The following is a 267,008-nucleotide window of genomic DNA, read 5'->3' on the forward strand; positions in this document are numbered from 1 at the left end:
ATTGTAAAATCCCCCATGAGCACTGAAACAACCTGCCTCTGCAGTTATGTGCTGCTGTTATGCAACTGACACACTTCTCTGAAGTGAACTGAAGCTCATGTAGAAATAGGAAGGCGGCCTGCACATCATACTGCAGCGCTGTGATGAGTCAAAGAGTGGGCAGTTGTCTGTGGTGGACCGTCAGTCTTGCGAACTGGGTCACTAGAACATGTAGGAGAAGATGAGTGTGTCGGAAATATGGTGGAAAACTCTCTCAACTTTGCGGCAACAACACCTAAAATAGTTCAAGCCATGCATAAGCAAATAAAACACGCTTTTTCACTCTCATCCTGGAGGCACGTAGGAAAAGACTGCAGCGGGTAAAAATACATGCAGCTTTCTGTTTCCTTTTGTCTAGGTCCTGTCTTAAACATACGCATGGTGACCGATGGGGTGAACTGAAGTAACTCCAACACTGTGAATAGGGAGTTATTGCAAATTTACAGGTTTTGTAAGCAAATGCTTGACACACATACTGCTTTGATATTTGAGTTTTTACAGCCACATCAGACAGATAACCAGTTGGTAACCAGTGTATGATTACCAAATCAAACAAACAGAAATAACAAAACCACACATAAAAAATCGTGTCTATAGAAATCTTGCCCTTTAAAGCATATGCGCCTGCACAAATCTTCAAACCCTATGCTAATAACATACTTCAGTTTGATTTTTAGACCATCATTTTGGCTGGTATGTCAAAGATGAGAAGTATAAACAGCTGTTTACATCTACAAAAGTGCTTTTCAGGAGGATCATAAAACAGGGTGTGTGAAACCCAGTCACCAAAATGAAATGTTGGCATGTTGGTTTCACGGTTCTGCAAACCGTAGATACATTTAAATTTGTATACGCGTCATATTATTTTCACAGTGCGTGTGTACGAGCTGACTTTCATGTCGGGAGATGACGGGGCAGCTACATTAAAGCTGGGCAAGATGGCTGCCAAGCCAGAGACCACTGTTCAAGACAGCGTTTCAACATCTGTAAGCTGGAAACCACTTGATATTTTCAACAAGATGTTGGCGACAGAACCCGGTGAGCCAAAACCGGATCTTTTCCTAAACAGAACCAAGCATTGTCACAACATAAAGCTGAAAATTTAGATAAAAAACAAAATAAAGAAATGTAGTTTCAGTGGTTTTAAAGTGGATGTTCGGCAGGTTTTAATCCAACAGCAAAGACACAGCATGTGAACATCCATATGCATGAACACACGTTTTCTACCATGTCAGGGGCAGAATGACAGAAGCTTTTTTGTCAGTTGCCACAATCAAAGTCACAGTTTTTATGACCTATTGAGCATCTGCTCCGCTCATTCCTGAGAGCTGTCACCAAGAGCCATCAGATTATACAGCACAGGGCCTCTCTTTTATTCTGCAGCACACAAAAATGGAAAATTGTATTGTAAGCCAGGATGACAATATATACTGAGCAGACAGCTTCCATTCATATCAAAGACGGCCAGAAAAGGGGGGAACTAATTAGTGAAAACAGCTTAAATGGTTGGAGTGAAAACCTGCGTACATATGGCTCACAGTGGCACCACTGAGCTCGGTGTTTAACACTGCACAACCAGAACTGACCAACTGAAACGTTCACACTCTCCATCTGTCAGTATTATCCAGATCAGACCAAACACAGACTTCTTAGGAAACACGGGGAGTCAGACTTGAGTAATTTTACCTCAGCATTTATTTAAAGTCAAACGCACACACACAGCCATTGTGTTGGCCTTCGTTCTTACTTCCAGATAGAAAATATAGTTCAGTCTAGTCTCCACACTCCTGTTTATCTATTAAAAACCTTGTAAGTGTAAGAGTCACTTATGCACATTTAGGTAGGAAGTACTTTAGCATATTTTTAAGGTATCTGTACTTCAACTTTTTACTTTTTACTGCCTACATTTTGACACAAATATCTGTACTTTCCTCCTTCATTTTCGTTGTATTGCATTTGAGAGGAATTATCGATGATTTTTATTTTTGCGTCATTGCATGCCGCTTCCCCAACATCACAAGACTGATTTCAATCATCGGTGCATATCACGTACGGCAGATGTAAATGAAATGACGTAAAAGACGTAACAAGATGAAAACAGACAAGGCGTGTTAGTGTCTCGTATCTCTGCCTGGATTTTCTTATCCTCTCAGTTTGTTGCTGTGCTCGGGACGCCTTACAAACCCATAATGTTGGTATTTGATGTCCTGGGAATGAGACTCAACAATCAGCTATCTTGCTGGTGCGTTGACAAACAGCTCAGACAAATTCTACGGATTCTACCTTTAAGTCTAATAGTCTTTGAATTATATTAATATGACGTGAGGTTCCGTTAGCTTTGCACAGAAATGGCCGGTAGACATGTCCTTCAGAGGGACGCTTTTTGCTTTTATACTTTCAGTACATTTCAGAGCCTGTACCTTCCTAGTATCTGTACTTCTACTTGAGTAAAGAATGTGTGTACAATCGCGACGTCTGATAACATGTAATTGTATGTTATATTGCTATTAATAGGAATAAAACATCAAGTCAGTTCTGGACCAAGCCAAGATATAACTTTTTACAAGAGCCTGGTCGCCATCGTGGCCAAAACCAATAAACCAAAACAAACTGGACGTGTCCACTGGAAGCTAAACGATCATATTAAACACAGCGAAACTAAATAGCTGTAACAATTCTGTCACGGTGGAGCGTTCACACTGTATCATCTTAGTGCTACTGTCCACATCTGGGTTTCAGAGTTTGTGCTCATTTCCTGGAAATTGGCTAGACAGTTTAACTAAAAGCACAGTCAGCTGTTCAGCCACATGCCAACAGCTGAGGACCTCCACTGAGGCCGCCAGATGTTGAACTTAACACAATCAGCAAGGTCGGTCTTAACATAATGTCAAAGAATGCATATTGTATCTATACAGTGTTATCACAGAGAGCCTTCTGTGTTCTTCACTCAGTGTCTGATTCAACTCAGTCTCAGTTCACTGGGGGGGAAGCTGCACTGAAATGTCAGTTCTCCAGGGAGGTGCAGTGGCTGCAACATGTCACTCAGCAGTTGACAAGATGTTAACAGTGACATAAATTGTAACCTGAAGACTTGAGACTGAAGAACGACACTGTACTCTACAGTCCGAGTGAAATGATGTGTTCGAATCTGACTGCACTTCAAGCAAAAAAGCAAGTACTGATCATTATATATTTATTAAGGAAGCCTTCAAATCAAAACATGCAACTCAATTTCAGAGACAACATCACCTTAAAACAGACAACTGGACCAGAAACAAGCCATGGTGTAAAGATCACCCCTGACACCCTTACCTCGTGCAGCCATCAGAGACTCTGCATCAAAGCATAAACATAAAGCCAGACCTGCACCTCTGGACAATATGGGAGGAGTCGTGTCGCCTCATGTCGCATCTCGTATCGGATCTGTGACAAAACTCTTGTCCTCAACACTCAATATTGTATAACAGCTTTATATGGAACGCATAAAATATGTATTGGGTTTTCCGAGGCCAGCACACATTTCATTTTGGGTTAGCCAAGGTGGAACATGTCTGCCACTGGAGCGTGTCTGCGGACTAAACTTTCCGAACCAGACAAACCACACGACACACACACACACGACACACACGACACACACACACAGTTGGATTCAGGACACACTGAGACGTGGCATTTACGAGGGAACAAAAGTCGCCCTTTGAACACGACGCTGCCCAGCATTTGAAAACATCCCATCAAAACATTACTGTGCATTCATGCGCTATAATAATATCGTAATCATCATAATTATTTTGGTGACATGTGTAATTTAAAATCAGCGATGGATTTGCTGTGCAGTAGCTCAGCATGACCAGTGGTACTTCTTTGATGAGACGTATGCTGTATGCATGCAGAGCTTCTCATGGTGTCTTGGACATGATGCAGGCTGTTAAGAAGAGAGATAATTATGCCCTCGGCAGCATTTTTCACCACCATAATAGATGCCGTCCTACCGCAGGACACTATTTCTGTGTTGTTGGACCGTAATCTACAGTGACATTGAAATTAGTTAAGTTCAAAAGTGCAGCACGTTACACACATGATAGATCTGTTTCATTGGCAATGACATCACCCGCCATTAGCGGTATTCCCAGAGCCATGCATGGACTCCACAGAATTGAATTACTGTATGTGTGCATTAGTGCATGATAGGGCTGGTTATAGAGCTGCAACACCAGAATGTGTCACAGTGAAGAACAGATATCAAAAACTGTCATGTATCAGAAGCTGAATATAGAATATCACGAGACTAACCACTAACTGCTGAAAACTGTAGCTGCCATTAGCCAGTTAGCTCATTTAGCAGAGCAGCTATGGATCTGGACTGTGAGCGTGGAACACCAGGAGAGTGTTGTTGTTGTTGACACAGTGAGCAAAGGAGCTTTGGACCGCCAGGAGGACGGGGGGATTAGCTGGTTAGCATGCTAACTTTAGTAGAAACACAATGTTTCTCCACATTCTGTTGATAATTTTAGTTAATTTTTGAGTGTTTTAAACATAACAAAAAATCTTACACATATTGCACCTTTAACCATGTGAAATGACCTGTAACAACAACATTTTAACATTTATGGTTCTCATGGGATGAATGCTGATGTCTCTGGTGATTCCCTGACTTTCCATATCATCATCATCATCATCATCATCATCATCATCATCATCGTCATCATCGTCGTCGTCGTCGTCAAAATTTCTATATGTCAGATACTTTGGTTGATCACTAAATACCTGTAAAACTAATGACAATCTCATCAGCATCAGTAATATTGTAAGTTTAGTGTTATTTAGCCAGTATTAGCATGCTAAAGCGCTAAATTAATATGAACCTGGTGAACATCAGCATGTTACTATTGTCATTGTTAGCATTTAGCATCTGTCATTCTGCACCACTGTGCACCTCAAAGAGCTTGTGTTAAAGCCGCAGTATGTAGAAATCGGCATTTTGTGAGATTTGGCGCCCCCCACAGTTTCTGAGCACAAAACCATGTTGTAAAATATAAATCCCAGGTCTGTAACAGTTTGTCAGATGTAATGTAGGTGCTAACTACAAACAAAGCTCATTACGTATATCATAACTTGTATATTGAAGTAAACATGTATGTAACGCTGTGATCCTTCCCTCTCACTGAAGTGACAGTGCAGAAACAAGTGAAAGGCGGGCGGAGTGGCTGAGACACCATTCATCCTATTACAAGACAATGTACCATCAACATGATTTTGAAGCAGTTATTTTAAGTTACATAATGTTTCTTAAAAACAATCATTTCCATTGGAGCAGTCTGTCTTCTTTTGTGAAGCATTTTTTGGCCACTTGGAGGCAGCGCAACCAGCTGTAAACTAAATGTAAACATATAAACGCCTTATAAAGTTGTAATTGGGAAGCAAACAACTGCTGACAGACATATTTAGCAGCATTAGCATTTTTTTGGGAGATATTCAGGAAATATCTGGACCTTTAGCTGCTAAATCCTCCCTTATGTTCACCAACTGGTTGCTTACCTTATTAGTCTGTCATTTGGTGCTGGTCAGGTACAATATAGTGCTTTTTGAAAAACAGCTCCAGTAAGGAAAAAAAAAGGCAAAACAGATGACGAAAGACACTAAAATGCTTCATAGAGTTGAGTGTGAGCTGGAGATTTAGGTTATAATTCTCTGTGGATTCATCAAAATATTGATTATAGCAAGTTTTGCAGAAAAAACATGTTTATTTTCCCCAAAGTGGGGTACTGAAAAAAGGCTTCTTTTGGTATCCGCACGTACATTTGATATCATACAGTATGAGTCTTATGTGTGGTTATTCTTAAAATGGCTTCTGGGACCAACAGAACAGCTCATGTTGATTCACTCTTTGATGAAGACATCAAACGGAAAAACATGAATGAACGGCCACCGTCTACTGTATCCCCGTGTACACCAAGGAGATGAGTAGTGTGAAGTGTGAGCCTGATGCAGTGGTAGCCTGTAACACACACTGCTATGAGTCAGCAATACATCCCAGACAATTACTGAGCACATGACTCCCTGTCCCAGGCAGGACAATAAAAGTCCAGCACGGGACCGCAAAGTCTCTGCAGGAATTAGTTCAGCAGCCTGACTGCGTCGTGTTTCCCTCAGGCCCCTCTCTGTGCCCGCCGTCACACACACACACATGATAGAAATATCTCGGTCAACCACGGGATACTATATCATTAAAGGGTTGTGTCTGCTGGCTGCTCACATGCTCAACAATCACTGCACTTTGTCGAGGTGCACTTGTTCCGGTTTGCAACAAGGTCATTAGAAGGAATGGAAAGTTCAGATCAATACAATGATTTAAAATGTAATTAAAAGACTCAAACTGTGCAGCTGTCACTGGTCAAACTGTATTATAATATACTCAAACTTACCTAAAATGAGGTTGACAAAACTTAACGATGCGATCACAAGTGCAAGAGGAGCTGGGACCACTTTGTGCTGACAGTGTCAAGCTGTAGTATCTTCAGGTGTCCATCAGTCCATCCCTCTCCTGATCACACTGTGCAGAGTGGCTGCTCCGAGCCCTGTGCTACAGTACACTGTCCGATATGCAGATTCCCAGATGGGACAGCGAGCAGCAGCCTCCAGCTCAAACAGCATCGAGGACTGAAGCGCTCCAGCCTGCGTCCGATGTCTGGATCAAAGTGGGACTGCTCCCTTCCTGCTTGCATAACAATACTCTCGACACATCCTCTGCTGCAGTTGGTGCCTGTGGATCAGACTACTTAGCCGGCAGGCGCTCTCTCTCCGACTTGCAAATGGACCTGGCACTGTTCCACTCCCGGTCTCTCTGAACAAAAGTGCTGAGCTCAAACTGGGCCGTACATATATACCTGATGAAACCCTCATAAAACTGCCTGCACTGTCTTGTCTCCCTCACTTTCTATCTGTCACAGTGCAGCTTGGCGGGTTGCGTATGTATCTTTTCCGCCTGGCGCTCAATGTCCTGAGTCACAGCCAGAGCCAGTGAACTGGACTGATTTGAATTGTCACTGCATGTTTGTAGTTGGCTGCCTACAGGGCACAGGCTCCCTCACAGGGAATCTGGGCCAAAGGAAGCCGACTCAGAGGTGTCAGCTCAGGGAAAAAAAGACTGACAGGAGCGATGACATGGTGACAGCATGGGCTCACACACACTTTTTCTCATATAATCATCGAGGTGGGGATTACAAACTGTGACTAAGACAACCCCCTGTGTGTGTTGCGAGGCCAGATATTGTGAAGTGACTCACGCAATCAAGTCACAAAGCAGACCAAGGACATGTTGTGGATCATGACCAATTTTAGTGCGTGCCTGGAGCCATGAAACAACAGGAATACTGGTGTGAAGATACATGGTGGGGTGATGGTGGCTTATGCTATATTCCCTCATGCACATTTGAATAAATTGCCTCTCCATGAAGTTAAATGGCTCTGCAGGATGACTAAAGTTCATGAGGAGAGATTATAGAGCGAGGCAGTTTGGAAATTGGAGCCCTACATCCTCTGTGTTGAGTCGCAGACAGGAGATAAGTGAGGATTACAGGCAAAGACGTGTACCGGCTGGACACAGAAATATGCAGAAATGTGTAATTAATCCACACACACACACACACACACACACACACACACACACACACACACACACACATACTGTACACATATGCTGTCTGACCTTGAGAGGTACAAATTGCTATCTACATTATTAGATACCTCGCATCGGGCTGAACATAATTGCAGCTTAATTAAAGGTGCCAAGATAAAGAATCAGCGAGTTCACAGGCAGGTACAAACAACCCAAGTGCATTGAATTGATAGCAAAGTCCTTCATCCTTCACCCTTCCCTCACAGCTTATTAATTGTGCACTTCACACTCCAATGCGTGCACGTTCTGCTTCAGTTAGTAAACCTTGTCACCTTCTGCATCAGCAGGGCTTACAGCGAGTAGTACATGCCAGAAGACAGCCAGAGAGAGGAGGAATCAGGGTGTGTCTCAGTATCACTCGCACATAATCTCTGCCCGTATGTGACCTCTACTGACTAATTTATGAAACTGCATCTCCTCCTCACCTCTCATTAAAGCCACAGTGCGTGCCGCAGAGCCCGAGTCAGCTGAGAGCACATTAAAAACACTGCTGCTGGAGAGGGTCGTCCAGCGCCGACATCCTGCCCCCAAACACAAATTATCTCATGTCCCCCCCCTGGAATGCTTCTCACAATGTTTATTGGATGAACAGGAGTTATATTTTCATTTCCATAATCCTGTAAAATGACGTTAGATGTCTTGTTCTTAGTGTCAGAACAGATTGCTTTTGTTTTCTCACACTGAGAAAATAGGAGCTTTATTGCCAGAAAAGTTAAATACAGGCGGATTAGTAACTTCATTACGGGTGTCCCCAAACACTGCGGAGAGAAAGGCATTTTGTTTAATGAGTGGGATTTAGGTCAGTGTTGACCACATAATACCATATTCAAATAATAAGTCAGCGAAGCAGAGCTGCAAGTAGCAATTACTTTTCATTCCCATTTAATTTATCTGTTGACTCAGCTGTTTTTTTCTTGATAAATTGGATTTGATGGTCACCCCATTTAAATATTTTGGCGCCCAAGTTGACATAGTAGAATGATTTGTTTTGTCTGAGTCCTAAAACCAAAGTACACCAACAAATATTTACATTAGAGAAGCTAGAATGCATACATGTTTGGCTTTTTTGCTTAAAAAATTATTCATAGATGTTCAAAATAATTCCTAATTTATTATTCATTTTTTGTTTGAGCTCTACATTAAAGTTAAATACAAAAACATGCACTTGTAAACTGCAAAATGAGTCTACATGAGATGATCCTGGCAGAAATAACACACAACATGGAAATCAGCCACAGTGGATTGAACACTAAACGCCGCCGTGCACGAAGCCAAACACGCTCAGTTGCCGGCTAGTTGCTATGCAAACGCATCATTCCTCAGCGTGAAGTCAACTCACCTCCTCCAGCTCTCCTTCCTCACCTGACAACTTGGCAAAGCTTCTGCAGGCAATGCTGCCAAAAGGGAGACCATCACCAGAGGAGGAGTCCTGGCTTCACGTCAGGTCAAATGCCAGAAAGAGACTGCTGAATTCCTGCATCAGACTCCAATAAGCAATCAGCACTCGTCAGTACACTGAAGCATGGACCACAGCCCAGCTCAGCCCTGTTCCTGCTTCTTATCTGCCTTTGCCTCTTATCCTCTCCTCTTCCTCTGGATTAAATCCATTGAGTCTCTCTGTCACTCCACCCCTCTCTTCCTCTCTTTTCCCTCTCTGTCATGTGCATAATCACATGTGCACATACTACACAGCAAGCCAAGGCGGATGTCCACAGAGCAGAGACAGAGGGGCTAGTGTTGGCCAATCGCCGGCTATAAATAGGCTTCTTGAGTTCATCATTGTCTCTTCCTATGATGGTGAAGAGCCTAGAGGGCTTGGGGAGAGGGAGGATGGCAGACCAAGCAGCATCTCTCTCTGCTGGCTTTTACTTCCCTCCTTGTATCGACTCCAGTCGTCTCCCTATCAGTTTCACCTTTCCTGATCCTCCTCGTATATGGAGATATCTGAGCCACGCCGGAAGGGCTGGCATTCGTGTTTTTTAAACTGAATGACTAAACAAAATGAGGAATAAATGTGCAAGAGAACATGAAATTGTTCCTTGGAGTTTTATATTTGGCGAGCAGCGGGATGACTTTATAGTTACACTGACCAAACATCCATCCATCATAACGTAAAGGTCACTTCATGTGTGATGTGCTCTAATACGGCTCTCTAACAATTGTTAAATGTCACAGTGAACAAGATCACCAGTGAAATGCCAGCAATGCTCTGAATGTAGTAGTAGTTCTGCATTGTGTTAGTCCACATGCACGAATCACCAAACTGCCGTTGCAGAGGTGCAGTGACTTTTCCCTGCTGCCCAGTGGAAACCCTGCATAGATGGAAAATGGTAAATGTAGTCCCACATGGAAATCTGCGGCAGGTTTTTTAAAAGTCAAACATTAACACACTGCCACAGATCAGAGATTGTGATGCAGCATTATAATATGTCAAAAATTAAACCTAATGCTGAGGAACTAAATCTATATTGCAACCTGCTGAAGATATTTTTAGGTTGTTGTTAATGCATTATGTTCTTCCTTTGCCTCTCATCCTCTCCTCTTCTTCTGAATTAAATCCAATGAGTCTCTCTGTCACTCCTCTCCTCTCTTCCTCCCAGTGGAAACAGCGCATGTTAAATAATGGTAGATGTAGTCCGACATGTAATCTGACACGACAACTCTGCAGATTTTCCGCAGATTTTAAGCAAGTAGAGTTATGCTTGTAAAACACAAAACAGTAACACATCGCCTCAGATCAAAGATTGTGATGCAGCATGACAACATGTCAAAAACTGGATTTAACGCTGAGGAACTAAGTACTTAATATGTATTTCAACCTGCTGGAAATTACTCTAGATTGCAATCGCTTAACTTAAATGAATGGTATCACCTTATAAGTAAAGAAACATTACGCTGAATTCTGCAGCTTTTCATTCAGGATCACAACCGAAAACTGTGAAAGAAAAAACTCAGATTCTGTTCCGGTGAAATGTGATTTTTCCTGAATGATTAGTTTTCTTTACTGTCTGAGAATAAAACTGAATAAACCATTTACAAACCCAATGAATCATCTGAAAATGCAGCGTCACAAAGTTGAAAAGAAAGCAGTTTCTTGGCTCTGATAAGATAATACTTTCTCCAAGGTTTTCACAAGAAAGCAGCCATTTGTCAACAAGAGAATATATCTTCTCACATATAAAATTGCATTGCAATCAAAGATCTTACATCTTACAGAGGACAATCTGCCACAAGGAGTTTCTGTTCTGAAATAAAGCTCATGTTTTTAATAATCATCCAACCAGAAGAAGTCATTATTCATTATATGTTCATTATTTTATTAAAAAGGCCCTTAAAACATCTTATAACGAGCAATTAAAACATTAAATGGATCTAAATCATGTAGCACACAAAACCCTCTCTCTTCAGGGAGACAATTAAACTTACTTATTTCTATAGATGATGATAATGTGCTTTAACGTAGCCGAGCACACAAGAGAAAATAGGTCCCTAATTTAATCAGACCATTTTTCCTTGTAAACATGTTTAATGGTTCACTAAGCATCACAGACATTACAACGTTTGGACTCTTGAGGTGGAATCTTTTGTGATTTGTGTATTTTTCCAAATATGTCTCAAATCGACTGGACCTTTGTTACATATTAAATTATCCCAAATGTTTCCAAACGTGTTTAAACCGAGAGAAATCCACAAGTTTATTCAAGGTAACTGTGTGTTTCGTTTGGTCCCGTCACTATAACTTCTGGAAGAGAGACAGAGAGTGAAGGGGGAAGACAGCCAACGTGAACACAAATGTAATACATTACATCGTCTGTGAATCAAGTCACGTAGATTTCATTAGCTACGGTCTGCTGTTTAAAAATGATGACAACAACTCCCATGAGCCACTGCGTCTTTAAAACTACATCAAACTCATTTGTTTTCATTGTTTTGCTCGAGAGACTCCCAGAGGGAAGAAATAACATATTGAGACTTTAAAGATGTACTGTTAGGTCAGGTTATAATATTAGTAATATGCTACAGTAATGTGCAAAGATATACAGCAAAATATGTGTCAAGTTCAGATTCCACAGGAGGTGTCCGATTGACCCAATGCCCCCTGAGTCACATGATTCACTTAAACCCCTCCAGAAGGTCTCAGACAGCGAGTAATTCACTAAACAAAAAAAACATCCCATGCTTTCTGCAGGAACACCTTGTAAGGCAAGCGGCTGCAGCATTTCTGCTTCTTAGCTCTGTCAGATTTATAGGACGTCCGCTCTGGATATCACTGCTGCTTATCAGGCTCTCTCCTTTATTTATTGTTACAGATACAAAAGCATCAGCAAGGACATCATATACGCTACATACTAACCCACAGATATGTCATGATGAACTGGCAGATAGCCTTCAGTTTTAATATGAAATATAAAGTCTCAGTTTGAATCCAGTGCAGCCATAATAAAAGTATTAGGACAGCGATAAGTTCTTTAACTTGTCTCTGTTCTAACTTCAGAGACTATGAGGTTAAAGATTTCCAGCATTAAGGGTATTTGAGGTTGTTCACATCCATATTTGGTGAAACTGTTTTGGACCTGTGGTGATTTTCTTTCTTCTTTTCCCCCCCGTTTTAAGACGATTCAGTAGGACAACGATACCAAAATGTTGTGCAAAGCAACCATGGAAGTTTTTTAATCGCTGAACAAAGGAATGCTCCTCATCTGCCAAATCAGTCATCCGACCTCAATTAAACTGATCATGTGTTTCACTTGCTAGACAGAAAAAAGAAAAGAAAATCCCCTTAAGATAGCGAGAAGGGCAGATGGCTGCGGTGTAGATCGTACCCTGCAGAAAATGTACAAATTAGCTCCGTTTTTTTAGCCAACTGGGGGGCAGCAGAAACAGAGGAAGCCGGTGAGCTTGAGAGCAACAGCAGCTCATTTACAAAGCGAGCAGACATGAAGCAAAATTGGCAATTGTCTTCAACTACAGAGGGAATTTCTGGCTCTTTAACTGCTGAATGATTCACAATGTTTCTACAGACTATCATTGTCCATCTTCAGCTTGATGCTCTGCCCGTAGGGTACTGTGGGTTTTTAGAGCGCTTTCGACAAGAATCACAGCCCAGTTGCCAGAATAAAACGTACGTACGTATTATATCAACATTTCTAAAATACGTAGAGACCACTGCTCAAGACCACCATTCAGTTCCCTTTCAATGGACAAAACACAGTCGATTTCACAACAATCAGGAGTTTTTTTCACATATTTGCAGCGTTAGTGGCGACAAAACGGAGATTTCTAAGCCAAAACTTCATGTTTTCCTTGATGTTACCCCATTTACGTGGTTTTTGAGTCTATACCAAAGAAGAGCTTCATCATAACAGACAGTTGGGAGGTAATGAAACACAAGGTTGAAACGTAAAATCTTAACATATTGGTAGATCTGTACAGCTGCCTTATGTGACTGCGAATGGCATGATGATTGTGGTGAGACTGAACCAAAATAGTAAAGTTGTGCTCAGTAAAACCAAAACAATGAGATAAAAATCATTACTGATGTCTCGCCATGTTACTTCTTGGTGTGGAAGTCCTCAAAGCTAACAACAGTCACCTCTTCTGTCCATTTGGGGTCACTTATGTGCAGCATTACACTGAAGTCACCGTCCATCTGTTGCTTTCCACATTTCATTCTGACTCGGACAGTTTCTGATACACTGACATCTCTTGTTGTGTCCCTCCCTCCCTCCCCGTCCATCATCTCTCACTATCTTCCTCCTCCTTCTCCTCCCCACTTCTCTCCCTGTTTTTGTCTCGGTGTCCTGACTCCTCCCTCATTAGCCTGGTGTCCACTCAGCCTCCCTCTGCTTCTCTTCATCAGACCAGTGTCTCCACTCAGCTCAGTCATCTCTGAATACCACTGACAGGACCAGCCTTTCACCTCAGTACAGGTAGGTTTGTTTTTTATGTCATAAGAATACAGAAAACATCAAATATCTCAGCTTAATAGAGTAACAAGTTGTTAGTTGTTGAGTCCATGTGTTGTTGATTTGTGCAGTAAAGAGTTAATTTGTAGAGAAAATAAAAGCTTGTTTGTTTTTACTGAAGATTTAATTGGTCAAATTAGGAATAAAATCCAATGAAATCAACATTTTTTGCTAAAATTTTACGAGTGAGATTTCCAGTGAAGTTACTTTTAATCAAATGACTAAAGTGTGTGCTGTTTTACAAGAGGCCTTACTTTATAAGTTGGGCGTGCATGCTTTTCAACATGCGTCATCATTTATCCATCCACTCATAGCATTCAGTTTTTTTATGAGGAGCATAAAGGGACAATACTGTTATGTAAATAAATGTAATTTTGAATGTTTCCTAAGTAAACAACCTTGTAAAAGGTGCCGCTGCCACTTTAAGTAAGCTCAAAGATGCTAAAACTATCCCAAAATAGTGTTTTTACGAATTATTTTCAGAAGCATTGAAATCAAACAATCCTCATCCGAGCCTGTTGGGTTGTTTGAGGTCACAACATGTGTGATTACACAATTAAATGTCGGAAATTTCCTGTTTATCCAGCGACCTCGTAAATTGCTGACTTTCTGTGTGAGATGACAACATTGCATGAAGCCACCACCATAAAAAGACTCAGAAACTCAGAGCTGGCATGCAGAGTGTGTTGTGATCTCATTCTGTGTGGAGGTAGTCTGCTGCTGTGTCTGAGCCACAGCAGCAGGTACTTTGCATTTTACAATCATGAATGAATAGTCAAGGACGAGGAAACACTGAAAGCAGTGTATCACAGCCGACTGGTACCTCTCCTTTTATAGGAATTGTTGCATCTAGCCTCAAGTGTTGCAGATGGCGTCTGTCTGCTGAGTAACACCGATTCAGAAGAGAGATGTTATATATACAGTGAATGAAAAATGTACACAACTGGCTCTCCTGTGTGCTTACAGGATGCCTTTCGGAGGAGGAAACAAGTGCGGCTGCTGCCAGAAAACCGTCTACTTCGCTGAGGAAGTGCAGTGCGAGGGGAAGAGCTGGCATAAATCCTGTTTTCTGTGCAGTAAGTATTAAAGTTTTCAGGTAATCTGCTTTATTCCCTCCTCTGACTCCCAGTGCATAAACAAGCCTGAAATCACAAGTGAAGTGCAGCGGTGGAATGCAGAGTATTTGGCGTCAGAGCAGGAAAGTGAGCAACTGCAGGTTTTCACTCGGACATCTCAGTCCTTATTAGGATCCAGTGGAAGCATGTGACACATTGGTTTTCCTTATATGGCAGAGGAAGGTACACACACTCCCCCCGGCAGCACAGACGAGCATTTATCTGAGCCAGCTTAACACATAGTGGGTATGCCAGTTTCTTATTTGAAATGTCACACATGGTTTGTGGCAATGTCACGGCTAAACATCTGTGGAAAGCATGCCAAGAACTGAGAGTCGTTCAGTGCTGCACAGATGCTTGTGAATAAGTACATGTGCATATTGGTATTTCTAATTATTTTCTCTTGTTTGTTCTTTTTTATTGTAAGTGGTCTGTAAGAAGAACTTGGACAGCACAACAGTGGCCGTTCACGTGGATGAAATCTACTGCAAATCATGCTATGGCAAGAAATATGGGCCAAAAGGCTACGGCTTCGGAGGAGGAGCCGGCACTCTGAGTATGGACACAGGAGAAGGACTTGGAATCAAGCCTGAAGTGTGAGCAAAAACTTCCTCCTGCTATTACTGTATTATCGGTATTGATATTATTATTATTATTATTATTATTATTATTATTATTATTATTATGGACTACTGGGGCCCATATTCAGCATTTTTCTTATTATTGCCATCAGTGGTTTTTGTGTCCAATTGCCGTTGTAAAAAGTGGCCAAAAGTCAAATTTGAGTTAAAGTAAAGGTATCGTGTTAAAATATTGCTTCGTAAAAGGGAAAATCACCCTTATGAGAAGTCTTAAAATATGCAATATTAAATGCATTTAAGTATCAAACGTCAAAGTAAAAGTAAATGATACCTACAGTATATTTACATGCATGTATTTAAATGCTGTACTGGTGGTCGATTTATTATTGGCCTGGCTGTTTATTCTATCAGATATACACCGAAACAGTGTATGTTTGTTTTTCTATTGCAGATAAAATAAATTAATTTAAAAGGCTACTTTGGCTCATACAGCATGTAATCTGCAAAGTAACTAGTAACTAAAGTTATTAAATAAATATTTGCTCCCAAAATATACTGGAGTAGAAGTATAAAGTATCTTAGTGTCAATACAAAGTACAAATACCTCAAAATTGTACTTAAGTACAGTACTTGAGTAAATGTATCCAATTACATACCATCACTGCCATTAGTCGATAATATAAAAATACATTTAAAATGTAATACTTCAGCTCTGATGCAGCTTCCTCTCTCTGTCTGTAGTCACCACTCTGTGGTCTTACTCAATGTCCCGCCCACAACAGTATCTGATTGGCTGCACATCACACGTAATAGCCGCTCAAAACTGAATAATGTAAATCTGCAAAGTAACTGCCAACTAAAGTTATTAAATGAATGTAGAGGAGGGAAGTATAAAGTGATTTTACTCAAGTTAAGTACCTCAAAATTGTACATCATTGGGTATTCTACATTTTGACACCAAGATGTTCATTTTTACTGCAAATGTGTTCCAAGTATTGGTTATTGATCTCCTTGATTACTAATAATCGATAGCAGCCCTGAATAAAACATATCCGTTGATCCCTACGGTATAGCCAGATTAAAGATAATGTTTGAGTTTCCCTTTCTAAACTGACTGTAGTGCACAACAAAACCATTTCTACAAGTGCTGGATCAAAAGACTTAACAATCCAGCTTTTCCCTTTCCTCCCACAGCTGACTTTGCCTTTCAGTCTTTTTTTAAAGCTGTTTTTTTCTTGACAGACAAGCTCCTCATCGCCCTACAACTAACACCAACGCCTCAAAGTTTGCCCAGAAAGCAGGGGGCTCAGATGTGTGTCCTCGATGTGGGAAAACGGTGTACGCAGCGGAGAAGGTCATCGGAGGAGGCAATGTAAGACCTACATACAGTATAGGGTTATCTCAGTTTAGAAACTGTGCTTTAAATCCAGAATAAGCATGGGGATTTGTTGGTTTTGTGTATAGTCTTGATATTGAACCACCTCTCTTCTCTCTCATCAGTCTTGGCATAAAGCCTGCTTTCGCTGTGCCAAGTGTGGCAAAGGACTGGAGTCCACGACTGTGGCTGATAGAGACGGAGAGATCTTCTGTAAAGGTCTGTGTCTGTTAATAAGAGCTGTGGATAATTCAATTAGCTGATGGGCAGAAAAATGAATCAGCAGCTATTCTGATTATCAGACTTCATTCCCTTGGTCTAGTTCAAAAAAGTGAAGATTTGCTGACTCTCTTTTTCTTATGTGACATTAAATTAAATATTTGGACAGCTGGTCAGACAGAAAAAGCAATTTCAAGACTTGGGCTCAGGAAAGTGTAATTTAAAATGTCATTTTCCTGATATCTAATAAACCAAATTATATATTTTTTAATTAAGGAAATTATCTACTAAATAATACATGTTTTTAAAGTAATTCATACTCCAAATGAATCAATATTGTATTATTGTAATGCAGTTCTTGCAGTTGTTTTGTGAGTGGTACGACGTTCAGCGCTTCAGATGTCAGTTCATGAGTTAACCTAGTAACATCTGACCCTCAGCCTGCAGAGAAGACGCAGTTGCTCTAAACGATTCGAGACAGAGCCCCAAAATGTCGGCAGCCTCTCTGACCCTTTGCCATTTAGTGTATTTTGGTTCATATTTGAACAAGACTTCATGTTTGACAGCGACCTAGATTTAATAAACCAGCCGACAACCAAAAAAACCATTCCGGGGCTCTGATACCGTGGCTCTGCAAATTGAGGTTTAATAAACCAATAAACCATATTTTGTGTAATTCAAACTCCAGACTGCTACCCAGTGTGTTTCTCAGCCTCTGTAATGTTTATTCACAGGTTGCTATGCGAAGAACTTTGGTCCAAAGGGATTCGGCTTCGGTCAGGGTGCAGGAGCGCTGGCTCATTCCCAGTAAGGCCTGAAGCATCGCCCTCCCCCTGGGACTGACATCTGCGCCCTGATATCCTCGCTTCCAGGATCCTTCAGTCGATACCCAGCCGATTTCACTCCGCCCTTTCACTCCAGCTACAGGCGAAGAGGAATCAAAGAGGCCTAAAACCACGCAGCTTTTTGTACGAGTTCACCAGCAGATTTTGCTCCGTGTGTTGAATTTGGATTATGAAAACAAGATGTCATGCTTAACATTTAATAACACACTGAATTCTAACTCTGTGTTTGTGTGTGTCCAGACTGGCTGCATTCTTAGAAGAAAAAAAGAAAAAAGAAAGAAATTAAGCTCTGCTGTTGCAACACTAAGAGACACTTGCACTGTAACAACTGGGTTTGGCAAATGTTGAATTTGGAAATCAACACGTTTAAAGACTGACAGCTGTGAAAAAACAGCATCATGCTTCACTTTACGCTCAATAAAAAGGTTTTTGTTCTGCCTTACATGCCAAATTGTGTAGATATGGTTTCAAGAAATGCTTCATTGGTTAGACACAAAATAAATATCAGGCAGAAACAAACAAAACTGATGGAATTTTTCTTCCCATTGCCCCGTGATACAAAATCTGGCATGCCTCACACAGCTGTCATTGTTTTGGTGGTTCTGCTCTGATGAAATCAGTGTGTATGTTTACGCGGTCTTGGGCGTGCTTCTTATTCCTTGTAATCATCATCAAACAGAGCAAAATGCCTGCTGTTGTGGTGAACAAGGGAGTCGCAGTGCTCAGACCCGTCTCTGCCTGCGCCGAGGAGGCACGATGACCGGAGTGCCAGGCAGCTGTGGCGGTGGGGACGTCTGTTTGTTTTGGCACCGACTACAACATGTGAGTCACATCAGTGGCAAAACTCTGAAATCTGAAATCCTTCCAAAGATGAAAGTATTACACTGGGATCTGATCCTGAGCTTTCACATGCTGTGATTTATGAGTTAGAGGAACAAAAATGTGCTTCATCTCAGACCTTGTAGAAATCTTTAAAAAATGGATGTACGTTTCCTCTGAATGGTCAGCTGTAAGTAAGAATATACCATGGACATGTATAGTTTTATTTCCTTCTGTCCTTTGCCCACCAGAGGGCAACAGAGAGACCTAATTTTTCAGTCTGTCAGTCAGATGAGATAATTCTCTATGATAATAATAATTTCCAAGAAGTCTTCACTTGATTTGTCTTGTTTTTGTGTTATTATCAAAAAAAGGAAAATCTGTTGTGCACAGCAGGTCTGTGAAGCTTTGGATCTCTCCACATGTGTGTGGGGCTGCAGTACGTTCCAAAACTAAAAACACCAGAGAAAAGTGAAAGGAGTGTACAGAGTGCAGTAAAAAGTGACTTTGTGTTCTCCAATGTAAGATGCAAGTGTTATTTTGTGGGGCTACCGTATGCAACTGGACTTGTTTCAGTTTCTTGAAGACGTTTCACCTCTCGTCATCCAAGAGGCTTCTTCAGTTCTAACTAACTGGAGGGGAGCCGCAGGCTTTTAAAGTCTGTGTGGGAGTGTCCCTACAGAGTCGTTAAGGACACGTGTGAGCTCTGAGTTTCAGAGTCGTTAGGGCCACTTTTGGGTCGTTGGTCAAACCGGCCTTCATGTGGGTTTCTAAAGCTAGGCGAGCCCAGATGTGTTTGGCTGTTAAGCTGTCTGGGGAGAGAACTCAGTACAGCATTGTAGGTGGGTTATAACTTATAAGTAATGTCTTAGGCCACACAGTGTGGAAGTTGGTCCTGAATGCTGTCAGAGTTTAACAGCTCCGTCCTGCCCTGTATTAACTTGGAGCTCCCTAAAATATTGGTATTTCCACCAGGGGGCGGCACTTTGTGTCCAGTGACAGTGTGCTGTGTGCCTGATGCACATTCTTGTCGGCTCAGCTGGTTGACAATTCAAAACAGAGATGATTTTTTTTTTTCAAAATTACTGTTATTATTATTATTTTTACCCATTTGGGTAAAATACCATCTTTTTTAGTGAGACCCATATCAGATTGGGGAAGTCTACATTTCAGTAGCTCCAATGCATTGGAGCAACAGCCGATAAAATCTGCTGGTGATCATTCAGCCAGCAAGAATCAATGGTCACTAGCTGTAGATGAGCAGCCTGGATTTATCAATCAGTGTCTGAAAGCAAGGACTCATCACAAATTTCAACAAACATTGATATTAAATCCACCCTTAAAATTGAAAATTGTATATGTTTCACATGAGAACCATGTCAATTCAGTTTCATCAGACTTTATTTTAACTCTACACTTTAAATAAGAAATTACACCAAAAATATAAGTTTACTTAACATGGTACAGCTGCAGTGAACATTTTACAGTTTTCTGTTTAAACCATCTACTTTACAGCACAGTGTCACATGTGAGAAACTACTGTACAGTAAACTGCTATAATACCCTGGCATTCGTATATGAGTCAGTGTTTCCTAGAGACAGTCCAGTAATCACACGCAGCACTTTGTTAATCCTGCTGCCATATATACTGTGGAATTATAATCAGCTGCCTCGAGCCAGCAGCCTGGATCTCAGCGTCATAAATCAAATCAGCATCAGGGACTTTAAAGTCCTGACTCAGCAAAAGAGCAAAAGAACAGACCGGCAAATTTCAATAAACCCGACCGATGAGAAGAATAAGGCTATACAGCTACAGACGGTGCAAATGTAAGTATAATGCAGTATATCTTTCCATACTAGGGTCCCATCCTTGGTGCAAGTTTGAACGTTGCACATTGACTATAAATATGAAACTAATAAATAGCAGGGTTGTTGGCCCAGCAGGTCACAGTCAATGTGGTCTCAAGAGGTTGACAGCTCGCCAGTTATCCCACTGAGCCGCCTGCTGCTCCTCTGTGAGCAGGAGAAAATGCAGCAGCAGCCACACATATGCTCCCACAAATGTAAAGCATGTGGTCAGTGTGAAGTGCAACAGTATTAAAATACTGTTTTTAATTAACTGCCAGTATGCAAAAAGGTACAGGCTACGAACTGAGGCTGCACAATCAATGAAAATATTATTAAAACGAGTTTTGATGAAGTAGCGCTGCAGAGATGTCCTGACCTAAAAAGTTGATCTCCAGATGTGAGAAAACATGTTTGTTTGGTACAAACCCCAACAAATGTCACATCATCCTGATCATAATGGGTTTTTGATGCAAAAATTATCATTCCCACTGACTGTGAATCATATTGCAATCATATTTTCTGTCAAAATAATCGCAAAATTAGAAACAATGTGTGCTTCCATAGAGGAGGTCACACAGCGATGTCAACTCAGTTTAACACCAAAGGGAGATTTTTGAAAAAAATGTCCATCCATCCCTCCGCTAGAGTTCAGAGACTTTAAAAACATTACGCCAAGGAGCACTGAAACTGTTCCTCCTTTACTAGTAACAAGCTCAACACACTTTCAACTACTGGTACCGCATCACAGTTGTTCGCCTCTGTGTACTATATGTACAGAATATGATAATGTCAAAGTGATCCTGACCTTTGAACACTCAAATCTAATCAGTTCATCCTTGAGTCCAAGTGGACATTTGTGCCAAATTTGCAAATTTGTGGAAATTCCCTCCGGCCGTTTGAGATACCGCGTTCACAAGAATGGGACGTCATGAGATCACAGTGACCTTTGACCATTCAAATCTAATCAGTTCATCCTTGAGTCCAAGCGGACAATTGTGCCAAATTTGCAAATTTGAAGAAATTCCCTCAAGGCGTTCTTGAGATATCCTGTTCACAAGAACAGGACGAGGAAGGATGAGCCGATAAAATAAACAGGAGTTGAACCAAATGGCAATAAATGAGGGTCTACTACCACTGTACTCTTGATATGAAAGGAGACATTACACTCATTTTCAGATTCATAATTTTATTTTTCACCAATTAATTGATCAACAGAATATTAATGCCAGCAGATAAATCAATTAATTGATTAGTTGTCAGCTATTAAATTAATCACCCATCAGTTCATCGATCAGTTTGAGTAATTCTTCATGAGAAACAGTGATAATTCTCTGATTCCAGCTTCTTAAATGTAAATATGTTCTTGTTTCTTTACTCATCTATCACAGTAAACTGAAAATCTTTGGTTTAAGGACAAAACAAGGCATTTGAGGACGTCATCTTGGGCATTGGGAAACACTGGAAAAACACCAAGACCATCTGACAAATACAATAAAATAGTTAATGAATAAATATATAAAGTCCACAAGAGGAATAATTTACACAACATCAACAGCTGCCCAATATTTTATTCACAGCGACTGAGAATATGGCCATAGCAACGCATTACCCACAGTGGTTGGCACGAAACTGACGACAGAAATGCTTATTTTACATTCTCAAGTGACATCCACAGAAAACAACAGTCTCAAAACATCTTAAATAAACAGCGTCTCTCCAGATAATGGTCCAGCAAGGGAGTCTGTAGCGTTGATAAAGATGCTGCTCGCATCACAAACCAACAGAAGCTGCTGTGGAGACTTTCGGAGCCTGAACAACTCACCAAGACACTTTTGTTTCTGTCTTCAATTTGTCACACATCTGCAAGGAACCAGTTCCAACTTTTTTACAATCTCAGTCCAATCTTTTACAGGACTGCTGAGGCAGTGACTCACACACACACACACACACACACTGTTGAAATATTCATGCACAAAAGCTTCAAACAGGACCAGACCCTTGACAACCGTCCCAGTGTAGCGACTTTCACAAGCATTTAATGATTGTTTTTGAAAAAGTTCCCGGAGACGGATCGAGCTGCCAAATTAGTGCTGGAACTGACGATTATTTTCATTAATCTGCCGATTATGAATAATGAATTGTCCTGCAGGACTTTTTTTTGTCAGAGGCTATTTGCTCAAGCGACTGCACAGCCTACAAAATGTCAAAACATGGTGAATGAACGGCCATCGCATCACACTGAAAAGCATCCTATCCTAACAGAGTCATTAATACTGCAGTCGTTCGACTTGTTCTGGCAGCGCTTGTGGTCCGGCAAAACTGTTCATTTATATTCCCACCACTCGGCTCTACGGATGGTGATGTCGGTCGGCCTGCTGCTTTGTTTGAGATCAAAGCTGCTGTGTCACTGGCAAGTGTCACCAGGCATGTGACTAGCCTTCAAACCTGACTTCTAAGTGTGTGCAGCCGCTGTGCAAGATGAAGACTATGACATCTGTAACACAAACACAAACCAGACAAGTGATTGTGGATTAATTGAAGCACTTATTGTCGTTGCATTCACTGAGGTCTCAGAAGGCAGACACATTCATCTGTGTTTACAGTGACAAATACGAAGCCTGCACACAAACACAAGCTGGGACCCAGTATGAAAGAGTGGCAGCATCACATGGTGCTGCAGTTTGTCTATGTTTAGTTGGAAGGCCTTTGCTAAATGTATACTGGAAACTGCATTCCTGCCTTAAAACCTCGGCTTAGCATTGTCTGCAGCTATTATCCTAATCAGACCGAGGGGGGCCCTGCCAGTCTCCAGCATCAGTCTTGGTAGCCAGACAACATCTCAGTAAATCATCGACAGTAACAAGACAAACTGTCTGGATGTGGCTGCTTAAAGTTTGCAAAAAGAAGTTTAACTTTTTGCACACAGCAGCTGGTGTACAAGAGCAGCAAAGATCCTACTCAGCGCTTCAAACAGTTTAAAAAGAGAAAAAAAAAACAGATCAACAACCGACTGAAAACTGCTGAAGTGAAAGTCGACAAGGAAGTTGTTAATCCTGTTCTGGCACGCCGGAAAGATCACACACATTATTATAAAGAAGCAGAGAGCCCGTGATCTGTCAACACAACACAAGCATCACAGTCACTGTTATCCTGAGACCAACCCCTCTCAGGGTGTGTGTGTGTGTGTGTGTGTGTGTGTTTCTATTCTTGTGATAGAGAGGAGGGACAAAGGGGAGCGGGAGATAAATATTCTGGTACTTTCTTCTCTCCATCACTTTGTGTCTGTCTGCCTCCACAGCATCAACACAGAAAGGTAAGAGTCTGCTGCATTGAATCAATTAAACTCATAGTGTGGTGGTTTGATCTGAGAGCTGAGTTTTACTTTTCACTGTTTGATCAATAAGATTATCCATTCAATAAAACACTGGAATTTGGAGTCAAAGTCTGACCAGACTTATATTTAGGGCTGCAACTGACAATTAGTGTCAATAATGATTCTTCTACTGACTATTTTCTTGATTAATCAAGTCAAATAGCAGTTTTTCTAGTTCTGAGAGTTTGTGGTGAGGTCTTAAAATGTCTCATCGTGTCTGCCCCACAGTCCAACACCCAAAAATATGCAATTTAACACCACAGAAGATAAAGAAACTCAGCAAAATTTCACATTAGAGAATGTTTTTTTTGCAATTTTTACTTCACTATTGATCAATTCTTATAATAGTTGCTAATCAATTTAATGTTTAATGTTTAATAGAAATGGAAATAATGTCGCTACAACCATGAAGACTAACTGTTATTTGAATTTAATCTAAAAAATGTAACTGTAGACTATTAAGTGGGCGATATGGATAAAACCAACTATCAACTACATGTTTATTATATCGCAGTATTGATAATATTATAACAACAGTGATACCATCATGGATAAAGTAATCAAATAAATATGTTCTTGGCTAAAACCTGACAAATCAGGGTACTGCTTTGCATGAATGCAATATTTACATCAGTCCTGGCAACTGATTTGCAACATGTCCTACAATAGTTTAATGCACCCAGAGATGTTAAAGGGCGAGATGTCACTGTATAGCTACTGGTGATATGATGAGTTGATTCATTAATTAGTCATTAAATAAAATGTTAATCAGCAAATATTTTGATAAATCACTTTGTCAATCAAGTTGTTTTTCAAGCAAAAAAAACCCAAAACATCTCATAATTCCAGCTTTTAAATTGTGAAATGATGTTGCTTCTCTTTGTCTTATGTGGTAGTAAAATGAATATCTTAAAGTTAATGTTGGTTAGACAAAACAAGCAATGTGATATCTTACTGACCAACATGACTGATCAAGAGAATAAACATCATATTAATCAGCAATGAAAATAATTGTGATTGTTACGCATATTATTTTCATCATCCTGCCTCTTTATGATATTTATTAATGGGCCGGCTGCTTCTGATCAGTGCTGTTCTGAGAAATGGGAACCCTGTCTGTATTTGTGTCTTTATCCAGAGGGAAAGAGGGGGTGAAAGCAGGAAATGTTATCTTTCTGGAACTTGCGCCTTGCATGCTTCTCCCTGTCTGTCATCACTTTGCTTTCTGGCAGAGAAGCGTGCCATCGGCACCGAGAGGTGACCGGATGATTTGGTCCAGCAGGCCTTTCTATGAGGATGACATAAAAGTGCCACATAAACAAAACAAAACAAAACAAAAAAGGCTGGTCATGTGAGAAGGCACATCCTCTTTATAAAGATCAATATAACCATATACTGCATGCTCTGTTTTTCCACTCTTGTAACACTACACGGTCGACTGTAGTGGAATGTTTCTATGTTGGAGCTAAAAGGGAAACCTTAGTTAAGACCAGTTGGGGCTGCGGACCCAAGTGGTCCCCACGGCTGAGCGCTTCAGAGACAAAAAGGTTTTATTTTTGTCTTCCAGGGGGAGTTGAAATAGCCAAGATGCCTGAGAAAGCGTAAGTGTATTGTGTTTCTGTTATTGTTTCCATCTGCTAATCAGAGTATCAGTTTCATACAGTAAAGTCATTCACATAATGAAATATAGCATGGCAGCTTTCACAGACAATTCATTAAGATTTTGCCATGTGGAACTGAATGCTTATTCTATATGTCCATGTCTGTTGTGTCCTTTCTTTATTTTCTACCCACAGACTGGAGGTAAGATTTCACAAGACACAACTCATCAAGAAATCAACACAATCAACACCAAAATGTCACACTAAGTTAAAAGCTTTATCCTTTTTGCAGAGGAAACCTAAAATCTCAGCGTCACGCAAGCTCATGCTGAAGGTGAGTCCTCCGTCTAAACAGACCGTGTCTTCATTCAGAAAGACAGTGAATCAAACAGTTAGATTTACTTTGTGTTATTTCAGAGCTTGATGGTCGCCAAGGCCAAAGAGGACTTGGAGCAGGAGATGGAAGAAAAAGAGGAGCAGAAGGAAAAGTATCTGGAGGAGAAATCTCCTCCTCTACAGACCAGTGGCATGTCCTTAGCAGAGCTGCAGGTATTATTTGATATTTATGGCGAGGTGTTTATATTTGCAAATTAAAAAAAAAATCTTCCTTATGCTCACTGAAATAATGTCGCTAAAGATGAATTGCCTGCTCAGGCCTGCAAGAACTGACCAATCAAGGCTGCCTGGGCTTTTCAGGAGGTTGTTTCTTAAAGAGACAGGCACTAAAATGGTGCATTCAGACAGGGATGAATAGAGGCACTGCAGCAATGGACAGTACGAGAAAAATGACGTGATTTTTGAACATTAAAGCGAGTAAACGTTTTTCCTTTAACATCCAATTCCTTTTATTTTCTATACAGACGTTATGTCAAGAGCTGCTTGCCAAAATAGATGTGGTGGACGAGGAGCGGTATGATATCGAAGCCAAAGTCCTGCACAACAACAGAGAGGTAACTGAAGAAAGACAACAACAACAACACCAAAAAGATAAACCGACTACACATATCTTGAAGTTGCAACAGCACACTGATGTAGTCCTACAAGTACCGTGTGTCCAAACACACAAAGTGTAGCTATTACTTCCTGGGTCAAATGACTTTCTCTCTACTTTCTCCTCAGATCAAAGACCTAAATATCAAGGTACTGGACCTGCGAGGGAAGTTCAAGAGACCCAGCCTGAGAAGGGTGAGGGTCTCTGCCGACGCAATCCTGCGCTCGCTACTGGGCTCCAAACACAAGGTCTCTTTGGACCTGCGAGCTAATCTGAAATCAGTCAAGAAGGAGGACGTAGAAAAGGTGAGTTCAGGAAAAATAAGATCAAAATACAGACAAAGATGAGGTGATGTTTTTGGCCAGAAGACAATGACATAATCCTGATTTTTTTCCCCACACAAGCTGTGACAGCGCTGTTGGCCATGGTGATAATTTATGTTTGCACTTTAAGACTTTGGCTGTCCATTTAAGGGTGACAGTGACTGCCAAGGTGTGAAACTGATTAGTCAACCTTATTTGTCTGCCAATACATAAAGAAACATCTGGTGCCTGTATAACAAGAGTGACTCTCTGTCTCTGTCTGTGCAGGAGAAGACGGTGGAGGTGAGTGACTGGAGGAAGAATGTGGAGGCCATGTCGGGCATGGAGGGCCGCAAGAAGATGTTTGATGCAGCTAACCAGTAAAGGGTCCATCCATAAATCCACAAACTGTTGAGTACTTCAGAGGGTCACAGAGATTTCTTTGGTATTTTATATTGAGTACATTTTCCCTGTAAACACCCACATTTTCTGTGTGTTTCGTTTCATTTTCACTGAAATAAACACAGCATATGCAGTCTTCATTTTCGGTTGTAGTTTGTTTTTGAATACTGAGAGAAGAACAGCTTTGCATTCATATAGATCAACCAGCTGTTCTGAGCTGGAGGGGAAATGTTGCTTACTTTATCAACGTAACGTTACAGCGAGCAAAGAGGAAAAAGGAGAGAGAACCAGAGTCTCTGGTGAGTGCTGAATTCATTGAGAGTTGACCTGATTTCAGACGCACTGACACACACGCACCCTCGATGCGGCTGTTGCTCACTAGCATACGGCTAATGTACGGTAAAGTCACATGGCTGTTTGGGGCGAACAAACACTTGCACAAGTAATGTGAGGTGAAAATGTGCTTTGCTGGTGGTGAACACAACGTTAACCAACCACCATTGCAGATGAAAATCAATCCACGTTCACAGACGAGGTAATGTAGCAGGTGGCAAGCATGCTTGACTGATCTGCAGGTCAACAAGCAGACCTGCAGATAAGTCACACTGAATACGTAAGCTGACACCAGCAGTCGCATTATGCTGGCCTACCTGTTTGGTGAAGTAAAGCAGTGTTAGCTGGCATCTGGGTGGGGGAATTAACCTCTTGGAAAGTTTGTCAACAGGACAGGACTTTCGGCCTGAAGACAATGACACAACTCTGATTCAATCCTGCACAAGGTGCAGCTGTGGCAGAGACGTTTCCCATGGTGATAACTTTGGTTCACACGTCGTGGCTTTGGCTTATGTCCATGTGAATGGTGAATGCCAGTGTCAACTGATAAATCACTTTCTCTTAGCTTGCCAAAACAAAAGGAAACTTCTGGCGCAAGGGTCAAAATATCATATGATATTTAAGAATTTAGATTTATGCATATCGTTTGCATACTGAGCACCTGTGGTTCTCTTCAAGGGTCGACTGATATGGCTTTTTCAGAGGCATAAAGATGTTAGAAGAAGATGTTACAATTTGGTAAAAGATGAGGATCCAAATGCAGCAAACACCCGGGAGGCAGGATTAAGAAACAAAAGGCGAGCTTTAATAACTCAAGCTGAGGATAAACCACAATCCAAGAAGTACAAAATGCATAAATACAAAGTAGCAAACAAAAAACTTACACAAAGTACAAACCAGTGACCACAAAAGCTAAGTAGAAACATAAAGGAACAAAAACCAGAAACATACCACGGGAAGACACTGGAGACAATACGGCTGAGAAACACAGGGTGACAACACAGGACCAACTGACAAAGGCAAGAGGGATCACCAAGACTATATACACACACACTAATGAGGGGATGAGGTACAGGCCGAGTGAGGCGGGGAAAGGACAGGTGAGGGAAAGGAACTGAAAACACAGGAAAGAGGGAAAATCACACAGAGGGAGAAACTGAAAAGCGACACGCAACACATAAGGGCACAATTTCAAAATAAAACAGGAAACAAGAGAACAACAAAAACCAGGATCATGACATGGAAACCAATATTTGGGACCGATACTTATGAACATGAAAGTAAAATTTACTCAAGTACTGTTCCTAAGTACAATTTTGAGGTAATTTACTTGAGTATTTCCATTTTCTGCTACTTTATACTTCCTCTCCACTACATTTATTTGATACATTTAGTTACTAGTTACTTTGTAGCTTCAGATTATTCAGTGTTTATAGGCTTTTAACCGTGACGTGTTACCAATCAGATTTTGTTGTGGGTGGGACTTTGAGTGAGAGGATGCTGCATCAGAGCCAAAGTCAACCATTTTAAATTAGTTTATTTTATCGGCAATCTGACAGAAAAATGCTGAATATCGGCCTCGATAATCGGCCAGGGCCAATAATCGCGGCCATCTCAACCGGGAGGAATAAATCCTTTGGAGAGAGTTAGTCTGCGAGGACAGCACAGCAGGAAACTCCAGCTTTAAGCACTCTTTTCATGGCAGAGGAACAGAAAGTCTTTAAATAGTGAATTGTTATCACCTCCACAAATTAAAATCAGTCCTGAAACAACAGGACGGGTCGGCTGTAAAATGAGCTAAACCCTAATTAATCAGTGGGCAGGTCAAACACATTAAATAGCCCGCTTCACTGTGAAGGGTGAGTTTGATGTAAACTTCAACAGGTAGCCATTAAAACACTTCTTTTTCTGAATTTAACTCTCTAATGGATGAGCTCTATGGAGGACTGAAACTGCCTAATCAGAAAAATTGATAGAAATATATAAATGGCTCAATAAATAAATTAATATGCCATTAAATGCATCAAAAATAAAATAAAAAATAAATGTAGGTATTAATCAATTTATAAAATAAGACAAAAATAGATATTTCTGCTTTAAATTGCCTCTGTATTTACTTTTATTTTTATTAAGTCAAATATTAATTTGCTTTCCCATCCCCCAATAGGGCTGCCAATAATGTTTCAATCAATGAATCAGTCTAAAAGGTGCACTGTGTAGTTTTGGGGAAGAAATTTGAATCAGAAGAGAAAGATCTTCACAGACTGATTTCTTTTTTTAATATCTAAACAAACTAAATAAACAAACTGTCTTCATTTTCACGACTGAATAAACTAAATGAACAAACTGTTTTTGTTTCCATGACTGAATAAACTAAATAAACAAACTGTCTTCATTTTCACGACTGAATAAACTACATAAACAAACTGTTTTTGTTTTCATGACTGAATAAACTAAATAAACAAACACAATTTCATACTGTTTTACTTTGTTTATATGTGGTGGACCCTGCCACCTTTCTAGCTTCAGTGTTCTGGGGACCTTATTTTCCTCTGAGAACAGCTTGTTTATTCAGTTATGGAAAAAAATATATATTTCTGAGTTTATATTATTACCTAATTAGTATTGTAAATATTAAAATTCTATGTTAAATTTCTTCCCTAAAACTTCATAGTGGCCCTTTAAAAAATGTCTAAAAAGCAAAAACAAACCAACAAAATTTCAGAGTGCTTATTTTCTCCTCTTAATGTCCAAACCCCGAAATATTCAATCTATAATTATAAAAATCCCACATTTGAGAAGTTGTAACCTGCAAATCTCTTTATTTCAATTCATTTTTTGCTTGAAAAAATAGCGGAAAAAATACTAAAATAGTTTATCAATGACTTGTTTCAATCTATTATATACCAAGCGATGCTTCGGGTGCCTCCAGTTTTCTTTTCTGCCACAGGGTGGGAGTATCAGCTCAGAGTCTCCTCACTGAGGAAGCAGGAGCTTTTCCAACAAACAGTTCTCAGTTTGGCAACATAACATCAAAAACATGAATCAGAGTATTGTTTGTCAAACTAAACATACTGCTGATGGAGAAGGGTGTATTAACGACAGATCGTATAAATACTTACACATGTTTGAGCTGAAGATCCCTGTCAGGACCTGTGCCATGTCAGGGTTACAGAGGATTATAGTTTGCTTTAGTTGACTCAGGTGCCAGGCGAGTGGGGTTTTTATAACAATACAATGGAATTATCAGGAACTGCTTTGATTGCCTGTCTTCCAAATGATTCCTTACAGATTTAATGTTGCAACCCTTTCAACAGACGTCTGTAAAGTATCAGGAAGCCGAAACGTTCAACAGAAAATTATCTTATTCGGGTGTTTTATATTGAGGGATTTAAAATCTCTAATATGAAAGTTGTCGACCTCTCCTGCCTCTGAATGAACTCTCTGTGGAGTGGTTTTTTTTTACGTTCATGTTGTTTTGTGAGCTTGCTGATTCGAATAATCTGTTCTATATCAGCCAGACCATTACTCGCTTTTCATCCTGCAAAAGACCACATTTGCCAAGCTGCTGAGTGACAGAACTAAAACAAGGAAATGATTTTATGATTAAAAAGTGGATCTATCTTCACGTATATCAACCTGACTGCAAAAGCAATCCGCAAAGGTGACCTCCGCTGTCGGGTGTTTGTGCGGCCTACTGTAATGTCGACTGCTGACTGGAGCTGGAGGGGAAATGTTGCTTACTTCAACGTAACCTTACAGCGAGCAAAGAGGAAAAAGGAGAGAGAGAACCAGAGTCTCTGGTGAGTGCTGAATTCATTGAGAGTTGACCTGAATTCAGACGCACTGACACACACACACCCTCGATGCTGCTTTTGCTCGCTAGCATACGGCTAATGTACGGTAAAGCCACATGGCTGTTTGGGGCGAACAAACACTTGCACAAGCGATGTGAGGTGAAAATGTGCTTTGCTAGTGGTGAACACACCGTTAACCAACCACCATTGCAGATGAAAATCAATCCGTGTTCTCAGATGAGGTAATGTAGCAGGCGGAAAGCATGCATGACTCATCTTATAGTTTGCTTTTGTTGACTCAGGTGCCAGGCGGGTGGGTTTTTTATAACAATAAAATCAAATGAAATTACTAGGAACTGCTTTGATTGCCTGACTTCCAAATGATTCCTTACAGATTTAATGTTGTTGTTCTATATCAGCCAGACGATTACTCGCTCTTCATCCTGCAAAAGACAAGATGTGCCAAACGGCTGATTGACAGAACTAAAACAAGGAAATACTGTTATTAGTGTGTGGCTTTCCCCTTCTTCCTAACATGGATTGCAAACATGTTAAAACAAAGAAAATTGATCTGTTGACCCCTAGTGTTCAAACACTGCGGGCTCTACAGTGTGAAAAACGCATCCCAGTTCTGTCTTGTATGTAAACGTCCACAGGGCTAAACCAAGCTCAAATATTTGACAGAATTGTCATTCAAAGGCAACACAATGGTTTTGACCTCTAAGTTATACACATATAGACATTGGTTTTTTTTTACTACAAGAGAGAGAAAGCAGTTTGTTCAGGTTTGGCATCTTTTTCTGAATAAAACTAACGTTTTAGCTCAGATACCCTTGAAATAAGACTTCATACACAATATACAACTTCATACACAATATACAACTAGTACATACACAGTGGCTGCAGGTACACTCTGTTGCATTGTTGAGCCTTTCCAAACACCATCACACATTACATGGACTACACTGAACAGGGTCTGACAAAGGGTATCCATGTCATACTGATACCATGAGGTGTATCTGATGTCACTGTGTTGTTCCTAGAACATTATTTCAACTTAAACTGAGTGAAACAGCAACAAAAAAAACTGCATCTTGAGTGAGCTATTGTGGTTCAGTGGGTTATGTATGACATTCTGTCTCTGTTTGTTTAGGTTTAGGCAACACAAATACTCGCTTAGGTTCAGAAAAACATGGTTTGGTTCAGTGCTTTTACAATGTTAAAAACCAGTTGAAGCTTCTCCCAGGTCTGTATTTTTTTCGGGTCTTTTTCCTGTGTTGCTAAGCTATGACATTAGAAAAACGTGATCGGTCAGTTTCAGGATTCATTAATAGTTTTTAGATGTTTCTGATACCCCGAAACAAATGATTTTATTTATTAACTGTATCAAATAAAATCAAAGACTAAGGTTAAATGTGATGTTTACTCTTTAATTAAGTAAATGATCGAGTGAGTGAGTGAGTGAGTGAGTGAGTGAGTGAGTAGACTATAACAGATGCTTCACATCTTGAAAACCTAATGAAACCACACATACAACCACAGATCTTTATTTCCCCTGATGTTCTCTCCGCCCTGCAGACAGTCGTCTTTATGCAACACGTAATCCTTATTGTTGAGCCCTGACTTAAGATTTGACTTGACAGCAAAAAATGTCTTGTTTAATGCAATTAAATCCTCCAGTATCGCAGTAATTAAGAAAAACTAAATGACACCTCATCTAGAGACCTGAAACAATTGTTACTGTAATGCATTTTACCTCTGAAGACTCAATTTATGTGACTTGGCTTTGATTGGCCCCCAATGACGTGAGACCTAGCTTGGGACTTGCTTTGACAAGACTCCTGCCAGCTGTTTTGAGATGTCATTGATCTGTTTGTAAAGGAAAAGCCAGGGTAGAGGCGGAGGGGGAACTGTATTCGCCCAGCGACACATACAGAATCACATTCTGTTTGTTGGCTTCGGTTCACCTGAGACATGACTGTTGGGTCAAATACAACATGAACAGCAATCATTGGGAGTATCAAAGCACTTGGCATGGTCATGAAGGGTGTTGTTGATAACGTGTCAATGCATGTGAGGACTGGGGGCAGGCAAAGATTAACGAAGTGGTGCAGGAGACGGTGCCGGTGAAGGGAGTGAATCTTATTTTCGTCATTCTCTTGGCAAACTGCTCTGGGAATAATACTCAAACTATAATTTGATTGCATAACACTTCCAGTTCAGTGGATAAATCAATGCTGTTGTAAAATACTGAAAAGTAAAATGCGTGTGATGAATTGATCAGCAAGTAGTCAAAATAATGTGGTCCTTTGTTGGGAAATCAAAGGAGCTTGAGACATGCCCTTGTGCACACAGGTGTAGGTTTACAAAGATTATTTCTAACTTTCCTCACGTCTGCCAGACCTGAGATACAGAACAGTAATCCCGTGTTGTTCAGGTTTGGTTCTGCTGTGTAAAAATAGACAATTCAAGTCCACGGAGGATTCATGTTTTCCCATTCGTGTTGATGCCATCTGCCATCTGTTTGCAGGTATGTGCCCTCCAATTGTAGACACGGGCAGCGTGCCGCCATGTGATCCGCTACTGGGTTTAAAAGCTTAAGGCCCAAAGAGAAGGGGACAGTATACAATTCCCCATCGAGTCCAGTCCGAAGCGTACATCATTCTGGGTAAGTCTGTGCTCTTCTTCTTTATTTTATCAATCCTAAGATCCTTCATAGGATGCATTTTCAAGACATGTGGGTTCACTTTCACACCATCATCTTCCTCTGAATTGACTCACTCGTACAGGTGCTGCATCCTAAACATGTCAGACACAGAAGGAGGCGCAAACGAGTGAGTAAATGAATCATTTTAGCAGGAAGGAAAGTGATGATGACAAAGTGATGGAATCAATTATAACAAACACAATTTTTTGGTGTGTTTTCTTCTTCTTTCAGGGGGCCACGTAAGTCAGTTTGTCAGTTCACAGACTAGGCTGCAGATTCAGACAGCTGCTTGTTGTCAGTAAGAAATTCTGACTGGCTGGATGCTACACAGCTGCTTCATGTGACTAAAATGCGTTAGTACTGTGATTCTGCTGCGTGTACAACCCGGGCGCCAGAATAAATGTTAGCTAAGTACCTTTTTTTTGCAAAACCACGGATAAGTTCAAACTGAACGTCTCTTTATGTTGCAACTTTGCATTTGTTTAGGTTGAATTTCTCTCGTGTCAGAACGCTGTGCTAATGTTCTGGTTTGGTCGAGGAAAACATTTTGGTCACCACAAAAGCGTAGGGAAAATGTCTGCAGGTCTCCTTAAAAAATACCTGCTTTTCACGGCACAAAAACGGCTGGAAATATCCCCAGATCTCTTCAAAATATCCAGTCGTATGCCTCGAACTGTGGTTGGTTTGGGCGTATCTGTGGTTTGCAGAAAGTCACCTGCTAACATCATATCCCAGCGACTGGGCTGTGCACGTATCAGAAATGCATTTATGTCCAAGCCCATGTTTTAATATACTTGTCATTGTATACATTGCCTCGGCCAACCTCTGCTCTTCACCTCTCTCTGTGTGTACGCTGTGAAGAAGACGAGGATATTGTTGGTATGTACGTTAATACAAACAATATCTATGAGAACAGTGTCAATCTCTGCTTGTAACTTCGCCGCCACTTTGTTACCTGCTTTACACACTTGAGCCTTGCACTTAAACATTCTTAGTCACTTAACACACTGCATCTGCTAAGCCGCTGGCTTCACCACACAGCATACTGTATTTTTGGTGCCACTGTATAGAGGCGACAGCTGCCCTTGATCTCCTCTGCAGGATTGACCTTTGTCCTCGCAGTCAGTCGAGATAGTTCTTGTACGCACATCCCGGTGGATTGTCCTTTCAATTCGAATGGTGCAATGGGTCGCCATCACGGAGATAAAGGGTCGTACCTCTATTTCTGTCGTCTTTGTGACGCCGTCCATGCGGGCTACTCTACAGCCCTGCTGTCCCCGAGACTAAGCGGCACCTGTCTCCCTCTATGTGGAGTCGAGTCGCTGTTAGAGAGCAATGTAGGTCAGCTTGTGTTCTCAATAGAGGACCTTGGGGAAGATAGCCGCACAAGCACAATAGCCACGTTCATTTTTGTGCCTGTTAGAGGTCCTCTAAATGCAGGTTGACTTACCTTCTTTGCAGGGGAAACAGGTTGAGTTACCCTCTGTGGCTGAAGGGACTTTGACTAAAGGCTCTGTGTCACCTTTTTCCCACAGAGGCCCGATGAGGAGAGTAAATGTTGGGAACAGAAAACACAAGTAGTTTGCAAATAGTGCAAAAGATGAATGCAACAGTGGGAAAGCTGTTACTATTGTTAACTATTTTTTTTATTATCTTTACAGCTACTGTCATACTGAGTGTCATTAAAAAAAACTACATATCCTCCATTACTAATAACTGCATATTTAGTGAATCAGTAGATAAAATATTCCCAATTTAAGGTTTTAGACGGAAATTGGTTTTGAAGGCACATCCAAAAATACACATATAGAAATAATATTGACCTATATGCTGTGTGTTGCTAACTCTACATGCTTGCTTTGCACAGAAGAGGAGATGGAGGAGGAGGAAGAGGAAGAGGTGGAAGAGGTAGTTGAGGAGGAGGAGGAGGAGGAAGGTAGTACCGCTTATGCTAATATGTGTTTGCATGCCAGCAACAAATAGACATGACTTTAATCTTAACACACTGATCTCAACCACGCATGACTAGTGTAATCATTATTAGTGTACGCGTAAGAAACATATCATCACTGTCAAAGGGATGACGATGAGTTTTTCAGATGATCCAGTGGGTTTTTTAATGGTTCATTTAGCTTAACACTTGATGATATATAAGTTAGGTAATATAATATAAAACTATCTCAAATGTACCTGTATACCTGCTGAAAATGCAGGTATACAGTATCTAAGAGTATCTCAGGATCTCTGCCTCTCTGTGACAAAGAGAAATGTGGCCTTTCTCTGTTTCTAATGTAATTTATCTCAATACTGCTTAAGAGATTAACCATACATGAATAGGTGATGACAACATGAGCAAAACATTTACTATGATGGACAGTCGAACAAGTTTACTCTCCGATACTGAGCAGCGACTCAGGCCTGCATACTTTTCTGGCTCCAGTCTGTCAGCATTGACAGGAAGATGGTCAGCTATGTGGCCTCAGTCAGCTGCTACGTGTGTGAGGTCGTTCCAGCTCCATCATTATTGACGGCTATTCTCTGTCCTCAATTTAGAGACTAACCAGAGGGCAAATGTGTGTCAGTCAACAATGACACTTGATTTACACGACCTGCTGACCGAGAAAGCCTGAAAAAACATGCCTTCACTGGAAAGTGTTCACATACTTTAATGTAAAAAAAACCCAACATCATTTTTCTCATATAGTCCACCGCTGCAGTACCTCTATTCACCCTCTGTTTAGTACCTGTCTCTTTAAGATCCCTTCTCTGAAAAAGCTGCCCTGATTGGTCAGCTCACACAGGCCAGAGCAGGAACCGCCCACAATGTTTACAAAATCAGTTCCGCGGTTGTTTTTTCGCTGAGGGCCCTGACTGTAGAGACATGTACGCATTTCTCCAAGCATACTGTGATAATTTCACAGTATTTATAAACCACCTACACATGCTTTGAAATCAAAAAAGATATGGAGATCTAATATTCTGCAGTATGGGACCTTTAAAATTATAAACACATTCGCATAAACAAAATTGACCTTGAAGATTTTTGCTTTTTGGACTTTGTGAAGTGTTCATCTTCTTGGAAATCACCTGTAACCCAGTTCAGTTTCCTCATTCTCTACATGTCAGCATGAGCCCTCTGCACCTTCTCCATATCACTCAATGTTGACTTTTCACTGACCCTTTTGTCTTTCAGCAGATGCTGAAGAGGAAAATGATGGAGGTATGGACAGGTTATTTATGACAGTACAGAGGCTGTGTTCGTCACAGAGGAAAAATTTTATTATTTTTGAATGAGTCACCCAATAAACTAAGGATTGTGCTTTGCTTTTCCTTTTTATGGATTCATAGAAGATGCAAAGCCCAAGTCAAAGTAAGAACAAAGTTTGAAACACTTTTCTCAATGAGAGGCGGACTAATATGTAAAGATTACAATTTTTCCATCTTCCTCAGGCCTGGGTTTATGCCATGCTTGGCAGCTCCCAAAATCCCAGAGGGAGAAAGAGTGGACTTTGACGTGAGTACATCTCAGGACTTATCAAAGTGACGCCTGAAAACTGTTGTTTGGAACGGTCATTGGTTAACATTTCAGCTCAAAGGTCAACTTCTTTCTCTAATTTCAGGATATCCATCGTAAGCGAATGGAAAAGGACCTGCTGGAGCTCCACACTCTGATTGAAGCTCACTTTGAGAAGCGTAAGAAGGAGGAAGAAGAGCTCATCAGCCTCACACAGCGCATTGTACGTTGATACCTCGCTCTTCTGCACATCCTGTGTTTAGTCTTCAGTATTATATATTTGTATAATTGACATTTTGAGTTTACAGGACTTGTTTGTGTCTTTTCTTTTCCTTCTTCTTCAGGAGAAACGCAGGTCAGAGAGAGCAGAGCAGGTGAAGATCAGGGCCGAGAAAGAAAGAGAGCGGCTGCTCAAAGCAGCTGTACGTATACAAAAACACTTACACAGTGATGCAATGTAACATTTACTCAGTTACTTCACACATATTGTGCTTTTTACACACAACTTTTAATTGAGAACTTGAGCTGGTAGTTATCTTGCAGATTACTGCATCAGTGCCATGGTATTGCATTTTTACATTAATTAATTTTATTGGCCATCACATAAAAAAAAACACTGAAAAATAGAAGAAAAATTGTGAATACCGGATCCAATAATCTGTAGAACCATTGTGAATAAATACATGTAAATATATTAATAATTTAACTTTTACTTATGATACTTAAGTGCGTTTAATTTCTGATACTTAAAGACTTTTACTTTTACTTTTACTACTAAGTATTATTCATACGGTTTTCTTTAACTTCTACCACAGTAAGATTTTGGACAATGTGTTTACTTTTACTCAAGTATGACTTTTGGGTACTTTTTTTTTTTTTTACGACAACACAATTACAGATAAAAACATTGAGACAAACCAGCCTGAAAAGTGTCCAGGAAGCTGTCAGCCCCAGGAACATTTTTAGAAACTGGCCATCTGGTTGTCCATCCCCAAGCCAATTCCACCTGCCAATCACACTAAGATTCAGTAAACACAGCTCCGACAAAAGCTTCTCTCAGCGTGACCAGGCTTTTGTCACTAATGAAAGGCATTGCAGATGAATCATTCCAGACATCATCTTTTTTTTTAACCAGGAGGAGAAAGCCAGAAGAGAAGACGAAGAGGCAAAGAAGAAAGCAGACGATGATGCCAGGAAGAAGATGATTCTGTCCAACTTGAGTTTCACTGGATACAAGGTGAAGATTTCCTCTCGATTTCTTTTGAATGCCATAGACCGATAAGAGGCACACGGCATACTGTATGAAGCACGTCAGCACACATGCCTTTCTCCCTGACATGCAGACACAGACTGGGCCCAAGAGACAAACAGAAAGAGAAAAGAAGAAGAAGATCCTCAGTGATCGACGCAAAGATCTAAATGTTGATCAGATGAGAGAGGACTCACTCAGGTAAAATAAAAACACAGTAGCAAAGACTTCCCTGCTATCTCAATTCATTCCATACTCTATGATCAATTCAGGATAAAATGAGCCAACCAACTGACATTATTCATCATGTGCGCACTATAAAATACTCTCACTTACTTGTCCGTGTGCTACAGGGAAAAGGCAAAGGAGCTGTGGGACTGGATACGCCAGCTGGAGGCAGAGAAATATGAACTTCAGTATAAGCACTCGAAGCAGAAGTATGAGGTACGACACCATGCGGAAGTTCTCCTATTGTCATCATAAATGTTTGTGGCCTTCATCACAGACATGTACCTCGAGCAAACAGATTCTAGGATGGGGGCCAAACTATAAACAGAATATGTCAGAGAGATTTATGAGAACATTTCTTATTACACAGAGCCAACACAAAATATCTGTCTACCAACTTCTCATTAATCGCAGGTGGAGCACAGCCAAACAATCACTGTGTGCTTTGGAAATAGCTGAAATGATAGAAATGAGGGTTGGGAGATTAATTATCAATATAATTTACTGCTATACTGCCATTCAAAGGCAGTAATCACAGAAACAGGGAGGAGAAGAAAAGACTTAAGACTAGCAAAAATGCAAAAAAGCAAAAAAAATTTAAATTAATTAATTATAACACCATCAAACTCTTACACATCTCACTGCATTTCTAAAATGTAAGGTCATTATACTACATACATTTAGCTCCAGCTAACATTAGTTCTGGCTATCCAGCTAGCTTTAACTGTAACAGAAGTTTAAGGGTCAGGGGTCAGGACTATTAACGCTAACGTCTGTCCCTGACGTGCTGAATGAGTGATCAAATGCGTCCTCGGGCAGGTTTCCACCTACTTTTGCTAAATATTAAAACAAATGTCAAAAACTCTAGCTCAGTTTTACCAAGTATTTAAACTAGTAGATGTTGGATGAAGTTTCATAGTCCACTAAACATTTCTGGAGCTCCACAGCAAAACAGCGTTGCAGCATTCAAACAACTGAAGTGCACCTAGAAGGGAGCTTTCATGCAGCTCATCAGGCGTAATCCAAGTCTCCTGAAGCCCAGAGATCCCAAATTGATTTTAAAAGATTAGCAGCTGCAGTGAGGATCTTTTCAAATCAATTTGGGATCTCGAGGCTCCTGGAGACTTGGATTATGCCAGATGTAGCTGTATGGAGTCTGGGTTTCTTGGTTGTTTTTTCATTTTCAAACAAGTCCCCATTTGCTTCAGTTGTTGAGGAGAATTCTGCTCCCAAAGGATTTCATAAGACTACGGGCCCTCCACTGGGTTGCAGGACCCCTGGAAGTGCTGTTCTTATGCTATTATGAGGAGTGAAAAATGTTTTCAGATCATTATCGGACTATGGCGCAGCAAATTAGACTTTCGCAGGCTGCCAGAGTCTAGTTATTTCATGGGAAACACTGCTGCAATGTTGTTTTGCTGTGAAGCTCCAGAAATGTTTTGTGGACTACAAAACTTCCCCCGGCTTCTTATCAACAAGGTGGTGAGTAGATAATGACTGAATTTTCATTTTTGGGTGTGACTCCTTTAATCACATCTTTTCCACAGGTCACCGTGCTGAGGAACCGGGTCAGTGATCATCAAAAAATGTAAGTCTATTGAGTTATGGATTCTCATATGACAGTGCACATATTGCAGTAGTGTAGTTCTGCATTAAACTGAAGCACCATTTCCTTAAGTGTGACATAATATCACTTCTGTGTAGCATGTATAACTTATTTTCATAAACTATATAACAGGTATTAATATACAATCAGATATTAAAAGGTAGAAAGTAACATTCAAGTAAAGAATAATCAATAATTCTCTGCTCAGACTCATAAGTCCGCCCTGATATTCACCTAGTGACCTCCTCATGTGTCCACCTCCTCCTATTTCAACCTCCCCTCCGCCGCTCTCACCACACTGCTCTCCATTTGTTTGAGGCGGCGTCAGTAACAGCTGTTTGTGCCAGCTGCCTGACAGCAGGACTGAAAGTTTTGCCCGAGTACGCCCAGCCAAACAGGACGGGGAAAACAAAAAGGGGTGAGCACATGAGAGGTGTTTTAACAAAGGGCAGGAGGGGGAATTTGAACAACATGCATGCACTCAGTCTCAAAGAAGAGGTGGGCTGTGATGCAGGTGCAGACAGAACTCATAACTGCTGTGTGAAATCATCCGCGTTAATGTAGCTCTCTATGACACAGTGACCATCCCTGCTGCCATCTCAATCATGTGAATCATTCCTCCCGGCTGTTCTGCCTTTGGCTTTGCACACCAGGAATATTATACAACCCTGATTCCAAAAAAGTTGTAAAAGAAGTTGTAAAAATGCAATCTTTTGCAAAACGGACTGTGAACCTTGCCCAATGCCTGCTTGTGAACGACTGAGCCTTTCGAGGATGTCCCTTTTATAAAGTTGATGAGGCAAAATATTAAATATCTTGTCTTTGTACTGTTTTCATTCAAGTTTACACCAAAGAAGAGTTCAAAAATTACTGTTTTATTTACACAGCATCCAAACTTTTTCAGAATCGGGATTTTAATACTACCACTGATCATTTCCCACAAGTATCCCTTTGAAATAGGGCCTTGATTTATATATGTTCTAAATTCCAGATTAAACAACTGATAGCACTTTATCGTTAAACATGCACATTATTAATGTATTCATGGGGAAGCTGCCGGGGTCTGGTAAATTGGTAGCAACAGTGGATAAAGATAGCAGTAGCTTAAACTATTTGGTTGCAAATCCCCCTCTAAAGACGGACAGCTATGAAAAGCTCTCAATAGCGACAGTATCTGAGGCCAGCAGCAGCTTTCTGTTGAGCCAGCAGATGTTTACTGTCTCTCAAAGCTTACCTTTTTCTTTCTGGTTGTGGTTTGGCGTAGTAGGTGGTGGTAATGCAACATTACACTGGTTGCCGCACTTCATAAAACATAATGAAGAAGTTACCAAAATACTAACCACAGAGTGCCATAAAAAATCATGTTGGAGGAAATGATAGACGAGAGCCACACAGCAATACTGCGATAATATCAGTAACTCTTTTAACCACGATAATCGTGTGGGGAAAATTTGATATCTTGACAGCCGTCGGTCCACTGCTGCAGAAAGATGAACTGCGTTGGGACCAGACTTCACGATGACTTGATGAGACCAAAAAAATCTCCCCCCCCCCAAAAAAACATGTGAAACATAAATTAACAGAATATGATACTTTGCCCAATCATTTTTTGAGTTAAACTCAATTAATCAATCAGTAAAAACAGTACAAAGACAAACCATTTAATGTTTTACCTCATCAACTTCATTGAGTTTTTGTAAATACATGCCTATTCTAGATTTGATGGCTGCAGCAACTTTCAAACAAGTTAGGACAGGGTCAACAAAACGCTGAGAAAGTTGTGGCATGCTCCATAAACACCTGTGTGGAACATTCCACAGGTGAACAGGTTAATAACAGGTGATGGTGTCATGATTGGGTATGAAAGGGGCGTCATCAAAAGCCTCAGTCGTACACAAGCAAGGATGGGGCGAGGTTCACCACTTTGTGAAACACATGATTGTTTGAAGGATATTACTACATGGGCACACGTGAAACTGATGTCAGTAAGACGGCCGCGTCCAAACTTTTTTGGAAACGAAAAAAAAGCTTCATGATGCCCGATCAAACAGATTCTGGTGTGCAAGAAAACACCTTGAGTTTGAGTATAAACTGCTTCAAATAAAGGTTAAAGACCTTAAATCCCAGTGTTAACACCCTTCGTGGTTACAAACAATAGTGAGCTGTGTCCGGTTTGTCTTTTCTTTGACGAGAATTTCCCTAAAATAATTTAAATTTCAAACGCAGTCACAGAAGAGTGACTTATTTGCATCGGTAGCATAAATGAGTTCTGAGGTTCAACCTTTGGAAGCAAAAGATAGATAAGATCATGAGCCACAAAGCTCAAAATAAAGGGTTCAACACATTTCCCATGGAGGAGAATATTCCATGTTGCACTACGCATTACAGATTAGGTAGATTTGTGTGCTGGTGTATGTGACGATCTGCTGACTCTCACTTTATTCTCAGCTCAAAGGGTGGCAGAAGCAAGCGTGGCCTGAGGAAGTAACATCCGTCACCAACACTGCCAACATGACTTTCATGAAATTATTGGGCAACATAAACCGCATATTAATTTTTTTTCGAGTACTTGAACATGCAAGGACAAATTACAGCTCAACTGCCAGAGTGTAGTCGACAGTCTCTGACTGCAGACTGATCGGGCGGTGTGTTGCAGCTTATGGTTAATTAACAGGGATTTGTGTCTGTAAGGATAAAAGTCACATGATAAATAATGTAATCCTGAACTGTATACAAATCCACTCAATCTGTGCATTAAAAGTGAAGTTGAAACTAATGAAGTGGTTCTTGTGTGTATTTTTTTGGCTTGTAATCATTAGTTAATGAATCAGAAATCGTGTCCGCTCTCTCTTCAGTTTTTGCTTCCTTCACTTGTGGGAACTTGCACAAAATTTATGAGTTATAATTAAACGCCACACCTTTTGTAATTAGGTTAAATGTTGGTGTGTGGTTCCCTTCTGCTAACCAGTTATTGTGATCCACAGTTTCGCTTCAGTTTACTTTGGCTCTCTGTGGTTTCTTACATTTAGGCATCCAGGTAGGCTTTTTGTGTGGCGATGGTATTACCAGTTTTCTCATCAGTGTACTCATATGACCTCATAAATCTATCAGTGCAAAATTAAATCATATGGAAAGAGATCAGCGGTGCCAGGAGCCTCATAAATCTAAATAAAAGCAGTGTTCTCTTGTGGCTGTTGGGTGGATTACATGGTTCGAACTGCAGAGGACCAAAGTTTAATTCAGGTCAACAATTACACAGTGCAGCAACAACAGCTGCAGTGACTTTGAGAGCATGCTCTTAGGCCTCAGAAGAAAAAATTAAAAGGGTGGAGTAAACAGAATTTGAATGATGTGTTGCTGATCTGCCCGGGAGCATTTCAAATGCCAAAACCTAGAGGGGTGTGACAAGATGCAAGAAAGGTGTGACAAGACTCTTTATGCTTCTCCAGTGACTGTGACAAATGAATAACGCTGAGCTGAAATTTTGAGATTTAATGATTGCTCATTAGTTAATAGTCACTGCTGCAGCTCAAAGAGTAGATCTCTATCAGCTTTATTGACGCTTTCAGGGGGAGATTACAAAAAAAAACCCATTTCAGAATCACACACATGTGCATGAAAACAGATGCATACACCACAAAATAAAGTTGTCTCTACAAAATGTAAACACACATCACCGCTGAAGACAATGTCAACGTCTTCATGGCAAACAAATCAACTCCAATCATGGAAAATCTCCTCTGATTTCTGTTCATCTTACGTGATCAAAATGATTCTTAAAATTGATATATTAAAACAGCAATATCAGTGCAAAATAAAATGTTAACCATTGTGTTATTATTTAATGATGTAAGCTGATGGTACCTCATTGAACATTGCAGGCACAGACACAAAATCTATAATAAATGTCCGGTGTGTAGGATTCAGGAGGATCTATTGGCACAATGAAATACAGTGTTCATAATTATGTTTTCATTAGTGTAACCAAGATTTGTTGTGTTTTTGTTACCTTACAATGATCCTGTTCTAACTACAGAGGGAGCCGGTCTGTCGCTACCCAATGTGAAGAGAGACTTCAGGGTCCAAAGTATACTGAGCACACAGATCATGAACAACAAACTTTAACTTAATGACTAACGTTTTACACCATACGCGTCTTCATCAGAGTCAAACAACACAAAGACTCACATCCTCCCCTAATCAGGACCTACCCCAGAGCAGGTTTGGGAAAGGGGGAGGGGCAATCAATTGAATTCAGAGGATTTACAATTAGATAGGTCCTGATTAGGGGGAGGGTATTGTAGGATGGGTCGGCCTCCATCTCAAAGCATCCGTTTTTGACAAGTTGGGAAACCCAGAGCATCTTTATTTGACGAGATGGGAATGAGACTTAAAAATATACTTATCTTACAAACAGCACCTTTAAGGGGGTGTGAGTCTTTGTGTTGTTTAACTCTGATGAAGACGTACATGGTGTCTAAACGTTAGTCATTAGATAAAAGCTTGTTTTTCCTGATCCGTGTGCTCCGTTATACTTTGGACTCCTGTTCCTGAAGTCTCTCTTGATGCTAGAGTGCCCTGCTCCGAGAGCACCGGACAGGCCTTCAGCTCTACTACAAGGCTGGCCTACGTAAAATAATTTAATTTTGAACCACAATAAGTTCTTTAGACGTCTGTAACTGAAGTTAAAAAGAAAAAGATGTCAAAAAAACTTTCACTCTGGCTCTCCAGTGAATGTCTTTTCAACGTCAGCAAAGATGTTGAATGGACATCTTTTTGATATGTTTTTGCTCACTGGGTAGCAACCACCGTGGAGGACAGTGAGATGAGGGGTATTCAGTTGGTTGCCATCTACAACCTCATTACTAGATGCCACTAAATCCTGCACACTGGACCTTTAAAACACAGCTATTAAAACTAGAAAAGCAAATAAAAACTGTTTGCTAAATTGTAACCTTCACCTTTTTCCCTGCAAAGAAAAAGTAACCTTACAGCATATACAGGGCTACAACATGTAAACAAAAAAACATTATATGGATACATGTGTGACAAAACATATCTTAGTCCGTGTGAAATGAGGAAGGATGGCCTCGTAGTGTTTTTCGTCCAGCGGATGTGCAGAGGACTTGTGGGTGAGTTACTTCAGGGAACATCATTCAGACTGTCGTGTTAGTCGACGATTTGAAACGACTTGTGTACCGCCGAGGTGACGTCATTCACGAATGAGGACTTAGACATCCCTTGCTGTGGGGAAAGAAGTTAAATATCAATCAGGGTTCCACCTCAGTAATTATGCTGAACTTGCAGTAAGTGACACATTGACAAACTAAGTGTGCTTTGCTCATGGCAATTTGTAGACAATGCACATCCAGTTGGGGTTCTGAATGTGTTCGTACCCTGGAAGAGTTATCATAATGCATCTCGCTAATGCGCTGTCCTACGTGTGGAGACACAGTCCAGCAAGTGTCCTCAAACCTGAGCTACTAGATTCCTCAGCCGTGTCCTATTCACTTTCACTGGGCACTTCCCTAAGACCGACGCCTAATCCGTGCAGCTTTCTCCTTCAGTTTCTCACAAATACCTGAGAGAGGTGTGGACGTTTTAGCTGAGGGTAGGGAACAGAGATGACACACCCAACCCATGACAGATCTTGGCACTGAGTGTAAAGCTTCAACTCACCCTTTTCAGGAAGCTTTGTAAGTCTTTTGCTGACCACAAGTTGTAGAGGAGCATGGCTGCAGCTTTTTTCGATTTGGGCAAGTATCTGAAAGGAGAGAAAGAATTGTTAAAGATCAGTTTGGACTTGTTAAAATCTAACACGCAGACAACATATAAAACCCCGATGAGTCATAGGTATTCCCCGTATCTTGAATCATCTTATCTATTCATTTAATCACCTTACCCATTTTGGCTGATATCTTTCAGTGAGTTTATCAGGTTGTTGTTCAACAAGTGCTTGCTCATCTCAGGCTCCTTCAAAAGCAGGCAGTTGGCGGTCTGGCAGGCCATGGCCAGCGTGTCATCGGACTCGTTCCCTTTCTTGGTGCCTGCGCTCAGGGTGCTCAGCAGTCCCGGCAGGGCTTTACGAGCTTCAGTAACAAAGCAAACACAACCCAGTGGCTGTTATAGTCAAGCAAACACTTGTAAAACATGTGAATGATTGTTTGAAATGACGGATTTCAAAGGTAATGACCCACATCTGACATCTGCTGACATTCTAAAAAAAAAAAATTTTTTTCATATATGTTTGTGTGTCAGTCGCTTTTAATCATATTCATGTTTGAAAAGGCAGTTGACGTTTTAGAGAAGAGGAAATATTTAAGAAGGGAATGAATGAATGAATGTTTGCAAAAGCAACATATGACCAGTTTTTGTCTTGCACATGCTTCTTACCTAAGCTATTTTGCAGGTTCGGGTTCTTGGTCAGGTTTCCTACCAAAGCCACGGCGCTCCTCTGCAGGTTGGGTTTGTTTGACTGTATAAGAGGACTAATAGCTTTAAGGCCATTCAGTTTCTGCACAATGATGTGGCTCATTACATCCGAGACCTGTGAACACACGTGACAATATAAAACACTTGGTTAAGTGCACACACATTAAAAAAAAACAGCTTGACTTACAAGTTGTACTGGTGGAAAAATATTTACATTGATCATTAGCTACGAACTACAAGTGCACAAATGTAAATTAAATGTAGGTTTTTCTGCCCTGGTCAGTGTGTAACAGCACCACACATTTTTCTCTTACAATGCCTTCATTTGCGGTTAGATTCTGCAGCGTTCCCAAACAGGTTTCCTGTGTTTCTTCTTGCTGGCTGGAGCCAAGCAACGTCAGGTAACTCTGCAGAGTTTTGGAGTGAATCAGCCAACCTGCTCCATTAGGGTGTGGATCCTCAACGACGGGGAAGTCAAAGCGGCGCTGGACAAGAAAAAGGGACAGATCATCCTCAAAATGTAGCTGCTGCGACATTTAGTTTATAGAAATTAAAAAATTCACTGCATGATTCTTTGAAGGATAGGGTCGGAGGAAACGTATGATATGGATTTGAAAATCAGTGTGTCATGGTGCTATATGTGCGCTGCATGCAACACATTAAAGCCTGACATAACACACAGTAAAACACCTTCGGGAATTCGAGAACAAAAGTCTCCAACTGTAATTTGAACTCTTTGAAAAGCTGGATTGCAATTATAATTGTCACAATGTTGGTAGAATTGACGAACGAGTCACACTGAGGAACAGGACTGATGACGAGGTGACACTGACAGATGTCTAGACGAACCAACAGGCAGCTGTGGGTGGCGTCTACAAGTATTTCTAATGTGCTGTCAACATTAAAAACATCCCTAAGGCAAAAGTATGTTTGTTTGTCTGTTGTGACGATTCACACCTCACGTTCCAACGATTTGCTCTGCTGACTGAAGCAGCCGATGGGGCTGGCGTCGTCCAGGCTGCTGCTTCTGTTGACGGGCTTTGCCAAAGCTGTGATCCTGCTGAACAGAGCCGGAGCCTCGGCCTCCAGCTGGAACGTCAGGTTGTGCAGGATGCACAAGCAGTTTTCTACAGACTGTTTTGACAGGGAGACAACACACAGTGTAAAGGGCACGAGTAAGATTCAGCGGAACATGTGTGCTGATATTTGCATTCACACAAATACATCAAATAACAGGGTTGGACACAAAAATAGCAACACAGTGCTAATACTCATTAAAGCTCAATTCGTTTAAGCACTAATATGTTCAGTTTCATTATGTCATGCAGGTGTTGCTGTCACTCTGTCCATATAAAATAAACGGTGAAAATCACTGCTTATTGCACACTGTGATATTTAACCAATAGTAGCTGATAATTAAGCTAGAATACAGAAATTGGTGAGGCTGAATTGATCAGAGGCTGAAATCTGTCATAGCTTGAAACAGTTCTTTTAGTTGATTTAAAAAATATGACCAACTAAACTGCACAACAAGCAGTGTGGTCCTGAATCTTAACTCAATCACAAGAAATGTATAATTACATAAATGAGACAAGTAGACAATTTAAAGTTATGTTCTCCCGAAAAAGGAAATTCAATCATTATCCAATCGCCCTCATTCTGATGGAAAGTCGGGTGAAGTTTCAAAGTCCACAACACATTTCTGGAGCTTCACTGCAAGAGAGTGCTGCGGCATCCTCCGAAACAACTGAGAAAGAGGGGGACTTGTTTTAAAATGTTAAAATAAAACTGAAAAAAAAGATAAAAAGGTGCCGAACAGGTTGTCCGACGTAATCCAAGTCTCGTAATCCAATAGACGTTATTTACATCTTCCATTCGCAGTCAAGCTTGTGCACCCACTTCAGCTACAGTGACGATTTAACCTTAAGGTGTGAATTACGTCTTTTCAGATCAATGTTGGATCTCTGGGCTACCGGAGACTTGGATTACGCCGGACAAGCTGTATGGAGCCACTTTAAGTAGTCTTTTAGTCCCCATCTACTTCAGTTGTTGAGGAGAACGCCATAATGCTGTTTTTCTGTGAAGCTCCAGAAATGTTTCATGGACTACAAAACTTCACCTGACTTTCCATCAGCATGAGGGTGAGTAGATAACGATCATTAGTCTGTTTACATGACTGTAAAAAGGCCACCACACTGTAGGTTTCTGTGCATGACTCATCTGTGCCTTCTGTTGCAGTAGAACTGCTCGCTGCCACAACAGTCGTAGCCGACTTCACACTGCTGCTCATCGCTGTACTGACAGATGTGGTGAAAGACTGATAGACGGTGATCGACAGTGACAGATGTGTGTGGTTCACGCTCCAAATGAAGGTGTGACGCATGTGTGTGAGTGACAGAGGGAAACACAGTGAGACAGAGACCAGTACGAACAAACACTGATTTTTACCTTATCTTCTGGTTTTTCGGCGTCCACACAGTCTTGGATGTATTTCACCAAAGAGTCGATCAAACCTCGACATTTTCTCATCGCCTGCCTGTTGCTTTGCTTCGTGCTGCTTAGGTTTCTGTTGAAAACAAAATATATGATAAGTCATGTATGGTATATATTACATGTGATATGTTAAACAATGTTTGATACACTGACGTTTACACAGACACACAGATCATAGCGACTGCTATAAGTGTTTAAAATGTAATGTAATGTAAAGAATATTGGGCTTATTTGTGTTGATCTTGCAGGAAAGATTTCAAGAATTGATTTAACAGAAACTCTTGAGAAACACTTTTCTCGTCTACTTAACAATAGCAATTTTGTACAATCAGGGAAATGAACAAAACACAGCAAAGTACAGCCTTCCCAGAATGACTACAGGAAGTCAGATGTCAAAAATGAAAGTAGTGTTTTTGCTGACGAAGTATAAGATAACAATAGCTGGTTTGATTGATGGTAATGTTATTGAATGAAAACTATTAAAAAGCCTTCAGACTCCGCTGCCAGCTTTTTTATTGTTTCTGACGAGATCTAATGATTTGGTAAGATGATGAAGGTTCAAGCTATGTGCAGCAAGAAGAAAATAAAAATAATTTCGGTCAATGAAGGCAGATTAAATATGAGAAACAACTGTCAGTACAATGAAACACATACAAATGCTACACACGACCTTAAAGCTCAATCAAATCTCTACAGCGCTTCAGACAAAATCTATAAAACATGAAGGCAGAAATTTTGTGTGCTGTTGTATTAAACCAATTAGTTTTGGCAAAGTGTCGCATTAAATATAACACATTCCTCATACAGGTGACTTAATAACCAACTTTTCAGTAAATGAAGTCATGTCACTATTGTTGGACTATTAATTTATCTTTGTCCAAGTCTATGATCTTCAGTTAAATGGTAGTTATTTGTATTATTTTACAGAGAACGTCCGGTAACGTTGCTCTGTAGACCAAACACGTATGAGGAAAAAAAATCTGACATTGCCGTATCTGCCCCTGAACATGCGTTGGCAGCGTTCAAGAGTTTAAAGTGGCAGTTTCTAAATATATCACGAGGCAAGAAACAACTAGTATCAGTGTGTGTAACAGTGATTGTGGCAACTTTACATCCTCCCTATGACTCATTCACACCTATGACTCATTCACATGGTCATGAAAAAAACTGACTTAACCAGTTTTGTACCGACCTTAGCCTATCACGTATCTTTTCTCGCGCACATCATCATTTTCAAGCAAAATAAATCTTGCACGCTTAATATTTACAGCTGTATTGATGGATGTATATACGTATGTTGGGCTACACATAATCAATAAGATCTTAAGCCTTGTGTTTTTGCTTACCTGAGACATCCTGTGGTGTGAAAGAAGGCCTCAGGGTCGCCGTTGGTCCAGTCAGGACCTGTTGTGTGAGGCAGGATCACACGCTCCATTAAGACAGGCAGGGCGGTCTTCAGCAGGTCCGGCTTCAGGGTGTCTGCAGAGGACAAATTCCAGAGGAGACCTGGAAAGAAAGATTATAACCTCAGCTGTTTGAGCAGCACGTCCATCAAACGTTCATTCAATGACAGTGGGAGAAACATTTTTTGTTATAAGAGGCTTCAAAGCAGCATCGCGTTTTATTAATCCTGGCAGCGCCTGTGCAGTATAAACACCACAGCCTCTTGTATCATCAACATTGTTTCAGTGCCGCACCGTAGCACCAGACCTCAGAGCGACTTCTTTCCTCAGGCTGTGAGAATTCATCCTCAGCACTCAACCGTAACAAATAAATTAGTTTTAATTTTATGACTTGTAAATAACCAATCTTCTCACTGATCGTCTCGTTTGCTTACAGTATAGAGGCATCAATATTAAAGTGAGACTGCTTCATAACCAGTTAGAAACTCCTTGTAATGCGTTAAAGGTTCATGTACATTTGACTATTCTATCAAATGTTTCAGTTACAGGAAAACCTCTGTGTCAGTCGGATAACAGAGGCTACATTTTAAATTTTTAAACTGTATACACTTGCATCGAAATGGACATTAAACTTTTATCAGGGGAACAGTAGCAGTAGACACTTTGTAGAATGACACTCAGGAATAGCTCTTGGTGACTGACACCAGGATCTAGACAGGATTACGCACAAGTGGCTCTCTGACTTGTTTGCAGTGTGTGTGTTTGATAGGTGTGTGTGTGTGTGTACGTCTGTCGCACACTTCAAAGCTAACGCATACCTGTCAGCTGTTTCTGTACCTCGGCGGAGTCTGTATCACGGAGCAGACTCGCAGCCTCTTCGATACCACTGCAGCGATGGATCTCTTCCTTGTTCTTGTCGCTTTTAAAGGACAGGTTACGGAGGGCGGCCGAGGCTGCCTGGTTGACCTGGACACTCGGGCTTTGCAGCAGACTCACCAAGGGAAGGATCCCATTGTACTTCAACACCTGCGAGACAAGAAGGCTTCAGGAGGTAGCACAGCTGAGGAACACAATCATTAACCACGATGAAATGACAGTGAATCATTGATATTGTTACATCATGATGTGGCAGACTAATGATCGTTTCTCAGGAGAAAGTATCAATACTCATCCCTGCAGTATTGCCACTATATTGATCTCTAGGAATTTGGTGAGAAATGTCGTGATATTTGATTTTATCGCCCAGTCCTAGCATTTATAAAGTGCTTTTGAGGAGATTTCAAAATATCGAGATATATATAAGTAGTGTATTGCAGTATATTTAAAGGCCAGCCCTACCCCAAAAAACCCAAGTTTACTACATGTTTGAGTTATAATCCTTAAGACTTTCATAAAATAAAACTATGTTTTTAGGGTCAGCATTTTAACAGCAATAGCTATTCAATATATTTTCATCCAGTAATGACCTGTCTAAATGGCAGTTTTCATTGTCAGTGGCGGAGTCCGCCATTCATGCACAGGATTCAAATTAAACTTCCACACAGGTGGAACTTTCACTGATATCATCTTCACTGTTTACTGTAACACTGTATCAGTTACTGCTGATGCAAAGCATCTTTTTCATAACGCTGCTGCTTTACTCGGTAAAACAAACGATGGCTTTTATTATTAAAGCAGCACAATAAAACTCTTAGTCTTGCCAAATACGTCATGGCTCGGATAGGACCAGAGATCCCAGCTGAGCCCATACATATAAACTAATTTGAAGCTAAAAAAGTTTTAGTTGTAGTGCTACTTTTACATTTTAAGAAGTTAATTTATGTTATATTACACTATGCATTATGATTTTAGTTTATATTAGTCAAGGGTGGTACACGTTCCTTAATCAAGCTGCCTCACAGAAGACAGGAGGCCTGAGGCCCTGCACAGGAAGGGAGTATGGTTTGGTTTGCTGGTCTTCTGGAGGTGGAGTTAGAGAAGCTACAATTCTTAGAAGGTGAGGGAGGTCAAAAGCAGCTCAACAATAATTGTTGCCTCAGGGCCTCCAAACAGGTTAACCCAGCCAGCCATGGTCACTTCAAATCAAAGGTCAAGTCAGGTTTTGACACGGAGCGGTTATATAATGACTAAAAAAGCCATCCTTTGTCAGCTGCCATCCCTCAAACCTTCCACTGAATCTCAGGTTAAACTTGGATGGAAATTAAAGATAACAAGACAACCCACCTCCTCTTTAGCCTTGTCATCGATGTAAGTGTTGTGCTGTATGTAGGTGGCTCCGCAGTGCTGATATGTCTCATCCCCGCTGGAAAGAAGCTCCACAGCCTCCTTCATGGTGATTTCAGCCACTGCGACGTTGCCATTTGACCTGCAGGGAAATAAAAAGCAATCAAAATGCTTTTTAAACACATACTGTGAACAATTTATTTATTTAAGCATGTTATTCATATCATTTGAAATTAAGAAAAAATAATCATGTGAGTCAGAGAAAACAGATTTTTTCCTCACTCACCCAGACTCTCCTTTGATTTTCACAGCACTCTGGGAGACTTGAGGCTTTGACTGTACTTTGGACCCGTCAATTGTGCTGTACACAAACTGGTTGCTTGATTTGGCCTGACCGAAGCCATCCAGAGTTTTGCTGTTCACGAACTGGTTGTTTGATGTGCCCTGACTGAAGCCATCCAGAGTTTTGCCGTTCACGAACTGGTTGTTTGATGTGCCCTGACCGAAGCCATCCAGAGTTTTGCCGTTCACGAACTGGTTGTTTGATGTGCCCTGACCGAAGCCATCCAGAGTTTTGCTGTTCACGAACTGTTTGTTTGATTTGCTCTGACCGAAGCCATCCAGAGTTTTGCTGTACACGATCTGTTTGCTTGATTTGCTCCGACCGAAGCCATTCATAGTGTTGAGCTGAGGCTGGGATTTGGTGCTCACTATATACTGACTGGTGGGCCTTTCCGTCCTGTAGATGCTCATGTTGGAGAGGAGTCTCTGCGGAGGAGCAGAGCGTTTTGGCTGGGAGGTGTACCACAACATATCGGGCTCGCTGCGGCTGGTGTTGGTTTGAGGGACCGCCATGGTGCCGAGAGAGGCGTAACCCTTATGGTAGTGATAGGAAGAAGCTGCTGTGTTCGTCTTCAGAGTGGATCCCTTAATGTTGCTGACTGAGTGCCAGTTCATGTTTTTCTCGAGGCCAAGCTGTAGATCCAAAGCATATGTTTTCAATTAGAGATAATCCTGTCTGAAAGAAGGCGTAATTCGCCAGCGACTGAGCAAGGAGACAGAGTGATTGACGGGGAGCTGGCAAAGACAAGTCAAATTGTGAAACAACTTTTTGGTGTGCTGGTTGTTGCTTATAAGGATTACTGGCAGTCTCTATAGAAGAGACACGTTTTTGTGTGATGAGGCAGAAAGACTCCGGGAGGATTTGGAAACAGGTTTTCGAGGAAGAAATCGGAGGAAAGTCAACTGGGGACAACACAGCGTTCATCTTCTGTTCCCTATTATTGATATTAGGCCCCGACCATATGGTATATCCAGTGTCGAGGTTTGAAGTAAAGATTCCCTACATGCAAAAGACATCTTTGACTGTTATTAAGATTTTCAGATTATTTTATTTTCTCCACATTTCCTTTATTCATTCTAATGTCTCAAAAGGGATTGACTAGTCAGTTAGTCGTTAAACAGAAAGTTAGCCAGCAACTATTTTAATTATAATGAAAAATGCCAAATATTTGCTTGTTCCAGCTTTTCAAACATGTGGATTTACTACTTTTATTTGACATATATGATGGTAAATGACATTTTTGAGTTTTGGATTGTAAGTAAGTAATTTTTCAAAAAAATTTTGTCACTTTATGGACGAAATAATTTGTTCATTGCAATCTAAATAGTGTTTTAAATACTTTAACACACTATAAAAATGGTAATTCAAAGATACTATGTTTCTAAGACCTAAAATCAGCCTTCACTGTGAAATCTGACAGTGACGCTGCTCTACGGTGGCTACGGCCCTGCCTCAGTCATAACACTGACTACACACTGACGATAACACAACCAGAAGATTCACTCTTGTCAGTCAATGGTGTGATAAAAAAACAAGATAAGATTTTTATAACTTACAGCTCCAGAATATCCGTTTCCAAAGGAGAGGCTTCCATTGGCTGCACTCGAATGTGACTTCGGGCCATCGATGAACACGGAGTCATAGTCGTAAATAGGGCCTGAGGAGAAATGTTGAAGTTTATCAGCTGTTATCGTACGTAAAGTACATACCTGAGATCACGCTTACTGATTTATGGCCTTTGTTTAAGGTGTTACATACTAGGTTCCCTGGCGGTGAGTCTGATGGTTAATGCCTTAGGTTAATATACCATATTTGACTTAAAAAGTTAGACTTTTGGACATTGTGGTCATTCAATTAAAATAATGAACTGTTGTTATCCTGTTTTTCACACATAAACAGGCCTCAGGTTTGAAGAGTGTCCTCTATTTCTGATTAATGCATTTTTTTTTCTGTAAGTCGGAAACTCTACATCAGCACGCTTGGACTGTAATTAGAGATGTATAGAAACAATAAGGTTGCGAGTCTCCCGAAGACAAACCAAAAACAATGGTCTTTTCAGTTGCTATAGATTTGTGTCATTCCTTGAATTTTGCTGACTCGTCACTCTCACTTCTTGTGAACAGGCACTGGGGGGATTCTGAGCGGAGGACTTTTTAACCCTTTATTTACTCATTATTAATATTCATGAACTAAAAGTAATTACATTTGATCATAGCTTACTGACTCTAAAAAATACTGTGTGTAAAAGTGAAAAAACACGACCACAGTAACCTCCAGAGGGGCAGCCAGGATTTTCAAAAACCCCCCCACGCACAAATAAGTGACAAGTCCTGCCGCATTTTGTTTACATATTAGTATTTTTCTACGGTAACTATTAAAGACTATTTTCTGCAATTTTTATTTAAGTATTCCTCAAAGAAATTCCCCTGAAAACCAACAACTGCCAATAAATGCATCACAATTAACCCCAAACTCCAAAAGATATAACTGGTGCCAGATCACATCACTCTGAAGAAAGAAGACAACTTCCTCAAGTATTATTTGGATATAATGAACAATATATAAAGCATTACAGGTTTATTTACCCATATAAAGGACTTGCCAATGGTGTTTTAAAGGGTAAGTTCACCCAAAAATGAAAATTCAGTCATCATATACTGATATTTTGATGGACAACTGGGGGAAAGTGTTGTAGTCAACGAAACCAAAAAGAGAGACAGAAAAACAGCCAAATAATTCTCACGAGTGGCTCCAATCAGCTCGTCCAGCGTAGTCCAAGTCACCGCAAGCCCCGAGATCCCAAATTGATTTGAAAAGACGTTATTTACACCCTCGACACCTGGTCAGCTCATGCACCCACTCCCGACAGGGTGCATTATGCTTTTATTTCACCAGCTACAGTGAAGAGTTTGGGTGTAAATAATGTCTTTACAAATCTATTTGGGATCTCGGGAATTTCAGAGACTTGGATCACACCGGCCGAGCTGTATGGAGCCATTTAATGTTTGCTTATTAGTTTTTACATTTTAAAACAAGTCCCCATCTACGTATTGTTGCTGCTGCAACCCTGTTTGGCTGTGAAGCTCCAGAATCATTGTGTGTGGACTATGAAACTTTCCCAACTTCCCATCAGCATCGGGACGAGTAGATAATGACTGAATTTTCATTTCTTGGGTGAACTGCTCCTTTAAAAAGGAAATTCCCTTGAATTCATCACAACCAACTCTTTTAAAGCTGTAATTTCGCCTTTTTTCCTCTCTAATTGGTGCCAGATCACACCATTCTTTCCAGAACACTTCCTGAAACATAAGGAAATTATGAACCACAGCGTCACAGGTTTATTAACCAACATAAGAGTTGTGTTTTAAAGCCCTCGGGGATACTAAAGATGAATCCTGGAGGAAATCACTCCACAAACTTCTAGGATTTAAAACTGAAATCAACCCGAGTACCTGTATCTAGGGCCCAGGTGTAGTGGCTGCTCTTACTTGTTGGAGATAAGGTGCTGCTGCTCCTGGACTTGGTCCTCCTGATAGTTTTCTGCACTTGCTCCATGACGCGCTGCTGGCCCGATCGGAACTGGTTAACGGAGGGCAGCGCCAGCGACGTGTCGTCCACATCCATGATGGAGATGACGGATTTCAGCGGATCCAGACTCATCATTTTGAGGGTTTTTTTGTATTTTTTTTTTTTTTTTTTCGGCCAGCAGACAAACAGGCGAGGCTCGTAGCGGGAAGCCAGTCAGCTGCGGAGTGTCGGTGCGGTGATAAAAGCCCTGCACCTTGCCCTGCCCTGCGATTAGACCGCGCCCATATGTGCACACAATACAGGCTGAGCTGCAGGGAGGGAGGCCTCATCTGTCCCCCTCTCTCTGCACTTTCTCTTACCTGTCCTGACAAATACAACTCTATTAATGCTGGAGGAGTGCACTGACTCCACTACTGTACTCTGACAGATGCCACTTTTACTTTGCTAGAGGCTTTTACTGCTTCTCTCTTCTTCTCCTCCACATTCAGCTGGGAGCAATTGGACTTAATACTCCAGTGTTTATTATCTGACAACACGAAGAGCTCATATAACATTAAAAACGTGTGATAGTTGAAACTACCTAACAGTATATGCAAGTAGAGCTGAAATTAGTCGATTAATCAATAATCGAAAATTAAATGGGAACTATTTTGATAATCTTTGACCTCATTGGTAACAATTTATGATAAGCATCATTAATAAATGGTGCATTTATAGTTAATTAAACTTTAGTTAATAGTTATTTGACTGTTAACAAACAATGACGTGCTTTAAAAACAATATTTACAGTTGCAACTTTCCTAATAAATGCTCTGTAAAGCATGTCATTGTTTGATAACAGTGAAATAACTATTAACTAAAGTTTAATCAAGTTTTAATGATGGTTATTATAAAGTGTTACCAATAATTTTCATTTATTTTTCATTATTTAGACCAGGGGTGCCCAAACTTTTTTCTCTTGGAGGGCCAAAACTGAAACTTAATGACCAAAATGTTTAAAGACACTTTTGTCCAAAGCAACTTACAGTAATTCATACACTGATGGCGGTGGCTGCCATGCAAGGTGCCGACCAGCACATCAGGAGCAGTTTGGGGTTCAGTATCTTGCCCATGGACACTTCGACACGCAGACCAGGGGAATCAAACCAGCCATCTCCCGATAACAAGACGCTGAGTCTACCACTGAGTCACAGCTGCCCACGGCAAAACAAACACTGTTGTTGCGTTGTTATGATGCTAAACTGTTGAAGGATCTGAAGTTCCCATAACTGACTGACTTCCTGCACAAAGTGTCACTCTGCTGCCAAACTCAGATTATGAAAATAATAACAATAATAATAATAATAAGAGATTTTACATTATCACTAATTAACGTAAACATCGATTTTAATAATACTTTTTTAAAATTAGTTCTAAAAAACAATTCTCATTTGAAACATCTGGCGGGCTAAATCAAACCCTATGGTGGGCCCAAATTTGGTCCATGGGCCACACTTTGGGCATCTCTGATTTAGCCAAAACAAAATTTGGACAAAAGTGTGTTAATTTTCTTCATTTTTTAACACCAGACGATTAATCAAATAGTCAGAAGAATAATCTATAATGAAAATGATCATTAGTTGCAGTCCTGTTCAAAATAGTTTAAAAGCTCCACCTCAACCAACTGAAACAGTAAAATCCTGCTTTTACATGAGTGCATGAGTGATGATAAGCTTACGATTTAATATATAATAGTATAACAGGGGGCACTTTTCTGTGTTGAATACTTAAATACTTTTAATATTTTAAGTAGCCTACATTCTCCTTATAATACCTACATAGGCTACTTTTACTTAACATTTTAAATACAAGAGTTTGACCAGTAATGGAGTATTTTTCCCTGTGGTATTAAAACTTTTATGCAAGTACAGGACCTGGAAACCTCCTCAACCATTATGGACTTTTCCAGTAAAAAGTACAATATTTTCCTCTGAGAGTCGAAGTAAAATGCAGCAGAAAATAGGACGTTTACCCGTTTTAAAAGTTAATATTGTACTTTTAATATTTATTGCACATTTTGCTCATAATACTTCTGTACTAAAAGTACAGAAATTTGACTTTGACTTAAAAAAAAATCATTCTGTATTGCACTTAGGGATAAGTACTTCTGCCACTACTGGAGTCAGTGCGCCTGCCATAGACCTGACAACCATCCGATCAATGAAGGCTTAATTTCATAATGTTATCAGATCATGTTCATGTAAATATAGGCCGCTACTACTACAGTCAGTCATTACAGCCTTGTCACAATTAACGGCTTTAACTCCGACCATTCAAACAAAATGTTGCACAATCACCACACAGTAGACTATCAGAGATAAGGAAGGACTAACTCATAAAGCCCTCAGATGTGTGCATGCAGATTATAATGTAAGTGAAGTGGTGAGTAAAAGTTAAATTGACCCTCCAGCTGAGTTCAGACCTGCTCACAGCGTCTGTTATTAAACCTTACCTGTAAGGGCTGGAAAGTGATGCCAACATTACAGTACACTGCAAGACAAAAAATGTATTTACGAGTAGAAAATGATTTTATTTGTTTTGTAGCGAAGGAAACACAGTTAAACAGAACAGGATAGGACAGCATGTAGATTAAAACAATGGGTAAATATTTTTTAGTAATCTAAGTACATTTACATTTATTACTAAGTACTGTACAATTTTGAAGTACTTTGAAGTCCATTTTCTGCGACCTTATTCTTGCACTTCACTACATTTCAAAGGCAGATATTGTACTTGTTCTGTACTTTTTAATTGTTCTCCACTAAATTTTCTCAATAACTTGAGTTACTAGTTACTTTGCAGATTGTAATTGGATTATTTACAAAAAATTAATAAAATAAAAGTAAATTTCAATAATTGACAATAAGTGTTGAACATTGGATCTTATCGACCCATAGTATTCACAGATGTAAATATACACGTAATTTACTTGTATTTGTACTTTTGATACTTCAATAAATGTATCGCCAGAGAATTACTTTTGATACTTTTGTAATATCAGATACTTTAGGACTTTTTAGTAGTATTCATCTGGGTAACTTTCACATTTACCCAAAGCAATATCTTAATGCGTTTTATTTTACTTTTACTTTACTGGGTACTTTTCTGGGTACTTACCTATCAACTCCGTCAGACCTTCAGTAACTTCAAGTAATGATATTTGACTTCAGTGGAAAATGTACAGGTAAAAATACAAAGGCAACTTACTTGTCATGAAAAAGTGTCTACGTGTCTAAGTGTAACTAAGTGTCTTTACTTAAATACTGTACTTAACTACAAGTTTGAGTATTTGTGCTTTTCTTGATTATTTCCATTTTGTGCTATTTTATACTTTTGCCCTTCTACATTTTGAAGGCAAATATTTTACTTTTTACTCCAGTACATTTATTTTGATTGCGTGCAGCATAAGGGCCAAAGTAGTACATTTCTAAATTAATCTATTTAATCAGCAATGGATAAAAAAAAACAAAAAAAAACAATTAATTCCAATAATCAGAAAAATGAAATATTAGATCCTGTAAGCGGTACATTTATTGCCAGAAAATTACTTTTGATTCTTAAGTACATTTAATGTCAGATACTTTACACAAGTACTATTTTACTCAAGTACTCTTCACAATGTTGACTTTCACTTTTACAAAAGTCATATTTTAACACGATATCTATATCAAGTATGATTTTTGGGTTCTTACCTTTCATCTCCCTTAAACCTAATGTAACTTGACTTAAATATATCAAGTAAAGAAATGACTTTTGTTGAAAATGCACAGTTAAAAAAAAGCAAGTTACAAGTATTTCATCCGACCCTGCAAAACAACCTCATTTAAATCCTGTTCTGTCAAACTACAATTTCATATCGCTGCCTTCTGAGTTGACACACCTATTTATCTTTTGAGACAATTAAATGACAGATTATGGTATGTACAATCCAAGAACTGCGTCGCAATTAGCTCCAAGCTAATTTTCATTGGATGTATTTATCTCGAAAGCTAAGGGGCCGTCCTGTGGTCTGAAACGCGGGCATGTCTACCCAAGTTTTTCTTGGTGACAAAGCCACAGTATTTTTGGCACTAAACCTGGTGAGGATCAAATGCTTTGTTGTGACTGGGAAAAAACTGAAACATTCAAATGTACCACACCTATGGGTGCTCTTGCCTTGAGGGTGCGCATGTGTCAGCTGGCATGTTGGATCTGACAAATTTGGCTGTTCCTCTGATCTCACTTGTTCCATTACCTTCGCTTTGCGGCTCAAGAGCCAGTTTGGTGTTTTATTTGGAACAATAGCCGTTTTCACTTTGAAAGTTACACTGTCTCATGTACCTGTATTGCTCTCTAGTGGTGAAAGTGTAGATCTGTCAGTGAATATCTCTGACTTGTCAGCTTTATCCAGAGCAAAAGCAGTCAAGAAGCGTGAGAATTAAATCTTTATTATTGCTTTCATAGTCATGCCCATCACAACTTTCAATTGGAATGAACATCAGGTATTATATTAAAATCTATGACCTTCATAAAACTAAGAACTACCAGGTGCTTTTCCAACATTACGGTGAAAGTTTACACATTTTTAAAATGATTGCTCATCGTTAGGCTCTCGCTGGAACACTTAGTGATTTCCGAGCTTACATAAAAGAAGGTGGTTCATCTGGTTAGTCAAGGTAGTGCACTGCATACTAATATATTAAGCATTTTAAATTCTCTACAGCACATTGTGTGTTGTAAAGCATGTCAAAAACATTAGGTCAACATTAAGAGCATATATGACACAATATCTGCAGCGCATTCCCACTGCTATGCTTTTGGAAACAGGAGTGGTTTTTTCTCAAACATAAAGATACTTAAAAGAAGTGCAAGAGAGTGAACATGATACACTGCAAACATGCAGACAGAGCGTGTCCCTTTTCATACAGTATAATACACTGAAAAGTCTTAACTGGTGCGTGAGGATCTTTAAGGGCTACTGGAAGCTCTCAGCAATCTGTCCCGCAGAGAGAAAACATGTTACTGACCAATATGTAAACCTACAATCCTTGGAGTGTCTATATCGTCAGTGCAGCGGAGACCACAGGGCCACTTCTGTAAGTAAACCCCACATAATCTACACCCACTATGGTTGTAGCCTGCGAACCAGACAAATCTGCAAGCTCATGATGATCTGGCAGATGCGTCTGGTACCCCCCTCCCGTTCAGATTTCCAACTGTACCGGTCCATGTCGGGCCAATCATAACTGTTTATCTGATATGGGATGGGTCTGATATGAAACAACCATGATGGCTGCGAGAGGGAGGTAGAGCCAAAGTGTTTTCACATCTAATGTGGTGGATTAAGGGTTTACCCACCTACTTTTAGCTCTGCCTGCTCTCACTCTTCTGATCAAGGTCCAAAGTATGTTAACGTTGATGCTGCTGTGCTTAACACTAAGTAAACAAGCCTTATTATATTTAGCTTTTCATAAAAAAAGTCAAATTTTATGCCCTCAGTGTTGAATTTGTGCTTTACAATGATCTGCAAGGTAAAATAAGCGTTTTTGTCGAAGAACGCAGCTGATTCTGGTTAAATAAAAATTATCTCACACTTTAACAATAAGGTCTTTCGCGATGGAGATCCTTACCATAAAGGTTTTCAGACACTTCTAACAATCTGATTCTGTCAGTGGCAAAAACGAGCACTTTTAGTCGACGACTGACTTTGACAGGCGCGGTTTTCCCCGAGGATTACATCGCAGCCTTTGCAGTCTGTGTCGGAGCTGCCGACGGAGGCGGTCTACTGCTTTTTATACATTTAAACGGCAATATATGTAAGTATGTATTTATATTCAAAGACACATCAATGCCACACCATCACAGCTTATAGTCTGTTTAACATTTTCCGTTGCTCAGCACTAAGTCGCACGTTTCGTTGCTCTGATTGGTTGCACATCTATCCAGTTGCCATCGAGGGGCATTTTGGTCTTCCCCTGCTGATAACGCGTCTTGGAAATAAAAAAAATCAACTACTAGGTTCCAGACTAATTTGCATTCGGTGATTGCTAGGCTACTATGATTGTGTGGTGGATCCTCCAGATCACAAAAGGTAAGCGTGGAATTAGAAACACAAACAACTGGTCCCGCTGAGAACTACTGGGTGGAATGCAAGTCGGACCTGAGGCTTAAAGAACACAAATGGTCATATTTCTGACCTTTAAGAACAGCAGTAGCACAGATGTATCACACTATGTGATAGGAAGTATGTTTACTGAAGTGCATAGAGGGAAATCTAGGGGTAAAAAAAGGCTAAAGACGATTATATAAAAAGTATAAAATTTCCACGCGTGTGTCCTGCACTACATTCAGAATCGTCCTTCTTCATTCTGCAGTACAAATCTTAATCTCAAGAGCATAAAACACATTCAGAGGATAAATGACTCTTTCAAACATCCATCTTAAAGCTGACTTCAAAGGCTTTTCTCAGTGAGCCCACTTTGACCCAGTTGGCTCCTTCATTACTCCTCTGGGTCAAAGGCACAAGGCTCAAGACCCTCTGGAGGCCTCCGCTGGGAGCTATGGGGCTGAGCTAGAGGAAAGCCCCTGAGCCTCTCTTGCAGACTACCTACGGCCAGCCTCATCTGGTCTTCGGCGCCCTGAAGGGATTTCAGCTCCATGGTATAGAAGATGTACAGCAGAAAGGTGGTCACCAGGATGGCGAAGCACAATGCAGCCAGCATGTAGAAGGAGGTACGAGGGAACGGTTGTTCTGCTCCCAGGGCCAACCAGGGGACAGCAGCGATGGCCAGCTCCAGAAACAGCAGAGCCAGGCCCATCACTCCGGTACGTGTTGCTGTGTAGCGCATCCTCTCAGCACAGTGCAAACCCACTTTGACTTCAGTACGGGCCTCTGTCACGATGTCGACCAGCTCGGCCAACTTCTCTGAAGATGTGAAAGAGTGAAGAGACAAAGAGCAGTCAAAGATCTACTCTTTACTTTTAGTACATACCGCTGCTGCCCTCACAAAGTATGTACCGTTTAATGCTACTACTTCTTCATAACAAAGCAACATTTACACAATTACATGATATTTTAGTCTAGATACTGATCTGCTCACTGGTAAAAATACCTGCAGCAGCGTCCTGAGTCATTGCTTTCCTGTCATTTTGAGCCTCAGTTCGAGTGCGTGTCTCGAGCCTTAGTTCAGCCGTCAGAGCTTCATGGTCGGAGTACGGGAATGGACTGTCGGGGACGGAGCCTTTGGTGGTTGACATGAAATCACAATAAATGTCCGCTTTGGAAGAACCCTGGGAGTAAAAAGAAAAGAAAAGAAAAAAAGGGAAATATGATGACTTCAACATCTTGCTGTGAACACGAAGGGATAAACATTTTGCACACAAAGCTTTCACCCACCTTGAACAGGATGTAGTCGATACGAATTCCCTTCTCGAAGGGAGTGATTTCCTTTTGACTGATAAAAGGGTTGTCAGCTATTAGAGTCATACCATTCTCACATCCCTGCAACAGAAGATTGTTTTTGAACATTTATTAAAGAAAAAACAAGTTAAAAGGAAAATGCATGTTTTCATCTTTACAGCCTGGTTATTGTTTTCATAGTCTTGACCATTATTTCTGTCATTTCTGACAGCCTAATTCTTGTGATATTGCGCCACTGCTGGATAAAGCTTTACAGTTTTTTCACAACTACTTCCTGTCAACTGAAATCGTACATGCAAGAAGTTTGAAAGTGTTGTAGACAAAAATACCAGCCATCGAGGGAACGGTCATCCTGCTTTTGCATCCACATGAATGATAAGAATGTGGTTCACTTGGGGACTTGTTTTAAACTTGTCTGCTTGATTGCTATCTGTGCTTTTGTAGAGCTGTCTACCACTGTACAGCATTCTTCTCACTACTTACATCAAATTTAGCAGTCTCCGAATAAGAGTCTCGGAGTCCAGTGGAAGTCCTCAGTAGTCTGTTACCGAGGTCCTGAGGGTGCAAGTTGAGGTCACCACCTAAAATGACCAAATCTGCTCCAGCAGAGGTGTGGCTAATAGGCATAGAAAAACCATTATTATCAGTGACACAATACAACTTTGAGATAAAACATTACTGAGTTTAAAAGGCATTTAAAGGTTCAGTGTGTAGGATTGAGGGAAATCTACTGGCAGATATGGAATATAATATTCATGATTGTATTTTTATTAGTGTACGATCACCCAAAAAGTGTTTTAGATCTACAGAGGGACCTCTTCTAGAGTCTGCCATGTTTCAACAGTACCCCAGAACACCAAATCAAACTCTCTACTGAGGGTCTTTAACATTTTTAGCTGCCACAATAAGGGAGGGTGAGATGAGGGGGTGTTCATTTGTGTGCAATCTGCAACTTCACCACTAGATGCCACTTAATCCTACACACTGCATCTTTAACAATGACGAATGCTAACAGACAGACAACAGACCAAAAATGCAAATATACACCAGAGTAAACAAATCTTGCATGTGCCGCTATACTATATGTGCAGAATAAACAAGCAAAGACAGAGTACCGAATGAACTGCTGCAACTCCCACGCCTGAACCACTCTGTGAGGTAGATAAGAATCCTTGTCTCTGCAGTACTCTGCATGCAGCTAAAATTAATACACAGGGACACAGAAGGCTGATCAGTAACTGTATATAATAAATACTGAGTAGGGATGAGCGCTGATGTTAGGAAACCTTACATGAGTAACGTAGACGTTTGCAGTCAGGCTGCCAATGTTTAAGATGGCCATCCCAACAGCTTTACCGCCGAACCAGTCTCCATGGTGAGCCTGGATATTAGGAAAAAGTTATGAGAGGAAAAGGAGAGAGGTTGTAACACTAACGAATCATACATCCACTCTGAGGGTGAGGCGTGTACGGGACTGGCTTTTGACTGTACTGCTGACTTGCTAACTCTATAAGAGCCTAAGTGCAGCTTGAGATCCGCTGACAGGTCTCTATTAATAATTCCCAGGTCAAGAATAAAAACCAGAGGAGATCTGGCCTTTACAGTAACTGCAGCTCGAGTCTGGGATGACCTGCTGGAGGAAACTGGGCAGCTAACCCTTTATCTTTGTTTAAAACTCTAATAAAAACACATGACTTTAAAATTGTATTTTCATCTGTTCAATTGCTTTAATCTTAATGATGTTGCTGCACCATGCATCTCTTGAATTAAGTTATATGAATCAAGACTCCAGACTTACCATGTAGGGATACCCATTCAGTGAGTAGCGATAAAGAAATGTGTCATGGATTCTGTATTTGGTGTAAATGGCCAGTCCGCTGCCTATGACTCCACTGCAGAACAAGAGGAACAGGAACACATGAATAGAAGTTGTACATTCCACACTAAACAGCAGCTTCAGCAGTGCCAGATTATTGTTTAATGAAATAACTCACATCCCTGTGATAAGTACATGTTATCTGTCATAGATGTAAGAACTTATCTACTAGAGTGGACATTTTTGTGAGCAGCAAAGGGGATTAGAGAGGTTGAACCTTTGATTAATCTCAGTCTTATGCTTTGGTATGGAGGTCAACAAAGAATTAAACTTCAGAAGTTAATCCCTATAGGTAAGGCCTAAGCTTCAGTTAAATTTTGCAGACTGATCAAAGCCATGAAAGTACATTTTTCTGACACTAAGGCACTTCAGGAGCCTTTTGAAGACAACTCGATCATGAATTTTAATTGTAGATTTGGTAGATAATATGTTTGCACAGCAACTTTTGGATAGGAGAAAAAAAGTTACCTTTTGAAGTAATGAGAGTGAGGGTGAGTGGAGGCAAGCTTCTGTTTCAAGGAGAGATAGTCTTTCTCACTCCAAACCTGAAAAAAATGGATATGTCACTTTTTTTTTGCATAATTAATATTGTTCATTGTGAAGATTAATCACTTAAGGTTGGTCTTCATTACAGGAAATACAAAAACTAACTAAACACATGATCTAAAAAAAGTCAATCAGATTAGTGACTCTGCAAGTTTATAACAAGATGGCTTCCACCAACCTCTTGCAGTAAGACGATATCATGCTGTTCCTTGCACAACAAATCTCCAATCATAGCGTAGCGCTGAGGACAGTGTTTGCTGAGGTAGCGGATCCCCCTGAAAAACAAACAGAGTATGGACAATGAGTGTTTGCATGTGTTTTCATCCATGTATGAAGAAGACATAAAAAAAATGCATTAAGAGACACTGCAAACCACAGTCACCGACCAGCAGTTCAGAGAGAAGACTCGGACACTGACAGAGTCTGTGTTAGCCATGCTGGCAGATCAGTAGATGTAATGATGGAGTGTCAGATCAGGTGAGATGACTGGGACAGCTCCTAATGTGACACATAAAAGTAATTGTTAGAGATTGATTTCTATGATCTAATCCCAAATGAACACATTAGGTTAGGAGAGTAATTCAGCAAGGAAACTTATAGATCAAGGTCAAATACACAAAAATGAATTGAATTCATAGACTACAAACTAAAAAGACACACACTCACGAGTCTCAGACGGATGATTTAGACAAAAATAAACATTAAAAACTGCACAGCAAGCACCAAAAGTGCAAACCAAGCAGATGGAGGCCTGACTTCAGTTCCAGTTCTGTGCTTTGTTTTAACGATTCAGCAAAATTTCACAATTCTTAAATGGAAAAACAAACAAATCTGTTGATCTGAAATACTTTGAGACTGAAAACACAATTCTGTTTACTAACACGATGAACATGTTTGTCATTTCTGTGGTAAAGCTGACCCTGGCAGGCCTCACTCTGTAACGCAGTGGGAAAATGTGGTTGATTTTTCAAACGAGGGACAAAGTAAAGAGGCGACTGCATTCACTCCTTTCTCCCGGGACTGAAACAAAACACTAGCCCCCAAACAGAGTGCTGACATAGCTTTGCCCTGTCTGGAGAGAAAAAGGGGGGAAGCAGCAATGCAGTGAAAAGGACCGAGGGGCAGTGCTGTAGGTGAGGGCTCTTCTGATCAGGCAAAACTGGTTATTGATTATGTGCCAACACAGAGAGAGCAAACTGTATGAATAAAACAGACAATTAACATACACTACTCAAAATCAGGCATATGGGTGCATATGTGCATGGATGTGCAATAAAATCTGTGTCGCAGGGACCAGAAACATCCACAAATTCAGACATAAACAATCAAGTGAAACACTAAAATATCCAAACATCCCTAACTAGTTCAGTACAAAGTAATACACTGCATCTGAGAGTGTATTCACAATACCGAGGGATGCTGCAGCACTGACGAAGGTGTGCACAGACGGTAGATGTCGCAGGCAGGTAGCATCACATCAACACTGACACGAGAAAGGAGGGGGATTTCATCACGTCAATACCCTGCAAAAGGCCTGCGAAATCACCCCAGATTAAGTTACATGTGATCCAAAATGCCGGTTGTATGTAACGTTAGCTTGTAGACGACGTGGCCAAAGTTTTAGCTAACACAAACGCTTCGACAGCTACATTTATTAGCCTTCTGCCCTCATTTATTAATCGAGATAGCGATTAACCCTCATGAACACAGGCAGCTTCAGTATGAAGAAGATAACATATCGTGAAGTTTATCACTGCAGGTATCCAGTTAGACCCCAACAACAGCTAGTGAACAACTCTAGCTAGCCACTTAGCTTGTGTCCGTTCAGGGTGAAGCTAGCTCAGGTGTCTGTTGACATGTGGATGGTTTGTTTATTAACTCGGTTGGTTTAATTTAACTCACCTCGCGAACCTGTTGACGTCAGCTGTAGTTAGCGGGGCCGTCTGACTAGCGGTTCCGCTGTCGGCTCTGGTGCCAAAACACTTCCTGTTAGCCTGCTAGCTAACTGTGATTGTAAAAAATAGTTAATTATTACCAACAGGACATAGTCGGTTGGCCAGCATCGACGCTAACTCAGTGCCGTTTGGCCACTTCCATCGCTGCTACGTGCTTTTCCTGCTGGTGTAAAGTTAGCTCGGATTAAGACATATTTTAGTTAAGACCTCCGGTTGTAGTTTCCCCCAAAAAAATAAAACAGGAGCTTTAGTTGCGCCCGTATTTTGGTGACAGGAGCGCATTGTATAGAATACGTTTAAAGTATTCAACGTAGCGACTTTGAATACTTTATCATAAGAAGTCGTTTTCAAATAATCACCTTTTTGTGCAAAACCTTAATTTGTTGGCTTTCACCCAACATCCGTTTTTTAATTTAGCTAACTTGACATCCGCTTCCGGCTTGAGTTCGCCGCAGCCGCAAGTTATCCTGGGAGGTGAAGTTCTTTCAGGAGAGCGTGGCACAGGCTCGAGTCGTTCATTCAAAAAACACACTGAAGAACATACACCACTCAAAATTAGTCAGGCACATTGTAGTGTTTCACTTGATTGTTTTTATGTGACATATCTGAATTTTATTTCGTGTTTTGTGAATATTTTTGGTCCCCAAAAAGAATGCGACACATTTCATTTGACTTGTATTGCATATCCATGCACATGCATACATGCACACATATCCCAATATCCCTAACTAATATTGAGTAGTGTAAGTTATAGCAAGCTAAATGAACTGAAAGTGTCCCTGTTATATATATATAGAGTATATATTCCCCTAAGGGGCCCACCTGGACAGTTACGCTGTTAACGCTTACTGCTTCTTTTATAAGGAATCACAAGCCAAATAATATTTTTCATGTAAAATCCTAATCTGAAAGAACTACTAATAATTAGTTTATTTCTGAGATAAATGTAGTATAGTATATAAAAAGTACACCCTTTCCCTCTGAAATGTAGTAAACTACAAAGTGGAAATACTCTAAAGATAATCAAAGTTGCACCTAAGCGCAGTATATTGGTCAATAGTACTTTATCATATAGTCTACTCTATTGTGATATCAGTGTACGGAGGACTGAAACCTCCAAAATCAAAAATATTAAATAAATAAATAAATGGTTCAATAAATAGATATGCCATTAAATGTACCGAAAATATTTTTAAAAAATGATGAAGCATTCATTTTAACGCCTACACTATATTTGGTTTCATAGGCTTCTGCTATATCGCTAGGAAGAAAACATCAGGGACAAAACAAATTTACAAACATGTTTAATAAGTTTTCTGGGGGAAAATGGCCCCAAAGGCACCATGCGTCTTTTATTGTTAGATACATTTGTTTGATTACATAGTCCAACCTCTACTTTGAAGTATAAAATTGCAATGCACAATGGTAACAAAGACAACAGTAAACCACCTTAAACCAAAAAAAAAACAAAAACAAAAAAACTGCCCACACCATTCAGAATATGATACATTAGATATCTTATTATTAATTATCAATATCAGCACAATCACACATTATTTTCAGTGAAGCATATGGCAAACACTGAAAGTCAAAAGACAACAGAATCAAAACAAAACATTAATCTTGATAATGGCAAAAAAAAAAAAAAAAAAATCTGTATAAAAGATAAATTGAGAAACCTGCTAGAGGAGGAGTGTTATTGTATCTAGCTTGTGAAATATGACATTCAAAGCCAGGTGCAATTAATCCACCGTACAATATCTTAAATTTGAACCTTTATAGCACAATTGTCCAGTGAACCACACAGAGTAGACACTTGTCTAGCAGGATCCATAGAAAGACAGTCCTCCTGTCTCTAATACGGGTCCTGCAATACTTTTAACATCTCCATCACAATGGAAAATGATCAATACATCTCCAGTACCCCACCCTGCCCTCCCGCTATTTCTTTGCCAACCCTATAAATAACAATCAATGGTCATATTCCACAGCACAGAGACAATAGCTCTCGTTCAAGACAATTATTTAGTTCGATTTCAAAAGTATTACATGTGTAATGTCAGTAAAAAATTGTCTTAAATATCAAAACTGAACTTTTATCAACGAATGCAGCTTCTCCACACATTACACGGAGAAGGGTGAAGCAAATGAACCGACTTCACAGCATACAATCTCTTTTTTAAACAAAAGAAACAGTGATTAACTCCTCTCCACTTAAAAACCATGGTCTCTGTGCTGAGTTACTTGATCACAAACATGAACATAAAGTACCCCTCAGATTCTCCTATGTAACACATATTCCTTTAGCATCCGCTGACTCACAGTACAGAAACAATTCATTATTTCCATTAGGCTACATAACTCAAGGCAGAAAATAAGCACTGCTGTTGCTTCACTCCCCCCTTCTTGATCTTTTAAGTGCAACCAAGCACACGTCTTCAAACAGAGAGAAATAACAGGGGATCTCATAAAGGATGGCGAAGCCCTGGCTTTATTTCAGGTGAGCAATGGTACAAAGCATCTGTAGTGTCACAAGTCAGTTATAGATAGATGCTTGTAAGACCTGATTTTTAAATTGTGTAATAAAACATAAAAAAAAAAGAGCAGAACCTAAATAGTACGGTAACACAATAAACCTTCTCCCTGTACACTTGGACTGTAAAACTTGGGACGATTTTGTTTGTAAAACAACAGGCTACATGAAAATTAGTTATCCGATCCCATTCCTCTGTGTGCCAGAATACAAGATGTGAGAGGTTTCTTTCCAATATTTTTTTTTTTTTATGACAAAATACACCTGTCTGACTTTTTTCTGTTTGTTTAAAAACAAGAGGTAGTAAAAAGGCAATCCAAAGTGGCAGGCAATGATATATTCTTTGGAGAAAAGGCACTTGCTTTCCTAACAAACCTACTGCAACAACACCACTTGGCTCTGGTTTTCCCCTTCTGTGGTCCTGTTCTCTCTCTACTCTTTCAATCTTATTTACACTTCTCTTATTGTTCAGAGTGTGTTCCCTTGGATACCGTAAGAGTCTCTTCAACCCTAAACACATTCTCGTTCCCTCAATAAAACATTTCAAGCTCCATCAGTTACCTCGGGAAAGTGACCCACTTCATCTAAAGCATGTTTAAACACATGGAAGATAGCTAGTTGTTCGAAAAATCCGCAATTCTTCAAAATTTCTTTGCGTGTCGGCACATCGAGATTCACTCTTTTTTATCCTTGCCAAAGAGACTTTTTTAAAGCATAGAATGTGTCCATGTTAGTTCGGTCTAGGATTGAATGTTTTTTTTTTTTTAGTTTTTCCTGGATGGTTGAACTGGTCGAAGAGAGATTGTGTCACGCTGTTGTCTGGCTTTTCCAAAACCTCCCTGATGATGAGCTGTTAGTCTTTAACAAGTCTGTAGACATGATACTGAGCTCCATGTTCACTTGTGGAAACCTCAAAAACAAACGCTATACAGAGCAAGGTCTCCTGGGTGTCGCGGTTCGTCACCACCTGAGGGGCAAAGGGAAAGTGAGAAATGTCAAGAAGCACAGTTTGTTTGGAAATGCTGCAGTGACAATCATAACTTGTTTAGAAAAGAGTTTGACATTTCAGGAAATACTCATATTGGCTTTCTTGCTGATTAGACAAGAAGATTGATTCCACTCTCATGTTTGTATGCTAAATCACCAGCACCTGGTTAGCATAAATTAGCATAAAGACAGGAAGCAGGGAAACAGCTAACCAGGCTCTGATTAAAGAACAAAGTCCTCCTACCAGCACCTCTAAATACCACTAATTAACACATTATATCTTGTGTGTTTAACCCATACAAAAAACAGTGTAAAAATGACACATTGTGGTTTTAAGGGGGGGTTATAAGCCAGGCTCGCGATTTCTCTGTTTCTTGTTATTATGGATCCCACCAGATTTCTAGTAAGACCCAACCTACTCTACCTATAATTGATTGTTTTCTTTGGTTGCCTTCTCTATGCATGACTCAAACTGTTAACTCACACAGTAGCTCTGGTATAATCGGTCTTTTTTTCTTGCAGTTCTGACACGGTGGTTTATGAGCTGTAGTTTCCCAAGTAAACAAACCGACCTCTTCGGCCTCTCTCCCAGTCTTTTGCTGGCGCTCCCCTCGGTGTCACTCATCCTCTGTCTCTGGACTTGTTAGTTAGGGTTAGTATTAGCTCCACCCCCCCATCAGTTTGCTCTACCTACGAGCCCAGAGACACTGTAGTTGCGAAAGCCAAAGTGGTTGGTGTATTTACTAGGGAAACTATAGCTCACAGTCCACTCTATCAGCTTCCCTGCTGGCTGATGCTGTTTTAAAAAATAAACACAAGGAAAACACAGACACAACCCACTAACACCGGACAACCTCTGAACATACAGTTACAATTCTTGTGTCAGATGAACTTCTTGCTTTCTCCCATCAATAAATGTCTTGGTTGTAATTAGCACGAAGGACCAGGAGGACAAAGCTGTCGAGGCTTTTGCCTTCGAAAACAATAAACGCAAGCTAATCAGAGGCAGAGTAGGTCAGGTCTTTTCAAGAAATTAGGTGGGATCCATAATAACGCCATTTTTTCTAGTCTTTATGCTAAGTCAAGCTGACCGGGTGCTGGTGGTAGCTTCACATTTAGACTACAGTGGAGAGGTATTACATGGTGTTAATCATCTTGTCTCATTCTCTGCAAGAAAACAAATATTATAGCTCACTAGGTGTCAAATTATTCCTTTAACAATTCAATATAATTGAGTGTATGTTACCTGTAGGATAGTGAAGTTTTCAAGAACACTGTTCATCATGTATTTTTCAGGCAAGTGTTTGAGTTTGTGGATAAAGTTGATCATGTACTCGCACATGGGAGAGCGGTGGATCCTGTAAACACACTTCCCTCCCTCCAGGCGGGCGTATTCTGTCTGTGCCACCAACAAACAAAAAACCACAAAGTATTAAAGTGACAAATTAAAGACTTTGATTCAGTCGTTTGAGAAGAGAGTACAGACTCAATCCTTACCTCTACTTTCTCAACAACCTGCTTGCCAAACGAGCAGACTTTGGTTGAAACAGTGATCGTCATGTTCTCAAGGCTGCTGTACTGGCTGCTGACACCGTAGAAGGAACCAGGGCCGTCCTGCATGCCGCTGCTGTTCAGGTCCGCCTGCGGAGGGAATATATTTAATCAGATTAGTGATAATTACATAGCTGTATGTAACTTCCTCATAGAACATGAACTGTGTGGTTGCAAGAAAAATGTAAGGTATGTCCGTGGTGTTTCTGTATAAACGTCTTGAGACTAGTTGTTTTGGGGACAACATAACGTTGGCAAAGACAGTTTCCTGCCTTGCAATGTACATGATGAAGCAATCCATTGCGAAATGCCTTCACTAAAATCTCGAGATAATACATTTCACCAAGTTAAGAAAACAACAGCTGAGTCACAAGAAAAGGAAGTGGTTTTTACTTTCCTGCCCCTAATCTGCAATGGTATTTATATGGCTTAAAAATGTGGATGTTCGATACCAGTGTGCAGTGAAGTAACTGCAAGAAAAAGCATTAGTTTTTGTAATGGGACTTTGTTTGTGAAAGTTGTTATTGCCTCCCACTGAACTAAAAGGTTAAACATAAATAACATTTCACACTTTTCGGTATTGGGAACAACTCACCCAGAATTTAACTAGGAAGAAAGCGTTCTGTGGGCCTTTCTCATAAAGCTCTTTCAGCCCGCCCTTCTTCTCAGGGAACTTGTCGTAGATCTGCCGGATGTCCACAGCCTCGAGGAGCGGGTCGCTGTAGGAGGGGTTGGTCTGTCCAATGTGGACAAACAGGTGTTTGCTGTACTGCAGTGGACAAAAAACAAAAACAAGGGAGGGCGTGGTTAACCTCAAGCACCTCAGCCGCAAAACTTAACATGACATTCTGTTCACTTTTGAGGAAAAACAATGAGGTTGTTGTAGCTTTCTGACATCAGATCCAAACACTGCTGAAATATTCTGTGGTTCTTAGCCTTTGTTGAACAGGAGGTATCAGATAGCTTGACCACATCAGGATAATCCAGACAAGGTCAGGGATGTTTCCACCACCAAAATCGCATGTCTTCTTGCCGTATGCATGGAAGGAGTATGATGCAAATGATGCAACTGTCACAAACGACGCAGCTGTATCATTTGTAGTCATTTCACGTCTATTTGTGGTCATTTTGAGTCTCTTTTAATGCATTCTGCAGGGGAATCATGATTCTCAGGTGCTGCTGTTGGTTCAAAAACTGCCACGTTGGTATTTAATTCACACTTGAGTTTAAGAGAGGCTGTCGGACTCCAGTCTAAAACTTTCTTGCCACAGCAGATCCACACTCACACTCCTCTGAACAGACATGAAAAAAAGCTACAGTGCGAATACGAAACATTATGGGACAGTAGTTTTCAAAGTGGGTTCCAGGGGTCCTTAAGGGGCTCCCCAGCAGAAAGAGAAAATCATTTATTTATTTAATTTATTTATTAAATTCTTATCCTATGGGGGACCCTGAGACGAAATCAAAAGGGTCCATGGTCTTTTTTTGTGTCCGTTTAGAAGACCTTGATGTAAAAATGTTTGACAACCACTGCGGTAAGGACACAATCAAAGAAAGCCTGACATGCTGGTTCTTTTTTCTTAAAGCAGAGCTATTCTGCTGTGAAAGAAATTTTAATTACTTTACTATTTTTTACTGTAATAAAAGAATTTACTGTATTTTAATGAAATGTTCCTGTGGCCTCGATATGTTATGCAGCTGCAACATGAAGGAAAAATACACAAAAACAAATATTGGATTGAATTTGATTGGCAGATACTCAGTGTTAAACAAAACTCTGGTCCGGCAAAAAAAATCAAAAAAACATGGCCAGGACAACCCTGCTTTTAACTGAACTCTGTGACTTTCCAACAAGAAAATCTCAACTGTCACTTCAAACAGACGCCCCGTGGCTCCCTGACCTCTCTGGGCCTGTTCAGTAATCCATCCACGTCTGGAAGTAGGAAGCCTTGCTGTAAATTTTCACTCACGTTGTCGGGGTCTCTCTGGACCTCCATGAAGGCTGAATACTCCAGCATGCGCAGCTTAGAGGAGGCGATGGTCCGGTCCTGCCACACTGGTACTGCAGTAGCAGTTGGTGGAGGAGGAGGTGCCAAGGGCTCAAAACCGGCTAGACACACACACACACACACACACACACACACACAAACATTTATAAAACATTGATACTTGGTTCAATTTTTTGAAAACTTATCGCAGATTTTTACTTCAAACTTACTTGGTATGGATTGTGGTACAGGACCTGATAGGCTTGGGTATGGGGGCTGTGCAAAAGGTTTGATACTGAAAGACAATGAATGGTTCATAGAGGGTCAGTATCAGATGATTATGGCAGATGGCTCCTGCTTTATTTCTGATAAATGTTTTTTTTTTTTAATAGTGAAAATCTGTTAGTCAAAGAGTAAGTGTGTGTTGTTGCACCAGCTAGGCGTAAGTCCACCTGCTTCATTGCTTCTCGATGATGCAAAACAGCATCAATAAATGCAGTTTTTACTCACAAATCTAAGAAAATTGATTAAAATATTCATAGATTTTTGTGCCTTTTTCAGTGAAGGTATGTCGATGAGGATTTCTCTTTTCTGTTCCTTTTTTCTTCTCGACTAAAATTTGAAGCAGTTAATTTGCCTGGCGGTGGTTTACATCAGTGCAGGAAACATACAGAACAATACAGTGTAGAAGAGGAGTTAGTGCTGCTTTGTGCTCACAGTTGGACCTCGGCTAGGGGGAACTTACGCATGGCTGGTGCGGCCAAACCCAGTCCTTCCCGGGTTGAGATCTAGAACCAGCCTGGTGTAGCAAAAATGTGATCCGTTAAACATGCCCTGCAATACCCACCTGACAATAAACCCTGCCCATTCAGTCACTCACTCATGTATTTACTCAATCTCTCTTTTTTTCAGAAACTAGATGCACCCTGACGTCACCCCCACAAACATCTTGTGGGTTCAGCAGACAGGTTTTACTTACTCCTGAGAGGGTCCAGGCTGTCCTGGGATAGCAGGCCAGAACTGAAGAGTAAGAAAACAATGTTAAAATACATATTTCTTCACAAATCCAGTGTCATTTTATTGGCTAAAAACTGACAAATGTGTAAATGTGCTCACTCTGGCTGGTTGGTAGGGGGCAGGAGGGAGCGGTGGAAGAGGATTCTTTATCATACTCGGGGAGACGATCTGTGCAGACGACAGTGCTGCCATGTTCTGCAAGGCTTTGTCTTTAGACGCCTGATCCTGCAGATTGAAAAGGAGGAATGACGGGAGTCAACCACAAGGTGGCATCATAACCTCAACATTACTTCCTGCTGTCTTAGAGAGCAGTGTAGTATTAAGGCTTCCACACTACACTGCATTTTTAGCTTTAAAACAACGCCTAAATTCTTAATATATTAAAGTAGGTAATGATCTTGAGGAGAGCTTCTAAGCTTGAGTCAATAAAAACATATTACATGGCTCAAAACTTGACTAAGAGGACAACTGTTTGAAAGAGCAGCTTGACAGACTGAAGCAAAGCGAACAGAGAGGATGAAGCAGCGTTGCTCCAGAGTCACAGGACAAATCAAATATCAATGTGTTATCGAGATTATCACAGGAAAAAAGAATGAAGAGAGTGCATTTGGTTTGGAATGCAGATCTGCATTCATTTTGCATCGATCAGCGTACAACAGTAAACAAATTCTAGTTTCATTATGCAGATGTAAAGTAAAGAAAAAAGCCAACCAATTCATGTCCATAGCTCATTAAACATATTTTATGACTTAGAGACACATCAAAGCTTTCATTTTACTATACCAAACACAATTTAAAATGCATCCTCTTGCTCTTTTTTTGCGTTTGCACTTGAGCTTATAAGCTACAACTTGGCAATTAAAGGAAAGATGCCTACAAAAGCCCCGAATCAAAGAGCGACACCTTATGCAAAGCAAGCAAGACTTTGGGCATTTGGCAAAGGCTGAGGGGGGATTACGCTACATCAGGCAGGATGCGCAGCACAATGGTGCTCAAAGCGTGGCTGTTTCCTAAGAACTGTATCATTACTGGGGACGCCATGCCAGCAGAGGGCCATAGCAAAGGGGACAGTGCACGGGTTCTGCCAAACAAAGGGGAGGGAGGGAAGCATATTGCACAAGTCAGATTCACTTACCAAATTCATCGCCTGAATCAAAAAAGAGAGAAACCAGGTGACAGTGTTCAGTAGGGATAATGGTATTAGGAGAGTGGTTCAATACAACATTATCACAATATGGTGAAGACTATTGGGTGAAGCAATTTTGCCACAACTTAATGTAAATTCTTGATTTATTTATTTCATTGGAAAGCAGTAAAGGCTTGAAATAATAGCCAATCATTAATCAAAATCATGTATGAAGACTTTTAGAGTTTGAGTTCCCAGTCAAATTCTGCACTGTACAATCGTGAACACAACACTTTACATCACAACATTTTCCACACTGTAAGACCAACAGAGGAGAAACATGACGCAAATACTAAAAAGTGGAATCCTTGGAGGTTTATTGAAGCTCAAGCCTTCAGTGTATTACGTCAGCTGTACAGCTGGTGCTACAGTGGGTAGCCATTTCAGCGCTCACACTTTTACTTCATGTTTGTTTAGCTGATGCTACGATTTCACTTCATTCCCCAGAGGAAGGAGCTGCTCTCTAGTCAGCCATCTGAACTTAAAGGAGTGGCTTGGAAACTAGTTTGTTGATGTGTTTTTCTTTGACAAATAAACCACTTTGGCTTCACTTCATAAAAGCTTGATTAACTAAACACTGTGACGAGATGTTTGTACGGCTACAACTGCATATACAGTTCATTAGTGGATATTTAACATTTAAAAAAGTACAGGAAAAAAGTTAAGAGGCATTGTAAATTCTTTCTGGTGATGCATCTGCTACTATCCAACAAAGGTGAACTCCCAGAGCATAAAAAAACCCCAATGATTTGATTTAATGACATGTTGAACAGATTTTTGAGAATGGGTTAAAGAACACATGAGCAGGAGGTGATTTTATCTTTCATACTCATTCTGCAACAAAAATGAGTCAATTCATGTTGTGTTAAGGGGATAAAATGCATATTTTATGTGCAAAAAAATCTAATCACAGAAAGAATTTAAGAAATCAATGCTGAACCCATTAAAAGCAGAGAGGATAGAAGTCTCCATACAGTATAATACAAGCCTGATTAATGCCATAACACTGCTGCCTGTTGGTTTACTTTTAAGCACACACACAAAAATATGGAAGACTAAGAGTGACAATCAAGCTTATAATATGAAACAATAACATGAAGAATAGTGTTTGGAAAATGATGTTAAAGGTCATATTGATAACATTTTTATTTTCTAACAAGAACACATCAGCAGAGCTTGTAGAAACGCGCAGAATAAAAGTGTCTCGTCTCCTTAAAAACATTATTATGATTGTGAATTGATCATTTTTGAATGTTAGTCGGTCCGAATGATTGTTTTCTTTATCTCTGTGTAAGAATTCTGACTGTTGGTTCCAGCTTCTAACAAGGTTTTTGAGCCAATAGCGTAACGCCGATGGTATCATGTGGTATCTGTGTTTCATCAGCGTCGAGAGTCTTAGTAGTTGCCAGTTTGTGGAAAAAACGTAAAAATGGCTGATTTCTACAGTACGTGCCCAGCATACTTTAAGTTAGCTAGCTAGAGTCAGCAACGTTAGCGTTAGCTAATGTTAGCTGTATTATGTTAGCAATGTTAGCTAGTGCAACAAACTGGCAACCACTTGAGGGGGAAGAGGATTCGATCAAATGGCGATGAGTACCACATTTAGTGGCTGAATATTATTAATATAACCTTTAATTTAGAATAAAAGGTCCGTAAACATTTTGGAAACACAGTTTTTGACGGCATAATGCGAAACAAAAAAAAGACCAGGCCGGATAATGTTTTAAGTCCCGTCACTTTACTGATGAAGACTTCTAACTGAACAGGGAAGAGAAGGATGTTATGGCTCACCGTGAACAGTCTCATACAAATACTTGGCTCACTACTTCATTTTTCCTACTGTACGTTTTCCAATCACTTCCCAAAAAACTAAAAGCTTATGAGATGTAAGGAGATATAGAGGTTGCTGCATCCATTTCCCAAACACATTATCACACTAGCAGCTGCTGGGTGAACTGAAGTGTTTATGACATTACTGAAATAACGACCCTAACCCTTATCTTTTATAGTTTCATTTTACACAGAATGTGTCACTTGTGGATGCTCGAGGATTAGTCTGCATTAAAGGGTTAATTTAAGTTGAAGTGAGAATATCTTCAGATGTCACACGTCTGTGTTATGTACGCATAAACGTGTACGAAGAAAAACAACGAGAAGAATAAAGAGAGACGAGAGGGACTGAAAGAAGTACAAGACGAGTCAGAAGGAGTCATACAGTATGATGACAAAAGTCAAACATTTTTGAGTTTTAAAAAACATCACAAACACACATTAATGGAACTAAAGGTATCAAAGTAGAGAGAGTTTTAGGGAAAGAGGAAGTCTCAGAGAAGTACAGTTTGCTGCAGCAGCATGGCTCGCACAGCAGAGAGATACAGAGCTGGAGCAACATGCAGCTAAACGACTTAACTGTGCTCATCATGACAGCTTGTGTGGCATTCCTCTAAAGAAGCAGCTTCAGAATCAGTTACTATACTTTCACTACCGTGTGATTAGCCTCACAGTGCAGCTCTGACATACACAAGTTAAAAAGCTTTGTCTGTTTGTGCACTGCATGCATGGTAGAGAAGCAGGACTGTGGCTCCCCTGGGTGAGATCAGAGAAATACCTCCTTAAGAATATCTATCCGATTTCTCGTTAAAGCTTGCATCCACTTATGTAGCACGAACTGCCCTCGCATCAAAGCAAGGACTGATAATAATGTGCACAAATTAGCAGGTTAGTGCCAAGCCAAGCCTTTACCAGCCCCGCCGAGCCCGCCGTGAAGCGCATACCTTTAGCTTTGACTGGATCTCGCGAGATTTTCTCCGGGCGAGAACCTGCAAGTGGCTAGAAACCTGCACAGAAGAATAGCCAAGAGGAGGGAAGAGGAAAAGGAGACAGGGAGAGAGAAGACAAGGGAAGAAAGAGAGAAGCCGTAACCAAAGAGGAAAGAGACGCCCAGTCAGTGTCGCCGAGCGGCAGGCAGCCACCTACCTTTATACCCGCCTGGTATTCACGAACTTTCTTCCGTGCTAACACCTGTATGTGACTAGACACCTAAAGGGGTGCGAGACAAGTTTTTTTGAGCATAAAAAACAACATGTAATCAGATGCGCGCACACTCGTGCATGCAAGTGCAGACATGTACACACACAACCATACTAACAGAGTTAACATGCACAGTGAGAGTTTTAACTACTTCATGCAAACAGTAAATGTGGTTTAAACGATGAGTCTGGTGACATTCTATATTTTTCTTATTGCAGCCAAATCTCGTATCTTATGAACAACAGGGTGTGGCTCAGGTGTGGCGACCAACGACAGAAGCTACCCTTTATTTGAAAACAACAGTGGCGCACCTTAACACGTTAGCCTCAATGCTTTAGCATCAGAACTGAAGGCTTTTCTCGATGGAGAATATGTTTTTCGCTCTTTTCTAGACTGGGTTCGGCAGTTTGAATAACCAACCGGCTCTCCAACTGCTGATCTGATTTGTTAAAGGAAGGGAAGGCGGTTCTGGAGAAAGATAGTTGATTGTTGAGTCTCATTCCGAAGCTCGTCAAGTACAGACGTTTTGGGTCGGTGTTCTGCCCGAACTGACGGTATTTGGCGATCTGGGAATGAGACTCCGCAATCAACTATCTTTCTCAAGAATCGCCTTCCCTCCCTTTAAATTAGCCCATGATAGAGGGTGATAGACTGATGGCTCAGACACACCAGGATTATCATAGATCTCCACCGTTTTAAAGCAACATTATGTAGAAATTGGCATTTTGTGCTTGTAAACACGTATGTAACGCTGTGATCCTACCCTCTCACTGAAGTTACATGAAGTGATAGGGGGTCGGAGTGGCTGAGACAGAGACACCCCCTCTCAGTAGAGAAAAATAGGTTTTGGGGTTAAGGGCCACAGACAGGACAGATAAATCAAAGCTGCTAAAAAACTATCATAGTGTTGGTTTTGGTGTTTTCATGGGATTTGTTGACTACAAGAAATATAAATACAGTATATAATGAAACCAGACTTATCCTTCAAATAACTAGCAGTCCACTATATTTGCAAATCAGCATGACATCAGGAACTATTAGTCCTACAAACTAAACAATTGTTGCAGTAATTAACCATTTTCACCACTCTGGCGATGTATTAGTCACGTCTTGTACATGCACTAACTAAAAACACAAACTCATGCATGATTGTTCTAATCTAATATCTTTCATTCAAACTTGTTTTACCTGTTTTCTTGTGCGGGTTTTTCCTGTCCGCAGCTTGATGTACCTTGCTATCAATTCATTGCGACCTGTAACATAAAAAAAAAACAGAGAGCACGGTCACAAACAAAAACAAGGATACAAGAACACGTGACAGAAGATTCAACATTTGTGCATCACTGACCCTCAACTGGACAGAAGGTGGCACTGTTGTCATGCCTTGAATATACGTTTCATGTCAGAGGAACAACAGTGTGACCTTTCCCAGAGCTCCTCAGACCCAGGGCAAACACACTTTTGTCACAGGTCACAGGCCACAATAACACCTCTGTTTCCTACTGGAGACTATACTCTAAAATGTCATTTCTTATTTAAAATAAGTCGGATACTAAAAGGTTGATTTTCTTGTTTTACCCCCAAGTTTTTTTATTGCTCACTTCACACCTCCTTATTGTCTGCTCATGTGGCCCTGCAGCCTAATTACAGACTGCTTAGAAAAACAGAACCATGTTTTTCATGACATAACATCTACTCTCGACATTCTGCACAAACTGGTTGTGCGGAGAAACAGGCTTATAGTCTGAGCTGCTGTGGTCCTCCTCGTAATCAGTGCAGCGCATGACATTTCAGCGAGCGCTGCCTTTTCAGCAACACGCAGCTGGGATCAAGCAGAGAATCATCCCTCGGAGTATGAGAAGTGCAAAAAGCGTTATTATGTTGTCTCGGGGGAAAATCAATCCATCAGTCCTTTTTTTCACTTCTGCTCTCTGCCAAGTCACGTTAACTGGGTTCTGTGGCTGAAAATTGGGGCCAAAGGGAGAGGTTGAACCGCTATATCATTATGAATAATGACCTAAACTCTTCTAAAACTTGCTGACAGATATTTACACCAACAAAACCTGGTCAAGATGTGCCTTCTTAAACACACACAGGCACAGACAACAGACTGTGTGTCTAAGAAGGCTTTATAGACGTTAGAGTATCCAGACACATAATGACAGGAGAAACAAGTCCTGTTTTTTCACACACTCTTTAGTACTTGGCCTCCAGAAGGCCCTGGTTAGAGCAATTACCATAAAAGTACTGCAGGCCATCTCCAGCAGGCTTGCAGCACTCACCATACTCTCCAACCAGTCAGTCAGCCCGGCGGTCGGCCAGCAGAGCAGAGCTGAACTGTCTGCCGATACTGAGCAAGCCCGTCCCCCTCTGCCCCGGGCCAAGGATGGACACGCCCGCTCCAGCGCCTCCGCATTCCTAACATTCCTCTAAGCCTGTCACATCTGTGCTAGCCAGTCTGATTGGCCTGGGCCTGCGAACACAGCCAGAGCTTGGGCGAACACACACATGCTCATATGGGAGAAGCAGGGGTTAGAGCCAGGGTGAGGGCCATTAGGTTGGGGTGTGGGGTCATCGGTTAGAGGGGCAAAAGGGGCAGCTGATGCTGTAACTCTTGGAGGAAACACAAAGCCGTAACTGTCTCTGCCAACAACTGCCACCTGGCAGCAAAGCAGCCCCCTTTTTCCCAAAACAACACCACAGTGTGACCCTGCTCTCAACGGACAGCAGCACCTGCTGCCGACCATCCCTGCAGAGGATGGCAGAGAGAGAACAATGCCAGTTCGAAACCCCGCAACTGTCACTCTCAATCTCCTCAGCTGAGGAGCAGAGGGGGGGGAACATTGCAATCGTCCCAACCACAGAGTTCTGCTGTTGATTTCACAGATATCTCATTGCAAAGTACTGTATATACTGAGATACAGTATGCAACAGGAAACAGAAAGATAGGAACTTGTCTGAGAATAGTGAGGTGGATTCATTTACAGAAGACTTTCAGGAGGGTCTGAAAAACGCAGCTAACTCTCTAATTCACAATTTTACGGAAATCGTTTTAAAATATCAAAACCATTTATGTTTTCTTCTAACTTCTTTTCTAACAGTGCTGAGCAGAGAAGTTGGTGGTACAGCGTGGTAAATCAAAAATGTGTTTTGTTCATCTGTTGAACAGTGCAGCTCTGTGGTCGGGAGCTGAAACGATATCTCCAGTTTTTGCACAACATCTGGTTGGTTTTGTGATATTTTAAATGACTGCTTTTGTTCTACGTGATATACAGTTCACTGCAGACACGCCACTTTCAAGTGGGTCAGGCAAATAACTATAGCCTCAAATATATTCTTATAAAGTCCAATGTTGAAAAGGCACTTTGTTTTCTGCTCTGTGGAAAAAGACAAACTGGTTTCTGATCGCCTTGATTTTTTAAACTGTTCCCTAGCGTTTCCCGAGGGCTAATCCCTAAATGATATTTAACACTACTTCACGACAAAAAAAAGAAGATCCGCTCAAACACTGAGCTAATCAGTCCAAAACCTCCCTCATCCTCCACTTCACACCCTTGCATCAAATTTTAAAAACCATGGCGCACACATGACATTTTGAGGGGTAACATAATCACTCAGGAGACCTGTGTTCAACCTCAGTCCTCAGGAACAAAAAACAGCTGAGCAGAGCTGATTCAACAGGCTCTGGATCACTAATCAGGAGAGTGAGTTGCCTACAAGAACAAAACATGTAGCTGGATGTTGTTGACAACCTGAAACAGAGTATTTAAAAAATCCCAGGATTTCTTGGTATGCACATGCACATTTTCACGAAGAATTAACACTTCTGATTTTTAAATCAGTGATCAAGTTGGACTGGTTATATTAGTTGACCAATTTTTAGACACACTTCTCTCTCAAACCCCATCAGGGAAAATACAGAGGGTGTGTGCTCTCCGTGTCGTCAATGCTAGCTGCAGCCGTGGCAGCCGAGATCTGCTCAGACTTGACATGGCGGGGGTCAGAGAGACGGTGAGAAGGCTCCACACAGCAGGGGGAACGTGACAGGTGCACGCAACACACTGGCACATACTGTTGTGCGAATCGCATGCACAGCCTCACTTCACGTCCTCTGCCTCTACTTTCCCCACACTCGCTGTCTTCCCTCTTTCCGAGCCGCTCATGATTCCCTTGCTGATTGCTCAACACCCACTCAGATCGCTGCAGGCGGCCATTCTTAACCTCTTCTCTGACAGGACACGCCTATCTTTTTTCTTTTTACTACATGACCGCTGGAATTTTCCACTTCCACGCTAAGATAGTGAGTAAAAAGGTAATCTCTCTTCACTCTCCCCCCCACCTCCTCTCCCTTTCTCCCTCTTCTGAACCCTTTTCTCCACCCATATTCTCTCCCCTCCTCCCTTCTCATAACATTGAGGTAATCCTAAATTGCTAACATACTGCTCAGCCATGACTGAAAACATTCCTAACATCTCAGTGAGGGGGCTGACAGGGAAGGCCTGCTCAGTCATCATTACAGCGCCCAGCCCCCCTCTCTTATACCTTCACACACGTCTTTTCGAGCAACGTAGCGCATGCACCGAACCTGCTGCTTATTCCTAATGTGGCCTTCGAAGGTCAAAAGAGACATAAGCCTCCCTCCAGCACTGAAATCTTTTTCTTTTTTGTTGCCCAGGGTTCTCTGTAGTTAGTGACAGCTGCAGGGCTGAGAGAGAGAGAGAGAGGGAGGGAGAGGTGTGTGTGCTCGGGGTTTGACAGACCTGTTTAGGCCAGAAAACGCCGTGGAACGACATGTCAGTACAGCCCCCACGCAAAACAAGACCGACAACATTTTTTTGACACACACACACACACACAATCTTCTGAAGACACTTCCTCTGAACTTAGGGTGTAAAATGTGCCAACTATTTAATTCTACTAAGAACGATTATCTCTGAGCTGCAATTATTCTTGGAACGTCACGCTTTGAGTTTTTAAATTTCAAAAGACACAGCAGATTATTATCTACCGGTGGGTTTCATTGCTGTCCAAATTAGTTAAAAATCACAGAAATCAAAGGTCACATAATGGGAAGTACGAAAATGTGTTTTCTTTCTGCGAGTCGAGATGAGAAGAAGGATACCGGCCTCCTATCTGTCTGTTAAATATCTTAGCTTAGCATAAAGACTGTAAACAAGAGAAACAGCTGGCCTGAAACGTAACAAAATCCACCGACCAGAAGCTCTACTGCTCAGTAATTAACACATTATATCTAGCACTGCCAAAAAGGTCTCCGCTTGCCAAGATTTAAAATGAATTGAATTATGTTGTTTAAAAGTAATTTGATAGTTTCTGTCTTTCATGGTATATTTTGTTATTGATCTTGAATGTGTCTTTTATGCCTTAATTAGTAAGGAAATCTAAAAAATGGAGTAATTTAAGGGTAAAACAAGCTGCATTTGATTGAGTGAAGTCACATACGTCTTTCACAACAATAAACATTATCATGCTTTATTTTAATTTTCCACTTAAATTTGTGTTTTTCTTTACTTGGCCTTCAATTTAGCAGTGTGCTAAAATTAAAGGGGCACTACGTAGCTTTGGAGAAGAAATACAAATTTTATTATTTACAATATTAATGAAGTAATACTACAAACATACTGAATAAACAAGCTGTTCTCAGAGGAAAATAAGGTCCCCAGAACACTGTTTGAAAGTAGAAACATGGCAGGGTCCGCCAAGTAAAACAGTATGAAATTGTGTTGTCCTTTGGGATCAGCTTGTTTATTCAGTTTATTCAGTCATGAAAACAAAGAGAGTTTGTTTATTTAGTTTGTTAAGGCATAAAAAAATCTTTCTCTTCTGATTAAAATGTTCTGCCAAAAACTACATAGTGCACCTTTAAAAATGCAAAATATAAATTCTTATCTTAAGCTATTTGATCTAAAAGCCAGAATTTTTTCCTTTGTTTCATCCTCTGGAAACCAATTTCCTCAGAATTACCAAGTAAAGTAGACAATTACATTTAAATTCTTAGAGCTAAAAAGTTTTAACAACTTGTTATAGTTCAAATAATTAGTCTACTTGGTAATTCTGAGGTAATCGGTTTCCTTAGTCACACAGACCAACTTGTTTTTACACTTTGGTTTTTGTACAGATTACACAAACAAGATGTAATGTGTTATTAAGCGAGCTAAAGAGGTGAATCGTGTAACCTTTTGGCCGAGCCAGGCTACATGTTTCCCCCCTGTTTCATGTCTTTATGCTAAGCTAAGCTAAGCTAAACTAGCTGGCTGCTGGCTGTGGCCTTATGTTTACCATCCAGACATGAGAGTGGTATCAAAGAAAAAAATAGAAAAGGTGATCATGCTGGTGTCAAGGTGGAATTCCTGACAGTTGTGGTAGATTTATGACACTTTATGACAGGTTTACGACAGTTAGATATATTCTGTTATAACTGATTACATCACAGACTCGAGAACAGCTATTTTAAGTTTTGCTCATGTTCTGAAACAACTGGAGTGATCATTAACATGTGTGACATATTAAAAATGAGTGTTGTGTTCCTTTGAACTTTTCGTTACCCTTGAGCTACGTAAATGACTGGCAGTGCTGCTGGGAAGTCTAGACAGGTTTGTAGAGCAACTAATACACATGTATAAAACAGTCATCTTGCTAAGGCAATGGAAATTTGCAGAAGTTTCCCAGCAAATAAAAAAAAAAAAAAGAAATCCTGGCAGAAAAAGTGGAATTCCCAATGGGAGGGATGACTTGCCTGCTTTTGGAGGCCACTGGGAGTCTGAGACTGCAAGGTAGACAGTATTACATACAGTGCAATCGTTAACATTCCCCTAACCTCACGTCAGGGCAGCTTTTAGATGTCTGAGGTAATCACCTTGTGAGAAGGCTTCTTCTGGGGCATGCCTCGGCTCTGCCAGCGGAGCCTCAGATGACTTATTGTAAATGGAGAGGGTGTTTAGTGCTCTAGAAAAAAAGAGGCCAGCCTCTAAAAGGGGTCCTGACAGTTTGTTGCTAAGGGGGCAGGTTTGCGCACGGCCGGCCTCTTTGTTGACGTTCTCATGACAAATGTATGGAGCCTGGGACACAACACTGCCCTGCTAAACGGGACTGGGGAGTTATTTAGGTAAATTTAGAGATGCCTGTAGTGATTTGTGCTTCAGGCCTGTGCACCTTAAGGTCAGCAAAAGCCTGCTGTAAACTAGGAAGGCACTCAGTTGAGTGCATACCTCTGCCAAGGCCCAACAGTTAATTCAGTCAAACCTATATCCAACATCAAGCTCAAGAGCCATGTATAGCTACACATGTTAAACACCCATAATTTAAGCTCACCAGATCGAGGATCTCCATCGAATCATACACTCATAGATATCAGCCTATCATCATATCATGCATTATTTCCTGAGAAATTAACAAAAATGTAGGATCCGTCCCTTTATCCGGATCCAGATCTGCACCAAAAGTTAATGAGGTCTATTCTAGTCTGAGACCCGTCCTCCATCCAAGTTTCATGAAAAATCCATTCAGTAGTTTTTATGTAATCCCGCTGACAAACAAACAAACAAACAAACAAACAAACAAGCGGAGACGGGTTAAAAGAACGTCCTTGGCAGAAGTTTGTTCCCTCTGGAAAAGTTGCAGTAAGTTTACTAATACTACTATTTTTATACATGTGTCTTTTGAGATTTGCCTAAAATAAAAAATCTGATTGATTTCATTTGGTTAAATATAAATACAAATGGTCACAAATGCTTATTGTAAACAGACTGAACATTAGTCTAAATGTTCAGTCTGTACACAGTCTTTCTCCTCCGGGGGTGCAACTCATGATCACTTTCATTGTTAATGAACCTGTCAATTTATTTCCCAATGAATTAAGTGATTGTTCAAAAAAAGTCAGAGAATAGTTTTAAAAAATGCCGATCATGAGATCCTCGAGGTAATGTCTTGAAATATCTTGTATTGTCTCACTGGGAAGGTGAAGTCAGACGATGTTTTTGAATCAGAGCTGCAGTGATTTGTCAATTAATCAATTATTTTGAAAAAAAGAAATTTGCTGCAAATATTATGACAATCATTTCAACCTGCATTTGCTGGTTTGCTTCTCTGTCATTTATGATAGTACAGGAAGAGTCTCTGGGTTTTGGAAATTGTGAGCATATTTCACATTTTTTAAATATTTCACTGACTTTTAAGGATTAATCAAGAAAACAATCAGCAGATTGATCCATAATACAAATAATAATTAGTTGCGGCCCTACTACTGATCAGGAAAAAAAAAACCGGCCTATCCACTACTTGTTCCCTCCCTACTATACTCCTCAAGACAGCATCAGAGTAACAACAGGAGCTGCTACAGTGACTCAGTTATCTCAGGTATGTGCTTCTCCTTGAATATCAAAATCTGGCCGTGAATCACACCAAAAGAATCCCATCTGACGTCAAGCCACCCGAAAAACGGAGCTCTTAAAAACAAACACTAATGCTTCTAAAATACACAGCCCGTCTGAGCCTTTTGGTGGCAATGATTTATGGTTTCTATGGTTTCTCTGAAGCAGGAATCAATTTCAAGTTTTTGAGACATGTTGGACAATAATTAAAGGGCAGGGAACTCTTACAAAGCGGGGCTCGCGGGATTTGAATTACGATGGTGAAAATAACATAATTTCACAAAACCAGAGAGAGGTTCATCGAGGACAGCGGCGAGTAAAACAGCAGAGAAAGCAGCACAATTCCTGTCAATCAACATTTACTGCTGTTCAACAAAAAATTCCCAACTTCAAATGTTTAATCTAATTAGGGAAAGCGTGCACTGTCTCAACAACAGGAATGGGAAAGAGGGATCAAAATAATGAAAGGCAAATGCGTTCAATTTCCTACACCTGGATGTCTGATTCTGCCAGAGAACTTGCCAACATATCCATCTGGAGTTTTTCAGGAGATTAAGGGCTCAACACCTGCAATTTAATGAACACGCTGCAGGAATCAGCATAACTATTCTGAAACCATATGGATGTTTAAAATCTTCAACATGCCAATGCGATGTTTTTGTTCCTGAGTCTCGATTCATGCTGTGCTAATTATTGCTCATTTAACCGAGCGAGCCAGCATCAAACGAAACACTTCTCTAGAAACCAGCTTCAGCCAGTCACCTGCAGGCAAAACTCTCCCAGCGATACCGGTGTGTGGGGAAACAAGCAACAAGCGCATGACGTTCGCCGATTAAAAAAACAAAGAGCAGGTTTTGCAACTGAAAGTGCGGTGAGGAAGAGAGGACGCCGTAAAACAGTGGGCATAAAAATAGGCTGTAAAGGCCGAAGAAACAGACAGGTGTAAATCAAGGGGAGGGGAGCTGAGATGCTCTCAAGGCGGCAATAACCAGCTCTGAGAGCGTTGGTGCGACTGGAAGAACCTGCCCCTGGGTCACAGCACAACAGGTACAGACTTGTTACAGAGAGCTCTGTGTGGAAAGAAAACATTCACCTCTGTGTCAAAGCTGTGACATGAGCACAAGAGGAGGAAAAGTATTTCTCTCATTTCTTTTCAGGGCACTTTGGTGGCTGTTTGTTGTCTTTTGGCCACAAAAATCTCTGAGGAATGGATGGTTTTCTCATTTTTGTGCATTCATCATGGAGCTGATTTCCATGAAATTGTTGTTCTTTTGTCGCTCTGGCTGTTATCCAGTGTACTCACCATACATCTTCCCCTCGTCTGACAGGATGATTTTCCTCCGGCCGCAGGGAGGGTAGATGGCGAGGGCTTCCTGGAAGCTCTGCTCGATATCGGGGCTCCACACGCCCTCGGCGTCCCCGTCCAGGGTCTTGTCCTCATTGTCCCCGTCCAGCCCATCTTCTGGGCTACCGTTGGCGCTCCACTCGTTGGACGCAATGGTGGCGGCTCCCCCTGGGCCCGACCCCGAGCCCCAATATCAAAGGATCTGTGGGAGATCTGTGGAAGAAAGATAGAAGTCGCTTAGTTGTTTTGATTGGATTTTAATTTATATCGTATTCATAATCACATATTAAACGCAAGTTACAGGATAGGTGATACTCTTATTATCAACAAGACTAAATCATGTCTGTGCAGCCTAATATACTGTAGCTTATTCCTCTCTAGAGATCCACTGTTGTCTAAAAGCATTTAACAACAAGCCCCCAGGAACAGCGCTAGGCTTTGAAGCAAATTCGACATAGTGGCCAAACCGTGTAATTACAACGTTACATGATGCACACTGACCCAGAAAGCTAGCATTGTGAAACAAGTAGCTGTAAAACAGTGGATAAGATACAAGTGTCACAACCCCCATGAGATGACTCGTTTCACCGTCAGAATTTGATTTGGAAAGTCCAGAAGAGCCACCAACTGAATTATTTTACCCCCATTCAAGTCAGCGGACGACTAAACCAGAAGTTAGCCGGGAGGCGTCTGTAGCGTGCAGGCTCTATGGGCCAAACAATGTGGAAGATCTGAGATAGGGAAATTGGGATATTTTGGTTTTCTGCGATATTTATTGCGATATGAAGAAAAAACAGGAATTTTCACCAGATATCTTAAAAAGCTCAATAGAGGTTATGCACGTAATGCGAGATATGCCTTATTTGACATCGCACGTTCTGCGATGTATCATAGCACATGTGCACACTGCGATGTCGATGCTGAAACGTTACATATTGTGCAGCCCTAATCCGAGTAATTCTAGACTCAAGGGAAATTAAATGAACAGGGCCACCCACCTCCCTTATACATCCATGTTTCAACACATCAGTGAGCCACACAGTTGCCATGTTTTGTAATAATAAGCAAAGGCACTGTTTATTTTTTATGTCAAACCTAAAGACTATCTTGATGTAAATACTCACTAGCGCATTAAATCTGTATTACTCCACAACTGCAAATAGTCCCAAACAAAGGCACTATTTTACATGTTTAAATCAAGAATTTATATATTTGTAACCCATTTTAACGATTTATGTCTTTAATAGGAGTCTGCAAGCCACAGACTGGGTAGGAAGGCCAAACAGTAATGACAGACATACTACCACATTTAACGTTTTGGTCTAATCATGGGCTTTGTTGACAATAACAAAATTGGGGAAATCACCAACCCTTTTTCTCATTTAGTGGGGAAAATAATCAGCACAATATAACGAGTGTGCCGTCGGCACAATTCTTCTAATAAAGACACTTCCCTGCTTAAACGACAGTACGTTCAGCTTTTCAACATTAGAAAAGTCAGTCAATGTGAGGTTTTTGTTTTGTGCACACCAGCATAGACGGCTTGTATCGATTTTCTTCTAGTGGCCACAGTTGGAACTGCAGGACATGCGACGCCATCAGGAAAAAGAAAATCCCTCACGAATGACCATAAAGCTACAAAGATCTTTTGCAACATTCAGAACTTCCTCTTTCACTCGATTTATCACACAGTATAATTACAAGCTGCCATTTGTCTGATCAACATATTATTTACGTAACATTCGTGCACGGTGGAAATCAGTCCGGTATGAGGAAGCATGTAGAAGCCCTGTGGCGTTTGTGCGGCTGGATGAACAGGTTTTATTTTATGATTTATGAGAATTCTGCTGCTGATTTGCCTAGATCCTAACACACTGAACTGTGATAACCTCGAGGCACAGTGAATGGCTTTTTCTAACGTTGTTTCCTTGTTTCAAATTCATGACACAACACTGCAGATGTTCACAAACAAATCTGAAATGGAAAAAAATTTAAAATACAGAGAGAAAAATGAAGCAGAGGTTTGTTAAAATAAATCGATTACATTATCTACAACCTTATTAACACATTTTCATACTTAACCTGCTGAGTTTCCGAAGAAATTACCCAAAAAAAGGGATTACTTGTGTGGATGCAAAGAAGGTCCTGAACTATGTGAGTTCATGTAAAGCATAATGAGATACATCAGACTGAGGAATGTCATTCATCTATAGGTCGCTGCTTTGGCTTCTTTGACATTTTCTTTATGGCAGTCATTAAATTTGTATGAATAAACAATGTTAACCGTAATTATTACTATAATTTCCTATATTTTATTTCTCTGAAACGGCCAAATGAATTCAAGATATTCCATAAAACGAAGTTTAAAGACCTCACTAATCAGCGTTGGCCTCAAAGAATTCCTGTGGTCTGGGAACTGTGTCCCGATGTGGTTGGCTTATGGCTGACTGCAGGCAAAGATCTTAAGTATTTTTCAAGCTGCCTTTTCAGCATTGTATTGTTTCTGAAATGGAAGTCTATGAGGTAACCATGATCCTCCCAGGATGCTTGTGTTTCTGCTTTATGGTTTCTGCAGATGCTGACAAAAATAAAGTGTAATGGATAAATAGAGAGAGCGTCCAAATTAGTGTTTCCTGAAAAGTATAAATTAAAATGTAGGGTTTTTATGAAGGAGTACGATACTCGGTGAGTTTTCAGTTGTTTTTTCCTTTCATTAAAAAACATATTTGATCTCTTTTATGAGGTTTTTTGCAGTTAAAAGAGTCATAAACTGTTAAGAGTATGATTCCTGAAACATAAAAATCAACCCAGAAGTTGACCTATATGTGTAAAAGTGAAGTAGAAATTACAAACTGGTGCCCGACCAATAGATCAGCTTATCACATATATATCAGCATCGCCTTATACGTTGTCCAATATGCACTGATATTTAAACGCCTGGGGTAATCCGAATTCTCCGGGAAGTTCACTGTTTCGGTGCTCTGATGTCATTTAAGACAATAAAGTTTATTGTTAAACTGCAAAATATCCTGCTGTGTTTGATAACCACATTTGAGGGATATTGGTGTACATCGGTTGATATATTTTACTCCCTGACTATTGGTATCTGCTCCAAAAATCAATTATCGGTTTGGCTCTATACAAAACCTATGTTTGTTCATGAAGTAATAAAGGAAATATGAAAATAATGATTTGTGATCATCAAAAACATGATATTTAATGAAAACCTTGAATATTAAATAATGAAATACATCTGTTTCAGTGATATAGCAAAGAAACTCAGCCATAGGTGGAGTATAATAGGAAGTGAAAATGGGTCATTTTAGGTCCATGTTGAGCATTAGATAGTGTAGTAGTGATACATAAATAATATTTTTTTCAAAAAGTAAGAAAGAAAAAATGAAAATAAGTATTTGTGATAATCAAAAACAACTAGATTGAGGAATATCTGGAATACTGAACCATTAAATTAATTTATTCCAAAGATACAGAAAATAAGTTATTTTTACTTTATTCTTTATTTAGAAAACAAAGATGAAATGTATTAAATTATAGTATAATTTCACCAAAACTGTGAAGCCAAAGAGTTGTTTTTTTGGTTACTATTTATTTATAATGACTGTATAACATGACAAAATGGCTGTTCAAAATTGCTCTGTAATCTCCCTTAACCTCATCTTTTCTGATCACATCTCAGTATCTGGAGAGATTCACACTTTATAATCGCCGCAGTTCGACCAAATCATCTGAGAACCACAAACTGGTGAAAAAGCAAAGGTGGAGGATTAGTGACGGTTCCTTTCCCTTCCCATCATCATTTAACGGGAATTTCAAAAGATCAAAGGCGAGTAGACCAGTATCACAGTTCCTGCGGTGATATTCCAGCTCTTACAACATGAAATTCATGGACATCACTGAACCGAAACGAGAGTTTGACAAATATCCACAAGTCAGGCTGCTAATTTTAGCTGAGAGGGTATTGGTTATGGCGGACCCTCTGCAACAGGGTCACGGTGTTAAAACTCAACACTGAAACGAAGCACTCATCAGCAGCTCAAGTGATCCATCTCAGTCGTCACAGATCACACGGCTGGATCGCTCCCAATGGCAGCTTACTACATACGACTGGAGTTAGTGTTCGCTTAATTATACTCTGTGCTGCCAGTTTGTGAATAAACAAAATACTGAAACAAAGGAAATAGAAAAACACACAGAAACGTGTAAGAAAGTAAGTAAATAAATCAAGAAATAGAATTAAAGTTCCTACAACTATTTGTCAGTTAGTCCTTCAGCAAAACCAAGGAAAAATGCCAAAAGTTCTCTGATTACAGCCTCTAAAATTTTTACCATTTGTCTGCTTTTCCATCTTGTATTATAGCGAACTGAATACTTTAGCGTTTTGGATTGTTAGTTGGACTAATCATTTTGTCTATAAAATGCCTGAAGACTGTGAAACTACAAGCCGATGCATTCAAATGTCTCGTTTTATTCAACCAACAGTTTACAATCTCGCATGACAAAGAAAAAAGCTTCAAATCTTCACATTTGAGAAGATGGAAACCGCAAATATTTGCAATTTCTGCTTGAAAAATGATTATTCACTGATCATTATAACTTCCATTGTATTGTATGTCAACGGACAAATTGATTAATTGTCTACCCATTTTTCACTGTCGTCTGACATTTTGCTGACCATTAAATGAGAAAATAATTCCTCCATGATGGAAAGAATCCTGAGTTGCTGCCCTAAATTGGATTAAATCGATTTTTAAAAAAAAAGCTAAATAAAATAAAACAGAGGGCACACACATCAAAAAGATCTGAATATGGCAGCACATCACGACATTAGCCATAATGATTTGATTTTGACAAATTAAAAACAGAAACATCTACAGGCACAAAGAGCCATTAAAGCTGCAAGAAACTTTCTTTTTTTGTTGATTCTGGCGGCCCCTGTGGACAAAAGTGGTACTGTACTAAAGATCTTGATCTGGCTAACATGCATTTGTTCAGAAAGAGAGTGAGACTGTTTTTTAACACCGCTGTACACACGATGCATAGATAATGTATCTATTGTTAGTTACGTAAACTTACAAAGTGAACTTTGTTTTATTGCCGTATCACCAGACTACAGAGCAGTGTCTTTCCTCAGGCTGAGACTCCTCAGTTCATCCTCAGCACACTGCTATACAAAATAATTTCAACCTTATGACTTATCCAAACTAGAAGTATTGTAATCTGAATCTATAATAGCTACGTGTAGAAATCTCCTCGCTGATGGTCTTGGTCTAAGTCATATCGACACATCAGTATTATATTGAGACTGTTTCATAACTGGTTAAAAGTTCCTTGTAGTGCATTTAACATTAACACTAATGTTACATACGCATTTCCATCTCAGGCTCGAGTAAGCAGATGCTGTTTGTGTGGTCCGGTGTGAAAATGTCTTTCAGGGCAGCTCAAAGTATTTTCATTAATGACTGCACAGGTGCTGAGGGGCAACAGCTTCAGTACGGTCGGGGCAATAATCAGAGACAAGTGGCACAGTGAAAGACGCAGGGAGGGAGGAGCAGCCGCTCTATTGTTGATCTCCAATTATAGCTGAGAAAACACAGCAAACCTCCTCCGCACTGTGAGCCGTGAAGAGCAGCAAGCGGCGTTCAGTGCAACACGCCGATCTGACGACCTCAACGGAGCTCCGAGTGCTCACGAGAGTGTGTTCAAGTGAGGTGCTGCGAAAAGAGAGGCTCTTCACCAAGAGAGGGGCCTGAATTCCAGACATGTCCTTATTAAGAAAGGGCTGCGAGTGCTCACTGTTTCTCCTCCTGCCTCCCTTGTGTCAACCCAACGCCCTCCCTCCCTCCCTCCTCTGCCCCCCCCCCCCCCCCCCCCCCCCCCCCCCCCCTCCACCCAGCGCTCAGAACGTCTCTACCCAAATAAGGACAGGAGACCAGGGGATGCGTGTATGGGAGGAGTGGGTGGTGGGTGGGTTGGTTGGTTGGTTGGAGAGCCGAGGGGGATAGGGGGTGTGTATGCGAGGGGGAGGAGTGGGGAAGGGCATCGGAGGGGAGGGGGGTGTGTTGTCCAATTTAGGCGTCCACTTTGGGGTCTGGAAAACAGTGGGATTGTTCCAGCTGGAATGCAACATCAGCAGTGAACACGCTCCCGCTTTGTGACGCTCAGAGCTCAGACTAGAGGCAGGGCATTGTCAGTGGAACCATTTTTCAATACCTCCTCTATTGGAGTCACAGGATTTAAAATCAGGACAATAGTCATGACTTCATCATGAAAGTGAGTGGTAAATAAAGTTACAAAGACAGTTTTATGGACTCGAATGCAACAGCTAGTTTGACAATCGTACACAGTTCCAACAGAAGACCTTCGGGATTCGGCTCTCCAGCGTGATTTACTGGCAGCATGTGTCATTTGAGAAGAGAAGCTGCTGTAATTAACATATTGATTATATTAGAACAGCTGTTACAAACACACTGTCATGTCTCTTTGAGCCAAGTTTGGGTGAGAAACTTCACAACATAGTAATGACGCACTCACACACCAAAGTAAAGATATACGGAGCAGCACACATGAAATATGGCCGATAAATCAACAGGCAGAAAATAAAAATGAAATTATCTATTTAAGGATGAGTTCACCCAAAAATAAAACTTCTGTCATTTTTATCAAGTCAGCCTCATGCTGATGGAAAGTCAGGTGAAGTTTCAGAATATTTTTGGAGCTTCACAGCGAAAAAGTGCCACATTTCTCTTAAAGAATTGACTTGTCTCCTAAAGAAAGGACTTTAAAAAACGACCAAAATACAAACAAACATAAAATGGCTCCTTACAGCTCGATCAGCATAATCCAAGTTTCTGAAAGCTTAGCGTAGCTTTTAGCTTAGCAGCTACGATAAAGACTTTGGCTTAAACAAGGGTGTAAATAACGTCTTTTTAAATCAATTTGGGATCTTGGGACTTGGACAAGCTCCATTTTACTGTTTATGGTTGTTTTTTTTTATACTTTCTAAATTAAATAAAGTCGCAAACCACTTCAGTTGTTTAGCAGCGCAGTACAACGCCGTTTCGCTGTGAAGCTCCAGAAACGTTTTGTGAACTACGAACCTTCACCGGACTTTCCATCTACCTGAGGCTGGGTAGATAATGACTTAATGAATTTTCACTTTTGGGTGAACTTATCCTTTAATTGATTAATAGGATTTTCATCTTCTTTCTGCTTAATGTGATAATAAACGTAATATTTTCAGGCTAGTGGTCGAACAAAAGAAGAAAATTTAAGGACACATTTTAGCCTAAAGGGAAATTCTGAAGGAACTTTTATATGTTTTGTTAATAATCTCGAGATTAAAGAATAAACAAAATAATTGTTTTCAACTTTAGAGAAGTTGAGATACCATATCGGTGGTATCTCTTTGTAACAAAGTAAAAAATATTCTGAATCTACTAGGAATTAACTTCAGATTGGTATGAAGTTAATTGGCTGAAGGACTGTTTTGTTCTTGTACAACATCATAGATTCATATGTTTGTTGTATGTAGTTTCCTGGGCTTACTATGCAAGTAGAGTACTCTGTACATTATACTGAACTAAATCAATGAAAAGGATGTGAGAATAAATTAAATAAAAACAAACAAACTAAAATGTTAGCTGTAGCCCTCTGTCCCAAGAACAAACCTGTGTATGAGACTCCCTCAAACTGTTGGCTGGTGGGAGGTTTTATTGAAGGATCTTGATTGAATGACACACTCCTGTCACATTTAACACAAAAATCAGGGACACACCTCCCATCCCACTCTCTGTGAGTCAGGCCATGAGACCGGCAGCATTCCAGCATGCAGCAGGAATAACGCTGCGGAGCTATGCACCTCTCACGTTCATTCAAACGGCGCCATTCATGCACCAGAATCCCTCTTCCCGTTTTTCCCAGCCCCAAACGCGGCGATCACATTGCAGTCCGCTTTCAGCAATCGGCTTATCTCTGCTCCGACTCCATCTATGAACCAGCCCGAGTTTGTTGGCACCGCACCGAGTTTCCTTTTTTCTTTCTAGACAGGATTGTGTGCGGTGAAACGTCCCGATGAATTCCTGTAATTCTACTGAGTCACTCTCAGGCTGCTGGGTCACATGGAAGAAAGCTGTCTGTATAGCCTAAATCAGGAAAGGGATTCCATCACAGGCATTTGTTTAGGTGTGCCACAGAGTGTAGGAAATCCCTCACAAAGGAAAACAAACACAGTCTGTGTGTTTCAGTAATAACAAGTGGACGGTGTGACATTCAGGCTTTGACACAATAACACTTATTCACTCAGGGAGAGCAGGGCTGACTCCTTTTTTTTTTGCATTGCCAGTTTTTATGCCTCAATTTTATCTTCCACTGAACATGAGATCATCAGATGGACCAACCAGATGGGTTTCTACTTACTCAGTGGAATTCAAAGTCAAGACCTTGAGTCAAAGTTTCTCTGTCATGTCTCCGAATTTAATGGTCTGATGGTAACATCTCCTCTCCAGTCCACTGATGAAAAAGGAGCATTTGTCAAACTGACACACGTTTAAGACCAGACAGAGCGGATTTTTTGACATATATTAAGAGACTAAACATCCCACCATGAGAGCCATGCGAGCCAATAGTAGCATTACTGCGAAAAACCACAGTGAGGCTTTTAACAGTGAGTGACTTGTCATTATTTATTTCATTATGAAGCTTAAGTATTTCCTAACCTCAACTCTGGTTCCTCTGAGCAACTGGATTTCAACAGAAAAGTTCTCCTCCTTGAATCATGCAAAACATCCGTGAGAGAAAATTAAATTTTAATGATGTTGCGACTGAGCTAGATATAAACATGACCCATTTTAATGCTCTCATTAAAAAATGCTGTAAATACCAAAAGGCAACATAACAAACAAATATGTGCATTTTCTTCAGCCTGAAAAATCTGTGCAGAAAACATCCGGTGCATTTTGTATTGTAGGAAAGAGCAGGAGCATCAGATGACAACAACAAAAGAGCCACCACCTTTATGAACCTGGTCCACTGGACTGAAGATATATAAAGTCACATTTGTGGGTTTGTATTAAACATAACAATTGATACAAACATTTAGAGTCGCTGACAAACTGTGGCTCATGTCAATGTAAATTTGTTTCAGGTGCTTTCGAAAACAGTGCACCAGTTGTCATGGAGCATCTTGTCTTCGATCTACTGTGCATCTCTGCTCGAAACAAAACAGCAGGTATCCTGATGAGGACTAATAATGGCAGTTTTCAGTTTTCTACCTTTTGTAAATGCACCAGAATCATTATTCAGTAAGTATGTACATACCTTATAAAGAGTTTAATCGCAAATGCATCAGAATCACCAAACCATGTTGTTGTTTTTTTGTCATATTGCCGATAAAATAAGCAAATTATTACTACTTTGGCTCAGATGCTGTACCCTTTGCCTGTAGTCATAATACTGTGGTCTTACTCAATATCTAGCCCACAACACTAACTGACCGGTTACACCTCAGTGTAAGTAATAGCCTGACAATCTGCAATCTGCATTAATAATAATCAGTATCGGTATTGGCCCTAAAAAAAACAAAACAAAAAAAAACATTGGCTGAGAATTCATGTTGGGCTGTTGACATATTATCACCTTAATAATGTGAATCACCAACCTGTTAGAAACATCAGCACTTCCTTGAAATCATGTTTCTGCCCACCGAATCAATGTAAATCTATTACTTCCTCCCCTTTCAGCTCTGCTTTGGTCTCCACCAACTCCTGAAAGAAAAATCTGACCCTTTACCTGCTAAATGCTCCACTGTGTTCATCAGCTAGTCGCTAACTTTGTCTCTCTTTTGTCTGCTCGGTGCTGGGCAGGCAAATATTTTCATTATTGATTCAGCTGCCAATAATCTTTTATAATAAATCAGTTTATTGTTTAGTCTGTCAACCGTCAGTCCAAACCCAAAGACTCTTCATTTATTAACAAAAATGACACGCAGTAAATCCCCAAATTAAGGAAGCTGGAGCGAGCAAATGTCTGACATAAATTATCATTGAAGCTCTTGTGTTCAGTGGGTTTATCAGAAGCTTTGTTTGAAACAATGCAATCAAGAGCACTCAAGTTGCAGGTCGTAAATCCAAAACAAGGAGCTGGAAGATGCTAAAACGCTGCAAGGCTGAGGAGAACTGCAAATGAAATCACTGCATGTGAGTCCCTTCTCCTTACACATTGTCATTAGATTATAAAAAAGCTGATTATTGCAGCTTTAAGAGAAAAAAATAAACATTTCTATCACAGGTACTTGTCCTTTCTACTATTTCTCGTTATAACAGTAAACATTATTTTTTGGTCGGCCTCCTGTCCGTAAATCTGCACACACTCATTACCATGACTCAATTCTACTGACTCATGTCCCAAAGCAGATTGTTAACAGATTTCCTTCGAATCTGTCTCTTCCACTGTTGAGCCATCAGGCCTGTTGTGTTTCAAAATCAAATCAATTTTATTTATATAGCCTAAAATCACAATCACATTGCCTCAATGGGGCTTTACAATCTGTACAGTGAACGACATCCTCTGTCCTTAGACCCCTCGATTTTGAATGAGGAAAAACTTGCCATGTTGAGGGGAAAAAAAACTTTTAACAGGGGAAAAACAAGAAGATGGAAGTGTTTGCATGTCTGTCTGTCATTGCCCACTAACATAACGTACTGTATATACCTCCATCTGTTTGTGAACCAATACACTACAGGATTTGTTCATGTCTCTAAAAAAGCAGCCTTTGTTGAGTGAGTTGCTGCGAGAGTTGGGACACTTGTTGGCAGAGAACAGACCCCTGCTGGCAGCCGAAAGCCCCCCTGCTTAGCTGAGAGTTAAACACACCTCCACCGAACTTCACATTTATACACAGTAACAAATCCACAACCCCGAAACTCCTCCACAAGAAAAAAACACACGTCTTGTTAAGGTTGAAGGGTGCTCACAGATGTCACGGTGAGACCCCCCACCCCACCCCTCACGGACACACACACACCAACAGCCACACAAACACACACTTGACAGGGGAAACAACAGGACTTGGTGGCAGAAGGAGCAGCTGCTCTCTGAGGTCAGATTACAGATAAAGAAAACATTTTAGGTCCCAGGCCAGAAAAGCTGCTCTCGGAGCTGGAGACGCTTGCCTTATTCCCCCCCCTGACACACAGTAACGCACACAGATGCATTAACAGCAATCGCACGTGTTTGTTTGTATAACAGCGGCTCAATTCAGGAAATAAATCGAAGGTGATGAGCTCGTGTGGGCCTGTCTGCTCAGAGTTTGCCACTGACGCCGCCGCCTTCCTCACACTCATGCAAGCACGAGCCCCATCTCCGAAAAATCAGAGTCACCACCCTCCCCTCTCCCTCCTGTGTCTGTGTTTGGCCCTAATAAATTCTCTCCAGCTCCTCCAATAACTTCCTCCTACTTCCTATCTGGCACGGCGCTCAGGAAACAATCAGAGCTGAGAGTGAGAGGAGGGCTGGACGGCCAACGGCTCACACGGCAAGAGGCAGAGGGAAAAGTCGAGACGCACACACACACACATGCACACATACACACCATATGCACCCCTTGTCAAGTCAAACATTTGCAGTTTGATACCAGCTGCATGCCCAAGAAAAACAACAAGGGTAAAGTCTTGCACGCAAGAATGAAAATGTGTGAAAGCGATCCGAGCTGGAAGAATCTGACGTACATTTTTCAAACATTCACACCATAAAACTCACCACAACTGACTCTTATTTGTTGTCTTCTTGTAAACAAATCACATGGTGAGGAAATGGGCAAACTCACTCTGAGTTAAGAAGAGGTTACTGGTTTCCTAAATGAATCACTGAGAGAATCAGGCAGATAAATGAGTATCACACGTTGAGCCGGAGCGTGGGCACAATTCAGCCTCATTCATTCATTCATTGTTCTATTTCAACACTGGACCCTGCTGGCTGCGTGGTGGTCTACCTTGAATTGTAACACTTCGAGAGAATTAAGCCTAAATCCAGCCGAAGAGGGAAAGACTGACACAAAACGGAGCGAGCGCGCCAGAGAGGAGCTTTTTTTTTTCTTTTAACAGCCTGAATCAGCATTTTAATCGGAAATTTTCCAGGGAACGTAGCAGAGAAGCCATTCTAGCCTGAATTGGTCATTTTGTGGTGAGGGGAGCGGTTTGAAGCCATAATCTGTGAAACCTTTAAGACATGCATAACTTTGCAGCAGAATGCACAAGCCAATAACTCATCTAACCATGTAAATTGTGGAACAAGGCATTAAAAGCAGCCGTGGCTTTGATCAGGGCCATATAGAAGGGATTTTCACGAGGAAAAACTGTGATTAGACATGAAAAACTGAAACGTGTCGCACATTTAGAGTATGCACACACACTCATAAAGGCCTGGCACCTGTGTTGTTTTATATTCGGAGCAACCAAGGCGAATAACTCTGCGCTGTAGAAGGAGATCATCCCCCAACCCCAAACACTCTGAGCACAGGGATTAAAGGGGTTTCACATGAGTGCCCTTGGGTCACTGGAGCTCCAGTGCGACACACAGGCCTCACACACACACACACACACCAGACGGGTCCGGTGCGAGAGTGAGCCTCCTGTTATCTATAATGGAGGCTGGAAGGAGGCACAGACGCTGGCACACACACTCCCACGGACATTATATCTATGAGCTCCTCCTCGTCAGAGTACATATTATGTGGAACATCGCTCGTAACAGTCGGTCGCTGGAGAAAGAACAACTAAAACGTTTAGCAAGTTGGGGACAACTGACACAAAGACTACACTGTTCTAGGCCACTCCCCGGCTCCTCCCCTGAGTGGTCCGAATAGGAGGCCAGGAAGCTTATCTGTTAAAACCTCATGGTTTGGAGGATATGTAAACATGTGCAGTGCATTAACGTGAATACAATGTTGATAAATTGTGTTACTGGGGGAAGTAACTGGAATATGTTTTCAGATATATTTGATTATTTTTTGGTCGGAAATGCTTGAAATTTATCCTTTATTTCCACTGCACAAAGCATGATATTCTCTTCATCTTTAACTCAACTGCTGCAACTTAGACTGCACATTGTCCTCCAGATTGTCATTAATGTGCTTCTGCTGAGAGCTGCAGGCTTTTTCTCTCTCTGAGGCCCTCTGTGTGCTCACCACGCAGACATAAGTGGTATTTGTTCAGATCTGGGTTGACAGAGGGGCAAGTGTCCACCATTTGGACGAGCACTTCTGGGGATGGTGCTAAAAAGCGACCAACGTCTGCACAAATGGGCAAAAGCTCATTAGCCGTTCTTCTGTGGGTTTAACACAAACGGGCGAAGCTGCTGCTGACAAACGGTCAACAGACCTGCGCCCGAGTAAACACTCTGCAGAGGGGAAGAAGGAGGGATGCACTGGAATCAGCACAAATGATTTGGAATACCTGATTAATACTCTGATTAAGAAAATCACGAACACAAGAAGATTTCTGACTCTTTTTAAGGAGCGAACACATGCTCATTAACTCTTCCCCTCCTGAAGGAACACAGATGGGGAGTAAAAAGAGAAAACAGCCACTTTAAGAGGATATCACCCCAAGCAATCTCATTGACCTCCACGACACGGGTTAAGTCATAAAACTTTCCCCCCTCGCGTTTAACTCTCACACAGCGTACACGCTAAATGCGCAACGGCTGAGAAACATAAAGTACGTTCAAGGAAAAAAGAGACCACATTGTACATTGGGAGGCCTGATGCATTCATGCTGCATAAAACAATGAAGGGGAATCTGTCGGAGCAGCAGAAAGCTTAATCCTTTCCAGATTTACCCATCAGCATCGAAATCTATTATTAGGCATCTTGGCGTGTCTCATTTACCAAGGACACATTGTTTGGTTGTGCTGGTTGGTCGTCTCATTTCAGAACATCATTTCCACATGTTAGTTCTTAAGAAGGGCTCAAACTGTCGATTTAGCCGCTCAACCGTGACCTAACACGACCGACGAGAAGAGAAAGCCCTGCATTATCTGATCATCCTCCATATCAGTGTTGCATCAAAAGAGCGTACCTCGGAAGAGACGCAGCCTGACTTCAAAGACCTCACCAAAAGCCTGGCGTATTTATGTTCACAGCCATATGGATTAAAGACAGAGTGGGGAGGAAAAGCTGTCGTGGAGTTTTGTTTCCCCTCAAACTTGGTGAAAATATAGAAAAATATAATCTCAATATTGTGAAAATATGACATTTTCTAACTTCACGGACTGTCGCTGCAGTGAAAACAGATAGTAAGAGACAGACAGCAGCAGAAGAGAAACGTTAACAGGTTATTCTGCTTCACTGTGACCAACCTGACAGACTGCATTCTGTTGTTTAGTCAGACCTGTTGACTGGCTGTGATTTAACACTGCAGCTCATATGACTGTACAAATTTAGCACGAAGGAGGTGCTAACATGTTGTTTTTACATTTTCCAATCAGGTAAAACATTTGGCTCGGTCGAAACAAAACAAAAAAAAAAAAGGTTTACCCCGAGCCTGAACTAACAAACAACACAGAAGGCCACAGAGCAGGTGTAGCCTGAGGTGGCCTGCGTATAATTATACAATTAGCTCGCATACGTATCCATGCATGTCAAATCCCCACCTGTGAATTATGTACTTAGGAGGACTTTGCAGAGTATCATCACATGCACTGTTTGTTGGCACAGAAGGAAGAAAGAATAGATAGATAGATAGATAGATAGATAGATAGATAGATAGATAGATAGATAGATAGATAGATAGATAATTCTGAAATCTGTTTCAATTTTAAATAACGGCAAGATAATATGAAAGTTATAAGACATTTAATGTACGTAATTGTTTTGCTAGCAGCTTAAAATCAAGTATTTTTAAGGGTTAAGAATTTCTTTTCAATTGCAAATAATATCATGTCGGTGTTTTTGTCACCAGCTTATCAACTAATACAGAAGGTTACGTATTTCTAAATAAACAAAGACTAAACGCAGAGTACCAGGTCCTCTTTCTGATGTAGCTCCTGTTATGTTTATATGTTAATGTGTATTAATGTGTCCTGTTTTTGACCCTGATGTGTTGTGTTTTTAATGTATCTCGTGCTAATTCAAGCATCTATCTATCCTACTCTGTTCTAAAGCCTACGGCATGAACGCAGTGATGTAAAGTAAATCATTTTAGGTATGCACACGTGTCGTTCTTCATTGTATGTATATTGTATATTAATTCAGGGCTTCAACTAATGATTTTTTTTCTGGCCATTATTTTCTTGATTTCTTGACTAGTTGTTTGGTCTATAAAAAATAAAAAAAATGGCGAAAAATGTTTCCCAAAGCCGAAGATAACATCCTTAAATATCTTGTTTAATCCCCAACCTGTAGATATGTTACTACAGAAGTTACACTGTCATAGAGGAGTAAAGACAACCAGAGCATATTCTCATCTAACAAGCTGGAAGCACTGGATTTTAACTTTTCATTTATTTATTTATTTATTTTCAGAAGAAAAGAACTCAATCTGATTAACAGATTATCAAAATAGTTGATAACTGATGGATTAATTGTTGCAAGTCCACATCAACTTAAACTGTATGTTGTTGTACGTGCCTGTGTGCATGTTGTGTGCTCACAAATAAAAAAAAAAGTTTAGATCAGGTTTGCAAAAAAGAAAAAAAGTGTTCTTACTCTCAAACTGAAAGCAAACAATTGTGAAATAAAAAACATGTTTAGACTCAAAAGGGATTAAAAAGTAGTGAAAACAGAAACTCAAGTTCTGTTTGTCAAATTGATTTCCACCCTCGCCACACAGAAACACTAAAGAGAAACTATCTGTTGCTTTATCTGTGTTAATAAATAAATAAACTGCTTCTTTGCTCAAATAAATCCACGTCTGCTGCAGAGGCTCTGCCTTCGTTTGACTCTGCTGACAAATCAAGAAGTTTCTCCTACCTTTGGGATGCAGAGGTCCAAACCAGACTGAAGTTGTGTATTCCTCCAAATCGTTTTTGTTTGTCTCTCTCTCTGTGTGCCTGTAGGTAATAACTGCTGGATTCCTCTTGAAGAAGAAAAAAAAAGGCTGGAAGTGTTGGATCCAGGTACGAACTGTGCGAGACAGAAAACAAACATATTGGCCCCACTTCTCCGCTGTCAATAGAGAAGCTTTGTTTTTTTCTTTTTTCTTGTTGTATTAGTGTGTGTGTCAATGAAGCGGGGCTACCGGTGAGAAATCAGATTGTACAGAGCACTGTCAGAGATATCCCTGCACACTGGCAAAGTCAAACACAATAGACTATCAATCTGCAAATGTTTTCTTCCCTCCCAACGCGAGGAGCTCCACGGAAAAATGTAAAAAATGACAATGATCTGAAAACTTCACCCGAGACAAGCGGCATGAAAAAACTCCCCAGAAAAAAGGAGCTGAAAACAGAAAGAGGGAACATCAGTGCACAACTTACCTTTTTTTATTCTGGCAGTCACCTTCTTCTTCTCAATGAGAGCAGCTGGTCAGTTTGGTTAGTTTGTTATATTTTGGCGCCTTGTTGTTTTCCGGAATATTTCTCAGAGGTTTGACAGTATAAGTGGAATGTTAAGTATGACTTTGGTATGAAATCAACGCACTACACTGGAAAACGAAGGGGGAGGGAAGGAAAGAGTTTCAAGGAGGAGCCAGTGGCGCGCGTCAATCAACAGGCTGGGGGGCGGAGCCTTCACAGCAGGCCCCGCCCACCAAAACTCGAGCTGCACACTGAGCTGCAGCTTCCTGCCCTGAAACCTGCCTGTGACACCAGTCTGACAACACACACACACACACACACACACACACACACACACCGGGGTATATGTACATTAGATTAAAGATGTCGACATGCAGCAGCACACTTCTGTGAGGGAGAGGCGGAATGAGATGGAAACCAAACTCGATGAAAGAAATATTATTAGATAAACAGTTGAAAGTATGAGATAAAAAGTCATGATTATGAGCTTTAAAAATGTAAATAATGAGATTAAAAGTCATAATTATGAGATAAAGAGTTTGAAGTATAAGATAAAGTCATGATTATGATACAAAAAGTTGAAATTATGACATAAACAGTCAGAAATATGAGACTAATTCATAATTATAAGATAAAAAGCCATAAATATGACATTAAATCAAGATTATGAGATGAAAAGTTGAAACTATAAGATGAAAGTCATAATTATGATCTTAAAAAACTGAAATTATGGGATAAAAAATCTAAATGATGAGACAAAAAGTTTAAATTATGAGATAAAAAGTTTAAATTGTGGGTTAAAAGCCAAATGTATGCAAAAGAATAGAAGATAGAATATTAGGGGAATGTGTTTGATATGCAGCGGTGTAAAAACTGCTGAGATCCTTCACTTAAATCAAGTTATCACAGAATATTACTACAAGTAAAAGTCCTGCGTTCAAAGTACAGAAGTATTATCAGTAAACGTCATTATGCAAGTTTTTTTATTACTACACTTACTAGTTACATAAAATAATATTTGTATTGATACATTAACATGATGCATTTTATATTATATTTGAGCTGCTTTACATTTTGTTTAGTTTAATCCATAACAACACATTTCACATTTTATAAGCTGTTCTTGTATTTTTTACGTAAAGTATAGCTGTCAAATAAATGTAGTGTTGTAATTAGTACAATATTTGCCTCTGAAATGCAAAGTACAAGTATAAAGTGCCATAAAATGGGAGTACACTTACCTTGATACAATTACTTAAGTGCACCTGAGTACAGTACTTGAATAAAAACTAAAGCTGAATGGTATTAAAGTCTGATTCTCAGGCACTGATAGATTAAGTATTTGAATATTTTTCCGTATTCAGTGGACAAATATTTTTTTTATTTACTGAAGGATTTTTAAATGAAATATAAATATTAGTTTATTTTGTTTTTGCAGGCATTTGTGTTGCCTCCATATTATTAACTCACACTTGAATAGCAAGTATAAAAACTTTAGTTGGATAAATAATTAAGTTATTTACCAGCTGAGGTAAAATTGTGATAAATAAATAAAAAATAAGCTCTTATAAGTACCACATATTACACAAATAAAGTCAAATTGTGGCCCTTGTGCTGCTTTTCCCTCTCTTAGGCCTTAGTTATTTATTGAACAATATAACTGAAGACCTTGAACACATTTCCACCCAGCAACAGCTCCTTCTGTTGGTCAACAACGTGGTTGCAACACTTTCACAATATGTATTTACACAGCACTGACACACTAAAGAAGAGCTACTGTACATGCAGGCAGTGTGAAAATGACTCACTCCTAGATGCACATACTGTGTTATCGTTCAAGAATGACAACATTAATGTTGGCTGGCTGTTTAGATGGAAGTCACGTAAGAGAAAAAAGACAATGGGAGAAGAACTCGACTTGCAGCATCTGTCCAGAGGAGCTGCCAGCTTCGGGCTTCATTTAATCTGCGAGTTTGGACAACTGCCTGAGCAGGTTCAGGCAGAATACACACCTCTCGCTTACTCTAAAGGCCCTCGGCTCAAACAGGTTTTTCATCCTGAGTGGAGCTCTTCTCGACATGTCAGGCAACTACTGCAGAACCGTGTGGGTGTCTCTGAAATCTTTCTGATTATCTGCCAGATCAGAGAAGATGATAAAGTCATAAAACATTTTTCTATTGCAACTGATTACAAACCTGCAGTATAGGGCAGAAGTTCCCAAATGGTGTGTAGCAATTCCAGGTGTGCCTTGGGATTTTGTTACAACCACAGATTATTATTGCAATAGTATTTTTTTTAAGTTATCAGTCTGCACACATTCATTTCTAAATACAGAGGCAAATTCTATACCCTAAAAAATACTTGAAAGCCCCTCATTCTACACCGTGAAGTCCAAACATCCGACTGTAGGTACAAGAAGAAAAACACATTTTTGACTGGAGGTGAACTTGAAGATGTGTTTCCAAAATAATTGTTGACTTCAAGGAAATTCATCCATGGGCTTTATTAAATAACAATATTACAACAAGCCTAGAAATGCATCAAAGGCGGTGTTCAGAAAAATAAATGAATTTCACAAAAAACACAATATAGAAAAAACCTACAGGAGCTCAAATCAGAAGAGTCAGCTGAGATAAGCAGGGAAATAAAACTTATCAAATATTTTGTCAAAACGTGACACTAGATACTGAAAACTTGAGAAATTCCTATAACAAAATACTACACGTCTATGTCTGTTACTTTAAATCTATGTATGTTACTTTAAATCTATGTATGTTACTTTATGCTGCACTGAAGTAACTAAAATATAGACAGTCTGTTGTATGAGACAGCTAATAAAGTAATATCCTTATTCTCTGTCATTTTGTGAGAGAAACCATATGTTGTTTAGAGTGTTGACATCTCTATATTCTTTTCATTATGACTTAATTCTTGGGTTGTTTGCATTTCATAGTCACATCTGACAAAAGAGATTTGTGACCTGTTGGTATTTTAGTAATACAGCACAACAAAGCCAACACATAACAGACACAGTTTAGCATCTTTTATAATGTTAGTCATCTTAAAACACCTTCATCATCGAGGCGTACCCATCAACCCCTGACAAAAAATCCACAACTCTTCAGTCAATGGAGTACTTTAACGTAACGTGTGTCTGTCTGTGATTCACAGTAATTCACACTAAAATACTGATACAAAAACCAGGACTCTCTCCTGTGACATATCATGCAAGATGAGATGATAATATGAGACCAATTTTGTTTCTTACACCTGGAATGAGTCACACGCCCATAAAGGTATTACATACCAGCAGGTTATTGTCTCATTTAAGGAACCATCGTTTGTTATCAGTGCCGTTCACAGGAAGCGTTGAGGGCGAGTCCAAAGACATGAGTTGTTCGGATGTGAGTGTGGGCGTGTTGCATACTGGTTTCAGTGTGAGCGGACGAGTGTGGATCTGTCTGTTATTCACACGCGATTTTGCCATCGAAGCTGGAGAGCGCGATGGCAAAGGCCTGCACGGCACACATCGGGTAGTTGAAGTCCAGCGTGAAAATGTCATCGGCTATTCTGCCAAACTGCATCACGATGTAGTCCACTGAAAAAACAAGGAATTGTTAATATAGATAGGTAGGTAGGTATATAGATAGATCCCGTATATACATAACTAACATTTATCTATTTAACTTCAAATAATGACAACATATTATTCAGTAATGAAATGCTAAGTGAAAATTAATAGAAATTAAACTTTGACCTTAGGGCAAAATATGAATGTTGGCAAGCTAACATGCTCAAATTGAGCAGGTTTTACTGAGCATCAGTAATTAGCTTGTTAGCATACTAACATAACTAGAACAAAACATACAGTACAGCTGAGGCTGATGGGTGTGTTCTCAGGTATTCACTCATAACCCAAGAATATAATACAAGTATTATTCTACAAATTGAAATGTTGACCTAATGATGGCACTAACAGCAACTTCTTTTTCTTGCAGCTTTCAGTCAGTCACTTACTATTTCTAGTAATGTCTAAATTTCCCGTGAATCGACGACAGTAGGACAGAAGTTTTCTCATACTCAGCATACCAGCAATAAGCTGTGTGCAGTATGGATGTCTTTGTTGACACCGTGCATGACAGAGGATTCTGGGATGCCTGATTTTGTGTATTAGTCATCTGATGGTTGGTTACACAAACATGAATCAACTAGTCAAAATATACACAGCTGGAGGTGATGGGTTTTTTTTCTGTTACCAGCTCATAAAATAATACAGGAGGATCAGGATTTTTAAATAAACCATAATTAGCATTATACCTATGAGCTAACACAAATCACAAATAGATAGATAGATAGATAGATAGATAGATAGATAGATAGATAGATAGATAGATAGATAGATAGATAGATAGATAGATAGATAGATGACAGTACTCACAGTCTTTGCTATGGACTATCTGGAAGTTCTTGATGGAGGCCTGGGTCACCCTGCCGTTAAAGTTGAGCACATGAGACGCAGTTTCATCGTTCCACACAGGCGTCTTGTTGTGAAGCTCGATCATATTTTCCATCCTTCTATTCTGGTGTCTTATTAACAAGCCGTCACAATCCTGCGAATAATTGGCAAAACAAAAGTCAGGAAAACGCCAATAAGAGTAATATGACTTGACATTTTGGCTTTGTGTTGCTCTCATAACAAACATAGCATAAATCAAGATGTGAGCAGTATGGATTTAATTTGTTGACATTGTGCACGGCAGGGGATTCTGGGACGCCAGATTTAGCTAATTAGTTATCTAATGGATTAACGCACATGAATCACCAAGTCAAAATATCCACAGGATTATTGTGGAGGTGCCTACATGATAATCCCAATTGTTCAATTTAACTTCCTCAGCAAAAAGGGTTTGTTCAAAATCATCTACCATGACTCATGTTTTTTGTGATCTGGATGAACTGACCCTTTAATAACACAGGACAGAATAGTAATAGTGAGAGTAAAGAATAGTAAGAGTAGTTTTGTGCTGGTAAACAATAATCTCAAACACATGAACGGTATGCATAATTGACAAATTAAGACAGTTTCCTTTAAATGGATTGCTCCTGGTGACCTGGGCCGCTCAGTATTGTATTCATTTTGCACTCTTTCTACTCAAAGCAATGAAAATAAAGTAAAAAATCAAATTATCTTACATTTCTTGGTCTGAAAGGTACACGGTCGTTGTCCTTGCTCATCCCTGGAATGACGACCGTCATCCTTCTGGGCCCTTTCATCCCAAGGACATTTGTTTCCTGGTTTCAGAAATAAGTGAAATCAGAATTTGGACCAATTGTTTCATCAAATGTGCCCGAAAACAGTACTCATAAAATGCATTGTAGATCATTTCTGATGAGCTGTCTCATAACTTACGTAGATGATGCCTGCTAACTCCTGCCGTGCATTAGACATGTCTGGTAGAGCTCTGTCTGGATTCAGAGCGTTGTCAAATACGGTGAACTTAGTCCCCATTAAATTGGACCTAGACAAAACATTAAAGAATTAAAAACTCACAGTAAAGGAATTCTTGGCTGATGTTAGACATGTTGTATGCTGCTTTTTAAATCAGTGAATGAATGATTTTCTGAAGTGCAGCGTACCTCAACTTTCCAACAAAATTCTCTCCACCTCTTGATAAATCTGTGGCATCAATGGAGATGAGGTAATTTGAAGTTGCGCTTTTCTTTCGTTTCCTCCCGGCCAACAGGAACGTCTACAAATAAAAAACAGACAAGCAGCTCTGATAGATGAAAGAGATATAATGTAATGTGAACAAATCCCTAAAAATGTTTAAAATGATGAACCTACTATCAGGAGTTTTATTTCATGTTTAAAGGTGTTTTTGTTTCTGTGTCTAAATCTGGCCACTTGTTGACACTGATTCCAAAAAAACATGGACATAAATATCTGCTTAACTCTTAACTATGAATCAAACTGCAATAAAGATAAAGCCCTGACCTTTTTTTCGTTGTCGAGATGAAGGTAATACAGAGGATAGAGGCTCTTGTCCATCCCTCTCTGGTCTCGAGTCACTCTGCATTTGACTGTCACGCCCTGCGGAGCCGGATCCATCACGAACTTCTCCAGGTCATCAAACTCGATCTCAGGTGTTGGAGATCTCTCCTGGGAACGACGCATAAATAAGTGCATTTTTATTATAATAACGATTGTTTATTATCTAGTACTGAAATTAAACGTGGGCTCAATGCCTTTTTTTATAGGTGAGCTGTGAGATTTGAGATACCTTTTTCTTCTTCCCTTTGCCCTTTTTCTTCTTTGATTTTTCTTCTTTTTCTGACTCAGAACCATCACTCTCTTCTGCCTTTGCTGAAGCATACAAAAAGAAAATTGTAAGATACTTTTCAGTGTTTCTCTTAAAAAAAGAGGATAGAGGATAAGTTACTGGTAAACCTGCCTTTCTTTTTTGTCTTCTTGTCTTTGTCCTTGTCTCCTGATGTTTGAAACATGGATGCTGAGCCGGCTGTGGCTTTCTTTTTTGATTTGGTTGACTTTGTCTCCTCTTCACTGTCATCACTCTCTGATTTGGCAGCTGCTCAGGGAACAGGTGTGAAGAATTTTGATTGCGTTTATTTTTTGTAGCAGCTCTTACTACGCACTAACAAGTGTTCATTGACGAAAAAGAATTTTAAAAAAGTCAACAGTCGCATCAAGATGTATGCTATACTGTAAACTCAGCTAAGATGCCAGGTCTAATTTTTAATAATGGCTTTGGAAAGAGCAGACAATAAAGTTTTCAGTTGTGATACTGCATCAAAACATAATCACCTTTCTTCTTGCTTTTTGAGTCTTTGTCTCCGCTTATCTGGAACATTGATGCTGGTTCTTTCTTCTTGTCCTTCTCCTTTGTCTTGGACTTTTTTTCCTTTCCTTCTGAATCTTTGTCCTCTGAGAAATGAGAAACAGGTAAAATTTCAAAAATGTTAACTATCCATGAATCCATGATAACAAACTGGATATCATGTCAGCGTACACTGAAGAATTTAACCTTTTATTCAAGGGCAAATAATGTACATTTCATTCCAATGTATTAGACAGTGGACAGATATTTGCTCTGCTCTCAGGCGAGGTTCGTAAGCAAGGATGAAAAGTGCCAAAACCATGAGTACATAACTTGGAATATATCAAGGCAAAGGATGCCAAATTCCTCACTTAATTCTTGTGGCACAAGTCTTGTGTCCTCAACACCTCAATTACATACACAATACTGTCAACACTTACGCCTAAAACTTGATCCACAGGGACGAACATGTCAACATCACTCCCAACATGCTGTCATATCTCAACTTGCTGACTGATCACTGCTCAAAGTTGTTTGGTTTCCCTGTATTTTTTAATGAACTTGAGGAATTGAAAGCACGTAGTCTTAGCACTTTGCTTAGGAAAGCACTTGAAGTGAACTTACTTCTCAAAATATGTCTAGTCACTGGTAAAAATGGTTTTGACTTGTTAGAATAAATGTAACTAATGTGACTAAAACACCATTTTTTATAGTAACAGTGACAGCCTGTTTCGTACATTTATACCCTGTTGGGTGCAGCAGCAACAAGCTGTGAACACAACACTGACATATCACTACCTTCAAAGCTGATATGGCGAACTTGTTGACAGGCAGTTGTCAATTTATTTATTCAGCAGATCTTTTTATTGTCGCATATAAAATCTTTGGCCTGCTGCAAAGAGCAGTGAGTGAACGAAAACAGTAAGTTGTGGGCCGGAAAAACAAAACAAAAGACTGAAACATGCTGAAAAGTTGTGTAGAGCTGAAGGCAAAAGCAGAGTCAGGTGATAGTTCTCTGTTGGTCCATCACTAAGAGCAATCACTTGATAATAGATAATAGGTCCATCATATTATTTACATAATACCATACAAATTAGGTGACAATATGTAACAGAAAAACTTACTTTAACACCTTACTGTATAATGATTCTACACATTAAAAGCATAATGAAATAAAGTATATTATGAATTCACAAGCATGAAAATGCTGACCTTGTACTGATATTGTACAAGAGAGAAGGCTAGTGATACTAGATATACGAACATGTTGCCATAGCTACCATAAGGTAGGCTACTGACGTAATTAAATCCATTTCAGTGGTTACAGGAGGTGCAGGGAGCCACAAACACAGGTTAGAGCAGGTATTCTTAAAATGACTGACAGCTGATCTGGGGTGGAGGAAGGTTAAGTTAAGCTCAGAGGCAAAAGTGCTGGAAATGATCCAACCACATTAACAGAAAGGCACAGCAACACTCTGGGCTATATCAGTAAATCAGTATTGAAGTGATAAATAGCTCAATTAAATCCATGCACTAACACTCACTTAATTTTTGCTCAATAATGAGCTACACACATTTGTTCCTTACCACATTGTTGCAGACAGGTTATTAATATTGAAATGTTTGTTTCCAAAAGAGTAAATCCAATATAATAATAATAATAATAATACACAAATATGAACATCATGGTGGGGCTACAGAAAGAGTCAGTGGATCACTGAAGTCATTAGAGTTCATCCTCTGGGGACCACAACTGTCTGTACTAAACTTCATGCCGCTTTATCCAGGAGATATTTCAGTCTGAGCAATAATGGTGGACCAACCGTCATTACCCAAGGTTTATTGAGTCCTTCAAAGTCTTCAATTATTCTCACTTACTTAGCATGCTAGTTGGCTAATCAGTGTTTTCTAATTAGGGTTGTAAAAAATTGAGAATGTGTTTGACAGATTGGAAAAACAACCGTCAAGCGTCTGACATCATTTTCTCCAGACGGATCTTGACAAACATTTCCACTTTAAACCGTAAATTTTAAGTGTAATTAAAAAGAATAACTGTCAGGATTTGAACTTTGTGGTCATCTTAATTACACTTTCCCCACATGATTACTCAAGGGCAAGCTACTCACTTGATTACTGTGTTTTGTTACCCCTGCTACCAAGTCAGTGTTTCCACTAACTCACCATTACACAATAAAATCATGTAATCCTCTTAACAACATTAGTCTGGACTTATAAGTGTTGTTTAAATCACACTGTTAATGCCCTGAGAAAACTGTTTTCCTGCTTCTTGCCGTACCTTTAGATTTAGATTTCTTTTCTTTGGCAGAACTTGCAGATGGAGAGCTGTCCTTTGTTGTCTTTTTCTTTGTCTTCTTTTTGGGGGCGTCCTCATCATCGTCATCATCGTCGTCGTCATCTGTGCCTGAATCTACAGCGATGGAAAACATTTATTACAGATGATTTCCAAAATACAACTGAATTAAGAGGTCATTTGAATGGAAGTCTTACATGTTTTCACACTCCTCAGTTTAAACACACAATACTAATGATGTACCTTTCTTCTTTTTTGGAGCACTTTTGGTTTTCTTTTTAGGCTCTTTCTCTTTCTCTTTCTCCTTCTCTTTTTCCTTTTCTGTTTCTTCTTTATCTTTTTCTGGTTTCTTTTTCTTCACCTTCTTTCCATCTATAATGTTGATAAGGGAAAAAGTGGTGTAACCACTATGATCAGATCACAGGACATGCATGCAAATATGTGATCTGTCATCTGCTATCTTCATGGCAAACACTAAAATCTTACAATCTTTTTAAAGTTACTCACTTTGGATAGCTGGATTGTCCTCTTCTGATATATCTTCACTTTTCTTTGTCTTTGTTTTTTTGGGCTTGGCCTCTTTTCCATTCAGCTTGGCTTCTGTTGTGCCATTTGTTTCCTCCTTCTTCTTTTTTACCTTCTACAGGTTTTCTTTAAAGATACAAAACAGAGTAGAGGTGAGACTTGTGGAAGAGGAACAGGACAGTAGAGAAAAGTTCATCAACACTGGACAAATTTAAGCAGGAGACATTCTTATCAAAAAATAATCATGTAACTCTTTACAAAATAGCAGCATTTAAGATCTTTAGCAGTAATAACTCACCATCACAAAGTCAGATGTGAAGCAAGGGGTAGGAAGGGAAAAAGAAAATTTAGAAGAATTGTATTGTTACTACTCGACTAAAGCTATAACATTGTGCTAGTTTGTATAAAACAGAACTTATTATTGTTATGTTCAATGGATCACACTGATTATATAAAGAATATCCTCACATCAGTGCAGTAAATGGTCGTACTTTAATAACAAATGCAGTAATAAATATGTTTAGCTTCTAGCAAAGCTCTATGATAAGTTGCTGATAGCACCTTGTATTTATGGTTTAGGTACAGGAAGTGGATAAAGCAACAAGGCATGATGTAATAACAAGGATACTTTGCACATTGCAAAACTGCATTTTCTGGAAGTTGAATAATCTATTACTATTTTCGATAACACACTTTCGTAACACACACAAAAAACATGCTTTGTAACTGGTTTATGTAACTTAGTCAGGCCTCCTCCTGAGTGCTAATAAACTTAAAATAAATACTTCACAATCACCGTAAATCTAAAATACACTTTACATCATGCATATTAGAGGACACAAGATAGAAAATATTCTAAAGTCAGTGTAGTTTAAATGTACTAACTCTTCATTGTCTGTTAGTGAGTTTCAATATAAACTGTATTGTCTGCATATTGTTTCTAAATATACTATAAATCTTTATGACACTCTCCAATTTGCTATTCTTTTGAAATGACCTGCAATATGAGCTTTCACATGGCTGGTTTACACACAAGCTTATGTTTAAATCCAAAGGGGGCTCATACCCCTGACCCTTAGTCATCCCATACAACATCCATGCATTTGTCTATGTGATCATTTCGTTTTTTTACATAAAATGTTTCCATAAGTAAAAAGAGAGCCTTGTTGTGTTATTGCCAAGAATTTCATAAGCGTGACGAGTCTAACGACTAAAACCTTTTACGAAGTGACAGGAACAGTGTGCCACTGTCCAAGTCACACAGAAGGAGGTCAGTGCAACTGCAGCCAGCAGAGACAGTAAAGGTAATCCTATTAGACGTTCATCCTGTATGATGGAGGTCTATTTGTGTCCACAACTCATTGTAATCACAGCAGATTTGACATTTGTCATATTGTAATGAATTGATGTGTCAAAGCTGTCAAGTGTAATTTTACACTCAACCCAAATGAGCATATTATTCTGTTCTATTTTTCTATTGAAGTGTTGAGAAAAGCCGAGCTTAAACATTTTTTTTAAATCAAAGTTCTTTTCTTTGTAAATTCTGTCCTTTCTTTACCCTAAAACTTTGAGAAATCTTTAAAAAAATAACTATGTAGTCTCACTGTTGCCACAGAGTGTTTTCAAATGCTTGGTTTTCATCCCGATCAGAGTATATGATTGGTAAATAATCTATGTGAAACACTTTTTAGGGACCTTTTTGCATTGCTTTGTATATTCTGGATGACAATATGTTGCCCAATTATTGCAACACAGGAAATGTTTCCAATTATTATCCATCAATCAACTGCAAAAGGAACAAATATTTTGACCTAGTTTCTGCATCTGATTGGTTTGACAGTAAGCTAAAAGTTGATTGATTGTTGATACACAAAAAAAACAACAACCTTTCCAAATAATTAAGAGTAAAGTATGAGGAAGGAACTGCTGCTGCAGTTGCACTTGGTTTGAAATTCACTGTAAGTAGTTTGGGTGAATGGATTATTGACTGTTTTCAATCCCTCATGCGTGCTTCTGCAGACACACTGCTTGGCAGATGAGTTTCATACACATGGACATCGCCAAGTGAGATGCAAATAAATTACTTATATGAAAACGGTTAGTTTCATGCTGAAGCTGCCGAGAGGGATGCTCACAGTTTGAAGGCATGTCTGAATTGCGTCTCTGTTGATAAGATGTCTCTCGTGATTAACTACTTCCTGTGTACAGAGCAGTTACCTCACATGTGGGTCAGAGATTATTTTCTATGTTAGAATTCTTCTAAATGTCTCTGACTCAGATTTAAATAACTAACATAGTCAACAGCAAGACAATAAAAGATTAAAAAAAATATCTCATGAATGCATCGCACCCCAACACTAAACTCTGCATGGACAACGTATAAATATTGTTGTATGACAACAGCAAAGTAAGAATACAAAGTACAAAAATGTAACCTTTGATATCCCTTAGGTCTCACTCTCCAGATATCATTACATGCCATCACTACACAGCCGAACACTGAAAAGTAATCTTATTTGAAAGTCAATAAAAAAATCCACAAGACCACAACCCCACCCTTTTACCTTCTCTGCAGACATGGCTTGGCCTCCAACTTCAGCTCTACCACTGCTTCTCTTTAGAGGTTAGAAAATAAAAAAGCAGGCTTCTCAGCAGAGATAATGAAAGAGTGGGAAAGCCCTGTACTCACTGCGTCTCCATCAGCAAAAGTTGTTAATAGGATTTATGTGTAAAGCCATCTGCTCTGTAGAAACACGTCAATGGGAGAAACCAACAAAGGCTCAGGAGGAGGGAGAAGATTTGTGTTTACCATGGGTGCACACTGTCCAGAGACCTAAAACTCTTTTCTGCATCCGAGATACCTGTGTTAGCTTTAACTCAGCTATCACAAGGTGCTCGTCCTTTTCCCCCTACACACCTACTGAAGAATAGGTCAGACTGCCAGCCATATCTTTAGCTCAAGTCTAATATCTTCATTTATTGTTTCCAGCTTTCCATTGAAGGGATTTTACTACTTCTTCTTTTTTTATTTAAATCTAAATGAAAAGATTTACCTGAACCTGCAGCCGCTGGTCTGAAGCAGAGTCCTCATCCTCTTGGATCCTGGGACAAAAAAATGACAGCTGCATGTTACTGATGAAATATAATGATATCAGTAAGCTGTTAATTATCATAGCAATTCCATCATTTAATACAATTGTGTCATTTTGGTGTCAGCAAAATACTTAGGTAAGGCTTTTATTTTTCTATACAGTAAATAATATTGATCACTTACTTTTATATATGTCATCTGTAATAGTGCTGTAATAGCGATTTTCATTATCGATTTATCAATTAATTAATCATTTGGTGCTTAAAAAAATATATAGATAAAAAAATATGTCCAGTCACAATTTGGCATATGAATATTGCAAATTCTAAACCCCTTACGTATTCATTTAAGCATAGTTTCTAAGGTATTAACCAGTTTATTTATCTTCCATGGCGTAGAAAATAAAGAAAAAGGCAAATATTTACATCCGAGGAGCTGGAACTAATGAATATTATGCATTTTGGCTTAAAAAACAAATCACTGATTGTCTGTCTATCTATATATCTATTAAAGAACAAAATATTTAAGCGCAGTGTTCATATTTTGCCTGCCAGCGGCCACCAAAACTTCTCATCTTGTGCTTCCCATAGCTGAGTATGCTCTGTAGTACACAGAGTCATTCTTACACTAACAGGTCACACAGGCTATGAGAATTGGGCCTATGTAGGTCTGCCTGACAACAACGATTAAAGTGTTCCCTTGATACTTAATTGGTTTAACACCTCTTGGCTAATACAAGAGGAAATGTGTGTGTTAAAGCAGTGAAAAACATTCAGAAAACTGAGATGGCTTCATATGAAAAAATCTGGGATTACACATTGTTTGTATTACTGTGCTGACATACCCGTCCTCTGTCCAGGCGTCTTTCACGATGTGATTGTGCAGAGGCATTGCTGATGAGTAAAGAGGTTACATCCGGATTTTGGTCTTAGTGAGCAAGCATGAGAAAGGGATTGTACTGACTGAAGGATACCCAATGTAAATCTCTGTACTTGTATGTAAAACTCCCTGTATGTAAAAGTATTAACATAAAAACATGCATAAATACAATCTCACCAATTATGTAGGTGTTGTTCTTGGCAGCAGTGTGATCATATCCATCCAGTTTGTGAATCCCAACAAGGCTCCCTACACATCCTGTAACCCACAGAGGGGTCACATGACCCGACTTCTAAGAGGATTTTTAACAAAGCAACAGGTCCCCCCATCGACTACCACACAACCATGAAGCCCGACCCTTCAACTGGGATTACTGTAATCAGCTACTCTCCATCTGTGAGCATTTCTAGGATGAATTTGACATAAACACTTCAGAGGATTCCAATTGCATGAAAATTCACTGAGCTGAGGAAAAGTAACACAGATTCCGGTTGGACAAAATGGGTGTGATTATAATTAAGGTGTGTATAAATAAACAAGGGTAAAGTACAATCATCAAGAGCCAAATAGGGAGGTTTGAGGCCAGAGGGTCACTTGTTTAATCCAGGTATAATGGTAGCAATAGTGAAAAATAAAGGTTCTCTTTCCCTTGACAGCTACAGGTCAGATGCCTTTAATGATATACTCTCTGTTTGCTCCAATGGAACAGCATGGTGACCTGTATTTGACCTGAAGTGTGCAACAGTGTGAGCATGACGCAAGATGATGCTAAACACTACGGCATGTGGACAACAGTAACAGAAAGAAACACAGACAACTACAGTGGGACACAAACCTGCCACAGAGACACAAAACACCTAAAAAGACAAAACTATCATAAACTATAACAAAGAGACACAAAACAACTACAAAAAGACCAAAGATAACTACAAAGAAACACAAAACTGCCACAAAGAGACAGCAAATAACTACAAAGAGATACAAAACAATTACAAACAGACACAAATCAAACCAAAGGAACACAAAACTATCACAAAGAGAAACAAAACAACGACAAAGGGACACAAACAAATTACAATGGAACGCAAAACTACCAGAAAAAAGAGACTAAATGACTACAAACAGACACTGTTTCTCTTTCAATCTGGGTGTGCTCTCCAATAAAGGAGGGGTGGGGGGCATTTTATATGTCTGTGCCCAGGGGCTTGTTGTCTCATTATCCTTCCTTGACAAAGAAGTGTCAGCACAGTGTATTACAAACAAAGTGTGATTTCCTCAGCCGGCCACCAGATGCTGCTGTACCCCAAGAGACAGGAAACAATACAAGAAGCAGCTGTGAGGCACCAGGGGGCACAAGGTACCGTAACACACTTACATATTTTAAAAAATAACTGTCTAAAATATGTAATTATCCATCGTAAGGGTCTACAGCCTCAAACTCCATTTCATGCTTGTCTGGTTGTAGTCCCAGAGCTCACGAGGAGCTGGGAGCAGAGTCAAAACAGCTGAAGTGAACAAAAGTACATGTGATAGGAAATAAAGAAGGAAAAATAATGTGTTTTGTAGTTTTATAAGGCCAGACTCTTTGTCTCTCCCCATCACAGTGCGGCTCGGGCTGTCCAGTCTGCTGACTGTTGAAAAGGGTCTAGACTAATAGCTTTGCTGGCATTTCTGCAAACGCTTGACAGTAACATGGCAGTTGGCAGGCGGCCTAAGGAAGGCCAGCGACCTCAAGGGAGCAGCGGAGAAGCCATCGAGATCTTAAAGAGACAGACTGCAGTGAGTTTCTCACCAAACACTGTTTCCAATCAATTTTCATGTCACTTGTGTTTTATTACTGCGAGCGAGATGGTAAACATTGTTGAAGCAAGGAGAAGCAGCGGGAGTATACCAGAGAGGCTGTAAAACCAGCTCTTACTATACCAACAACTGTAACAACAAGCCTGAATGAAATGAAAACACATTAATCAAAGTTATGGTGAAACGGGAACCATTCAGAGCAGTTGTGCAAACACTAAGCCAGGAAGAATTATGTTAAATACATAAAGGTAGAGCTTCCAGTGGCAGTGACCTGTGTTTGAGGAGGGGGTATGATGATGATATTTTAGTTCACCCATGGGTTCAGTGCTGAAACAGCACGTTGCTGAGGACGTGAACCCGGTGGCACTGTAAAGCCGGGTGAATCATCAACTCAGAGAGCGCTCGTATCTCAGGAAGGACAAACAATGAAGACGAAACAGGAAAATCTGGAGTAAATGAATCTATCCCCAAAGGAAGGATTGTTCGAGATAGGTGGAGGGGTAGAAAAAAAGACAATGGCAGGAGGTCTCGTCCATTCATTACAAATGGAAAGATGCTATTCAGGAGCAAAAATAGTCTCTTGGGTTGTTGATAAATTGAAACTCACAACCTCATGCTGTTGATTCAACAAGGTCACATCCTGGAAAATGGAGAGACAAGTTAACTATTATTAGAATTATATTACTGGTGTGGAAAATAGTATTATTTTGGCCTGAGGGTGACGCCATAGGAAAGTGTGATCAAAAAGGTCGGTCTCAATCGGTTGTCCACGTCAGCTGAGCTAATATTAATAATGTAAACAATTCTTGATATTTTTAAAATTGTTCAGTTTAGGCTTGCTTACATTATCATGTGAGAATATAGATGTTAGCTCCTTTTTTCCAAAAAGTTCCACAACTACGTTAAAGTCTGTGCAAACGTAATCAGTTTTATATGAAGCAAATCCTCAGAAGACAGTAATGCCATTTCAGAGGCCTACTATGAAAAAAATGTAAAAGTTACAAAATGTATTCGTTATCTCTGGACTCGAAAAAAAACCAAAACGTGTTGGTTCCCAGCAAGTGTACACCCAACGTGACATCAGGTAATTATTTGGCACTCGAGTTTTGCATTATTTGTCCGTCACCATCTTGTTTTTTTGGTGCCGGAAGTGACCATATTTGGACAAGAGGGTGGAGCTGGGGAGGATATCCTGATTGGGATCTGACTGAGAGGACACGTCTTCGCTTACATACTAAAAGACTTCTTGTTGACACCAGTGGAGTCGCCCCCTGCAGGCTATTAGAAGGAATGCAGTGTTTGAGCCACTGCTGCATTTGCTTAATTTTTTTAGATCTGGAAGCTAACGAATTAAGTATCTGTTACTCTAAATGTAAAATTATCTCTTTATTTGTACACATGTGGCCTTCACTGGACCACCATGGTTGACTTGGTGAAAGGACAAAAGACAAAGCTGAAACAGAAGTTCCTCAGGAAGGCTCAAGCAGCCATGTGCCAAATCTGGAACACTCCTTCACCTCCTCTCTTCCTTGATAATAAAATCTTCCCGGCAGGATACCAGGGGATCTTATTATGACTATACAACACAAAGTGCCCTTATTGACCCATAAGATAGAATAATTGGAGGAGAGGCCATCGAAATACACAAAGATGCTCACTGGATGGTCCCAGTGGAGCGACGTAGTCCTCAGACACTGGCGCCATTGAGACCATTAAGGTTAATGCACTGTCGCATGCATGCACTCATGATATTAAACTGGCCATAGACAACTTTTTTGCTTTAACTTATTCTGAAGTAAATACCGATTGCAGAATGTAATGGCGGTAGAAAAATGATACCATCCACATGTAGATTGGTTTCCTATAAACCTTGCATTCACTATGATATTCAGTCTGCCACCAGGCTCGATTTTTCCAGCGGAAATGAAGAAATTATGGCACAAAGAAAGCGCTTCTGCCATTGTCATTGTTTTCCCTGGTTGCCGTGCAGGTAATGGTGCAACAACTGGAATAACTGTGGAAGCTGACGGAGGAGGTAAGGAAGGCAAAAAGGGAGAGTGATAGAATAGATAGAAACCTGCATTCTTCCTACTAGACTAATAAGTAACAAAATCCGCCGACTTATTAAAGGTGTTATTTGTAAGAAAAGTTGATTTTTGAGTCTCACTCCCAAGTCTTCAAATAATAACGCTTTGGGATGGCGGCCGACCTGTCCTACAATCCCAAAGTGTCAGTTTTTGGGAATCATACAGCGTCATTATTTTATGAGTTGGGAATGAGACTCAGAAATCAGCTTTTCTTACAAATAGCACCTTTAATGCAAGTGTTTTACTCTGCTTTTTCATGAGACTGAGATCAGGATTCCTGGTCAAATTGAGTTCTTAGGTTCTGTTTTGCTTTGGGCAGTAGCCAGGCTGTTAGCCATGTTGCTATCGCTGTCTTTGCTGCAGCGGCATTAAGGGTTAGGGAGGGGGAATTTGAAAAGTTGTTTGTTTTGGCTTTGAGTAGAATTGGGACCAATGACCTGCACAATTGCAGACTGAAAATTTGAGAATTCTAGTGGTATATGGACCATTTTTGCACTATTTATTGTGTCAAACAGCTGGAAGAGCATGTTTTCACATATATTTTGTGTGTTTTTGGCAGCATCCTGCATGTACAGTATGCTAGCAACTGTAAAGACACAACTGTGTTTTTACAACCTCTGAGAAAAAGCAGGTGTCATAATTTTTACAGCTTACAGTAGGTTATATGAACTTCACACCCTTCCCATTGTGTAGATAACTGTGAGGGTTCAATGTGTTTCTGGAGTACAGTAACAGTAGTTTACAACGGTGCACTTTTAGTCCTGTAGGGAATTATTTTTGGCATTTTTTAATAAGATTTCAGTTTGTGCTGTATGTGGAAAAATGTCTCAGATAACTGTGTCCTCCATATAACACCTGCAAAAAGAGGCTTTACAATAAAACAAGGATGCTGTAGGAGAGAGAGCCTTACTTTAACCTACTTTTGTGCACTTTCTGTCATTGAGTGCATTATTCTTTAAAACTATTCAGAGTTAATGTTGCAGGGAAACAACATTGCAAGAGAAGCAAAAAAACGTTGAAGGTTAGATGAGAATCCTTGAGCCTCTCAGAGCAGAAATAAAGGCAAAGCAGCCAGAACCTTGTGTGAACTGTAACACAAGCAGCGCTGAGCCTCGTGAGAGCTTGACACACATCTGAAATGGAGGACAAAGTATCCAGGAAATAGTGCTGTTGCTTGCATTTCCTATTCTCTGGGTGTCTGTGATACAGACCAGCCTCTCCGGAGCAATCCAGTCTACCGTGGATCTCTAACAGATGAACAGCTGCCTTAACGACTGAGCTGGCCCGAGCTGGCATTACCCTGAGAGCAGAGAGTAAAAGTCCTGAGAGCGGTCACTGCCCTGAGTCCCTGAGAGAGAGAGAGGGTGGCGGGAGAGAGAGTGCAAAGAGCCAGCACTCCCCTTGGAGACTTGTCCCCTCCGTTTTTCTGAAACAGGCAGTGCTCTTTTGAAACTGTGCCAATGGAGGCTGGCCCAAGCACTCGCAGCTGAAACTTTTACAAGCTCGGTGTTCGCGAGCAGGAAGAGAAAGACAGAGTTAAGATTTGTAAAGGGAGTTTGCAGCTTCTCTTCTTCGACCTGCCTGAGGTTTCAGCACAGTGATTCATGCTTGCTTTTTTGATCATTTACACTACAAATTCTTCAAGAATACAAACAGAAATGATCTGGAGAGACTGCATGAAGCGAGAAAGGATTTTAAGTATATGTATGGAGATAATTGCTTAAAAGAATGAAGAGTCTGTGATGTCACACAGAAGGCTGCCTTGGATATTGCCTGAGGAAAGATACTGATGAGTGTCTGTGGCACTCTGTGGTCGTGGACCCCTTTGAAAATTAAAACGCCCTATTCAAGACTTGCACATTGGATTATTTTAGTGTGTTCAGTTTCTTGGTGACGGTCCACGGGAAACATTATTTTTGGATTTGCGTGTTCCCAGAGATTGACCCTTCCCTTGCCCTTATTTGCGTTTTAGAGCTCCATGACACATTCTGTTACATGAGGATGTATTGTGGTAAACATCCCAGACCACTCGTTTGGTTTGTTATGTTGACAGTAAACACTGGTTTCCGCTCACGAGTACAATAAAAATGAAATCAGAGCGTCGGTGGTTGCCATGTTCTTCTACAGACTTTGCAACAAATCTGAATTAAAACACAGGCAGGTGCAGAACAACTAAAGACGTGCAGAGTGACTACCGAAAATGGGAACCGTGAGGCATGTACTACCCGGGAATGCTGCCAACTGCTGACAAAAGGTTTTACTGCACGGCTCTGGGACAAGCCTTTAACTCATTTGCTCTGAAATGCTTCAGGAATATCTGGCACTGAATTGTTTGGCCAACTGAAGATAAATCTGTCAAACCTTCTGGCTTTGTTACAAGACAGCATGTAAGTACTCACTTCTGATTCCTTAACCCAAGCTTATTTCTCCGTCTGTCTCTCTCTGTTTCATTCCCCACTCTCAGCCCTTAATCCTACAGTCAAGTGAGATGTCTATTTGATGACATATAATCTACAGTTCATGCAAGTCACAGAGTTGACTTGCCACACACACAAAAAAAAAACATCGGTCTACTTTTATACATATTCCAGGTGGATTTCGTATCTTTGGTGGGAGTGTGTAAGCACAATTTGTGACTTCATGATTTCTTTTCCTGCCTCTCTTTCTCCTCACTGTTTCTCCCTCTTGGCAGCAGGGCAAAAGTGGGCAGGGAGAGAGGAGGGCATGGCCCAGAAACTGCTCTCAAGCCCCAGCCCCTGTTCAAGTGGGGTTGCTCGCTGGTACACTACTCAGCCTTTCCCTTGTCTTGCAGGCGAAAGAGAGGGATGTGGAAATGCATTCTTGTCTCATTTCTAACCCACTTTTTTTTTTCTTTTACGCCGCCACCATGGCCTAATTCTCTGCGGGTGAACACTAGCCTGACCTGTACAAAAAAACTCACCTCCAGGTATTTCTCATTTTTGATTCTGCCTTTGTTTGGGCCTCGATATTCCTCTTTGTACTGAATATCTCATTTCTGTTGCACTTTTACACTTCTTTTTCTATCACCTTCCACACTGTACACGTGTCTGCTTTGCCTGCAACGAACACAATGTCGAAATCGCCACCATTTCTGCTCGGTTGAGACACAACGGGAGTTTGTTTTAAATAATGCTGTTTCCTGGATTAAATGCATTAAAAGATAATTACCAAAGCATTTGTATATAGTTACTGTAATGAGCAGTCTGTTTACATAGTACGGTTCAATAAACCACATGCCCTGAGTAAAAAGACATTCAAGTGGTTGTGTTACTGCCTCTTAAAGTACAAGACTGTAATAAAAAACAACATTTAAGTATAATTTACAGTCGGAGCCTAAAGACACTTCAACTCCAGCGGCTTGAACAAACAAATTTCACCCCATCAAAAGTGATTATTACCTGACATTTCCTCAAACAGGATATTATCAGAGACAAAAGGCATTTAACCCTTTTCATGAAACATTTCGGTTTCTGAGTTGGGGAGTTGCTACGTAGGTGCGACAAACAAGAGGCAACATAAAATATCCTTTAGCTGTACGGTGGCTACTGTTCACCATGTATTTTATCACAAAATGAATATTCAAAATAATATGTTGTTTTGTATATCATACAGGAAAATCGTGTGTACTTTCCTTAAGTGTTTTTGAACGCTGCTGTTTGATAGACCTGTTCACAAACCAGTATGAACCAGATCCCTCTGTTGGAAGCATTGTTCTATACATGAAGGGGCTTGTATTGCATGATTGCAGGGTCTCAGTTTCAGATCAAGCCTTTTCGGGTTATTTGGGTTTGTTTTGTAACCACAAAAAATGCGAAAAGCTATTAAAAGACATTAATAAAACTGGTTTAATACACTTTTTTTTTTTTACTGATTTTACTCTAAATGAACCGAACTGCAAACTGACTGTGTAAACGTTTTGCCACATGCTACTTGGTATGTAGTTGTGTGTGGTTTTTGTTTGCATACAGTCCAGTCAGCTTTTGTGTTTGAGTATGTGATAACGACAGATTATGGCATACTGTACTGTGCAGATAGGGTGAATGAAGAAAAGAAGGTGGAGGGTGCAGGGCGAATGGGCAGACCGAGAGTAATTGAACTTATTTCCTCCTCCCCCACACTTATCCTCAGATGAACTCGCTATGCTGCTTGATGACATGTTGTTTGGAAAGCCATATCCTCAGCTATTTGCGTTTCTCTCCTCCCCATGGTTGGAATGACTCTGTGGTGACCAGGATCAAAGTCTCTTTTTTTTTGGCTGTTGTTTTTATCAGGTCATACTGCATACACACATTCAGCTCTTCCTGTTTGTTAGTAAAACTGTTTCGTGGGCTATAAACAGCATTTGATTTGACTCTTTTGACTTGCAAAAAAAAAAAAAATACCACTTACAGCTGTTCTAGTTTTGAGCAAAAGCCATGAGAGATCTGTCTTGAGAGTAACATCTGGAAGGTCCAGATGTTCCCCCAGTGTCCTCACATTTGTTTTAACCTGTGTGGAATATTAGATTGGCAGGTTTCCCGTGACAGGATATAGAGCCACGTATGACAATAGTTCACTGAACTAACTTTCAGACACTCTCTTTGTGATCGTCTAACTTTCAGTCTCTCTTTCTGTTGAGTAACTTTGACTAAAATAAACCATAAAAAGCACTTGCAAAGACTTTTTTCCCCCTGGTTTCTTATGAATATCATTGTGTGTATAGCAAAGATCCATCTTTCATTATTTACCGGGTGGTTAATACAGAAGAATATAGATGCGACACACAAGCCAGGACAGACAGGACACGTCCACAGCCCGTAAGGGAATACGCACCACAAAGAACAGTCCTCAAGCCTCATGACTACAATAAAAAAACATGAAATAAACAACCCACAATAAAGCACTTTAAACACTTCACACAAAATGAAAATGTATAAAGTACATGTCATCAGCACTAGCCTTTAGAGTGGTGTAAAATTTTATTTTATCCAAAATCATCAAGATCAGTATGAGTATGCTTTAAAACTGGATTTTTGTTGCACCGTTACCCTTTGGATACATTGTACTTTATACAATTATACAATTATATTGGTAGCAATTTAGATATCATGATGCTGAATGTGTTAAAAAGTAAACAGTAGACACACACTAGGGCTGCACAATTAATCCAAAATAATCGAAATCGCAATGTGACTACGTGCAATATCCAAATTGCAAGAACTGTTGTGTTTTAATGAAATTTTGTATCGCTGTAGAGACGCTCTGGCCCACAAAGCTCGTTCTCCAGATGTAATAAAACATGTTTCTTTGGCAGAGACTGGGAGAAACGCCACATCATCATGATTTTACTAGTTTCTCAATGACAATGAAAAAAGTGATGTCAAATTTAATCACCCATAATAATCATGAATTATATCGCAATTGCAAAATAATTGCAATAACACCTTTTGACCATATCATGCAGCCCTAACAGACAAAGCACAACTAGTGATCACACCTATGCACGACACTCGGTTTCACGGCAAAAGAAAAAAAAAGTGCCACGCACCCAATTTTTGTTTGGTCCAGTGACTCCCCAGCTTGGGGTATCAGTCCCCACAATGGGTTGTAAGAATAATCTAATGGGTCACGAACGATTGGTAGGGCAGTAAATGAGAAAAAACTTAATTCTGCAACACAAAATTATGTTTATTTTTCTCACTTTATTTTTTTTTTGTTATTACTGTATTACTGCATAGTTTTATCCCAAATTAGACAAACTGAGAAAGGATTCCATAATCCCTTAAAGAATCATTTGAATCTTTTTAATGCGTCAGCAATCTCAGAACCCATCGGCTATGGTCTCATGATGATTTACCCTCTGGGGCCAACAGCAAATGTTTCTGGGTTTCCAGTGTAGCCAGCAGATGTCCGGATAAAGGATAACTTATAACCAGGCCAAGACTTCCTCCTCCAATTGCCAATAGTTGTTTACAGTCTGATTAGCAACTTGAGACGCGAGAATGGAGTTGAGAGACAACTTATATACAGATATCTGTATATGAATGCAGATCTATTTTTGAAAATCAAATAAAAAGCTAAATTGTCGTCAAAGGATAACCGATGGGTTGTGAGACTGCATTTCGGCCAATTTATTCCACCTATTTGCTCTCCACACGGACTGTTTACTTGCATGCAACCAAGGCCAGCTCAAATGTGATTGATCAATACTTGGTCTACAAATGGACTACAAACAGAAACTAGAAAACTTCCAATACACTAATCTTGTCCCTCATATGCAGATACTGTATCTCTTTAACACAAGCACAAGCAAAAAAAAAAAGCTTGTTAGCCACCAAACTATACAACTACTTTAAATTTTTGTCTTTTATATTTACCCCAAGCTCCGAAGATTTACAGTAAGGTCTGAGTGCTCATCTGATACTTAAAAAGAATATGTGGTTTTGGAAAAAAATACCATAAAAAGAGAATAAAAAGTAAAAATGAAAATGGCAAAAAATAAAAAAAGGAACTTAAACAGAAGAAGTGACTTTGTGTGTGTGGTATGATATGTAAGCAATTTTTGATATCTCCTAAAAATGGAAAATTAAAAATAAAATTGTCGTGAGTCGACAATTGAAACGTCTCACTTTCAACAGGGATAACATTGTCACAGTCATTATGCTGATTAGGTTTACACATTCAAACTCAGACTGGACAGAATTGCCCCTCTGGAATCAATTTGCAAGTGCTTTTTGTGAGGAAAAAATGGAGGTTAGCTCAGTTATTTGATGCTCCATTGAAATGACAATTCATTTGGAAATTGTGTTCCAAATAAAGACGTCAAGACAGTTACTGACAGTGAAGATGTGGCAGACTGGGTCGGCCTGCCAGATGGACATAAAGTATTGCTGACCTGTGTTTATTAAACAGGATGCATCACAGATGATGAGACTCAGCTGAAACCTCAGGCTCATCCAAAACATAACCACTTGCCCAACATATGGACAAAGTCTGCTTATGGAACAATGGACCTTTCTCTAGATGTGTGAACACCTAGCTCACACAGCACGGACACTACACTGAGCATCTGGCAGCAGGCTATGCCACCATACCTTATTGTGTGGCATCATTCCCCCTTTCTGACATGGCATCCTCTCATTGCTTGGCTGCCAATACTCTCCTCCCCCCTCAGTGGTAGGTTCTGCCATGCTGCATCCACGACATCACCCCCTTTTTTGTCTCATTGAGATTCAGCTTGGCACGCAGACAATGCCCTTTTCTTGGCACCAAATATTGGAGAGCGCCGCATAAGAGAACCAACCTCAGTCTTTTCCCTCACAGTCGTCCCCCGTATTCCGCCGATCATCATGGACCAACGCCAACTTGTAATGGGTATTTTTTGTGCCGTCGTCTTCTAAATTCTCAGTTTATTCCGCGATAAGAATATCTTAAGTAAAATGTTTACTATTGTAAGACGGATGCTCTAGGCATCTCTATCTGAAGCAACAATGAATTGTGTCAGCGATATGTTGATTGCTCTTGTGTTCAGTGAGTCTTAAATGAAGGTAATGGATTTATATTTCCATTCCATCGTTTTACTCTGCAACAGAGCAGCCATTTTCCTATCAGCAGCAGCTTGGGGATAGCTGTGAAAGTCAAACCACAACTTCCGGTTGTAAAAAAAAAAAAAAAAAGAGAGAGAGAGAGAAAGAGAGAAAGAAACATTTCCTTTAGTTTTTGGTTGCAAACGTACCAATTAACTTGTATGGACTTGTAATGGAGGTGCTAGTTGATTTACAGAAGTTGATGCACAATCACGAACAGGACATTTTGAAACAATTAAGGTAAGAATGACTAAAAAAAATCAAGTAGTAGTACCGGTGTGCATGCCTCACTGGCCTGTGGTTGAGAGATCTATTCTGCTTGTGAATCACAACTTCTGTATAAAGTTATGGTAGCTGTGCAGTGATCTTCAAATATACTAAGGCAGAAGGATGGATGATTTTTTAATGAAACACTGAACGTCTGTATTTAAAGAGGCAGTTCACCTCTAAATGTAAAATATATACTTTTCCTCTTACCTGTCATGCTATTTATCCATCTAGATCGTTTTGGTGTGGGTTGCCGAGCTTTGGAGATATCTACTGGAGGGATGTCTGCCTTCTCACGAATAGCTAACTCAGCTAACGTCACAGTCCAGCCGAGCAGGAATGTCTGGTAACACCCAGACCCGCAAAAGTTCCCTAACCGTAACCAAGTGAAGGCATACAAAACTCCCCAGAGATAATCTGCGGTAATCTACAGTTGATATCTAGTATTTGCTGCAGAAAAGGTCGGCATTAATTTTTACATCCTACACTGTCACAAGCACAAGCCTCTCGTCTATGATTAGATGCAAAAGGTCTGTGGATTATCTTGCAGTTAGTTTTTCAAAATGTTGAAACTGAATAGATCAAAAAGGGAAGAGCATCTTGTTATTTTTATTTGATTTTTTTTTATTTTTACTTTAGATATTATCTGGCTTTTACAGCGAGATGAAAATAAAAAAGCAACTTTTGAGTTGTATTGCTTCTTGTGGTGTAAGCTGTAAGCTGTACAGTAAGTAGTAGTTTTAATAACTAACATGGACTGGACAGGTTCCAGTCCAGTCCATGACCCATCATCACAAATTTTCTTAGTAGTCCACACAACTTTTCTTGTATAAAAAGTTTAACCCACTTCTGTTTTCACTCCATCCCCTCTGCCAGCCAGTTAGAAGAGTTTGATACCATTTACCGTCTAATTAATTCAACATCTCAATTAAGGCCTCCCACTCTCTGATGCCCCTGTGCCTTTTCATTATGGCCCGATGAGCATGGCCTGGCACCGCAGCCGCACTGACTGCCAAAACATTTCAATCACTGTCGGCATTAATTAGGCCAAAGAGGAATTCAGAATGTTAATGAACTGCCCAGCCGCTTTTCAGCGACCATGGTTCACATGCTAATTTATGCAAAGTGTCCTAGCTTTTGCATGGGTTGACCAGCGTCGTCTACCATAACAGTGTCTGGGCTCAGTCAGCTCAGCCAAAGTATGGCTCTGTCGGGGCCCAGACAGCTCTGCCCAGCTTGTGTCCCAGACTCTAGTTGGCACAGTAAACAGACTCCTTTTTCAATGGACTTGAAGTGGCTTTCACACTGAGCATAAAGGGCAATTTTCTGAAGTCAAACCATCAGCTCCTCTGTTAAAACTTCCCAAGCAACACCAAAATCACTAGCAGTATTTCTTAACATGCATTTGTTAATCAGCTCTCTGAAATTATGAATGAGCAATTTCTTAAGCCAGGCTCAACATCCCAAATACCATTATTTGGGGAAAAATAAAGAGTCGAATTTAGGGATATCGATTGGAAGGCGGAGGCAGAAGCCAGCAGGTTGCACCCCAGATGTTGTGTGCTGGCGCCAAACTCCATAAAATGGCCGTGGTACTGCCATTTTACATTTTTCTTCCTTTGCTTTACATTCTGGTTGAAGAGACATAATGGACCAAACCAGGGGTGAAGCTTGTTTAAAGTGAACTATTTTTTAAGCCTGTTGTAAGGCAAAGCTAGAAAGACCCAAGCCAAGTTCAAGAGTAAAATAGACGCTAATTCTTGGCACAGCTGCCCTTCATTACATGCCAATTTCCCAGGAAGTGATTTTTACCTTGCAGGATTACACAAATTACCACATGTTCTGTGGTGACACAAGCGTATTTGCAGGTCATTAAGAAAGTATTTCTTTTGCACTTTTCCAGTATGCTAATGTCCAGTGTGTCCATCACCTGTTGGTCTTCAGGAGTGGCCAAATACATCAATGCTGACCAATGCAAGTGTTCAGATACTGTATATCACTTACATACAGTGAACAAGGTAGTCGTGTCAGACTGGTTGTAACCCTTAAGAAACAAGCCTTTTACAACTCCGGCAACAATGTGGTGAGTCAAGTGAGGAAATTGCTCTCAGAGGGAAATTCCTGATAAAACTGTTACCAGACAACTTCATTCCATGGCAGGTGTTGTATTGAAATAATGTGGCTTAACATTATTGTGCAACATTGTTTAACATTATTATTATTGTGCATGTTTTGACTATTATTTTGGATGTAATTTTAGTAATTTGCTACAAAAAATCACCATAAATCTTAAAATGTTTTGACAGTTACATGAATGCATTTGAAAGTCTACTTTGTTAGGTTTCCCTGTGAAGCTTCTAAACTAGGGCTTGGCAATACATACACTATATATCGTTACTGTGATATGAGACTATATACCGTCTGAGATTTTGGTTGTCATTATATTTTAACCTGAACTGTAATTTGAATTTACCAGACTGTTCTACCTGTCTTAAAACCCGCCTTTACTGGTGATTATTTAGCATAATTATCATTGTGTTAATATTTTGAGAAAGTACAGATAGTTATACCTGCGATATTTGATTTTGTCACTCAAGGAAATGTGAAAATATCGAGATATACATCATGTATTGTGATACTACCTAAAAATATCATATTATTTTAAGGTCATATACTACACTAAACACAATCTGAAATTATTAGATGAGATTAAACCTTCCAATCTAGGCCTATATGCAGAACAAAAGATATTTTGTTAACCATTGTTGGCCCCTGGTGAATCAAAAAAATTAACTTATTCTCTCTTTATTTTTGTCTTACAGCCTGACTGACACGTTTCCACTGGTACCTGTACAAGTTTCTGTCCTTAAGGCTGAGGTAGTAGATTGAATAGTTGTGGGGTTTAGATCCTCCCTCTGAGATAACTATACAGTCTACTGTCTTTCCTGAGGAGACAGGTTGATCTGCTGTGATGCCGAAGCGTGAATGTACAAGAAGCTTCATGGATGAATTAATTTAAGAGATAACAATAACCTCTGCGGAGGAAATTGCTGACACAACAAAGACTTGACACATTTGATGGTGCTGGTCTATCATAACAACACATATCAAAGTAGGTTCATATTGACTGAAGTCTTGTTTTTAAGGATATTCATTGCTGCCTAGAGTTGAGCCTAGCAAGGTGAGGTAGTAGGTTGTATAGTTTGTGGGATGGAGTAAATCCTACTCAGGTGATAACTATACAGTCTATTACCTTCCTTGAGAGGTACAATGAGTGCTTGGAACGAAGCTCACTCACACTGGACGAGTGGTGACGGAGCCACTCTGACGCCATCTTGTGGCCAAAGACTATCATCGCTCTGGACATTTTTAAGCTTTAGGACTTCGACTGTGTGTATTTGGGGCTTAAAGGAGGTCCTAAGCCTGAGATAAGTTATAGGTGGTCAAGGTAAAGGTAACTTCCTGGCTTTTGCTGGATTATAAATAAATAATTAAAATCAGTGCTTTATGTTTTTGTTACTTTGCTTCATGTATTGTCACCTGAAAAACACAAATCCACTGTGGACATAAAGAGGAAGTGAAACATGATGTCACCAGTTGTAATGGGGTCATATATTGAGAACTTGATGGCACAACTGGATGGCAAGGGTTGTTTAACATACAATGCTCTGTGATATAAATAAAGATTAAAATAAATTAAAACATTTGATTCCCTACTGCATTGATGATAAAGTTTATAAGTAACAAACATTTAGTGTTCCTTTTTTAAAGGTTACAAATTGTATCTGTTTATAAATCCGGTGTGTGTTGTTAGTTACTAAGCTGTATAGTCTTGTAAAAGTCAACAACTTATATACTTCACTTTTCTGATAGATGGCTCAACAAAATGAACCACAGTGCAAGTCTTACACAAGCAGAAATGGGAAATAAGACATTGAAAATAAGAAAAGTGGTGGTTAGTAAATATGCAGAAACTTTAATTATTTTGTATGCACAGAAAAGTTACAGCTGTATATACATTTTACATTGAGGAAACGAAACAAAGAGCTTAGCTAGCTTTTTTGTCTCAAGTTATTAGCTTAGCAAACAACTTAAGACAAAAAACATAAAAACACATAACATCATGATGAAATAAATACTGATGAGTCAAAGAAGTTGTATTAATCCAATCTAAGAGGAGATGCACATCACTGGTAGCTGTCATTTTAAATGCATTCAACACACAGTATGTTGTATGTTCTGTTGCTAGGGGGTCTCGATAATAACAGTAGGTATCGGATGATGTCGTGAAATAGCAGGGTCATGGGTTTGATGTCTTCATTAGTAAACAACCACTGTTGCTGATAAAAAATAATCAATAATCTTATTCTCATTATGTTTGCTCATGTTCACTGATTTCGTTCCTCACTCAAACAACAAAATATCTATGTCTAGCCATTTTATATTTTGAAAATATATCATATATCTTTATTTTAATGGGTGTAAGAAAACTATTTTTTAGAGAATGAACAGTAGGCCCCTATCTCTGCATTATGATTATTACTTAAGAAATAAACAGGATAAGGGCAGGATGAAGACCTGAATGGAAGCTTTATTCACAGAGTGTTCATTTTCTGTTAAACAGGCTCATCCTGTATAAGAAAAGTATGCAGATAAAAAAATAAGGAAATACTAGAACAATGATCATGCCTCAGGAAGATAAAAACAGACTTTATGCAAAACAAAGCCTATTAAGTAAGTATGATTGTGCAAAGTAAAGAAAATCATAAGACAGAATTGTACAAAAGGTTTATAAAAAATATCAGATATAATCATCTCTGATGCAGTATTCACAGGAAATAATCTACTCAATTATCTCTGTTCATCTAAATGGCTTGTTTCACAGAAACCTCAAGCAGTTATTGTGTTAACTACACAGTTTATGAATTGGTCTGTCCTGTTGTGATTCATTGAATATCAAATTAAATATTCATAAAACATATCACTAAGTCAGGAGTCATCAGTTTACTCTGATAGAAAAGGGGTCCCTTAAGTAAAAGCTTGGGAACAACTGGTTGATGTTGTTAGTACAATTAGTAGTTGGTCATGTATTGGTGATATTAAAACCGACTGACCAGAAAAACATGAACATCTGTGCAATGTAATGCTATCCAACAGAAAAGCTCTGCAAAAAATGTTTCCCTTTCTGGGGCTTGAGACTGTGTCAGAGACTAGTTGACTCAGCACTTTTGTCATCTTGGAGGCTGTACTCTGTGGGGTTGCTGCGGTACACTGCACTGTTTTGAAATGAGTGTCTAATGTCTCGTCTACTGCCATTTACATGGGGGGGAGACAAAATATGATAAAAAGATTTCTATCTTAATCCAATCCATGAACAAGTCTGAAAAAATAACAAAGAAAATATTGTTGCAGGCCTGATTATATTACACATTTGTACATACATTTCTTTTTCTGGTCAAGTGTACACTCAGTACAGAGCATGTTAAAGTCTAAGCTTGGTTTACGTATATCTAATGTAAAAGTTGCATTTTTTCAAAGATTTCCAAGACAGGGTGTGCTTTCTGTTGAAATGAACAATGAAGAACTGGAACTTGAACAGAAACTCAAATACAAAAGTGATATGAAACTTGGTTTAAAACTAAAGCCTTTAAGACAAGTGGAAGTTGCCTTTTTCCTCTATAGTTTTCGCAATAAACCCATATATAGAGGGCACACAAACACAACCACATTTCTGTACAGATCTTTCAGTGCACATGGCTAGATTTGCTTATACAGATTGTCATCTTCACCCATTAAAAACTGGCTTTCTTACCTTTTTACGCAATATTTTACATTATTTACTGTGTCCAACAGTCAATCAAACTTGGTCCTTGAAAACAAAGAGGCAAACCAGGATGTCTTCATTCATTCATTTTTTGCCACACTGTTCAAGTTACTACTGGGGTTGTTGTCTGTTGTCTGGCTTGTCTGAGATCCTTGCTCTTCTCCACATGCAACATATTCTTTCCAGAGCTTCAGATATGCTGCCTTGATCTTTTGTATTTTGAACGTATACACAACTGGGTTTACGGCTGAGTTAGCGTGAGAAAGCAGGATTCCAACATAGAAAGCTAATTCTGGTACATCACCGATCTGACCAAAGTAAGTGATGCAGTTCATTGTGTGTAGAGGGAGCCAGGACAGGGCAAACAGAGCCAAGACCAAAGACAGAGATCCTGCCAGCTGTTTCTCTTTCCTTAGGTAGTTCAGGGACTGGTTTTGAAATCCGTTGCCTGGTTTCTCACGGAGGTTACCTCGAATATTGTAGAAAATGTAGCCATACAAAACGGTCATCACCAACAGAGGGATGAGGGTGCAGAGTAAAAAGTTGAAGTAAACCAGGTATGACATGGGGATCACTGCTATAAACTGGCAGACAATAGTAGAGTTCACTGACTTAGACAAGGTTTCACGGTTGTACCATCCAAGCATGGGAGCAAAACTCAGTGGTATTGCAACAAGCCAACATGCTGCTACCACAAGCCAAGAGTGTCTCTGTGTTACAGTCCTTTTGTACCTAAAAATAAAAGCATAAATGATTGATGTAGTCAACTGTGCATTCAAAACATGTTCAGTACAAATAGCAACTATATAAAAGCATGAAATCATTGCAGTGATGAACAGTAAATAATGCCTTTTTTATAGTGCAAGCCATGCAAAGGGTTCAGAGATGAGGATGAGATAAAATGGATAAAAATGTAAAGCTTCTAATTCAAGCCATGCCTAGCAGCGATATTTTTTTTTGGACTACAAGTAATGGTTGTTTTTATTATTGATTAATCTGCTTATTATTATTCAAGGTTAATCATTTGGCAAATAACACATTTTTTAAAAATGTGGTTTTTGAGAGCCCAAGGTTCAAATTGCTTTTGTTATCCAACCAACAGGCCGAAACCCAAATACTCTTCATTTACAAAGAAGGCAGCTAATCCTTACATTTAAGAAGCTGGAACCAGCAAATATTTGACATTTTTGCTTAGTGATTACTCAATTATCAAAACAGTTGCCAACTAATTTTCTTTTGATCAACTAACCATTGCAGCTCTACTATTTACTTTTCTCTACATAATAAACCATCCACAAAAAAAGTCTTACCTGAGAGGGATACACACCCGGAGGAATCGGTCCACTGCAATGGCCATGAGAGACAAAACTGAGACTAGGGTCAACAGGATGACCACACAGCTGATGAAGAGACAGCCGTAGAACGAAGTCTTCACTTGTCTGTCCACCACCACGGCCAACGGGATGGCCAAGCAGCCAACCATAAAGTCAGCCACAGCCAGAGAGACGATGAGGCAGTAGGTAGGCTGCTGAATGATTTTACTTGTCCAAAGTGCCAAAATAACCAACATATTCCCAAGACAGCAGCTAACAGCAATGAACACCTCCAATAACGTGTAGATCACCTCTCCCACAGCCATGACTGAATGTGAGTCCGAGCGTGAATGTGCTGTGCTGTGCTGTGCTGTTATCATTCATCTCTGTCTTGTGAAACCTTTGAGGAAGTCCTCAACCACTGTGCCTTCTCTGTAATGCTTTGCATTTGCTTTTGCTTTTTTTTTTTTTACTATATTTGTTTATCACTTTTAACTTTTAATTCTGTGTCAAAAAAACTGCCGGCTGTTGCAGTAGATTATATGAATGAAAAGAAAATGGGTTACAATAAGAGCCATAGAGTTTTTAATTTGTCAACAGAAAACTATTTAAAATTTCATGAGGACAAATGGGACTGGTTTTCAGATAAATACTTGCTTATACTTTTGGATTCCCATTAGCTCACATAACCTGTTTTAACTTTCATAGAAAGGTTCAGTTTTGAGATTATTAACGGAAATGTTTCACCATAGGGACTACTTGTTTTATAACTCACCCCTGGATCCTTTAATTTTTTTAGGAACTTTTTTTAAAAATGTAAGTTTACAATCATAATAAGGGTAAAAAACGAACTTGACCTTAACAGACCTTCCGAAACGAGCCATAAGATAACCACGTGCGCTTATGCCCGCCCACGCTCTGCAGGTGTGCTCTGGTACTTAAAAAAATAGCACTACACCTCTGGGGGTGAGGGTAGTATATTACAGGGCAATTGGGGTGCTTTGTTTAACTTTCATATGTTTGTGTTGCCAAAGTCAGAGTTAGTGAGGAAAGCAGTAGTTACTGCATTTAATTTTAGTTTTATGAGTATGTGTTTAGCATGTTTAACTGCATGTTATTGCAGCCACAGTAAAGCACATTACATCTAATATGCTGAAACACTTGTGACAGTAGTGACAGTATTGCCAAATCCATGTCGTAGCAGGATGTGACACCATTGACGGTGATTAAAACCAATACACCACCCACCCTTACTGTAAATCCATTAGTGTCTTACAGGAGCTAAATGGTATTCTGCTGCTGATGTCTATCAAGTTACACTTTTGATAAATTATGTTGCTGATAGCACTGAAGTAAGTTCAGTTCTCGTGTGTCGTGGGCTTCTAACAGGATGTGAACATGCAGAGAAGTGATAAATTGATTTCTTTAACATCAACACATCATCTAGATTGTGTTCTGAGCACTGAATGCAGTTTCAGGAAATAACCACTGCTTCTTCTAACCCTGATCCTAATCTAAACTCTGAAATGCTCGATTCATTTTTTCCTCTCTCGTGGTGTCTTGTCTTTGGACTGGTGGTTATGGTGGCGGTTGGGTATAAGCATTATCTACATCAGTTACATAAATTAAAGTTACTGACTCTCTGGAACCTGTCTCAGTAATTAAAATCATATCTTACCACCGCACTTGCACTGAAAATGACCTCAGTTATCTATTCCCAAACAGAAGGTATCACAGTAAAATCTTCTGTCTTGTTAATGAACATATTTTCCTTCAAATTTAAGCCTAAATTAAAATTACTTTTCTGTTCATTCACTTTTAAAAACATTGCTTGACTTTGTTTTTATGTTAATAATTTACATAGGTGATTAAAATTAGGCTATCTGCTGCCATTTACCTGTCAGCTAGAAAGAAAATCTCCCACTGAACAAAAATGTCAAAATCAGTTGACAACTCACTAACTTTTCCTAAACTAACCCTTTATTCCTCATCACATTGTGCTAGCCTTGACCAAAACAAAAAACTGAACAACACAATTTGATGATACTCATCATCAAGGCCATCTTACCTCACTGAAGTGGCCTAACTCCTGATTCATAGCAGATTATGGTTACACATATTTAAAATGCAATCTGCAGTAGAGTAAACACTCTACACATCACACCAGAGACCTGGAATCAAATTTCTCACATACAATTTTCATCAGTCTTTACTGATCTTTCCTCCTGGTCGCCTCCATTTTTCGTTTGCAACATATAAAACTAGCTTAGAATTGAGAAAGATTAAGAAAAGAGCAATATATCAACACCATATCATCTTAGATTTTGGACATCGTTTTATCGCCTTATGGTAAGTGTTATCTTTTCCTGGTTTTAAAGGCTGCATTACAGTAAAATGATGTAATTTTCTGAACTTGTCAGACTGTTGTACTTGTTCTAATACTTGCTTTAAGATATTGTGATATTATTTTAAGGCCATATCACCTAGCCCTATTTAAAAGCACTAATAAACAGATTGTAGGTAACTATGTCCCAGCTTTTAGTACACCTTGGCAACAAACTGCAAATGTCCTTGCAGCAACCTACCTACAGCTCATAAATACTACGGTTGAGTTCAGATATTTTACAAACCAAATAATCTTTCAATGCAAAATAAGCAGTGTGTACTTCTGGACTGAGCAGCCAGTACATCTGCCATGTAAGTTATTTGCATTAATTTCCTTTGCTGTGTGTTTCAAGTGATAGTTAGGGTCTTCTAATGTGGGGTTGTCTGAGGTATTTATCCATAGTCTGTATTACCTGCAGTAGAGGACTGTGCTTGTAGCTACAGCAGGGAAGCAGAACATTGTACTGCTGTAAATGGTACCAACAGCAAGACGTATTTCAGCCACCTAAAAGAAGTGCCACCTAAAAAAATACAGTACATACCCGTTTCAGTGTATGCTATATTCTGACAGTTTTTGGCGCTTTACATTGCCCTCAGACAGCCGCTGAAAGTCAGACCCAAACAGCTGATCTGTGGCATAATACAGGGCACGGCTGTGTTTGTGTGTAGGAATACAGATGTTGTACTGCTGACGGCATGTAGTACCAAAGGAAAATGCTGTCTGTATGATTTCGGCTTTATTGTTCAAATGGCAGGGAAATTAAAATTGGACGTGCGTCTGGGCTCGTAAGGAGGGTTTGAGGACAAAAATCAGTAGCTGGATTGGAAACCCCCATCCCCCTCCACCCCAATATATAGAGATTCAAACATAACAATAGAAAAACTTCAACTTCTTCATGACCAACTTCCAATGCCCCTCAAAAAGGAAGTGCTCCTTAACAAAGTTTGGTTCCTGCATTGATGTGTTTCCTCGGTTCTTAGTTTAGTCAGTAAGTTTCAGTGTTAAGTCCATTCAGTCAGTTTCAGATCCGTTCTATTCTGTGTGCCGTGTCAAATTTAGTTCTGGTTGCATCTGAAAATAAAACAGGCAAAGGGAATGTGGGGCTTGTGAAACAGACCTACTACACTCCTCAGGAAGGAGAGATGATTAGGTTCAACGGTGGCTCTCCATCGCCTTCATCAAGCACAGAATCCAGAATCCAAAGTCCGAGGCACTTCAGAGGATCTCAAAAAGCCTGCAAACAACAGAGCTATTACTTTCAGTCCCTAAGTCTCAACTATCTATGGAAATATTGAAATGTCACATCATCAAAACTATATATAACAAATTATATTAATTAAGTTGTTTTAAACTGTAAAGCATCTCCTTGTATAAAACATATTTTGTTCTTGTTACATCAATCATGAATTATGATTTTTAACATTTTAAACTTGAATCATGGCTTTTGAAGATTTTACCAATGCAGCTTACACCATTAACTGACGTGTCTGTACGCAGCATTAACTTGTTACACACCTCAAATTTCTATAATTAATATAACATCCTGGTGCATATACTTTTTCACATTTCCATTCACATTTCACCATCATTCTGCAAAAGAACCCAATTAGCAGCTAAATAAAAGATAAATAAAAGAACTTTGTTTTTTGTTTTTTATTATTCAATTAGAAAATTAATGCAGAACTTATCTTTTGACACACTTTAATATCTTACTGCAGCAAAATTTCAGCCTGAAATTAAATACAAGCTCTCTCCCTGCAGTACCATATGCTGCCTATCCGACTAAGGTAGTTAGCTGTGTTAGCTTAGCTTAACGTTAGCTACGAATGCACTCACCAAGACATGGCAAAAACAGTAATTAACCAGCGGCACATTTGGGTCGTAGATCGATATTCTTGTCTGTTGTCCGTACTGCTCGAGTTCACGTACAAATTAATAAACTATTCATATATATTTTGTAGTTCAACTGAGTTTCTTTTGGCTTCACACTCTGTCCTTATCGCTTTTGCGCTCCCCGTGGTGTTGAACTTGCTACCCGGATGGGGCGGGACTTAACTAAGTTCCGCCAATAGGTAACTTTCACGTGCGCCGTCCAACCAATAAGATGTAAACAAAATCATTTTGACAGGCAGGCATGTTAAACTATCCAGTTCTCAAAAATAAGACTGAGAGTGAAGTACATCTATGTAACATTGTCTCTCCTGGGTTATATAAACATAAACTAATAATAATAATAATAATAATGATGTAATATGATATTAGGCCGACTGACCCTCTGATTCATTAAGAAGGAGAATGAAGAACAAGCAGTATGTTGTTGGTCTCATGTGGCTTTGGTCCATTACTTCTGCAAAAAAAAATGGAAATACTGCACTGTGCTTTCAATAGCTAACATTTGTTCTTGTTTTGGCTCCCAAAAGCATGAAGATGTACGGCATTTCCCGGTATTTAGGAATAATGGTACATTAGCTACTTAACAATTCATTAAAGTTGGTGCTATCAGAGTGATCAGATGATGACAAAGGGTTGTTTACACTTGGCACAGTTATTATGACTGACTCATGCAGCATTATTGCATAATCATGTAATTACAAAATGTGATGTGCAAGCCCAGAAGAACCTAAGCATGTCACTAGTTTCACTTCATTTATCATCATGAATGGAGCCCAGATATTAATGAGCTGGCATGACACAGAGAAAAAGATGTGCAAGCTTAGCAAACAATGACTTTCTTAAAATGTACCATACAGCAAACAAAATAAACATGAAGATATGAAAGTGATGATAGCCACAGTATCTAGAGGAACTAGGGTCTTGCTGAGAAAATGCTTTTGTCAGTTTTCCCCATAACAATGCTCAACAACAGAGGAACCACCAAACTACCATCCACACACTGGTTGACCTAATGCTGACACTTGTAACATAATCAGTCACAATTAATCAGGTTTTTCTTTTAATTGTAATGTGTCTCATAGTAGGCTATGGCATAGTCTTGTTTTAATTAATAACATGAGAATACTAGGGCCTTTGAGAAAACTTGTAAAAAAAAAAAAAGTAAAAAATTCTGAAAAGTAGCGCCTACTTTGAGCTGGTGCAACGTAAATCCACTTTAATGTCAAACAAAATTATTGCAGAAAATGATTCAAATGAACTGATTTTTATCCATTGAGCTCCATAAAATGGAAACACGACTGTTATTTTCACTAAAACAGAAACAGCACAATCTAAATGTATTGACCCTACAGCTGTCTCCTGTTGCTCTCAGCTTGAACTTGTATTTTTCAGACTGGGAAGGTGTGCAGTTATGCATCTTGTTCACGCTGTTTGTTAGTGTAATGTTAGCTGCCTAGCTAGTCTTTGAGGGTAGCTGTTGGCAGCAACTTTTTTCCCCTTGTAGGCTACTTGTTGATGGATAACTGAATGTCCAATGTAGCATCAAAGATGACTATTTAAGCTACTCTGCATTTTTTTTTGCTTTTTTGCTTTGGCAGGTAAGTGTCTATGTTATAGGCTAGGCTAAACATGGCCTAATTTTCCCCCTAAGGTGTCCTGACCAAGCCCCAAGGGAGGGCACCAGGCTTTGAAGCCAACTTTCGCAGTGGCTGAACTGTGTAATTAAAACATCACGTGGTGTACTGGGGCCCAAAAATACATTTGGAAAGTCCTGAAGAGCCGCAAGATTAAATCATTTTATCTCTATTCGAGTTAGCTTGGTGCTAAACTGGGAGTTGGGCCACTACCTCCAACACTGCATCTAGGTTTTGATGTAACGTCCTTGGTTCTGACTCATACATTGAAAACATTGGAGTGCGTGCAGGAAAATGTTTTGCATTGTGTGAATCTTCGACCCAGCCTTATCTATCATTTGCTTATCAGGACACATGTATACATATCCAAAATTTAATATGAAACTGTCTTGTCCCCTCATCATTATAGCAGCTATTTCCAGCGCACACGCTGACTATATGCCATGTAGAGAAATGTTATAAGCAAATAAGCAAATAGGGCCCATTGGTGTTACATCTGGTGGACAGAAACACAGCTATAAGTTTAAGTATACCACCATTTTTGCTGATAAACTTAATAGTGTGAGCATGTGTCTTTGAGTTTATAATCTTTAAAAGTCAAAAAATGCTTGAATCCTATTATCCGTATTGGATTGAAATAGCAAAAGCGACATTTGAACACAAAGGGGAAATACACACACAAGCAGGGTGGACACCAGGTCTGAGTAAGGCTGCACAATAACTGCCTTTGGTTTGATGCGTCATTGTTTTTTTCTTATCACAGCTTTAACAGGTGAGCCGATGAACAAGTCAGTCTCCAGCAAAACTCACTGTATGTAAATCCAGTTCCTGCTTCACATAGTATGAATAAGAACCTGCAAGGAGCTGAAGTCTTTCACTGCTGTAGATGGAGTTGATCTGTGCATAATATAATATTCACAGCCACTCCCTGTTTATTAATTTGAACACTCAGATCCTTTAGGCAAACTGCTGGTTGATCGATTAATATAGACACAAACGGAGACGGCATAGCAGCAGAGTGAAATAAATTCTACATTAAACTTGAAAGCTTCATGAGGATGTTGAGAATAATTTTGTTAATTGGAACCGGTAATAGAAGCTGTACTGTCATGTAATCCCTGTGGCGCATGTGCAAGCGGATCCCTGCAAGGTCATAATCAAATTAATTATTTCTGTTTATAGATAATGATGTGTTTCGTGGCGTAACCTAAGGAAACCGTCTGTAGAGGAATATCAGTCAAAGACATTTTCATGGAGCCTTTAAAATAATGTGTATTTTAGTGTGGTATGCTGAAAACACAAGTCTACAAAATGTTTCAATCTGCAGAATTGTAATAGGGTTCATGTCATGTTACATTAATTTTTCATATGTAACCACAAATACAAAGGAGAGTTTTTATATTACTGGATCGATTCAAGCCGGAAAAAGAAGCGAGCAAACTGCGACAAACAATGAGGGTTGAACAATAAAAGTGCAACAAATGCAGTATGATGGTCCTCTTGAGTGCTGAACCAATACATTTGATAGATACCGCAGTATATATGGCATTTACAGTTAATGCGTTTCCAGTTGAGATTGCATGTAGGGAGTCCCACTTGAGATAATTAAGCCATGTGGGATGACAGAGGCCCAATAAAACTGATTCAGTGTCAGCTCATGAACACTCTGATGCATAGACCAGAGCCTGAGATCACAGGCAATATCCCAAAACAACAGTCTGAGTCATCGCTTTCTCTAAGAAGAAAAAAGGAAAAAAACTGAAGTCATCAGCATCAGAGTGAATATATTTACAGGCAGACATTGAATCTGCTTCCTTAAGCAACTGAGGACCATCTCAGTGATTGCCTGCTCAGTGATACTTGCTGCCAAAGTCTTTTCATGCTCAGACGGACAATTAAATTAAGTTTTTGAAAGTAATTGAACTTTTGGAACCAATTCCTACCTGCAGTTTACCTTGCAGTCCAAGTTGTGTACGTCTGGACATTATGTGGAGAACAACATAAAGAGATTTTTAAAAAATGTGCTTTTGCAGGTTGGCAGTGACAATAAAACATGTGATAACAATTTTTTGAGAAACACCTCTAAAGTGTTCAAAAAATGACAAAAGCATAAAGAGATTTGTACCGCTGAATAGAATTCAGTTAAATGTCGTGCTGACATATTTTAGTAGTGACAGGAGATGGAATAAGTGATGAAGTGGAGGTGAACCGCCAAAACATGTCCCTCACGTATTGAAGTGATTCGATTAAATTGGAAAATAAGTGCACACAGTTTTGGTCATCCTTATGACAGTCAGAGACTTCAGTCATACTAAAGATGATGAAATGTAACAATAATGGATTCATCACCGCCATGAAATATTAATATAAATGGTTTCCATTAAAACCTTTAAAAGGAGCGTATGGCCAGAATTTTAGAATTTAGCTTAGCTTAGCATAAAGATAAGGAGAAGTGGAATCAACTGGCTCTGTACAAAGTTAACAAACCCAGCACCTACCAGCACCTCTAAAACTTGCTTATTAACAAGTGACGCCTGGTTTGTTAAATTTTTTAAAAAAGAGGAACAAACAACCAAGTGTAAAAATGACACATTGTGGTTTCAAGAGGGGACTATTTTTTGGTTGGAGGAGGTGACTTCATGGGGTCTTGTCATCCTCCTGAGGTTGAATGATAATGAACTTTTGAGAGTAAGAAAGACTAATCACAATATATTGATAACTACTGTTTATGTTCCAAGCATTTTTAAAAACATCCCGAGGTTAATAAAGAATTGTTACCACAACGAGTACTGAACAGTTGAAAATCAAACTTGTCAGTGCTATCTGATAGACAAACTGCAATGTTAACTCTATTTCTCAATCATACTGTATCTTTAGCATGGCATCTTAATTACTCACTAATGCAGATATGGATAAAACTGATCAGCTCTAATGCAGACCCACCCGTCATTAGGGGAGAGCATGTTGTTTGTGACACCCTCAAATAGCTCACAGTTCCTCTCAAAAACCACAAACACACACACACACACACACACACACACACACACACACACACACACACACACACACTTAATATGAGCAAAACTACTGCTGCAGACTGCTGCAGAAAGCAAAGTCCCTCCCCTTGATTTTATGACTCCATGAGAGTGACTAAGAGAGAGAGTCAGAGTAAGGATGTAGAGGAGTAGTTATGCACTGGTACCCACTTCTGAGGAGAGCTTGAACCACATACTGAGGATTCATCATTCTTCATCCCTTCATGAACGCAATGGCAACTCATTGCGTAAACACTGCAGAGAAAAAGTAGTGTTCTTTCAGGTGGAGAACATACATAGTGGAAGATGTTTTTGCTGAAGCAACCCCTAAAGTGGAGGCTAGAATTTTCAACAACTAATTTTCATTTTTTAACAATCTAAGTAAAGGTAAGCAAGGCCTGTGCACAGTCAAAATGTCCTCCTCTCCTGGTATCAAGCCTCGGGAGCATGTGGACATGATGTACATCTCCATCGAGACAGCTATTGCTGTTGCCTCTGTGCTGGGGAATGTGCTGGTGGTGCTGGTTGTGCGTGTGAACCGGGATCTCCGCAACACCACCTTCTCCTTCATCGTGTCTCTAGCAGTGGCTGACATCGCTGTGGGAGTTTTGGTCATCCCTCTGGCTATTATCATCAGTCTGGGATTCAGCACTCAGTTCTACACCTGCCTCTTCCTCTCCTGCCTGCTGCTGATCATCACCCAGAGCTCCATCCTCTCCCTGCTGGCTATCGCCATCGACCGATATCTGCGCGTCAAGATTCCCACCAGGTGAGGAACTGCAGCTTACTTTGAAAGGTGTCATTTGGGTTTCTCAGGATTGAGACAAACTGATTGAAAGAAAGTAGAAATTTTGGATTTGGATAATGAATGTTGAGATCTCACTTTCTAGAAAAGAATAACTGCATCAATATAATTATCTGCTTACAGTAGGCACAATAAAATATTCATATAACTCATATAGAGCTATAGGAAGTGGATGTGATTGCCTGTTCCAGTACATTGCCGCTTCCTGATAACAACTCTTACTCAGACATGTTATTGACATAAGCGCTGTTTATTCATTAGCCTGACTTCAGGAGAAATCAATCGATACCACATTATGTACCGATTAATTCAAATAACTTTCATATTAGGTTACCCAAATTACAAAATTGTATTCGAATGGACTCAGAACAAACAGTAAAACTCGTCTGATAATCCTACCTTTTAGAGAAGACCCGAGAATATTAAAAGAAGACCAAGAACAAATAGTCTCTCTTACTTTTCTATTCCTTTTAGCATCAGAGAGCTAAATGTGTGCTTTTAGCCTCAGAGAGTCAATCAAGAGGAGGTGGTTCGCTGTGCCGATGTCTGACGTGGAGCCATATATCGTTGCTGGGTTTAATGCAGATCGATGGGCTGGACATCAAAAGCTTTTAAGCAAATGAAAATGTCACCATCAGCCTAAATAAATGACATAGGCGCAGTTTGTTTAGGGATTTTTGGCAGATGCCCGTACTACTTTTTGTTTACAGTTGGATGTCAAAAGCTGAGACAAATGCTTCTGAACCATAACTTATGGACTGGCGTGTGTTCAAAGAAATAATAGTCCAGTAGCAGCCCAGTCGCCAGGATATAACGTCAGCAGTTATTGTTTCTGCAAACCACAGACACGTACAAACATGCCAACTCAGCCGACTCCAAATCATGAGGTGATGTTATCACACGGCAACAAGGCTGTCAAATGCCCGACCACAGTTCAAGTCACACCACTGGATATATTTCCAGCCATTTTTGTGGAGACCTGGGGACAGGAAGTCGGACCATCTCCATTTGTGATTGTGGCGACAAAAACAGGTATTTTAAGCCATAACACGATGTTTTTCTCGCCCTAACCAAGTGGTTTTTGTGCCTAAACCTAACCAGAGCATAAGCACTGTAAGGGTTGTAGTAGAACAGGTGGACCAAAAAGTTGACAGGGATTATATTTGAAAGGTGAATTTACTGATCACAAAGGCATCGCTGGCAGGTAGAGGTGGTGAGCTCGAGCATAGGCAGGTGGCTCCCAGGGTGGTGCAGGTGGAGACTCACGGTTACGCAGGTGGCTGGCTCAGGCAGTCAGGGTTGAGTTGGGGGGGCAGAGGTGCGGAAGCCTGTATGGCGAGCAGTAGAGGAGCTGGTCCACAGGAATGGTCCGGGTCACACTGAAAGCGGAGAGAGGCTGGATTACAGCGCTGGCGAGTAAATATCATAAAAGCTTCTAAAACATATACTCAAGACACACTGAGAGAAACCAGGTCTGGGTATGAGAGCAAGTGCTGATTACATCCAATGTGCTGCAGGTGTGTGGACCGGCACAGCTCTGGCCATCAGAAAAGCCACACCCAGCCTCACCAAGCACCTCTGAAACACAAAGTACAAGAGCAACCCACAAAACAGGCTGCCACAAAGTCCAGTCGTAACAAGCACAACATTTTGACAAGAGAGAAATAGAAAATTCAACCTAAACAAACGTAAAGTTGCAACATAAAGAAGTTTTAACTTATCTGTGGTTTTGCAGAAACGAACTTGGCTAACATTTCCTCTGCCGACTGGGTTGGTAGTATGCATGTGTGCAATTTTGTGATTGAACGTTCTGACTCCATTTTCTTTTCTAATAACTCTGCTCAGGTACAGCACCATAGTGACCCAGGGGAGGGCATATGTGGCGGTTTGTCTGTGTTGGATCCTCTCCTTCCTCACTGGATTGGTTCCAATGATTGGTTGGAATAACCTTGATGCTCAAAGAAACCTCAGTGTGTCCAGCGACATTGTCTGTGAATTCACCACAGTCATGAGGATGGACTACATGGTCTACTTCAATTTCTTCGGCTGGGTGGTGGTACCACTGTCCATAATGATTGCTCTGTACGCGGAGATCTTCAGGGTGATCCGACGACAGCTCAACCGGCGTGCTGAAGCCACTTGTGATGGAGAAAGGTACTACCGGAAAGAGCTAAAGCTGGCCAAATCGCTGGCCTTGGTGCTCTTCCTCTTCATTGTGTGTTGGCTGCCGATACACATCATGAACTGCATCAACTTCTTCTGCCCAGAGTGTCACGTACCCAAGTTTGCCATGTACATCGGCATTTTCATGTCTCACGTGAACTCAGCACTCAACCCATTGGTTTATGCATTCAGGATAGAGCGGTTCCGCGTCACGTTGATCCAGATCACTCGCCGTTGCATGTTATGTAAACCCACAGAGCCCACTCCGTGTCCCACCAGCACACCGGCCCTGGCGAAGAAAGTGGATGTTAACACGTAAGAAGAGCTGCAGCGCATCTGTATACGTGGTTTACAGTGAGATGGTGCAGCAATGACGATCATGGGATTATGTGATATTTGGAATATCAACAAAGCACTTCATCAAGTCCTGGGACACGTTCATTTCTGACCCATTCATATTTCTTCTTAGTTTTTAAGAGTATGAGCCTGCAACCAGAACAAAATGATACCCCCATCATTACTATTTTGTTTTGACTAAATGCTTCCTTAATCGATTCATATTGAATAATAATTTATATGTCAATATAATAGGTGATACAACAAACGTGTCATGTTCAAAGAGCTTGTTGGTAAATTCACCAGAATAAATATTCATATCTTCCTCATTTAATGTGTAAATGTCACAGTTATTATTTGACATTTACAACCAACTGAACACACTTTAAACAACACCAAGGGTGCTTTCACACTTTGGGCTGGTGTGAAAGCTGTCAACTGAACCTTTGTGTGGACCAAGCAACCACACCAAGACCACTTGATAAGGTAGGTCTCGATCCGCTTCATACTGGACTCCAGTGAGGATTGTTTGTGGTGTGAAAGCAAGCTGACAACCATTATTTTTTAAAATAGTTTTTGACTTTTCAATTTCAGAAGCTAAATTACTAAGAAATCCAACTTCTGATCATGCACTGTTCAGGAAGCAATTAAATGTTCAAAAACTTTCAAAACTGCTGTGCTGTATCCTACTCCGGCTACTTTGTCAGTAAATTAGGTCCATTAAAAAGTATGCAATAGCAATCCCACACTGATAAGCCCTGAACCATTACTGTACAAGACGTCTCGTTAGTCATTATTCATCAGAATGCGGTCAATTTGCAGTCTAATGATAGGCTACAAATAATGCTATAAATCAGTTATTTGTGGGCCCTTTGTGAAACCAAAGAACATAAATACACATTAGAAGCATTAAAGATCTTGTGGAGTTTTATGTTCTGATGCGGGTCATGATGATGCACTAATGATGCAGGATGATAGTTGTCAAAACTGCCAAATCAACGAGGTACCTGTCGGCCTGTAAGGCTTAATGTTGAGTCCTCTTGGTTCATTTGTAAAAAGTCAGTATAAACAAGACTGGACCAGAGCTAAAATGAAAAATGTATAGTATTTCTCTCTTAATGCAGGCTTAATGTTCATGTTCACCATTTTCCTTAAGCATGTAAGCATGCTAACATTTAAGAAGTAGCACTAAGGTTAGTTTTGCGCGTATTTGTTCATAGTCCAAAGTAATGGACAAATGAAATTGACCTCTTGGTGGCACTGAATGAAAAGTCAGAGGATCAACAAAGATAATAAAATTCATCATGAGAAGAAATGAGTCTGTATTAAATTTCATGACAAGCCATCCCCAAACCCCAAATTGCTCCTGATGAGCAGTTAGCGCCTTGCATGGCAGCCTCCGCCATCAGTGTATGAATGTGTGTGTGAATGGGTGAATCTGACAAGTGTTGTAAAGCGCTTTGAGTGGTCAGTAGACTGGAGAAGCGCTATAGAAATGCAAGTCCATTTACCATTTACAATTTATCCGATGTTGAGATATTTCACCGGATAAGTGATCTGAAGTTTCATCTGCTTGGGATCACAAAAGTCATTAGGATTCATCCTCATGGCTCCATAAATGTCTGTTCAAAATTGTAATGCAGCCCATCACACAGTTACTGATATATTTTAATCTGAACGTCTGACAGACCGACATTGTTGCACTGAGCCGTGCTGCTCGAATGGCTACAAATGAGATTAGATTGAGTGCAAAGAATTAATGCGATCCGATGCAAATGCTTACTTTGGGTGTTCGAGTAGTCACGTGAACAAAAGCAGAGGAGTCTGTCATGGGAAGATTTATTGAGCAGGATCAATAGAGAGCACCAAGTGTTCTGAATTTTTATGTTTCACAGAAAACCATCCAATATACGGAGAAGTGAAAAGACCCTCACTGGAATGCAAATTAATAGCGAAGTCACCAAACTCTGGCAACATCAAAGCAGTCCAGCCATTAGTCTTTATCACAGGATGCAGTCACCTCTTCAGCTAATTCAGCTAGTTTAAGCCATATTTCAATAGCTGTGACAGAGTGTTGAAAAGGCTCTGAAGCTTTTGAGTAAATTACCCACAGAGCATTATGCTGAAGTGATTTATTCCAACTCTAAAGCTAAAGCTTCTGCTAAAGCTGTCTCAGTTCTGCTTTGTCATCAATTTGACTACTGCCTGGTTTCAGTCCATGTCACACTCCTTAATACATAAGAAAAAGGTATGATCTGGTTTAAAATATGCAGGTTTAACTGTTTTTGTCACTTGATACGTGGGTTTGTGTGTGCAGATTGCAGTGAGGCCCACAGAGATGTTTAATTTTCTAGGATTTATCACCTGTCATGTATGCTGTGACCACCTGAGACGTGTACGGTCAGTTGGTTCAAGTGAACACATGACACCGTCACCTTCCACCTCTTTATCTGTCCCTCCCTCCCTCACAAACATATCAATACGCATTTTACCATCTGTCACCTTCATCCCTGTTGAGGGATTTGAAACTGCTGAGTGTGGTCTAATCCCCAGCCTCCGTCTTAGTGAGGTAGGTGCTGCATAACCAGCCTGGCACTTACCGCCTTCGCACCACACACTCTTGTGGCTGGGAGCCTACCGGATGCTGAGGGAGTGCAAGCATGGTGTAGGTGTGAAGATAAAAAGCCAAGATTCTTCATTTTCTGTGTGCGTCTTATCTTCTCCCTAGATTAATCTTCTTTGAGGTAAGACCCTTCAGCTGCAAGGAAGATTTGTAAAGCATCGCTATCTGTACTTCTTGTAATTTTGATACTTTTATTGCTTTAATATCATCAGATAATTGAATAAAACTTTCATTTGCAGCATCAAACCACTATAAAATGGCTGACACAGATGCAGCAGAGAGCGACCAAGACCTGGAAGCTCCAGAGGAAGAGCTGGAGGACGCAGAGGAGGCCTTGATACGTATTGGTAAATACCACGATGCCCGGCGTGCGCTACCAAGGGAGCAGTGGACCTTCAGAGAAAAGGCAAACTTTTTAATAGACCGCATCTTCCTCGGCTTCCTGTTCATTTTTTTCCTCATATTAATGGGAGAAGTTGCCTATAAAGTTTGGTATGTGACAAACCTGAAGAAGATTGCAGAGATTGTGACAGATTTAGTGGTCTTTCTGTTCGACTGGCTCTTCACCCAGGAGAGAAAGGAGGAGTTGTTTGAATTGTAGGCTGTTAACAGACCACTTGTATTATTCTTTTTTAAATGTTTTTTCAACAATGCTGTAAGCACATGTGATATTAAAAAAGCCCAGTAAAGAATCAAAGTATAGCACATCTTAACTAGAGCTACAGTAATGTATCAATGATTTCTGAGCTTTCTTTTTGACGGTGATTTAATGGCAATAAATAAAGCATGCAATTAACTGATTCCTTGTTCTGTCCTACAGTACATCGCACACAAGATTCGTAAATTGTATAAGACTTTACCAGTTTTATTCTCTATTAGTTTCCTCAGCTAGTTTCCCACTAGTACTGTACAGTTTTGAGGTACAGCATATTAAGCTCTTTCTCCATTAGTTACCATTTACTTCGAAGGTTAAGATTTTACATACAGCTTATATAATCATGCACTGTCATAAATTAACCCACAAAATTGTCATAAAGTATCCATTCTGACCAGCTACAAGATTAAAATGCTGCTTATTAAAATGCATCAGTAATAATTATCCAACATATAATATAACATTGCGAAACAAACTATTCTGCTGCACAGTGATATACTTTTACTTTTAAGTACATTTTACTGGTTTCTACCTCAGCAAAACTATGAAAGAAGGACTTTTACTTGTAGAGAAGTACCCTATTTTACAGTTTACGCACACGCTGTCATCCCGAATGGACCAATGGCATCGACGCATTCCAGTCTTCTACAACTTCCGGTACCGCCTCCTCCTCTCTTCCGGATTTCCTAGCGTGACCGACGTTTCGTGTCTGTTTAGACTTAAAGTAAGTCAAAATGTGACCAATTCAAACTGTGTGTGTCCATTAGTTCATGTCTGACTGTGTTTTCAATGTGACATTTACTCGAGGATTTCTCTTGAATACTGAAAAAGAGCGGCTTTGTCTCCAACAAAGCCGCTGTCAGAAATGGAGGACAGTAATAGGAAAACACTGGGCGCCATGCTGCCGCTGTTAGCTTAATCGCGTATATTACGGTTGAACGGTGAATCACTGCCGGAGAAATATTTTGTCCAGTTCAAAACAGACATACAAACTCTGAACACCGGCGTTTGATTGTTGTCTTCGTTTCTTTGTGATTGAAGTCAAAGCATCGTTTCAATATGCGGAGAGCTAAAGCTAACTTTAGCTTAGCCAACGTCAAACTGGGCTCCTCCCAAGCATATTCACTCCGTCATTGTAAGATATCTCCTGTTACACCAAAAAGGGAAGACTGAAGTCACTACTGTTTTTTTATGCCTATGTTCAGTATACTAGTTGTTAACTTCATACATGCACCACGTCGTAATATGATAGGCATTATAAAAATATAGCTGTCATGTGTGGACAGCATGCAGTCTTAAGCCTCCCAGTGGTGATGGTAAGCACTGAAGTGAGACCATTTCTGAATAACAGGATACATTTGAGTCCTTGAAATTTGCACTAATTACAGTATTTTATCTATAAAGATTATGGCTGCTGTCAGATGTGATATCATAATTGGAGCTGAAGTGATTTAGTAAATTATCTAAATTTGAATATACCTGGTTTCTTAGTCTTTTATGTTAGTAAACTGAATGCATCTGTGGATGGACTACTGATAAGACAAAACAAGTAATCTGCATATTTAAATAGTAATGTCAACTTCCACTTTGAGAAATTAAGCATTAGCATCTTTCACCTTTTTTGTGCACTTTATATTCCAAACCATCTATTTAAAATGATGATGAATAAAATGTCAGGAAATTGGCTATGTAAGAAATGTCTTCTTCAGTTGCGTGACATATTTGAGTCCACGCACATGAAAGCCTCTAAGTTGAGACGTAGGTTGTCATTATAATATTTTACGCTCCCAGACTTGACGTCAGTGTTGCATAACTTGCAGAGTCGCACACAAATTCTTCAGCTGATAATTTGTGTCTCTTCTGTCAATACAGAATGCGTTACGTGGCCGCTTACCTCCTGGCTGTGCTCGGTGGAAACACCAGCCCCAGTGCAAAGGACATCAAGGCCATTTTGGGCAGCGTAGGAATCGAGGCTGATGACGAACGCTTAAACAAGGTATGCCATTTAACACCTGTGTTCATGCAATATAAAAACTGTCAAGTCTTTTTTCCCCACTGTATGGCTGAATTTAAATCTTAAATTTCTCTGCAGGTCATTAGTGAGCTGAATGGCAAAGACATCAATGAAGTCATGAACTCAGGTAAGACCTCTCAGTAAACATACATTAAAGATTTGAAGATGTCATATGTGGTAAATGGCTAAAAGTTGTATTTCTTTCCTTTGTTTACAGGCCTTTCTAAGTTAGCCTCCGTACCAGCAGGTGGTGCTGTGGCAGCACCTGCCGCTGCTGGTGGTGGGGCCGCTGCAGCCGGGGCTGCGCCTGCTGCTGGTGAGTGTTAACCCCTCATTCCTATCTTTTATTTTTAATGGATGTTTATAGTATCTGTAGGATTGCTTGAAGTTTTAAATGGCATTATCATACATTATGGCATTTTGATTCAGTACAAATACTATGATGCCCTCTCAAGAGAATCTGTTGTACATTTTTAAGTCCTATAACAAAGTTGACTGTGTTAGATGTCAGTGCTGCTAAATATTCTTGCTGACTTCTGTCTGTGTTGTTGACTGTTGTCTTCATCTGTCTCATTTCCAGCGGAAGAGAAAAAGGAAGAGAAGAAAGAGGAATCAGAAGAGTCAGACGAAGACATGGGCTTCGGTCTCTTTGATTAATCCACCTTCTCTGTGTTTAAAAAGCAATAAAAATGTAAAAGGTTTACACACATTAAGTTGTCTTGTTGTCCTTTTTTAATTGGTTCAAAACAGCTGTGATTCAGGCTGTGTAAAGGTCATTATTCAGCTGCTCAAGTGCTCTGAAATAAATTGTCTGGCTTTTGACGTTTGATGTTGAAAGCTACTTTGTTGCAGGCTAAAAATAGTCCAGACTGGGCAACCAGTCATCATTGAGCAATCCAGACTCTGCATGTGGTCAGTCTGTCCTGCCGTTGGCCAGATAACTCAAACCACATAATGGCGCCGGCTTAAAGGGACTGATCCAACTGTAAATACAAAGGTGGCCTCACCACCACAATCCACAACAGGATTGTCACTTTACAATTGACTGACAGTTAAAGATTCCATCAAATGTATTTAATGACCCATTTTAATGTTTTCTAATTGTGTTAAAGGAGTGTTAAACAGGTAAAACAGGCTTTTACTTAAAATAATTGTCAGAAGAACAAAATGTAAGGTTTTAGTTTTATATGTATGTAATTGTTCTGTTCTTTGTAACAACTAACTTTGTGGTCAGACAGTTGACAACTGTCAGATTATTTTTCAGCCATAGAAGACAAACTTAAAACATTTTCTCTTATATGGTGATGTTTCTCAATAAGTAAGTTGTTATGTAATCCCGTGTCCACAAAAGACATTTGCCCTGATAAAAACTTTGGCTTGCCTGCAGTCCACAGGCAGGGGCTGGTATCGTACGTGCTGGCTGTCATTAATGTTGTCAATTACACTTGGGCTTTACCAGCTATGTCAAGCCAAACTGCTGTTGTAAAATGGGTCAAAGGGACTGTATTTGTACCTATCTGTAGAGTCGTGGCTCTGGTTATGTTGTGTATAAATTAGTCATCAGACACATCACAACAAGTCAAATGTTTTTTTAAATTTGTATTCAGTTTTGATTGCATAATGACTTAGTCACTGAGCTTCTCCACACTGTTTTGTAATCCTTGGAGTAAACATGATAATAACTTTTCCATTACCTGCTACCTTGCACGTCCCATTTTTGTCTTTCCTGATAGTCACCTGAATTTGTGTTAACAAAGTCAGACAGTTCATCTCTAGAAATTCCCTTTAAACCGAAACTTAAAGGCGTGACACGAATGTATATTGTATGGAAATATTTAGTTTCACTGAACAAGAGTCAGATTTCAGTGGTTTGTGTCACATGACGGGTCAGGACACTGGGACTATTGTGTTCATTCAGCCATCTCTTTATCTTGTTCTCTGTTTACATCCACTATCCTCTTTTCTCTGCTGCCTGGACATGTGTTGCACAGCACTGTGTTGCGCTGAATACACAAGAATATTAAGGATACAAAGGAAGGCATCTGTGTGGTTGGAACCTGGTACCTGGAAACCTTTTCCACAGGTGAGAGCCATCACAGCATGCCTCAACTACAGAACTGACAGACTGCCACATTCCATCTCATAATTTCCCGGCAGATGGGAATTAATTACACTGTCCACAAACTTGAACGTGTTTTAATGATGTTTAGCTGATCCACCCACACTCTGCATAAGGTAGCTGCAGTTACTTCCAGTGCGTGTTCACTTCAATGCCAGTAATTGCAGGAATGTTTTTCTTCAAAGCACTTGGTGCAACGCTGCAGGCCGTTTTGTCTCTGCAGCTCAAAGGTATGTCAGAGAACAATGGGTGTGGCACACTCAAGGTCTTGTTCATTCCTAAATCTTTCCACAACTCTCATACTGTCTCTAGCAGGGCAGTGTTTCCCAACCTCTCTGGACTTTGATCCCTTTCAAATGAAGCATTTCCAATCACACTTCCACCAGAGAGGCATTATCAGAAGGCAGATGAGGGAAAATTATCCAGAAATTCAATAGAAAAATGCAAATATCTATAAAGTCTGAAAAAATAAACACATTTTTGGCTCCTGTCTTCTTTAAAAGTTATCTTGCAGCACTTAAAGGGAGTCTTGACCCCAGATTGGGATAGCGCTGCTTAGGAGCTCAACACTACCACTACTGACATCTATAGTTCGACATTGCTCGGGTCTAGCAAAGTTAGGGAGACATAAGTTAATTTACCAATCATTAAAGCCGGATAGTTTCATAATGACAAAATAATACAAATCAGCATTAATAAATTAAAAAATCTTTTATTTGAGTGTGGAATGTGAATGCCAGCATTCACATCAACAAACAGAAAAGACGTCACATTTGAGTTCAGCTTCTACTAAATACGCTCGTTTTAAAAATCCTAGACATGTAAAACAATAAAAAATAAAATTGCACATAGTTGTCAGTTGTATAAACATCCAACATTATTGTGTTGCTCTTTTTGTATCATTAGAAATCAATGTGCAGAAATCAAAAGAGCATCACATTTATACAGTAGTGTCACTTGTAGAATCAGCTGTGTGTGATTCTGAAATACAGCCACGGGTTTGGGAACGGTGCTTAAAACGCTCAGTCAAACCTACCGAAGCCACTCAACTGGTTTTCCTGCAAACATCCTGTTGCAGAATTTTTTTCACAGAGCAGATAAAATCAAACGAAAATGGCCACGATTTGTTGGTTACCAGTTTTAAAATTAGTTTTACGTAGTCTGTCGTGGTGAAGGGGAATTCAGGCCTGCACCACTTCCTGAGTGAAGTTGAAGAGTAAACGTTTCACTTTCAGCAGTGGTTTTTGTTTCTGCGTGTTTGTGCCTCTCAGCTGTCACTGTCAGACATTGGATGATCCGTACAGGCCTGTAAAAGACAACAAAAGAGTTTTAAACCAAACCTCCATGTTCGCCTATTTTATTTGTGGTTATTGTTCATATGCTGCTCTAACATTTTTAAGAAATACAGCACATACTTAAACCATTATGCCTACATGTGGTTGAACTCACATAACATGTCTGATTCTTACCTGTTTGTACTCAAATCGGTCCTCTAGATAACGGTTCCCCAGGCCAGTAATGTGACCCACATTCTGTCTGGAGAGCCGGGCTATCTTGGCTGTAAAGTCGTACGTAAAGGCCAACTTGATCAGCTCAGGCGCCGTCGGTGGGACAGTGGGAGGATTGTGGGTCGGCGACGCTTCTGTCTCCAGATACGCATCGGCCAACTTCTGGAAGGAAGAGTAGGACATCCGCTGGAAGAAGCCACTCAGGGTGGGGTTATCTTTCAGCTGGAGGAGATAAGGAGATGACGGCTGTCAGCAGATACAACATACTTTGACCTATGTGAAATTTTAATGCTAATAAACATGGATAAATACACTGTAAAATAGCTCCAAAAACACTGCTAAAAACAGCTGTTGGTAAAATACGTTTCTATATTTTGTCTTATTCCAGCAGATAACTGGTTAAACTCCTTATTGATTCATTGATTGATCTTAAAAATGTGCGAAAATGTCAAAAAATGCCCATCATGATTCACTTAAGCAAACGTGGATGTCATCAAATTGTCGCTTTTGTCAAAAAAACTACTCAGTTTATAACCATGTGTGACAACGTAAAGCAGCAAATCCTCACACTTAAACTACTGAAACTGTAAAAATGTGTTAAATGATGATTCGATCAAAATCAAAGTAGTTTCAGTTTAATTTTCTGTCGATCAACTAATTGATTTATCGACTAATTGCTGCAGCTCTGTCACTGTAGAACCAGTTTTAGCCACAGACAGCAGTCACATACAGTGTTTTACATAGCAGTGACTCGTGACTCGTGACTCTGCACCTCCTCTCCCGTTGCTATCACACTTTCAGTAGTTATCACGCACAGTCGCACACACACCGTCTCTGGCGATACAGTAAATGGTAAACAACACATTACGTAACTCACACAGAGGTAAGGAAGGAGCTAAATATAGACTGATGATCAGCAGTGAAATGTCACAAAGTACATGAAGTACAGTAAGTAAAGATTTCAACAACATCTGACTGAAAGCTTTAGTTACTCCTTACTTTTCAGATGGCAGGTTTCATACCCTCACAGTCTAGTGACAAACACAAATCTCCTGTCATGTGACAAACTGAAGGATGTCCCTTATGGGTTGAGAAAATGCTCCTACTTCTTAAAGCGGCAATTTGCATCTCTTATCTCTTTTGCTTTCTGTTAAAGCACCTGTTTCTTATAAACACATCATACGTTACTATCTTATGAAGAACAGGATCTGTCTGAACCATTTCAGTAATTTCCTGTGAAATTTCCCAAGTTTTTGATTGTTACCCAGAGTTTCATCAACAAACATTTTTACTAAAAACAACGATGAATACCAACCTTGTCGTCTATGGCGTCACCCTGCTCCTTTGTCAAAGCGATGATCCTGTTGATGATTTGCTCTGAGATGAAACGACAGCAAGGGGAAGTTTAAACAATGTGCTGAACAACATGATACTAAATCAGTTTTAGCAATATATAAGCAGTTATAGGGAATTAATATGAGTGGATGTTGATCTTATATTTGAAGATGAAAGGAACTTTCATCATTCAAATTAAGTTAACTATAAACTCTATTTAGCAGTGACATGTAATGAACGAGGAACAGTTTCTCACCGTCAGTGAGCTGTTCATCTTCCTCTTTCACTTCATGAACGATCCTCTCCAGTTCCTGTGACACCTTCTCATAGTAGGCGTACGTCGGTTCCACGCTGATGACAGCTGCAAAGCAAAAAAGATCCATTATTTGTAAGTCTACTAATGCAAAGGAATCATGCAGTAAAAGCTTTTTTACAACAGTAACGTGACCCAGATTTACATGAATCCATGTTACATTAACAGTGAGTCATATTATTAGTCACGCTTACATCACACAAATCAGGTCAATCTATTTAATCCTCAAACTCACCTTCAACTCTGGAGATGTCAGCAGTGTTGAGATCTTTATTTAGTCTTATCGTAGATCGCCGCCTTTTGGAGAATCTCCTCTTGATGGATTTTCTTCTAGTGGACTTTTTTTTTTGTAAAGTGGCCGTCGTTGCTGGCAGGCAGTTGGTCACAGCGTCAGAGAGTGACTCTTCTGCTTTGACCACCGCGGGCATCTCTGACCGATTGTCCTCATCTTCATCTTTCTCCTCGCTGTTCTTCCGAGAGAAAAAACCAACAAAGCTTTTCCAAAATGACGGCTTCTTGTTCTTTGATTTCTTCGGGGGTTTCTCTGGTTCTTCGGGAACCGTATCGGGCACACTTGCTGGAGGTTCGATTACAGAAAATGGACCGATATCCTCGTCGCTTGATCCCTGTAATTCCATCAAGTGGATGGAAGGGTCGCTGGAGTGTCGTCTTTGCCTGTTTGGCATCGTCACCCACTTATCTTTCCTCTCCTTCTTACTTCCCAGGGCCCCATCATTTAAGCTGAGACTGCGCGTCACGAACACCTCCAGCAGACGGATGGTGTCCTTGTGAGGCACAGAAATCAGCTGGCCATTGTTGTTGCTGTCAGGCCTTTGGTTTTCTGTCTGTGTTTCCATGGCGGGATGACTACAAGACAAGAAAACAACATGGAGCACACAATAGGTTAGAAGATTGACATGACATTTTATAGACTAAAAGTTTGTGAGTTAATCACTAAAAACAAGAAAATCGTCTGCAGATCCATCGATGATGAAAGTACTCTTCAGCTGCAGCCCTCAACTTTATTGATGCTGCAACTAATGATCATTTTCTTGAGTAATTTGCGATAATAAACCTTTTGTCCTTAAAGGATTTTTGAATGTAATTGACATTATATAGACCAAAGTTGTTGAGTTAATTAAATAAATCAAGAAAACAGTCAGTGAATCAGAAGATTAATCGATAATGAAAGCTATCTGTAGTTGGAGCCCTAATAATTATGTTCTTGAGTAATCTATTACTCATCTGCTCTTACATAACAAAACAATAGTGAAAATCCCCCACCACCATGCTCTGTAACCTGTTGACTTGCTACTGCGATCCACGATAATTAACCTTTTCTCTTTGGGTTTTGGAGTGTTGGTCGGACAAAACAAGCAACACAAAGGTGTCAGTTAGGATTTTAGAGAAATTAAATAACATTTTACAGACCAAATGTTGATGAGTCAATCAAATGAATCAAGAAAATTGTCTGCAGATTAACCCACAATGAAAGTAATCTTTAGTCGCAGCCCTAGACTTTATTGACGCTGCAAACCAATTATTATTCACTTGAGTAATCGATTACTGATCTGCTCTTACATAGCAAAATAATAGTGAAAAACACTCCACCACATGCTCTGTAGCCTATGTTGACTTATGCAAACAACAGGTATGTCTAACAGTCCAAACAGAGTTATTTAGATGATTATCAGAACAAACCAGGAAGCTGGAACTTTTGAATATTTGCTCAAAAATGACTTTAAAAATGAATCAATTATTAAAACAGTTGCAAATTCATTTTCTTTCAGTTGGCTGATGGATTAATTAAATGATTTTAACTAAAAATACAAAGAAAAACGTCTTTATTTAGTGTACAACTGTATAAAATGTGTATTAAGTGGACCAGGAAGACTCCTGTGCTTGTCTATGGTTGTCTATGGGTGTTTCCAAACACTTCTCAAAAGTCAGACAGAGAGAAAAAAGAAAGAAGTGAAGCAAAAGGAGAAGCAGAACTAACTCTGTAATGGTCTTCAGTGAGTCTACTTATCGCCACCGACTGAGGTTAGTGTATCTATGGACTCACCTCGTCTCCTTCAACAACAACAGCAGCCTGGTTGAATCCCTGCAGAGATCCGCGTGCTGTTTGTCCCAGTCGTCTCCAAAAGTGACTGACTCTGAGCAGCTTTACCTCAGAGCCTCTCCTCTACCTGCATTCTCCACCCCATGTATGGACACGTCTCTGCCCCCCTTTCTCACCTGGAACCGCCTGTCGTCATGTGCCGGAGCAGAGTGGGCGGAGGACGGGAACAATCAGCGCGTTTTCCTGGCTTCCAGCCGGGCTCGGGAGGCAGAGACGTCAGGATGCCGGCCTTGTTGTTTACGGTTTCGCTCTCGAGTCCTGTGTCGTCATTTTCCTCCGCGATGGTTTGGCCACGTTTTTGCTTTACAGGAAGTTGAAGCTGCAGAGGTCACTTCCTATACACACTGTGTCTGAGGGAGAAACAGCGTGAACCTCATGTGTTTTCATGCATTTCATCAGGCGGAGATACATTTAAAGGTTGCCTCAAAGTCCTTGCTTTATAGGGTACCTCATCGTAAGATACTTAGATTAAAGGTGCACTGTGTAGTTTAGGGGAAGAAATGAGAAATATCTGCATTGACTGATTTTATTTATGCTTAAACAAACTAAATAAACAAACTGACCCTAAAGGACAACACAATTTCCTACTGTTGTACTTTGTTTATATGTGGCGGACCCTGCCACCTTTCTAGCTTCAAACAGTGTCATGGGGACAGCTTGTTTATTCAGTTACGGAAAGAAATAAACATTTCTGAGTTTGTACTATTACTTCATTAATACTGTAAATATTAAAATTATTGAACTAAAGGTAGTGTTACAGTGAAATAAGTACTCAACTTGGGTAGACGAAGGCCTACAAAAGTAGATTTAAGGTACTCATTATTCAGAATAGCCTATTTAGGAATAATAAATATGCTCTTAGATTATAATTATTGATGCATTAATGTGTAAGCATCTGTAATGTGCAGTTGGTAAAGGTGGTGCTGATTTAAACTAGTTTATAAAGAAGCTTAATCAATATTGAGTAATACATCATCATTTATTAGTTGATTTATATTCTACATTAAAGGGGCACTTTGTAGTTTTGGAGAAGAAATTGAAAAGTTTGTAATAACACAAACTCAGGAATATGTATTTTTTCCATAACTGAATAAACAAGCTGTCCCCAGAACACTGTTTGAAGCTAGAAAGGTGGCAGGGTCTGCCACATATAAACAAAGTAAAACAGTAGCAAATTGTGTTATCCATTAAGGTCAGTTTGGACTGGAGCACAGTAAATGTACTTAGTTACCACTGCATGTCACAGATAGATATATCTAAATAGACCAAAAGAGGAGGACAACACAAGCTGCATCATATGTACATTATTTGTGCCGACAGATGACAAAGTTCCATTCTCATCGATTCATTGATTACCTTTATTTTCCCAGCGGGGAAATAAAGCTCGCAGTATTCAAAACACCACAGTGTGTTCATGATGGCCTCAGTAAATAACGTAGCCAGCAGCTGTTTTTCATACTGGTGCTGGTCTGTGTAATAGACTGTCATTAAGTGAAGATAAGATCAGCTTTTATTGATCCCCAGAGGGGAATTCAGACGTTGCAGCAGCGCAGAGACAGAAATAAGAGCAGATAAGTAGATCAATATAGGAGCCATAAAAGTGCAGTTTCACTCGAAGTGACAATCTAAGCAGTATACGTGCAGTAACTATGAGCAGAGTTGAACTTAAACTAATAGTGCAATACTATATAAGGTGAGGTGACATGGTGGTGTAGTGAGTAGCAGCAAAGTCAGTGATATACTGCATGTGAGTAGTATGTCAACATGAACTATAACAGTATACTACACCAGAGTAGTACAATAGTATAGTACAGTTAGGGCTGTCACAATGTCAGATTTTCACCATTCGACTATCATGGCCAAACAAAGTCACGATAACAATACTATCAATATATGTAAAAAAGAAGCTAGCAATCAAATCTATGTTTACTGTGTGTTTTGTCTCTTTTTTGGCAGATAATATACTCTCAAAGTACATTACAAGTGTAGGGATGTGGAGAAAAATGAACAATAACTATCAAATACTCAATTACTAGTGAAAAGGCAACCAGATGAACTCATAAACAAAAGATGCACGAGGCAAGTGTATTATTAACACGATATGAGTATTCTAATATTTTAATATCAAGGTTATCGTGAATATCACAATATCATGACACCTCTTAGTACAGTATTACTGTCACACTTTGATACAATAACATACCTTTACCTGTGTGTATAGACAGTTTTCATACACATATACAGGTGATGGTATGTTGCATAGTGTGCAAGTTATATTTTTTTACTGTCATTAATCAGTCAATCATGATTTTCATTGGTTGTTTAATCTAAAAACCACCATCATAAGTTTCCAGAGCTCGTGTGGCAACTTCAGGTGTGTTGTCTTGTCCAACTAACAGTCCAGATATTCAGTCAGTCATCACATTTGAGGAGCTGAAACCTGAGTTATAGGAAAGGCTTTCAAAGTTTGTTTCCATGCTTGCAGATTTCACTAGGCTACTTACTGAAATCAATTCATCATCATTTTCACCTTTGTAATCTAGTTAATCATTAACCACGGCAGTGAACTTATGACGTCAGGAGGTTAATTTAAGATTTGTAACCTCTAACTTTTCCCTCCAGTTTGCAGACGTGAATGAGCTGGGATCGGCCCAATTACAGCAGAAGTTTGTAATGCGGTCGAAGATTTCTAGGAAGTGTTCAGAGTAGGACTGTTTTCATAGAAGAAAGTCTGACCCTTTGCTTATAACTCATCGATTAACATTTTTTATGACCAGCGTATCTGACTTCATGAGTGATCTCTTATCTGACCTGTTGAAACACGAGGCGTTTTGTGTGAAATGAAAGCAACATAACTGGTTTGCTGCCTCGTTCGTGGTGCAACTGGTTTTAGAGTTAACAAAACACATTCTTTTCTTGAGCCTTGTTTTGTCTGGAGAGTTTAAAGCAGACTGTAGTTTAGTCATCGTCAGTGACCTAATAACCCCAACTGACCTACATAGATCATATTTCTGGTTCTCGTTTTATGTTATAAGGGAAACTCTGACTTTAATTTCTCCTAATTATGTCGCACTGTAAAGAGATTTCCATTCATCTTGAATGTAAATGACTGGTTGCCTGCAGAAGGTAATTTTAATCAGCTTTTTGTCATTTTAGTTAGAAAAACACTCTCACTTTAGAGAAGAGACAATACATGTGTGATGAGCCTACAAAATTAAAACTCATTCGCGCCCATTTTGAAAAAAATAAATGTACAACTTAACATTTAGGCCTTCACAGAAGCAAACAGTCAGTGGAAAACTCCCACCAGTTTGCTTTAGTGCAGTACCACAGTGAAGCCACAGGGTGTCACACTCAACACTGCGGACCCACCTCTGCGTGCTGTCCCACGTCAGTCACGTCACCTGAAGGCAGCAGTGGATTGTAACTGAGTACAAATACAAGGAACTTGAACTTAACCTGAGTATTTCTATTTCAAGCTACTTTACACATCTACTCCTCTATAATTTAGATGGAAACATTGTACTTTCCCTCCAATATATGTATTTGACACATGCTTGATATTTGATGTTTGCTGTAATCTGTCGTGCCGATATCTTACAACTCACTTTGGCAGATTGCCAGTGTAGATACCGATATATGCACATATTTTATCAAGATGGCATGCATTGCTTGTACGCATTCACTGGACCAAAAGAGATAGCTACTCAATCAATGATTTGCTTCTCGTACACATAATTAAAGCATCGTCTTATCGGATTGTCTGTGGAAATGTTCATTTCAGGCCCATTCTGTTATTTCATTTTAAAGCCTTTATCAGACAGCTGATGTTATCCTGCATCCCGAATGTGACAGCTTCAGCTGCTATTTACTTTACAGATTAAGATTTTACAGACAAAACATGAGATGAACATATAAAAAGATCCATTATTGATCAAACTACCCCAAATTATGTATTTATTATTATTAAAGCAGCTACAAGGAACTTTTATTTTTGTTGATTCTGGCTGCCCTGTTGACAAAGACCTTGATCTGGAGTGCATTTCAAATGTTATTTTTCATTTTGAAACAAAGCTGTTTGCAGGAGGGATGAGGTAATGTATCTATATGTGGTTACGTACGATCAATAACTGTAATATGATGATGGTGAAATGAAGTAAACATTGTTTTAGTAGCAGTGGGTGAGTTTACAGGTAGCCTGAAGACATTTCTTTTTATTCTGGAAGCTCGTCTTTTATAATCTTTCCTATTGTCAGAATAATGTAGGTAATTATCTTTGTGGCGTTTATCCAGATTCATCTTTGTAATGGACTGCAGCTGGACGACCATATCGCCTTGTGCACGTACAGTATTTGCCCGCCCCAGATGTGAAATGCAGCCTGTGGTCATCTGAAGGCAGCACGTCGTCTACTGTCTGAGCCCGGCTGATACTTCAGGTCACCTCCTTCATTTTTCATGGGCGTTAAGCAGGACAAATGTGAGACTCACGTTTCGTCCCACAGAAGTCTGGCCGTTGACCTCCAGGGCTGACGCACTGCAGCAGAGCAGTCAGCGTGCAGTTACCTGTCATAAATCTTTATCTCCTTGGATCATTCCTCGCCCTCTCTGTCATGAGACTCCACTTTCAATCTCAATATGACTGATGGGAAAATCCAGCTTGAGCACAACAAGAGTTAAGCAGATTCAGACAGACACTGGAGAATACAATTGCATCCAAAATTATGAATTACCTGTGCATATAATACACCCTAAATGCTTCATTGATTTACCATGATATAAATTATACTGGTGTTGTGATATATTGAAAGCCGGTCATCAAAAATGCTCCTTTGAGCCTCTTTGAATTATTGAAGTCGACCAAAATGTCAGTTGAATAATTGAAGAGTTTTCAGGAACAAAGTCCTTCTGCCACAAACTCTCAGTCAGGATCACAAGAGTTTCTTGTTATGTCACCGAAAGACAGAATCTGTTAATGTGTAACGTAGTTTCATATTTCCTGGCAACAACTCAAACGCTTTTACACCACTCATAAACAGCGGCATTGCAGCAGCAGGATGGTGTATGTGAGATGAACTCAAAATGAACTTCAGTGGTCGTGTGATGAAGGAAAATGTGACCCACCAGCATGGCTCACCCATCGAGTTTTTTGGACAACAATGGAGGCCTATAGCCAAAAGTAATTAGGTAGATCAGGCTTTGGATACTAATCCAGTTCCTGAGAAAAAATGTTGTCAATAAACATTTTACTGATACACCCCCTCAGCATTCCATACTGAAGTTGACTCGTGTCATCTTAAATTTCAGACAGCATTAAATGTGCGGGCGCGTGGGACGCCTTGATGACATCAGGGATTTTCCAGCATGATCGTGTGGAGCAAGTGAAACTGAAAGTGATAAACAGAGTGACTTCTGGCTGTGTTATCACACCGTGTCAGGAATTTCTGATCCTCCGTCAACACGGCGAGCTGCAGGATGAGTCCACCTGTCTGTCCTTCATCCTCTCAGTGCTGAGAGAGCAGATGGAGCCCCTCACGAGCTCGGTGCCAAAAACATGCTGCTCATTTGTCACGATGCACTCTTTCCCTTTTGGTGAGGATTTTTTTTTTTTTGCTTTGCTCAATTCAATCATATCAGGCCTGGAGTCTATAAAGATGCTATAAAAGTAATGCAAAAGCCATGTCTGAATGCTCTTGGTCAGCAAAGTCAGGGCGCTGAATCAATGGCTGAAGTAATACTGTAGGTGAGCACAGCTGAACTCTGATCAATATTAAACCATGAGGACTGCTTCGCCACTCAGTATTACACCAGCTGTGCTCCTAAGCAGCACCTCGTTTGCACTTTGATCAAAAATGCCAAGGTCACTGCAGCCTGTGTGCTCTTGTCCTGCATCCAGGAGTGTTACCGTCACTGGAAGAAACAGGAGACTTTGGAGGGATTTCTGCCCAAGTGTCTTTGCCCTCTGGAGTGCTAGAACTACAGTACACAGGCTGCTGTCTGTGCAGCTCTCAGATTGGCTTATAATGTGCCCGCTGACAAAACAGTAACCCAATCTACTGGTATGAGACTCGCTGTCTGAACTTTCGTGTGCATTGTTTCCTTTAAAGCTTGACACAGCTCGTCAGTGAGCTGGAGAGTAAAGAGGAGAGTCATGCGAGGCTGGTATTTATAGATCCATTTAGGGCTGCAGTACAGTCTGCTGTGTCACCGTGATCAAGACCATCTGCTGGTCTTTGAATGAATTTCTTGTGCTGATTCTCAGGCAGGATGGATATGATCTCTTCGTGGAACACCTGATGAATTATAGATGGCAGCCTCACATTGGCTTTGACCTTGCAGGAGCCACCTGTCCGTTAACTGCTAAAATGTTATCAGGCCTCGTCTTTGGTATATCACTGTGCGATCAGTGATCATCAGGGCAGAAGGGCGGCCAGCTGACCTGACCGTTAACTAGTGACTAAGATGAACAGGCAGCTGAACAGACAGCAAAGACACAGCCAGTATGTCTGAGCAGGAAATGACTTCAGCAGCTGACAGAGGAGGAATCAGCTCAGAGAAATGTAAAATCACAAGCTTGGTGTTTACAAAAAATCCAAATGAGATGTTTTCTCTAACATCCTGACAGAGAGTTTGTCCTTGATGTGACTGTACTGGACAGTAAAGCATCAAATTAAACAGCCAGCTCTTTGCCTCAGAGGCCAAGATAGATAATCTTATAAATGATTCATTTGGTCTGCATATTTAATTTGGTGCTTTTCAAGCTATCACAGTCAAAGGCATTGTCAAGCCCACAGCACCAGATCTTCTGCATCTGATGAAGTGTTGTTTTGAAAACAGCAGTTCTTATTAGCAAGAGGTGGAAAGTACATTCACTCAAGTACTCTACTACAAGTACAATTTCAAGGTTCTTGTACTTTTCAAGTGTTGGGTTTCAAGTGTTTCAAGTGGGTCTTGAGGGTGTTTACTGATTGTAAAGCGCACTGCGTCAGCATGGTTGTGATTATAGGCTATATAAATAAAACTGACTTAACTTGACTACATGTACTCAAATACTGAACTTAACTACAATTTTGAGGTACTTGTACTTTAATATTTCCAATTTTATGCTACTTTATACTTCTTCTGCACAACAATTCAGAGGCAAATACTGCACTTATTACTCCACTACATTTATCTGACAAGTTTAGTTACTAGTTACTTTACTGGAACAGAAAGCACAATATGAGTGGATGGAGTGGAAGTATAAAGTGGCAGTAAAGTACAAGTACCTCAAAATTGTACTGTACAGTACTTGAGTAAATGTACTTAGTTACATTCCATCATTGGTATTTTCACAATGTGCTGCCAATTATGTTTCATTTCCTCTTTTTTTTTTTAACTTAATATCCCAGATAACAACACAAAAAACTCCTCAGTATGTCAGTAATCAATCTGTTGCATTCCTGCATGACTTCTATTATTAGCGGGGCTGTATCCGACTCATTTCTTAATTAGACAACAGGCTCGTTATACAGAACACACAGTGAGAAACGTCTGCTTCTGCAGTCCGCCATCTACACCACGACACCAGATATATATTTAAAAACAAACAACTTATGCGACTCTTTTTCCTTCTTGTGATGTGACACATTCTTAGACAGGACTTCTTCGACAGAGAGCTAAAGAGAGACGGAGGGAGGGAGAGAGGGATGCCATCATGCTATCGGTGCAGAGAAGCAGCAGTGAGCAGGCGATAATAACAGCTGACACGAGGTGATAATGAGTATCAGCCCTGCAGCCGTGCACCGACACTTACACCTCTATTCATCACTATTATTGTCAAACAAAAAGTTTATCTGCTCGATGTCACGGGAACAATCATCAGAGGGAAACTGTGCACAGTTCAGATACATGTTTAATGAAAGGCACTCTTTACAGGATAAATAAAACAAATAATGACATTGTATACTGTACAATGTTGACACATACAGTAACAGTCCTCACATATTAAGTGCTTCATAACATAGTAAAGTGCTGAGTACCAACGTGACTAACTGACGTCACCTTATTGCATTTCATTTACAGGTATTGCTCTCTCCGCGAGTGAAACACATTTGTTTTCCACCCGCGCGTCATCATTATTGCATATTGTAGGATTATTATAAAGGCATTGATTGTGTTACAACTACACCCACTGCCATTTCTATACAAGCCGTATTTATATGTATAATAAACTCACATACAGTACATTTTCGAGATTGGATTGTGGCATGCATATATAGTACGGACTCATGTTTTTTACCTGATGAGACACAAATGTCGTCATTTCGCAAATTCCAGTCAAAGTATTGGCTTTCCCTATCACAAGGAATATAATGATCATCACTACATGATTAAAAATGCTAGAATATATTTAGCTACAATAAATATGTCAAACCCTCAGTTACTGATAATAAGAGTTAAACCTCATTTCGGCACACTATGCCATGCAATACAAATGAGAGAATGAAGGTAAATGGAGAAATGTTCAAATACACGAGTGTCTCCTCGTTTCTCTAAGTCTGATCACAAATATATATCTCGTCCTCCATTTTGGTAAAGCTTTATATTAAGGTCCTCGTTATAACTGTTAGTTTTTAGGTAATACCGGGCTTATTTTTCCTTATAAGATGCATATTAACATTAATAAGATAATATAAGCAGTAGTAACAGCATGATAAACATGTTTCCTGTTAGATTATGAGACATTTATAAGCGCTTGAAACATGGTAACAGTTTATAGACGCTTAAGAATGTTTATAAAAGCCTTGTGAGTTTCTTATAATAGCATTAAAAAGACATTTATTGAGTTTAACTAATAACCTCTGATTTAAAACCTTTACTATGCTTTTGTTTGTTGCTTAATACATACTTTATATTTATTGTGCTTTTTTAACAGTTAACTATGCATTTGTAGTTGCCAGATTAACAGCGAGAACAATTCCTTATTAGTTCCTTTATTTTACACTTACTAGCATTTTAAAGATTACAAGACATGCAACAAGGGCTCCAGGCTGCGGAGTTTTCCGCCTCTGTACATGAGGCATGCTCTCTCTTAGATGAGTGACCTGTGAACCCCATCTTTTCAACAGTTAACACTGTGTGTGACGCTGTCCTCGCTTAAGTCCTGCATAGCATAGTTGACAAATAATAAGTACATAGTTAACTGCTAATAAATGCATAAAATGGGCATGTATTGATCTTGATTTTGCAATAAAAAGATCTCAGTAAAGCCTGCTAACATCTAGCTTTTGTCTTATATATAAATGTTTACAATCAGCATTCACTCATCCGTCAAATGACTCTGCAGTTGTCACGGATGTTTATTGGCTCTAGATCTGGTCGGCTGTGATAAAAACACAACACCACAGTGGACAAGCGTAATTTCACCCCTTTCCAGGTGCGACGCTATGACATGTGTTGAAGTTAAGGCTGCTGGCTTGTTAATATTTTTCCATCTGTCTCTGTCCAAGCAGCGTTTCAACAAACATCGTTCAACTCGTTTGAAAGAGAGACTGAAGTTAAAGATATTAAAAAACGTACTGCACACGTGCAGCTCTCAACAAAGATGAGAAAGAAGCGACTCCTAACGCAATGTGTGTAATTCAGAATATTATGACTATTATGATGAATATATGACTACGACTTTTTAAAACAAGTTTGTCTACTGTTAACATGTTTATGATGACGAATATGGCATAAGAAAAAAAACACAGAAAGTCGTTTCCTGGCAATGGGAAGGGAGTCAATCGCTTATTTTTAGTGGGTTTACACCCTTTTATAAAACCTGAATACGCACACTAATTTTGGTGTAAACATGGTTTTAAGGACCTTATTACCTATAACCTAACACTTATTACAAGGACTTTAATACAAAGCGTAATCGATGAGGTAAAACTCCAAAAGTGCTTAAACGATATGTGGAAAAAAATACATTGAGTGCAATGAATTTATACAGGTTTTAAAGGGTAAATTCACATTACAATAGCATGTTAGAAGGTGACTGCTTGTACAGCTAAATCTGTGTAATCTGGTGTAAAATGCCAAATAATAAAAATGAAAACCGTGTAGATAAAAATAATGTGATTTTCAACACTGGAATTGCTGCATGCAACTGCTGCACGTGCTATAATACAGCAAAGCAGTTTCAGGGTTTGTCTTATACTTTGCAGCCTATCTACGAGACTAATCGCAGGCTACTAACCCTGCCAGCTATTTATCACACAGATATTGTTACGCTGTGTCACACGGAGAAGCGCTGCCTGCTGCTGAGCATTCACAACTATAGATCTGCTGAGGAGACAATGTGTGCGGCGATGTCCTCTTGCCTTACACTGGACACACTCCTGACCTTGAGAATCTTGCCAAGTTCTGTCTAGATTTTTGCTGAGAATGACGAAGTGTAGACTAACGTGGAACTGAGACGTAATATTAGCTCAGGAGTATACCTATAGTTTAAATGACTATCAAAACCTGTTGTGATTTCTTTTGTGGGATAAACTTACTGTTACACGGACCTCAAGGTCAAATTTACTCTTCCTGTCACTCGTATAGTTCCAACAATCTACAAGATGAAACGTCTATAGTACAAATGAGCCGTCACATTTCTTTTTTCTTCATATTGCACTGGATGAAATGATGATAATTATACCTTTCAGCTCTTCTCATCAAGGGTAACTGACATAGTAGTTGTTGAGTTGTGTTAATTGCACTTTGACACATCCACAAGCAGACAGACAGACAGACGGACAGACAGACAGTTTCAAGGCTGTCTCACCACACAGTGCCTATTAATACTGGAACAGTGTGCACAAATGCTGCCATGTGTGACATTGGAGTACAAAATAGTGAGAAAGATAAGTTCATCTCACTACTGGATATGTTTTGTTTGTCCGTGTGTTTTTCATGCCCTTGATATAAATGCGTAGCTTCTCTATCAGTGCATGCCGTTTTTCTCATTCTGCCAGGTGCCGTTACTTTTGTTAAGCGAAGGTGTGCTTCCGTACTTGTTCGCAGCTGACATTTTCTGCGCAGCCTCCGCCGCCGCATCCATGATCTGTTTCTCCTCCTGCTCAGTCTCACGGTGGTAGAAATAGTTAAAGTTGGAGACGATGACCGGGACGGGCAAGGCGATGGTCAGGACACCAGCAATGGCACAGAGGGTGCCGACCATTTTGCCTCCCATCGTGATGGGGCACATGTCTCCGTATCCCACAGTGGTCATTGTCACCACAGCCCACCAGAAGCCGTCCGGGATGCTAACAAACTGCGTCTGGGGCTCATCCACTTCTGCAAAGTAGATGGCACTTGAGAATAGGATGACTCCTATAAAAAGGAAGAAGATAAGCAGCCCAAGTTCCCTCATGCTGGCTTTCAAGGTCTGCCCCAAGATCTGAAGCCCTTTCGAGTGTCGGGAGAGCTTAAAAATTCTGAAAACTCTCACCAGACGGATGATTCTTAGGATTGCCAGGGACATGTTCTGACCAGAGTTCATATCATCGTCAGGGGTCGTAGCCAGCTCTGTTCCCAGGGTTACAAAGTAGGGAATTATAGAGACTATGTCAATGATATTCATGATATTATTGAAGAAATCACTCTTGCTGGGGCACACAACGAAACGGACGCCGACTTCAAAGCAGAACCAAATGATGCAAATAGTCTCCACAATGAAAAAGGGGTCTGTGAAATACGCCATCACATCTTTGGCGGCGGGCTGAGGAGCAGAACCGTCTTGGGTCCCGTTGATCATTTGGGTTAAAGCCGGGGGAAAGTCACCGTCGTCCCTGAACTCTGGCAGAGTCTCCAGGCAGAAGATGAAAATGGAAATGACGATGACAAACACAGAAACCAGAGCTACAGATTTGGCCGCGCTGGAGCTTTCTGGGTATTCAAACAGGAGCCAGAACTGTCGCTGTAGTTCGTTGGTGGGCAAAAGGACCTCTGGCTCTTTGATAAACCCTTCGTCCTCGCGGAACTGCTCCATTGCCTCATGACCCAACTCGTAGAAAACGATTTCATTCGCGAACACATCTAAGGGAACGTTGGCCGGTCTGCGGATTCTCCCTCCTGACTGATAGTAGTACAGAATACCATCAAACGACGGCCGGTTCCTGTCAAAAAAGTACTCGTTTTTCATTGGGTCGAAGTAGCTTATCCTCTTCATGGGGTCGCCGAGCAACGTCTCAGGGAACTTATTCAGGGTGCTGAGCTGGGTCTCGAACATCAGGCCTGAAATATTGATGACGACTTTCTCGTCTTTTTCTTCCAGGCAGTGCTTTTCAAACAAATCTTCATTCTCATAGCAATCCTTTGCCATTTTACTGAAGACACTGTCAGTTGGAGACTCGCTGTTGATCAGGAGCTTCAGGTTAGAGATCAAACTGGCGCTGCTGGAGTTCGCTTTAGTGGTCAGAGTCGGAGGAGTGGACGGTGACAACCCCTCCTGAGCAGAATGATGTCCACGTCGTCCTCTATGTGGCGACTGTTGGGCGAAGAGATTCTGATCGGGGGCCTCTGAGGTGGGTGAAGTTGGGTACCCGGAGTCATTCGGGTCTCCCAGGTTGATGCCGACATCATCCATGTTTTCAAAATTAACAAGCGGCACCTCCATCCCCTGTGTTGTCCCTAGCCACAGCTCCGTCTATCAGCCCGGTTCGAGTGCAGGAGACAGAGGGGGCACCACGAACAGTGCCACGCTGAAGATCCTGGTAGGGCCTCCTTCCTTCTGACTATCATTCAGGCAGCTGTATGCCTCTTTTGGAGTCAGTCCTCTGTATAATCTGTAAAAGAGGGGGGGTAAAAAAAAGCAAAGTTGTTTTAATTTTGTTAAATAGTGCAATACAGTTTTGATGGTAAAGAGGTTTTTCTGTCAGCTCCTGTTTACATCAGCAGAGAAGTTGCCATCTGATACTCTGCTTGTACAGTTATTTTTTTCCCCCTAATTCACTCCCACAACCGAATGAAAACACAGACTGTGCAAGATCGACTGTGAAGGTGCTTACACAGGGTATGAACGGTAATATTGCTGATCATGTGCTACAAAGCCAAACATGTTTAATTTCCTCATGGAAAAAAAAAACATCTGAGCTTTCACTTCTGACTGAAAACCGTCGAAAAACATTTGAATCTCCCTCTTTCTAACTACCATCTCACTTAATCCATCTCGGTCCTGTAGTCAATCAGCATCACGTTTACTTTATCTCTCCGCAGCTGTTTATTATTAGATTTGTCCGGTTCGGACAGGTAACCAAATCCGGACACATGCGTTTAAGCTGCAACCTCTGTGTCCACTTGACACCGAGGGGCCCTGCGTACTCAGAGAGACTCATCTGATTCTATTTCCACTTGCATCGTAGCAGATAACGTAACAGAACAGGATATAGGATTGAATCGTCTTATGTAAGGACATCATGATAGGGCTTATGCAAAAAATAAATGTATTGATTGTGCCGTGTCAGCAAAGAGGGGTTAGTGAGTCCAGGAGAAAGGACAGTTGAAGATGCAGAGGGCAGAAAAGTGCTGTTAGAGCCACATCTTTGCATCTTAAAATACACTTTATTTCTAAAAGCAACTCCTTGCTGCTAAATTGTAAAAATGTCCCACTGAACTAACTTAGCCTTTTCTCACACTGAGCAAACATTAAAAGACACAACAAATTCACAACAAATCGCCCACAAATACATGCAAATACATGTCTAATTAAGTGTACAGTTTAAATCCAGCTGTGCGCAGATGTCCGCACCACTCACCCATGTCCCCGGCTCTGCAGAAGTTCTTGTGCCCTCTCTACCCTGCTTGGAAGCTCTGCTGTGCTCCCCCTTCTTCCCTTCAATCTCTCCCTCATCCAGACTCACAATCAAGAGTGTCTCTAGCTCTATTAAAGCTCCCATTGGGTAATTTAACACCCTATAAGAAACCAGAGATGCCAGAGGTACCCACATGCGCATGCAGACGTACACATGCGCGCACACACAAACACAGGCAAACACAAACTCACTGTATTTTGAATGTGGGGGTCACCTGGCTTTGTTCTCCCTGCTCCCTCCTCCGTCAGTGGGATAAGTGAGGACGGTATAGGTAGCTCCTCTGATAGGAGATTTACTCTGCAGGAGCCAATCGCTGTTTGATGTGGCGAAGGGAGAGTGGGACCCACTCTTTCTCCCCTCTTTCCTGCAGAGTAAGCATCCACATGCGGGATCATCCAATCCACCCTCACCTTGGGGATTATACTCTATTCTTCCCCTGTTACAGGACTTGTCATAGCTCTCAATACCTGCAGCAGCGCACATCTGCCCGGGGGCTTCAGCTCTCTCTTGTTTACATCTTCAGTAACACAGGCTGGCGTGGAGAGAAATTTTATTGACATTTTAAACCGTCACAGAGGTTTCCCAACAATCTCCATCGAACGTTTCTTCTCTTCACTGTATCTCTGTGCTAATGCAAATCCATAAAACACTAGTACACTAGAATCAGTTGTATTGATGAATACTATTCAAGGCACACATTTACTCTAGAGGTGTTAAGTATAGATTTATAAGAGGGTTGAGAGTAAAAACAGTCCTTTTTCCAAGAAAATCCTGCAGATGTGGTCGTGTGTTTTCATTCCAGTTGTCCTCACCAACTCCAGCTACTGAAGGTCTGTCACATTAATAAAGCAGCTCTGTTGAAAAATTGTGCCTGACTTAATTAAAAGGCTGAATTCATGTTACAATATGAATTCTCCCGAGGAGCGAAAACTTTAATCAAAGTTCATCTTCAACCTCCTCAGAAGGGCAGCCAATTTGGCATCATAGGTTGAATATTGTGTTACCTGACAGAGAACTCAGTTGCCTGAAGACGGAAATCATTCCCTCATCTCACTCTCGCCCTGCTGCAGCCAGGAGTTGGCTGTCTGCTGGTCCTCTGTAACATTGCGGCGCGAGCAGCACCACTGCAGGCACATGGCTTCAAGGTCACAGAAAACTGTTTTAAGACTTTACAGCCTGCACTTTGCTATACATCACCACACACGGTCACCTCCGGGGAATCTCGTTATGTGTCCTCACGGGAACATCATGTACATGTGCATCAGTGGAGAGGATCTTCACGTTTTTTTTTACCTGAGATACACACTTGTTCATAAACACAGACCAGAGATGCAGGGATCATCACTCAGCTGACTCAACATGCTCCATATATAATACAGGGATCTTTCTCTTTCATGTCCTGGACATGTCATTGAGAAGGCAGTCAGCTGAAGCATGACCTGTCACTTAAACACCTCGTAATAGAATCTGTGACGGACAGGAAAATGGACAGTGAGGGGGCGATCACAGTCAGACTGAGAGGGTAAATAATCAATCCGTCCCCCTGCAAAACGATTTGTGTCACTAAAAGTGGGAGAGGGGAGGTAAATGGGTGAGATGGACTGCAGCTACTGCAGTGTCACTCCTCTCAGGAATACTGACAGCGTACCAGAGGGATAACGTCCCTCCCTCTGTCCTTCTACACAGCCCGTGATCCATCATCCGTCCCTCCTCCCTCCCTGCGTCCAGCCCTCCCCCCGATGACACTGTCACCTTACCCGTTAACAGACTGTGTTGACAAAGCAGTTCCTCCATCAGCATGCTTGTGTGCGAACTATACTGACGCTGCATCGGTATAAACACCTCCTGCACACCTTTATAGAGCTCGACTTTGAGCCATGGACGCCTGACAGGAATAGCAACGTTTGTTCAGGGAAAATAAAGTCTAACTTCAGCTCTGAAGTGAAGAAGTGTACATGTTGTTCAGGAGGAGAAGCAGCAGGTAACACTTTATAATAACCATCAGCAACAAATGGTACATTTATAGTTAATTACACTTTAGTTAATAGTTATTTCATTGTTAAAAAGCAACAGAAAATGTTTCTGAACATCAGTTGCAACTTTATAATTATTCATAGATGAAACATGCAGTATTATAAACATCTGTTGCAACTTTACAGTAAACAATTGTTTTATAAATGGTTTATAAAGCATTTAATTGTTTGTCAACAGAGAAATCAATATTATGTAGTGTTTAATAAACTAAAAGCAAAAAAATATGTATTATAATTATAAAGCATTAATTAAAATGCACGCTCTGTAACAAAAAATCAATAAATAAGTAAATACAAAATATTTGCAATAATGCTTTGAAGTCTTCTTAAAAAAACAAGTTATTATATATTATTATTCCTCATTTACAACTGTAAAGCAAATATTATCTAATATCGTTAAATAAAGCTACAACACACTAACACCCTCTGAAGTGTTAAGAAGAAGAAGCCTGAGATGTAAATATTCAAGTGAAGTACAAGAACTTCAGAATTTTACTGCACCACCACCTGGGAAACAAGCATCGAATACAACATTGATATCAATGTTATCATCTTTTGGCAAACTTGTCAGCAAACAGTTGCTTATTTACACATCCAGAAGTTACTGACAACATTACCATTCAGTTGGAGTCGAGAGTGAGTCCAGTATTTAATCTTCTTTTAGCTCCATTTTTGGTCTCTACCAGCTCCCTCAGGAAACATCTGGCTCTTTAGCTGCTGAATGCTTCACTATGTTCACCAGCTAGTGGCAAACTGTGTCTGTCTGCTTCAGTGCTGAGTTTATGTCCAGTGGGAGAGCGCAGAGCTTTATCTCTGACAACAAACAATGAACTGAAACTCAGCGTAAGCTCTATAAAGCGAGCGGATCTGAAGATTCAGGTGACGATTCCTGTGGATTCATCACTATCAGCAACGCCTCTCACATTACTCATTGTTTGACAATATGGATTAAAGCCGCTTCATCACAACAGTTCATACTGTTTCATTGTGGTTCTTTGGTGAAGGTACATTGGCCGCGTGTTCCTCAGCTGGTCAGGTGCTACGGTATGACGAAACAAATTTCACACGCTTTCCAAATGCAATTAGTCATTTTAAATTTACAGTCAATCATAATTACGCTGCTCTGATTGGTCCAGTCTGAGAGTAGATGAACTCTCAGTCATGCAGATTACAACCACCTGAGTGATGAATGTCCTTGAGTCTTTATATGTCACTTGTTGATTGACAGAAAAATAATCAACTTTTCAGTTAACTGATTAATAGTTACAGTAGTTTTCAATGCAAAAATAGCAGAAAACAACTGAATCAACAGATAAATCGATGATGAAAAATATTGTTTTATCTTTTACAGTGTGAAGATCTTCTGTCTGACTTTTGCTTTCAGTTTCTTTGTTTTATTGGCTTTGATTTGATTTGGACACTTCACTCTGGAAATGACAGTATGACAGTAACAAGTAACGAAATCTCATCTTGTGCACATGATCTATGTAATTCTATCTGATTCGCCCATATGCTCATCCATTAAGGGTGACAGGATTTCAAAGTGCATGTCAGGGAGCTCGGATTAGATATTCCAGCCTGGTAATCGTATATCTGTTGTAAAGGCAGCTGGTTATTCCAGTCTAGTAATCCTATATATTGTGGCAGGGCTTCTCCTCACTGCAAATACCATACAAGGTTGGGTCAGGAGCATACAAGGGCACAACAGCTACAGTATATAAACCCCCCATACAGCTTAAACAACAGTGTTGGGTAATGTTAAATGGCAGAGTGCCACAAGCTCATATGGATTCAGGGCGAGTGGCTCAGTGATCAGTGATCACTGTTTCTCAGTCACATGTTTGGGATCCCTTAAGGGTTCATTTGATATCTAGATGGGGTCATAAGAGGTAATGTAAGATTATATAAGAATAAATATGACCGAAATATATAATTATTATTATTCAGTTCTTTTGGAGCTTACTATTTAGTTTGGCAGTTTAATTTTCAGGGTTTCTGGAAACCAAACAAGTTCACGTTTGTACATGTCACAGGCATAAGCACCATGTTGACGTTTCTACGGAAAGTGTCATATCACGTTCACATTACAAGTTTATGACTTGACTGTAATATCAGGAGGTGGAGGGGATGGTGGAGAAGGCAGCCAAGCCAGTGACCGCAGTTCAAGACAATTTCTAGGTGTGTTTAAGATGACCAAAACAGATATTTTAAGGTAAAACATGATCTTTTCCTAATCCTAACCAAGTGATTTTGTGCACATCATCGTCAAAAAACATAAAATGGAAAACTGAACCTGAAGAAGCACGAAGTTGCTACATAAAAAGAGAGAAAGTTTTGAAAATAGAATACAATCGAAAATAATCAGAGGCCCCCTGGTGGCTTGAGGGTGTAGGGAGTCAGCCAGGCAACTTCAATGTCCACATGCTGAGTTTGGCTTTTTATTTAACCAGGGAAGAGAGTCCTGTTCTGAAAACAACAACACAAGACGGATAACACAAAATATGCCATGATTATGAAATAATGAACAACATGTAAGAGAATCCAAATACAACTGTGTAAAACCATTAAGGATTTACTGTAAAACCAATCCCAAAGAATAACTCAGCAGGATAAACCAAAACTCTAAAATACACCAAAACATTGTCATCCAGTTTCTGCATTGGTGATTAGATTTTAATTAATTAATTTAATTTTAATTTTGTGGTACTTTTTACTTTAACTCTCCTACTACTAGTAGTTACTTTGCAGATTGTACGCTTCATCAGAGCCAATGTAGCACATTTTTTAATGAATTTATTTCATTGGTAATTAGACCCATAAAATATATGTCAAATTCCTTTTACTTGTACTTATGGTACTTAAATACATTTATTATTAGATACTTTAGGACTTTTATGCGAGTACTACTCGTATAGGTGACTTTCACTTTTAACAAAGTCATATTTTAACATGATATCTTTACTTTTAAGTAGGTTTTTGGGTACTTTTTACAACATGTATTATGAAAAATACTAAAGCACATTGATCTTTCCTTCATTGAAGAATCCAGAATCTGTACATCTCCACTGCAAAGCCCCTCAGTGTGTGCACGTGCACAGAAGTTTTTTCAGATTTCCACATCACACTGGTGGGAAGTTACATATTGGACCGGGACCGACCTCCAGACTAGTTGTGGTGTCACGAAGTCCAGCTCATACGTTCACGAGATTCAAAGTGAGCACAAAGAAACTTCCCCCTCTTCTTCAGATGAGTGCTAAAACAGCCTTCAAACTCTGCACACAAATCATTCTGCACAGCGAAGGTCAAACACTCAAGACGAATAATAAACAAAACACCCTTATGAGTGTAGTAAGACTTTAAATCAGCTGCTTCATCAGTAAATTCTTGAAGGAATAATAGTTAATAAAAACAGTTTTCTGTCCTCTGTGATTTCACTCTTCCCTTCATTGTTTTGGACTGAGGATTTGCAGCTGACAGAGATGCCCATGCTGAGTCTGACGACTGTTACTCCACTAAGGAGATTATGCAACACAGAAGATCAGCCCGGAGAATCACCCTCATAGATGAGCAGACTAAATACTACAGACTTAATTGAAATGTCTGGATTGTGTCCAGCCTCACTAATCAAAAGACAAGTGCTAATCTTGGATGACTCCTTGGACCCGACGCGGCGGTGGGAGGTGAGTGTTCACAACGAACCAATCACACTGCAGCCACAACATTTAACACTGCAATCCTCCGTGGTTTAAACTCACTGATTAAATTACACTTTCGTTTTCTGTTGAGCACAAAAACATCCTTCAGCATCAGCCCATGCACGCTATGAATTCATCCCACACTCTAAATTCCTTCAAAGCACGATCGCACGCAAGCGAGGAGGATAATTTTCCTTCCAGCAATCATACAGGGAGGATGAATGCCACACACCACCCACTATTTTGACAACAACATTGCTCACCGTTGGACGGGGAGGTTCCATGGCTGCAGGCGCTCCGAGCTCGTCCAAAGCCTCCTGAGTTACACTGGGCCTCCTCCTCATGTTCCCATATGGCCTGCTGGAGTGTACAAAACATTATTACAGTGAGAAATTATCAGTGAGATTCATCAGATTGTCATTATTTAACATTCAGCTGCAAAGGCTGGACAAAAGAAGACTGTTTATGGGTGAGATGTAATGCAACACAAAGCCTTTCAGCATCAAATTTCGTATGGATTTGTCTTTGTGATTACTAATAATTAAAAAACCTTCAATAATACTTTAACCTCTATCACTCTGACTATAAAATAATCAAAGAATCAATTTATTTATTAATTTTACTGCTTAAATTTAACAGCATCTTTTCAGAAACTGCCTAAAAATCAAGGTGTATAAACCTCTCCATGGTTACTTTTTTAAATGTTGGTTATTTAAACATTAACACACACTATGTTAGTTTTTAAGCATTAAATGAATTTACCTTGGTATCCAGCGGTGAAAAAAAGCTTGTCCTGACTCACTCACACATCCTCTTAGATTAAGGCAGGGTCTTAAGGAGCTGTTGTAAATCTCTGAGGTTTTGACAGAAGGCTGGGCAGTTACAATTAAATACCACATAAACAAGACAGATTTTTTTCAGCAACTCAATCGATTCAGTCAGTCTGGATAACACGCACATAAAATAAATCCTCACAGTGCTTCCTGTTCACATCGTTTTATTTCAGTGTTTACAGTGGAAACACGAATATTTTTAGGGAGTGCAAAATCTGCAAGGCCTTCACATAAGGTCAGTAGATGTCACTTTACTTGCCAGACACTAAAGTGAAGTCCTGTTTGTGCAGCATGGGGCTCATTTTTCTCGTTGCTAGTAAAGTCCTGAACCTGTCTGCCTGCCTGCCAGGTGCTCTTGCTTGGCTCTCTATCATATTTCACACTCGTGCGTAGGATTCACTGGTCACATGCCAGGTGTGTGTTCACCTCTCTGCCCTCCCTGTTGTCCATTTAGTCTTTGTTGAAAGTCAGCGGGGGTTGAAAAAGAAAAACAACAATGACAGACATGTTGTTGGGTTGTAGCATCACAAAGACACAGCTTTACTTTAGTTATTGTGACTTTTATCTGATTGGAGAGGACAAAGTTTGTCTACCTTGCTGTTTGGTTTTGAGGATGGTGATGTCTGTCTGTTGGTCAGTCCCCCACCGTGATCACAGACTGAAATTCACTTAGCTCCAGATTAAATCTCAACATGGATAACAATGATTTCAAAATGGTCACTTATCCAGTCAAACATCTCAACATCTACTGTAGGATTGGCACAAAGTTTGGTACACAAACTCGTGTTACCCTCAACAACTGTATAAAATATGGAAGGAGCATCTCCATTTTAAGAGGTCATAGGCCAAGATGACAAGAAAAATTATGAGAAAATATGTTGTTTTTTCTCTTAAATCATTGTTTTTCTGCTCCGCCCATGTTAAAAATATGGATGGAGCTATGTGTTTGAAAAGTGAAGTCAATGCAGAAGTGCCTTAAACTTGCATTCTTTCTAATGGCCAGCAGGAGGCGACACAATTGGTTTTAAAAAAGAAGTCCAACTGTATGTAAGCTCATGAGAAAATGACCCTCCTACTTCTGACTTGATTTATAACCTCAGTAAACTGTTTCCTTATGAGTTTATGGTCTCAAACATTAGTTTCAAGTCTTCTTAAAAACAGCATGATGTTCGTTTTGTAAATTATTGTCCTGTTTAGAGTAAAAAAGATGATAAAGCAGGGTTTTCTTTAGGACGTGGCTACCTTCTGATGGACAAGTCACTACCACGGCGTGTCCTCTGATTCTCATTCAGATCCACTGAGGATATTCCCCTGAGGTCCAACCTCTCGTCCATATACGGTCCCTTCTGGCTCCAAAAAATCCAAGATGGTGACAACTGTAATGCCAAAGTCAAGGCTTCAAAACTGGAGTCCACAAACCAGTGTGTGATGTCACATTGAGTTTACACCTTCTAGATGAATTGCAGTATCTTCAGAGATCATCTGACCCGTCATCTAGCGCCACCGCCAGGTCAAAATTACAATTTGTCCAGCTCACAATACCTGCAAAACGATTTTTTAGTGCTAACAAGCGAATATTAGCATGCTAACACGCCAAACTAAGATGTTGAACATTTTAGTGGTGTAAACAAGAGCTACACTTCCACCAGCTGCACGGCTAACTGAGTTAACTAGCTAACAGCAGCTACAGTTAGCAGCTACTCTGGTGAAATGCTGCACCCCTATTTGTTTGCAGCATGAACTGCCAGATGGTCAGTTCTTACATACTGCAACATTGTTTGAAGTGACCATTGAAGTGACCGTTGTTCTGTATACACCTGATAGCCGACTGCACTCTTATGCATGGGAGCATTATTTTTAAAAGTAGCTGTCCTCATTGGTAGGAGGTCCTGGTGATAAGTGGTATTTGACGAGCCAATATCCATTTAAAAACAAACATAGTAAACTAATAAATGGTTTCAAAATAATTAACATTCAGCTTCCATCGCTCACATTCCTTTTCGTTTAAGGCCAATGTATGCCTTATCACCAGAGTGCAGCTCTGAAACCCACACAGTTCTGCTAATACACTCTCCTGGAACAACATTTCTTCTTGGCTTATAAAATATTTCTGCACCAAACCCTTGAGTTGAATCCTCGTGAGGTTTCTGGTTGCGTCGCGTAGCCTCCGTGTATTGGTATGTGCAGGAATCAGATACCCAGGCATGTGTGTCCCAAAGGTGCTGAAAAGAGCTGGTCACTGCCGTGTTACTGGGGACAGACGGACAGGTATTCAACTCTGACCGGGTATCTTCTTATCCAGTGGAACATTGTCGGCCATTGTTGCCATGGTGTGGCTGCATGGGTCACTGCTTGGGGAAAATGGAGCAGCTATAAATCTTTCAGATTGTCATCGCGCTGGTTTTTCACACACGTTCGTGGGGGTCCACAAATGGGTTAATGGTAGTTTATTGATACGTGGAGATATTCTCACTGTCTGCCTGCACTGATCACTGAACAACATGCTGAGCTGGAAATAATACTTCACCCTCCTGCGCAAGCACTTTGTAGAAGTAGGCTTGTTGTAACATACATGATATAACACATTTCTTCCACTGTATTCGGGCATTGTTCACCACTGAGAGGTTTCTACTGCATCACTCTCTTTGATCAAACATGAATAATAAATGAAGGCAAGCTGCTAAACCTCCTTCACTATCTCTCCTCCCTGCTGCTTGCACCTGACAAGAACGCTCCACCCAGGAACCCCATTATGTCAGCAGCAACCGACTCCGGTTTCTTACACGATAATACAGACATTCACTTTTTTATTATTTTATTTAGCACAGAAAATAGCTGAGCTGAATAACAGTTAAAGCTGTACTCACTCAATATTTTTATCATGAGTCAAGGGGAAAGATGTGGGTCATGGTGGAGTGTTTTAGCTTCTTTCAGCTCATTGTTTTGGTTTTACAGCCCCCAGTCTCACTGGGGGTCAGCTTTTTCATGGCCGATACCAATACTGATTATAAGAAATCATGGAGGCTGAAAAACAATATTTGGGACAGATATTCGTTTGAAGTTAAAATGAAAATCTTTGTCTCAAAATTTCACCTGTGATGAAATAAAGTAAAAGTACTTTTACAAAGTACTGTTCTTAAGTGCAATTTTGAGGTACTTTACTTGAGTATTTTCATTTTCTGCTACTTTATACTTCCTCTCCACTACATTTATTTGATACATTTAGTTGCTAGTTATTTTGCAGATTCAGATTATTTTAGTGTTTATAGGCTGTTAATTGTGACGTGTTACCAATCAGATATTGTTGTAGGGGGGACATGATATGATGCTACATCGGAGCCAAAGTAGCACATTTTTTAAATTAGTTTATTTTATCGGGAATCTGACTGATAATCAGAAAAACGTTACCCCTCGTTCACACTCACCAACCTTGTTTCCAGCTGCAACAGGCAGCTCAGCCGAAGCTCTAAAAACCTGTAGCACCTGAAGTACCTAAAAGGCAGACAGACACAGTCGGCGGCTAGCTGGGGAACATAGTGGAGCATTCAGATACTTCCTTCAGGAGCTGAAACCAAAAACAGAGCTAAATATTAGACTGAACATGTCTTGGATAGTAGGGTTAGGAACCAAACTCAGTACTTTTAGGGGAACCGGCCAAGTAATGTTGGCACCAAGTACCCATTCACGATAAATCAATCCGTGCCAAATTTTGGTACCTCAAAGCGCATCTTTAGAGTAACATTATAGAGAGAAAGAGAAAGAGCGAGACGATAGGGAAAAATAAAAGCTGAGTGCATCATGTTTGATAGCCTGAGAGCCAAGACCCCTGCAGCGGCTGACATTTGCACACCTGCAGCCACTGCTGCGCTCATAAATGGAGAGTTACACCCATTTGCCATCTTCAGGTAATTATAAGCCAGGCGGATGAGTTGTTGTTGGAGGTAACTGGGCTTTTTTCACTCTCTTGGTCGATGTTATCGTTAGCATTTTTACTAGCTTTAGCCAAAACTCAGCTACTGACTGCAACCAAAATTTCTTACCAACATGCTGTTTTTTTTTTAGTTGACAGGAATGGGGGGAGAGAGAGGGGGATGACATGCAGCAAAGGGCCATGGTTTGGATTTGAACCTCAGTCAGCTGTGGAGAAGACACAGCCTCTGTGCATGGGGCCACGCTCTGGGTAACCAATGAATTGGTCTTTAAATGAATGGATGGATTTTTAGATAGTTTTGCCATTAACATTAGTTTTCTCTTGTTGCGACTCAAGAGAGTGAGTACACCGTTGTTATAACTAATATAACAATATCCTTGTGATGACTAATGGTCAACACAAGGATATAAAAGACCCACGCTGTAATTAACCATAGTTGTCCCTGAAGGTGTGAGGTTTTCTAGGGCAGCAGAATTCCCTCTAAACCAACACTGACTTAGACACACACACATCCATGAACACACACGTGCACAGCTCGTCTCGTCTTCTTTCTTTGTGGTGTATTTGGGCAAAGGAACAGAAGCTGCGTCATCTGCACAGCGATGACGACGCTTTGTTTGAGGCAAGACGCCCTCTCTTCATCAAGAGATCATTGCATACATAATGAATAAGCTCCGTGAGCGCACTGGGACACATTCACCCCCTCCACACACACACACACACACACACACACACACACACACACACACACACACACACACACTTCCTTCTGCTGCTGATTCTCTATTTGTCACTCCACTCTGGACTGCTTATGAAGCACATTTGAATGTCCTCGTTTAATCAAGATTTTAATTTTCTCAGAATAATTACTCTTTGTCCTAATCGCTCTGATAAAACAATTTCATACTGTTTCATATCTGTCGTGATAAAACCCAACGTTCTCCATAAGGGATCATGCATTAGTGAACTGATAAGCAGGAAGATGTCAAATTAGTTTCAACACAGATAACGTACATGAGCGAGGAGAAGGTGGAGGGAAGTTAAAAAGCTGCTGGTAGGTCTAAACTAAATGCGCTGCAGTGGAGGCATTACAGATTTCCTGCTCCTGCTCTGTGCACAATCTCAGAGTTGGAAGTGGGATGTAAAAGGGGAGAGGCCCTGGGACTGAGATGTTGATAAAATATTAACTCCAACAGGATATTTAAAGCCTCTGACATTCTTTCACTGGTCGGGATGTTGGAAATGGGCTCCACCAGATGTAGCTGGCAGCAAGGATGCAGTTTCCACCTTAAGTCAAGTGAATGGGAGAAATGATCCAGATAAAAAGGTTTACTCGACTCATTTTGACTTATTTTAACATGTTTGGACAGTTTTAAATTGTTGTTTTAATCCATCATTACCACGTGTCTTTTGGCTATCACATTAATATCAGTCTTTTTAAATACGATGGGGAGTTAAGGACCTGAAAAAAGTCTTTTCCTCAATGCTTTCAGGAGCTTTCACTTCTCTTCTCAGCCTTCATAAACATCCACTGACTTCCCTTCATTTATTAATATTTTATGTTCATGGTGTGTGGTGTTTTATACCATTTTAGGTGCTGCATACATAGCCAGAGCTCGGAGACAAATGTTAAAGTCACTGCGACTCCACTGATTTATGAAAAATTAGCCTGAAATGATTCATTTGTGGCTTTAGTGTGGCTTTATTACGTAATTACTTATGGGTTGCTGTGTGATAAATCCCTCTGGCTGGCATTTATACTTTATATTTGGTAATAATACAGCTATAAAAAATGGCAGTCCATTTATCAAAGCTTTTCATTTTGACACTTTCTAATAAAAAATCGTGTCTGGAGTTATAAATGTTAGAGAAATAAACATATTTGGGGAAATAAACTTTATTGCTGAGATGAGAAGATTATTGCCTCATGTCTCACATCTGGAGCCATTAGCTCATTAACTAAGTTTAGCATTAAAATGTATCATATAATCTCTAGTTATATCTTGTTTGTTTAATCCGCACAAAAATGTGACAGTCTGCCACATCTCGCCAGCAACCAACAGAGACCCCAGCTAGCTAGTCCCTGTTATATTGCTAAGCTAAACCAACCGTCTCATAGCGATGGCTTCATACTGATCATACCATTGACAATGACTACCACTGAGATCAATGACATGACAAAAAATTCAAAGTATACGTCAAATAAATGTACCATATCCTTATTGTCCTTGTCATGCCGATTTAAATATATGTTTGTGTTCATTTTTCTGATAAGTTTGGTTCTTAGTTATTTGTTGCTGTAAAGAGAGGGTATGATGCCATGATTGACAGCTGAACCCTTGCACGATTGCCAGCCCGGTCGCCAGGTTATAATGTTAGAAGTTAACGTTCTGTAAAACCACAGATACGTCCAACGTCGACACGTGTAGCAAACGTGGCATATCACGTTCACATCAAATGCTTATTACCTGACTTTCACATCAGGTCCATCCCTGATCGTCCCTTTTAAGCCGAACTATGGTTTTTTCCCAACACTAACCGGGTGTTTTTTGTGCCTAAACCTAACAAGAGCATCACCACAGCGTTGTGAGAAGAGAGAAACAGAGAATTGAACCCTGAACAAACGTTAAGTTGCAACATAAAGAAACATTCAGTTTTAGCTAATCTGTGGTTTTGCAGAAATTCACTTAGTGAACATTGATTTGGGCGATTGGGTTGCAATTGATCAGGTCGGTTTATGGGCGAGCCATCAATACCTCCACTGCCCAAACACCCAAAAGGACCCTGGCTTTGAAAATGACATCACCAGTGCGAGATTGCAGCGCCCATATGCAGAATATTTTGGCTTCATTTTTTAACAGTGAAAGGACGTGGAGAAACATCGTCCATATGTCTATTAAACATACAGATATGGTATTGATCTTCTCAACTAAGTCTCGACAATAAAGCAAATGATTTCCCATAAATGTCCGAAATATTCCTGAATAAGGATTTTAGTCAAGATAGTTGTTTTCAGAAGGCCCTTTTTTCATTGTCCCACCAAGTCCAGTGCAATGCTGGAGGATAATAACTGATGTACAAAAACACCCTGCGCTCACATTAACACCAGCATCTTTACCTCACGGGGTCTTTGTTGTTGTTCTTGTTATTGTCCTTTCATTCATAAATCCACACACTAACCCTCTAACCTTGCGGCACAAACAGCCTCAGGGCTCCTAAACATGAACTCTCTTCTTTTGAGCTCTATATGTCGTCGCCTCCGATGACACAGGATCACCAAACCCACTTCCATTACTCAGATTAAAACCACTTCTACCACCAGCACGGCTCTCAGTGTTGATTAGTCCCGCCACAGCTCGGGTCAGAGGGCCATCGTGAACTGTTGACACCTGGTAGTGAAGCTTATCGAGTCCTGCATCACTGATCATCAACCTGTGACCTCACTGTGTTTATTGTAAAAGAGGATTTTCCCGTACTGGTCGGGTCTCTCATGCGACTTCATGTCTCCTGGTTTTGTGTGCACTCATGAGCTCCGGAGCATCTGTTCGTCAGTTGTGCTGTGTGCTCTCTGACAGGTTCACTGTCCCCTGTGAGATGGGATGCATGCTTGGCTGATCTTAACGCAGCCTATTTGTCACCCATAGAGGGGTGGAGGAGGGTGTGTGTATGTGTATGTGCTAGCTAGTGTGTTCTCATACCCATTCAGTGTGGCCATCACACAATATGAGTGTATTGATCCTCTATGTGACTGTGGAGGGAGCAGGCGTGGACATATTGTCCTATTGTGACTTATCTCACCAGTGGAAGAGACTCAATTACTCATAAGACCAACAGAAACCTGCAGAGTATTCATGGAGTATCTATCCTGACTTTTTTGTTATTAAGAAGTATTTCCATTGCGTGTTTATTTATACTTGCTGTTGTTCTTTTTACTCCTTTACAACCCTGATCCAAAAAGAGGTGAGCTGCTGTGTAAAACATAAATAAAACAGAAAGAGATTTTTGAAATACACTTGGGAAAGCTGTGGAAAGCTCCAAAAACACCTGTTTGGAACATTTGACAGGTAAACAGGTTTATTTGTAAGAGGTGACTGTATCATGACTGGGCGTCATCAGAAGGCTCAGTCATTCACAAGCAAGGGCATGTTGATGAAGAGTTGGGTGAAGTTTCGTAGTCCACAAAATATTTAAAAATATTTTTTTTTAAATACAAAAAACAAAGGAGCAACATAGCTCCTTGCAGCTCATCTGGCACAATCCAAGTCTCTGGAAGCCCCAAAACCTCAAATTGATTTGACAATATTTACCTCCTCAACTTGGACTCAAGCTCATGCACCCACTTCAGACGAAGTACATGCTAGCGCTTTTAGCTCAGCAGCTACAGTGAAGATTTCTGCTCTAAAAAGGGTGTAAATAACGTTTTTCTGATTGCTTCCCGAGACTGAGATTTCGCCGGATGAGCTGTATGAAGCCATTTTATGTATTTCCAGTTGTTTTATTACATTTTAAAACAAGTCCCCATCTACTTCAGTTTTTTAGGGGAACGTTGCAACACCTGTTTTGCTGTGAAGCTCCAGAAATGATTTGTGGACTATGAAAATTCACCTGATATTTCATCGGCATGAGAGCGAGTAGATAATGACCGAATTTCAATTTTTGGGTGAACACATCCTTTAAATTGCTACGACTAAATAGGGTCTTATTATGGTTATTAAATTTTTACATTCTCAGGGATTTTATCCTGAACTCTGGGTAACTGCATGATCTGTGGTCTGTTCTACTGACCTTATTTTCTTCTGCCTTTGCTTGTGACACACTTTAGTCAACTCATGTTGTTTTACATGTGATATAGAAATATATCTGACTTGCCTTCACTGGATATTTTGTTAAAATGAATCTTTCTCAGTCGAACTCATTGACTGTTGAGAGAAACTGAGGCACAAACACTTCACCTGACTTCTGCATCAACACCCCTAGAGGGCAGTAATGCTTTCTGCTTCCTTTGTCCTCATCACTGCACAAACAAGGTTCCAAGTAAAACTGAACATCTATCTCCATTATAATAATCTGCACTTCAAGCCAAACAACTGAAACCGTGGTCACTGCTCCTGTATGCAACTGAAGCAACTGCAGGGCTTTTCAGGTGATGATAGTAAACCCTCACAGGCTGATAACAGAGCAGGGAGTTAATGAGTGTAAAAAGGCTGAACAGCTCCTAATAACGGGGTGTGGTCCGGTGCCAGGGCAGCCCTGTTGGATTAGCAGCAGGTCCCACAGCGCTTGTCTCCTAATTACAAGCTGGTAAGCACAGTGCAAGCCTGTATGACTGCTCAACCGTGCTCCTGTGGGCATGCTACCATCCCTGACAAACAACACACAGACACACACCCACACACTCACTCCTCCCTAACAACATTGTGACAGCAGCGGCCACCTGCAGCAGGCCTACATGTGTTCCCGCCTGCCTGTGTCCTCAGTTGCTGCTGCTCCATCCATCCACCCTTCCCGCCTGCCTGCCCGATTCTCCCTGTTTGCCCTGTTTTTTTAGCAGAGCGAGCTGCAGTGCTGCACTGCATCGCTGGATCAAAGCAAGACTAATGACTACAGCAGAGATGTAGCTACAGAACCGAGGCCCCAAGTGTTCCCGCTCGCAGTGCAGAGCTGTAGTTAAACCACAAGTGGACTAAAGATAGAAGATAGCACAAGACAAGATGGCAGCAAGCTCTATAAAAAGACACTGTGCAGGTGTGGATGTGGCAGGTGAGGAGAGGAACAGCATCACCTGAGAAATAAAAAGCTGTGATATGTTACATTTGCTTTTTTTTTTCCTCTCATGGATCTCAAAGAAAGAAACAAAAAACATCTTCTCTATTGTGTCTCTGCCATGAAAAGTTGACTGTGAAGGATTTTTGCCTTTCTCCTCCTCTGCCATCTCCTTTCCAACTGTCTCCTCCTCTGCTCACGTTCCTCCTCCTCCTCCTCCTCTCTCTTTCTCCAACAAAAAAGGGCTATTAATAGAACACCCTGCTCTCTCTTTTTAAACTGCAGGGAGCATATACCGTGCACTTAAAGGGAGTGAAGAAGCTGAAGATACCGGGAGGCGTTTGAAAATGTCCTCCACACTGCCCGTGGCTACAAAGAACGCTGGATGTCCTAAGAATAACAACAAAGAGGCCTCTGATCGATTCATGGCATTTCGTATCAGCGCAGACGCTGCACGGCTAAAATTAGCTCCTCAAATCATTTGCTGACTAAATACCTGGTGAGGAGAAAACAAGGCTGGATGAACATTTGAAAAAAACACCTCTCGATGCCAAGAGAAATTATTTTTAAACCAAAAAAACAGCGACACACACAATAAACACACCGAACACAGTTTCAGTTGAATTATTATTGGCTTCATTATTGATATTACTTTGTCAGGGTTATGAGCATTTGGAAGGATTATATGCATTTTTAATTTCACATGTTTTTCTTGTCCATAGATTGTCCTTTTTGTCTCGTAAAGTGCAGATAATACTACGTTTTTAAATCCAGACTTCACATACAGTATATAGTACATGGTTTTTCGCTCTATCATCAGCATCCATTGGTTATTATTTACATTATTCTGTCACATTTCATTTCATAGAAAGAAAATCCATTATCCACTGTACCAACGTTGATGGATGTTTTCAGGCCTCTATATGACACCGGGGGGAGGAGGTTGGTGGGGCGGGGCGGGTGAACGACTGTACATATTGTTTCAGTGGATGCCACACTATCAGGCTCTGGGGGTCAAACATAAAAAGAAAACATCTCTGACACACACATGCATACAGATTGCATATTGATCGTCTTGTTTCCCATATGTATGAGTTGGTGTTGTTGGGTTTTTTTTCGGAGCCTCGTCTCAAAGAGCTGACGCTGCAGTTCAAACAAACCCAAAGCTCAGAAAGCTCATATTCACATTCAGCTAACGTGTGAGTGTTTTGACGTACAGCAGCAGAATATTGCAACGCGTGTCTCTTCTGCTTAGAGGGCCGTTTTAAAAAAATGCACCGTCAGCTCTTTGGATCAACATGAAATCGGTGAAAACACAAAAAAATTGTACTTAAACCTTCTCAACCACCGGCTAATTATCATTCTCTGCATAGATTTCTCAGTGTAGTCACTGTTGGGCACCCTTTCTCATGGAGCGGATTTTGCTGGTGGGTCCCTCAGCAGGTGAGAGATGATATTTTTTCTAGAGGCTGTGGCGCTCCCGATAAAGCAAAACATGATTGTTTGATTTTTGTTACCTTCCACTGAATAAAAACGCCTCACAGATTAGATCTGCAGGCATGCGGATGAGGATGATTCTACTCGTCTTTGTGCTTTAAGCAGAAATAATTGTCACATTGTGAACTCCGGTAGATGAGTTGCTACAGTGGATTTGGCTGAGGTACAGTAATGTGCCCAATTTCAAACATAACAGATAAATGCTGCAAGAACATTTATCATAAATATCCATTCAAAACAAAAGAAAATCAATGAAATGAAGACAATAAGATACAATGCATTTGCATGCATAGACAAATATTTTTGGTCAGACTGTGAGTGTTTTTTTTTTCACATATACAGATATGCAAATGGCTGTTGCATAAATGCAGCTGTACAACCAGGCTAAGACACTGACATTCAGTGGTTCGCTCTCTTTCTCTCTCTCATGCATGCACACACATACACACACTCAAGCACATCGCTGTGCATCAACACACCCACATCAATACTCAACTGATGATCAATAAGATCTCGGTTGGACTGTGGAAGTCCATAAAGGTTCATTCTTTTTTTAAAAAAACAAAAAACATCTATGTTCTCCACACAGACCCCTCCACTAAAGGATTATGGGAATATTGCTAACAGCTATTTGATTCTGGTCCAACCTCGAGTTATCTCACTCCACCTTTATGCCGCTCTTGGGGAAGCAACAAATATGAACGTTTCCTAACATTCTCTAAAAATCTTTTCGAGACACATGAAAGCAGACACGGATCCGGACAGAGAGACGACTTCAGGAGCCTCGTGTCAGGCAGTTGGACGAGGCACCCTGAGCACATATTGGCAGCGATGGCGTAGAAACATTTTGCTACTGCAGGCTGAAGACTGTAGTGAGCAGAATGAATAAAGATGTACATCCTGACATGACAGAATTCATTTAGACAGTTCTTTGCTACAGACCTTTTCCGAACCCGTCACCTTTCTAATTACCTAAGACATCTGTGAAAAGATGAAGAAAGGCAAGAGACTCAGGAGTGAAGTCAGAGGACCCCTAGGTTAGCCAATATCTGCTACACTGCTGCTAATTATCACTTCCCATATTGACGTTACTGCCTTTGAGTGTTACCTTGGCAGTGTTGAGCGAACGGTGGAAAATCTCAGCTGGAGACAATCCTAGAATCAGAACCTAATTCTCATTTGATGCCAACTTTTAAAGACAGATTGAGCTTCTGGCTTCAAAGAGTTCTCAGAGGACAGCCAGACTCCATTTAAATTCTTAACAATTTAACGCCAATATATTAAAAAAAAAAAGCTTTCTGTTGCAAGATTCTGGTTAGGGATGATAGAGTTTTGAACAACGCCCTGCCTTTCATCAACCACTTCACAGAAGGCAGTTTTGGACTCAGCGGAGCAAACTTTTTGTGTTTAAATTTCAGGACGTGCGTTAAGACAATGCTTTTGAAAAGGGTAAGTAAGAGTGTGTCTTTGGCACTCTGAAACAGGAGGACATAGAAACAGTGCTCGGAACGATTATTATTGGCATTGAAAATAAAAACATGGCAATGATTTGCGTTGTGGAAAGGCTCCCGCTTTCTCTTTAACATTGCTATTTTACGTTTTTTAAATTTTCAGATAAAAGTATATGTGTACTGTATATGTCTGTATACATATATTTTATATATATAAGAAATAAATATATCTATTGTAATAATTATACTTTTTTTTAGTCTCAGAGGCTTCTTCTTTGAGCTTAAATGCATGCTTCTAGGAATGTTTTTGAGGTCATGCAACACTAGGAGAGTAGCGTAAACCCAGATAAAAGGCAGTTGGGGGGGAAGGAGGGGGGAAGCATTATTCCATACACGAGTCCTTAAAAAGTCGCTATTTTGATCATGAGGACGTGATAATGTGACAAAAACCTGTGAAAAAAGACGGCGCTGCAAGTCTATCACATCTGCAACTGGGATTAAATTGTCCAAAACTAGTAAGAGTGTGAGCCTGAAATCACACCTCGGCTGCGGCACGTTTTACAGCAAAAAAGTTTTAACGGCAATGACTTCTACGTGGAATGTTAATATCGACAAGGACGCCGCATCCCGTTATAGGATGTGGCTCTTATGATTATTCCTTAAGAAATCCTCTAACGTACAGTTTTAGGTTCTTGTAACAGCTACCTGCAGGCATCCTTTTTAAAAGTGTGGTTTTGTATAGAAGGCAGTGTACAGACAAATATACAGTGTGTGATGAAGCAAGTGGCAGTCGAGAAACAAGTGGAAATTCTCATTCAGATAAAAATGTCATGCAATTATCTACTGACTATGTTTATTACTAACAGCACCTACCTACCTACAGGCTATCAGTAAAGTCACAGTTAACCTACTTATCTATATGAATAAGTACTGGGCGTGTGTGTGTGTGTGCGTGTGTGTGTTTGTGTGTGTTAAACTGTGAAAAACAAACAAAACAAGAAGAAACATTCAAGTTGTCCTCAAAGCTCTGCAGTAAGACCAGTTTTGGGTGAATGGAAGGGGGAAAGCTTGCATTGCAATACATACAGTACATGTAAGACCAAAGCAGTGAAAAGTCAAGGCCATCCTCAGTCATTCATCAGATACTGATGCCTGCTGGGAAAAAAAAGGTGTCGAACCATAAGCTTAGCGCCGATGGCTGTCATTCATCCTTGAAAATTAACGTGGTGTACATTAACCACCAAACCTCGTCACAAGTCACCCACAGGCCACATCAGCGCAGGAGTGGGCTCGCTTTATGCTCACACATCCTCTTATTCCTAAATGGTGAAGCATAAGACAGTTTTGTTTCATTGGCTCCAGGAAGCAGCATATGTAGCGCGCGAGTAGGGCTCTTCAGAAAGCGCATGGCAGAGCAGTGTGCCTTGGGAAATGAGGGGGACCAAAGGGACGCGGGACTAAAGCAGGGCTTGTGTTGTGTTGCTTTTTTTTCTTTTTGAAAGCAGTAGATTATTTTTTCTTGCTGTGTTTCTCCCTTTTTTTCTTTTCTTTTTGTGCACTACTCTTGGCTACTGTTGTGAGCAGGGAATCTTTAAGTATTGTTATCATTATTCTTCTTTTTCTTTTTTTTAAACAGCCACACAGACAAAGCCAACTCCATGCAGAAATGCAAAATTAGAAATTTCACTCTGTTTGACAGTTATCAGGAGTTTTAAGGGCAAGTTGTGTGGAGTGAAGACAGGATGAGCGCGGGCGGAGTGAGCGGATGGTCTTTTATATATATATATTTTTTATCACTGTCTATCGTCGTTATCAACATCCTGAATTTCTATTGCCTTGATTTTTCCAGCACACGTGAGGTGGGAGGCTGTACACCTGTCCCGTCCAGTTGCTCAGCTCCACATTTCCCGCTGTGACGGGGAGGAAATAGCAGATGACTACACGTCAGTGAGCATTTTGGTGATGTTTACATAGTTTGTGTTGGCCAGCGTGCAGTTGGCCGTCTTAAGGTTCTCCTCCTGAAAGTCCTCGTTGCTGTTGTTCACAGCCTCCTGGATCTCCATATAGTCCGACTTACTGATGGTGGAGCCGCTCCGGCTCTTCTTCAGCTCCTCGGCTGAGTCGGCTTTGGCCACGTTGACCTGCAGGTACTGCGCCTGTTCCTCACCTTCAGTCTCCCGGTGGTAGAAGTAGTTGAAGTTGGACACAATGACAGGCACGGGCAAGGCAATGGTGAGCACACCTGCAATGGCACAGAGGGAACCCACGATCTTGCCGCCAATCGTAGTCGGGACCATATCGCCATAGCCGACTGTTGTCATGGACACCACAGCCCACCAAAATGCATCCGGGATGCTTTCGAACTGCGACTCGGGCTCGTCTGCTTCGGCAAAGTAGACGGCGCTTGAGAAAAGGATGACCCCTATGAAGAGGAAGAAGATGAGCAGGCCGAGCTCTCTCATGCTGGCTTTCAGGGTCTGACCCAAAATCTGAAGCCCCTTGGAGTGACGGGAGAGCTTGAAAATTCTGAAGACTCGCACCAAGCGGATGACCCTGAGAATGGCTAAAGACATGGCTTGCTGACCCGCTTGACCATCCTCCGGCCTGTCTGCTAGCTCTGTGCCGAGAGTGATGAAGTAAGGGATGATAGCAACAATATCAATAATGTTCATTATATTACCAAAAAAGCCTGATTTGCTGGGGCAGGCGAAGAGGCGCACTAGAAACTCAAAGGAGAACCATATAATGCAGAGAGTCTCCAGGATAAAGAAGGGGTCAGTGAAATAGGTGTTTGTGTAGCTGATGATTGTGGTGTTGGTCTCAGGTGAAAACACTTTCGCGTGAGACTTGTGCATATCGTCCTCATCGTTGCGGAAAATGGGGAGGGTCTCCAGGCAAAAACTGACAATGGATATCAGGATGACCATGACAGAGATTATGGCGATAATCCTAGCAGGACCTGAGCTCTCTGGGTACTCGAACAGCAGCCACACCTGTCTCTGAAACTCATTATCGGGAAGAGGCCGCTCCTCCTCCTTGATGAAACCCTCGTCTTCTCTGAATATCTCGATGGCCTCGTCGCCCAGCTCGTAGAAGCGAATCTCCTCTGAGAAAATATCAAGGGTGACGTTGACCGGCCTTCTTAGCCGCCCCCCTGATTGGTAATAATACAATATGGCGTCAAAGCTGGGTCTGTTCCTGTCGAAAAAGTACTCGTTCCTCAGTGGGTCAAAGTAGCGCATCCTCTTTTTGGGGTCCCCCAGCAGAGTCTCTGGGAACTGGGAGAGGGTTTTGAGTTGAGTCTCAAAGCGCAGCCCTGAGATGTTGATGACCACCCTCTCGCAACACTCATGATCGGCCTCCGGGTCGTAGTCCTGCGGGTGGCCCGGGTGTGCCGCCGCCTCGTCAGAGGGGTCGCCTGTGGCAACAGTCATTCTGCAGGGGGAGGAGGCCTGCACTTTTCAGTGAGTCTGGGTCCTGCAGCCTGGAGAACTGCAGGCAGGGGCCAGGAGAGGGAGGGGGCTCAACACCGTAAAGACCTGACGGCCACAGGATGTCACCTAGGATCTGACTGCATGTAGGACAGATAGAGCACAGACAGACAACAAGGTCAGGTTAACCTGAGACATGATTCAGCACTAAATACTTCTGCCACTCAGGCCACAGATGTCAGGAATGGGCTTCAGCTTGAACGGAAAATAGATGAAAATGAAGCCACCCTCTGAAACAATGTCATAAAATCTGAGTTATATAAAGTTCGTGAGACGGCAGTCGATATAAAAATGAATCAGCTCACGGAAACTTGAGGCTGACACTCCTGCTCCTCACTTGGGCAAATTAATATGCAAATAAAGCAGCCGTCTTGCATATAAATGGCTTCAATGCAGGTAAACTCATGGGCTGACTGGCATCTAACACGTACAGAGGCTCATAAATTAGGACACTGATCTGCTGCATTGGACAGTATCCACTGAAATGAATGGGACTACCTTTCGCAGTGAAGCCATGCATGAATATGGCAATGCAGCAGGCACCAAATTCATACAGACAGCATCCTGTCTAGAATATCATAGAAAAACCACCGCAGTCGAAACACAAAACGTACGAGACGCCTCTAAGATCCACTGCCGTGCCACACAAACACAACAAACAGCCTCACATCAACCGACTTCAGGTTAGTTTCTGTTGGAGCATTTTAGTCTTGAAATGGTGCCCGTCTCTGAAATATTCAAAAACACCTATCAATAATTTATCCATGGAAGGAAATAGGTTCCAGGAGGGGAAAAAAACTGTATCTCTAGTCTGCATCATCTCTCACAGAGTGGGAGCACAGTCCTACAAAATAAAATCCTTATGAAGCACACAACAGATAACTGCAGGCTTATTCTCTGTTAGTATCATCACGTTTTACATTGAGGTGCAAATCAGTGCATTAACTGCAGAATCCCATAATACAAATCGACACCGTTGATGAAAGGTAAGCTGCTCTGTGTTGATTTCATACATACCTGCAGACATCTTCTTCATATCTGATGTGAGTTGATGCTCCTGCTGGACACTGGTGCCACGGAAGGTGTGGAAAAAAAAAACAGCTGCGACAATCAGCTCCTCAAGTCTTCAGCGGGTAAAAAAAATAGATAAAAAAAATAGAAAAATATGAATTTCCAATTGAGGGCAGCCGATGATGTTCACCTCATGTTGTCTGCAGCATCCTCGCCGTGTTCACCGGGTACAGTATGTGCGGGTGTGTCCTCGCTTTCCCCTCCCCGACTCCTTTCCTCCGGGGTAGGCAGTCGTGGGATGGCGATTGGCAAAAAAAAAAAAAAAAAAAAAAGGGAGGAGGAGGGAACCGATCAAGGAGGTGGTCGTGGTGGTGGCGGCGGCGGTGGTGGTGGTGGTGCTCCCCTTAATAACCAAAGGTGCTGGGATCAGCAGGAATGATCTACCTCCACCGTTTCCCCCCTCTGTGTGACTGTGACGAGGCTGCAGACAGCCGCAAAGGTAAACGCTCCTGATGATGAGAAGGTGCTCGGAGAGGCAACATCTGCAGAGGGAGGGAGAGGAGCGAGACAAGGCGTGGAGGAGGAGAGGGAGCTTACACATATAATCTTATTAGCAAGATTTAATAATTAGATGCGATCCATAATGAGACTGAAAAAAACAAAAACAAAAACAAAAAATCAACTATTCATGCGTCACCCACCTCATTTACATGTGTATGTCTTATTTATGCATGCATGCAAACAAAAAAACATCTCGACAGGTCTGAGCTGCAGAGTCAAGTGCACACGCGCACACACACACGCACACGCACGCAGACAGACAGTCAGTGTGTGAGTCCCCTGATAGCCTGCATGGTGAGCAGGGCAGCGTCCTCAAGACACTGACTTGAAACGACATGCATGAAAGGATCGCCCTGCAAAGATTACGCAATTACACCGAGCCCAAAGATCCGCACACCCACATGTGTGAACGGCCCCTTAATGGACCTGCATGATGGGTCTCAAGCTCAGGCGGGGAGGCGGGAGATTTTGGGGGGGATTTGTGGGTGAAATATCTCTGTAGTCAGCAGTGGCCGCTGGGCAGGGACGGAGAGCTTAGTCAAACCTGCATTCGGGCACTGCTGTGCATACCAAGAGACGTGCTGCTGATGGAGAAGGCAAGGGCGAGAAAAACGCGCTCTCCAATCCGCACTGAAGCTACCACTCCTTACCTTATCTGCAGTGTGGGCAATTTAAAGGGGTACACATCTCCAGCATTGTTCAGCAGCACTGCTCCTGGTCAGTTAGTGCCTTTAAAAAAAAATAAGAATAAAAACTGCAACGCCTAAATTTGCAGGCAAATCAGCACCAAGTGCAGCCTGGGTGATATAAGTTCTTATTCTGTTTCTGTGTGGTTCTGGGTTTCCCTCATTTACATCACTTCTATATTGTCATTGTAAACTAATTTGTAACCTGCATTTAGAAATGCGCTGTAGGGATAAAGTTTTACGTTCTCGCTTGTTATTAAAGATGCACTATGTAGTTTTGGGGAAGACATTTTAATCAGAAGAGAAAGATCTTCATTGACTGATTTTTTTTTTTTATTATGTGTAAACAAACTGAATAAACAAACTGACCTTAAAGGACAACACAACTTCACACTGTTTCACTTTGTTTATATGTGGCGGACCCTGCCACCTTTCAAGCTTCAAAACAGTGTTCTGGGGACCTTATTTTCCTCTGAGAACAGCTTGTTTATTCACTTATGGAAAAGATACATATGCCTGAGTTTGTATTATTACATCATTAATATTAAAAATTCTTCTCTTATTCAACCAGCTCAATTCGGCAAAACCAAGTCATTAGGTTACATTTGTGGCAGCGGTGTTTCTTTCCTGCGGGCCGCTGTCTGTTTGTGTGGTTCTCTAAATGGTGCCGTTGTTATTCACGTTTTCTTAGCTAGCCGGCTAACTTTGTTTCAAGCATGCGAGGTTGAACACAGGGAAGTTACAGACATGTGCTGTGTAGATGGGGATCTTCTCTGCGTCTGAGCGACAGCGGTGACTACAGTGATGAGCTAATGAGCAACTCCTGCCCCACGGCAACTCTGAGACTGACACACTGCCTCATATTAAGGTTAGCCCACATTATTAGGCGTCTTTCCTAAGGAGAGCTGCAACTGTTAAGATCAACTAATAGATTCCTCATTGAAAGGAAATGATCTGCCAACAATTTTGATAACTGTTTAATGATTTCACTCATTTTTCAAGCAAAAATGTCATCATTACATCATCACCATTTGCTGCTTCTAGATCCTTAAATGAAAGGATCTGCTGCTTTTGTGTTTTAGTCTTTGGGTTTTGGATTGTTGTTTGGATAAAAGCAGGAATTTGAAGACCTCACTGTGGGCTCTGGGAAATTGTGATTCTCACTAAACTGACGATTAATCATGAAAATAATCTGCAGATTGAAATATAATGAAACTAGTCTTTAGTTCCCGAGCTTTGTGGTTGAAATGAGTCACTTAAACAGCTGCAACGACAATTATGAAGTCACTTTCTGCCTTGTAATTCTTGCCACAGCAGTTATATTTGTAACCTTTCCTGGCAACAAGATTCATTAATTATAGATAGGAGGGTGACTAAAATAGAGCAAAACCTCCATCATTGTGCCCTGCTATATTCAGAACAAAGAAAAACGCTGATCAATAGTAAAAACCTCTCCTTGTTATAAATTCTAAAGCCGGGAATGAAGGCAGCGTGTCCAGAAGTGACCTCTGGAGAAGCCAAAGGTCAGCGGGAATCCCTCGGCCGTGAAGGGGAGGAGGTGAAGGTGGGGGTGGTGGAGAGGCCAGCGGGATGATTTGTGTGTGACTCGGCTTTGCCAAGGTTACTCCTGGCAGACCTGAGACCACCGCGGCTCCCTGCGTCGTCCCCTTCTGTCAGTCTGCCTGCCTGCTGCCACACATGCGGACACCTCTCACTATCTCTTAATGGCTTTCCCAGGTTCCTCATGACAGCACAGCCATTATTTATGAGCTGGGGGCCCATTACAAAGACTGTTAATGCAGGCTCGAAAGCTCAGTTCACTCTGCATTAGCTGGCTGTCTTTAATTAAAAGCGAAGGGTCCCCGGCACTCTAAATGCTGTGCGTGTTTCAATCGTATGGGGACGTGGAAACGGGCGGTGGCTGTGTAAGTTTGCAGATGAGGGTGTCGAGAATGAATTTGTTTCCAGGAGGTATTGATTTCAGAGCTCGTCCTCGTCTCCATCAGGTGTTGTTCTGGCGCAGGAACAAGAAGCAAAGAAAATGAACTTGAGGACTGAGAGAGTGAAGGGTCATTATCACTCGTTTGGATATTTGTCCATTCTGCTGTCGTTTTATTAATTTTAAGCATAAGAACATTTAGGTTGATTGTTATTCAGGGCTGGACACTAAATTCAAATACAATCAACTACTACTATACTTTAAGGAAACATATTTGTTTGGTTCAGACCCCAACAACGGTTGGGGTCTGAATGGTCTAATGGTTTTTTCAGTGAAAATGATAATTGTGATGCAAAAATGATTGTCAGTCATATTGCAATCACAATACCTGTCAAATTAACACAATGTGTTTTTTTGATCATATCCTGCAGCCACATTGTCACTGAATCTTCAGGAATATAGAAAATGCTGATTATGCTAGTTATGCTAATCAAAAAACTCGATTTTCACCTGAAAATAATCTACTTTTAGTACTTTTGGTCAGTCTACTTGAGTATTTCTGTATAAGTGCTGATACAATACCAGAGTTTCAGTACTGATACAAAAATGATACTTTTATCAAACCAATGATACCATTTCCTTGACTCTGTGTGACTATATGAGCATGTTTTCCTACTCTCCCATAGCAGGTAGTTTTAGGCCAAAACATGATCTTTTCCAAACCCTAACCAAGTGTTTTTTGTTCCAACACCTAACAAGACCATAAGAACAGTATTGTCACAAGATAAAATTTAAAATTTAACCTAAAAAAACTGGACAAATGTTGGCAAAGTACCTTTCTGCAAAACCACAGATAAGCTGCAACTATTTCTGCAATCGCAACGATGTGCTTATGCTCTGGTTAGGCACAAAAACTACTTGGTTAGGGTTTGGAAAAGATCATGTTTTGGCCTAAAAATACCTGCTATGGTCGTCACAAACACAGCTGGAGATGTCTCCTCTTCCTATATCTGGGGTTTTTTTTTGCCACCAACATGTCTGGAAATTGTCTCAAGGTCTCCTTAAGAATATCCAGCAGTGTCACACTTACAAATGTGGAAACACAGACCTCGAACTGCAATCACATGAAAGTCAGGTCATAAACATGTGATGTGAACGTGATGTCGCACGTTTTGCAGAAATGTCAGTGTTGTACGCAGCCTATGACATGTAAGTATGGAGGCATCTGTGGTTCGTGAAACGTAACCTGTGAACATTTTATCCTGGAGATCGGGTCGATACTTTTGATTCCCCAAGTGTCAGTTTAGCCCAGTCCCTCGAGTGCATTGCTCTTTAAACCAGAGGTCTTCTGTACCTCCTTGATACTGCATTGCAGCAGCCACAGGTTTCATGCTCACACACGCAGGCTGCAAACTAAAAGGTCCAAATTCCAACATGATCCAACTTCAGGACTCTTCCTGCTACCAGCTCGTTCCACATAACACAATAAGATGGAACAGATGAGCTCTGGATATCAGGTTCACTCTTTCATTTGTTTGCTGCCTTGAAACAGATTATCTGCTTCTAGATATGATGATGAAACTCTCTCCTGTGTATAGTTCCTCATTAGTGAATTCTCTCATGCAAACTCCTCATCATATCTGATGAGAATCGTATGGTAAAATAAAGTCATCCTATATATTCTGACATTTTATATTTTCTGTTTTTTTCCCCCATTCCTCGGGGAATCTAGCAATCCCACAACCTTGCTGCTAAACATTTATTTCCCCCAATGCATCTCCACTGAAACTCAATTTATTTAACCCTCTGGGAGATGAGTCAGTCGAGTATCAGTGCTCAGGAGAGGGAAACTCAGGTGCCCTGCAAAAGAGGCCAGCTTATACAGACAGCTACAGGAAAGTGGAGGCATTAAATAAAAAGAGTGGCTGCACAAATGTTTAACAATGCAGCTCCCTCTGTCCTTCTCTGTGTCCCCTGGAGCTGACAGTACATCTGTCAGAGACAGAAAGAGGTGGAGATGCAGAAGGGCGGGACAGGGAAGAGACAGCATTGTGCAAAGAGAGAGGGAGGAGAGGGGAAGGAGAGCGAGTCGTGCTCGTCAGATTAAGGCCCAGCAGGATGAGGGCAGACGCTGGAAAAGAGCCAGACACCGGGTGAGACACAAGGACACTGGTCCACTGCGGTATACTGCCAAGCTGCATCTGACTGAGCCTCACAGAAATCTGTACACACAAGCTCACCATCTCAACTCGGATCTGTAGACATTTTCCACATGATAACCGTGTCTCTGCTGCGCTGACTCATGCTGCTGATCTGCAAGTCAAAAGTTAGAAACATGCACACTTTACTGTACGGCCGTCGAGGCTTCGCCCAATTCATCGAGCCGTCCTGATGCTGGAGAGAAGGACTGTGAGTCAGTGAGTGAGTGAGTCAGTGTCACTGTTGCAGGGATCCCCTTCTGCTGCATGCGATACACAATGTGTCTGTATGAGTGACTGAAATCCAAGTCAAGGTAAGTGCTTGCTGCAGGAACACTCAGCTATATTACACCAAGGTCACGGTAGAAATGAGACACCTTCTGTATGAGGGGGAGAGAGCAAAAATAAATGGGATTGTGTGTCTGTGACAATGAGCTTTTAACATTCACAGCCAGTCTCTGTCAAGGGGAAGGGGTTTACTTTATGCATTGCGTGCAGCAGCGACTTATTGCAGCACATCGCTCCACCCCTGAATATTTTAGCAAAAGCCTGGTTTTGGGGAAAGTGCACGACATCGTTCAAACACACTACACATATTCAGGTCTGCCTCGACAGCGTTAGAGAAAGAACAGGCTGCAGTGTTTTGTTTGCTGCAGCACAGATGCACATTGTGGGACTTGTGGGATTTACAGTGACAGCTACTGTGTCACTCCGATGATGCAATCCTCTGGTTTTTTTGTTTGCCAGAGACTCAAGGAACCAAAATATCTGCCTCAGCTTCATGTGGCAGTCTGATGAGTGGTCGACACCTGAGGGATGAGCCAGGGTCACAACACATAAAAAAAACTTCTCACACATCTGACTTTTCTCATCAATATTAATCTTTTCTGTCAAAGGTTTCAGATAAACAGACTCCGGGGAAGTGCCTTAAAGCACCGGAGTATCGAAAGAAATTGTCCGAAGTCAGCATTGCCACTGTAGTTGGGTGCATTTGCTCAGCCTCATTCAGTTGCCACGGAGACCATCTCTAGGGGCAGCAGTGGGAGGAGGCTGGGCAGTGACATCACGCCTACAGCGTCTCTGATGCCGCCGGGATATTTCAGGTAAAGTTAGAGCACGATGACAAAGCACTTTTGGTTTTCCTGCAGTCAGCTGTGTTACTTAATGATGAATTAGTGATTAGTAGAAGTGTAATGTGTGTATTATTATTCTCCTTGTGACACAATCTGCAACATATGGTGCTGCTGTCTGTTTGGAGCTGATTTAGCTTTAGTACGACCTCCTTTTGGGGCGTGGGTGGGGGGATATATGCTTTCTCTGACACACTCTCTGGGCTTCCTTTCCTTTGTCTCATGAAAGCCACGAGTCTTGATGCAGCAAAGTGAACTTTATGAATAGCCCCCAGAGTGCCATTACATGCTCTCCAAAGAGCAGATGGATGAATGGCACCCTGAGAAATAACGGAAATGTGTCTCATGTTTTTTCTATTTTTGGCAGCACTGAGTTACAGTTTTAGGGCAAATACTGTACCACATAAAAATATCATCAGCACAGGAGCTGTGCCGTGAATAATCACACCGGATGCAGCCTCTGCCTCCCCTCTCCTCTTCACCGACGTGACATGAACATGAGGTAAAGTTCAAGCGTGACAAGCGGCGCCTCTCCTGGCAGACACTCCCCGTGCTGCCGTGCTGGGCATCATCAGAGGTAGCACGCTGCTGCGAGGCATCACTCCTCTCATGTGGCGACTGGTGGCATGAGGAGGACAGCGAGGAAGAAGGGAGGGGAGGGGAAGCCCGGGGTCCCCTCTACCCCCAACCACCACGGAGCATGATCCTGATCTCCCAACCTCACGTCTGCCTGGAGCGGCGGTGGCAGAGAGAACCAGCTGTGGAGCTGCCTGCGGTTTCCTGCATCTGTGTGTGGTCCTGTGTATCATGCATGCGAGCTTATGAATGTGAGTGTATTCACTCTGACTCCGAGTGTGTGCACGTCCTCTCCGGTCTTTTCTGTTTTCTAATGACCAGGCTCTCACAGCCGAGTGCATTCAGGCGTACCAGCTGTGACCATCTTACAGCTGTGCAGCACTCGAGCATGCTCATACACACACAGACACACACACTCAGACATTCACAAGGGGACAGTGAGACAGTTAGACACATCGACACGTTTTAAAACTAACAGACACACTTATTAAAGTCATGTTTGCATCCTGCTTTAAATCTCTTTTCACAAATCTTCTGTAATTACTATTTCATCACTAGAGCTGGTTAATATCTTTAAAATTTCAATACTTGTGTGAATTCAATTCCTGAGTTTCAGTACAGCACGCCTGATTTAAAGGACTCTAAATGTTAAACCCATTGTTTAGTCATTGTATTTGTCCACATACTTTGTGTTCCTTGTGCCAGAAGTGCACAATATGATATTGTCATGTTAGTGTCATGATTATATGTTGTTCCAGGAGCAACATGTCAACTCACCAATCACATTTTTGTAATGTCATAGCTTAGCAACTTGGAAAAATACAAACATGGGAGAAGTTATCATCTCTAACATGTGGTTAACATAATGAAAGGGTCAATTTTAACCAAAACCATCTTTTACTAAACCTAACCAGTGGCAAAAAAGTCACAAAAAAAGATGGAATAATAATAAACAGTATAACAATGTGTTATAATTTGAATGCAAACCCCAGTCTCTTGAATTAAAAACCGTGTAGTGATCCTATTCAGCCATAACGGCTCACTCCAAGTGTGGACTGTCTCTCTTTGGTCCTGGAGCAACATTAATATCAATGTTGTAGGAACAAAACAATGCTGCGATAAATTGCCTAAACTAAAATGACCATTTGTCACATAAAATAGCTTTAAAATTTAACAAAAGAAGCTAATGTTATAAGAGGTTTAGACAGATTATCACTTCTTACTATGCTGTGAGAATTATTTAAGGATTTAAGAGAAATTTTCTTGAAAAAAAAAAAAAATACAGAATATTTCCTGGGTTAATCCGTCTCCCCAATCCCTAGAAACTGCCCTATTTATGTGGGTAAAGAAGTCAGTGTGCAGTATTAGCTGCAACATGTTGGCTATTGTCATAAACATACAAGAAACAAGCTCTGGACTGAATGTGATTAAGAGTGCGTATGTTTAAAATGTGTTTCTTAACTTGTGATTATCTATTTAGTTTTCTTTTCTTTTTTCTAAACATTATCAGTGACTAATATGTAATTTTGCTTTGGCAGTGATCAAACTTCAACATTCGTACCAATAAAGCTTATTCGAGTCTTAATGTCTTAAGACAAGCAGATGTACAAAAACTTTATCTTCATAAAATTGTCTGAAACTGGCAAATTTTTTATTTAAATCAAGAACTAACTAACCAAGATGAGAGAAATTACAAGCTGCATTACTTTTTGGCCACTTGGCAGCAGAGGAACAAACTGGAAAAACTGCATTGATTATTATCAGATTATAAAGTTGTTGGTTCATCTGATATCGCCGTATTGGTGACACTATGTTGTTGTACAAGACCCTAACGCAGGAGCTCAGGGTTCATATCCTGATTGAAGCATATGGTTTAGGCAAGATACTTGGTTAGGTTTGAGAAAAGATGGTTTGGGTGAGAATACACCCTTTCACAGCGTTAACCACGCATTTGAAAGGATAAGTTCTCCCACGTCTGAGTCACAAAGCTATGACGTTACAAAAAAATTATTTGTCGGTTGCAACAATGACCCTGGAGCAAAATGAATTATGATGTTCCAGGAACAACACCAACATGCCGATATCATATCGTGCTTAAGTTTGAACATGTCAGCAAACTGTTACCTGTTGACACACCTAGTAGAAACTGAGCAACATCTGCACGAGTCAGGTGTTGTGATGAATCCGAGTCCATCATTCACTCTCCTTTAAGCTCTGTTTTCATCTTTTGCCGCTTTACGCTGCAGTGTGTTCACCAGCCAGCTGCTAACCTTTGTCTCTGATGCGTGATACTGGGTAGGTAGGTCAACCTTCACAATACCTGCCTGCTGTGCATAGAAACATTATCATTAAAAGCAGAGCTTGTAGGACAGAAATACAAAATAATGAGCTGAAAGATGCAAAAAAAATGCATGTTACACATTAACATTTGACCCATTTTTGAGACAGAAATATGGATTAGTGCCAGCTTTAGATACTTCTATATGGAACAAACAACTCATGAAGACAGTTTACTGAAAAAATGTATAAAAGAGTGTTTTTCACCGCAGTCGACACAGCAAAGTCCTGATTCTTTAATAAATATGTCATCATGTCTTGGTAATTAATCCCATCTAATAAGCTTCCTGCATTCCTGATAGGGTGAGTAAACACAGATGACTGATCTTCTATTAATTTAAATGCTGCAAAAGCAACTTTAATCTCCTCATGAGGCCACAGCATCTCAGCCTATTCTTGCCTCTCCACAAACCAGAACAAGACAGGCTGAACTGCAGGTGTCCCTTGCCAGCAGTGAAGAGGATGATTAACAGCGCTGGGTAACTCGAAGGCACGTTTTCATTTCCCCCTGGTTAAAAATACATTGAAGAAGGACTTGTGTTCCAGTCCAGAGGAGACAGAGGGAACAAAACCAGTCAGCAGTTCTGAGGCAGAGCACCTGGAGCTGTTGGCTGCGTGCTATCAGGCCAGCAGGAGTGAGGTCGTCGTCGCTCAGCGTGTACAACTGAACATTCAGCAAAGAAGGGTCACATTGAAGGAAGGGTTAAATCACTTTAAAATGATCCTGTGTGGACGGTCATATTATATGTTAGCCTTCTGTTTCCTCTTCTAATGTTGTGTTTACCTTCCTAAAGTGTTTTGTTAGGTCTCACGACACATTTGTGGAAGAAATGAGCCTTTGTTTACACAAATCAGATGCGGTTTTTGTCAAGTTTGACATTTAAATCACTGTCATCAAGAACAAGATAATAGACTTCACCAAACAAATGCTTTTCAAAATACCTGTACAGTATATTATGAATACGAGTGCCAGATTAGGTTTTAGGAAATCGCTCTGTGAGTATTTTGGGGTTTGTTTGGGGAATGCACAGGGCTGGCTCTTATTAAGGCCTTGAGACAACGTGAGCTTTCATGTGATCCTACAAAAGCGTACGGCAAAGCGAATTTCAAGTAACCTTCATGTCCATTTTTGTGCTTCTTCAAAGTCATGCAAATTCTAAGTAAGATGAGTTTTTTTTAGCACTCTGGCTCACAAACTGTAATTCGCTTTGTCTCCTGGGACACAGAAGAATTATGGGTCAGACTAAAAGCCTTTTTTTTAGCCTTTTTAAGGTAGTCTCCTGACCGGTCACATGGCCAAATCTGGGACTAAACACTCTATAAAAATAGAAGTTATGCGTTATTTTGTGTGGTGGTGTTTGGTGGGTCGTGTTTACCAGTAGCTCTTATAGAATCAGGATGAATCATGAAGTGTTAAGCTAATAAAACAAAATGAATAGTGTTGGTATGTTTTTGAGTTGTTAAAGATGACTCACAGTCTTATTACAGTCCAGGCAGTCAGAACAAATAAATAATTATAAAGGCGCAATAATATGTTCAGTCTTCAGACTTAAAGTCTCACAAGGGACTGAATATTATCAGCTCAGTAGTAAACTCTTCTCCAACTGTAATAACTGTGTTGATCCACATGAGGGCAGTACTGAGCTGTGTTCAGAATGAGCAGCACAGCTCAGCTGAACTCAAGCATGATTAATCCTACAGTTCAGCAGCAATATGACATCAATTAAACTTCTTAATGTTGCAAAAAGTAGTTTATAATTACTGCCCTTTTTTTTTATTGATTTACATTAGTAAATGGCAATGCTAGCGCTCACTCCAATTAGACCTGAAATTAGTGTTTGTTTAATAGATGTACACAACAATTGTGATCATTAATGAATCATTTTGAGTTGTTTTAAAAGGGGCACTATTTAGTTTTGGAGAAGAAAATCAGACCCAGAATTTCTTTCTTTTCCATAACAGAATAAACAAGCTGTTCTCAGAGGAGAATAAGGTCCCCAGAACACTGTCTGAAGCTAGAGAGGTGGCAGGGTCCGCCACATATAAACAAAGTAAAACAGTATGAAATTGTGTTGTCCTTTATAGTCAGTTGTTTGTTTAGTTTGTTTGTTTGATTTGTTTTCTGAAGCCAGTATGTAGAAGCTGTATTTGCGTTTTATAAGTTGGAAAATGACTGAAATAAACTAAAGTCAGTGAAGATCTTTCTCTTCTGATCTTCCCCAAATCTACAAAGTGCATCTTCAAAGCAAAAATGCCCCAATTTTTTCTGGGTCCAGTGTCTCCAATATGAATATTTGCTGCATTTCTTAGTTTTAAATCATTGTAAAGTGAATACTCTTGGATTTTGGATTATCAATTGAACAAACGAAGATATTTGAATATGTCAGTTTGGACTCCGGGGACTTACAGCAGGCATTCTTCACTGTTTTATGACAGTTTTTAGATTAAAAAATGAATCAGTAATTGAGAAAATAATCAACATTAGTCGCAGCCCGAAGAATAACAAAAGTAAGTGTATTCTTGGAAAAACTCTAATCCATATTTCAAGTCTTGAGTAGTAATCAGAGCCCTGTAATTAAAGGTGCACTATGTAGTTTTTGGGGAAGAAATTTTAATCAGAAGAGAAAGATCTTAATGCTGAAACAAACTAAATAAACAAACTCTTTGTTTTCATGACTGAATTAACTGAATAAGCAAACTGACCTTAAAGAGGTCATGTAATGCTAATTTATTTACATTATTTTTCTCATATGGTGCATTGGTGAAGCACCCCTTTACACACTGTGTCTTGAACGCTTCGTTTTAGCTACAGAGTGAGACATCTCGCTTCTGTTCAAACTTTGGTGAGAGTTGCACATGTGCATTACTTAACAAGCAGGATGTAGCCAATCAGAGGCAGAGTAGGACGGGTCATGACGAGCAAAGTAGTGTGATCTAAAATAACGCTGCTACAGCAGTAGCACCTGAATGTCTGCTGATTGACTGGAGTGTATATTTTTATAATAAATATATAAAAATATATATTTATATAACACCTGTTACATAGTGATGCACATTATGAAAGTAGAGGCTCGACTCGAAACTAGAAAGGTGGCAGGGTCATATAAACAAACAGTGTTCTGGGGACCTTATTTCCTCTGCAAACAGCTGTTTATTCAGTGTTTATTTCAATTTTTTCTGAGTTTGTATTATTACCTCATGAATATCGTAAATAGTGCATTGTGAGTTTGAATTTCTTCTACAGAACTACATGGAGCCCCTTTAATTTCTCAATGGAGCCTTTTGAGTTTGTTTGCGACACTTCGGCTCTGAGCCACTTTGTGCTGAAAGCAACACATGTGAGTGTCTGCTGGAGGGGATGAAAGGTAGCTGACGTCAGAACCTAGTTGGCATGCCAACTCAGAGAAAGGAGCTGACTTCTGAAAACCAGAGCGGCTCAGGAGGTCTTAGTGGAACAAAAGCGAGGCTGCGGCAGCTTTTCATAATTTTTAAAACCATATTTCTACGCGTCTGCCATCCAGCTGCCTGAAGATTAACTTTGCCTTGTGGACTAATAGTGCTGATTGATATTAGTTTAACCACTTTTAAGAATTGATTATCATTAATAAATAGTTAATTAGTTAATATTAAAAACATGCATCTGCAGTGTTGACCTCTTTCCCCCCCTCCAGACACACACAGGTGATGGTGGTTGGAAAGTCTTTGTGAGAAAGCAACACAATCCCATGGCAACATTAGAGGGGGGTTACCCAGGAAACCACCGTCGTCATGGAGACTGCATCCGAGGAGGCGGGACGTGCTTGCAACGTTGTGCACGTGCTGCCTCCTTTCCTCCTGTTGTCATCGAACCTCACGCACACACTCAGACACACAGTTGTCACACTTCTCGTGTCACACACACGCACCCTCCTGCTCGCTTTGGATGCAATTAGAAATGATGTGTGATGTTTAGCCGAAGGTTATGATGAGATGTTTTGTTTTATTTGCGTTTTATTTAATATAGGCTATATAGGCAGTTCTGGAATAAAAATACAATTTTACGAAAAAGCTCGACTCATAAGTTCATGATAAGCGTTTTTCCATCTACACCACTCAGCGTGCTATTACCTGAATATTAATCTGAACAAGACTCAGAGTCCAACATCTCGACAGGTTATGATATTAAATATAACCTAAAACAGGCATTCGGCTATATAGATTACCATAGTCTATTCATTACATTACTGGACAATGAAACTTTTTCTCTCCACGAAGCACAAAGACGTCGGCGGGTAGATGCAATACAGTCGACTATGCTACACGTGTATCCCAATCATCAACAACTTTCGCATTAACATCAAGATATGTGGGCATCGAGTGGCGCTATACCCTGCGTAAATATCTGTTTTAACAAGCCAGAACTTTAAATTAAATGTTTTGTTTCTCATATTAATACTTCTTCATCTCTGAGAAATACTCGAAATATATGAACAAGCAGAGTCATACTTCTCTTTTGCTTCAATGACTTGTTAAAACGGACATTTACGCAGCGCTCATCCACAGATATGGACTGACACGTTACGATTGGCTATATATAAAAATAATATTATAGCTACTATGTCTTCATGCTCCATAAATGATCCGCTCTGGAGTTCATTTACACGTCTGTGAAGATCTTTTTGATGTTCACGCAGTTCTGGTTGTTCTCGGTGGTGAAGTTGGGCTGCTTGAACGCGCTGTTGATGCCCTCCTCTATCACCATGTACTCAGACTTGCTGAGGGACGAGGAGCTGCACGACCTCCTCAGCTCCTCAGAGGGGAGGTGCTCACAGCTGCTAGTGTGCACGTACTGTGGCGTCTCCTCCCCGTCAGTCTCCCTGTGGTAGAAGTAGTTGAAATTGGACACAATCACTGGCACGGGTAAGGCAATGGTCAGCACGCCTGCTATTGCGCACAGCGACCCCACTATTTTCCCACCTATGGTCACCGGATGCATGTCTCCGTATCCGACTGTGGTCATGGTGACCACTGCCCACCAAAACGCATCTGGGATGCTGGTGAAACTGGACCTGGGGTCGTCTGCTTCTGCAAAGTAAACCGCGCTGGAGAAGAGAATAACTCCGATGAAAAGGAAAAATATGAGCAAGCCGAGCTCCCTCATGCTGGCCTTGAGGGTCTGTCCCAATATCTGAAGTCCCTTTGAGTGTCGTGACAGCTTAAAAATGCGAAAGACCCTCACTAGTCTGATCACCCTCAGGATGGCGAGGGACATCGCCTGCTGGCTGTTGTTGGTCTCCCTCTCGGCCAGCTCGGTCCCCAAAGTGATAAAGTAGGGGATGATGGCAACGATGTCAATGATATTCATGATGTTTTTGGAGAAGGTAGTTTTGCTTGGACAGGCGAAGAACCTGACCAGCAGCTCGAAGGAGAACCAGATGATGCACAGAGTCTCTATGACAAAGAAGGGGTCTGTGAATGGGCTGTGCACATGTGGAGCGGTGCCGTTCACCGCGGGAGCCACTGTGGCTTCCCTGTCGTCCCGAAACTCGGGCAGAGTCTCCATGCAGAAAATAACAATAGAAATCAAAATAACAAGCACTGAGACGATGGCTATTCCCCTCGCTGGCCCCGAGCTCTCAGGGTACTCAAACAGAAGCCAAACCTGCTTTTGGAAATCATGTTTGGGCAGGATGCGCTCCTCTTCTTTTATAAACCCCTCATCATCACGGAATTTCTCCATGGCCTCCTCTCCGAGTTGATAAAACCTGATCTCCTCGGAGAAAATATCAATGGGCACGTTAACAGGTCTCCGGATGCGCCCCCCTGACTGGTAGTAGTACAGGATGGCATCAAAGCTGGGTCTGTTCCTGTCAAAGAAGTACTCGTTCCTCAGTGGGTCAAAGTAGCGCATCCTTTTCCTCGGGTCCCCCAGCAGCGTCTCTGGGAACTGGTTGAAAGTTTTGAGTTGCGTCTCGAAGCGTAAACCCGAGATGTTGATCACCACCCTCTCGCAGCATCCCTGGCGGCTGAGCTCGTATCGATCCACCGACAGGTGAGGCGCCGAGAGCACGGCGGACTCCTCCAGCATGTTTTCCACCGTCATGACGCCCTCCTGCACCTCGGCATAACCCCGGCTGTCAGTCGCGTTCCTGCCCCTTTGCTTGGCGGACGAGGGCGGCTGGTTCACACTGTAGGTCTGGTCATCCATACAGGTGGTTTTCGGTCTTGGGGTGCAGAGTGCGCCACGCCTCTCCCAGCCAAAGCCTACAGCTCTGGAGAGCTGAGGCCGACGCCACTCACATCTCTTCTAACCATCACCCCTCTGCGCGCATCCACACACTGAAGCGCTGCTCTCCCTTCTGCCTTTTTCTTTTTTTTTTTTTTTTTACAAACACGTCGACACCCGCCCACGGCGCGCATATGTCTGACATACGTCCACAACCCGCCCAGTCGGAAATTAACTTGACACTTAATGTCGAGCACAGACCTTCATGGAACAAAAACACTTGAGGATAATGAACCCACACCTGTTAGATTATTTCTCTGAGAGTTTGCACAGATGTTAATGAAGCGCAGCCCTCATCCGAATTATATCGAGTTAACTTAAAGGGGCACTATGTAGTTTTGGAGAAGAAATTCAATCTCAGAATTTTGATATTTACAATATTATTGAAGTAATAATACAAACTCAGAAATATGTATTTATTCCACAACTGAATAAACAAGCTGTTCTCAGAGGAAAATAAGGTCCCCAGAACACTGTTTGAAGCTAGAAAGGTGGCAGGGTCCGCCACATATAAACAAAGTAAAACAGTATGAAACCTGCCTTTAAGATCAGTTTGTTTATTCAGTTTATTAAGTCATGAAAACAAACAAAAAATTTGTTAAAGCATAAAAAAAACCCTTTCTCTTCTGATTACAGTTTCTTTCCAAAAACTACAGACTGCACCTTTAAGAAGAAAAGAGCAAAAAAAACAAGACATCCAGGAGAAATATGATCTTTTGTGCTGCATGTCTGCAAAAAAACACCTCTGTCACCAGTCATGGCTCCACTTTTCCAACAGAAACTGAGCTGATATAATCTTATTTTTCCTGGATTTTAACATCAGCGAGCTGCTGAGAAAGTCAACATGTTCTCCGTCCACACAGGAGGAGTAAAAACAGAACATTTAGTTGCTACTTCTTTGTTTATGTTCTTCTTTTGTTGTTGCTCTCCATGGTGCTGAAAGCAAGCGTGCACCAGTTTGTCAATCAACGCGCGCTCCCTTCCTGCAAATGAGCTGCTGCTGCTGCTGCTGCTCTTTGTTATGTGCACACTTCATCATGTGTGCGTTCGTCTAAAGATGCTCCTTCCCGGATGCTGTTATCAGAACACAGAAGCCTCCCCGGGATCAGTCACCTCATTTCCACTCGACAAAAACCGCCATGTGGTGACAGGATCGCCTCAAAGAAGCGTTTGCCTTTCGAACAGCTGTGATTAATGATGAAAATGCAAAAATCAGTGTTGTTTGTAATTCATACTGACAGGCTTCATCAAAGGCGTCTGTCACTGTCCGTGGTTATAGGAGCAAGTGCACGGGGTTAATGAGTTCAAATGGGATACAAAGCCTGATGCACAATCTGCTCTTTTTATATTTTTATTGTGTCAGTCTGGGTTTTTAATTTCAACATGTCAAAGCCAAAGGAAGAGCTGATCCTCTCTTCCATCCATATATGGCGACATCTAGTACTCGACTATGAACATACTCAGAAAATCCTCTTAAAGCAGATGACACTGATCTAACAGACTTATTGACCTCTTTTGCGCTGTCTGAAAAAAAATTAGTTCTAGGGCATGGGAAAACCTCCTGCTCTGTTTATAAACAGAAAAGCAGACGTCTGTAGTGAAATAAAAAAAGACGTAATGCATTTTGTAAGCCTGTGGTTAAAAATATCAAGACTAAAAAAGTAACTTTATTTCACTTAGCTGCTTCATTCATAGCTGAGAAACCATTAAACTGGAAACACTTAGTTAAAGCTGCTGTGAGGATTATTTTCTTATTAAATCGAGTGTTAAATAGCTTTATATTCCAACAGTAACCACATAAGAGAAAAGAAATGCTATCCCTGCCAACTTTATCCAATCAGGACAGGACAGAGACGTTTTGGTATCTACACCAGCTACCAGTTACAGCCAAGCCCCCAGGATGAGCGCCAGGCTCTGAAGCCAACTTCCATAGTGACCAAACTGTGTAGTTACATCGTCACATGATGCACTGCAGCCCAAAAATACTTTGTTTCCGTGAGCTTACATTGAAAGAAGCGTCTGGAAACGGTGGATACATTTTTTTGAGCATCACAACTCCCACAAAATGACTTGTTTCACTGTGCGAATTTCAGCCATTCAGTCCAATAAAATTTGGAAAGTCTTGAAGAGCACCTCCAAGGCTGTGTCCAGATTTAATGTAACGTCCTTGGTTCCAGCGCTCCCAGTGACTGCTTGTACATAAGAATGCAGTTCCTCGAATGGCCACTTGACGCTGGCTCCAAAAGCGAGTCCACCACCGTAAGAGCCCATGTTAAAATGCCCAAACATGAATTTTAGCCCGGTACATGACTGCTGTACAGGGGTGGGGGATTTTTATATAACTCACTTGTTTAGATTATAATGAGGATTTAAATTATGCATAATCTGCTGGGGAGCTCTGGAGGAGACAGCCGTGGGCAGAGCCTGGAGCTTCTGGAGGAATAAACCCCAGAGTCGGGGAGAGCACAGAGTTTGTTTTCTAAACTCTTTGCCAAGCGATGAAAAACACTTAAAGAAAAGAAAGAGGCAAAGAGAGCTAATTTCTCTGTTCATGACACCTGTACAAGATTGCATTTTTGGCCACTTCAAGTGACAGCAAACTGCAAGCTGTCTGCTAGGCTTCATCTCAGATAATTAGAGTCACTGATCTTCACTTCTTGGCCATGTTTGTAGTGTTGATGCCTTTAGGGGACATTTTAATACAAATAAATATGGCTTGAAATGCAGTTAACTGGACTGACAGACCGGAGTGGAGGGACAGACGGCGGTGTTTTGTATAATCGAGCTGCTAATATTAATCGGCAGACAGCTGCTGGAGCTGGTGAGCTCTGGATCAGACAGCCATGGGCAGGGGCCAGAGTTTCTGGAGGAATAAACACCAGACTCGAGGAGAGGGGATTCAAAATTGGATTTATCTTCACTCTCGCTGCTCAACCTATCAGTCGCACAATTGACAGCAACTCTTCAATTATTTATTCTGTACCTTTCTCTCACTATACATTGATCTGAGTGCTATTTAAAAGACTTCTCTACACTACCACACAGCAGCAAAGCTAAAAAAACAACAATCGTCGTGTTAACTCCTCCTCAGGATGTGTCAGATTCTCAGGCAGAATACCGAGGACATGATTTGTGTGGCCCTGTCCCTGAGACTTAAGTGAAAATATTGGCTAAAAATATCTTGAATTACACAATCAGGGAAGTATGACGTGAATACACACACACACACACACACACACACACACCAAGAAAATGTGCTGAAACAAAATCTAACCTAAGACGTGCTGAATGCTGTTAACGCCACAGTGCTGACGACAGTGTTTTCATAATCTCACAGTTGTTCAGATTAATTAAAAAACAGTGTGAAACTCAAAAAAGATGACTTTTTATAAACTTCGAAATGTTTACGACTTACATGTTTATACGCTGCATACAGTTTCTTTTGATTATCATTTATTTCATTTCTTTTTTTCTCTATGTTTATTTAGTTGAGAGGGACGAGGTGTTGGAGGGAGAACAGGGTGAAGTGTTTGCTGTGTGTCATGTAACAGGGACGTGCTGTTAAATCTGATGTAATTTGCAAACTGAAAACCAATGAATATATTAATTATATAAAAAATGTTTATAACTTATTATCACCGGGGTTAAATATGTGTGAGAGTCAGATATGTGACTCAAGTCTTTTGGTGCAAGTCTCAAGCGAGCCCCAAGTCATTTTTTACTGAGCAAGACAAGCAACTTCCCCACAAGATACTGGAGTCTTATCTTCAGTCTTCAGTCTTTATAAAGAGAAAAGACAAGGTTTTATTACCTGTCAATTAATGTTGTCGGACAATTTATCTAGCCTGTTCAAAAAGAATGACAATTAATCGGATATAAAAGCCAAGTCACGAGTCTTTAACTTCCAAGTCCAAGTCGAGTCTCAAGTCATTTTCCGTCAAGTCAAGTTGCAAGTCGTCAAAAACACTCCTCTGTCATTTGCCTCGGTGCATAACTTCTCACTCCAGTTTTGTTTCCATCTCGTCCCCACTTGGCAGCCCAGAGGTGGCGTGACCTTTTCCTTCCTCAGTCAGATCTGAGCCTCTTGTTATTTTCGACACGAGATGAAACTCGACCTCTTCGTAGTCCAAAAGGTGAATACAAAACTGCAAACCCTCGGCCCTGACGTGCAATTAAAATAGCCTAGGATGAAAAATCACCGCAGTGTTCTTATAAGACAACGAGAACGATGGCAGATCATCGAGTTAAAACATCTGAAATAAAACAAACAAAATAGAGAAAGTTGTTGTATCAATCCCGCCTGTTACACCTGAGTGAGAGAGCACCTTGACCTCTGACCTCCAACCCCACAGACCCCTGACCTGAACCAGGGTTCATATTACAGCTGAAACAAAGTACTTTTGATACTTATAAGTACATCTAATATCAGATAAGGTAAGTACTTTTTACATGGGTGACTTTCACTTTTACACAAGTACTATTTTAACGTGATGCCTTTACTTTTACTCATGACTTTTGTTACTTTTTACAACAATGACAAACACAAACACATGATTAACAGCTTAAAATTGCTGAAATACTGAGATGACCCAGATGGCACGGCAGATTATAAAGTATACAAAATACATATCAATATTTTTCTTTTTCCTTTATTTTCAAGTCATACAAAGTGCCCAACCCTCGTGGCTTCACAAGACCCCAAAAACACAGTTGCAGCGGTCAGACACTCCATTAAATTTCATTTCATTTCAAAAATGCAGGTTAATTTTGTGGCTCGGTCTTTAACAAAATACTCCTCCCTCTCTCCTGAGCTTGGCGAACAAAATCTGCTACAATAAAGGCTCCATTCCTGACTCACAACTCAAGCTTTTATTAACCATCCTGCCAAAAGACATCAGCATAAATGGAGGACATATATTGAATATAATATAAATAAAGTTGTTGTTTTTTTCTATCTCAGTGCAGGACAGTAAATATTGGGAGTGTTAATCTTGGGGTTAAAGACAGGCTTGTCAATACCTTCATCGATCTTGTGCTGCATTCAATTTCAAATGACTGACACTGTGCAGTCTAGTGGACGTGCATGCATAGATGTATGTTGCTTTACTCATTTTCAAGTTGCCTGGTAATTTTTCAGACGATGGCTGTTTCTTTTTCTAATCACTGTCAACACAACACAGCCACACCTGCTCGTCCGATCCCCTCCGCATAAATCTGATAAACGTTGAAATAAATGTGTCCTCTGCACAGCGAGAAAATCATGCTGCTAATAACAACCTCCCAGTAGTTGCATCTCAGTAGGCACCGGGAAGTTTTGTCTGGGTTGGTCTCCATGGCAACAAAACATAAAGTGTTTTGTAAAGAAAGAAAAAGGAGTTAAGTTGAAGAAGTTATATAATTTCCGGTCCAACTCGTGCAGGAGCGAGTCGACCAGAGACTATTTTTCCACATTCCCGCTGAGGAACGAACATGTTACATATCAGGATGAAAAGGACGCTGGCTGAGGTTTTCTTAAGCGTGTCGACCACAAGGACGCTTATCAAACACCAAAGAATCAGCTCAGTGAAGGGATGGGATATGAAGCTTTAGACCCTGAGCCGGAGAGACACTTTCATTTAATAAAAACATTCATTATCACACCTCCAGCTCCTTCTTTGTGTCCTCTATCCAAATCACTCTCCAGTCAAAACTTAATAGATTGAAACAAATTACATTTTAATACCTCCGGGTCGTGTCAGCGGCATTTGTGCTTGTAAACACAGACTGATGGGATGTATCAGGCCCGGGTCTGGTTCTGTTTTGATTCGCTGCAGTTTAGATGAACCTCTGACTGATACAAGGGTCAGGGATGATAATAATTGATGACTGGAGCTGCAGACGGAGTCTTCTACAGGCGGCGAAAGTGCTTTTCCTGATTGCATTGTTCTGAGACTGAATGCATGTGTGCCTCTGTGGGCTGAACAGAGAGATAGAAAAATCCCAGCACTGGCCCTGTTATAATGTAATTCCCATGCAGATACCATCAATGTGCTCGAGCCAAGGTGTCAGACGTGATATCAAGCCTATTTTTTTATTGACACTACAGGTGATTTATAGCCTTTGTGAACACAAGCCAAAGACATTCCCTCGATACCGACCTCGTTGTACACATCCCTATGTCCAATCTCACATGCATTCATAAATGCTTAATAGAGTTTTTATTCCACAAGGTCCTGCGGTCCATTTTCTCCATCATTTTCTCACCCGTGCTGTTGAGCTGCCTGCTGAGGATAAAGCAGGCCTATTATGTATCCAAACCTCTGGAGCTGAAGGCGGCTAAAGATAGACTTTTTATCGGTCTGGGAAGTTAAAAAATTACTTATTAACTCTGGCAGAAGCTTTAATTTTAAGTGACGTTACAAATGACATTGTGCGTCTGGGCTGAAGGGAGACGAGGGCATTTGATATAATAGTCCCCTCCAAAAGATCCTAACTGCATTTTTCATTCTTCAACATTGTGTCGGAGGGAAAAAAGAGGGCTGCTTTCCATCAAAAGTGACAATGCTTGGACCGCTCTTTGAGCAGTGAGGAGCAAGGCTGTTTTCAGTCTGTTCAGTCTGGCTTGCAGGCACACACACACACACACACACACACACACACTGACTGATCAATACAGGCAGAGAGAGAGGGACCAGCGTCTATCGATCGGTCATGCATTGGCTGCCGTCCCTGCCAGCGCTGAATCATTACGCATTCACACTGTCCGCTGCCACAGCTACCATGAGTCAAGGTGAAGGCCAAGGTCATAAATAATGCAACAACACTTTTCTTGCCACTATTTGAAGCAGCCAGGCGAGAGGTTAAACGGCCGTTGTAACTGCTGATTTCTCTTTCAGTCGATAGCTTGTAAAATACTGAAACCTTGCTGACAAATTCGATCCAATCAACCCAAGGCAATTAATAATCGCCTTCATCTATCTGTTGTCCTAATAATCAATCTCTTGCTACAATTTCAAGCAGCCAGGCGAGGGTTTAAAGGAGTGTTGAAACTGTTAAATCCTCTTTCAGTCAATAGCTTGTAAATGAAAGAACCCTCGCAGAAAGAAATCAATTTGATCAACTCAAGGCAATTAATAAACAACCTAATCAATCTACTGGATAATAAAAAGGCTACCACGTCTCCTGCATACTGATCTATTTAGGCAAATTGCATGTGCTAGTTGTGCACTGGCGACGTTGTTTTTAAGAGCTTCCTCTGGAGATTGTTGGGTTGATAGTGAGTGTATAAAGTGCAGGACTTTTGTATCAAAGACTGGGGCTTGTCCAGACAGTCATCAGGATACCACTGATGTGTTCACATTTGTATGTGTATATGAACCATATTGATATTCCCACAAAACATGTCACATCACGTTCACATTACATGTTTCTGACCTGGATATTGACCTCGGGACAAAATCAAGCCCTGTGTGGATATCGATTATATATTGTGCTGATGACACATCTGAGTTGTGTTTGTTGATCAGAGTTTGATTAAAAGTTTGGTCACTCTAGGAAGGAATCACCAAAGTCATTGGGAAATCATCATCATCAGTTGCCACTTCATGGCGCACTTTGTGGCACTGAAGGAAAAATCAGAGGACCACCAAACTCAGTAGGGATCATCATCTGGGAACCATGAATGTGCATGATTTGGTAGATGCCAAGCTTTGGTACGTCACTAACTCAATGAAAGGTTTGTCTTACTAGTGGCACTAGAAGGAGACTCAGCGGTTCGCCAAAGTAATTTCTTGAGGGGACCACAAATATTAGTACCAAATTTCATGGCAATCCATCTAACAGTTGTTGAGATATTTCCGATCGACAGACCGGCAACTCTCTGCGACATGTGTGGCTAAAAAAACATGCTCTAGTTGCTATCAGCGAATAGTTGAGGTAAAACAATGAAATGTTCCAGTCTTATTGTATTCACTGTAGTAGATGAATCGTATATAAATATAATTTCTGGGTTGTATAATTGGACTAAATCGTGGCTTTATGTTTATGGGTCACAGTATTTGTTCTGTTGATACTAAGATTTTGGATTTGACATGCTGTGTGCTTCAGTAACTTTCCTCGCCAAGGAAATGTGAGCAGCTGCTGCCACAGCGATGCATAAAATAAGCGTGACACACATGGAGGGACGGCGAGGGAATTGAACTCAGAATCTCATCAACTTCTGTGCCTTAATGTTATGGTTGTGCATCAAAAACAAACACAAACAAAAGAAAAAACACACAGACAGCACAGGCATGCCACTTAACAGCACATACTTAGGCTGCTATATATAGTGCATAATTATGTTTGCACGTATCACACACACACACACACACACAGGGAGGCAGAGGCCAGACAACACAGACTTTCCAAGACAACCAGTTTCTGGCAAATGTAGACAGAGACCAAAAAAAGAAAACCTTTGTACTGAAACACAAATCCCATAACTGAATAATAAATACTTCTGATTAGCATCATCTGACCTTTAACAACACAGACAGCATCAAATATGAATTTTTATCAGGGTCCTGTCAATTCAAGGCGGGTCCAAACTGGCATTTGAGGTATAAACACGGGCGAGAGCCGCACTCTCCTCGGGGATGTGCCAGGATGTGATGCACGTATCAGGAATTACAGCGCCACATGTGACGTGGTACATGTGTAGTTGTTATTCCAAACGGCATCCCTGCAGTGAAATGTGAAGGTCGTTGGCAAGGAGGAGGGCGTATGTTGGGAAAGTATCCAGCCTCCTGGATTAGAGATCCCTGGGGAGAGCGAGATCCCCGGACCCTGCATGACATGCTGTCACAGTATTAGATTGGTGGGGCTACACGGAAAGACCCCCCTGTGCATTGGAGCATTGCTTTATGTCTGACCTGAGAGGAGTTAGTTTCCAGGAGCAGAGAGACCACAGGAATGAACTTGGGATGTAATAGAGTCGCTTCAATTGATTGTGGAGGTTGGCCGTATATTTTGACTAAACATAGATGGGGAGGAAGAGATAGCGTTGAAGAAATCAAGAGAGGATTATAGGGCCTCTGGGATTCACTCCCGTACACGTCTTGTGTATTTGCTGTGATTTTATCTGATTGAGAATGAGAATGAGATTTAAAACCTGAATAGCAATGAGCTTTAATCACCACATCCACAAAATCTATTCAGGAATTAATGACTCGTATATAGGGATGGGACAATAAGAGATTTTATCCCGGATTGTGATAAGAAATCGAGAATTTTCATTGTTGGGATAATCATGAAAATCCTCACATGAATGACATGAAAAAGCTCTTTGATGTAAAGCCATACATTGGTTTCCAAATTTAAAGTTTAAAGTTAAATCTAACGCGTGTAAATACTACAGATTCAAAACTAAAAAACAACGAGGAGATGAGGTTACCACCGTTGATTTGTTCTTTAATTGAGCAGGAAGACCCTATGATCAGGGCTGCAACTAAATTTGATTTTCATTATGAATTAATATGCAGTTATTGAATACAAAGCAATAATATCATTAGTGTAACAGTGACAACACATCGCAATGTCACAAGTTTCTTGTTTTGTTCAACCAATAATCTAAAGTCAAAAAAAGTAATGCAAAACAAGTAAAAGCAACAAATTCTCACATTTGAGAAGCGGGAACAGTCAAAGATTTATCAATAATGGATAAATGACTTGAATTAATATAAAAAAAAAATATTTTAGGCTTTGTGGATCTTTAGTTTTTGAGTTCATCTGGTTGCCTTTTCAATAGTAATTGAGTGTAATTGTTCTTTTTGTACCCTTTTTTTACAGTTATGGTTACAGACTCTCTCCACCTCCCCACCGTACACTCACACATGGAAGGTAATTTATTTGCCAAAAAAAGAGAAGGCACACAGCAAAAATAAGGTTAAAGATAGATTTGATCGCTAGCATATTCTTTTCTGCAAATTTCTATATATATATTGCTATACTGTTATCATGAATTCTTTCAACCACGATAAATCTGACATTGTAACAGCCCTACTCCAGATGTATGAAAACATGATTGTTTGGTTCAGACCCCAACAAATGTCCCATCATCATGATTTTAATAGTCTTTTCAGTGAAAATGAAAATTGTGACGCAGAAATAATCATTCCCACTAAACATCAATCATATCAGAATCATAATATCTATCAGAATAATAGCGACATACTGTATTTTTTTACCGTATCATACAGCCTTAATTCTACATATTCAACCAGTAACATTCATGAGTCACCGGGGTGAACTGTTTCACTGTAGCTGTGGAGGAAAAAGAAAACCAAATGTTTTTTCCTCCAACTTTTTTTCTCGAACACGACTCAGAAACAGCACCCTGTTTTATCATTTCTGCAAATTATCAGGCTCGCACCTCCCTGCAGTAGCCGGCGCGAGAGACATCTTTGAAGTGCGAACCACAGTTTGTAAGGAGCAGATGGGCTGACTAATGTAACTCCTGACTGGTGCTGCGTGCGTCTCACTGCCAAATCTCAGTGAGAGATGGCAGAGCGGCTCATTGGGGAACGTGGCAGGCTGCAGAAGGAATCACCAGGATGGAGAGGAGCAAGAACTCATTTAAAATGGTTATCACAATAAACACCAGGCATATGCTTATTTAATTTCAGTCTTCTCGGCCGCTGTTCACTTCTCTTGTTTAGCTGACAATCTGATGTTGTCACTGAGAGCCTGGAGATGTACGAGCCTCCAAGTCTTGTCTTGTCTTGTCATGTGTTTCAGTCATTGAGAAGATATTAAGACTGTAGGATGTGTTATACGTTAACAGAGATGAGTAAGTCTGACTGATGTCTTAGTTTAAGTCTTGGCGTTGTCAGTAATGTTGATGGTAATGCACTTACTGTGCTGGCAAACACTGTCAAACTGCCATTTATCAAGAATTATGCAGTCCAGAGTAAAATCCCCCGGAGGCACGCTGACCTTTCCAGGAAGATTCATATGAGAAGAACACACAATGTGTGTCTACTGTGAGGGATGTACACAAAGATATACATTATGTATCAAGGTCGGACCTTTTTGACAGGAGTTTTGAGTACTAAATAGAGATTTATCCACTTAAATCCTAATACTACATCTGCTTTCTGTCATGTGGCTCACAGAATAGTGTAAGAAAGACAGTTTAATTATAGTAGGCCCATTTTGTATATTAAACAATTACAGCGATGAAACAATTAATGACTTCTAAAGTTAAAAAATAATAAAAACTAAATGTAAAATTCTTTGAAGGGGAATGTCTGCTTATGGCTAACGCAGCTAATTAAAAACCATAGAGCCTACAGCTAAGCTAGCAGCGCTCCGAGGCTCTACTCTGAGATAAACGCTAAAACCAGCATGCAAACATTCTCATAACAATATTGCTGATGTTTAGCAGATGTGTTTTCCATGTTTACCGCCTTAGTTCAGCATTTTAGCATGGCTTAAAGGTGTCATTCATAAAATATGGCCAGAATTTTAAGGTAGTGGGGCAGCATATCACCAGAGTAACCGACAACTGCTGCTCTTTGCTAGCTCTCCTTGGCTGTAGCTAGCTATCAGTGGCTAATTAGCCGTGGAGCCTGTGGCCTTAAGAGTTTGCCTGGACTGAGACAGTGAATTCAGAAGGTGTGCGGTTATATATTCCTGTTAATAAATGTCAGGATATTTCCTTTCTTGAAATTTTGTGTCTATTTTGTTCATTTATTACACTAAACGCTAAGACTACGGGGTTAGCTGACTATCGCCTCTTGTGGTACAAAAATTGTATGTTTCTACACATTCTGTGATGTTAGTTAATTACCTCTGCTGAGGAGGCTTTGGTTGGTTTGTCAGACAGATTACACAAAAACTACTGAACGGACTTCCATGAAACTTGGATTGAGGACAGAACTTGACCCAGAATAGATCCCATTAACTTTTGGTGTGATCTAGATAAAGGGACGGATCCAGGAATTACTTCTCACTTTCTTTAACTTTGTGAGACAGGGTGTTTTTCAACATTTTCATTAATTTCTCAGGGACTATTGCATGGATCTTGATGAAGAAAATCAGGCGTATTAAGGAAGTTACTATATGATGCAGATCCAATGTTTTAAACAATATCTATCCATATCTTACAAACTGCTCCTTCCTTCCTTGTCAGCACGTTAACATTGCAATCTAGCACGAAACACTAAGTACAGCTGAGGCTGGTGGAAATGTCACCAGTTTTGCAAGTGTTTGATGATAAAATAAAGTTTTTGAACAATTAGAATTTTGGCAATCGATCCAACAGTTGTGGGGACATTTAACTCAAATGTCACCCTCGTGGTGCCGCTAGAGAAAAAGTCAGAGGATCACCAAAGTCATTAGGATACATCATGTGCGACAGCGAGTGTGTGTACACAGTGTTGTGCCAATAAATCAAATAGATGTTGAGATATTTTACTGGACGACTGGCAGACTGAAAATTCGATATTGACATAAAGCAGCGCTGCCTATCAATTTGCTACAATGCCCACAATAGTTTAACTCACCCTGAGATGTGAAAGATACCAAAATCATAATGCCTCACAGCATATATTGGCAAGTCAGACATAGATATTTCATATATACTGCTGATTTTCATGACTTTTCTGTGCTGTTAAATATTTTGTGTTTTTATTGTTTTGTTTTCACTGAAGCACAGTCAGGAAGAGGAGGAGGAGGAGGAAGAGGAGACAAAGAAACAAACAGCAAACTAAAGCAAGAGGTTATCATCCCTGTAGGTCCAGCTGCCCAACAATAATGTATACTATATATTTCTCCAAGTAAAACTAGTATCAGCGTGCAGACAGATGGGGGGCATCACTTTGATGGTATTTTGGCATGCTGGTGGTAACCATGACAACCCCTGTAAAAGGAGGGTATCCCGTGCCTTGATGATGTAACGGGAATTTTGCTCCCCATATTCCAGGCTGTGAAATTAACACTTTGAGATTAAATTTCACAGCATGCTGCCCACTACACACTGCTCTCTAAACAGCTGAACCCCCACATGTAAATACACACACACACACATAGACAAACACACACTAACTAACATGCTTCTATAGACACACACTGGTAGGAAGATATGCAAAACAGGATTAGAGATATCCTACTTACTTGGCTTTCATTTCCTGCCATAGGAGGGAAAATCTAAACCCATTGCGAAAAACATACAGCACACATGTATGCTCGCGTGTACGCATAAATGCAAAATGATTTCAACCTACATACTTTCACGCATGGAAAGACACACACATGCAGAGCAGACACCAACAAACCCCACGTTTCACACAAATAACAGCTGCACACAACTGTAGTTAATGAGGTGCCTGTTTTCCAGTCAAATGCTCGTCTGCAGCCTCAGGTAGAGTCTTATTATGTCCCTGCCACTTGTGATACACTGTCTGAGCATCAGCACAATGACAGGAGCATCATTAATACTCCAATTATTCCACCCTGACTTCTGCTTTAGATTGTAGGAAGGTTGTACAGATTAGAGCGCTCTGTGGCAGAAATAAGTGTCTTGTTTTCTTTAATATTAATTAATATTGGCCTTTCAGATATATCACAGGTATCTGTTATATGTAGTTCAATATGCAGCGATATGAAACCTTTTCTTTTTATGGGAGCACTACGTGTCTGGGGAAGAAATCTGAATCAGAAGAGAAAGATCCTTACTGAAAGATATTTTTTATGCCTTAACAAACTAAATAAACAAACTCTTTGTTTTCATGACGGAATAAACTGATATTGTGTTGTCTTGTAAGGTCAGTTTGTTTTTATATATTTACTTATATGTGGCGGACCCTGCCACCTTTGTAGCTTCAAACCGTGTTCTGGGGACCTTATTTTCCTCCGAGAACAGCTTGTTTATTCAGGTATGAACTGTTTACTGTTTCAGTGCACTGATGTCATTTTTTTAACTGTAACATATCCTGCCTCCTTTACATATCTTTGTCACAAGTGTTTGATAACCACATTTGAGAGATCACTGCAAAAAATGTGTGTATATCAGCAGATATTGGAATTTTTTACTCTCTAATATATGTATCGGCATCAGCCCCAATTTTTGGTATTGGTAGGGCTGTAGTTGAGATAAGGGAACATGGCGGCATCCCTCAAAAAGAGACAATCACAAAGGTGTTAGACACACTCACTGATCAGCAAATCGTTTCTGGAACAGTAAAATTATGACCCAAACTGAGCGACATCATGATCAAACTCTTTACACCAAGACCCCGGTTCACCCTCAGTGTTCAATCACCACTTCCTGCTGTAGTTGTGTGTGGCCTAACCCTAATCAAAGGATCATTATTGACATTTCCAGTGCGTTCACTTTCACTATTATCTCCAAATAAAGTGGTCTAGATGATCTGGCTCAACGGTTGAACTGTTGTTTACTACCTGTGTGATCCTCTGTCGCTATAGTGCGAGTGTGTACAAGTACAACGTAATCATTAGTGATGATTATAAATGATGTCTGGCTAGAGCAACAATATAAATGGATCAAAGTTGCAACCAAACATAATTATCCTTTAACTCACAGAGTCTTATATCAAATCGCTAAAACATTTACACTAAAGGTAGCATTACATTTAAAAGAGTATTCAAGTGATTTAGCTTCGCACAACCATGAAGTTGGAGGACTTACAGTTCAAGAGACTAAAAAGATTGAATCAGCAGAAGCCAACATATCCAGACTTTAGTCCCAGTTCTTTTCTGTTATCATTCCTTAAAGGGCCACTGTAACTGATATTAATACAACTCTTTATTATCTAACTGTGTAACAGCGTAAACCTGGGAAGCGTGACATTTTTTGGGACAGTTATCGTACCGTGAAAATCTCGTACAGTTGCAACCCTAATCCCAAACTAAGCGAACACTGATGACACATCTGGGGTCATTTTTTTCAATTGCATCTGCACAAAATCTATCACATCATGATTTAAAACCATGTTGCAACATACGCAGGCATATCACATATTGTGTGATTAAAGATCGTATCCATATAAAGTTTCAACATTGGATTTATTTTCCTGTCTGAAACGATGCAACAGAAAAAATGGGGATGTAATATGAAGTATTGATGGAAGCACGGTTTTCCAGGGTGCACAAGAGAGAATCCCGACTGTGAAAGTGCATTTGATAGACTGGTCACTGTTACAATCCACTACATTTATGTCCGATGATTTTTATCTACACTGACTATTTCATAACTGCTGCCTATTTCCAGCTCCCTCACGAGGGTTGACAGATATGAAAACACGACCACATATCGGTGGTGATAGCGGCAGCATCCTTACATGACTCTGTTACAGGACCATTTACCCTCCCCGGCATCAGATTGCATTGAAATATTTACCGATAGCACAGTGAGGGCCTGACTGAGGTAATGATCCAGGTCAGTGGAGATGATGAGAGAGCCTGAGCACAGCTGTGGGAAAAGACCCAGTGAAAAACACATCCTGTGTTAGCTCGCAGACATAATGTAGAAAAGAGGAGAGAGTGCTGAAGAGCATATTCAGTCAGAATAATAATTAGTATTAATTTCTGCCTGATAACAATGATATCATACAATATTTAAAAGATTTTTCTCTCAGAGGAAGTACAAAACGGAGGACACGTCATATATCTGCTGTATGTTCTTTACAAGGTGTTTCATCTTATTGTGTTGCATAATAAGTTCATTGGGCAGGCTGTGTGTAGCGGGCTGCCGTCCTCCATTAACCATACAGTGTAATTGTAAGGGGTTATTACCATTACCCAACCATAACAATCAAATCCAATCATCCAACAATGAGGTATGGTTCCCCTTCATTTCTTTTTAATGTTAATGGGAGAGCAATTCATCTTTTCTCAAAATCCAAACAAAAGCAAACAAAGCAGAAAGCTTCACGAGGACAGACTTCAAAGCGTGAGTCCTCATTAGACATACTACGCCTTTGAAGAGACATCGGCAATCCTCAGCGCTAAATCACAGATGGATCCCTGTAAAAGCCCTGTTTTTTTCCCCCGCTGGGGCTCCTATAATTATGAGCACATTAACTGAATGTATTGTTTTGGGCTGTAAATGTGAAGTATATCTGGAGCAAAGCGGTGTTGTGCGTTCATATACTATCACTGACCGATGTGATCAATAACAGCACTGGCAGTCTGCTGCTGACAGGCCGTGCACTGCCAAAGTGTACCAATAAATCCCAGTTGAAGTCTTTGTTTATTGGCTCTATTAAGAAGCTTGGTGCTTGAACTGATTCTGGCAGCTGTGATCAAGTGTGATAGAAATGAGGCCAATTTAAGGAAATTGACTGCAATTGGCTTGTTTGTGGGTTTGGAGTATGTAGCCTTAGGGTTCACAGTTCATAGAAAACAGTTTTAACCCATGAACATCGCCCTTACATAATTTAAAGGTTGGGGAAAATAAATCATCATGAAGTATGTTCTATAGTTTTACAGTTTTCTGTGTAGGGACGTCTATAATTTTTATGATGAATGTTAATGTTAATAATCTTTTATTATCTGGCAATTTTTCAAAGATAATTTCTTTTTATTTACTATCTAAACGGTCTAAAAATAGTGGAAAATGCCCATCAAATGTTGACCAGACATGATCATGATAGAAATGAGAGAAAAGCAGCAAATTCTTACAGAATGTTTATTAGTTTAGCTCGATAAATTACCTAAATGTTCAATCAAAACATCATCATTTAACAGTAACAATAACAGTATCTGCTAATATTGAGTACAGACCCAACAGTACTTCTCTCTTTCCCTTCAAATTTAAAATCTTTTCACCTTTATAGTTTATGGTAACATGAGGCGAGGGATTCATGTGGAACCAAAGACTGGAACAATGACCTGCTATGACTGAATAAATGTAATTAATGGCAGAAAATATGAATTTCATACTGACACTGACAAAGAAGTTGTATTTAATCTGGATTGGTCACATCTTGTCCAATACCTGATCCGCTTAATGAGCTTAGTATGGCCATGAATACTGATACGGCGTATCGGATTTGTGCATCCCACCGCAGAAAAAGCAAATAAAACACGAGTGGAAGAGGAAGACAGCGGAGGTGAAGGATAACAGGATACAATAATCAGATAATAAGCAATAAAACATACCTAAATCCTGTACCTACTCTTGTTAGGGAGGTGCTTAAACCTACGAGAAGTTAAATTAAGTTAGCAATGACATTCAAAGTAATATTGGCAGTGAAAGGTAGTAAAACATGGATTCAGCTCTCCATTGAAGCTGCATTAGTGTTTACACTGAGTGAAATATCCAAATCCGAGATAATGTTTTTTCTGGCTGCATCATTATTCTAGATGGTAAATGGACTTGCATTTCTATAGTGCTTTTCCGGCGCTTTTCCAGAGCTCAAAGCCCTTTACAACACTTGTCACACACATATTCATACACTGATGGCAGACGCAGGGTGCCAACTGGAGCAGTTTGGGGGTTAAGTATCTCGCTCAAGGTTACTTTGATATGCAGCTGGGGGAGCCAGGGATTCGAACAAGCAACCTTCTGATTACTAGATGTCCCGCTCTACCTCCTGAGCTACAGCCGCCCCAGACATAAGCACAGACCTGGTGCATACACGTTACCCTGATGCCTGTGTGAACAGGTATGTTTTATGCTGCCTTTTGGGGGCATTTACAGAAGCAGCACACCGTTCAGGCACTGACAGAGCACTCCATGATCGTGACTGATTTAGTGTTTGGTCTGTAAAACGTCAGAAAATGGTGAAAAATGTTGATCAGGTCCAAGATGATCCTCAAATGTCTTGGTTTGTCGACAGCCTAAAGATATTCAGTTTACTGTCACAGAGGAGTAAAGAAATCAGAAAATATGGAAGCTGGAAGTAAAGATTACGACTTATTTTTCTTAAAGTATGACTCAAACTGATGAGTCGATTATCAAATAGTTGACTATTTTAATAGCTGACAAGCAATTGATTTCTCACTGCAGCTCTAGACAGACATCAAACATTACAGAAATTCATTTCTGATTACCATATCTCTGATCACAACACAAAAATATTTAAACCACATTACAAGCCTTTTCCACGACTGAAGTTAACCAAACACCCAGGCACATGCAGAGAACATTTTCCAAAGCCTTCAACTATGTTTGTTATCTTGAGCGAGCATATTTGTGCAAATGAGATAAAATATGAGCTGCGCTGGGCTCATTTACTGGAGCGAGCGGCGCTTGCAGAGCACTCACACAGATACAGTAATTCATGCACACAATGAAGACAGCCGAAAGTGACACATTTATTCGAAAACATCCGCTCAGACTTTAAATGTGTCACGTTTGATACCGCTCACATTTGTTCTCTCAGCACATCTCACTAAACAAACAAGTAAGAGATATTGGACACAGTGGCTGCTCCTGCCACACCAAGGGGAGGTCGCACTCCTTCCTGCCTGTGCAATTGCCTTAGCTCAATGACTTATGAAAAGGAGAACAATCTGTGCACAGATGGGACAGAGATATAAATATTCTGACCTGTCACAAGGAGGCCAGACTACTCTGTTTCTAGCTTCAGGTGATATACGACGAGGCACAGACAGAGGATTGGAGCTATGCTGGAATGACTTACCTCTAATAAAGGGCAAGAAATGGAGGGGAAACACTCACAGGACAAATGTGGATTTCTTGTTCCAAACCATCGAGGCTCATCGGTTCTTAGCTGTTTCTGTTCGGATCTTTAATGCAACAACTTCAAACAGAGCGGTTTTGTAACGCCAGATGACCATATGTTGTCCTGATACATATGTGCATGTGATTTAATGCGTGGTAACTCAGGACAGCCACAGTTGTTTACTACCTACACCTGATCCAGCCGGCAGATTGCCAGCCAACACATCAGTACATGTTTTTTTTTTTTAAAGTTTCCCAGGAGAGTCGGAGGCAATTTTCTGTGATGAAAAATCCTCCAGATGCAAAATGCTCATTTCACTACTCAATTGATTTTAGACAGTGAAGTCTGCTTAGATTGTAAAGCAGAGCATTCAGATTTAATTGGATGGTGCCATCAGAGCCTGATTGGACATATTAGATGGATATAATTGGCTGATTTTAGCTTTGCTGTAGCTTACAATTACATTGGTGTATATTGTGTGTATACAGTAACAAGAAGGGTCCAGTTATCAAGTCACTTTTCGCAGTTCATCTAGAAAGTGACACGAGGACTTCCGAGAAAGTGACACCTGGATGGTCATTAATTTCTGAATCAATGACCGACTCTGTGGGTTTTCCATAAATGTGCCAAATCCTTGTCAAATTGTGTGGCCATAGGAGAAGCTTCATTATTTAGTATTCTACGACGCTTCTCGGTTTGAGTCAACCACAGTTTTTCTCTAAATAAAACGAGATCTTTCAAACTAAACGACAAACTCGGCTGTCATTAGTTACTGCCTTCCAAAATCACAGATATTAGAGCAGGATACAGTTGTTAGTTTGTCACATGGTCACATGATTGTCATTGACCCATTAATTTAATTTGGCGAATTGTAGAAGAGCGAGTAACTTAGTTAAGCAGACCATGATGGACAATGAATGATAACTCTTATTATTATTTGGTCTCCTTGATTTTTAATAATCAGTATCAGCTTTTGCTCTCTGTGCATTTATATTTTAACCTACATTAGCTCAAACCAACACAGAGCTATGAGCCATCAGTGATGTTTTACTGATGACCAGAGGGTGCTCGCCACAGTCCAACCGGCCAGTTCAAAGAAAAACAACACTGCGGAAAAGTCTGAGGAAGTTGGACTGACCAGGTACGAACAAGGGGCCTCATTTATGAAAAAAACCTATGTTTAATTTTTATTTTAAGCATGACTTAAGCAGAAAACCACAGATAAGTAGGCCAGTTATCTATAAAACTTTACTTTGACAAGGAAATCATCTCTCAGCAAAGTCTAGTCTTGACGTAAGTGATATTCCAGCTGGTTATGTCGAGCTATCGCATTTGGGGACACATATGCATCCAAGCCTGTGGTGAACTTTGCATGAACTTAATGAACAACAAGCAGAAGCGCAGACACAGTTGCAAGCTGTGTGTTTCTGTGTTTGTCAACCCAGTATTTAGTCCACTGAATAATACGTGCTGCCGGGCTTCAGTCTCCTCTACCAACGCTGTGACCTCATCTTCCAAAAAGTTTGATTTTCTACTTCGGTCCATGGCTGGCTATTACTGATGAAACACTCATTTGTGCTGGCATTGAACGAGGAGAAATCACACAGCAGCTGCTGTCAATTTAAGTTGTGTTGAGATTTATAGATCACAGGTGATAAGTTACAAATGGGATTTACGCTCAACATCTTCTATGAATCTTAAACTTAATCACACCAGAAATTATCTTTACGTTATGTTCAATTATTAATCTAAGAACATTTTTATAGGGTCTGCATCTTTTCTAGCACTTAAATGTTGTGCCAAATGCAACAACATGATTTCTCCAGTACACTCATGCTGTGACGATTTCAAAAACTGTTACAGAATCATAAAAATTCAGTTATGTTTCAGCACAAAAACAGCTTTGAAGACAAAACAGTCGTGGTCATAGTTAACAGAAACCAATGCTGACCAAACAGGATGTGAACAGCTGTCTCACATGTCACAGAGCTAATAACAACATCACTTCCAGAGAGCCAATACCACACACTAGTGGTCCTTTTTAGGTATTCATGAGGCATTTAAGCCGTGCGCAGAAACAACCAATGCTGTGATTCTGCTGTGAAGACAGCCTTTAACGAGACACTGATTTTAATTCAAAAATTCAAACTGAACTGTTGAAAACAGCTCGCACAAATTGAATTTCTGTTTTTACTAACAAAACTGCAATCAGAGTGTCTCGTTACAATGTGACATCAAGAACTTGACTTAGCGACAACAGCTGGTTAACAGTTTCTGAAATGAAAACAAAATCATTTTATATAAAATCCACCTTTAACATATTTACATGTATTTATCATTATTCATTCTTTGGTGCCATAAAAGCTGAATTTTAGGCACCTCTTTGTTTGTTATAAAGCCTTCTGTACTGACTGCAGTAACATCACTGTTTTTTTGATTAGATGCTCACACAGTTGATACAACAGCCTGACACAATACTATGTGATCCATCACCAGTGTTTACGTTCACAGCACCGCGTCCTACATCCTACATTAGACTCCGCTGAGGCTGAGTGCAACATGAAAAGCATGTTGCTGTCTATATATAGTCATCATTATTATGCAGGGATACCTTATGGATGAGCATGAATAAAGCATTCCTTCTTAAGTAGTTTTCTGAAAAGCTTTTGTCTGTTCCTGAACAATCAGTCACTGTGATCTGATACAATTCTATACCATGGCTGCATCCAGCCAGACCATAATGCATTCCAGTCTTGGACTGTCACGAAGATGAAGTCAATGTGCCTCGAGGGCTTTATTCTGTATGCCATGCCTCTGCTTCTGCTGATTCTGCTGCTGACATTTTGTCTACTTCCACGTGTCCTCACAATATGATCTGGGAAACCCTTCGTTCACAAAGAAAAGCTTAATTAACCAATAATTTACAGTTTTCCAGCAGCCGGTCTGTGCATCTGTTGTTGTTGGCCTTGCGTAGTGAAGAAAATCCCTGAGAGGATTAATTTGCTCGTTCTTCTAATGAGCAGTTGGAAAAGACATACCTGCCCTGTCGCTGCTCCTTTGAGGATATAGGCATCAAAACAGGATGTGTTGTGATATACATCTACTGGCAGGGTACAGAGGGGAGGCACACATGAGGGGGAAACAATGATGTAACTGCTTTAACATCTACATTTCAAAATATTCATATATATATGTATGTATATTTCAGTTTATTAAACATACTTAAAATGACACTGTTGTTAAATCAACACTGGTATGTAAACATTAAAAAAACACTGATGCATTCAGATGCTGGGTCGGTTATATAAATTAAAAGACTGATGGATACATGAATTAGCTATATAAGAGTGGGATAATTAAGCCATCTTTACATTTCAACACCCAATCTATAATCTTGACAGCTATTTTGTGTTTTTCTACTATATGACATAACATCAACAGTGTCACCGTGACTCCACAGGAGGGCAGCAGATAGATTTAGCTAATTCAACCCTGCTCACACTCCTGGCAGAGCTGAGAGGTGTTTTTTATCCATCTTGATTTAATTTTGAGGACATTCAGAAGCAAACACTGCTGGACTAAAACAGATACCAGACACATTAATTGAACATGACAGCTAAAGCTTTCTAAGCCCTCTAATGTGGTCGACTGACCCACCAACCTGTGTGTGGATTCAAGATGTTTAAAAGTGAAAATCATACTCTCACTGCAACCTCAGAGCCCAGGGGTCGCAGAAGCCAAGGACACAAATGTGCAGTTAAGTGTGGTGCACAAAGGTTTAGTCTTTAGGTTAAATCATCCCTGAAGGTCACATGCTGGATAGTGAACACATCGTCATATAATATTCAATCAATATTCAGTGAGTGGTAGCACCTGTTTGCATGATATTTATGTTCTGCAGAAAAAACATACATACATGTATGACCACTGGGACGCTATAAATTCCATGCAAGTTACAACAATAAACCATTCCCCATAAATCATCCACACTATCGACTTTTTTTTTCATAATTCACACTGTTTGAGCGCAGCCGTGTTGGGAATTATGCTGATATAGATTGGACACATCTGGCGTCCAGATTGCCAAATATTTGGGAGCCATCTTGCGTGTTAGTTTTCATGCTACAAGTGGGCCTAATTAAGTTTAGTTGTATGAGATCATGTCAGTTGATTATGGCAGAATTGAATTTCAGTAAACATGAAGAGTTCTGATTCAGATCAGAAAAGAAAATCTCTTGGATAAAGTAATAGAAGTATTGAAGTCATAAAATGTATTATTTTTACTGAAAACTAAAACAGGATTATCACCCGAAATGCAACAGCAAGTTTAATTTTCATACTGCAAAAACATGAATAAAATCCAGCATCACAGCTTTCCAATTTCCTGTCGCACAATTCATTTTAATTCTGGCGCAAATACGGTTTTACATCACATAAAGTGTCACAGCCCAGCTAAGGACTATTTTTTGACAGAGCTGTACGAGTTGAAGGTTTCTGTGGATAAACACTCATTTCAGTGCTTCTACAAGTAATTCACAGAGACAGGGTATACTCTTTTTTTTTTAAACCGTGGATCTGTCAGAGTCGTGAAATATTAGTGAGGACAGGAAATCTGTGCTCAGTGAGGCTTGCTCCAAGGAATCGCAGGTCAATACAAAATGGAGAACCGTCAATCATGACTGGAAAAAGCCAGAACAGTCGCATACAAATCCAAGCACAAGATTAAAGAGGCAACAGATCTCCAGATTGAGGCCCAGTGGACAGTCAGCTGTGACAAACAGGGCACACCCATATCGTAACTGTTGACGAGCAGTCGTCCTTGTGTTGGAAATGGGCAGTGTCTTTCAAAAAATACTTTGCAGGTGACTGGATGAACCAAAGGTATGTTTGGATAAGGCAACTTAAATACTTTGTTTTGCTTAAAAGGTCCAACTATTTGTAAGATAGTTGAATTTCATTCCCAATCCATCAGTATTTGACGAGAACGAGTGAAACTCAATAATCAACTAATTTACAAACTGGACCTTTAAAAAAAGATCTCACAACCTTGCTCTATGTTTGCAGACTACAGTTGTGAGGTGCAGATTCATCTGACATGAACATAATTCCTGGGATACCAGGCTGTCTGAGGAATGACCTTGAGCAACATAAACTGCTTAAAGGTCCAATTTGTAAGATAGCTGATTATTAAGTCTCATTCCCAACTTGTCAAATGCTGACAGCTTGGGTTTCCCCAACTCGTCAAATACTGACGCTTTGGGATGATACTGACGACCGACCGTCCCAAGGCTCAGTATCTGACAAGTTGGGAATGAGACTCAATAATGAATCAATCTGACAAATTGGACCTTTTAACAAACATGACAAACTGATGCACAAGAAATTGTTCACAAACAGCCAAAATGAACCTTTTCCAGCTACCCCAAGACATGTCCTTATAAAACCAGAGACCAATTCCTTTTATGCGTACACATACTTGATCAATAAAGCCAATTCTGATTCTGATTATTGAGAGATACTGGGATACAAAGAGTTTCCCAAAAGCCAAGACAGAACAATGAACAAATGAGGGAAAGATGGAGAAGCTAGTGGAGGAGAACTGACAGAAAAAGATGGACAGAACTGGCTTGAGAGTAAACATGATTTATATTTTAAGAATTCAGTTTCAAGTTGGCTTCATTTTTGTTACAGTTAACGTAATACTGTTTTTTTCCTCTGTGACAGAAGGTCTGAAAGCAAAGAGAAAGAGCTCTGTTGGCTGTAAACTTACAGTATTTACTGTATTCATCCCATCCAAGTATCTGTAACCGCAACACAACTGGGGAGAAAAATTCCCTGTACAGAGACACAAGCCTGTGTTTCCCTCTATGTGCTTATAGCAGAGGCGGAAGGTTTGATCACATACACAGTTTCAAAGGTTGGAGGGTCACCTGATCCTCTGGGTGTGTGTGTGTGTGTGGTAGTCGGGGGGCGCTCTATGCCTCGGGGCAATGGTATAATAGGCACCAACCCACCCCAGGGGTCAAACCCCTCCAGCCCTCCGACAAAGTGTCCCGCCTCAGTCATATTTGATTTCAAGGGCCAATCTTTGAATTGATGTGTTCTGGACAGGTACGAAAGAGACCGAGGGAGAGGATTGTGCTCTTTGGATTTTCTTCTTCCCACTTTTCACCGTCAAGCTAACATTGTGCTCGTCAATACTTTGTGCTCAGCTCAGTGTGAGCCGACTTATCTGATCAAAGACTTTCATGTCAATAAAAGAGGAAATGAGAGTTTGTAAAAGATTAAAAGCTGATATTGGAAGTATTTCTGGTGTTTACCATTAGGTTTATAATCAGTTACAGCCTTGTCTGCTACATGAGATCCTCTCTGGCTCATGCATTTGTTCAGCAAAAGATACCAGTACCATTGTGCAGAATACTGTAAGTTTTCTAATCTGGGTAAGTAGGTGTCGGTTTTAACAGTGCATGCTCTAAAATTTAGAGATTTAAGATGTAATATATCAATCAAAAACAATAGTTTACTAAAAAAAAAATAGTGTATTGTTGTCCCAGATATCATGGAAAGACAAATTACAACTACAACAAGTTGAAATGGAAAACCAGGGGTTGTTTTGTTCTCTAAAGAATGGTTGCTTGACTTTTTACAAACAAAAAAGTGTGAACACATTATGAAGAAATGCCGCTGAACGATACAGAAAATTCACAACAAGTGCGTCTGATATAGGGAAACATTCCAACTGGCTGACAGATAATCATTCATGGAAAAATCTCAGTGTACAGTATGTGACAGCAGACTCTTCTGTCAAACCACTCATTCAGTATATAACCTCTGGGCAGTGGCACTGAATCAATGCCGCAGGGCATCAGTGGTGGGAAGTGAGCCAAACTGGAGATATAGTGCCCTGTAGTGAATGGCTATGACTATATCACAAACCCTTATTGTGACAGAGTGTCACTTTGACTTATGCAGTGTTGTAAAAAGTGCACAGAAGTCAGGCTTGAGTAAAAGTAAAGATATCGTGTTATAATACTACTTTGGTAAAAGTGAACGTCACCCATATTGTGATAAAATAAATCATTTTAAGGTAGAAGATGGCTTTATATGCAGACAAAATATTATACTGTACACTATGAAGGTGAATGACACTAAATCAGTTGAAACTAATCATTTAAACTGTGTGTGGGACAGGTTGGCCCTTCTACCGTTACTGAGGAAAACAAGCATAAGGATGTGAAATACTGTAAACATTCATATGACAACTGTTGTACATGAGAGCTCATCTGTCAGCAGGCCGTCCTCCCACCAGCCACACACACACTGAACCCTTTGTAAACAAACGCTGGCGAGAGAGAATAGATCCCTCGATCATCATCATCACAGCTGTAAACACAGATGTGCTGAGAATCGTGTCATGAAACAGAAACAGACAAAGCTGAACAGGAAGTACAGTAAGACCCGAACAAATCGTTTGCACATTTCAACAACTGGTGAGCCTTTAAAAGATAAAAAGCCAAAAATATTTCAAAATAAAAGAGGCCAGTAGAGACCCAACATATCAGGTGCGGATATGGATTCAGATCAACATTGTTGGTTAAGGACAATGAGCTTTCAGGGTGGTGAAGACTCAAACAGCCTGACGTGAAATTACAGAATGGCGGTGAAATTTTTTGAATTCTTCTGTTCTATAAGAAATTGAACCCAATGCAGAAATGGTCCTTTCTGTCAAAGACAACACAGCCATTGTCCTCCAGAGTAGGGGAGCCCTTTCCTGAAAGGCTATCTGCCTGGTGGCCCCGGGCTAATCTGGACTGTGCGGAGGGGAGGTCACAGGGCACATGCTTCGACTGGTTTTAGCTGGTGGTCTGAGCACAGATCCTTCAGATCACTACTTCAGGTCAGGTGCTCAATTTGCTTGAGATAATCTGACAAAAGAGCTTACATACCTTCCATTGGTTTTCTGTTTTTTTATTCAGCCCTTTTGTTTCAGAAGAAGCATACCGCCACTGGCTTTGAGACTCAGTTTAAGATTTATGGTTGAGCTCAAGCCAGATTAAACAACCTGAGGTGAAGAATCATACACACAGCCTGCTCACATGCACACTCATTGTGTAACAGGGATGTGCAGGACATTAATTGAAGGTAATGACAATACAATTGAGTCCAGTCTGACTGCCTTCTCAGGGTGTAGCAGCGTTGTAAGGAGAAGATGATAGCAATAGTGGTGGAATATAAAGTAGATTTACTCAAGCACTGTATTAAGGGTACTTGTACGTTACTTAAGTATTTCCATTTTATGTTACTTTATACTTCCACTCCACTGCATATTTGAGGTAATTATGTACTTTTTACTCTACTGTTTATTTAACATCTTCAGTTACTTGTTACATTAAAGATTCAGATCAATAAAACTGAATATAACCAACAAATAAAGTTTTGTTGTATAATTAGAGATTAAGCTAGCCAGATGTAGTGATGTGTAGTAATTAAGTCAGCGCCTTCTTAACTAGCTGCAGCATTTAACTGACGTGCATCAATAAATATAATCCAATAATACATAATATTCTGAAATAGGTCATATTTTTACTTTAAAGCTACTATAAGAGACTATTTATATTTATGCAGAAATAGAAATATTCTTGCTGACGGTCTTGTTTGCATCACATAGAGGCATCAGTATTAAATTCAGACTGTTTCAGAACTGTTTTACATTTAAAAGTGCCAGCCCTATTTTCACTGATGACTATAAGTTAAAAAAAACTTCACCTCCAGGACACCACAACAAGATGAAAATGAAGTTCTGTGTAATCTGCTTATGTAAACATGACCTCATGCCGGGTACTTGCAACTCAGCATCCAACATAATGTGTAACACATCCATTGTTGACCGGGAAAGGTAAAGCTGGCTGAGATAGACAACCTGCGCTACATCTCGCCGTGCTATGTCTTTGTGCTAATCAAATCTGAATGTTTCATAGATGGAGATTAAGCCCTTACTTCCTGCTCAGTTCCACGAAGTCAGCTGTCTCTTCAAACGCCGGGTCTGAGTTGATGTGGCTGATGAAGGCCAGATGTGGATCACCACAGCGCACACATTTTCTTTCTGCAGAGAAATCGAGAGTTACAGTGTTGCTTTATAAGACGAGCTGATCTGTGGTCCCCCATGAAATACCGTGCGTGGCACTGGTAAGGTTATACTGTATTAAGCAACATCTCGGTTCAGTTTTGGAAGGGATTTGTTGATTTAATACTACATGACGATTATTTTGTTTCAATTTATGTTTTTTTATGTCTTTGTCTAGCACAAAGGGTCATTGTAACAGCATGTGGTTTGTTGTTGCATCAATATTTTTAAGGTAATTTGGCTTCCTTTGGGATTGTCAGCAACCTTGATTTGAACCATGTAAGACATTTTTGTACAAGAAAAAAGTAATTCAATATTGTGACAAAATGGTGCTCAAGTTGTTAGATGCTTATTTTCTCACTATGTGCACGTTATATTCCCCTTGATTTCAGTTTTACTTTCAGAATAGAGGTTGAAATGAGACAAAGATCACTTCCTTTTTTGCCAGACATCCTCCATCATCTCCCCACCGGAGCTACTGTAAACATGAGCCATAATGCTCTTCCTGTCATCTAGTGTGCACACATTGAGACGGCAATAAATGCAAGGCTGGCCTGCATCCCATTATATAAATACAGATCTGGATGCTCAAATTACATTGATTACAAGATAAAGCAATAATGTACAGTATTTCCCACTCTGGCCTTCAGTAAACAGCACAGTTACTGGAATAAGAATGGCTCATAAAACCCAATGCAAACACATAGTTTCCCATGGTCAAGGACCGGCTGCGTGCTACTGCCAAATTAAAATTTCAAAACCAGTTTTGTGCTTACACAAGATGCTAAAATAGCAAAACAAACAATAAAATGACCTTCCCTGTTGTTTCTTTCTCCTCAAGGAACCTGTTTAGTCAAATACAACATTGAAACAGTGTCTGTGAGCTACAAGTTCACATCTGAACACTGGAAACATTGATCAAATGCTATCTCTAAAAAAACCATGCGAGACTTATGTTTCCTCCTCTGTTACATATATTCCCGGCCATGTGTAAAGGATGTCCAAAATCTGTGATAAACAGCAGAAGAGTCTGGTCTGGCCTGAGCGACTAAACGGGCAAATGAGTTTTACAGGAGATCAGCGGGAGGCCAGGTTTCAAATCCCCAAAGCCCTGCAGTACCAAAGCAGGAAGAAGCCACTGATGTAACTCGTCTCTCGCTGGTGTCTGGTCATTCAGATTCCCCAAAGACGAGTCGAACAGTAATGTTCATAAATGACAAATTGAGTCTAATCCATTACAGAGTAGAGCTACTCCTACCAGCTGAAAAAAAATATCAGGAAACCAGAGGGCGACTTCTCAAAACATGGCCATGACCACTCTTAAATACCTGCCATGACGAGTTGAGAGCAATAATCAAAGCCAGAGTGTAATCCTTGTGTAATATGGTAAGCAGATTTTGCCTCCATATGTTCTTATTAGGATCCAGATGTGTGTAACTGCTAGTGATAAATACGAACACACTGAAGCCCTTATTTAAAAAAAAAAAAAAAAAGCTCAACTATTATCTAATTTATGAAATAAAAACTCAAAACAGACTCTCCAGTGACCTTGTGTTCAAACTACTTGTGCGAGTGAAATTACATAGAAAGGACACACAGATCCATACAAACCCACTTACAGACACATATGTACTTTTTCCACACCTGGATTAGTTTATGCTGTCTCACCTCTTAAACTCAAATCTCTTATTGAAACTTTAGCACTATTCATTCACACACACTCTGTGTTTGCTTCACATATACTCTATAACTTTATCCTGTGTTGGAGTTGGTGTCAAAAAATTCACTCCGTTTAAAAAAAGTTGAACAATTTCACCAATTTAACATCTGCAGGAAATAATGGAAGAATTATCGGATTCCTGGTTGGCAAGATGTCTCGTCTCTCTTTTAAGGATGATAGGAAAAAAAACCTATTCCAGCATTAGAGTTCAGGAGTTCACCAGTGTTGACTTTAATATCAGCCAAATGAGTACATCAGTCATTAAAACTCTTGGAAAATTAATTGCCTAAAGAAGGTGACCTCATATGCGTTTGTCTCTGTGAAACATCTGCTTTTGACAAGAAGGATATAAAATAAATAAAAAAGTGCTAAACATTTGAGACAACAACACTTGGGAAATCGTAAGGAGACAGAAAACATTATGCTCTTGTGGCTTTTTTAATATGTTTCTCATTAATCTTAATGAGAGTATGCCTTTTTCTGTAATTAAATAACTTTGTAAAGTTTCATGAGCTGAATAATAAAGTGAACGCCAGCATTGTTTAATTCTGTTTTGCTCAGCTTTAAAAATGTGATGCAATAACTGAATCAGCTCTGAAAAAAGATGCATATGTTACAAACTTATAATTATGCACTGAACAAACTGCAGTGTGACTATGTTACAAATAACAGGCATAAAAATATGAAGCACGATTAAGGAGAAAGTATAAACTGTGTGAATGAGTGCATCACACTGCAAGTCACAGGTACAACATGACTAAGCAGCCAAGAAAAGCGTCGCCAGCAAAACTATTGCTTTCCTATGAAACGGCTATGATTCCTCTTTTGCGGTGCGCATCGTGTTAATAACATATGATCATATGTCAGAGTAACTCATCGCACACAGAAGCACCACACTGTTCTGCCCAAAGTAGTTGACCAACTGACAAACGGATCCCTCAGCTTCACTGCTGGCATGTGAAAATAGTTCAAATGGGAGTTAAAATGAGTGGATTAAGTTCAAGTTGGAGAGAGAAATAAATAAAATTAAAACTATCAATACGCAGTAAAATTAACATGTCTTTGGAATAATATTCATGTTAATGTTTATTCTAGTGGATCCAAAGTAGTAACCATAACAGCAGTAGCAGTGGTCCTAACTTGTGTATTGAACATGACCTACCATACTTACACACACACAACCAAGTGAATGATCAACCCTTGCTGTTTACAGAGAGACAGGCACTAGGACCTGCAGCGCTCCTCAGTCAGACGGAGCGCCTGGAGCCTGTGGGACGCTTCTCACTTACTTTCAGAACAGTTTTCAAACAAGTGCAAGACCCAGAAAGGACTGTTTGGGATATTTGACAAAGAATTCGCTCCTCTTCCTCCCTGGCATCTTGTGGAATTGGACCCAAACTGGAATATACTTCAGTGAACCTCGAGAGTCTTGCGTCACTGGAGAGAAGAGAGAGCTCTGGCAGAGGTAGAGGACTGTTTTATCTTCATCTACTCTGCATGAATCTACAGAAACCTACTATTGTATGAATTACTACTGCATTAAGTGCAAAGCAGTTGTTTTGGTGCATGTTTTGCTTCACATTCAATCAATTTATAGACAAAGGAAAGGGTTGTTTTGAGAGTATTTAATAGTTTTATATGTGCAGCCTTCAAGTAAGAATAAAACCTCTGTTAACCAAATGATGAATAAAAAGTTTAACTGTCATATGCAGCACTTATTTATAATCTATATCTCTATATTTTTATGATAGTTACCCACTGAGAGCTTTATTAAAATTTTAGACGTGCTGATGTGGGTTTAGGGTTGAAGATCAGACCCTACAGGGAACTGATCATCTCATCCATCCCCTCAGAAACTGCTGAAGCTTAGCCTCGGGCTCATCAGGTTACAATAGCACCGATCAGACCTGCACTCGTGTCCTTGGGCTAGGTGATATTCTGAAAAGCATTCCTGCATTGTTTCTGTATTTGGAGGGCACGTTGGGTTGGAAACCAGGAGCGAGCTGCAGGGTAGTTTTCCCAAATTATGTTTGCCACAGAGTTAAAACAAATTATTGCATTCTTGACATAATAGCAGGTGATTATACTCGAGAAGACTTGCTGTGCTATTTTGATAAAAAGGTGCTTTATAGTTGTCATTTTGGAGCAGCAATCAGATCTTTAAATATACATACAATTTATTTTAGACACATTTGCTTATTTGCCCTCCTTTCATGTTTTTAAATACATCACTTAAACTTCTTCTAGATGTTTGCTGAGGGTGAGTGTTTAATAGTTTCCATGTATGTATAGTTTACAGCCTACAGAGCGGGTCTGCGTTTGATCGACACCTTACAGACAGAGCAACTCATTTATAAACTAAACCATATGTCATGAAAAATAAACTATCAATAGGGAGGCTTCTCTGCACTCAAACAAAAGAGGCAGTAGTCAGTTTACAATGACAAAGAGAGTGATGAAGTCAGAGTGATGAAATCAGAGGGGGGTGGGCTGAAGGTAGGATGTTGGTCTCCGTGCTTAACTATGATACTTTTGTAAAGGCAAGAAAGTAACAAAAGCAGATTTCAGTTTTTCCCCCCAGTGGATCACTGATGGGATCTGTGGTCGGTCTTTACGCCTATCAAATGTTCATCTTCATCAATGGCAGCTTCATTTAAAGTTCCCATGAGTCAAAACCAATGTAGTATCAGGCCATTTGTAGGCTCTCCTGGTATGGTATTTTAGATCTTGTGAATTACTATAAAACAATTAAAATATTGAAGACTTATCCTGCACTCAGGGGCACATACTAATTATTCATCTAATATACACTTTCTTACTTTGTATGACGCTGCCATGGATGTATAAAAGCAGGACTGCTCGGATTGCTGTAGAAAAACACAAATATATTACTTCTATGAAAACAAACAACTTTATAACTTTGCATAAACACATTACTTCTTCACTGATTTGAGTCAAACTGGAAACATATTTTATGGAGAAAGTACTTTCTGGTTTTCCCTCCGATGTCCTCGGCTGTTCTGTCTCAACTCTTGACGGGTAGCAGTTCCTTTAGCAACAGTTAAATCAAATAACTGCTAACCAGCAGACTCCCAACTAGACTGGGGCCACACACAACCTCCAAGAAGGACGACGGAGGCCAGTTACAGTACCGAGGTAATTTATGGAGTTTCCTGATGGAAAGATTCCAGTAGTTTTGATAATAAAGTAAGCATGATCGTCGTTTGCTTGGTCAGCCGTGCAGCTAGTCCAGTAGTCCCATTTGCTGATTCAGTCCCAGAGTGCCAGGAGCCCAACCTGGTAAGAAAACCCTCCGTACTATATTCCCTGTCGTCTAACTGGTCTCTGTGTTCTTAGAGGCGGCGTCTTTCCATCCCAGTCCAGCCATGTTCACTCAGAGCTGCCAGTTGGCACAGTCGGCAGAGGATCATTAGCGCCAATGGCAAGAGGGAGTGTGAAGCTACTGGCTTCTGTAAACACCAATCAATATCCGCAACAGGTCCCTCCCCAGCTGTCTGTTTACAGGAAAGGTGTAACTACGCCGAAGCAAATAGCACTCCACTAGCTGTTTCATGGGAACACATTTCACTTTCTGCTATAAAAAGTCTGAGTTTGACATGCAGTCTTTTGAAGTAGTGGTCTCTTGTTCTGTATGACTGATGCTCAGTGCTGCCTTCAAAGGGAGCTTGACCACATAATTTTGCTTGGCAGTTGCGGTTTAACTTGGAAACTGAAAAAAGTGGCTCCTTTGTCTTCTTTTTTGTTTGTTTTAAATGGTAAATGATTGCATTTTCTGCATTTAAACCAAGGAAGATGAAAATGCATACAGAAAACTCTTACCACTCTCCACAGGCTGCTATGTGACTACTTAACTCCAAACTCACTCTGCTTCAAAACTTGTGAATTGCACAACAGTGTGCGACTCATATGGACTCCACATCTAAACACAACAAACACAATCACATTAGATTAAATGAAAGCAAAGCCACATTATGTGAAGCCAACTGAGATATTTTTTTTTTTTTCTAATCAGAAATAGGCTATAAATTTCAGTACAAGTTTGATTTATGCACCACATCTTCCCAAAAGACACGTATCTACATGCACCGCTCTGTTTCTCTTGAAATGCAGCCTTGTCGGCAGGATAAAACATTTGGCAGTTAATGTTTCTGCAAAGCACTCACACATTCCCCTTTTGTACATGTCACATGCCTAAGTACCATATTGACTTTTCTAAAAAAAAAAAAGTGTGTCATATCACAATGACATACATGTTTATGACCTGACTGTCATATCAGGAGGGGGAGGGGATGGTGGTGGAGTTACAGGCGAGAACACTGCCAAGCCATTGACTGCAGTTGTAAGTGTGAAACCACTGGATATATTTAAGGCGACCTTCGAACAGTTTCCAGATGTGTTTGCGGCAGCAAAAATAGATATTTTTGACAGGAAGTCAGAACATCTCCAGCTGTGGTTTCCTAACCCTAACCAATTGGTTTCTGTGCCTCATATATCAATCTGTGCCAACATATCCTTGGTTTGCAGAAACGTACATTTATTCTGGCTACTGGGTTGGACAATGACATGTTTCTGATTATTTGAACACAGAGTAATGAGGCATGTCTGAGCCTCCCAATCTAATCTGCTTATTGAGGTGGTGGGACTTTCGAAGGTTTTCTCCTGTGACTTGTCCTCTTCAATCTTCAATTGTGAGACTATTGAAGCATAAAGTAGAAGTTTCATGGAGTCTCCAAATAAGGCGACTTTATTATCGGTTAATCTCTTGATTACTTTTTAATGAAGTTGACAGTTGTTCAGTCAAAATGTCAAAAAAATGTCTATATGTCCATCACAAGTTGTCAGAGCCCTGATACGTGTTCCAATTCCACCCAACAGTCCAAGATTTTTCATTTATGACGATATATGATGACTATATTAAATATAGATAGCACATCACATTTTGCAAGCTGGAACTAGACATTATTTGAGAGAAAATTAAAAGCCCTTTCATGAGTAAATGCTAATCCTCTATTTGATTAATCAACTTTCAGCCCTACTCTGAACCTTCCTCTCCTGAATCCAGTAATAATGGGTGTGCTGCCCTGCAAAAATAATCAATATCTACACTGAACTGTACATGGCTAAATAACAAATAGAAGCTTGGATTAACGCATCCTTATGATTCTTGAAAATATGTATTATATAATGTTTTTTTACATTCAGGTACAGTTTGTTCCACGTCGTCTACAAATGTTTTTGTCTAACCCAACACTGACTCTTCTGTCTGGCTGCAATCTAACAGAATATAAGACCACATGTTGTGGCAATTCCACATTTTTCCGACCTGTGTGCATCTGAACATTTTTCACATTTTGAAGAACAGCATGTGATGTTTTCAGTGTTAGACTCCATCTGAAAGGTGTTGAGAAGGAAGATAGCAAGAATGTGGGGTTCAGTTTTTTTTTCAGGTCCACTATTTTGTCTTTTTCCATCTCTCCTGGTATGCAGAGCAGCAATGTACATCAGTGGAGCTTTTCTACACACCAGCATTCCTCACTGCTGCACAATCTGTTCCACAGGTGGATGAACAGGGTCTGCCAGAGACTCTCAGACAGGTTACAGATGCCGCATGGTCCATCTGAGTAGAACCAGGGTGTGAAGGCTTCTGCATGCATAAAAACAAACATGCATAGAAAACACCCGTCTGCATTTGACAATCATTTACACCTTTTTCTGAACTAGCTGAGCAGAAGATGAGATGAATAGTGTCACTGTAGAGAGCTGAGGGTTTTGCGATAGAGAGTTGTTTTTTTTAATCTAAATCTTGTACCTCTTAAATGTGCAGTTTTTATTCTGTTCTCACATTCCTAACCTGGTGGCCACAGTCAGCACTTTCTCAGCAGGTTCACAGTAAAAGCTTTTAAATGGTAAATGTGCAATAAAGTGGTGCCGAGTCACGCCCAAGACAGACCTCCTCGGAGTCAGGCTGAAGCTCTCCCAACCGCATCCAAGCGGGTTGTGACGTCAGGCGGGCTTTGTCATTATTAGGGAACGAATGGCAGCTTTCTCTTCCTCCTCTTCCTCCTTGATCCATTTCATCATCCCGCTTTGTTTTTCATGCAGTAAGCTATAGATGCCAAGCAAAATCGTAACAACAGCCTGAAAGTCCATGAGGGAGGTAGCTGGCTAACAAGAACTGTTGCAGAGTGCAATAGTAAACAGTGCCAAACGTCATTGCCTCAAGACAAACATGTAATCAGTGGGTAACCCTGATGCACCGAGCAACGCTAACAAGTCAATCCGAGTCAAGCCAAGCTAGCAAATGAGTATGGAAAAGGGCTAATAGTGCTATAAAGCAAACTTATATCGTATATCAAAATAAAATCTTAATTTTACGCTGACATTTTCTGTTATGTCAATTACAGTAACAGAAAGAAATTCAGACACCAGAAAAAAAAATACTTCTCCTCCTCCTGTCAATGCCAGAATCCCATTGGACACACATTGTGGACGACACACAAAATTCAATTGAGTTCAAAGTTTAAATTTTCCACTTAGTTGAATTTTGGCAGCCAAACCTGGTGGAAACAGAGTTGATTGTTGACCACTATGGCTCCTGAATCCCTGTAATTGTTCCTTTATGCCCATGACTTTTGTTAAAGCCCGTCTCCAAGATTCCAAGAAGTGTGTATCTGAGAAAATGTGCACCAAAACTGTAACTTGATTTATGGCACAAAAGATGAGGGGTTTCTAGCAGACATGAAAGCATGGGAAAAGGGAGCAAATCAGAAAACAGTAAAGCGTCTGTCTCAGTGATGTACAATTACAGTTTTGTTATAATATAACAATTTTTCAATGACAGTAATTCACCGGGTTACACATTAGCTAATAAATGTAATTAAATGCTAACACACCTTTTCCTGACAGAGCTTTGTAGTGAACAGCTGAGAGATACAGTGGCATGTGTAATTATGTGAAGTAGAGTTAGTAATATCATGTACAGACACAGAAGAAGCAGCTAACCAGTCACTGTAGGAAGTTGCAAAACTTAGCTCTATTTCAAATCTATCTCTTCAAAGATGACTATTTCCAAACATGTGTGTTTATGTGTCAAAATACACCAGATGAATATTTTGATAATTTCCCTCTTCTCCTGTCCAACAAAAAAACAGGCTTCTGTAATTGCCGACAATTACAGAAGCTTCTGTTATTCCACCGAACGCTGGCATCAAACCTGATTAGCCACCCTTCATATATAATTGCATCACCATCCATCCCTCTGCAGACATGTCCCATCATCTCTCGCAGCCTCAGGCACAGTTCAAGGAACATGGTACCCACTTACACAACATGACGAGAGCAACATGGGCTACTGTTGAAACCTGCTCCTGTAGGCTCATATCAGACGGTGATATCCCTCTTAATAACTCAAGAGGAGCACTTCCCTCTGACATCACACTAGACATAAGCCACCAGTGCATGTTCAAAATTTTAACACCTGAAGAGAGCGGATTAAAATAGCCTACAGAAACAGTGTAAAAGTGAACATCTATGTGGATAAGCAGCAGGGATACAACAAGCCTGTGCCTGTAATTGAGCTGTATTGCCTTTCTCCACTGAAGTGCCCCTGCAAGCAGGAGTACCTCATCATCTCAGAGTGCGAGCTACAATGAGGCCACACACACAGTGAACTGTGACTCACGCTCCTCATCCAGCACGCCAACTACAACTCAACCCTCTTTGTAGCTTCTGCTCCTTTAGACACAGTCGACGCTACATTAATGCCATTTTGAGAAGAGAGCCTGCACCAGCACTTTAGGTACACAATACACAATACATTTTAATTTGATTTTATGTAAATGATTATATACAGAAATGAAGGTGCAGATAAAGGTTTTTCTTCATTTAAAAGCACACGCAACAAGAAATTGCGGCAAACTCGGTTGTTTAAAAGACTAAAACTACAAAATGCTGATGTTCCGATGCGCAAATATTATTGGGGTATTACAGAAACCATCAATTGATATAAAAGTTTACAATCTATTCTACAGAAAATATGTTTAAAGGCTAATATTTGTTCAAAGGCGACTGTCTATACAACCAGTTGGTGTTCAAAAATATTTCTTATAAATTTCTTCACCTGACCTGCTGAATATCAGGTGCACCAGTGCAACCAACACACCTGACAGATTTTTGGGCATATGTGTGACCAAAATAGTTGCAACCTGGAGCCATGCTGCAGAGTATCTATCAAAATATATGTACATAATGTACTTTTTTTTATTTAAGTGTTTCAACCCACACTTGTACTAATGATGATTGGTTTCCACTTTCCATAGATGCTGCTGGAGGCACATCAATGGGCTTGTCTGATACCCAGATTCATACTCTGACTCCACCTTTTCAAACTTGTAATTTGCACACTAATTGTGTAAAGAATTCTTCTTTTTGATTTGAACCACTAAAGACGCCCAGACAACCACTAAATGACACAATACAAACAGTCTAATTTGCTTGAAGCAGACGACGTCAAGCACGGCACCACGTATGCATTTTTACATGCACACCTCCGCTTCTGTGGTGTCGCTTTATTTACCCTTCATAACAGCAGGGGTGATTTTATTTGGAGAAAGTGGAACCATAATATAAGGATGCAGAAAATTGCAGAGAAGGAAACAATGACTGCAGTAAAAGAGCCTCAAAGGTGTCGGGCATGTGAGACGCTGTTTGAATGATCATAAAAGTGCATATATATCACGTGATCAGTGAAAGAGAGAGTGTAAACATCGATTTGGAAAGAGTTTGCCACAAAATGTCAAAGCAAAGATGGAAACAAAAGCCAGAAAAAGGAAATGAGGTCATTTTACCACAAGGTGGCAAAACAATACTTCAGACTGTCTCGTACTAGGAGCTGCTGCACAAAGAATTTAATTAGTTTTGGCTAAGACGGGTCGGCATTTGACAAAGTCCAAAGCCAAATTGTGGTACTGCAATTGTGGTTTCTGCAAATGTGTACTTCTTTCTATAAAAACTCCCTATGGACTCCTCTGGCCCCTCTGCATCCTGTTTTGCTTTTAATAAAAAATGAAAACAGGAGCATTTAGGACGTTTGGGTGAAACACAAAAGTCCCCACAAACACAACAGACCACAACTCAATATCTTACGGCTGAATTGTTCGAATACTAAGAATAAACTCTGGATTATGTTTTCAGACTAACAGAGCCGCTAAAAACAAACATGTTATCCGAAACTGTTTAAACTGGCGCTAGTCAGTAACACTGCTGACAGACACAAGCAGCAATAAAAAAGAAGCAGCAGAATTCCCGAATGTAAAAGACGTGTCTGGCACTTTATTTTTCAAAGGATCTGCATGATTTTTTTAATATGACAGTAATAGAGTTAACATCAGCCAAGTGTGGACTCAGGAGAATGGCCAAATAATTTCCCTTTAGTAAAGGGAGAAATCAAAGCAGCTACTCTGTCCAAGCAGTGAAAGACATATCTGATCTGGCATCTGCTGTCATAATGTCTTCCAGTAATTGAATTGGCAAAAAGCCTGAGAACAAAAAATCAGTTGGGTCACAGTCATTATCAGCAGGAGAACTCGCTATAGCTCCGGGTCACAGAGACTGTTTTAAGTTCAACTCCAAAAGTTCCCATGAAAAGGCTAGCAGAGTGTGATTTGATCTGCATATTTACGTGTTTCCGGTAAAAGCAGGAAGCTAAGGAGGGACTTGTTGCAGATGTTGACTGGCATTTACTAGGGTTAGGCTGATTTAAACATTTTCAAACCAGTTTGATATAAGGCCTAAGACCGGACCAGTAATACCTACTTTCACCACTAGATGCCGCACAAGACTCCCAAGAGGACTACAGTCCATCAGGGCAACTGCAACCCATCGTGTTTTCATTTCTCACAACAACAATTCAACTTAACTCATTTAACATCAAAATAATAAATGAAATAAGAATTCTGCTGAGTGAAACCAGAAAAAAGATGGTGGCGGTGACATTTCAAATAGTCACGTAGCCAATGTGAACCTTGCAAGTCGAGAGTTTTCCACAACACGTTCCAGATAAGGCTTCACAATAAAAGCCTTGTTTAGAAATAAAGAGTTTCTGTCTCCTGAAACACTAGAAGGCTTTAACAATACAGGAAGTGTTGAGTTTGTATTAACAACGTAATGCAGTAACTTTAACGGGGCAAACAGGAGCAGCGGATGAAAATGAGGCTTCATATTGCTACAAACCCAGTATTTAACACCAATAACTTGTTAATGATGAGAGTTTTCTCTTGTGGACTTCAGTCTGAGAAGTATAGTGGCGGTGTGTGCACTAACTCTCAATTTTAGTACATCTTAACAAAACATAAGCACCGCACCACCTGTGGAGCCGAACAAATCAGCTATCTCAGGACTCCTGCTAACTATCCACATGCTGTGAGTTTAACGTTACACCTGACAAATGTCGATACACGTGTCAACATGCTGTTGAAGAGGAGAGTGGAAAAACAGTGTTGCCGGTGTATCAATACTGTGAAAAATAAGTACTGAAACAGTTTCAAATATTCAGAATAATTTTTGAAAACACTAATAGTTTTATTTATTAATATAAGATTTTATTGTTGATTGCGATAAGAAACACCCGAGCGTAAATCAATAATCTAGAATATCTATTATCAGGATAATCGTAAATCGGGTTGATCGTGAAAATCATCATGAATGACGACTGAAAAAGATGTCCAGCTCAGTAATGTACAGTCCTTTATTGACCCCTTTATACATGGGGGAGACCCCATCTTTACAGTCAATGTCACCATCCAGCTCTGTTTGCTGGACAGTTTGTTTTTCCACAAAAAAGACGTTTGTCCTATCTGTGATGCAAATGTCACCGCCACCATCTTTTCTCCGGTTTCACTCAGCTGAAATCGTATTCGATTTATTACTTTGATGTTAAACAAGTTGAATTGTTGTTGTGAGAAATGAAAACACGACGTGTTGCAGTTGCCCTGATGGACTGTAGTGCTGCTACACCCTCATTCATGGGCTCTCATTATGTTCCTCTTGGGAGTCTTGTGCGACATCTAGTGGTGAAAGTAGGTATTACTGGTCCGGTCTTAGGCCTTCGTTCAAACTGGTTTGAAAATGTTTAAATCAGCCTAACCCTAGTAAACGCCAGTCAACATCTGCAACAACATCTTGAGAAAGCCTGATGAAGGTCTAAGTACCGAAACATTGTTGTCATTAAACTTAATTGCAAGTGAAGTGGACAGTGTGCAGGAGGGTTTTTTTTCCAAATCTTTTTCCAGGATATGACAAACTCTGAAATACTGTTAACATTACATATAAAAAAATACTTTTTTGTCATTAAGGTGACAATGAACGCAAGAAATATGAGATTAAAAGAGAAAAAAAAACATTAAACATGTATTTAGATTTCATCTGAACTTTAACTGGGCCAAAGCTAATTCACAAAAAGACTTGAATGATGAATGGTTCATCTCAGGAGACAGAGGTCTGCCAAGGTTTGATCACAAACCACACAAACTAAACTTCCGCTACATTGCTGAACGCCACATTCGCTGACCCCTTGAGTCATTGTTGTGAAGGTTTATCTAACTAATTTGGAGTAGTCTTGTGGAGCCAGTTTCTCCGCCGAGCCTGTTGTGTTTAGTTACATTGTGTATAGAGACTGGGGTCAGCTGTGTTTCCTCAGCGCAGTGAGACCAAACACAGCCATCAGTGAGTAATGAAACTGTCCTTGTTAAATCTGCCAGTTACCATTCTCATGTGGTTGTTTCTGTTGTAGATAGTGATTGAATTTCGTGTCGTTGGGTTTGGGCAATACAAAGAAAAATGTTTCTCTAACTGTTTTCACTTATGTTTGACGTCATGAAGTTCAGCAGATTTGGTTGCGTGTGTGATCAGATGAGTAATCGGCTGTATAATGTGTGTGGTCAACAGGAAGCATGTTCAAAACCCTCTTTTGGGAACTCTTTAGCTCGTGAATAGAAAATCACAAAGATATGTTATATATTCTGCAGATTGTGTGAAAACAATGGGCAGCTATTGTCATCCAGATGTTGCAATCAAAGTGATAAACCCGAAGTTTCTCTCTGTTACATCACTAAAAGCTTTGGATGAGAAAGTCAGATTCCAGTCTTCGAGCCTTTGTTGACTGACTGGCCCTCCCTAATCTGCTCTTTGGTCTGACTCAGTTCGGTTCCATCTTGGACCTGATGTGGTCTTCGGGTCTCAGCGCCAGGCAGACTTTCACACATCTGCCTTAAATCACAACCGACTGCCAGCAGAGGCCCCGTTTCTCAACTAAAGGTCATATTCTGTTGGAAACTGTTTTCCCACATAGTTGTCTGATAACAGTAAAACGGAAAATTGCTTCGACTAGATACAACAGGACAGCAGTCAGGAAAAAATGGGAAATTATGTGTGTGAATTGCATGCTATTATCCTTCTTAAAATGTTTCCTTTGACTCATTGCCAAAAGACAAAATAAGACATTTCACTTCCCTACGACTCATGGACAAGCTGGGGCAAGTGTATGCAAAGGCTCAAAACCTTAAATGTATCTTAAATTTGTTGCATGCGAGTTCCTGAACATCAATGTACATTTCTGCAAACCACTGGTATGTTAAAACCTTGCATGTCTTTAGGTTTGTTTCTTTAGGCTTAATTTTTTCTATTTTATGTTGTGACAATGCTGTGATCTAGTTATGTTTAGGTACAAAAACCACTTAGTTAGGGTTCGGAAAAGATCTTATTTTGTATTAAAATACCAATACCACCACATACCTGGCTGGAAATGTCCCAACTTCTCGTCAAAAATATCCAGTGGTAGGAACTTAGAAATGTTGAAATGCAGAATTGAACTTGTAATGCCTTGTGTGTTACGGTGTTTATTGATTGTATCCATGGTAGTGGTAACGGGAGGGAAGGCAACTCTGAAGAAAGATAGTTTATTGTTGAATCTCTTTCCCAGGTTGTCAAATACCGACACTTTGGGGCTGAATACTGATCTAAAGCATCTGTATTTGACGACCTGGGGATGAGACACAATAATCAACTATCGTTCTCCAGAGTGGCCTTCCCTACCTTTAAAAACGAGGCAATGTGCCTGTTTCCAACTAGTAGTCAGTTCTTCATTCATTGAAAAAATAAACACTGGGCAAAATCCAAACTTGCATAACTCCACGTTAGCTGAACCTCTTTAGTGAAGGGGATGTTTCTTCACTTTGTTTAAAAACTGCCAAAAATTCTTCTTAATGTCAAGGAGAGGATCGTACTCGCTGGATGTTTCCAAAAGGATGTTAACTGACATTAGTTGACCTCATCCTGATTTTATAAATTCCCCCGGTGATGCAGTTCTCTCTTCCTCCGCTCAAGTTTCCCAGTATTTAATGGATAAAATGGCACTTTTACAGATTTTACTTTACAGATTTTACTTTTACTTCTGACAGACAGTCCCTGCAGTTTACCTTTAACACAAATTCATTGTTGTGCCTTACTGTCTTTAGCCAATTGCCAGATTATCACCTGCTGCTGTTGCTGCTGGGCTGTGTGTGGGTGTGCTCGGATCTTTTTGTCAAACGGGCTGCAAATTGAATACACAGAGGACTGACGGCCTGATGCAAGATCTGTTTTCGAACATAACACCATTTTTCCAGCGGACCGATGGGAGCATCAATGAAAGAACAAAAATTGAACTATTTTTCACCTTTCTGTGCTGGAGCGAAGTCAAGATGCTTTTTCATTATTCAGGAACAGTTCTCACAGACCGTATTAAACCTTTCCTCTGTTTAGTAGTGAAGCAGAATACGTTACTTTCAATTGCCACTGTTAATCTTTACATTTTAATTTAAACCTACTTCTTCCTGTGTACCTACCTACTCTTTCTGACTTGTGAAGAAAATGGCCTCAGGAAGGGATATACTGTACAGATGCCATGGCAACAAAATTATGCCCTAATTACCTTTGACTGAAAACACTATTCAAGATACTGTACTTAGAGATCTTTATACACTATAATTCCTGCGTCTTCCTGTCTGCCCCTGTTTTTCTATGGAATCCACCACAGCAGAGCTGCGTGCATGCTTAATTGATGGATTCTCATCCGTCAATTAAGATGTGAGTGGCTCAAGAGACGGGACGTACAGTGAAAAACTGCAGAGGCTCAAAATAATGCTTTCACAGTAACAAAAAACTAATTATAGTGGCTAGCAGCAGTATGGTGACAGTCTGACAATTAAATCACAGAGGAGAAAAAAATGTTTTTAACCACTTTAGGCATTTCTTCTTAGAACTTTTAATTTTAAATTATTCAATTCAGATGCTGCTATCAAGCTACCATCAGTGCACATTGCTTTATATGACATGGGACCATTGTGCAAAGCTGTAACGTTGAATTTAGGATTGTGGAAAAAAAGACATATTTAGACGCAATATCATTCACAATATGGAAAGTTAGGGATGCAAATTCTGAGCCAGTTTTTCAATAGATAGTCAGCTGCATTAAAAACTGATAATTTGGTTAATCATTAATAATATGCAAAATATATTGGATTTTTTTGCATTAGAAAACTCTTTTTACCATTGACATGATCTATGTTCAATGCAAAATCAGAATAGGCTCTATTAGAAATCTGTATATAATATACATTTTTGTATTTCTTAAATTATAAATTACTTTTATTTTAATTTACTACAATTTTGTACAACTTTATTTTGAAATATTTCTTGAGAAAGTATTTGTATTTAGTAACAAGACACTTTTTGACGTATTTGTGCCCATCTATGATTGTCAGTGAATAGATTTGAAAATAAAATCTATTTCTAAATAATTTCTTCACAATTTGAAAATAAATGAATGGTATTTTTTCCACACAAACAACCTACTATATGTCATCAGTCACGTTTATTCACATAGATTAGATTGTGTTTAGCATTTGTGTGTTACAGACTTTTTATTCTGATAAACAAATAAGTAGCCATATGTTGTGCAGTTTGGGTGAAATTTGAACAAATTACGTAATAGTTGATGTTTTTTTTGGTAGATTCAAAGTCACAGACGTAATAACTACCACTAAATTTCAGTTCATAAAATATTCTCCTTTGAACAAATGACTGTTCTTCTAAAATTAGTTTCAAAGTTTTCATATTTGTTGTAGCAACACATCACCAGGAGAGCTGCTATTTGTTACTGAGGACCAGACTTCACAGCATGGCAGTCTTGGAAAGAAGGAAAGAGGGGAAAGAAAACAAAGAAAGCTTGAAAAACATACTTTTTTCTATCAACATCAGTGTCGGCCATAATATTTAGATACTTCATATAGATCCCCACATTTACTCCAAGAACCTCTGAGTTTCAGGGCTTAAATTCAACACTAAACTATGCTTCAACCTGCGGAGCAGTTTTGCACCACTGACCACAGCAACGTAATGAGCAGCATGTCATTCAAAGCCCACTGGTGGCTTTCAGATAAAGTCACCTGCACCTCCCTTCCTCTTTGAATGAGAGCCAGCCCTGGTGGATCAGGTTACTTGAAGGGCTATGTGACTTTTACCATATGAATGAAGCCACTGCCATTTTTTTTTGTTTTTTTTTCAGAGAGTAGATTGTTCAAGGTCTGCAGACTGGATTGCGTCCCACCCCGGGCTGCCTGTCAGTCATCCCAGACGGGGCTCATTAAACTGACTCCATTAGAGCTAATGAGTTGTAGGTCAGCTGTTGTGGGTGGCCTCTCCATTCAGGACTAACAGACCACATAACTGACTGGCTTGCTGATTCGGTTAATTCACACTGACAGGGGAAGAACAGTTTCATCTGCCTTCACTCTATAGCTGCAGATACAGGAGCCTCAAACTATCCTGCAACAGGACATTTTAATATAATTCAGGCCGTTAAATAACTGAATACTTTGTAGGTATTTAGCTGATACTTAAGCTGATACTGGCAATTATTTTGCCCCTAGTCAGCTACCTCCATAAACTGAAATTATGATGCGCAGACACAGTAAAGAGTGGACATTTGGTGTCTGAGTTTTGATCTCCTCACTTTCTCCAAGCATTCACCAAGCTCAGTACAGCAAAGATTGAGCAGCACAGAAGGTAAACATCCTCCCCAAAACCTTATTAGAGGGAGCAGACAGCAGCTATTACGTGGAAGCAATTAAGTGGACTCAACTGGAGAAGACACAGAGGAGATTAATCCTTCTAAGCACCTTCTACAACATGTGGGCCAGGGATCTGCTATTGTGTAGACATTCCCCATCAAACCACCTACAACTATAACTACTACAAATATACTTTCTATTAAGTGTAGACCAATTTTCACCCTGGCCGATTATTAGTTGCCAATATTCAGTATTTTTCCGATTATCTGTGTTTTTTGTGTCCGATTTTTGATAGAATAAATGTATTTAAAATGCACTGCTTTGGCTCGATGCAGTTATCAAAATCAATTTTTGCTGAGAGGAAGTAATAAGTAGGAGAAAATGGAAACACTGAAGTAAAGTACCTCAAAATTGTACTTAAATACAGTACTTGAGTAAGTTTTTCTCCTTGATTACTGATAATCTATATTGGCCCCTAAAAAGACCATATCGGCCGACCCCTACTATCTATGTACAGGAGATGGATAAGTATAAACTCAGCAATAGACCATTTTCAAGGCAGAAACATAGATGTAACAATCATGGCCGCATTCCATTTAGTTTTCCAGGACTCTACTATTGTGAATGCTTGCTTAGTGGCTTATTTGGGCATTTAAATGCACCTGTGGTTAAGATGTCTGCCGTAAAAAAGGTCTATTCACCTGATACACAGCAGCAGGCTAAGACACATAAGCTATGCAGCAAACAATAATCATAATATGAAGAATAATAGTTTAATATTAGGGATGTCCCGAGCCGATCTGCTGGATCGTGATCGGAGCCGATGTGGGTATTTTTTCACTGATCTATTGGCGGATTGTTGCTGTGCTTATTACGTCCATGAATAAAATGTGGTTTTGTATTATCATCTCTATTTATCTGCTATAATTTCACCAATACCGATAAATAGCCACTAGTATACATTTCCAAATCTATATTGTGCATCCCTAGCCTAGACTATTAACTATTAAGTGTTTTGAGACACAATCACAAATAATGTGAGGATATAGGCTCCATAAGCTGTTGCAAGGCCTATATAATGAAAAACAGAAGCAGCGCTTGATGGCTATAAGGTGTCTTGCTGTGTTAGCAGCATGAAATAGTTCTTGCACTTTTAGTAGCAAATACAAAGTTTTATTTGCTGTAGGCTATTTCTCAAACATTGCCCTCAGTAAAAGGGGAGAGCACGACCCAAGAACAGCCTGAATTGTCCCAAGCAGCATTTTGGAAATGCTCCATAAGGATCTTGCTCATGCTAATTCAAAAAAAATGTCCTGCAGTGTTGTCATTGGCACATTGTGCTGCAAACATCCTGTTCAACATCACACAACATCCTGCTGACAGAGGGCTGTGCCGAGGAATAGCATCTCATTCTCTGCTGCACCATCACCATTATCTGACCAAGCAACAGTTTTCTACTATGCAGTCATCAGGTGGTGGTGTGCTGCTGTAGCCCATCTGCTTCAAGGCTCAATGAGTAGTGCGATGTGAGATGCTCCAGCGCACCCTAATGTTGTACATCGCTGTTATGAGCATATTTGTAGCCCACCTAGTAGCTTAAATGACTATTACCATTCTCTTCTCACTGCTGACTACATGTATCTTAACCACTGAGTGCCTGTGACAGCTGTGTGTCGAGAGCCAAAATCTGATCCTCACAATAACTAAGACATTTGTTTTCTATTAGCACTTTATCCAGCTATAAGCCACATCACAGAGCAGAAGTTTGGAGTTGTCATATTGATGGATCTGTTCACATGCAAGCTCAGTTATGATTTCATCTACTGCACTTTTAGATCTTCACCTCCAGAAGAGATGACAAAGTGCTGCTGGTCTCATATGTCAACAATGATTAGTAAGAGATATGATAACGTGATACGGTTACAGTTGAAAAAGTCAACCGTGAGTCCTCATCCTGCTGTCAAAGTATTTCTAAATAAATATTGTTCATATAGCTGCCAACACATGCATGTACTGAATGCCTGGAGGCTTTTATTAGAGACAGTTTTGCGATTTTTCTCTCACAGCACAAGCACTTCAACCTGGCTCTCCCAAGTAAACTGTCAACGCTTCTCTGTCAGAAAGAAACGTTATGTCGACCCGGGCCCCGTGGAACTGCTCACAACAAGTTCTGTGGATTATCTTGAGTAACCAGGTCATGAATTTTGGAAAGAGACATCGCTGTTGTGGTTTTGAGATGTTTTTTTTTTTTTTACGCTTTGAGCGCCATCTATTTCCATTATATTGCAGAGATGTCCAACGTCTTTAATGCCGATATCTCCAAAACCTGGCAACTCACACCAAAACAATATGGATAATGATTAAAGGTTCATTTTATGGTCATTTTACATCACCAAAGTTAGAATGAAAGTCCCTTGATGCTACATAAGATAAGTGGAGTGTTGAAGATGAGTTCAGGAGTCTCACAGTTTGAGAAAAGAAGCTGCTCTGTAGTCTGGTGGTACGGCAACGGATACTTCTGTATCTTTTGCCAGATGGCAGCAGGGTGAACAGACTGTGGTTGGGGTGGGTGTTTACTTTTAGTATCCTTTGGGCTCTGGGCAGACATCTCACTTCACCAATGTCACTGATGCTCTGAAGACGGGTACCAACGATGTTTTGGGCGGTTTTAATCACCCACTGCAGAGCCTTTCTGTCCTGGGTCGTGCACGAACCATGCCAGTTTGTGATGTTTCCAGTCAAGATGCTTTCTATTGCTGAACATGATAGGTTCTCTGTGATGTTGACTCAGTTTTAGACTCAGAGGGACCTAAAACTGTTCACCTGCTCCACCTCAGCCCCACTGATGTAGACAGGGTTGTGGGTCTTTACCTCATTTTTTTATAAAAGCAACAACCAGCAACTTGGTTTTGCTGACGTTGAGCAGTAGATTGTTCTCTGTGCGCCACTCTGCAAGATTTCCTCTCGATATAACCTCTCACCATTGTTTGTAATGCAGCCGATGATGTCGGTGTCGTCTGTCGCTGGAGCACACATCCATGGGGGTCTCTGGTGTTGAGCTCTAAAGTAGGGGTGGTGTGTCTACTAATCCGAACTGTCTGTGGTTTGTTTGTGAGGAATTCCAGTATCCAGTTGTTGTATTTTTCTGGGTGAACTGTCCCTTTAAAGGACTACTAGTAGTGAACCACTAGAGTCAGTGGCACGAAGTAAACCTGAAACACACAGCTGGTATGTGTTTCTTCTTTTACACCAGCAGCAGTTTGGTACACACTGTGACTGAGAAGGATCAGAGAACATCGACAGAGCACAA

The 267,008-nt window shown here is 40.3% G+C and overlaps 14 protein-coding genes across 15 annotated transcripts; 5 read left to right on the plus strand and 9 right to left on the minus strand.

Annotated features, from left to right (window-relative positions):
* The first annotated feature begins 13,601 nt into the window (after positions 1-13,601).
* csrp1b (cysteine and glycine-rich protein 1b) lies at positions 13,602-18,433 on the plus strand. Its single transcript, XM_073468593.1, has 6 exons — positions 13,602-13,647; positions 14,650-14,759; positions 15,226-15,394; positions 16,622-16,751; positions 16,880-16,973; positions 17,708-18,433. Exons 2-6 carry the CDS (start codon positions 14,651-14,653, stop codon positions 17,782-17,784), a joined length of 579 nt encoding a protein of 192 aa, XP_073324694.1. The 5' UTR covers positions 13,602-13,647; position 14,650; the 3' UTR covers positions 17,785-18,433.
* Positions 18,434-25,445: 7,012 nt separating this feature from the next.
* On the plus strand, positions 25,446-27,136 carry LOC140997672 (troponin I, slow skeletal muscle-like). Its single transcript, XM_073467639.1, has 6 exons — positions 25,446-25,459; positions 25,655-25,793; positions 25,877-26,008; positions 26,320-26,409; positions 26,579-26,746; positions 27,041-27,136. Exons 1-6 carry the CDS (start codon positions 25,446-25,448, stop codon positions 27,134-27,136), a joined length of 639 nt encoding a protein of 212 aa, XP_073323740.1.
* An 8,718-nt stretch (positions 27,137-35,854) lies between these two features.
* Positions 35,855-43,076, plus strand: LOC140998509 (troponin T, cardiac muscle-like). The gene is made up of 10 exons (XM_073468822.1): positions 35,855-35,927; positions 37,340-37,361; positions 37,442-37,505; positions 37,612-37,728; positions 37,850-37,927; positions 38,641-38,759; positions 38,851-38,955; positions 39,108-39,198; positions 40,530-40,570; positions 43,037-43,076. The coding sequence occupies exons 1-10, from the start codon at positions 35,867-35,869 to the stop codon at positions 43,074-43,076; spliced, it is 738 nt and encodes a 245-aa protein (XP_073324923.1). The 5' UTR covers positions 35,855-35,866.
* Positions 43,077-45,105: 2,029 nt separating this feature from the next.
* On the minus strand, positions 45,106-57,145 carry LOC140998542 (plakophilin-1-like). The gene is made up of 13 exons (XM_073468858.1): positions 56,971-57,145; positions 55,039-55,139; positions 53,426-54,114; positions 53,140-53,281; positions 51,735-51,942; positions 50,860-51,019; positions 49,469-49,586; positions 47,978-48,154; positions 47,335-47,505; positions 46,982-47,135; positions 46,491-46,677; positions 46,268-46,352; positions 45,106-45,832 (listed from the first exon to the last, which is right to left on the minus strand). The coding sequence occupies exons 1-13, from the start codon at positions 57,143-57,145 to the stop codon at positions 45,758-45,760; spliced, it is 2,442 nt and encodes an 813-aa protein (XP_073324959.1). The 3' UTR covers positions 45,106-45,757.
* Positions 57,146-61,460: 4,315 nt separating this feature from the next.
* On the minus strand, positions 61,461-68,995 carry smpd2b (sphingomyelin phosphodiesterase 2b). Of its 2 annotated transcripts, none has more exons than XM_073468952.1 (11): positions 68,773-68,995; positions 67,257-67,368; positions 67,049-67,145; positions 66,793-66,869; positions 66,247-66,340; positions 65,740-65,829; positions 65,564-65,646; positions 64,932-65,064; positions 64,425-64,529; positions 64,141-64,318; positions 61,461-63,953 (listed from the first exon to the last, which is right to left on the minus strand). In XM_073468952.1, the coding sequence occupies exons 2-11, from the start codon at positions 67,304-67,306 to the stop codon at positions 63,529-63,531; spliced, it is 1,332 nt and encodes a 443-aa protein (XP_073325053.1). In that variant the 5' UTR covers positions 67,307-67,368; positions 68,773-68,995; the 3' UTR covers positions 61,461-63,528. The 2 variants fall into 2 exon arrangements, with proteins under 2 accessions (XP_073325053.1, XP_073325054.1); XM_073468953.1 differs by lacking the exon at positions 68,773-68,995 and adding an exon at positions 68,281-68,368.
* Positions 68,996-70,778: 1,783 nt separating this feature from the next.
* On the minus strand, positions 70,779-91,039 carry LOC140997673 (transcriptional enhancer factor TEF-5-like; the record flags this gene model as incomplete). Its single annotated transcript, XM_073467640.1, has 13 exons — positions 70,779-72,325; positions 73,592-73,744; positions 73,843-73,986; positions 74,492-74,665; positions 75,867-76,006; positions 76,115-76,179; positions 76,630-76,683; positions 76,864-76,904; positions 77,001-77,126; positions 78,037-78,048; positions 81,064-81,126; positions 82,306-82,370; positions 90,808-91,039. Coding segments are annotated over 13 exons (1,383 nt in total), but the record flags the coding sequence as incomplete, so codon positions are not given.
* Positions 91,040-110,064: 19,025 nt separating this feature from the next.
* On the minus strand, positions 110,065-136,095 carry tulp1a (TUB like protein 1a). Its single transcript, XM_073467641.1, has 15 exons — positions 136,015-136,095; positions 127,117-127,178; positions 119,616-119,664; positions 117,034-117,166; positions 116,770-116,898; positions 116,512-116,643; positions 114,203-114,322; positions 113,832-113,969; positions 113,661-113,743; positions 113,375-113,539; positions 113,017-113,129; positions 112,790-112,898; positions 112,573-112,671; positions 111,818-111,989; positions 110,065-110,977 (listed from the first exon to the last, which is right to left on the minus strand). Exons 1-15 carry the CDS (start codon positions 136,093-136,095, stop codon positions 110,844-110,846), a joined length of 1,719 nt encoding a protein of 572 aa, XP_073323742.1. The 3' UTR covers positions 110,065-110,843.
* Positions 136,096-137,325: 1,230 nt separating this feature from the next.
* On the minus strand, positions 137,326-140,340 carry LOC140997511 (adenosine receptor A3-like). Its single transcript, XM_073467447.1, has 2 exons — positions 139,896-140,340; positions 137,326-139,317 (listed from the first exon to the last, which is right to left on the minus strand). The coding sequence occupies exons 1-2, from the start codon at positions 140,276-140,278 to the stop codon at positions 138,666-138,668; spliced, it is 1,035 nt and encodes a 344-aa protein (XP_073323548.1). The 5' UTR covers positions 140,279-140,340; the 3' UTR covers positions 137,326-138,665.
* Positions 140,341-149,259: 8,919 nt separating this feature from the next.
* On the plus strand, positions 149,260-152,383 carry LOC140998596 (adenosine receptor A1). Its single transcript, XM_073468923.1, has 2 exons — positions 149,260-149,615; positions 151,497-152,383. The coding sequence occupies exons 1-2, from the start codon at positions 149,260-149,262 to the stop codon at positions 152,131-152,133; spliced, it is 993 nt and encodes a 330-aa protein (XP_073325024.1). The 3' UTR covers positions 152,134-152,383.
* Positions 152,384-156,060: 3,677 nt separating this feature from the next.
* On the plus strand, positions 156,061-158,151 carry rplp2 (ribosomal protein, large P2). Its single transcript, XM_073469183.1, has 5 exons — positions 156,061-156,152; positions 157,301-157,424; positions 157,521-157,569; positions 157,660-157,758; positions 158,023-158,151. Exons 2-5 carry the CDS (start codon positions 157,302-157,304, stop codon positions 158,097-158,099), a joined length of 348 nt encoding a protein of 115 aa, XP_073325284.1. The 5' UTR covers positions 156,061-156,152; position 157,301; the 3' UTR covers positions 158,100-158,151.
* A 2,106-nt stretch (positions 158,152-160,257) lies between these two features.
* On the minus strand, positions 160,258-165,101 carry LOC140998372 (uncharacterized). The gene is made up of 6 exons (XM_073468641.1): positions 164,783-165,101; positions 162,953-163,584; positions 162,661-162,765; positions 162,385-162,446; positions 161,031-161,291; positions 160,258-160,867 (listed from the first exon to the last, which is right to left on the minus strand). The coding sequence occupies exons 2-6, from the start codon at positions 163,572-163,574 to the stop codon at positions 160,829-160,831; spliced, it is 1,089 nt and encodes a 362-aa protein (XP_073324742.1). The 5' UTR covers positions 163,575-163,584; positions 164,783-165,101; the 3' UTR covers positions 160,258-160,828.
* A 10,689-nt stretch (positions 165,102-175,790) lies between these two features.
* Positions 175,791-177,464, minus strand: LOC140998377 (potassium voltage-gated channel subfamily A member 10). Its single transcript, XM_073468646.1, has one exon. The coding sequence runs from the start codon at positions 177,462-177,464 to the stop codon at positions 175,791-175,793; it is 1,674 nt and encodes a 557-aa protein (XP_073324747.1).
* A 22,335-nt stretch (positions 177,465-199,799) lies between these two features.
* On the minus strand, positions 199,800-201,296 carry LOC140998362 (potassium voltage-gated channel subfamily A member 2). The gene has a single exon (XM_073468629.1). It carries the CDS (start codon positions 201,294-201,296, stop codon positions 199,800-199,802), a length of 1,497 nt encoding a protein of 498 aa, XP_073324730.1.
* Positions 201,297-216,427: 15,131 nt separating this feature from the next.
* LOC140998359 (potassium voltage-gated channel subfamily A member 3-like) lies at positions 216,428-217,978 on the minus strand. The gene has a single exon (XM_073468624.1). The coding sequence runs from the start codon at positions 217,976-217,978 to the stop codon at positions 216,428-216,430; it is 1,551 nt and encodes a 516-aa protein (XP_073324725.1).
* Between the last annotated feature and the right edge of the window lie 49,030 nt (positions 217,979-267,008).

The sequence above is a fragment of the Pagrus major genome, chromosome 6, assembly GCF_040436345.1.
Source record: "Pagrus major chromosome 6, Pma_NU_1.0".
NCBI lineage: Eukaryota > Metazoa > Chordata > Actinopteri > Spariformes > Sparidae > Pagrus > Pagrus major.

Excerpts from the sequence above, each read along its gene's own strand:
- csrp1b (XM_073468593.1), top strand. The coding sequence starts at position 14,651 with ATGCCTTTCGGAGGAGGAAACAAGTGCGGCTGCTGCCAGAAAACCGTC. Across the intron at positions 15,395-16,621 it reads CTTGGAATCAAGCCTGAAGT|ACAAGCTCCTCATCGCCCTA; the intron begins GTGAGCAAAAAC and ends TTTTCTTGACAG. Across the intron at positions 16,752-16,879 it reads AGGTCATCGGAGGAGGCAAT|TCTTGGCATAAAGCCTGCTT; the intron begins GTAAGACCTACA and ends CTCTCTCATCAG.
- smpd2b (XM_073468952.1), bottom strand. The coding sequence starts at position 67,306 with ATGGCTAACACAGACTCTGTCAGTGTCCGAGTCTTCTCTCTGAACTGC. Across the intron at positions 66,341-66,792 it reads CACTCTCATTACTTCAAAAG|TGGAGTCATAGGCAGCGGAC; the intron begins GTAACTTTTTTT and ends CTTGTTCTGCAG. Across the intron at positions 64,530-64,931 it reads CGGAGACTGCTAAATTTGAT|GGATGTGAGAATGGTATGAC; the intron begins GTAAGTAGTGAG and ends CTTCTGTTGCAG.
- tulp1a (XM_073467641.1), bottom strand. The coding sequence starts at position 136,095 with ATGGCGTCAGAGTGGCTCCGTCACCACTCGTCCAGTGTGAGTGAGCTT. Across the intron at positions 114,323-116,511 it reads AAAGAAATCTAAATCTAAAG|AGGACAAAGATTCAGAAGGA; the intron begins GTACGGCAAGAA and ends CTCATTTCTCAG. Across the intron at positions 113,540-113,660 it reads GCAAAGGGAAGAAGAAAAAG|GAGAGATCTCCAACACCTGA; the intron begins GTATCTCAAATC and ends CGTCGTTCCCAG.
- LOC140998372 (XM_073468641.1), bottom strand. The coding sequence starts at position 163,574 with ATGGAAACACAGACAGAAAACCAAAGGCCTGACAGCAACAACAATGGC. Across the intron at positions 161,292-162,384 it reads GTGACGCCATAGACGACAAG|CTGAAAGATAACCCCACCCT; the intron begins GTTGGTATTCAT and ends TATCTCCTCCAG. Across the intron at positions 160,868-161,030 it reads ACCGATTTGAGTACAAACAG|GCCTGTACGGATCATCCAAT; the intron begins GTAAGAATCAGA and ends TGTCTTTTACAG.
- LOC140998542 (XM_073468858.1), bottom strand. The coding sequence starts at position 57,145 with ATGATGAGTCTGGATCCGCTGAAATCCGTCATCTCCATCATGGATGTG. Across the intron at positions 51,020-51,734 it reads GGTACAGAAACAGCTGACAG|GTCTCCTCTGGAATTTGTCC; the intron begins GTATGCGTTAGC and ends CTTTCTTTCCAG. Across the intron at positions 47,136-47,334 it reads TAACCGCAAATGAAGGCATT|GTCTCGGATGTAATGAGCCA; the intron begins GTAAGAGAAAAA and ends GTGTGTTCACAG.
- rplp2 (XM_073469183.1), top strand. The coding sequence starts at position 157,302 with ATGCGTTACGTGGCCGCTTACCTCCTGGCTGTGCTCGGTGGAAACACC. Across the intron at positions 157,425-157,520 it reads ATGACGAACGCTTAAACAAG|GTCATTAGTGAGCTGAATGG; the intron begins GTATGCCATTTA and ends ATTTCTCTGCAG. Across the intron at positions 157,759-158,022 it reads CGGGGCTGCGCCTGCTGCTG|CGGAAGAGAAAAAGGAAGAG; the intron begins GTGAGTGTTAAC and ends TCTCATTTCCAG.
- LOC140998509 (XM_073468822.1), top strand. The coding sequence starts at position 35,867 with ATGGAGGAGGAGGAAGAGGAAGAGGTGGAAGAGGTAGTTGAGGAGGAG. Across the intron at positions 37,729-37,849 it reads TCAGCCTCACACAGCGCATT|GAGAAACGCAGGTCAGAGAG; the intron begins GTACGTTGATAC and ends CTTCTTCTTCAG. Across the intron at positions 37,928-38,640 it reads AGCGGCTGCTCAAAGCAGCT|GAGGAGAAAGCCAGAAGAGA; the intron begins GTACGTATACAA and ends TTTTTTAACCAG.
- LOC140998377 (XM_073468646.1), bottom strand. The coding sequence starts at position 177,464 with ATGGAGGTGCCGCTTGTTAATTTTGAAAACATGGATGATGTCGGCATC.
- LOC140997672 (XM_073467639.1), top strand. Across the intron at positions 25,794-25,876 it reads CACGCAAGCTCATGCTGAAG|AGCTTGATGGTCGCCAAGGC; the intron begins GTGAGTCCTCCG and ends GTGTTATTTCAG. Across the intron at positions 26,009-26,319 it reads TGTCCTTAGCAGAGCTGCAG|ACGTTATGTCAAGAGCTGCT; the intron begins GTATTATTTGAT and ends TTTTCTATACAG.
- LOC140998596 (XM_073468923.1), top strand. The coding sequence starts at position 149,260 with ATGTCCTCCTCTCCTGGTATCAAGCCTCGGGAGCATGTGGACATGATG. Across the intron at positions 149,616-151,496 it reads CGCGTCAAGATTCCCACCAG|GTACAGCACCATAGTGACCC; the intron begins GTGAGGAACTGC and ends AACTCTGCTCAG.
- LOC140998359 (XM_073468624.1), bottom strand. The coding sequence starts at position 217,978 with ATGGATGACCAGACCTACAGTGTGAACCAGCCGCCCTCGTCCGCCAAG.
- LOC140998362 (XM_073468629.1), bottom strand. The coding sequence starts at position 201,296 with ATGACTGTTGCCACAGGCGACCCCTCTGACGAGGCGGCGGCACACCCG.
- LOC140997511 (XM_073467447.1), bottom strand. The coding sequence starts at position 140,278 with ATGATAACAGCACAGCACAGCACAGCACATTCACGCTCGGACTCACAT. Across the intron at positions 139,318-139,895 it reads CGGGTGTGTATCCCTCTCAG|GTACAAAAGGACTGTAACAC; the intron begins GTAAGACTTTTT and ends TTTTATTTTTAG.